The following is a 288,358-nucleotide window of genomic DNA, read 5'->3' on the forward strand; positions in this document are numbered from 1 at the left end:
TTAGAAGGCAGCCTGGACACTTCAGGCCCAGGACTCTCTTGGAAAAGGCTGTGGATCCTTTCTCTCCATGCAACCAGCAGTTAAGCTCATGGTCTTGCTGAATCCTCATAAAAGAAACGAAACTAAGAAATCAGCCAATCTCATTTTTAAATGAAAAGTGACTGGGAAGAAAAAATATGCAGGCTCTAAAGTGTCTGAAACCAGTCTCCTGATTTAAACCTAATTTGTTTGAAAAAAATTTTTTTTTTTTTTAGCTGAGAGAGTTTTTACAGCTGAGCTCTCCCAAACCCATAAAAAACAAGGTTTATATGGGAAATAGTGAAAGACTCTTAACTATAATACACAGCGTCTAATGTAAGCGGACATAGACACTATATAAAGCTCCTACAAATGTTATTAAAACAAACAGAAATACACATTTATCCCCAGAGAATGGACAACGGAAGGCATCGGACTTTCAAGGAGTTGAAGAAGTCTCATGTTCACTGCAGTGTTCGAAGCACCCCATAAACACTGGGGTTCAAAGATCCTTACGCACCATCCAAACATTACCCTCACTTTACAGAAGGGGAAACTGAGGCCCAAACGGGGGTGGACCTTGCCCAAGGTCAACCGGGGAGTTGTAGTTCTCTTTTCCCTTTGTTTAGTTAACACCTTTGACTTCCAGTGCAGGATAGAGGACAATACAGTGGCCGAGAGCCCCTGCGCAAGTGACAGCCTCAGTCTTCCCATCTACCAAATGGGAGCGATCCCCGCCTTGACCTCCTGGGGTTTGTGAGGCTTGAATGAGATAAGGTGTGCAAAGTACGCACAATAACCTTGTGAGGCATTAAGGATTTATTTCAGTTTTGTTTCTTTGCTTGTTTCAGAAAGGTAGGACATATTTCTGACAGGATAGAAGGTTGCGGTGACCTGCCCACGGGCACACAGCCAGTGAGTGGATTCCTGGTTCAAGGCCCCTGCATTCCAAATCATTAAGGTAAACTGAGGGGCGGGCAGGCAGTAGCAGTTCAATTTCTGAAACCATATAAGGCAGCACTATACAGTAGAAATACAGTATGAGCCACAAACACGAGCTATGTATGTAATTACAATTTTTTTAGTAGCCACATTAAAAAGGTAAAGAGAAACAGATGAAATTAAATTTAACAATATGTTTTATGATATATATATTTATTTTACTTAATATGTCTAAAATATAATTTCAACATGCAGTCAATATAAAATTATTAATGAGATATTTTACTTCTTTTTTCATATGAAGCCTTCAAAATTGGGAGTGTGTTTCATGCTTAAAGCATATCTCAGTGTGGACCACACTGCAAGTGTTCAATAGCCACATGTGGCTAATGGCTGCCATACTGAACGAGGCAGGTTTTCAGGCTCATGTAGCGGGAATATTAAACACATAGCTTTAGTTAATCATATCAATAAATAGCCAACATTTACTAACCACTTACAGTGTACCAGGCAGCAGTGCTCAACATATATGGGCTCACTGACCCCTCCTAACAACCATAGAGGGCAATTTATTCACGAAAACATAACTATTAAGTGGCAGGGCTGGCATGTAGACCCACCCAGACCCATCCATCTCCCAAACCTGCTATTTCAGCTGCTGAGTGCACTGACTTCCAGAGACGACTGGGGACTGTAGTTGGGCAGTGAGATGTGGAGGGTCCTTTGGAGGCTCCACCCAGTGGGTGGAGCCCTGGATTCCAGATCCCCGTCTAGCTTGAATAAGGGGGCCTCGAGCCAATCACCCTCTCGAGGCCCCAGTTTTCTAATCTCTAAGATAGACTAACAGTACCTTTCCTCAACCCACAGAACTCTTGTCAGGCTAAAATGGGAAAGTTTTGGAAAGTGTTTTGAGACATAGAGAATATAGTACAAGAGACGGGGCTAAAGTCAACAGGGAGGTTTAGACTGGCAGCTGGATAAGCTCATCTGATGAGCTGTGTGGCACTGGGCAGGATCATTAGCCTCTCTGAGCCCCAGAACCCTCTTCTGTAAAAGGGGAAGCAGAATAGCTCAGAGATGTGAAGCTCCAACAGCTCTTGGCCTGGCCCAGAGTAGACAATGCTAAACAGGAACTATTGATATTATTACTGCCGTTGTTGTGGTTGGGGCTGGACCGCAGAGCCTGATTTGGAAGCAACAGGGAATGACCGGTAAGGGGAAGGGAACCCGGCCTTCCCCAGGCCCCTGAGACCCGGTATTCTGTCAGTCTCCTGGCGCAGTGTGGGAGGTGTTTGTGGGAGTGTGAGGCCAGTTAGTGTGGTGGAAAAAGCATTGCACCCAGAGGCCAAGATAAGGGGGTTCAGCCTGCTGTGTTCCCTTGGGCATTGCCTTGCCCCCACTGGACCTTGGTATTATCTGGAAAATGAGATGTTGCCAGACACCTAAGTCCCTTTCTGCTTTTACTGTCTAGATTTTTATACCAGCATGAATCAATGCATTCATCAAACCCTGCATCTGTGCCGGGGACAGAGAGAGCCCCAGAGCCTTTGTCCAGGTCGCCTGGGGCTACCACTAAGGGGAGGGTGCCACCTGGTGGCCACACTCCCTCCTCTGTGTTCTGTGAAGAGAAACCAGGGAGGGTTCCAGACTCCTGGTGATGCAGTGACTCTGGGGGCCCAGGGTGCACTTTTTCTAACTTCGCCTGGCATTTCAGAGAAACGGAGAGGGGACCCAGGAAGTTCACGGAGCCAGGAGTCCTAACTGGGCAGGAGGCTAACTCCTGAGAGACGCTGGGGGTGTACAACCCAAGCTCTCTGAGGCTTCCTCCCTGAAGGCACAGCGGGCCAGGGGTCTGTGTCCCCCTATTTCGCAAAGTCTAAAATGCATCACACCTTTGCTTCCGTTTCTTTGGATGGGAGCCTCGGAACACAACATAATCTCCTGGTAACTCAAAATCCTTCTGCCACTGTTACCCTGGGCAAAGGGCATGCAGAGGGCTGCGCCCCGACACTGAACGCTTCAGACCGGCGGCATGCAGCGTTCCAGCCGCATTTATTGATGCTACCCTGCCATCCCGCCAGACTCTCATTATTCTGCCTCTCTCCGTGGCAGAGGTTGCATGGTACATGGAGGAGGCAGACTGGCACGGGTTCACATCCTGGCTCTCCCAAGGCCCTGAGTAAGCCATCTAACGTCTCTGGGCCTCATTTCCTCCACCTGAAAATCAGGGATAATTGCTTCTTTGCAGGCTTGTGTGAGGATGATGGCCAGAAACAGTAATAGAACAGAGTAGAAAAAATATTCTGAGCACAGTGTCAAGCACCCAGTTGGTTTAGAACAAATAATAGCTATTATTTCTGCAGGTATATCATCCTGACCCCTTTTTTTCCACATTCAGCTTTGAAAAGATTCCTAGAGGGAAGCATGAATAGAATGCATTTAAAAATGGTATTAGAAACCAGAAATAAATCACCCTTACCGTAGGAGATGATGGAGCCTCCGTGGAACTTCTAAAATTGGCTCAGCCAAGTTCAACCTCGACTAGTTGAGAGAAGCCCTATTGGTAGGCTGGGGTCTTGTCAGTAACTGCTTCCTTCAGTCCTCCTCTGGGACTCGCAAAGCTTTCTCAGATACATTTCCACCTTCAGGCTGTTGCTTGTTGGCATGGCTGGGTCTGACCCCTGCCCCGCTGACTGCCCTGCTCCCCCTGAAGCCTGGGACATCTCCTCAGGGTCGGGTGAGCACAGGTGTCCTCCCACGGCTCCCTTCGCAGAGTCCAATCTTGCTGGTGGCCAGCAGCCTCAGGAAGTCTCCTTAGCCTCCCTAGCTTAATGAGGCTCATTACATTTGCTAAGCATCGTGGGCTTCTCTAAGACTGCAAGAGCCCATTACGCACGCATGCACGCACGCACGCACGCACGCACGGCTCCTCTTCGCGCTGGGCTCCGAGAGAGACTTCCTCGGGCGTGTAGCGTTCTCAGCCGTGGGAGGGCTGGTTTCCCGCACTGCCTGGGAATTAATGAACCCTTCTGGAGTTCCGGGCTCCTGGAGGACAGAATCCATTTCCGGAGCCTCGCAGGCAGACGGCACACAGCAGACACGCATTTTCTTGACCATGTTTTGTTATTTGGTTCGGTTTTTAATAATAGCAAGTTTGGGGACTCCGAAGTGCAAGCTCCTCACTCTGGCATCTGTGGCTTCCTGCTCCGGACTGGGCATCGGGGCGCCCTCGGCCTCCTGCTGAACCTTCCATTTTCTTAAAGGGCCTGCTTAGAAGCCTCTGCTTCCAGGAAGCTCCCTTGATTTTCAGGAAGCCTTTTTCCTCCTATTTTACTCTTACTCTGAATCCTACAGATACAGATATAGCATGGCTATACAGGGAGCTGGTAAATAGATGCTTTGATATGCCTACAGATATGGCCATCGTCACAAATACAGGTGTGTATATATATACATACACGTATATAACATATACACATGCAGTATGCATATATGATATATAACTATGCACATCCCCATTGTATATATTTACTCATATAATTTGTATATAGTATATATCTAGTATTTCTAAACTGAAACAAATGTCATTAGATATTATTTTATAATTTTGACATGCCTGTTATATATTAATAATATATAATTATTATTATATAAGTATGTAATATAAAAGTATGATCTTTTAAAAAGCCAGTCCCCTCTTATTTGACATATAGATTGTCTCCAGTTCTCCCCTGTCCTAAACAATACTCCCCTGAGATATGAGCTTATGCCATCAGTAGGCAGCAGCAGGGCACAGTGGGCTCTGGGGTCAGATAGACTGGTGTTTGACTCTCATTCCTACCACTTTCTGGTGACCTTGGACCAGTCCTATCACCTCCTGAACTTCTGTTTCTTTGTCTCTCAGGTAGAGAGAATAATTGTATTCATAAGGTCCTAAGGCAGGTGAGGTGCTCGACAAGGGGCCTATCACACAGGAAGTGCTCAGTGAAGAAACCGCCGCCCCGGAGGCAGAATCGCTCTTTCCTAGGGTGGGACAACCCCCATGGAGCGATAGCCTTTTGCAACACTTTAGCGCTGCTTGAATTTAAGATTGTATTGTTGTTGTTTTTTACTTCCTTACTGGTTTTTACAGGTTTCAGGAATATGTAACTTAAACGATGCAAGGGAGGAGTACATCTTTTGAGGGCACTCAAAAAAAATGGCTTCGCTATTTTATAGATTTGGTGAAAATGGTTCAGGCCCATTATAAACGATTTAGACAATGCTAAAAAAGAACAGAGGAGAAAGTAAAACTCCAGATCCCACCAGCCAGGGCTAACCACCGTTGGCACACTGACTGTGGCCTTCTCTTATTTGCCACCTTTGTGTGCCCAGGGCAGGGCAGAGCAGGCTTCAGCTGTTCGCTGACCTCGGCCAGATTGACTCGTTAGGAGCGGCATGCTCCAGCTCGGTCCCTTTCAGCCAGCTTCTGACAGTTTCATTAACCCCATTAAATCACGCAGGTGCCTTTACACCTCCTGGGCTTGTTAATCTCTGTTCAGCTCTGGTAAGTTAAAACCTGGCTGGGAAGTTGGATGTACCTTGTTAACCTCCATTAAACCCTATTAAATTTCTTAACTATAGTCTTAGTGACTTTTAGGAATCCCTCATTAAAGTTTAGTAAATCCAGTTGATGGCGACAAGGGCAAATGTTGTGGCTGCACTGCTTCAAAGCGTGACATTCCTGCATTCTTTGGTGGTGGGGTTGACAAGTGTCCTTCGGACCAGATGAACTGGGGTAAATTCCTCAGCCTCTCTGCATTTACACCTCTGTGAACTGGAGTTAATAATAGCTCCTACTTTATATGATTGCAGTGAGATTGAATGACTCAGTGCAATCTGGAAAACTAGTAACATGCCTGGCACGCATACTACACTTATAGCTATTATTATTTCTGGATATGGAAGATACTTACAAACTAAAAAACTGTTCAATTCAGACATTAAATGTGTCCTCCTACATGCCAGGCACTGTGCTAGCAATTGTGGATTATTTTCACTCTGGTTTTACGCAGACTGACGATCACCCATTTGAATGATCCCTCTTACTAGTGTCTTTGTGGCTGTGCATGTCACTGTTTGCTCAGGCTCTGACACTTCTCAGCTGTTTGAAGTTGAACATAGCTCCTTTCTCTCCTGGGGTCATAGGAGGTTGGCCTCAGTGCTTTCTAAACCTGGATGCTCAAATTCCCCAGATTTTGTAAAAATAATTCCTGGGGCCCCGCTTGAAGAGATTCTCATTTAGTAGTTCTCATGGGAACTTTGTTGACTAGATTCCAGATGAGGTTGGAGCTGCTGGATTGGGAAGTCTCGGGGCCCAATTAGTGCTTCTGAACTTTTTGGGCCCAAGTCTTACCTGGGGGAATCGCGTTTGTATTCCTGCAGTTCAGCCTCTGAGGTTCCCATTCTGAGAGTCTGGGATGGGGGCCCCTTTGGGGTTCTGTGCGTGATGGGTTAGAGGACGGGGGCAGCCCTGGGCAGTTAGACATGAAAGAACGGAAGGGCAGCAGACAGAGGAGTGGAGGGAATGACTTATACCTCATATGAAGAGGCCACGTGCTCTGAATATTGGAACTTCCTTTGCTTTCTAAAGGAAATCAACTCAGGGACCTTCTAAGACTAAGTGATGGCAGCCTTCTGCAACAAGCCATCATTAATCCCAGTGAGCGCCAAGACTCCCCGACCTCCCTGCCCCCCATGGCCTCCTGAAAAGTCACCCTCTGCACCACTGAGAAGGGAGTAGAATGGGAGCTGATGGAGGGGGGAGAGGAGGGACACGATAAATTTTGGTGCCACTTACAGTTTTAGAGCTCGCATCTCTTACTTCTAGTTAATAAGACAAAAACATTTATTGCATTTCTTTCCTTTCATTCTGATGAGGACAGAGACGTGCTAAAGTGGCACTAGTGACAGAGCTGACATGAAAGACCTGAGTCCGAGGCTTGGCTGCGCAAGGGGCTTCATCTCCCGGGGCTGCAGGGACCTCCACCAATAAAGCTCAGTCCGGTAACCCCATCATGCCTGGGGACTCAGTTAAAAGGCAGAATCTGATTTAGCAGATGGCTTGGTAGGTGAGTAGGGAGCAGAGACTTCTAACAAGCACTCAGATGAGGTGCCAACTGTTACATAATTTTCTGAGACACTTAAACATTGGGATATTTACATAAAGGTCTGTATTTCCAGCTCATCTCGTCAAACTGTAGAGCTGGCCACACATGGCATTCCCACAGGGCAACAGGCTGGAGCTGGGTAGTGCCCGCCCTCAGGAGGGACCTGAGTTTTCCAGTTTGAGGCACATCCCCTGCCTAATTCCAATTTGCAATTCTTCCTCTGGTTTACTTAGGACTCTCATTCTCCAGATGGTAGCTGAAGACCCAGAGAGTGCAGCTATTTGCCCAGGGTGCCTGGAATGCTGTGCAGCCTTCAGGCTTCAGACTCAGGCCGTTGGACCATGGTCCCTTTCTGTGCACGTGCGCACGAGAGCAAGTCCAAAGCCAGGGCCCGCATGTCTGTGACTGAAACTTACTCAGTGTGCGCTGGGACTGAAAGGGGGATCGGAGGGGCCAGGAGGAAAGACCACTGTCATCAATCACTGTACTAGGCAGCCAGGGGCCAGATGAGAAAGCGAAAGCACCAAATTCCACGTGGACATTCAAAGAGAACAGAGTGTGTCTCTTGTTACTCATTCAGATCGTTTATTAAGAGCGAAAGTCGGGCCGTCCCATCTGTGTGGTATTGCAACATGAAAAGTCACATACATTACTAAGGAGACCCCACAGAATTGAGAGCCTTTCAACAGTACAGAGCCATAGATTACAAAATTAAAATACAAATGATCCCCCAAGTTTGGCAGGAGACGTACAATATGAGGAGGCCTGGAATGGAAGGGCACTTGCTTTTCAATAAGGCAGTTACAAAATGGAAAGAAAACCCACACCCCCCACACACTCTGATGGGCATAATGTAAAACAGGGATCCTGTACAACCCTGTCGTTGGCAAGGATGTGTCCTTTATGTGAAAGCAACCGAAGGGTTTGTGTTTTAAAATGCAAGCTAGATGAAATAACTGATTGTAGACACTTCTACCTTAAGAAAAGGTCCCACCTCGCCCTAGTCTGTATTCTACCTGAAAACATCAGATCACCTTTTACTGTTCCTAACCATAAACTTGGAAACAGCCGGTAATAAAATGAAAGGAATAAAGAGGCACCCCTAAAGCACCGTGCTTCCCAGGGTCTGATCTTGAGCTCACCTGTCCCGTTCACCTGCCTAGCTCAGTAACAGGCTGGAAGGCTGCGAATCACAAGGCCACAGAGCTGTGTCTGTCCCGTCAGGGCCAACGGAGTCACACACGCTCCAAGGACTACGTGAAAGAAAGGAGTCTGACCAACAGATCTCACAGAGCAAGCCCATTTCATGAGAGTTTAGATTCTAGGACAACACTAAATATCCTGCCGGCACTTTTGAATGCTGGTCTTAAATTATAAGCAAGTTCTGTTTGCTCTTCTCATTCATTTTGCAAAACTCAGCTGACGGCTTTCTTAATCACTCACTCAGCTCTGAGTTCTGCAGGCTGGTCTTGGAAACCTCTGCTCAGTTCCTAGTTCTCAAGAAACTGCGGCAGGTCACTTTAGACTGAATGAGCCACGCTGCAGGTGGGAAGGGAAGGCGGCCTGGAGGGGGAGAGGTTAGTCCAGGTAACGCCTTGTGACTCAAGCAGGTTGTTGTTGTTTTTTTGTTGTTTTTGTTTTTGTTTTTAGTTTCCCCATCTCTAAAAATGAACTGGACACTAGCAACCTTATAGGACTTTCTAGCTTGAAAATATGGCACTTCTCTGACATTGAAGCATGTGGTTCCCCAACTCCCCCAAGTTCCAAAGCTCCGTTTTCTTGGTAAAAATAGTATGTGAAGTACTTTCAGGAATGTTAAGGTGCAAGCCTTCAACAGCCATGGAAACTTTAAACTCCACACAGAGCAACACTTTAACATTTTCTAGCTAAAGTTCCTCCTAAGTGATGCGAGCATCGGTTCTTGTGGGACACACACAGCGCAGGCCTCCTCTGTGCTGGATTTTCCCTGTCAGGCCAGTAGCGGCCCTGCCTCCACTGACGTCCTCCGTCAGCTTCAGCAGGCACAGGCGAGAGCAGCCAGGCTGAGGGCGTTTCCTTGGCATTCTCCACACGGAACTGAGTGCACAGTACTTAGAGGGGTGGACAGTCAGGACGCCAGTGTGTCTATCTGCTAGCTGCTCCCTTTCAAAAGTCAATTGTTATGCCCTGGGACAGTGTCAGCAAGCAATTAGATCCGTGGCCAAGATGAGCAACTTGTTCCATGTGGCCCTCATTGGGCAGAGACTCAGATGGAAGTCACAGAGAACATAGAAAAGCCAGAGGTTTACAAAGATAGAACCAGACCCCCCTGGGAGGTAGTGAGTTCTCTGACCTCAGAGGTGTTTAAGCCCAGACTGCTCTAACCCTTGGTGGGATGGTTGTGGGAAGAATGTCAGCACCTATGGGGAGACTGGACTGGGTGATTTAAAGCCCCTTTCCTAACTTTTAGATCTTGTCTGTACCAACTGAGGGCCTCCGGATGCTTTCCGTGAAGCCATCACTCTGGCTTGGGCCAGCCTATTGCCATAGTCAAGTCCCCTGGAGTAAGCTCCTTTTCCTACCTTCTCCCTTCCACCAGGCAGTTGTCCTGTAGGATGTCAACACAGAAGCTCCCAGAAAATAAACAGCTGAAATGCCAAGGTGAGATGCAACATTCTGACTGCAAACAATTATTAATATCTGTTCTCTGGAAGGCTAGCAGTGACTATTTAGCCATGACAGGAACATCTAGCAACTTGGCGGCTGTAACACATAAGTGAAATTCCTCTTCATTTTACACCACCAGTCTTGAATCTGTAGTTTGAATCTTTTATGAGATTCAGTTATGATCATTTTCAGGTGCTGTTGGCAACATAAGAGTTTGTTCACTGAAATAAGAAGTTTGTCCATTTGCTTTTTAAAAATATTAAAACGAAGCAACATGAGTAGCAGGATATTGGCATTTCCATGTGACAGTCTTCAGAGCATATGAAAAACCATACCAGGCCAGAACTGAGGCAGGAACCATACTCTCTAAGAAGACAACACCAGTTCTATTTCAAATTCCAGTTTTGCCCAGGAGCACCAAGAGAAAAGGCAATGTTGCAATGGTACAGGTGGAGAGAAGCACAAGAGTCCTTGACAGGTGGCATAAAAATGCAGGCAGCCAAGATGAACACTGCTTTCCCAAAGCCCCACTGCTCCCTGAAGCCTGACCCAGTTGCTTTGGAGGGCCCAGCCATTTCCAACAGGCAGGAGTCTCCTGCCCACAGATCAAGCCATGGGAAACTGCAGAAGAGACTAAGGCAAGTGGTTTAGTGGTTTGATGGAAGAACAGACTTCTGCACACAGACAAAAGTAAGTTCAGATAGCTTTGTCTTTTCTCTCACCTGATGTGTTTTCAAAGGTGAAAAAGCTACCCACAATCTCCACTTTCCAAAAGCAGCTCTCTTTAGAGGAAAGACGGCATGCGACTCAAGTGCACACAGCATCTGGCTGAAGGCGGAAAGGTTCCCCAGGCTTCACTTGGGAACAAAAGCTTTCTTACCGACACACTTGAACAGGTGGATTCTAACACCATATTCTTTTACAGACATGTACTGCTGTCTCTCTCAACTGGGAAAACAGATTTACTGTTAGAAAAACAGTGACATGACCTCCACATTCATCATTTTGGTTTAAACATCAGAAAGATACCCCCTCTTTCTCAATAAGATAGGGATATTTCCAGAGAGCAGGTTTCCAATGTCTTAACCTATAGACCCAGCTGCCCCAAACTCCAGTCTGATGAGAAAAAAACGCCCCCTGACAAAGGGGACTTGGTGTGCAACACCATCAACTTTTCTAATTTGGCCTCTCAGAAATAAAACCTAGATAAGCCACACACATTTGAGCCTTCTTGATGCCTACACATCAACATCCTTCAGCTATAAGTAGTGAGACAATCTCTAAATACATACTGGATCTGAATGACTAAAACACTCAGAGAGTACCCTGACGTGCCATCTGCAGCCAGGTTTATTAAAATAAGACCCTCTCATAGTCTAGAGTATGTTCTATGTACATTCATTTATACATATTTAAAAAATGCAATCTGCTAGACATGCATTTTGAACACAGGTGAAAGCTTTGCTGCAATGGAACACGCTGCATTTTAGGGAGAGTGGCGGCCCTGTCCCCAGTCCACAGGACGTGTGGCACTCTGCTCCAAGGAACCTAATCCACCACCCTGCTTGGTGGGGATTTTCATTCTGGCTTCTCTGTGTTGACACGCAGATCAAGCCATCTGTGAGGCATCGCAACTCTGCCAGGCCAGGCTGTCCACTGCTCCTTTTAGTTATTTAAGGCTTAAGAAAGAACTCAGATGTAAAACCGAGTGAAAAAATATTTTGACCACAGTGTATGTCAAGATGGTCAGAAATTAGCATCCACATCCTTCTCTTTTTCTCCCATTCCCTGTCCACATCCTATGCCCCCAACACACTGATTAGAAAATTTTGGAAAAGCAGACTTTTGGATATAAAGCTTTGTTTTCAAAGGATACTTTGGCTATGGTATAATTAGATAGAGGAAGCTGAGTGTCTGAACATAAAAAAAAAAAATCGGGTAATTAATACTTAAAAAAAATCATTTTAGCAATCTTTCTCCCTAAAAGGGAGGCAAATTGCTCATAAAAAATGAGCATCAGATGGCACTGATCTTTGTTGCTCAGACCCATGATTTGCTGCTGACCCTGAGCCGAGGGCGTCAAAGTGAGTCAGACTTCTTTCCCGAGCTGGACTTCTGAGCAGGGATCACATGGTCCTTGGCAGCTTTCGTGGTTGTGAGCTACGGATTAGTACTTCTGAAAACGTGGGCCCCAAACCTCTGAGTATCTCCATTTGCCAAAGCATTTATGGCCCAGGAGAATGGATGACATCATAATACACAACTTCACCCCAAAAAATGAAGCACAGAAGGGTGTGCAAAGGGCCGCGTCTCCTGTGAGGTCTCTGCACCTGTGCTTCTGGAACCTCCACCAATACAGCTTGGCACATGTGACTGTCCTGAAGTGCTCATTTGATGTGAAACCTCTTGTTGGTCCATCAGGATTTCCTCCACACTCTAGAAGTTAAGTGGTAAACCACAGAAATTGCAGCGGTGTGAAGCAGGTGTTACAAGGCTGGCACTGTCAGTGACAGCTCAATGAGCCAACAAATGCTGACTGAGTGCCTACTGCGTGTAAGGCACAGGCCAGAGAGCGGGACCAGGGTCAAACAGATTTGCTGATAAACAACAAAGCCTGCGACAAGGCGGGGCATCCATGGGCCCAGCACACTTGGGTCTGCTCATGCACCTCCACCATCACCTGCTCCCTGCTGCTATTACAGGGCTACATCTCACACACGGCAGCATGGGATTACAAGGTGACTACCAAAATATTTGTTATTCCTCATTTCCAGTAGCACTGACATAATGCTTTTTTGAATGCTGCAATACATACTTGTTCTTTCATTCTTTCTATGATCTTGTTTTTTTCAGCCCAGTAGTTGCCTTAAAAGAAAGTCTTTGTATACACATGCTGAACCAGGAGAATATAATCCTCCTGACCAAAAAGATTTACAGTATTTATCATTCAAACTTTTTTATTTATAATAAAACTTAAAAGTCTTTATGGGCTTAAATGTAGCAGATATCACCTGTGCATTAAGCATTATACTTCATTCCTGGAAGATGTGCTTCATCCTCACTCCAGCTGTTTGCTGCCCTCTGATTTCTGGTCCAGTCTACTCTTGTTACTCTTCACCATGTAGATGAAGTAGGCAAGGGTCTCTTTTTCATTCACAGGTATGTTCCTGAAGTGTCGACTGACAGTCTACATGGAGGTAAAAAAAAAACAACACACACACAGAAAACATGCATAAATCAGGGCCACAGATTCTAAATTGTGCAAAAAAGGAAAGAGGAAGTTGCTGCTAGAGCTACGGAGGGGGTTATGATCACTATAAAACTCCCTGCAGACCTGCAGGACTCAAACTGTTTTTTTTTCCCTGGGGTTTAGGTGACTGGGTTTCCAGGCTTCCAAAAGCAGGACTTTAACCCTCAACACTCCCAAGGTGCAGTTCTACAATAGCGGCAGCCAGCTGCCCACGATGGCATGATCTCGAGGTCATCCCCATGGACGAAGAGACCGGGAATGTTCTGGTTGGCCAGCGGCTACCATAACCTCTCAGGCTCTGGAACTTGAGAGCAAAGTGTCTTTTAAAATTACATCAAATGAGCCCTGACTGGTGTGGCTCAGTTGTTTGGGCATCGTTCCACAAAGTGAAAGGTTGCCAGTTCAATTCCCAGTCAGGGGACATGACTGGGTTACAGGTTCGATCCCTGGTTGGGGCGCGTGTGCAACCAATCCATATTTCTCTTCTCTCTTTCTCCCCCCTTTCCCATGTCTCTAAATAAGTAAGTAAGTAAGTAAATAAATAAATAAATAAAATCTTTAAAAGAATATGTTAAGTGAACAGATGTGTGTTCCCTAAGAGTTTTTGAAAGATACACAAGATTTGAAGAAAAATACATTTACTTTCTATTTCTGAAACTTTGTTTTATTTTACAAGTCTTAAGAATACATGTCTCCTCTTGCCCCACCTCATCCTATTACCTCTTTCACTAGGGGTGAACACTGGCAAATGGGTAATGAAATCTCAAAGTAGGAAAGGCTTGTGTGTTTCTGTGTTTTATTTGGATGGTGGTGAAGGAGAGGTTTAAGAAAAAATGATGGATCAGCAATATACCACCAAAGGAAAGACCAAAAATCAGTGGGGCTGTGAGCCTTTAAAGGAATCTCTGGCCCTGCCTGGTGTGGCTCAGTGGATTGAGTGCCAGCCTGCGAACCAAACAAAGGGTTGCTGGTTTGATTCCCAGTCAGGGCATATACCTGGGTTGTGGGCCAGGTCCCCAGTAGGGGGCGCATGAGAGGCAACCACACACTGATGTTTCTCTCTGTCCCTCTCTCTCTAAAAATAAATAAAAATCTTTCTTTAAAAAAATAAAAGAGACTAAACTCATTTAAAAAACAAACAAACAAACAAAAAGAAATCTCTGAATGAACTGAGGGGCTAGGACAGAAAAAAGACAGTCAGAGAAAGAGCTACAAAGGGGTTATCTCTGGACAGTAGGATTATATTTTTCTTTTCTCCATTTTCTAAATTTTCTACATTACTCAGAAAAGAGGGATGAGAGGGTACCCACACAAGTGCCAGCAGGACAGAAGCGTCAAGCCACACTGTCAGTATATTACGGTAATGGCCACCGGAGCCTTTCTCGCCCTCCACGCTATGCTCAGAACACAGGCAGGGCAGGAGAAGACTTTCTTGCGCTCCATGCATTGAAATAAGTATTTCCATTACCAACATCAGAGTAGAATAAACCAAGAGGAAAAAAAGAAAAAAAGCTCCTACAGAACATACGGGAAGGTTTTGGATGATTCGTCTGACAAACCTGATATGCAGGAAGGAACATATCTATAAAGGATCTTGCAAAACAAGACACAAACAAACAAACAAACAAAAGAACACTCAGGACTTAGAATCGGGTGCCCTGAGGTTCCAGGCTCAACTCTGGAATCACACCAATTTGTTGTGTGATTTTAAGCAAGTCTGTTCCTCTCTCTATGCCATGGCTTCTTTTATGAACATCAGAGCCTTTCCAGGTCCAGAGCTGTGGGATTCTAAATTGTGCAAAAGAGGGAACAGAAAGTTGCTTGCAGAGCTATGGAGGGAATTATCATCAACAGGCACACAGAGCAGCAGAGAGGCTCAAGGTCACCATGAGAAGCACAATGCTGGCTCTCTTTTTAGAGCGCCAGTTTGTCTACCTACTTCTGCTAACTGGGCCTTATTGAAGCCTGGTCTGGTCTGCAATTTGTAGTGTCGTTTGTAACGTCGTAGAGTGTTCACCTGTAGCTGGAACAAATCAACCTGGAGAGAAGAGGAGAAACACGTTATCCGTCACCTGACCAGTCACCACTCACCAAGAGCCCGCTATGTGCCTAGCACTACACTAGGTCGGGGCAGGGCTGGGGAGGCTACAAAGAAGTCTTAGAAGTGGTCCACTGAGGACTAATAACTAGATGGGAGGACAAAAATACCAGTGGAGGAAGAGTTTTGGCTGGGGAGGGGTGGTCCCAGAAAGCTGGCAGAGGCGGCGAAGCTTAAGCTAAGGAGAGGCAGGATTAAGGAAGGCAGTGGGGCACAGAGCAAGAGTAGGGAATGAGGGAGAGGATCATGAGCACAGAAAGCCAGGAGAGGAACAGGTGGGCGGGGGGGGTCACAGGTAATCCTGATGGGTTAAACTGTGAGACCGGATGGTAGCGTGTCAGGCGATGTTCCAGGAAGATGGGTCTAGCAGGGGTTTGATGGGTGAGGGACAGGCAGAGGGAGATACTGTAGCAACGGTCCAGAGTGAGATGATGAAGTGAAGCTTTGGCGGGGGCGGTGGACATGGTAGAGGGGTACACCAGGCACGGAGGGCAAGGGTAAAACCAGACAGACATCCTGGAGGAAGACAGGCCCAAGCTTGGCGGCAGACTGGATAGAGGGGCATGAAGAACAGTGGGAAGTGCTGTTATTCTCAGATAGTTCTTTCCTAGGCTCAGCCTCTGGGTATTAGAATCCTTAATGACCCTCCATAGAAAGCTCAAAAGCTACTGTGGCGAGTGGACAAATCAGTAGGTTAGGGTCAGGGTCTCTGCAGGTGGCTGGATGATGGAGGGGAAAGGACGCCCCCCCTTATCTTCTAACACAGGAAGAGAGGAAAGCTGCACAGTCATGAAACATTGAAGGCCCAGAAAGTTGGGCTGCCTTTACCTGCCTCTAAAAGAGATGTTCTTGCTTCAGGCAGGTGGAGAGCACTTAAAAACAAAATGAATGATCAATATGAGGGACCAAAGTCCTTCATTCTTTTCAAAACATTCCTCAAACCTTATTTTTTTGGAAAAGCATTTAGAAACTTAATAATCCATTTCTTTATAAAATATAATAATGCTAAAGGCAATCGAAAGATACATCAAACCAATGCTTAAAAAGGGGACACGGAGGGCAGAGGGAAAGGGCAGTATTTTCAAAGGTTTCCTCTTCTGCAGACAAAGGCCCGCCTACTCTTTCTCTTCCTACAGTTATTTTCACTGAGTGCTAACAGGCAGTTGCCTTATGAAATATTCATGCGTCAAATATTCAATGTACACTATAAACGGTTCTTCTTTGCTGAGTCTTAAGTGAAAACAATTTAAATAGAAAAAAGAAAAATCCAATAATCCTTCCTGTAGCCTTGCTTAATAGACACAGGCCCCGTGAAAGAAAGGCGACCTTCTGGTTTGAGAAGCCTCAGTCTCATGGTCTAGTGCAGTGGTTCTCAGCCTGGGGCGACTGTGCCCCCCCCTGCCCCTCTGGACATTCAGTGATGTCCAGGGACACTTTCTGAAGACGATGACTCAGGGAGCGGTGTGACTGGCACCCAGTGGACAGAATACAAGGATGCTGCTGAGCATCCTACAATTCACAGGACAGCCCTCCCCCCGCAAAAATATTCTCTGGCTGCAAATGTCACTAGTGCCAGGGTTGAGAACCCCTGGGGTCCAGTATAACTGATTTGGGAGCAAGCCTGGAACAGGAATCAGAGAGAGAGAGGAAATTGGAGCTGGTGTGAATGGACAACTTACACCTTCATTTTGCAGGCGAAAAAACAGAGGGGAAGTGACTCCCCCGAAACCATACAAACGCAGTCTCCAACTTTAAAAACAAAAACAAAGTTTTAACACACTTGACACCGTGGTTGTATTCCACCATTTGGCAGGGTTTTCTTGGAGAAAAGGCAGCATGGCCTGCTGAAAACGGCCCTAGACTGGAGCCCCGAACTGTGTGTGTGCCCTGAGGTCCCTGTGCCCATCTGTAAAATGATGGGTCAGTCAGACCAGTCGATTTCTAAGCTTTTAGCTCTCAGATTCAGTATTACTTTGATTCTATGATTCACTTTTCAAATAAACCACACAAAACAAAGGGACTAAAATTACTTGTTGGCATGAAAAGCAGACCAGGCCAGAGGTAAGGATCAGGTTAGAACCCCTTCGTCCAGCTTTCTCAAGTGGATTTTTGTGACTGTTACCTCAGGAATGTCGGTGTCGTGTTCAGGAGAATCTCCACCATCGTCACTTGTCTTCCTCTTCCTTTTATTTCGTACACTTTGGATGAAATTTTTGTGGAAGTCGCAGATATACAGGTGCCTTACCTGAAGGGAAGGAAGTGAATTAAAGTCAGAGTTGCCCATTCCATCGAAACACACCTGTCAAATTAACGGGCTTCTCTCCTCTTCAAGACATTGGAGAGGGAGAAGGAAGAGCAAGGTGCAGGCCGTAGTTTCTAGAAGTTTACTACTGGTTTTCAGAACAAGAAACCCACAAAGAGAACACTAACATCACACTGGGAGTGTATGATAAACCAAGTCCTCGTTGAGACACAATGGTCCAGATTCAGCACGGAGAGAGCCCCACAGCAGAGGCGGTCGGCGTGGATGCCCCCTACTAGAAGCGAGGGTTTATAGGTAGGCAGGAAGCGTTCCAGGTGGAAAGAAGATGAAGGTGACAGAAGGCATGAGAGAGGGACCCCCAGCGTAGACAGCATTCGTTGGAGGTGACTACCCACGTGAGAGCATAGGGCGGAATTCGGGGCGTGGGGCGCACATCAGAACAGCTTTGACTTTCCTTCAGACAAGACAGTCCCCGGAGGTCTTTGAGGCTGGGAGTGACATGCCATTTTGAGACCTGTAGGAGTCATGAACTTAGAAAAGCAGGAAAGGGACTGTGGTCATGATGTGCGGGACACGCTATTTTTACATTGATAACAGGCACTGTAGTAGCGTGACTCTTCTCTGAAAGGCTATTTCTGAGCATCAATTTCTAATTATTGCATTACCGCACATCTGATCCGTAAAGAGAAGTGGAGAGAGAAGCAGAAATTCTCACAAGTGGGACCACAGAGAAGAAGCTGCATACTACTGCTGATTTTCTAATACAGGTTGGAGACAGAATAGCACGTGAAGGCTGCAACAGCAGCTGAGACGTGAATAGGTTTTTGTTTAAGAATGTTGGTACCGGGTTGACTAGAGGAACCACTCAAAAACCTAACAGAAACCGAATGCCTATGTAAATGACTTGGGGCTGTTGACACTGAAACAGATGTTGCACAAATGTTGTTGAGAGGCTTCTGAATTTGAGTTTCTGCCTTAAATTCTTAAAGAAAAAAGTAAGCTGATAGGAAACCAGCATCCATTAATTCAGGCCTTTTCATGGAGAAAATAACAAAAACTGCTTTTTATTCAGATGAACTGTCACTTTCATGTGGTTCGATGAGTGAGTTGTGAGTAATTTTTATACTATGATAGTGTCTTGCAGACAGTAGGTGCTCAATAAACGCTGTGGCATCAATATAAGTATCCCATGCATCTAATAGCAGTTTAGGCCAGTAAAGTCACCATTTACATATGGTTACAAAATGGGACAGCTTTGCCAGACTCAACTCTGTTAAAGGACTCCTGGACACAGCATGTGTCACTGTCCCAGAGAATCCCGCCTAGTTGACATGTATACCACTGGACGTGTTTTTATCAGGGAAGAGAGCACACTCACAGCACATTCCACTTCCCTGCTAGGACGCTGGCCCTCACGTCAGCCAGTTCCGCTTGTAAACCCTGAGAGGTTAAACCGCTCCTCAGGTTCACAGTGATGAACTTGGTAAGAGAGTGGGCTGAAGGGGGGGTTTCCTAAAGCTGCGGCTGGGAGATTTCAGGCCAAGGCTCTGGGACTGCGGAATGCTAGATGGAAGAAAACTTAGCGACCACCCATGCAACCTCATGGGCTCCAGTCTCGTGTTCCAGAGGGAGAAGCTAAAGTCACTAGGAGTAGGGAAATGACCTGGCCAAGGTCACTCAGGCCTTTTGAACCCCCGCACATGTCCTTCCCTATCCCAATATTTTCCTTATACTATTCTCAACTTCCACTTTTCCTGGGGTCGGGGGGGGAGCCAAAATATGTCAATTGGAGGACTGTTTGAAAGTATGCTATATCTTAATAAATCAAAGAACACTGCCAATGTCTACATGAAATAAGTTAAACTGCCCAAGCTGGATTTTTGGTGCTATTATTTAAAGAGACTCTCTGTTAGACCTTTTCTACAAGATAAATAGCCACTATTTTTACCTAACCATTTTCAAGTACACACTGGTTTTCAGAAATTTCAGGGCTCAGTGGCCTTGGGTAGGGGGCGGGGTGGAGGAAGGAGGGTGGTTGCAAGGGCTGTAGTGTTTATTTTTCCTGTTTCATTTTCAACAGCTAAAAATTCTTGTAACACAGCAGTTCCTTAGAATTGAATTCCTGCCCAAGCCTGTGAGGATGAAATAGAATCCCTTTCAGAAATAATGACTCCACAACACCGCCTTGAAACAAACTGCGAGCGGTTCCACCTCGAAAGCCCACTCCTTCAGAAGCATTGCCTTTCGGGAACTCCAGGGCCCATCTCAGGCTGCTCCTCTCTGGACAGTGCGTGTGTGAAACAATCCACGTGGCTCGACGCAGGTTTTCCAGTGGGGTCACTAGGTCAGTGGGACCCCCAACTGCAACAGCACAATCGCTCAGATGTGACAGCATCCGAGGGTTTAAAAGAATGGGATGTTTCTTTCTTTTATGTAAGTAATGGAAAATATTATTATTATAAGAAGGTAGGCTGAGTTCATTACTATCCTGGTATTCAGCATTTCACTTTAACATGTGTCCTAATCCAGACCACCTTAGTGTCTAGCCAGTTGTTTGTGCTCAGATGAATTACATTCATTCATTCATTCACAGAGGTTTGTAATAAGAAAGCCATTAATTTACCCCCAACCATTTTAAAATAGGGTTGTAAATGTAATATTATAATTAACTTAAAAAATTGGGGGTGGGCCCTGGCTGGTGGGTCTGCGAACCAAAGGGTCCTCAGTTGGAGTCCCAGCCATAGCACATGCCTGGGTTGCAGGCCAGGTCCCCAGTAGGGGGCGCTCGAGAGGCAACCACAGACATGTTTCTTTACCCTTCCCCGCTCTCTAAAAATAAATAAATAAAATCTTTAAAAAAATATTAAAAAATCTTATAAAAAATTGGGAGTGGGAGGGGAGAGCCTGGAAGAAAGGGAAGGGCCAATTTTTTTATTTATTAAAGACTTATGCATGGGGCTTGAAAGTAAATCAGATAATGGGTTTAAGCAATTAACCAGCCTGTTAGGTGCTGTGTGTCTTTGGCACTGTCGCTGCCTGTCTCTGGGCCTCAAGTTTCAACAGTAAAATCAGAAGTGAAAAAGAGGGAGCCCTTCCAGTTTAACAAGCAATCTTCGACTTCCACCAACAGTGGAGAAATTTTAGTCCTAAAAGAGAATGAATGTTAGCTAGTCTACCTGAATATTAAACACCCCCATAACTCATTTCTGATTCCTAATCAAGATGTTGCAGCAACAGATGTCAAACTAAGAAGTTCCTAGTTGGTAGACAATAGGCACACCTTTAGAATTGTTAACTAGAAGAGGTGAAATCACACAGGAAAACTTTTCCTATAGTTAGCCACAAAACACAGGGCAATTCTACTCAAACGTAAACCCCCTCCTACTGGGCCTTTCTAAAGAAGTTATCCCTAAGAAAATTGACTTCTTCGGTCCAGTCACTTGGACAGCAAGAGCCACTTCCTAGTACCTGGTCTTGGCCTTATTTCTGCCACATGCTGCAAACCCCATTTCTCTACAGCTGCCTGCGAAGCAGTGAGCTCGGTGACCCTTTGCAGCATCTGAGGCCGCGCAGAAAAGGAAGTAACTGCCACCTTTCCTTTTCCGAAGGAATAACAGGGCTCCGAGAAGTTGGAGAAGAGCCGGGTCCCTTTCTCACCACCTCCCCAATACTTGCTCCTTCGTGGGTAAACGCAATAAACCCTCCTCTCCCTGCTCCAAGATCTAAACCAATAAAATGCGCTAAAAACTTGTCAATCTTCCCAGGCAGGAAGGGTCCTCGGAACCACCCCCGCCCCCCGGCCCCAACTCTGGGATTTGGGCAGAATCCTAGTGAGAGCAGGTCCGCGCTGAAGCGGCCTTTGAAATCGCGAGTCCAACTACTCGGTTCTCAGATAAAGGGCAGCGAGGCCCAGGGCGGGGAGGGCCCCGGAGTACAGCCCGTAGTACAGCCCGTAGTTCGGGCGGCAGCGGCCGGGAGCGGCCGACGCGGGGGCCCAGCCGGGGGAGGGGGGACTCACGCTCTTGTCGATGTCCAGTTTGAGTTTCTTCTGCGAGATGCTCTTCTGGACCCTCTTGCTGAAGGAGGCGTTGCCCGCCGGCCGGACGCAGCGCTCGCCGTCCTCGATGAGGCAGCAGCTCTGGCCGTAGCCCGGGGCGGCGGCGGGGGCGGAGGGGGGCCCTTCGCGGCTGTCCTCCTCGGTGCTAAAGCCGTTCATCTCCCTGTCCCGGGCCGGCCTCTCGGGGGTAGGCTCCCCTATAGGCCACTCCGCGGCCGCGCTCCCCGCGGGGCAGTCGCTGAGGCCCCCGCACCCGATGGTCCCAGAGTCTGTCTCCAGAGCACGCGCTGCCCTGCCCCGTGCCCGGGAGGCCCGGCTCCGCTTCGCCGCGCTACGGCTCCTGGGACCCCGGCCCCGCGCCTCCGGAAAGCCCCTTCCTCCCCGGCTCCAGGCCCCGAGGTTGGCTCCCGCGGCTCGCAGGGCCCCGCCGGGGGTCACCTGAAGGCTCCTTTTGCCGGGGACCCAGAACCGTTACCCTTCGGCGGGGACGTCCGGGAGGGCGTCCCAGTAAGCGGCAGCTCCCCGGGGACTCTGGGCCTGGGTTGCCAGAGGGTTTCGAGGGCCCCCGCCGGCTCCCGCCTTCTTTCGGCTGCTGGGCAAACTCACCGCCGGGCAGCTCCCCCGGGGTGGCGCGGCCTCCCAACGCGGGGCCCGGCCTCGAACCTGCGGCGCCCGGGCCCCGCAGGGCGTCGGGTCCGCCCCACCCCTGCAGCCGCTCGGCTGCGCCCCGAGTCCAGCGGCAGCCCCTGGGCCACCCGGCTACCACCAGCCCAACGCTCCGCACCACAACAGTTCGCTACCCCCGCCCTCCCCTGTACAGCGGAAGTCCCGCCTCCACTCCACCATTGGCAGCATTTGCTCCCTGGGCGGGGCCCCCGCCGCCGCTGGCGCTTCTCGTTGGGTCCTATGGCCGCCAGTCCCCGGCGCCTGGCTACTTCCTGGACTCTGCTGGGATGGGTTCAAAGTAGAGAAAGTGGGAGAGGGAAGAGTTCCCAGGTTGAGGGACGGAAACGGGGCCGCAGACTGTCCTGGCCAGGGAGAGAGGGTGACCAGGAATCTGGCTGGACGGGAGGCCAGACTTCAGGAGCAGAGGATCACTTTCGGGGACGGACAGAAGTACAGAGGTGGGCGGGGGCGCAGAGGACTGACATGGGGAGGGGCCTATGAGGGGCTCCTAAAGGGGATAGCGGTATCATGAAGAGAGGGACTGATTGGGTGAAACGGAAGGACTAGGGCCAGAGGACTCGCAGACCGGTGGGGAGACAGGGTGGGTGAAACAGGACCGAAAGCCAGTCGTGGTGAGAAAGAGGACAAACTCGTAGAGATACAGGGAAAGACGTGTAGAGGAGACGATAGGTGTCTGATGGAGGGTCTTGCAAGGTAGTAGGATGCTTGAGGGTGGCGGAGACCCCAGTCTGTGGCGACTGGGACTGGCTTGGTCCGCGCGGAAAGAGAAGGTTGGGGGGGGAGGTAGGCGACCCCCAGGGGCTTGGGTGATCCCTTTACTGAGAAGAATCGGAAGTCGGGATAAGATCTGGAGGTTGCACTAAGCTTCACTAAGCGGGCCACAGTGAAGAGAAGGAACTGCGGAGCAGATGGAGAGAAGGTTGGGGGTGGAGGACCAAGGGCCAATCTCGGCGTGGGTGAGAGCTTGCCAGTGTCTTGGGACCTCCCTGGAGCTCTGTAAGCTGCAGCTTCTATTGCTTTAAGCCTCCCGGTCTACCTGCGAGGTGACCGTGCCCTGCCAGGCCCCCGATCTTGGAGTTAAGTGCCTAGGGTGTCACACATACCTAGAAAGGCCAATAGGGAAATTCTCCATTGGGAAGCTTGGGGACAAGTGAGGGCCAAAAGCCCAAAGGGACTGGCCAGGGTCATGCAGTCATGCAATCATTTAGGGCTGGGCAGCATTTTCTTAGGGGGAGGGACTTGGAGGGGTCAAAGAGTGCTAGGTGAGCACATGCACCTATTTTGGTAGAACTAGTTGGCATTGAAGAAGCTTCTGGTTCTGTCGCGTTGAAAAAGGGAAAGCTGCTAGTTTCTGTGTTTCGAAGCAGATGCCCTGAGACCTTAACTTTTCCTCAGTGGCCTTAAATGTATTTGTACCATCGACGAGTACCTTCACATGCGGGACAGCCATTTCAGGAAATTGGCCTACCAGAGAAAATTTTAAACGCAAAAGGGATTATTTATAAAAGGAAAAATAACCTAAAACTTACACAAGAGAATTGGTTAACTATCTAACATCTTCTGAATGAGATATTTTGCAGTTATTTATAATGTTTTCAACATTTAAGCTAGTTTCAACATCAATGTAAACATTTTCTATATATAATAATTCAGGAATGACTCTTCAACAAAGAGCTTATGAGTTGGAGAAATGTTTTATGTTGTTAAAAATGTAGAATATAAAATTGTTTATAAGATGTGATGTATGTACATGTATGTTTTAAAAAATAAGAAAAAAGAGAAACTATTTGTACGTAGGAAATATATCAAAGCACTAATAGAAATTATTTCTGGGTAGTAGAAATAGGTTTGACATTTTTTCTCCTTTTGTTCTATGTTTGTATTTTCCCCAATAAATATTTATTGCTTTTACAGTAGGAAAACTAGAATAAAAATTAATGGAAAAAAGGCACAGTATTAAACTATTAAGTTTAATACTAAATATTTAATAAACTATTAAGCATTCCTCCCTCAGAGTTCATGTATTCAAAAGCAAGTTATTGCCCATATTGTGCACGCTCATTTCAGGGTTGGCCACAGGAGGAAGATGAAACAACCCTTGTCCTTGAAGAGGATATTTTCCAGCAGGGAAGCTGGAAATATACACAGAAAACAGCAGGTAGCTGTACAAGTCAGTGTGTGATGTTGGTTCCAAAGTTGATTGGTATGGCTAAGAGCTCTACATTTTCCACATTAATTTAGCACTTAGATATTTTTTCAAACAGCACTTGTATCCAGCACCAGACTATTGTACTACCTGCCACTTCTTCAGCACCAGCTTCCCCTGGCAACTTTCCTGGGGCAGGTGGCGGGGGGCAGTGCGGGGGCTTTCCTCAGCAGCTCTATCTCAGCCTTGAGGATACTGGCTTCTCCTTATATCTGGTGTGCCAGTATTCTTTAGAGTTCTCTTTACTTCTTACTATAGTCCCCTGTTGTAGTTAGTAACATCTTTATATTAATAATCTTTCCCTGTCCAAATTATTGCGTGGCTTCTCCTAACTGAACTCAGACCAGTAGCCCCAGCTTCTATATTTTTGGGGGTAGGGGAACAGGGACACATGCTTTTTTACTATCCTTACCTGCAATTTTTGTAGTCTTCAAGGACTGTTTTATCCTAAGCTCTCCTCAGGTTATTATGTAGATTGGTTCCAAAGAGTAGTATTTGGGGGGGGTGGGACCTGATCCCTTTGCTGGTAGTGTAAATCTGTAACTCCAGAAAGAAAATAGAAATACTCAGATAAAGGAGAAATGAATACAAGGGAGAAGCTTCTGCAACCCTTGTTCTGCTTTGTGTTGGATTTAAGATTCTTGAAATGGCCAAGAGAATATGATCTGTTACATTTATAAGTCTAGGTAATTAATTTACAGTAGTTGCTTAAGTGCTTAGAAAGATGTTGCTTTTTAGATTTGTAAGTCTGCCCTATCAGGAAGTGTTTGAGAAAATCTGGTTCATTAATTTTGTAACTGTAGTCTCAAATGTCTTAGGAAATTTGGTTAATTAAGGCTGTAAGTCTGAAATGTTTGAACACTGAATCTACTAAACTTAAGAATTAATTCAGCAGTGATCAAAGAACAAGGGATTGTATTTATTTTTATATGAAAAATTACTAGATTTATGGAATAATACAGCTTATAAGTTGAATTTAAAACCTTTAAAAAAAGTTAGGTTGTAAAATGGGCTCTTGGGTCAGTAACAGTAACACTCTTTTCCATAGCCAAACCTACCCCCAGATACTTAAAGCTGCAGGTCGACACCTCCTAACTTTACAGCTGCAGCTGCCACCTCTCTGTTCCCCAGAGAGCAGCATTCAGCTCCCTCCTTGGCGTGCGCTGGAGGCGTCGCTGACCACGAGGAGCAAGTGAAAACCTCCTCTGACAACCGAATCCATAAACTGCAACCTGCAGCACCTTGATTCTCCCTTCCTCTCACCCCACTCCAAGTAGGACCCATGGCTGAAGCACTTTCTTTACTTCCAACAGGTGTTTAGAAGCTGTTCTCTTTGCTTCTTTGCCTGCGCTCGGCAGCCCTGGCCAGACCACATTCTTTTGCGTGAAGTGCTTCACTGGCCTCTGAGTCAGGCCTTGGAGCACTCGTGGGAGGGAGCACCAGCACAAGCCAGAGCAGCCCACCGCTGTCATGCCACCCCCCTCCCCGCCCCCGCCCCAGCTTCCCGGCCCCCCAGCACGTTCAGACAGTGCCTTCTCTTTGCCTGTCATCCTTCCTGGGGTCCCTCCAGTGAGCCAAGTTCCTTTCTGCCTTGAGGTCTTTGCATTTGCACTTCCTTCTACCTAAAATGCTGTTCCACCTGCTCCTCCTCTGGCCGGGCTCCACCCTTTAAGTCCTAATTGAAATGTCACCTCCTCAGGGACTCTCTCCCACCCCCACCTGTCACTATCTCTATTAAGTGTCTTTTTAAAATCGGCGTTCATCACAATATGCAGTTGTTCTATTTTATTGTTGTTGTCGTGTGACTGTCTCTCCTACCACAATGTGAGGTGCACGAAGCCGGCGCCACATCTGTCTGGTTCGGGGCAGCAGCGCCAGCGCATGCACAACACAGGTGGTTCTCCGAGTAGGGACTCAGTAACCCTTTCTTTTTCTAATAACTTAAATACACCCAATTATTCCAGGCTATTTATTAAGTAAAAAAAACGAAGATACAAAGAAGTTTGTGGAGCGTAATTTTTTTCATATTTCCTAAACATTTTATACACACATAGTAGGGATGCATGAGAAATTAGTAATTGTGGCTGCTTCCACAGAGGGGACTGCAGGTCAAGGGAGGAACGGTGGGGAGAACTTGAATTTTAGAACCCTTTTCCCTGTTTGGATATTTTACTATATGCTTACACTTCCTCTGTAATAATAAGGAAGATGCCATCTTGGCATTTTTGGTGCTGTTAAGTAGGAAACAAGGAATGCCAAAACAGTAGGAAGAATCTCAGAACAAAAGAAAGTCATTTAAATGGAATGAATGTAGTTTTCTGAAAAGGCCACATTGTCCTTATTTTTCCCATTTTGCTGAGGAGCTGTGAGAGCTTCCTCTGGCCCTGGCCCTGTCCTGCAGCCTGGCACCTGGCAGGTGTAGTTATTGGCACTGCGGATAAGAGCAAGGCTCTAGACTCAGGAGCACTTGGTTTGAATCCCCGCTCTGCCTCTCTACTAGCTGTGGGACCATTGACAACATTCTTAACTATACGAGCCTCAGTTTTCTCCATCTGCAAAATGGGATGATACTAGTACTTATATGGCTATTGTAAGGACCAAATATGATCACGTAAAGCACTCAGCACAGTGCCTTGCACATAGTAAATGTTCAATAAATAGTAGTTGTTTCATCCATTACATGCATATACAATATGCCATTGTACCCAAGTTTGGATTTCTGCACATTAGGGCAGAAGACATCATATTGCAAGATGGGAGGGTAGTGCTGTTTTTTCTACGAATGTTCCATTTCCACACAGGCAGTCCCTATATCTGTCTGCACAGCAAAGATTGGGAAGGTAATTGATTATTTTATTGCATCCTAACCTTATAAAGTTGTGTGAATGAAGAAAATGAAAGTACCAATAGCAGGGATAAGAAGCATGTGTATATCAGGAGAGTAAAACTGCAGAATGGGAGAAAATGTTCACAAATCATATCTGATAAGGGACTTGTATTCAGAATATATAATGAACTCTTATGCTTTGATAATAAAAAGATAAGCCAATGAAAAAATGGGCAAAGGGTTTCATGGACATTTCTCCAAAGAAGATACACAAATGGCCAATAGGCACATAAAAAGATGCTCAACATCCCTAGCCTTGCAAATCAAAACCACAATAAGATATTACTTCATACCTACTAGGATGGCTGTAGTCAATAAGATAGAGAATAGCAAGAATTGGTGAGGATGTGTAGGAAAAATGAAACCCGCATAATGCTGGTAGGAAAGCAGAAATGGTGTAGCCACCTTGGAAAACAGTTTAGCAGTTTCTCAAAATGTGAAACATGGAGTTGCCATATGTCCCAGCATTTCCACTTTTAGGTATCTACCCAAGAGAAATGAAAACATGTCCAACAAAAACCTGTACATGAATGCTCATAGAAGCAGCAGTATTTCTAGTAGCCAAAAGGCGGAAGTAACCCAAATGTCTATCAACTGATGAGTGGATAACCAGAATGTGGTACATTTAGACAGTGGAATAGCATTCTGCAATGGAAAGGGACGAGGTACTGACACGTGTGACTATGGATGGATCTTCAAAATATTATGCTAAGTGAAAGCCAGACACAAAGACCACATATTGTGATTCCATTTATGTGAACTGTCCAGAAAGGGCAAATCCATAGAGAACAGATTAGCAGTGACCGGCAGCTGAGGGACTGCGGGCACGGGGTGGGTGGGGAGTGATTTTAATAGGTACAGGGTTTCTTTCTGGGGCAATAAAAATGTCCCGGAATTAGGAAGTGATGATGGTTGTACAACCTTGTGACTATGCTAAGAACACTATATATTTTAAATGGGTGAATTATATCTCAGTAAAGGAAGTATGTGTATCATTAACTTTTTATAATTGATGTAAAGAGAAATCACTAGATTTGATGAAAGGGAAGAATCTTTAGCCTCCACTTGATGTTCTGAAGCCTGTTTTTTGATGGGTGAAGGGAAATAATCACATAGAAGATGTAGTAGGAAAGGCAGAAAATACATCATCAAAGATTGTGCCAAAAAATGCACTTGTAATTGTAAATGTTATACCATTTTTTATTCCCTAGGAACAGATGAGCCCTGTTGACAGAATAAAATTTGTTTGACTTTTGTACTTTTGATGTTAGTCTCATTTTCAGAAACCAATTATGTGTGGAAGTAGGGGCGCGTGTAAACTCTGTCACAGGAAGGCAAAAAATCCCTGTGCCCTCTCTGCTTCTCCTCCCTTTAATGCTAGATCACCAAGCAAACTTCTAAGTTATAATTCAACGGATACTAGGAGACGGCACATAATTATTTGGGTCACTGGAAAACTCTAATGTCCATGAAAAAAATAGAACAACGTTTGCTTCCTAGATCAATCTTTTGTGGATTAGGTTAGGAAAAGCCCGCCCTGGAAAGATGTTTTATTTTGGCCTTAACTAAATACGTAGCTAATGGTAGCATAAATAACGATCATTAATAAATTTTGCAAAACTAAAATTCCAGAATCAGGTGGTGGTTCATCAAAAGTTCCATGATTTCTGAGGTCCAAGCCAGCTCTGCTGTGAGCTGGGGACACGATCGGGGACAGCACAGAAGCCTCACCCTGCAGACGTTAAGTGGAAGAGAAAGACATTCAGTAAAAGAATGAATAAAATTACAAAGAGTCTCATTATTCACTGATTTTTGTATTTGTGACTGTGCTTACTCACTAAAGTGTATCTGTAACCTCAAAACTAATTCTGGTGGCACCTGCCGCATCACCTGCTGACACGTGTGCGTGCAGTGCATGCAGAGTGACACAATGTTAAAGTCACCTAAGATGCGGTGTTCCCAGCTGAGGCCCATTCAGCTCTCATGCTATAAACACGTGTCCTTTTTGTGGTCTTTTTAGTGCCATATTTTTCATATTTTTGTACTGTCTGTTGGTGATTTTGGTTTAAAATACCCCTCAAGCACAATGCCGAGGTGCTGTCTAGTGTTCGTAAGTACTAACATGTGCCTTAAGGAGAAAATACACGTGTTGGGCAAGTTTCATTGCATCATTAGTTATGGTGCTGTTGGCCCAGAGTTCAATGTTAATGAATTAATGATCTATATTAAGTATAGAGTGATGGTGGGGGAGCTTAGCTCTCAGCTCCAGCAAAGACTGTCCCCCCATCCCCTGCTCCCCATCCCCAGGCAGGAGCTGGCAGGAGATCAGACACTACAATTCAAAGTAGCTCTTGAACAAAAGCTGTAAAGTTGCTAAGAAACCGGCTTTTTCTAAGGGTTCCCGGAGTGGTCTTTCATTTCTCTGGCATTGTGTGTGTTAGTGTGTGAGTGCACCAAAGGCCATCACCCCACCAGCCCCGAAAGCAGGCCAGACTTGAGCATAAGAGCTGCAGGCTGCCTTACGGCACCGTCTAGGAGCCCAGGTATTGCTAAGCAAGGCAGCCCAGGCCCTGGCGGTGAACAACCAGGAAGCAGCTGCCTGAGGTCAGAAGTTGGCAGAGCTATGAGCAGGAAGGATGCTTTGGATACTGAATCCTGAACCTACTTCAGCAAAAGGCCAGAAGGTCCCACTCCCATCTCCTGACTGAGCCTGGAAAATAAATCCTTACCAAGATCAGGGCCATTGCAAGAGAGATGCAAGATTTGTAGAACTGTGAATCCAGGCTGACCATGGTCTAATTTGCTTCCCTTGTCCCATTGTCACACAGAGAATCTGAGGCCTAGGGACAGGAAGGGACTTCCTCAAGAGCACATAGCCTAGAACAAATGTGGGAGCACTCTCCATCAGGAGAGAGTCTGGGGGCTGTGGGTGGAGGGAGAAAAGGCCTAACGCGTAATCTGAGATGGTATTATTCAATCAGTATCTGTTCATTCATCAAATACTTACTGGGCTCTTACTAGGAGCCTCAAAGCCCTCATCTCAGCTAAGAGCAGAAAGAAGGAGATTGCAAAACTTTGAGCAAGTTGCCAACTTCTCTAAGTCTGTTTCTGAATAAGTCATCCAGAGCTCCCACTCTGTGTGCAGCCAAGCACTGTTGATGCCTGGCTTCTACTCTCACTTGTAGCCTTTGGAGGATGAGAAGTGGAATCTCTCCCTGTCCTCTCACCTGCTCCCGGGAAGACCGACCTTCCCAGCACTCAGTGACTGAGGCGGCACCACGGGCCAGCTGCCTTGGATTTGTTTCTCACCGTGTAGGCTCTGGGTCAGCCAAGGGCACATGCTCTCACTCTGCCCAGTTTAAAACTCTGTAATGGCCCTGCCTGGTGTAGCTCAGTTGCTTGGGTATCATCCCGCAAGGCAAAGGGTCATCAGTTTGATTCCTGGTCAGGGCACACGCCTGGGTTGTGGGCTCAGTCTCTGGTCGGGGCCTGCGCGAGAGGCAACTGATTGATGTTTCTCACATTGCTCTCTCTCTCTCTCTCTCTCTCTCTCTCTCTCTAAGACACACACACACACACACACACACATACACACACACACACACACATTTTTTTAAAAAAACCCTTTAATGGTTCCTACTGATTTTAAAACAAAGATCAGAGACTCCTTAAATGGCCTAACAGGGTCCGGTCGCTGCCCACCTCCTGCTTCCTGTCTCTTTCCTGTTCTGCTCCAGCCTCACTGGCCTTCCTGTCTGGGGTCTCCCTACACAGCGTCTTTGCACCTGCTGCCCCCAGCACCTGGAATGTTCTTTTTTTTTCCTAGTTAGAGTTTAAGCTTTTAAAAGAAATCATTACAATTTTTAGAAGAAAATTATCTTGTTCATGGGTGGTTCACGATTTTTCAAAAAACAATGGAAGCTGCAAAAGGAAATAGAGACCCTCTCAGGGCTCAAGCCACAGTGGCCCGCGAACACTTCCCCCTTCTGCGCATCGGCCTTCTCCAGGCTGTGGTCCGCAGCGCCCTCTGGTGGGCCCTGAGTGACAGCACAGCAGGCAGCTTCTGCTCACGGTCACCGACAGCCCCATGCCGAGACTCAACCGCAGGAACAGAGGTGGAGCTGGAAGCATCATCCAAAAACTTCCGTTACTGAGGAAAACTGAGGCCACAAACGGGGCAGGGTTTGCACAAGATCTCACCGAGTCTGTTGCAGAGCCGGCCGGCCAGGGCTCCTTCCACCACGTGGTATTACACAAATCTAATACCCAAAAGCATCAACATGTTTTGGTAAATAGGGACTTGGAGCTGTGAACATCAGAAACGAGCTAAGCTTGTTTCGTATTGTCCCCTAGAAGCCCTCCACCCGTGCGCGTACTCTGTCAGGCCGCGCCTAACCCCGCGGGCCCACCTGTGCCTCCCTCCTAGGAAGACCTGACGCCTCAGGGACAATTAGCTGTTCTCTTTGCCTAGAACTCCCCCGACCCCAGCCTCTGCCTCTTAGGCTCTCCGCCCTTGTATTTTTCAGCTCTTGCAGAAAGGCATTCCCTGACCATCCTACCTGACATTGAGCAAATCGCCAAGTTCTCTAAATCTGTTTCTGAATATGCCACTCCAGTCTCTCAAATATCTTGCTTCATATCCTTTATAGCACTACCCGCATCTAAAAATCACCTTGATTTGTTGTTTTAGGTCCGCCTTCCCCTCTAGAAGGACGGCTGTTGAGAATTTGTTCAGTACCCAGCAGAGGGCCTGGGTGCTGAGCAGGTGTTCAGTGAATACGTGGGGGAACGGCGGAATGGAGAATGGTGCGTGACCCGGAATAAACGAGAGACCACGTTAGAGAAAGTCTGGAGGTTTACTCAACAACAATCACAGTTGTACACGTAAGTCAGTTCTTCACAAGGCTCACTTTTCCAGGCAGGAGAAGAGAGGCTGGCAGTCTTGAGCTTTCTCTATGGAGTCCCAGTCTGACTTCTCAAATACTCCCTGCCTGTAATTCCCTAGGACCCTGGTCTTTGAGCCCAAACAGAACGGGAGCCCCCACCCCCACCCAATGTCTGGCATGCGGGTGGGGGTGGGGGGAATCAAAGCCATTTTGGGAGCAGATGTTAACAGGACCTTGTCAATTGGAATGTAGGCCCAATACCCACCCCAAAGGAGGCAGTGGGCCTTGGCTCAAGATCAAATGTGAACTAAAATATTACGACTTGGATTTCCAGAGAACGTCAGTTGAAAGCAGAAAGGAGTTCAAGAATAGAACTGCACTCCTTGCCCCTCTCCCACACTTGGAAATCTTTAGAAAACACTCCAAATGCATCATCTCCTAGGAATTATAAAAGATGACCCAATCTGTACATACCAGGGGTCGTAAAAGCAAGGACTCCAGGTTTCCCAGTTACACCTGCAAAGTGCTTTGCCACTCGTGAGACTCCAGAGACTAGAGCAATGGAGATGCACAGAAAGAAACATGGAACCATTTTCAAGCATGTCACTGACTTCTTAGGGAGAAGAAATTCAACAGGTAGGAGGTGTGAGAAGTGAATATAATGCGGACGTGGGGAATCCATGTACTCCAACAACTCCTTTCTCCCCTGAACCTCATGTCAGATCTCTTTACATAAGTACCCCCTCTGCCTCTGAGCTATTGCTTCCTGACGGGGAGAATCGACAGTTTCTGGACTGCATTCAAAGTTGTAATCAGCTCCAGTTGGAGGCATAAAGTGCCATGGCTTTCCACGCCTGTGCCTGCACATTTGGCCACGTCCAAAGGCCTTGTACTTTGAGCAAAGATGCTCTTTGTATTTCAAAATGTTGCTGGAGTCCCCTTTGGAAAGGCTGCTGGTGGGCCACATGCTAGCCACTCATTTGTTTTGTGACCTCATGCTCAGAATAAGGGTTTTAGAGGAAAAGGGGCCCCTATTCTCACTCCTTACCTGGCACATAGCCTCTCCATGGCCTCCTGGCTGTTCTGTTTGGGCATCAGCTGGGCATGTGAGCAAATCTAAATCTTAAGGGCGGCTAAAAACAAAAACAACAAACAAAACCCAAGGCCAAAACAATGAGTGGTCAGTATCTGCCATCAGCCAGTTGGTCAGCCAGGCAACGAACTTGTCTCCTGCCATCCCTATCACACACTTTGTCAACGGGGGCATCTACGTATGTGGGCTCAGCAATGACAAATGCCAGGGTGCTCAGGGGACCTGCTCATCCCTTGTTGAGGGGGCAGAACCAGGCTCAAAAGAAGACCCAGGGGTTGGGAGGAAGGCTGAGGACTGCTTGGGGCTGCTCCTGCTTCCCACACGAGTCCTGGTCGCGGAGAACACTGTCATCCACGTGCTGTGGGACCATCTGGAAATGCAGCCAGTGCTCTGCGCTCTGCCTGGGGCTGAGATGGGGGACTGCCGGCAGGGCCTCCAAACAGGGCTCTCTCCCAGGGGCTCCTGAGGCCCTTCTAGGCCACAGGCCACAGGAGCTGTCCTGCTGCCCTTTCAACCTGGAGTGTTACACTAGCTGCCCTTGGGGGCATCTCCATCTCAGACCCTGCTCTAGGCCCAACGTCTCCTGCTTGAAATTAGACATTAAGAAACACACACTCATCCAATAGGAACTACACACACCACCAAAAACATCCTCCCCCCTCCCCGACCCCTGCCTCTTTATGTTTGTCTAGCAAGGCACTAGGAAATGGTTCAAGTTTAGGGATTTGCTGTACATTTGCATTTTTTTCTTTTTAAAAAGGCACAGTTTTTATTTTAATGATGCTGCATTGCTCTCTGATGATGCATCCTAAGTCAACTGTCCAAACTGCAACACTCTGGTTACCTTAGATTCTGGAAGAGGCCTGATCTTTTGACTCCTTCCTGTTGAGGACCACTTCTATAGGTGTAATGCTCATTTGGAAGAGACACTAGGGCTCAACGAGCAGGCTTTGCGAGTACCGGGACAGCCTCTCCTGCGGAGAGGTGGCCAGAGCTGCACTTGTACGGGGTGGGGGAGAGGAAGTGGGGTGGGGAGAGAGGGGGAAGTGATGCTTTGCCAGCTGCACGCTTAATTGGGGTGGTCGTGACCAGGAATGTTTATGCCTCCCTCCCCAGGATCACTGATGGCCTTGAGATCAGCCAGCATCTCAAAGGCAGATTTGTGGCTCTGTTCCCAGATTTATGTCTCAGTTATTTAATTGGCAAATGATACAATCGAGAGGCCCAGCTCTAATTGGAATACTGATTTCAAGTATTTCCTGGGCTAGCTGACGGAAGCCATAGGTTGTAGAATGTGATTTCCATTTCTGAATCAGTGGGTGGCAGGCTGGTTACAGAAATGCTTCCTATTAGTTTGGGAGCCCTCTGGGAGTCTGACATGTAATTAACTAAGCAAAAGGTAAACAGGAAGGGCTGGCGTGGAGCTGGGCATGCATCTGTCCCTGGGACTCAGGTTCTTTTCTTCATTGCGGCTAGAATGGTGGGAGGCTGCAGGGCTTTGGATCTGCGCTGAGAACCCTGCTACAGCAAGGCGTCGGGGAGGAGCTGATGAACACAGCCCCCCCAATACCACCAACCTGGGATTTCACAGATTGTCTCTAGGCTGACGGCTGCCTGGGCGGTATCACACCAGGCTGGCTCCTTTAATCACAGTATTCTAGGAATCCGCGGGGCCCCAGAATGCCAGAATCCTGTGTAGCATTCTAGTTTGTGATCAAATTACAGACTTCTTTAAAAACTCTAGTTCGGTATCAGAACTAGAACCATGATGAGGTCAGAGACTAGGCGTCTTGGCCATGGACAACCCTGGCGGCCTCCAGACTTTGAGAGGTGAGCACTTCGTACCTCCGCTGCTCTAGGGAGGGAGGGGGAGGAGGAGGGATGGGTGGGGAGGGGAGGGGTGGGGGAGAGGAGGGGAGGGGAGAGGAGGGGAGGGGAGAGGAGACAGAAGCACTGACCAAGGAAATTCAGCCAGAATTCCTAGTTTGGAGATCATCTACTAGGCCTTTTCCAGGGCCCACGGCCATCTGAAACAGTCTGAAAAAGCTGGTGGCTGAGCTGTCCCTGTGCCCGGAGGGCACTAAAATGGGCATTTCAAGTACCCAGAGAGCAAGCGGTAACACCCTGTGTGTCCACAGCTGCAAAGGAACGCCTGAGGGTCCAGTCCCTGACCCCAGGCCTGGCGGCTGGCCGGCGTCCGATACCGAACACTCTGAGGGCCCCAGGTGGGGCCTTCGACTGCATTACCTGGGGCTGTGACAGGGCGCAGAAGCGTGCCAGGAACTGCATTTACCCCCGTGGTGGGCAGACGTGAAAAGGCTGAAACCAGCGTCCCCAAGAAACACTCCTTTCTTTTCCCCTGCAGATGGGTGACGATGAGCTAGCAAAGTTTGCTTCCCTTTCTAAAGGACTGTCATATACACGCCTCCTTTTTGGGTGGCCTAGGGCTGCCCTGGCATTTCTCCTGCTCAAGGGAACAAGGTGACAAAGCTGAGCAGGCCCGCCGGGTTTCCACGGTACTGTCAGGAGTTACAGCAGGGCCTGTGCCCTCGTGGGGCCTCTTGTGGGGTCTGCACCCCACACGGTCCCCGCAGCGCAGGCCCCACACCAGGCAGACGCCTGGCTCCCGCTTCAGGAGCCCGCTCCGCCCTGCGCCGGCTGGCCGGCACCTTCCGTCCCGGTGCCCACGGAAACCCTGCAGCGAGCGGCATGGGGACCCTGCCAGGCCTGCCGTGGGCGTGCAGGCTCAGTTGCTATTGAATTTCTCCAGGACTGTTGAGTTGGTATGTTCAAACAGCCACTGCTGGGTGGGAGAGGAGGGGTTGCAGGTGTTCATGAAGATCCTGTGGTCACTTTCGCTGCAATCCATGCAACTGCCACTGACGGGGTGGAACAGGGTCTTGTCCTGCAAAATACAAAGGTCATCAGCCAGGCAGCACTGGGGACCATGAGCAAACAGCAGTGGCGGGACCAGCAACGAGGCAGTGAGGCAGGGACTGGCCAGTCCCCCACAGAACCGTGTGGCTTTCCTCCTGAGTGTGCGGCGAGACACTGCCCTCCTCCCTTGCAGTGGACATTGCCACGTGCCTGCGTCATCGCGTTCACTGGGATGTAGGCACAAGTTCAGCAGCACATCTGAGCCTGTGCCCTAGTCACTGCCTGCCTCCAGTCAAGTTCCATTGGTCTTCACCGTGTGTGTGTGTGTGTGTGTGTGTGTGTGTGTGTTTAATGGGCTCAGTTGCTAACATTTAAGATTCTAGAGATTTTACAAAAAATCTGGATTTCTGTCTTCTCTTGAACATCTAGAAAGTTGGGCATGGCAGGCTAGTGGAGCACGTGCAGGACTGAGCGGGCTCTGTTGGGAGGAGGTGGTGCTACTCCCCTCCCTCCCTCCCTCCCTCCCTCCCTCCCTCCTTCCTTCCTTCCTTCCTTCCTTCCTTCCTTCCTTCCTTCCTTCCTTCCTATCAGGCAGGCGCCCCATGCCCCCACTTGTCCCGTCTTACTTTTCGGTATTTCCACAGCTGGTTGCCCTTCATGCTGTGGCAGTCGTACAGGGTCACAGGGCTGGTGTGGGAGATGGCGTCGAAGCAGAACTTCTTGGTGTGCTGGGGGTCCCCAGGCCGGATGTCCTCTCTCCAGGTGAAGGTGAACACCTGCACACACAGGGACATGGGAGAGGGATGGCAACGCGAACGGACTTGCTTTTTTTTTTTTGTAATTGCAGAAAAACTTAAATACAGAGGCCCAGAAAAAGGGTATATCGACCACGTCTGTCCCCATCACCCAGCTTCAACAATCACCAACTTGTGGCGAATCTTGCTCTGACCTTACCGCCACTCCCACCTTATTTGGAAGCCAATCCGCCATATCGTGGCCTTGGGCAGGTCAGAAGTATTCGCCAGGGAGAACTGCCACCACTGACAGCAGCCATCCAGAAAGGACGAGGGGGACTGCAAGCCCTTCAGAGGCGCTCTTGCGAGTGTGCTGTGCCTTCCGACCTCTGTTTTTGCCCAGGACCCGCCCTACAGTCTTATCTCAGCCTAACTTCCAAAAATGCCAGCAAATCTACAGTAAGGGGGCTGTAAAAAATGCTTCCTGGAGCCAAGATTCAGAGGACGCCGTGTGATTTAGCGTCGGGGTTAACTGCTTGGAGGACAGAATCACCGGAGCTGAATTCCCCAGAGTGGTGGCTTTTCCGGCAGCGTGGGCTGGCACTCCCCGTTCTTCTGAGAACATCTCCTGGGGGGCCAGCCCGGCCTCTCCCCCGCTTCTCCTTCAGGAGAGGCTCACCTTGCCCCAGCCTGCAGGGCGAGCATGTGACTTTGGTCCGATCAATATGAGGACCGCATCACATCCCCACTGCAACTGGCGCAGGAAAGCCAACATGTGTGGGCTTCTCCACAGCTCTGGGAAGGGGCAGGCGTTCCCACTGGGGGCTCTGGCGTCTCCCCTGCCACCACATGGGAAGAGGCAGGCTGCCAATGAAGCCGACAGAGAGGGAAGCAGGGCTGAGATCTTGGACAGATCCTGACGACATCATCATCTAGGTTTCAGTGACAGAGCCAGCCACTCCTCTTTTTGTTGAAGGCCGTTTGCACTGTGTTGCCAGCATCTGCGACCAACAGTTCGCGGTGGTGGTTTAGCTGCAGTAGGAAGGATTCCTCTGCCAAAGTGCTCAGCAAGCTTTTGTAACTCGTGCCCTGGGGTGACTTCTGTCACTCGGCATTGACTGCGGCCTCTCCCTGCCTGTCCCTCCCACGGAGCCCAGAGAGCCTGGCTGCCAGCCCCCGGGAGTGGCCCTTACCTGCATGTTGTTCCAGGCGGCCTCCCCGCGGCCCCGGACGCAGCCCTCCAGCCTCAGCGGGGAGCCCAGGGCCCCATGCTTCGTGTCCGCACACAGCCCCGTGCCCACGTTGCGGATCTGGACCGGAAAGAGGGAAAGGGTGGACCGGTGAGGCACCTCAAGATTCCCTCTGGGTGGGGGTGGAGGAGGGAGCCAAAGCAGAGACATCAGACGGGCTGAGCTCTGACCCGTCCTAACCGAGCCAGGCCTGGAGGGTGGGGGTGGGGTGGGGGCAGTGCCTGGGGCCCTCACAGAGGAGTTCTCAGCCCACAGGGAGGAGCTCCCCATCACCCCGCCTGTCCTCTGACGGTCCCCTGTCATAAGTAGGGCAGGCAGCTGGGGCAGGGTGGGACGGGGCCAGGAGGTGAGCCGGTGTTAAATCCTCCACCCCTCTCTCAGAGAATTCGATCCCTCTCCCCATTACATCCATGTACACGTGAGTGGGTGCCCTGAGCCTAGCGCCCCAGGAGCTAGGAGCCGGTGACCGAGCGCTTCTCTTAGGGAAGACTGTCTGCTTCCTCCAGCAGGGCTGGCTTCGTGGGCGTGGGCCCTGAGCAGTCACCCAGGGTCCCTCGCTCAGAAGGGCCTGTGCTGGATTAAAGCTCGCTCTCTCTGTCTTAAAATCTTTCACAGTTTATCTTTGAACTTGTAGGTGAAATCTGAGGGGACATGGGAGCAGGCCTGTGAGCAGAGGTGACACAGGCTATGCGAGCATCCACCTCCCTTTCTGCTGCATTTGCCTACAATGTCTGAGGCGCCCAGAATTCCGGGGCCCATACCGGGGAGAGCTCAGCAAGGCTCAGAGCGGGTGTGTGCGCTCGGACTGTGAGTGAGTGGGGGCTGGAAAGGAGGCCGCGCTTTTCTTTCCGCCTGGAAGGTGCTTTGGCTGAAGGGCCTTCTAAGACACAGGATGGACCCAGGAGCTCTATCCTTTCTTACCTGCGTTACTTCCCTGGATTAGCCAATCACTTAAGCAGCAGATTACCCAGAAGGCAAGTACAGGGTCACCCATAGATTTTTTCCCTTCAGTTCTACCTCCCTCATCAGGAAGCCCAAGGCAGAGAGTGAAATAAGACCAGCTTAGTTCATTTTGTGCAGTGTTTTTCCCCTGTTCTGGTAAGAAATACACATATGTTTGAAATACAAATGGTAAAATTTCACCGATTCTGCACATGCGTTAAATGCCCCTCTGTGCACTTAAAGTTGGCAGTGCAGAACGTAAAGGCAAATGGCAAAATTCATGCTGATCATTTAAAGGTTTATTTTTTCTCTACTTGGGTCATTTAACAGCAAAAACAAAAACAAACAAAAAAACCCCACCCCAAATCAACAAAAAACACAAGGCTAGAAAGCTAGACCAGGAAAGACAAGAACAGGTTTTATATTTTATACCTTTATCAGCACTTTTCCTTGTTTTGCCTTGTGAACAGGGGTCCGCCTGTGCATTTGGCACTACACCCCAATACTGCAGCCGGCCCTGTCCTCCATACTTACCTCCCCCCAAGCAGCGGCCGGGGGCTCCACGGGCGGGTAGAATTTGGGCAGGTCCCAGGCGATCTTGGTCATGAACCACTTGAAACTCTTGCAGTTAAGGGAGCTGCGCAGTTTCTTCTGGGCGGCCACGTCCCCAGCGGAGAGGTGGCGGTACTCAGGCCGGCGCTGGTAGATGTGCTCGGCGTACTCGTCCATCCACACTTCCGCCACTCGTTTCAGGTTCTGGAGGAGCGACAGGCAGGTACAAGGGTCAGGCGCTTTGAGGGGCCCAGGCCTGGGTGTGGGGTGCAAAGGGTTCTGGAGACCGAGGCCAATCTTTCTTTACACTGTTGCGTCAATCGCCCTAGCCCCACTGCGGGTTTAAGCCTTCTCTACATGTAACACTTACGCGTGTTTTAAGGGATTTACAACTACAGTTGAGTAACAGGCTGCTGCTGCTCTGCGGGCCCATTTCTCGTTTCCTTTTTTTAGCGATAGGCGCCCACTGGGCTTCCTTTGGGGACCCACCTCTGCCTCACTGTTCCGTGGCAAGGGGCTCAGCCTGGCTACGGGGAATAGGCAGACCTGGGCAGTCACTGGGATTGGTCAGTGACCACGTGACCTAAGCCAAACCAATCAGAACCAACAGGCAGTTATTAGCCCTGGCATTTCTGCGGGAACCGCGGGGAAGAACTGCTGCGTTTCTGCCCGGACTGCAGGGTGCGCTGCGACGGGTAGGATGCCAGCCAGAGCAGCTGGGGCTACACGGGAAGCCTGTCCAGGGCGGAGGCCGACCCAGAAATAGGCCGCAGGGAGGAATGCCTTCCTCCTTTTGGATCCGGCCTGTCCGACGCCCACGCCCCCTCAGGACTTTGTGCCTGCAGGCGGCAGTGAAGCCCCTTTCTGCTTGAGCCACTTAGAGCTGGGTTTCTGTCATTTTCAACCGGGAGTGCTGACCAAGTTGCACGGTAAAAACAAATTATACTTAACCACCAAAAGAATTCCATCATCAGCTGGAATTTGAAATAATGTTTTGAGGTGGGACAGCTGCTATTTTTATTATGAAGCGCAAAGATAATCAGTAATAAAAAGAAATGACAGCCACATTATTGGCAAATAGAGGCACCGACGGGGAAACATCCTCTTTGTGAGCAGACCTGAAGGTAGAGGAAAAGTCCATTCTGCTTAACTGGGATGAACGTTCCTCCTTCCATCTGCCTTGTAGACACCACCTGCTGAGAGCCTCTGAGGCTGGCTCTGGAAGAACACAACTCCAGGGTTCAGGGGAAGTTCCTGCTTCCAAACACCTCCCACTAACCCTGGCCGTTGCCAGAAATCGCCCCCCCCCCCCCCCCCCCCTGCAAAACACACATTGAAGTCTCCAGGCTTTCTCTCTATCATAAATTTTTTTCCCCTTACTGTAATCCAAATGTTCTTCTGAAGGGTAAAAGGGAGTCAGCACTTAGACTGTTATCAGTCATTCACACCTCAGTGTAAATGACTGCTCTAAGGCAGGGCAGGGTTGGCAAATGCTTTCTGTAAAGGGCCAGATAGTAAATATTTTGGGCTTTGCAGACCATATGATCTCAACTCTGATGATGTAGCTATAAAGCAGCCCGAGACACTATGTAAATGAGTACGTGTGGCTGTGGTCCAATAAAAGTATATGGACATTGAAATCTGATTTTCATGCCCTGGCTGGCCAGCTCAGTTGGTTAGAACATTGTCCTGATACACCAGGGTTGTGGGTTTGATCCTCGGTCAGGGAACATACAAGAAGCAACCAATGAATGCATTAAGAAGTGGAACAACAAATTCCTCTCTCTCTCTCACTTTAAAAAATATTTAAAAAAATTTTTTATGTGTCACAAAATAATCATCTTAGCGCAATGGGCTACACAAAAACAGTTTGGTGACTCCTGAGTGAGGAGGTAAAAAGCCAACAGGAGGGCGGCCCTGGTACCAGTGACAAAATTCACCAACTTCTCAATCGTGTTGGCTCTTCCTTGAAAATAAGGGACCAGGAAAATAAGGGACCCTTACTACCACCTCCTTCCTCCTGGGAGCTGAAGAGGTCAAGAGTGGGCTAGAAAATAGCTCAAGGACGGTGTCATCCTCAGCAGGCCCAGGAGCCTGAGACCCCCTTCCTGGCTGCCCACCCAGGTTGTTTGGCTCACTGTTTCATTTGCTCAAGCCACAGGCAAGGGAGGCCAATCTGACCAGGGAAAGGTGCCGAAATTCACCACTCTTATTCGTAAAGGATCAAACCACATAATATTTTAATTTTAGTTGATATTTATATGACTGTTTTAATGAATCTTGCATTTTCCAGCTATGACTTAATATGCCATTCCTACCGGATCTTGAACTTTTGTACAGCCAGCTGTCTGGACCAGCGTCAAGGGCTTTGCATCTGTCTCTACTGCATCTCCCCTGGGGAGAGTCGTGAAAAGGGCCCTGGGGTTTCAGAGGGCTGTGCAGTCAATCCTCTCATCCCCCTAACACCTTCCTAGTTCTGGGTCCCAGACCTGCCCTTCTTGGGCTTGGAGTACAGAGGCTCGCCTGATTCTTGGAGTAAGTCTCCAGTTTTGCCAGGTTTGAGTGGGTGTATGCCACCGCCTTCCCTAAGATGCCTTTCCTGGGGGAGGGATAAGGATTTCAGCACAGTAAGTGAGCCGGTGAAGGCTGGCTGCTTGTCCTGGGGGCAGGCACGCGGGAGGGCGGGCAGCTGCTCCTGCCTGCATTGCTACGACGGAAGGAGGGTAGTTAGACATTAAGTTCAGCTCTTGGGGAGCGTCCATCAGGCAGCTCCGGGGCCCTGCAACCTTGCGTGGGGCGCCACTCGGATTGGCAGTTCAAAGGCACAGGAGACTGAGCCAATGTAGACAAAAGAAGTGAACGTGTATAAACACAGAATTCAGGTGAGACGTTGAAATAAACTTCCCAGTCTTGCTAATGCTGATGCCTATACAGACATTGGTACTAAGATTAGCAATCATTATTTCAGGGGCAAAAGCTCTGTCCCAGGCACCAGTCCCGACCTCAGGGGGTTTTGAATTCTGACTCTGTACTTAATGTCTCTATGTTTCACTTTCCTCATCTCAAAAATGGGGATTAAAAACAGGTGAGAATTAAGTGAAATAAGCATGTAAGACGCTTTGCGAGATGCCTAGCTCATAGAAGTTTTTATGTGTTACTACAGTTAGCCGTTGCCCACTGAATCTATCTGCGGTTCCATGAGCAGGAAGAGGCGCCTCTTCACCAGGCGGCTCTAGAAATGACAGCTCTGGGTAGGGAAAGGATGCTTTGGGAATGGTTCTCTTCAGGCATCAGAGGCACCCCCGAGACCCCACCGTCCCTCATAGCTGGAAGGGTCGGTCTTGGCTTACTGAGCCGCTTTGCCCCGCTTTCCTGCCTGACACCTCTGAAACTGCAAATTGTATTATTTCAGGTGAATCGCGATTCCTGCCTCTCCTGCTGAACCTAGAACTCGCCCCCAGGTCGGCTGGAGCTGTCCAAAGCGCAGCTGGCTGGTGCGGGTGGCTGTTGTTGCAACCTTACACCACGAGGGGGCACTGCCGGCTCTCTTTTCCTTCAGTCCCGCCTCGTGGCCCCTTGGCCCCCTAGCAAGCCGCCTCCGGAGATAGGTCCCCGTCCTCGGAAGGAGGCGGGGAGACCTGCCGCCTGTTGAGCGTCTCAGTCTTCTTGTAAATCGCAGGACAGGAATCTTCCGGGAGCCAGGGGCTATAATCCTGCGCGTCGTCCACTGTCAGGTGATGGGGGAGAGGGAGGCAGCGGCCTGGGCCGAGGAGGCTGACGCCGACAGGCTTACAAGGGGCGCTCTGTTGGGCGGTGGAGGCTTGGGGTGGGGTGTCCCTGCGGGCAAAGCAGTGCGGGTGACCTTCCCAGCTTCCCCCAAACCTCCCTGCAACCCTCTTTACCCTCTGGAGACACTCCCTTCTCTTCCGTTTTCTTTTGTGGTCACCTTGATTTTATTTTTCTCAAGACACTTAATATTTTAAACATGATTATTAAAGTCTAGTGAAGTATCACTCAGGCAACCTCCCCCTTAAGAAACCCCCCAAAATAAACAAAAAACAAACCTCTGGCTAACAGATTTCCATTTATAGCCAGCAGCCAATTTAATTCAAGCGATGATGAATACAAGCCATTTGAAGGCATGAAATAGTTTGACACAGAATTTTTGGCAATAAAAGTGGGGACAGGTGGGGAGAACAGAAAGACGTTGACGTTTATTAACTGTCCCTGTGCCAGGAACTTTTAAGTACCTTGTCTCAGGCTTTCCCAAACACACCACTCAACCTGCATTAATATTTATGTAAAATGTTCCTTTAAATCACCCTGGTACAACTCTGTACCTGCTTTAGTTTTATCCTATTTAATGATGTCCATGAAATCACAAGTTCGCTACACGAATACACGTTAACTTCTAATCCACATAATTTAAACACATGTAAATAGAAACGTTCTTATGTCTACCGCCTCAAATCACCCTGTCCGTCACACCTGGGAAAACGGCGCCATCTCCTTAGTCCTGGCAACACTGAGCTGGAAACAATTTAGACAGAGGCCAAAACACAGGCTCAGAGGAGTGAAGCAACCTCCCAAGGTTGCACAGGTAGCAAGTAGGTAAACAGAGCTTTACGTTCTTTCACACTGGATTTCACCGGGCCAGCGGTAGGGTGGCATACCTACGGGTCATTTGGTACCTGGGGTTCCGGGTGCCAATCCCCCCACCCCAAAGGAAAGCCGGCAGCTTACCCGGGCCAGGCTGACGCCAGCAGGGACTTTGTAGGGTACGTACTTCCTGTAGATATGGCCCACCCTGGAGCAGGGGATATCCTCCATGCGGCCCCCACACATCCACACCTGCAGGGTGAGAAGGGAGAGAGAAGGTGACATTTCTGCGTCCAACTCATTGTCCCCTCCTTGGTGCATTCATCCAAAGCATCAGCTTGGGTTGTCTACTAAAAACCCATTCGCAGAACGAGGTATGGAGGAAAACACAGTGATAACAACAGTATCAACAGCTGACAGCACCGACTGCTTACTCAGGGCCAGACGCCATGCTATGAGCTCCTCATGCACAACTGCAGCTAAGCCCCGTCAGCACCTACAGAGGCGGCGGTGCAGAGCTCCGTTTCATAGATGAAGAAACGGAGACTCAGAGCAGCTCAGGAGCTTGTCTGAGGCCACAGGGTTAGTAAGTGGTGGAGCCAGGATTCACACCCGACTTCAGCTGACTCTGGAGCCTGAGCTCTAGACTCCTGCGGATGCCTGTGACGTCTACTGACTGTGGCATTGGATTCTGGAGGCTCCTCTGGATCTGTATGCCTCTTGCTGGGTCATCCTGAGCAGTGACTTCTCTGCACTCTGCTCGGTAAGCCTTGCGGCTGGGGGCGGCTGCGGGTTTGGGGCGGGGACCTGATGCTTCTCCCTCCATCCTTGGCATTATGAAGAGCTCCTGCGTTTGGCTGCATGATAGTCTGACAGCACATGGAGAATTCTTAGTAAGTTGCACAATCAACGCTGACTCACACCCACAGAGGGGCCCAGCCTAAACAGACCCTCCTTGTCAGTCCTGGGTTCAAATCCTGCCTCAGCCACTCCTCAGCTTTGTGACTTGGATCAAGGTACTAACTCCTCCAAGGCTCAAGTTTCCTCACCCGTAAAGGGTTCATGGAGGTGGGCCTGGCGGATGAGATTCTGCATGGGGAATGTGCTTAGCAAAGACGTGGCACACAGACACCGCAGCGTTACATGCTGCAGCGAGCCCCTTGTCCATCTAACTGCCATCTATGGAGTATCTGCTGTGCGCAAACACTGGCTGAGCACGCAGGGCGGCGAAGAAGTCAGCCAGGGTCTCCCGCTCTCACAGAGCGGGTGTGGCACAGCCTCCAAGATGGCCTCCCAGGGATCCTCGCCTCCTGGTATTTGCACCCCCGGTAGTTCCTTCCCAAGTGGGTCACCTGAGGACTGACCTGGTAACCAACAAGATACTGTAGAAACGACAGGGCTCCCAGCTTATTCCCTGGGCTCACTGCTTTGGGGCACTCAGGCAGCCCTGTGGAGAGGTCCAGGTGGGGGAGCTAAGGCGTCCTGCTCACAGCGCTAACTTGCCAGCCACGGGAATGAGCCACCTCAGAAGCTGAGGCCCCAGCCCCAGAAAAGCTGCCGGGTGACTGCAGCCCTGGCTGCCACGCGGCCTAAACTTCCAGCCAGACCCAGGCAGAGCCATCCTGCTAAGCCACTCCCAAATCCTTGACCCACACAAAACTTCTGGATAACAACTGTTTATTAGTGCTTTAAAACGCTGTGCTTTGGGGGGCACTTTCAGAAGGTGGTATGTGTTATAAGGAAGCCACAGAGAGGTCCTTGGATAGACTCACTGTACAGCTGTGTGGGCTGCCGTCGCCCACGCCTGTCAGGGACGGCCTCGTCCAGCGGGGGGAGTTGAGGCAAGTCTTAGATGATGAGAAGGTAAAAGTGACATAAAGATCTGATGGGCGAGAGAGCAGGTGGCGAGACGAGCAAGTGCAAAGGCCCTGAGGTAGGGCCTTGGCATCATCACTTGGAACAAAGCCAGCCAGAGGCCTGGCGCAGAGGGCGAAGCGATGGGTGGCGAGGCCAGAGAGGTGAGTGGGGACAATCATAAGGGTCTCAAAGGGCAGAATAAGGAGTCTTCGCTGAACGTCCTCAGTGAGGGAGACGATGTCATCCAGTTTCTGTTTCACAAAGGGGGCTGGCTGCCTGTGCCGTGGACGGCCAGCAGGGCACAGGCCCGGGGGAGGGGCGGGCCGGGAGGCTCCTGCAGGTGCGAGGCCGTCCCTGCTGTGGTGATGGTGGGACACAGCTGGATTCGCGACATGATCCTCCTTCCGGTTACGGTATGTGTCCTCATCTGTGGAATGAGGAGGAGGAGTGGGGATGCCTACAACGCCAATTCTGTGCAAGAGTCTTTCTCAGCTTGAACTGCTCAATGGGAAACGGGATTTGGTTAACGTCTTGATTATGTCAGGGGCTCGAGAAGGGCCACTATTCTTTCTGCTTCATGCACCTGGGGGTTCTCAGACCTCCATGACCCCCCCGCCCCAGCAGCTCTCTCCATCCCTCCCTAGATGTCCTCTGTCTCGGGCTTTCCGCAGGGGGATCTGTATGTACGGGCCGCAATTAGTGAAAGTGCTGCCTGGAGAAATGCAATTATATTCTGATCTTGGGGGAGAAAAAAAGACCGAGTAAGTCAATAGAACAGAACATTGGTCTTGAGATAATGGGCTCCTGATGGTAGATTAATGTCAAGGCCAAGCCAAGAAGTTTATTTTCAAAGCAGGAGATATTGATCAGGCGCCAGGATCCCATAACAATAACTCTTCTTTTATACATAGTGATTGATGTGGAAGTGATGCTTTCGTCTGGCGGGCATTGCCCAGGACGCTGCTGGGCTGCCCCTGTCTTTCAGGAGGTGGAGTGTGCTGTGCGCAGGTGGGGGACACCTTACCCTGCGTTTTTGAACGTCTCCCAGGCGGTTGGCTAGGCAGGCGGCCCACTCTCCCAGCTCCATATTAAACTCGCATTAGCTAACGAGGCTGCATCTCCAGCTCTGCCTGGCAAGGAACCTTCCGTAATGCAGATGGATGATCAATTTCCAAATCCTTTTCTCTGCTGTGACCTCGGGTTTCTTTGGCGCTGACCATGCTGCCATCAGCCTGAAGGTTCCCGAGGGACTAGGGTGACCTTCATCTGCTGGGAGGGATGTCTGGGGCTTGAGGAGTCCTGGCTGCCCTGCCCTGGCCTGGACAGGATGCACTGACAGCTGACTCAGAATGGGAGCTGCCTTGAGAGGGACAGACACACCGGTTCAGGCAAAGCTGTTGCCAACTCCCGCGTCCTTTGGGAGCACCCGCGCAGCCTGGCAAGAGCCCAGTGCGAGGCACACCCAGCCCTTCAGAGCTCCCTCCACCACCCGGAAGGCATCTTACACAGCAGCCAATGCCCCCAGGGTGTTCACTGGTTACATGGCAGGACCCCAAGTCTGGAGGGGGCTCTCCTTCCAAGGACATGGTAAGAACTGGAGGCAAAGAACAGTGTCCTGATTCACCCTGGGCTGGGGAGCTGGTCAGAGCTGGTCCTGGGTCCCAGTCGCGTGGCTCTGCGCATCGCCCAGGTCCCCTACCTATGTACCTTCAGGGCCCTCCCCCACTTCCTTCACAGCTGAGGCAGCAGCCACTCAAGACCCACAAACACCATGGCCTGGGAGCGATGAGCACACACCATTCTCTGGTCCCAGTGCCACCTCGGGCAGCTGTGGGTCCTCGCGTGAGGCATCCACCTGGGGAGCTGCCCTCTCCTCCTCTGCTGCCTGCCCTTTGACCCAGCACCATCATGTTTTTTTGTCCTATTGCCCAATTTCCCAGATGGAGAAACAGAGGCTCAGAGAGAGAAAGTAGCCTTTTTAACTGAGTTGGTGGCAGAACCTGCAACTGAGCAGAAGAATGACAGTGTCAGGTGGGGGGTGGGCAGTCACGGGGCACCACTGGGGGCCAGGCGCCCCAGGGTGTTCTCCTCTGCCCAGGTGACACGCTGGCACAAGGGTCCAGCTGGTTGGTGGGAGGGAGGAGGAGTCGCAGTGCTGGCTGCAGCCAGAATCACGTTTGGTTGGGAGCCCGTCATATTTGGGTGGAGACAAATACAGGCCACTGAGATGACGCTTTTGCAGCCCCTCTGCTGTCAGCGTTCTGCCCCATCCCAGCACGCCCCCCACCCCCGGCTCTGGCAGCCTCGCTGTGTCACCCTGAGGAGCTTTCCACCCAGCCTGGCAGCTCGGTGCTTGGTGCCCCCCACCCCCCGCCCCCTGGAACAGCCTTCTCCCTGGAAGCACCATGCCACTAGACAAGTACAAATCTAATTGTAAAAGCTTGCTCCCTATTCATTTTCATTGCTGCTTTGATTTATTTTATTAGCAAACTTCTTTTGTGTGATGACAGGCTTCATTACAGTGTCTATAAAAGACAATTACTTGCTCTTATCTCCTAAACTGAGGAGGGAAGAGACGAGTGGTGATGTGCATCAGGAAGACACAATGGGACCTGGGGGGAGAGGGCGCAGTGGAGAGAGGGCCGAGGGGGGGCAGCAGGAGCCTGAGCGGCAGGGGCGGGGGAGGAGCGTCTCTCGGTCAAGGAAATGGCTGCCTGGAAACCAGCCAGGAATGGGACGGCCATCCCGCTGGGGAGGGGACGGCAGCCAGCCCCGCCTCCTTCTGTTGGCGCTGGGGCTGAGGACCCCTGTGGAGTTCAAGCCCTATTCAGTTGCACTTTGGGGGAGTAATATGATAACAATCACCATTGATTAGTCTGCGTGATCTGTGTGCCTAGGAGGAACATACGGCGGCTGCCGGGAGAGTGGTCCGGAGTTAGACGAACTGAGGTCTAAGCCAGCTCCTAGGCAATTTTCGTGAGCCCGAAAGCCTCAGTTTCCTCATCTGCAAAACAGGATGGATTGTTGTGTCCACCTCGTAGGGTTGTGATGAGGCTGAAGGGAGGTGATCTGGAGCACAGAGAACGCGGAGCCAGCTGCCTGGCGTTCCCGGCAGCTGTCGCTACTGGTGGGGGCACTGCGCGCACGCCACGCCAGTCCCCTCGGGAAAGGAGGAATGGCATTAGACCCAGAGGCCCAGCGAGGGCAAATGCCGTCCCCCCGGTCCCTGAGCTCACAGACGGCAGAGCCCAGGGTGGAATCGGGTTGGGTCCTCAGACCTGGGTGGATCGGAGGTCGCTAAGGAGATCGCACCTTCCCGGGTTAATCTTCCCAAAGCCTGGCCCTGACCCTATCATGCTCTTCCACAAGGACCCCTGTCAGCACTTGCACTGCCTGCAGAGCAAAGGGGTCACCCGTGGCTCGCAATCACGGCCCTCGGCCACCTGTTCCGGTCGCCACCAGCCCTCTCCACATGCCCGCACTCCATGTGTGGCTGCTGCTGCAAACCAGCTACGGGCATCCACTCTTCTGCTCTGCTGGGCACAGGTGCTTGTCTTTGCATGAACAATGCAGTCCACCCATCCATCCATTCACTCACTCACTCACTCACCCACATGTGGCCCAGTCATCGGTCAGCCTTGCTCTAAGACCCTGATGGAAGAAGTGGAATAAAAACAGGCGGCCAAGTGTGGACCCGATGACCCCACAATACAGTCTTGAAAGCTGGGCGAGGGTGTTGGGACCTGTTGGCCAACCTCCCATTTTCGCTGCCCTTGAATGCCCAAGCCTGAGCACCCTGTCTGTGCAGGATCCCGCCTATTCATTGCAGTCACGATTTTCAACCTTGGGTGGGCATCAGACTCTCTGGAGAGCTTGTTAAAAGTAGACCACTGGGCCCCACCCCTCGTGCCTGACTCAGCGGGTCTGCGGTGGGCCCTGACGACACACGTTTCCAACAGGTTCCCAGGTGCTGCTGATATGGCTGCTTGGGGGCCACGCTTTGACACCCAGTGCATGCTCCTCCAACGCGATGGTGCCTGCCAGTCACACGGTGTCTCCCGACACCCCTGAGAGTTTGGGGTTATTAGTGCCCTTGTAGGTGAGGAGAGGAAAGGTCAGCAGAAAGAGCAGGTGAGCAGTCCGAGGTCTCACCGAGTTTGCTCCAGAGCCGGGCCCGGTGCCAAGGCCTCTGGCCTCTGTCTGGCCAGCCTCAAAGCCCCTTCCACGCCTGCCTCCTGCAAACCGCAGCCCGACCACACCAGCCGCACCACCAACACGCACAGCTCCCACTCAGTGGCTGTTTACTATGGGCCAGGCCCTTAGCTAAGGCTTTGACACAGTTTGACTAATGCGCTCACGCCCACCCACGCTGTGAACTAAGGGATGTTCCATTCGCACTTCACAGGTGAGGAGTTTAAGTCCGGAGAGTCAGGCCACTCTCCCAAGGTCACACAGCGACTAGCTGACGAAACCTTCACCGAGACCCAGGGGCTTGGTTATGACGCCCATGCACGCCATCCTGTGCTGTCTTATCTAACAGGGGGGCTCTGATCAGGGCAGCTACCACTGACTAAGCGCCTCCTCTTTGCCTGGCTCCAGGCCAAATGTTTTATCCTGTTTAGTTCTCAGAACAAACCCCTGAAGAAGTTGTTACTGTCATTTTTAGCGATGAAAGACAGAGGCATACGCTAGCTGGGGAGTGCTGTGGCGCGGGTGGCCTCAGGCCGCGGCGCCGCCAGCCCGGAGGAAGGGTGGCCGAGGCAGGCTCCCACGGAGATGCCCGTGGAATTTCAAATGGCTCGCTGAGAGTCACGAGCAGAATGCCTCCCCTGTTCCCGGCAGATGGCTCTCGGAAAGTCTGGGCACATGTGGCAGAGGGGAAAACGCTGCCTGCAGCAGCGATGTTCCCAGCATCCTCCGACAATCCCGCGAAGGAGGAGCGCAGGTTCCCGGCAGCCACGCTGCAGCTGGCCCGAGTCCCAGGGGTGGGGAGAAGCGGGAAAAGGGGAGGGGAAGGCCTGGCCGTGCAGGTGCTTGGAAGGTGGCCCTGGTGTGCCTTCTGTCCCTTGAGCTGGCCTTTGGAAATCACTTCTCCCCCGTGTGTGGCCACGTGGCCCCCTCGGTGTTGGTCCTGACTCCTGGGCCTTCCTTACAACAGCGGCCTCTCTCTAGGCTGGGCGTCTTTTCTCCAGCCCCCCAACAGGTGAGCACGGGGTGCAGAGTCAGGACATCCGGGATTTAGCTCTGGCTCTGCCCGCTTCCAGCTACGGGACCCTGGCCCAGCCGTCTGACCACGCAGGGCATCAGGTCTGTGTCACCGTTGACCAGGTTCTGGGGTGCATCCTACCTTCTCTCACACACCTGATTTTCACTTCATCCTCCTGAGGATGCGGTGAGTTTTATGAAGAAAAAAATCAAGAGTTCCTGTTTTTTAAATCTGCCTGGGCAGTCTGGGACTTGTTTGGTTTTCGGTAAGGATATCTGTGTCAAACAATTCAAACCCCACTCCCCTGAGTCCTCTAAATCTACTCAGATGTGATGGGTTTCCCTCTCGGATAGAACATGGCTCTCCCGCACCCCCTCATGTGGCTTCCCATCAATACCTAGCTCTCACGAGCCCGTCCCACTGGACCCTCAGACCATCCCATCTCCCCAGGGGCTGGCCCACACCTCTGCCTCCCAGAGCCCACCGTGCAGAGGGGCCCCCATGGGGCTCAGTCTCTCCCTGGGCTCCCTTCTCCGTAGGCCTGCCCTGTGGGGAGCCTTAGCCTTGAACTTGCAAATGGGCCCAAGTGTTGGGATAGATGTACATGGAGAGGGGATAGGTCCAGAGTGGTGAAAAAGCTGCCTTTTTTTATCCTTCTTAGTTAAAAAAAAATCTTAACTTTTTTTTATTATAGAAGTGATAAAAACCTACGATGAATGCATTACAGAAACTGATATGCCACATATCATAGCTCAGCCTGGCCTACCATAAACACGCTCAGAACACTGACATTAGCCTGTAGTTGGGCAAAATCACCTAACACAGTGAGCACACTGCAGGGTATCGGCTGTTTACCCTTGTGATCATGTGCACGGCTAACAGGGAGCTGTGGCTGCCGCTGCCCAGTGTCACAGGGAAGTACTGTACAGCTTGTCACCAGCCCGAGAAAAGATCCAATTGCAAAAATCTGAAGTACGGTTTCACCTGACTGCTTATTGCTCTGGCACTACCTTAAAGTGAAAGTGGAGCCATCCTAAGTCCCTGTCTGTACACCATGTCATTGTTGGGATGTGCTCCACCTTATGTATTCCCCAAGGATGTACACTGAGGTCATTTGCAGTCTTCCCCTGTTATAAATAATGCTTCAATAAATAGCTCCTATCTACATCTTTGCTCACCTATGCACTGTCTCTTAGATAAACTCCTGGGCATGGACTTTTGGGTCAAAGCATGTGCTTGCTGTGAAATGTAACAGATTTTGCCCAACTGCTATTAACAAAAGAGATACCCACTTATATCACCCCAAAGCCCACATCTTTCTTATGCCAGTTCAGCTACGCTGTCCTGGGACACTTCCTCTCTTCTGGGTCTCGGAGTTGAGGATGTCCTAACCTGGCCCCCTGGAGGCGCTGTGCAAAACCTTCTGCTCCCTGCTGCTGCCACCTCTCATCCAAATTACCCTCACCCCTGTGTAAGATGAAAATCTCTCCCCATCACCTCTTATTTAATCCTGCCTCATGGGGCAGGAAGGAAAAATATATCAGCACCATCTGGGATGTGAGGGCCTGTGAGGTCAAGCAATTGGCCCAGGGTCCCCAGATGGATGGAAAGCGGATATGAGAAGCCAGTGTCCTGCCTTCTCATTGAGCACCTTTCCTGACACGACCCAAGACGGTGATGTAAGTCTGAGAAGAGCAGGGGAAAGGAAGTTCTATCAGATAGGAATTAATTCCACTAACAGTTATTTAAAACACCTGTTATAGGCGAGACACTGGGGTATAAAGATGTGACAAGATCCGCTCCCTGCCGCTAAGGAGCTCCGGGTCCCATGGGGAAGAAGGCCAACCCTTGGGTCACGTCAGGACGAGGTATCTGAAGCCACGCTGGGAGTGACGCTGGGCCGGCCTCAATCAGCACGGGTAGGGCTGAGCAGAGGCCCGCGACAGGAGCTGAGCCCAGGAGGATGAGGGCTGGCTGGCTAGACTGAGGAAAGGCGTTTCAGGAAGAGTGACAGCGTGTACCTCTGGAGGCGGGCCTGTGGCCTGTGAGCAGTCCTGTTTGGATGGGGGAGGTGGGCATCTATGGTTTGCTTTGCTCCACATTTATTCCCCCTTCTGCATACAGCGACGAGACTTTCCTTTGTGAAGCCAGCCCATGCCCATCTTCCTGGTTCCAGGACGGACATGTGACTGCAGCTGACCAATGAGAACACTGCTCGGGGATAGGCAAGGGACAAGCAGGCCAATGAGACACAACTTGGGGACTTGCATAGGAACAACGGGTGAGAAAAACTCTCCAATGGGCTGCTGAGTATTTCCACAGAGGGAAAGCCTGCCTAAGCAGGAAGCCAACCCACATGAAAGCAGAGCCAAGGGACTGAGAGGGACAGAGACTGAATGAGACGAGTTAGTCCCCGGATCCAGTGAGGCCTGGAGGGTCTATCTTGGAATTTCAGTTGTGTGGGCCAATCGGTTCCAATTTTTTGCTTAAAACATGTTGACTAGGATTTTGGCCACCTGTAACTAAGAGTCCAGAAGAACACAAGGGGCAAGAGGACAAGGGGGAGGGTGGAGAGATGAGCAGGGCCAGCTCACAGACTTAGGTGTCAGCCAGGCTGTGGAGTTAAACATTGTTCAGCCACCATAACCGGGAAGATCCTAACCGCTAAGCAGAACGTTGATAGTGCCTTTTGGGACAAAAATTTCTGCTGGCTAAGAGAGAAAGAATGAGAAAGAGGGGGCGGGGGGAAAGTGTCAATGACTCTTCTAGAAATTTCAGAGCCTTTAGGACATCTTTTCTGGGGTTTTCCCATCCGGATAGATGGCCTAGTCTGAAATTGGAGCCTCATTATTAATCCATTGGTGCTGATGGCATGTATCAATTTATCTTAATTTCTGAAAATACACTCAGCTTTTCAGACCAGTCTCTTTCCTCTGTTACTGAGAAGAAAAATCAGAGGGAATTTGGCCCTCCGTAAATGCCCCACTCTGGCTGAACTAGAACACCTGGCATTTCAGAGAGGCGTTGCCAGCAGATGAGTGAGCTGTCCTGTCCCCTCAGCGCTGTGACAGGCTGTCCACAGGGGCCTCGGAGACAATGTGGTAGCAGATGGGCTGTTACGGGCTCTGGGAACGCACGTTCTCAAAGCCAGGAGAGAGGGGGCTGAGCGAGACAAGTCTGCCTTTCAGGCCGGGAGCCTCCTCATTGTATGCTCTTCTTTCCCCTCGAGAGTGAAGGGCATAATTGGATCAAATGGAAGCAAGAACCAGCCTCATTACCCCTCCCAGATGAGAGGCTTCCAAAATGGCTTCATTACTAAGTTTTTTGTAAATAAACTGTGGAGGAAAGGCCATTTGTAGTGCTGTGACTGCCTGATGAGCATCATTAGATGGGTCTTTAAAAAATACACAGAATGAAATCACTTTGGGTTTAGGAACTGCATTGTGCAAATCTTTCTCCATTCACTGTTCTCCATGTAGTGTGAGTTTCTGAAGGGGCGCTTCTTGAGCAGGGAGGCTGGTTCTGGCCGGCGACACCCTTGCTCTGACTATTAAACCAACAAATATTTATTAAGTTTCTTCTCTGTGTCAGACAGCCCTTCTGGTACTTGGGATACAGCAATAAGTGAAATACACAAAGATCCCTACCCTAATGAAGTTTACATTCTGGTGAGAACTCAGAACACAGATGTGCCCGTTTCTGGAAACAAACTTGGCAGCAAACTGCATGCATCAATTTGTTTAGTTGATGACTGAGGAACCGTGAAGTTAGAACTCTTCTGATTCCTTGTGTGTGATTTCACTGTACCCATAAGGATGTGCCATTTGGAAAACTAGATTGCATGGGCAAGGGTCACTAAGTAAATGACGCACGGCACATATACCACCACTCACTAAACCTGCACCCGTGGCAGACATCGCTCATCAGTCACCGCTCTTGTTCTGATTAGCAGAGCCGCGGCCTCGGAATACATATCAACACATAGCTGGAGCAGCCCTTACCGACGGACCAGCGTTATCTGGGCAAGGAAACCTAGGTGCTGTTTCTGACTTAGGCTGCTATTAATTCAGTTCACTGAGAGGCTGCAGAATATTCCAGTAAATTAAGAATAATACCAGGAGGAGGCAAATACTGAGAAGAAAAGGTGAGAGATTGCAGTCCATTTCTCAGGCTGGGTTTTCCCAAGTGCTCTTCTCGGATGCCCCTGCCGAGGCCCCGCAGAATACGGCAGGTCAGGGCACGGGCCCTGCAGCCGGCAGACCCGGGTCCAGGGCCTGGTTCCGTGGCTTCCAACTGCGGGGCCCTCGGCTGGCGCCCCACATGCCCCCCTGGGCGATGGGTATAATACTGATAACGCCCCACTAGGGCGGGGGCGAGGATTGCATATGCCGACACGTGTGCAGGGCGTGGCCCAGGCCCTGTGGGCAACCCAGGTGTGGCGCACCAGGGCGGTCGCACGGCTGTTTACAGCTGGCACCTGCGCCCACTGCTGGTGCTCGTGTCCTCAGAGCTGTTAAATATTTTCAGTGTCACCCCTGGGTACTAACATCAGTTTTATTTAGGGGGCTGGTCCCCTTTCGGGAGATGATTTCAGAACTCCGGAGGTGGAACGGACACATTACCATCGCTGCTCATGTTCCCCAGTTCTGAGCTGCTCCACCAGCGATGACAGGGGCGGTGAGGGTAATGGAAATAACTTTTTATGTTCTCTATTGAGAAGCATCTAACAAGCACGGTCCCATTTAATCCTCTCAACATCCCTGCGAGGATTAAAGTGCCACTAAACCCATTCTATGGAAGCAGAAAGTGAAGCTCAGCGGGGCGAGCATTCCTTGCCCAGGATCACACAGCTGGTAGGAAGTGGCAGAGCTAGGACCTGACTTAGGCAATCTGACCCCGGCACTGACTGTCAGCTGCTGTGTGTGACAACGGTCCTTTGCGTTAAAAAAATGATGTCTGATTCAGCTGTGTGTTCACAGGGCTTGGCCCAGTAACAGCCGCAGGTCAGCCCTCGTGAGCTGGGGATGTGAGAACCAATCCTCTGCTGACTGCGGGGGCACAGGACAGGCCAACCTTCCCCTCGGAGGGGCCTGTTCTTCACCTGAGATACACACAGGGTCCTGCAAATGAAGGGAGAATGTGACTTCTTCACCTTAGGAGCCCCGAGGCCTCCAGCCTTTCCAGGCTCAGAAAGGCACCAGCGGGCAGCCGGCTGGGACAGGGGCCGAGGAGGCTTCCGGAGAGCGGCTCACCTTGAATGAGATTTCATACTGCTCGCCTCCCCAGATCTCCAGGCCTGGGTCGTACCCGCCCAGCTCCCAGAACCACTTCCGATCCACGGCGAAGAGTCCACCGGCCATCACGGGAGACCTGGCAGGGAAGGAGAGCGTGCTGTGAAGACGGGGACCCGATGGCCAGTGCTCCGAGGGCACTCTGCTCCCGCTGCTCCCCTGGGGTGGTGCCCTCTGCTGCTCCAGGAACGCAGCCCCCGGGTCTCGCAGGGAATCCAAGGCCCTTCTGAGAGAGGGCCCCGGCTTTTTCCTTCCTTACCTGCACTTCCCTTCATAAAGGCTACATCTTAACCAAGTGGGCCCAAAAGTCCTTATGTGGTTACCACTAAAGATTGTTGTGAAACGAAATCACAGTACTTTCGCCCATGGGCCTTGCAGCTGCATCACGTGTCTCTCTCCAGTCCTCCCGCTATATGGATGGTCTGGACCAGGCCTTCCCAGGCCTGACTGGGCTGCAGAATGTCTTAGAGGTGAGAAACTGACAGCTCCCTGGACCCTTCCCCAGCCCCACAAAACAGCACCTGGGGGCGGACGTCTAGGAACCTGCGCTTTCGCACATGCTGCCCTGAGGATTCTGTCAGTGCGGCTCAGGCGGTTGTTCCGCTGAGAGCTGATAGGAGCCACAATCTGATCTTTCAGTTAAACGGGGCTAAGGTGAGCGCCACTCCTTCGTTCTCTCGGTTTACTCACTGAGTGCCAGCTGGGAAGCAGACACAGGAGGGAGAGAGAGGGAAATCAGAGCTGGGCTGGGGCTTCGGGGGGTGCCGGGGTGCCAGGGTGGCTTCCTCAGGATGGAGGGATCCAGAGACGACAGGTGGGGTGCAATAAGGGCCTCCCGGGGGTGCAGACAGCACTACAGGAGCGGGAAAGGAGGGACTACCTGCCTCGGGGTCTTGGGGGTGAGGAGGAGGCTGAGGGCAGACCAAGGAAGGATGCTCAGAGGGCATGGCATCTGCGGTGGGTTTGGATACGTGGGGACTTGGGGGAGGGGAAGGCACTCAGGAGAAAATGTTAGGAGGAAAGGTACAGAGATGATAAATTTTGGGGTGCCATGGGGAGGGAGCAGGGGATCAGCACGGCATCGTGCCAGGCCCGTGGGGACACCTGCTGTGACCTGCTCCAGTCTCCGATGGCGCCTCACTCAGGGCCAGCATCTGGGAGGGCCAACAGTGTGTGCTGTGTGCAAACCTCTCAGAGTGGCCGTGTCCCTGTCTGGCTCCACAGGCAAACCCCAACCTTCAAACCAAAAAAGCATTGCAGCAGTGCCCTCCACGTCCCCTCTGGGCCCCGGGAACTGCAAGCTGACAGCGAGTGGACTGAACGAAAAATCATGCACGCATCCCAAGCTTCCCGTGCCCCAACAGAGCCGGAGGGGACTCCTTTCAAAGGGGATCCCGCGGGCTATTCGCTGAAAGCTTAGATATCCCAGGGGCATACCGAACTAATTTATTAATGAAACAACCTCATTCCTCGCATTGACCTCACAAGGTACACCCCATCATTACCATCCAATTTAACGCATGTAGAAACCAGGGAACAGACAGGTACCTCGCTCAAGGCCTCACAGCTACTGGGCAGGATTGAAACCTCTAACCCATGCTGCGGCCCGCACCCGTCACGGTCACGGCACACTGCCTCCTGCCGGGAAGGAACGCTCAAGGAGCCGGTGACGAGTGAAAGGACAGGGGATCAGAAATGGGGGGACCCTCACCGCGGCCTCAGCTCCCCTTAACCTGCGGTGTGACCTGCGATGAAGGGTTTAACCACTGAGCCCCCTGCTGCCCGCGACAGCGGCCACTGGCCACGGGTGGCTGCCGAGCCCTGGGAGCGGGGCTGGCGGGTCCGAGGAGCGCCGGAGCGTAAGGCGCACGGCGGGCTTCTGCGACTGAGGGTGGAGACAGGCGCAAAAGAGACCTCGTGAGTAATTTCAAAGGTTGGTTACTTGCTGAAATGAGAGCATTTTAGATACTCTGGGTTAGATGAAGTATATTACCAAAATAAATTCCACCTGCTTCTCTTCAGCTTTTTAAAAAGCATTTTGTCATTTATTTATTTATTATTTTTTACTGTATTTTTTCCCATTACCGTTTAACGCTCCTCCCCCGCCCCACCATCATCACACTGTTGTCCACGTTCACGAGTTCTTTTTCCTTTTTGCTCGAGTCCTCCACCTCCTAACCTCCCCCCAGCCCGCCCCGCTCCACCGCAATAGCTGTCATCCTCCTCTCCATCTATGAGTCTGTCTCTATTTTGCTTCTCTTCAGCTTTTTTAAATGGGTACTTAGAACTTTAAAAGTACATAGGACTTGCATTATATTTCTGCTGGACGGTGCTAAGTTAACCTCTTTGAGCCTGCACTGAGCTCTACACAGTGGGCCTATAGTGACACTTGCTAGCTCATCTTGCTAGGATATTTCTGAAAGTATCCAGGACTATGAGAAAATAAGGAGTCAACGGTATCAGCTCTCCTTTGTCTTCTGAAGGTTGTGGGGTTTGGGTTTTCTGGCTGGAGCCTTAAATACGTTGCTTGGAGGGGCACAGCGATCTGACTCTGCGCTTCATGAGAAAGCAAACCCAAGACTCTGTACACAAAAATCAGCCTGGGCGGACGCCAGGGGCAGGGGCTGAGGAGCTGCCTTCTTGGGAGCTGCCTCACACAGGTAGGCTGCTGGCCTTAAGGTGTTTTGGATGCCCGAGGCTTTGACTCCAGAGGGAGGCCTCTCCTCCAGCCTGGTCTATTTCCTGCGTTTCAGCAGTAACACCAACAATTCTGAGTTCTAGTGTGTGCCACTCACTTCACTGACATTATCTTCAACTCTCACAATGCCCTATTACTAGTCCTCTTTTCAGATGGAGGAATTTGAAATTCAGAAATGCTACATACTCTGCTCAAGGGCACGCAGTTAGTAAGCGGATGAGCTGCGATTCAAACCAGGCCGGCCGCCACAGCCCAAGTTTCTCAACTGTCTTCACACCGCACTGTGCCTACTGATCACCCTGTGCTGGCTCTGTGGGGGGCGTGGGAAATAGCAGGATTTCTCAGGTGGCCCCTCCCCTTGGTTTTGTCCAGGTGCAATACAGAAGAGAGACTTCTGGAAGGAATGGGAGGATACAAAGGAGGGAGAGACCCTCACAAAGCATCTAGGCCAGTGGCTCTCAACCTTGGCCACACACCAGTATCAGCTGGGAGCTTCAAAAAATAATGATGTCCAGATCTCACCCCCAGACTCCGGCATCATTGGTCTAGGGGGTGCCCTGGGGTGGGCTTTTTGGTTTGTTTTTTGATAAACTCCGCATGTGAGGTCAATCGGGACCCAGGGTGGAGTGTGGCTGCCCCAGGGGCGGGCCGCCCCTGCACCACGCAAACGAGGAGGCAGAGGCCCTGGAGGAAACCAGCTGGGCCTCTGCTACTACCCAGCTGGGCCACCTGAGAGTGCCCTTCCCTCATCCTGCAGGGAGGACGATGCGGGCCCAGATGTACCTTACGTTCCTTTCAAATCTTAGGGCCTGTGAATCAGCTCAAGGCAACGGGTTAAACCCTCCAGGGGGTTCTGGTTCCTTTGAAAACCCCAATTTTCTGGGGCAGCCCATTCTGGCCTCAACCTCTACTATGTGTCCTCTTGGGCAAGTGCCGTTCCCTCTCAGCACTGGCTAGGAAGGGCTCTCCCAGTGTGTTGGACCACGTGGAGGATACAGGAGCTCAAGAGGAGAACACACATCTGACCTACCAGGGGCACGGAAGCTCCACTCATGCTCCCCACTCTCAGCTCACGCTACTCCATCGCCCCAGCCACCTTCCATTCCCTCAGGGAAGCCCCCCTGAGCCTGTGCTGGGGCCCACCGCGCTGGGGGCCCCTTTAAGAACCCTGGGTGTGCACTGCGCCCGTGAAGATGGCTCAGCTGCCAACAAGCCCCTTTCTCAGGTGGGGAGGGTGGGGGGCACACAGAAGCTGGGGTTCACTGGGAGGTTTGGTAGACAGAGTAATGCTCCCCCCAAAAAGTCAATGTCCTAATTCCTGGAACCGGTGAATGTGTTACCTAACACAGCAAAGGGACTTTCCAAATGGGATTAAGGTCCTCGAGATGGGGAGAGTACCTGGTAGGCCCAATGCAATCACCAGGGGCCTTATAAGTGAAAGCAGGAGGCAGAGTCAGAGAAGTGGGTGTGATGATGGAATGATGGAAGCAGGGGGCGGGGGGATGGGGGAGGGATGGGGAAGGGGGCAGAGAGAGAGACAGAGACAGAGAGAGGGAGGGAATGGGAAGGAGAGATATGGGAGGATGGGGAAAGACTGGGAGGTTTGAAGCTGCCATGCTCCTTGCTGGCTCTGAAGATGAAGGAAGGGGCTGCGAGTCCAAGAATGCGAGCAGCCTCCCGAAGCTGGAAAAAGCGTGGAAATGGACTCTCGTCTGGAGCATCCAGAGGGAGTTAGCCCTGCTGACACTGTGATTTTAGGCCAGTAAGAATCATTTCAGACGTCTGACCTCCAGGATCTTAAAAGAATAAATTTGTGGCTTTTTTTGGAAGCCAGTAAGTTTGTGGTAATTTATTGCTGCAGCAATTAGGAAACTAATCCAGCAGGAGAGCCTTGTACCCAAAGATCTCCTCCACGCCTCCAGCAGGAGAGCCATTATGGCTCATGTGGCAGCTGCAGGATAGGGGGACCACAGTGCAAGGAAAGACTCTTCCGTATCTTCAAGTACCGGGGGACGGGGGGAGACTGAGCTCTGTTTCTCCTCAGCCACTCGCTCACTGTGCACTGTGGTGGGGGTGGGGGAGCTCAGACTCCCCCTCTGTAAGAGGTTGGAGTCCAGGGCCTGTAGGTTCCTTCTAGCTTCCACATTCGAGATGCTATGAGTCCGGCCCACATCCCTCAAACTTCCGCCTGAGGAAGTTCGGCAGGGATGAGCTGTTGTTTCCCTACCATTTCCACTAAGGTGTAATAGAATGATGGGAAACTTGGCTCCCGGGGCAAACAGACCTGCACGTGTATCCAGCCTTCGCCACCTCAACACTGTGTGACCTAGGCAAGTTGCCAGACCTCTTGAACCTTAGTGTCCATGTTGGAAAATATGCATAATAATTTAAATAACAACTGAGAGGATTAAAAACAATCAGGTTGTAATGTGCTCAGCACACGGCACCTGGCACTTAGAAAGTGTTCAGTAAGTGGTGGTGGTGGGGATGATGATGATGATGATGATGATGGTGATGATGGTGATTACAACTGGGTGCCAGGCTTGAGGTGGGCAAGGAAGAAGTGACCAGCTTGGCGGTCCATGAGCTGAGGCTCTGTGACAAGCTAGGATGGGCTGTGCTTGTGGTTGGGGACGTCTGCCCTGGCCCCTCTGCACTTGCCTTTTGGGGGAGGCGGTGATCCTGAGCTGTGTGTGTTGGGGGTGGGGGTCACTGCGTCAGCCGCTGGAACCAGCCTGGGTCGCTTGTACTTACTCAAATGGGTCGCTGGGGTCGGCCTTCTGCAGTTCTGGAGGGATGGGGATCCGCTTATAGTACATCTCCCAGTCAAAGGCGCCCCGCATGGCATCCCCTGCCTGCGTCTCATACCGGAAGTCATCGTGGTCAATCACATCAATCATCGGGCACACGATGGTCTTGCGGTTCCGAGCGATGCGGTCTGAAGAAGCCAAGAGAAGCCCATTAGGGAGACAGGGTGGGGGCGCAGCTAAGCGCACAACCTGTTCTGCAGCTTATTTGCATTTTTAACATGGTCCCTGGGTGACTTCTCTGAACACTTGAGCTTGAGTATCCTGGAGAGGAAGGGAGGGCGCAGGCTTGAAGCCAGATGGACCAGGGCTCCTATCCCAGTCCTGATGCCTAAGACAAGGACACTGGGTCAGCTACATAGCTAATATCTCCAAGCCCCTGCATTCTCCTCTGGGGTTGTCAGTGAGCTGTTACCGCGGATGATGTGCCATGAGGAGCAGGTGGGCTGAGCCGGGGGCCTAGCAGCTTCGGGCCAGGAGTCAAGTCCAAGACTTGGAATGAGGAGCCTGGGAGGGTCAGAGTCAGTTGGCTGCCGCCACTGTTTACCAACCCCCCCACGCCAGCCCCCACCCCAGACCCAATGAATCAGAGTCTCTGGGGTGGAGATAGAGCAGCCTTGTGACAGGCTCTGTGGGGGCTGAAAAAGCTTCTCCAGGGAAAGAGCTAGAGAAGGGCCTCCCTTCCTAATTATTCATGCCCCCATTCAGGGGATTTCACTTCCAGGGAGGGTGTGGGTGAGGACAGAGCGCTCTATGGGGTGTGGCCAACGGTGAGAGCTATGACGTCAAGGCTGCGTCAGAGGGGCTGCGTTCGGTGCTGTGCTCACCTGCGGACAGGGCAGAACGTCCAGGTTCGAATCCTGGTTTTATCACCTACAAGCAGCAGAACCCTGGAAAAGGTTACCTGATGCCTCTGAGTCTCGGTTTCCTGGCTGACCAAATGGAGGAAGGCAGCTCCTATCTCATGGGGTCTCTGAAGGCTGAGTGGGACCATGAGGCCAAGAGGCTTAGCATGTGATCAGCACCCCCAACATCCTCCGTGACCAGGACTGCTGGAAGCAGCTCAGAAGCAGGCACTGGAAAGCTGGGCATCTCCCTCATTCTCTTTGCTGCTCAGTTTTCTCATTTGCTCAATGTAGATAATAATGCCTGGCCTGCCTGTTCTACCACATCACCATCCAATTTGAATGGGGATGTGGCCTAAAAAGCTAGGAGACTAGCAGAGTTATGATGATGATGATGATGATGACGACGACGACAATGACGACGATGATGATGGAGGAAATGATAATCAGTAGTGGTTCTCCTTTGGTGGGGCTGAATCCTGCTCACTCAGAAATGTTGCTCTCCGAAGAAGGCAGAAGGAGCAGTGTACAGAGATGTGAATGGTTTCAGAGACAAATGCCATAATGGGCTCTGTCTGCTGATCATGTCAGCAAGGCAGACTTTTAAATCTGCACCACCGGTTCACATTTCTATTGCAAAAAGGAGAAAAAGAGGGGAATGCTTCTTCCAAGTATGCCTGTGGATTATGAAAATTACCCTCATATATTTCCATAGAAATAGCTAAGGGCTCTTTAGACGACCAGCGCAGCTCCCTGCCCCACCGCTCCATTCTCTTTATGAGTCACGGAATGACCCAGCAAATGAGTTGCTCCTTCAGGACTATAAATTAGCCTATTTATGGTGAGTCTTTTTTCTTTTTTGTTCTTTTTCAGTAATGAGAGGCAGAAACAGACCTCAGACCTCTTGGCTTCATTAAATAAACAGTTTACCAGAACACTGGGGTTATAGCCTTTTCCTAACCCAGTAGGATCCTGGACCACTGGGGTCAGAAGCACATAATCTAACACTGAAGTCCCATGCTGATCTGTGTTGGGGCACACCTTGCTGGGTTATCTCACTTACCTGTGTGGAGTTTGCTTTCTGCCCTCACCTCTGAATGGTGGCCTAACCTGTGCTCCTCAAAGTGTGACCTGGGACCAGCAGCACTGGTATTGCCTGGGTGCTGGTTTGAAATGCAGTTTTGCGGGCCCCAGCCTGGACCTCTAGACTCAGGAACTTGGGGGCGGGGCCTGGCACTCCATGTTTTACCAAGTCTTTCAGGTGGTTCTTGTGCTTGCTCAAGGTCACCCTAAACCTCAGTCCTCTTTGGTCCCTCAGAATTCTGTTATAGAGAGCACACCCATCCGCCTCTGAGGAGTCCCCCTGTCTCTCTTAATTAATAACTCTTCCCCAATCTGCCTCTATTGCCGGACTCCCAGTCTCAGTGGGACACTTCCTCTTCAATGCCCAACTCTGCACCAATTCACTGCCTTTATCAAAGCTGAATTCTTCAGGGTTCAGGCCTGGCTCTCCAACCAGCTACAAAGCACCAGCATCCAGTCCTCATGCCTCCCTTCTGTCCTTGGGGCTAAGGTGGACGACTCCTGGATCGTGCTGCCCTCGTCTACAGCCCTGCCCTGACAGCTGTCAGAAACTCTCCAGAGAGGAAATGAGTTTAGGGGGGCAATGTGGAATCACAGACTTTGGAGTGAGACAGATGGTAACTATGACAGCTATGGCCTAGGGGAATAAGTGAGTCACTCAATACCTCTGACCTCCAGTTTCTTCTACTACCTTGGGTCCAAGAGGCTTACTGCGTGATCTATGCATGATGCAGATAGGTTTGACCGGCATAGTTTTGTAAGAATTAGCAATAGCGCTTGCAACCTTCCTAGCTCACAGTAGCAGCGCAGTGAGCAGTAACTGTTCTAAGTTGATATGATCATGTTCCCCCGGAGTTTGGCTCTTAATGGTACACAGGCTTAACTTTCTCGGGGACATATCATGTCACTAGAAACTAATGTGCTTTATGACTTTGGGCAAGTCCCTTGCCCTGTCTCTGAGTCTCAGCACTCTTCTCTGTAAAATGAAGAGCCAGGACGGAACGGGTTTCTAAGGTCTCTTTGAGCACTCTGAACTTCTGCACCGCCTGTGGCACCTGGCACTGTGCTGGCTGTATCTCGAGTGGGTAAGGGAACCCTTGTGGGTGACTTCCTGCAGAAGGCTGGGGCCACTGGAGGCTGGCTCATTCCAGGCTACGTACTTTGTCTTGAGAGGCTCTCTTACCGAGCAAGGGAGGGAGCCAATTGACATTGGCTTCACAGTGTGAGTCCAGGAAGGTGATGACATCCCCAATTGCTGCCGAGGCCCCTAGCATCCGGGTCCTTATCAGACCTTCCCGTTTCTTGGTTCGGAGAATCCTCACACTGGGGAAATGGGCCATGTAGTCTTCAAGTGGCTTCTTCAGGTGTTCTGGGAGGGAGAAAGAAGAAGACAGGTGGACGACGGATAAGAAGAGCTGCTTAGTAATCATTCTTGTGGCCTCCTCTCCCTTACATGTGCACTGCACTTCAGAGTTCAGACACAGCTTCCCGATACGTGGCCCCCCTGCACCTTTCAGATAGGGCCAGGAAGGGCAGGGACCACCACCTGTGTCCTGCAAAAGGGGAAACTGAAACTCACAGGGGTCCAGGGACAGCGCCAGACCTGGAACGCAGAGATCTTCTGTGAGCAGCTGTGGTTTTTGCCTGGCTGGGGACCCACTCCCACATTTTCTGGTAACAATACTCCAGTTTTTCTGTGGGGAACTGTTCCTCTCATTCTCAGCCCATCAGACTTGGGTGGGGCTGGCCCCATCCGCTGGTTCCGAGGAGAAGGAGCATGTAGCTTGGGCCTGACCAGTCAGGGCCTTCCCGCCCCTTGGCCTCAGTGATTGGTCCAGCAGATGGCCAAGTGACCTGATTTGCCCAAATAATAAATCCTGGGAGTTTTTTCAGAACTACTGAAAAAAAACAAGGCCCTTTCTTTTCGCTATAGTTAGTTATTGCTGGCCATAAGTCTGGCGCTGCTGGTGACATCCTTGGCAAAATGAGGTGATGAGCAGGAGGGTCTGCTGAGACTGAAGCCCAGGTGTAAAGAGAGAGTCAAGAGATGAAGAGAGACATTATCCTGATGACATTCTGGTTTCTCCGATCCCCCCCGTGCACGACGCAGATAGGTTTCTAGGTGCTCTTCTTACGCCTAACACCAAATTCCTCTTTTTACTTATTCTAATGTCAGCTGCATTTCTGCCCCATGTGTAAAAAACTTATTTAGAGTAAATCTGAAAAACAGTCTATTTCTACTAAATGCTGGTGTCTTTTACCTCCAGAGTTTGCATCCTTTATGAAAACTCTAGTATGAATACAAAAAACTATACATAATATTTAAGATGTATGCTTTCTCATCATTTCTAGTGTAAGAGAATTCCTAGCTAGAACAATTGGTAAGATAAATAAATAAAATGCTTAAAAATTAGAAAGAAAGAGATAGTAATGTCTTTAATTGTAAATGACATGATTGTTTACATAGAAAATCCTCAGAAATCTACAAAAACTAAACCTAATAGGTAAACTTAACATGGCTTCAGGATATAGGTCAACGTTTTCAAATCAATTATATTCCTATTTACCAGCAAATAAGAAGAACCATTGGAAAATGCAATTAAAAATGGTAAAAATATCTTTTACAATTTAATGAAAGAAGTACAAGTTGTATACTTAGAAAACTACAAAACATTGTTGAAAGGAATTAAAGACCAAAATAAATGGACAGAGAGTTCAAATTCTTGGACTGGATGACTTAATATTGTTAAAATGGTAATAATACCTCCCATATGGACCTATAGATTCATGTTTAAAATCACAACTGATATCTTTGCAGAAATTGACAATTGGCAGCTGATCCTAAGAATTATGAACATGCAAGGGATAAAGGGATCCAGAATAGCTAAAAGAATCTTTTGATTATTTGTACATGAATGTTTATAGCAACACTATTCACAAAAGCCAGATGTTGAAAATAACCCAAGTTCCTAATGCTTCATGAATGTATAAACAAATACAGAACATATCCATACAATGGACTATTACTCAGCTATAAAAAGGAATAAAGAACTAATACATGCTACATCACGGATAAATCTCAAAAACATACTAAGTAAAAGAAGCCAGACACATTGTATGATTCCATTTGTATGCAATTACAGAATCGGTAATCCGCAAGGACAGAAAGCAGATGAGTGATTAGCAGGGGCTGGGGTCAGGAGAATGGGGAGTGACTACTTAATGGACATAGGATTTCCTTTTGGGATGATAAAAATATTTTGAAACTAGATAGAAGTGATGGTTGCACAACACTGTGAACGTTCTAAATGCCAATTAATTGTATACTTGAACATGGTTAATGTTATGTGAATTTTTCCTCAATTAAAAAAATGGATAAAGGATATAAACGGCCAATAAGCAAGTGAAAAAATGCTTATCATCATTACTCACCAGGGAAATGCAAATCAAAATCACAATGGGGTACCGTACTACTTTACATCCACAAGGATTGGTATAATCCGAAAGCCAGATGATACGTGTTGACAGGGATGTGGGGAAATAAGAATCTTCGTATGTTGTTGGTGGGAATGTAAAATGGTGCAGCCAACCTTAGACAACAGTCTGGCAACTTTCTAAACAGTACAATACATTTATAACCCAGCAATTCCACTCCTAGGTATATATCTAAAAGAAATGAAAACGTATTTCCACACAAAAACTTACACACTCATGTTCACAGCAGCAATATGCATAATAGCAAAAAATTGAAAATCATCCAAATGTCCATCAAATGATGAATGGATAAACAAAATGTACAATAGTATGGCCATACAAAATAGGATGCTATTTTGCAACAAAATAGGAACAAGCTATTACAATAATATGGACGAGCCTTAAAAATATTATGTTAGGCTAAGTAAGTCAGGCACATAAGACTAGATAGTATATGATTCTATTTATGTGAGATTTCTAGAAAGGTAAAACTATAGAGAGAGAGAGGAAATCGGTGGTTTCCTGAAGCTGGGTTGGGCTGATTTCAAACAGGCACAGGGAAACTTTCTGGAGTGATGGACATATTCTCAAACTGGATTATGGTGATAGTTTCGTAACTGTATAAATTCACTTAAAAACACATTGAACTACAGACTTAAAGTGGGTGATTTTTATAGTATGTAAATTATATCGCTATGAGGCTGTTACATCCTAAAGAAAAAAAAAATCAATTGCATTTGTGTGTACTGGCAAAACACAATTGGAAAGTACAACAAAAATAGCATTTATAATAGTCTCATATATAAGAACCCAAATAAATGAAGAAATAAATAACATTTATAGATTATAAGACTCCATATGAGAGCCAGTTTTCAGCCCAGAAATAAACACACAACTTTATGATCAATTAATATTTGACAAAGGAGGCAAAAACATACAAGGGAGTAAAGATAGTCTATTCAATAAATGGTGCTGGGAAAATTGGACAGATACCTGCAAAAAAATGAAACTAGATCATCTTCCTACTCCATATACAAGAATAAACTCAAAACAGATAAAAGACTTAAATGTTAGATTGAAACCATAAAAATCCTAGGAAAAAACACAGGCAGTAAAATCGCAAACATTTCTCATAGCAATATTTTTTTCTGATATATCACCTTGGGCAAGGGAAGCAAAATATAAACAGGACTATATCAAACTAAAGGTTTTTGCACAGCAAAGGAAATCATCAACAAAATGAAAAGGCAACACACCAAATGGGAGAGCATATTTGCTAATGATACATCTGAAAAGGGGTTATTAATACCCAAAATTTACAAAGAACTCATTCAACTCAACATCAAAAAACAAACAACCCAATTAAAAAATGGGCAAAGGACCTGAATAGACACTTCTCCGAAGAGGACATACAGAGTCCAGACACATGAAAAGATGCTCAACGGCACCAATTATTAGAGAAATGCAAATTAAAACCACAATGACATATCACTTCACACTGTCAGAATGGCTCTCATCAATAAATCAACAAACAACAAGTGCTGACGAGGATGTGGAGAAAAGGGAACCCTTGTGCACTGCTGGTGGGAACGCAGGCTGGTGCAGCCACTGTGAAGGCAGTATGGAGTTGTCTCAAAGAATTACAAATGGAATTGTCTTATGATTCAGCGATCCCCCTTCTGGGAATATATCCAAAGAAACCCAAAACATTACTTTGAAAGAATATATGCATTCTTATGTTCACTGCCGCCTATTTACAAGAGCCAAAATTTGGAAGCAGCCCCAGGGTCCCTCAGTAGATGAGTGGATAGCAAAGCTGTGGTACGTTTACCCAATGGAATACTACCAGACATAAAAAAGAAGAAATCTTACCTATTGCAGCAGTGCGAATGGACCTGGAAAGTATGAAGCTAAGTGAAGTAAGCCAGCCAGAGAAAAACAAGTACTGTGTGACTGCTCCTATATGTGGAATCTAATGAACAACAACAAAAAAACTAACGAACAGAATAGAAACAGACTCATAGATACAAAAAAGAGACTGACAGTTGCCAGAGAGGAGGGGTGTTGGGGGGCTGGGTTAAAAAAGGTGAAGGGATTAAGCAAAGAAAAACAAATTTAGACAACAGATTACCAGAGGGGAAGGCGGTGGGGGGAGGTAAAAGAGTATAAAGGGGGGATAAATAGTGATGGAAGGAGACTTGGGATGGTGAACACACAATACAGTGTACAGATGATGTATTACGGAACTGTACACTTGAAACCTATATAACTTTATCAACCAATGTCACTAATAAATTCAATAAAAATAATAAAAGAGCCAGACCTCAAACTGATCTATAAATTCAACGCAACCCCAATAAAATCACAGCAGACTTTAAAAAAAAATTGACACCTTGGTTCTAAGATTTCCATGGAAATGCAAAGAACCTAGAGTTGTCTAAACAATCTTGAAAAAGAAAAATAAAGTTCAAGGACTGACACTGATTTCAGAAACTTATTATTGTAAGGCCCAAACAACCAAACTAGTGTGGTACCGGCAAAGAATAAACAAAGGAAAGGAGTCAAAAGAACACAATGGAGGGACCAGCAGTAGACCCACATATACATGTTGTTGAGTGATTTTTGACAAAGGCACGAAGACAATTCAATGAGGAATTAAAAGAAATTTCAACAACTTCTGCTAGAGCACCTGGGTACAAGTATGAAAAAAGGTAAACCTCAACCGCCTACCTCATACCATATACAAAAAATAATTATAGATGGATCATAGACTTAAACATAAAGGCTAAAGCTATAAATCTTCCTGAAGAAAATACAGATTATCATTGTGAACTTGGGGTAGGAAAGAATTTCTTAGGACATAAAAGCACTAATTTATAAAAAAATGATAGTCCTGCCTGGTGTGGCTCAGTGGATTGAGTGCTGGCTTGAGAACCAAAGGGTCGTCGGTTTGATTCTCAGTCAGGGCACGTACTTGGGCTGTGGGCCAGGTCCCCGATGGGGGGTGCACAAGAGAGGCAACCACACAATGATGTTTCCCTCCTTTTCTCCCTCCTTTCCTCTCTCTGTAAAAATAAATAAATAAAATCTTTAAAATAATGATAAATTGGACTTGATTAATACTAAGAACTTCCTCTTCAAAGCTTACTCATCAAAAGATGCCAATTAGAAAATGACAACGTAGGCAACAGTCCAGAATATATAAAGAATTACTACAAGGTCAATAACATGAATATAACCAATTAAAAAATGGGCAAAAACTTGCAAAGGCATTTCACAAAAGAACTGATATACAAATGGCCAATATGCATGTGAAAAGGCTCAACACCATTTCTTATCACAGAAACAGAAACTCAAAGCCTGAGATACCATTACTACACATTCCTCAGAACAGCCAAATTAAAAGCAGGAACAGTATCAGGTATGGGGAGGAGGGGAGCGATTGGGACACTTACTCACTCACTGCTGGTCCAGCCACTTTGGGAAGCTGTGTGACTGCTTCTTATAAAGCAGAATGACACTATCCTATGCCCAGCAATTTCGCCCCTAGGGATTTCACTCAAGAGAAATGAAAACACACAGGCACAGAGAATGAGAATGTTACATAATTTTATTCATAATAACCCCGAAATAGAAACAATTTAAATGTCTATCAACAGGTGAATGGATAAACTACCAAACCATGGTAGAGTCATGCAAGAGATTCCTACGAAGCAATGAAAGGAAAAAATTTATGGTACATCTAACCACATGGATGAATTTCAAATTTATTATACTGAATCAAAGAAGCTAGATACAAACAGAACCTAGGGCATGATTCATTGGAAGTTCATCGACAGCCCAAATGATCTACGAAGACTGAAGTAAGAACAGTGTTTGCCCTTGGGCTACGGGGATTGACTAGAAGAGACCTTGAGGGACCTTTCTGGGGTGAGGCAACTTCTATATCTTGATAGGGGTGCTGGTTTCCCAGCTGTATACATTTGGTAAACCTCATGGAATTGTATACTTAAGATATCTGTACATTTTCTTCACTGTTCGTAACTTTTAGCTCTATTTAAAAAATATTGATCAAAACACACATTCTCCTAACGGGGAAGTTGGAGTGACGTGAAGAGTCGCTGACTGGGGACCAGGGGGATTGGGCCGTGCTCCCCTATCTGGCCAAGTGAGCCCAACACTTATTTCCTCTGGGTCTCGGCACCATCTCTGAAATCGTCCCTGGGCCCAGGCCTCGCAGAAGCCCAGGTGGCTCATGGCTGGGGCTGGTGGGCTTTCTGCCCTTGCCAGCCTGCGGGGTGATCACCTTCCCTAACAAAAGCCCAGATCGTGCTCTGAATTCACTCCGTCGGGGGTCAGCCAGGAAAGGCCCTCCTAAATCGGGGTGTGTCCAAATCATCTGGTGAGCTGGCCGTAAATAAAGCTGGGGCTGGGGGGCATCACCCCAGGTGACGGTGATTTCGTAGACAGAGGGTAGCACCCAGAAGTTTTAGTTTTAAGTGACCACGCTCAGGGGGCTGTGATGCACAGCCAGGCCTGGAACTCAGTGGGGTGGCTCAGTCTCTTCACTTTATATACAAAAGCTGAGGTGCAAAGAAGGGAAGGGCCCACCCCGGGCACAGTCAAAAGCAAAGCTGTGCTTCACGCCAGGATTCCCTGGCTGCTTGGTCCAGGAACCTACTGAACCTTTTATTTTTCTAAGCTTGTAAAGAAATGAATCACTTTCACTGGTAAGGCAGGTTACAACTGGCAAAGATACTTTATCTCCCTTGGTTCATGAAATCATACTCTGCATTTGACAGATGAGAAAACTGATGATCATCAGCCGTTAAAAGGAAGGAAACCTTACCGTGTGCGACAGCACGGATGGAACGGGAGAGCATTATGCTAAGTGAGATAAGTCAGTCAGAGAAGGACAAATGCCATAGATTTCACTCGCAGGTGCAATCTACTGAACAAAATAAACTAACAAACAAAATACAAATAGACTCATAGATAAGAGAACAGACTACCAGCTGTCAGAGGGGAGGGGGCTGGGGAGACGGATGAAAAAGGTAAAAGGATTAAGCAGGAAAAAAACCTTCACAGACACAGACAAGGGTATATTGATTATCAGGGGGGAGAAGGATGGGGGGAGATAGAAGAGGGTAAAGTGGGGATAAATGGGGATGGAAGGAGACTTGCCTTGGGGTGGTGAACACACAGTATAATATACAGATGAGATATTATAGTGATAGAATTGTACACATGAAATTTATATTATTTTATTAACAATGTTGTCCCAATAAGTTCAATTTTAAAAATAATACTTTTTACGAACAAGGAGAGTTTTATCTCTGCGTTCTGCAACAAACTAACTCACCATGGGCATTAGGTAAATTCTAAATAACAATTAATTGTTAATACATCTTCGACAATTATTTTTTATGTTTATGAAGGAATGTTTCTATTGTTAAAAACCTGGAAAACAAGTAAATCGTAGAGCATGAAAAGAACCCATAATCACAAACCACCGCCCCCCCAAAGAAAAGAAAGAAAGAAAAGAAAAATATGGATGCTCAGAGAAGCTAAGAAACTTGCCCCAGGCCACGGGCTCCCTGCGTGCGGGAATGGGAGGCTTTCCCCTTCTAGCCATGTTTCCCCAACTCTGACAATCATGTACTACTGCATGATTTTTGCATCTTCTACTGACCCTGCTACAATTTACTTAGATTGAAAAAAATCAACTCACTTTTTAAAATTAAAATTTTGTATTTAATTAAATTTATTTCAAAAGGAAATGTTAAAACACCATAAATGAAAGACCAATACCAGTTGTGATAAAGCGCTAATAAGAAAATCCAAACACAGGTCCGGAGCTTACGGTCTGCTCTCTCTTTGTCAAGGAGGGAGACATGGGCAACCAGATGCGACTCTGCACCTGAGGAAATCAGGAGAAACCAAAGAGAATGGAAAAGAGAAAGCGTTCTCTCCACATGAGTCCATGTTACTTAATGCAGAGTCTCTGTGCCACTGAGATCATCTGAGGTGCCACGTCCACTCCCTTTCGTATGGGCACACTGAGGGAAACACTGCCCCAGTCACTTGAATGGAGTCTCCAGAAACTTCTGCGAGGTGCAGTGTGTTCCACGTGGTGTTGCCTAGCATCTCGCAGGGAGAGCAATTAAAAGATAAACAGAGGAAAGACGATCTGCACACACACAACCGGAGGCTGGGGAGTCGAAAAACACCCCAGGTCGCCTCCTGGCTTGCTCGCAAAGATTGATACGGCTTCTCCCGCCCTTTCCCATTTATCCTTGAAACAGTGATTCTGTAGAAAACAGGAATCAATTTTCCCTAATTGAGGGACTAAATCTTTCCAAAAGAGACTTTCTTGGGCATCGAGACAAGAGAGCAAGAGGCATGATCACACTCCAGATAGGCTGTTGTTTGAGCAGGAACACTATCTTAAAAAAAAAAAAAATCCATAGTCATTGTGACCAGCGCTTCTTCTTAGCTGGGTTCAACTGATAGGTCATTAACTTGAGGATGAGATAATCTCCTATACTACACACCACTACTCCCATCTGAATTAGAAATATCACCCGGTCCAGCTCTAATCATTGAGGGCCCCGCTCGGGCAGAGCCCTACCGCTAAATCACCCCGAACACAGATGGCTGCATCATTACCGATCAAGCAATTAAGGCCCTTTGACAGCTTGCGGTAAAGTCGGAGCCATTATTTAGGGACAATTATGCCCCTCCTGTCCTTATTAGAAAGCGCATTTACACAAAATCAGGATTTTTGCCTTATTTTGTCACTTGCATAGGGACACTCCATAGTCATAGAATTTTAGAGCTGAAAGGGACTTTAGATGAAGGTGATGATGTTTTGGTAATGACAATTATGTTTGCACACAGAGTTCCGGCTTCCTATATTGATGCACAGTCTCTGACACCTACCAATGGGGTATTACGGTCCCATTTTAGAGGACTTGCCACAAGGCTCAGGGCGGGTGATGCAACACGCCTAAGGAACACAGTTTATAAGTGATCACACTTATAAACCAGGGACCACAGGAAGCTGAGGTCCCCGACCGCAGACCAGCAGACTCTTCCTAACGGACCAAACCCCATCCCTGCCCCACTTCAGTCAGTCTTTTCATTCTGCCAGAGGGGCTAGGAGGGCCCGAGAAGTTCCGTGTCTTGCCCAGAATCACACAGCGAGTCTGTGACATTGCGTTGTCTACCCCCATCCTCATAAACACCAGGGCAGGGATACAACAGCCTTCATCAAAATGCCTGTGCTCACGGGTTTATAGCCATTATAAAGCCGTGTCAAGAAAGATTCTGGGGCTAAGTCCTGGCTCAGCATCAAGGCACCAGTGCCGAGAACGCACGTCCGCCCTGAATCTGCCCTAGTGTCAAACGCGCACCATCCCTATCCTGATGGCCGCTCTGCTCGACTCGCATTGTGAAAGCAATGCAGAGTTGCTTTTGCCCTTACCACCCCTCTAATTTAATGATGAGCCAGAGCCATCCAACAAAAGGAGGCTGATTCTGAAGGTGCGCCCCCATCACTCTCAGACTTTAAGTAGATGTTACAGGAGCACTTATCAGAGAGCTCACGGGTGGGTGTCCCCACAGTCCTCCTCAACACTCGCTCTCTGCCTGCCTGATGCCCTCCGCCAGCACCTGCCTCTGACTGGCACTCTGTGTCCATGTGGTGGACCTCGACCAAGCACTGTGGCGCTGCTGGATAATCACCCCAGGGCCCTTGGCCCTCTAGGGGGCGAACCCAGCATGTGCGTGGGGCTGGCCGCCGGTGGGATCATGCGGAGTTGCTGCTGTGGGGCCTGTCTGTTGCAGGCACCCTTGCCGGCTGCCTCTCCTTCCTGTTCTCACTTCCACGCTCTCTTGCTGGTGTTTCCCCAAATCTCCTCCCAAAATAACTACTTGCACTCAAACCCTGTCTCAGGATGCGCTTTAGGAAACCCAAACTAAGACAAGTTCCAGGTGGCAGGTATGACCTAGAGGATCTGCAAGACTGACTCGGTGATTTCATGACTTCAGCTCAGCAACACATTGCTCTTTGGTGCCCAGTTTCTGTGAATAATGGTTACAGCGTGTTTAGGACACACACATACCAGGCACAAACCCAAGGGCTTCACAAGCGTCTACTCATCTAATCCTCACCGACACTTTGTGAGGCAAGTCGTGATTCGTGCCCCAGTTTTACTGAGGAGGGAACAGGGGCACAGAGGGTTCAGTAACTTTCCCCGAGTCCACAGTTAGTAAGTGGCAGGTCTTGGATTTATTTAAGCCTAGTCAATCTGGCTCCAGAGTCTGTAGTCTTCTTTGCTTAATGTTTTAAAAAATTAAGAATCATTTCAAACATACTTTAAAAAGAAGGATAGAATAACGAACCCCTCCATGGACCCATCACTGAGTTTTAGAAACTGTCATCTCCTGGGCACCGTTGTTTCATCCCCGCCCCTGCCCCCTTATGGACTGGGTGCTCATGCCCACGATGCTGTTAGACGAGAAAGGCGGGGGTGAGTGTGGAAGGACATTCAGTCCCACTGGACGTGCCCCTCCCTCCAGAACACTCCAAGTGAGTTATGTCCATGCCGGGCACAGTGTCTCAGGAAATACTCACTGATTATCTCAGTGGGCTCCCTGCAAGTCACTATAAGGGGGGGTGGGGCAAGTATCATCAATTCTGGTGTTACAAGAGAGGAAACTGAGGCCCAAAGAAGGCCTCGCCCCATATCTCTCAGCTGGTGAGGTCTGAGGGAGGACAAGAACTTGGACTCCATGCTTCCCCAGTCCTCCTGGTATATCTCATCTGGACACACACACACTCATGCACACATGCACGCACACACCGAGGCTTCCCTGGAGCCTGTACTGAAATGCAGCCTGTCCCTCCTGTCTACTCTGGGGGCACTTAGGACTCCGAGGATGGCTCTACCTTGCAGGTTGCAGCACAGGTTGTTGCATTCTAAGGAGCTGTGAGTTGAACTGTGTCCTCCAAAAATGTATGTGGAAGTCCTAACCCCTAGGACCTGTGAATGTGACCTTAATTGGAAACAGCGTCTATGCAGAGGTAGTCAAGACGAGGTCATGCTGGCTTAGGGCGGGCCCTCATCCAATGACTGGTATCCTTGAAAGAAGAGGGAAATTGGGACACACAAGGAGAATGCCATGTGATGACGAAGGCAGAGACTGAGTGATATGTTTACAAGACAGGAAATGCCAAGGATTGTCAGTAACACCAAAATCTTGGAAGAGGAGAGGAAGGCTCCTCCTCTATCGCGTTCAGAGAGAGCATGGCCCAGCCAAAACCACGACTGCTGACTTCTAGCCTCCAGAACTGTGAATCACCTTTTGCTGTTTTAAGCCACCCAGTTTGCAGTGCCCCCGATGGCAGCCCTAGGGCACTAAGATAGAAGGGTGGGAGTCCTCACACACTGGCACTGTAACAGCGGCTCAGCAAGAACATGGCCCTGGTTCAGGCCCCCACGGTCCCTGTCTGGACCATTGTAGTCTATGGCCAACTGCAGCAGCTATGACTGCTGTCCCTGCTTCCACTCTGTCTCTCTCCGGCCTAGTTGGCACATAGCAGTTCGGGTGGTCTCTTAAAAGAGCAGTAAAGTTCATCTTGTCACCTTTCCACTCTCTTGCTTAAAATCTTCCCATGGCTTCCTATGGCTCTTGGAAGAAGGTCCAAAATTCTTACCAGGAATAAGGCTGTGGATGGTTGGTCCCACCCTGTCTCCAGCCTCATCTTGCCCCTCCCTTCCTGATTACCACCCTCTTACTTCCCCTGCCATCTTCTTTTAGGCGCCCAAAGGCCCATGATGTATCCTTCTGTCACTGCTGGCCTTTCTGCCTGGATCTCCCAGATTCCAAGCCCCTCCATACGTTCCCTCTAGTGAACTACTGCTCATCCCTCAGATCTCGACTCAAACTTCAACTCATCACTAAAGCCTTTCCTGACCTCCCAGGCCATAGCAGGTCATCACAGAGCCCTGGAACTTGTCCTTTATGTCACTCAGCTCAGGTCATCCTTCTGTATCCGTAGCATTACTTATTCTGCCTCCCCCATCTCTAAGCTCCAGGATACACTCTGTGCACCAGTGTATCCCTTGTGCCTTGCGCAGGGCCAGAGGCGCCTACAGGAACCTGCTAAATCCACGCGCCTTCTTCCTCCGTCGTTTCATTTGATTTGACTTCCCTGTGAGGGAAGCAGGTCACGGCTCACCATCCTCATTTCAAGATGCGGGACGTCAAGTTCAGAAGACGTTGTTCTGGTCCAAGGCTACACGGCTGGTAAGTTAAGTGGGGAAGACAGGACTCAAATTCAGTTTGTTTTGCTCAGAAATCTCTGCTCTACTGCTGTGTGTAATCACATCCATTCCCAAGCAGAGCTCCAGAGTTTCAACCTCTGCTGCCATCAAGCCTGGCAGCAACACCTGCTGAGGAGCTCCAGAAATAAAGGAGCCCTGTGTGTCCCAAGCTCTAGCAGGATCCTGAGCGTGTGGGAGAGGGCCCCATGGACAGGCCAGCGAGGGAGGAGGAGGAAGTCACAAACCAGACCAATCAGCATTGTTCCAGTGTCACTGCTGGTTCAACGGTCTCCAGGGTGTCGTTATTCATGCAGAGGCTGAGGTGGGAGAGGTTGCCTTCTGCGCATGCGGGCCGGCCTCTGGGAGCTATAGATGTTCTGGGTCTTGTTATGTCTCAGCTTGGCTGGGCTTCTGGCTATTAGAGTGTCATAGCTCATCTGTTTCCAGACTGATTTATTTACTTGCAAGTCTTGGTGCATTCCAAAGCACTGCCAATCCATTTGCAAGAGAGAGGGCACGCAGCAGTCAAAAGTGTCACCCTGTGTCCTGCTTTGTTACTCAGGTGTTTCTAACCAAAAGAAAACTGTTAAGATGAGCTGGACCCTCACCTTCCTTATCAGTATCATTGTCAGGATTTCTGCTGAGTGTTTACTGTGCGTTAAAAGCTGTTACTTATCTACGTTGTCTAATTTCATCACCATAATAACTCTATTAGGGGAAACTGAGGCTTAGAAAAGTTCTACGCTAACCTGTGTTCAGATAGCTAGTGGGTGAAAGCCAGTAGTCACAGCAGGTGTTTTTGAGCTCAAAACTGGCATTATTAACTATGAAACTATATCATCCCTCCAAGGCCTGGCTCTCCATTCTGCCAGAGGGTACTGACCTTCAGCCCCACAATCTCAACCTTATCCCCCACCCCTGGGATGTCCAAGGCTTTCACTTTCTTGAAAAACTCAAAGATAAGTCAATGTAAATAGAAACATTATGACTGCACCAGGACAGGCTTTGGCAGGTGAAATGCACAGGCATTTAAGTACCATTTACTGTTTGGAAAAGGAAAACAGACCAGCCCTTCATGAAAGACACACTTTTTCTGGTTCTGAGTCCCAGGAAGGAACTTCACAGAGTGGCAGAGCTGAAAGGGGCCTCATAGTTCAGCTTGAAGACCTTCCTCATTCCCCGTTGACATGGGTTCTCTATAAGACAATCTAGGGCTTAACAGACACTTTTGATGCATGGTTTTGAAAAACCGGCCATTTTTCCCCCTTCCCATTCCCCTTCTTCCTCCCCACCCTTCTCTTCTTCTTGATAAAATCTTTATTGAGATATAATTCACATACCATGCAATCCACCTCTTTAAAACATACAATTCAATGTCAACCAGCCACTTCTCGCACTGCTAAAAGAAGCAAACCCACTGTACCTTAGCGAAAGCATTTCTGCGGGGGAGCCTTCAGCCCACTTTAACCGAGAACTCATTTGCCGCCCTCCTGCTGTGTGTCAGGGACTGTGCGGGGCACAGTCCTTCCTGCTGCTCTGACACCGTGGTTTTCAAAGTGGGGTCCCCAGACTAGAGCCACCAGCATCATCCAGGACCTTGTCAGAAATGCCGATTCTTAGGCCTCACCCCACACCTACAGAATCAGATGGGCGTGGCCTGTTGACCTGGATTTTATCAAGCCCTCCAACTGATTCTGATATGTGCTGACATTTGAGAAACACTGATCTGACTTCATGCAGAAGGTGAGCTCAGAGAAATAAACCGAGCCATTGTGACCATATTAGACACTCTCAATGATTAGAAATAAAACGCCACATTTCCTGATAGGATGAAGAAGAAAACACTGAAGTTCTTCAAGGGTTCCGAGCCCATTTGCTGGCCCCCAGCCAACCTGGGAAGGGGACGGGTGCTGGCTCCGGTGCCCTCCCATCCTCCCCCTCAGATTCACAGTGCGCCCCAGCCGGCCTGGCCTTCCCCTCTCCTGCCTCCCGGATGCCTCTCTCACCCTCAAGCACAAAAAGATCTGGCAGACTAGTGCCTCTCCTGATAGGCTCGCAGAAAGAACTCTCAAACCTTAGCCCTAAAAATCCTCCGGGGAACAGCTTTTCACACACACCTGGGAAGTCTCAGAGTCTGAATTCTATACACTGGGGAACAGTGGTTTTCAAATCTTTTGACTACAACACATAAAAGGAAATATATTTTACACCATGACCTGGCATACACATACACCTGAAATGTAAGGGGTGATGTACTCAGATGGTTTTTTTCTATTCTATCCTCTTGTATTTCGTTTTTGTTAAAAAACCCGTCATACCCCAGGTTCCATACTGATTCCATAACCCTCTAGTGGGCCTCCCACACTCAGAAAAACCATGGTCCAGGGCAAAGTCCGGAACCTACAGTGTTAAAAAACGCCCCACCTGACCTGGAGCTCCTCCTCCCAGGGCCCTGCCCTGCGGGCATCCCTCCTGCCGTGATACCCACTGTGGGGACTGCCACTATTGTCGGGCTTCTGAGAACGCAAAGGAATCGATGGGCGGTTCTACGAACAGGACTGCGGCTGCGCTGCTCACCTCAGCAACCACAACCAGAGTTCCTGCGTGTTGATTTCAGATTCCTGAAATACTGTGTGGGTGGAGAAAGCCATTACTCCCAAAGGTCAATCTCCTCCTGCCGAAGACTCCAGGGAGCACGTTTTAGGTGTCTCTCCTTCCCCAAAGGGCTGCCAGGACTGGGGCTTTTGTGCCTATGGGCCTGTTGTCCCAGCAGCTGGAAAACACCAAGGTCACAGCAGATCAGAGGGAGCTGAGCCTGAGTTCAGGGCCAATGTAGCTCCAACAGCTGGCTCCCCTGATTCCGGGGTTTTAAGCCTATCCTACTCAATGTCCCTTCACGTAACAGTTATTTTGTACGGTCCCCCTTTAATGTTCTAACATAAAATCTGTAAACAAAAAACCTGCTTAACACCCAATTTGAAAAAAATTCTGTATAACGCCCAACCATGACATAAAGGAGGAATGACAGAATAACATGTTTCAATATGTAAATGCTTGGGATGACTCCATGAAGACGGAGAAGTAGTCAAACGCTTGTACCTCCACACGTCATGTACTGGAATACGTAATAGTTCACCTTGCAGACTGGTACAGGTACGTGGGTTGGCAACTCAGGTACCATGAGCAGCATTGCTGTTGATGTAATTTCCTAACACAGTGCACTCTGGGCATCCCAAGCCCAACAAGTACCATCTCGCCTTGCTACACAAGCACTCCTGGGAAAGGCAGCACAGCGGCTCACCGGGGGAGGAGGGAGAATCCACCGTGGGGAGGTGCCGTCCGTGTCTGTAAGCTGTTGAGTGGCCGCTGGCAATGGGGGAGGTCAGAAAGGAGGAGGCTGGTAGAAATGCTCACGGGCATGTTCCAGTAAAAAACTACTTTTCTGGAGGGAACCTTAGCGGGGAGGAGAGGGGAACCAGGAGGGCTGGGCATTGTGTGTGGCCCGCGGCTGGGAAGAAGCAGGAATGTCTAGGGAGAGCTGTCAGTGGGTTGCTATGGAGTATGCGATGTAAAACCCCTCCTCAGCCTCTTCCATCCATCACGCGTCCAGTGGACTGTGTCCCTGACACTTTCACACACGTGGATTCTTGCAGGGGGCTCTCCATCCAGGGTGGACACAGGGCGAGAGACACCCTGGAGCAGAAGCCAGAAGCCAGGGAGGCCGCTGACTCCGTGTTACACCCACTGGGCGCCAGGCACTGTCCTAGGCACTTGGCTGACTCCGCGCCATGCACAACCTTGGCTGCTCCCCTACGGGGGGTTAACCCTACTTCACAGAGGCAGAAACTGAGACTCAGCAGGGTCCATCACTGCCCCCGGTCACACAGCTAGTGGTGGTTTCTTCAGAACTCCAGCCCGAGTCTGTCTCTTTTCATCATCCCTTACAATCAGAGGCCTCAGATTAACATGTTACGTTTATTTCTCTGGCACTCTTCTGAGAACAAATGGGAATTTGACCTTCAATCTAAAGACAAATGGTACACCTTCCCCAAACATTTACTTTGAAACCACAAGCCCCTCTGCTCTTTGGCATCACATTACAAATTACCCCTCTCCTCGGAGCGCAGGTATTTGGCCTGCACAAGCCTCTGGTGGTTTTAAGAATGAGTTACGCTCCTTCCTCAGGCAATCACATCCCCCAGCCAGCTCCCAGAAATAGAAAGCACTTCATCACACAAATGAACTCCTCTCCCTTATTTCGCAGAAGATGAGTAATCTATTAAAAAATATGCTACTATCTAAACAGGCAGTCTTATCTGCACTTTTAATTTCAACTAAATGCCTTGGTCCCTTTTCAGCGGGTGGGCAGGGCCATAAATCTGTTTAATAATCAGACGACAAATAAAAACACTCCAGAAACCAGCACTATCAAGTTAATTACAGTGGTCCCTGTTTTCTGAAAGCGACCCCCCCACCCCCGAATCAGCTACAAATGGGAAGGGAAGCCCTGGTCACTTGGACTTGGTCCACTCCATTTTTTCACCCAGTTGGAGCCCATCCAGGGGAGCAGATTCATGGGCAATTCCAGTTGGGGGCTCCTGGTAGCTGCTCTTAAATTATGTCAGGCTGTCAGGTGTTGGAGAGCAACATGTGTTTCATTTAGGAGGCTGGCTTCCATGAAGGTGGTGTTAAAAAAGGAAAAAGTCTTCCACTGGCAACGGGGTCAACCTGTCAGTTTCCTATTTGTTAAAGGGCAAAGGTATTCTCCTGGGGGATTTTCCTGCGGGGTGCACGGGAACAGAGAGCTGAACCTACATCAGAGCTTTCCTACTGCCACCCCGAACCCAACCCAGCCTTGGCTATCCCCAAGCCTCTGCTTTGTGGGGTCCTGCAGACTTCTCCTCTGGGCCTCTTCCCTCGCTGCTTCCCCACTGGCTAGTGCCAGAGCAGGAACTGTGGGACCATCAGCTATTTACGGAAACTCGCACATCAGGAATTGACCTGGGTGCACAGGTCTCTGGCCTCTAATCCCTCACCTCTCGCCCTGTCCACACTGTTGCCACAGCACATGATGATGTCTGCTGATGTCATCTGTGACATTTCAGGCCTCTCAGCAATGTCCAGAGCCCAACTTTCCAGACCTTCATCTCAACCCTTCACCAGATCCCCTCTCTGCAACCTTGGAGAGATGTGACTGACCCAATCTCCGCAGATGCTAACTAACTGCTTTCCTTGCCTTTGCTCTTCCCTTGCAAATCCCTCAGCTCAGAGCATCCTTCTCTGCTTCTCTGGCCCAGAGAACCTCATTTTTCCATCCAGGCTCAGCTCACAGTGCCCTCGAGTCGCCCTGCGCGTGAACGACGCTCTCCTCTGATGCCACTAAGTGTAGCACAGGCTCCGGGCACAGCTCTTATTGATTCCCTGCTCATTCTGGTTTGGGACTGTGTCCAGAGGCCGGGAGCACACTCCTTGAGGACAGGACTGAGGGTGATTCATTTTCCCGCCTCTCACAGCATCTGGTACGTGGCAGATGCTCCCAGATGTCTGGCAAATGATCCTGACTTGATAAATTTTGCCTGTCATTTGCTTTTATTTTTTAAAGTCTATACCCACAATGTTCTTCCAGAGGACTCAGCATGTCACTCCAGGGAAGATGTCAAGCATGGGGGGATCCCTGTCATCCAGGTATTCACTTGGGAGTCTCTAAACATAAGAGGCAGCATTGAGAAGCAAAAGTCACCTTCCTGGCAGGATATTTATCAATGAAGTGGCCACTCATGAACTTCCCACTCAGATATCACTCCCCCCTTAACTGAAGGTGTATCTCTGCCTGTCACATCACGTTTGTTTGTGAGGCGGCTGTGCTTTGGATGTGAATATCCAGCAATGTAACACAGACTTGAGTACATGTTGCTCCAGAGGGAAGAGCAAGTGCAAAGGCCCTGAGGCAGATGGGGCAGGACCTAATGTAGGCACTATTTTTTTGGTTCGATGTTTAAGGCCATTTTTTGTAGGTGGATACTTGCATGAAATCCTATTGGGACATGTTTCAAAGGTCCAGAGAGCTTGCAGAGAAAGAAACCACAGCTGAGACCAGCGGACTCCGTTTTCAGATATAAAGTGTTCCAGATAGTTCATCTTTTTTCTTTCTAAAATGAAAAAGTCTTTTCTATTTTTAATGATTCTCAATGTGATGCATTTGTTGTAAAAAAAAAATTTTTTTTTAACCATGATGGAAGCATCTGAGTGATAAAAGCTATCTAGTCTCATCTACCAGGGATGGCTAATGTTAGTAGTTTGGTGTATTTCTTGCCCGATTTTCCAACATTTCTGCGCTTATTTACTTCTGAAATCTGCTTTTCCCCATTGAACAATATGTCTTGGCCATCCTTTTGTATCAGTACATGTAGAGCTAGCATGTCCTTTTTCCCTCTGTCTCAGTCGATCCTCCAATTACCCCAATTGAGGGAAGTAGCCCCATTTCGCCTGACTCAGGGCTGAGAGTGGGAAAGGTGAAATGCTTTGCCCAAAGTCAGGACTGGCAGATCAGAAGACCGGTCTCTCCAATCGACAGCTCATGCTCTGTCTCTGACACCATGCTGTCTGCCGTCAGAAGACCGAAGTCGAACCAGAAGCCAAAATTTGCAGGACATTATAGTCCAGCTCAACATAAGGAAAGGACTTTCTAATAATAAAAGGTGCCCAGCAAAGACATGGGAATGTCTCATAAGAGTGAGTTTTAGTCACTGGAAGAACTTGAGAAGAGGCCAAGCTTAAGCAAAGCAAAGAAAGACTCCAATGTTGGGGAAATTGTTAGACCACGCGGCCTTGAAGGCACCCCTCCGGCCCTAGGACTGTGAGATTCTGTGGTTCTGGGATGCCAGGCCTGCGTGTGCAACCGGCTGGAAGAAGTGAAAATGCGGCTCCAAGGACCTAATTCTTCAGTCCGACAGCACCCTCTGAGATGCTTTAAAGCAATCAGCACACAGAGAATGTGGTTTCCTTTTCATAAGCTCTAGGTTATTTTACCTACCCCTGTGACTTTCTCCCAGCCCCGGCTGTGAGCATCTTTTACTTTTCAGTTTGTATTTGTTTTGTCAAGGGCCAGGAAACACAGGAAATGCTGCTTGCAAGGGGACTCCACACCATGGGTATGTGCTGTGCGAGGCCACGTGGTCTGGGAGTCTGGCATTAAACCCAGAGCAGTGCTGAGCAGACTTTTCCAATCCTCTGCTTGTACATGGATCACTTGATGCCCATGTGTCCAGATCTGTTAACTGGTACACACACACACACACACACACACACACATCCCCACCCCCCTTGCCTGGACACCCTGTGAGGACAGAAGGAGCTGCTCATAGCTGGGGCTATCAGAAGCTTAGAACCAAACAAAAGCACCTGCTCGGGCCTGCTGAGGGGAGGGGCTCTCAGCCCTAGAGAGGCATCCTTTTCCCACGCAGGAACCTGGGGCCTGTCAGCGTTGTGGAGCCACAGACTGCGGGCATCACCCAGGACTCGGGAGGTGGTCTGGGGCGTGCCAGCCATGCCCCCAGCTCCTCAGCATCTTTTCTATTCGGACCTGTCACGGTACTTGCCTTTCCCCCGTTGGTGACCTGATCCCTGTGGGTTACCACTGCCTCCTCTTTGGGGAGGGCATTTGGAAAATTACACAAGTAATAATACACGCTTATTTTGGAAATTCTTGAAAATCAGATATGCAAAAGTGAAACATGACCAATTAACCCACTGTATGGTCTGCTGGGGCTATCAGGTTCTTTGGTAGAAAACTACCGCAGTCCAGAAGGTCATCCTTCCACGTTCCTTAATGCACAGTTCAGTGCAAAATAATATTTAAGTGCGGCTAGGGGTGGTGTGAGCTGACCAGAAACCAAGATGATCAAGCTCAGGCTCCAGGTCTATTGAGGAAGATATTTCTGCTACAAGAATAACACGAACAGCTGACACACAGCACGTGATTCTGTACAAGACATTGTGCGAAGTAGCCTCCAAGTATTACCTGACTAATGTCCATAACGATCCTACAAGGTGCGACTACTGTCTCTGTTTTAGAGATGAGAAAACTGAGGCTTGGAGAGTTGGAGGGTCTTATGTATTGCTAGTAAGCAGCAGGGCAGGGATTTGAGTCCAGGTCGCTTTGTGCTCCTAACCGCTATGCTGTCGTCTAACAGTGGAAGCACACGCAACAGTTGGCAGCAGTACTCAAGGAACGCATTACCTTTGGTGGCGGCAGGCCAAGGAGAGTTTCAATGGCAGCATCAGGGCGGTCAGGTAGGGACAGACCTTCTGGGCAGAAAGAACAACCCACAGAAAGGAAACAGGAGCCTTAAAACAGCAGGGTATCCAGGGAACTTGACAGAGGCCAATGTCTTCTCACCAACGATAAATCTTGTTAAACAGTAAAGAAGTAATTCATCATTTCTTCCTATTGAAAGGGGCATTTCTTAAGTCCATACAACTATCAAATAAAGGCTTTGCTAAGAAACAGAAATTTAGCCTATAAAAGATTAAGAAACAAATGTCCTCGCAAAAGAAACATGAAAAATCTCTAAAACCTTGCAGGAAAATAAATTATTGGGCGAACCATCTTCACGACTTTAAGACAGCATTCTTTTTTAATTCAAGGAGAAATAATACATATCCTTCTTGTAAAAACAGAAACAAAAAATCAAAACTACAAATATAAGGGTAAAATTTCTTTCCTTGTAATCCTTAATCCTATTTCACTCTCCTGTCTGATAGGTAATCACTGTTTGTGGTCTGGAGTATATCCTTCCATGCCTTTTTGGATATGTTTACATGTACATATGTGTACACGTGAAAACATAAAGTATTGCTTTTGTTTGTGCGTGCATTTACACAAATGGTTCTGCAGTTTGCTTTTTTACACTTTATCATATATCTTATAGAGTTCAGTTTTTGTTGTTTAGGGCCAGCGCCTTGTTTCTGACAGCTGCCCTGTATTCTGGCTTGGGCCCCTCCCTCACCGATGGGCGTGGCTTGTTTCTGAGCTGCTGCCCTTAGGGCACTGCTGTGAGCATCCTCACTTGTGCCTCGTGCAATACCTGGTAAGGGACTCTCTGGAAGAGACACTGAAAAACGGAGCTCCTGGGTCACAGGATACGCACATTACGACCTTTCAGAGACTGCCAAAATGTCTTCCAAAGTGGAATTCCCAATTTTTAGTCTCCCCAGCAGTTTTTATTTAGAATAGTGAGAATCTGGAAGGAAGGGGAAGGGGGTAAAGTGCAGAGAGAAGATAGACTTTAAGTGGTATATTTGATATAATAAAATATTTTAAAAAGCAGCCACTGTTTTCACAATACAAACTAGATAAAGTAGAGTTGGACAAAGTCTTGGCTTGGGGCGATGCACAAAGATGGGCCAGGCCCTGTCCCTCCAAGAATCGCTGGTGCCGGGCAGCGAAAGAACAGAACTTGCACCTTTTTAAAAGAGGAGTAAATGCTCAAAAAAGGAAAAGGGAAAAACAGCCCCGTTAGGATTTGGGTGAGGGTCACTGAGTAGGGGCGGGGTAGGAAGACCACGCTCTTTTTCCCGCAGGCTGCCCCTGGCCTCGGGGCCCACCTATATTTTAGGAGGCAAATCTGGTCACCATCAAAACCCCAGCACTGGACATGAACTTCCTGGGGCCAGTGGCAGGGCTGCTCCACTGACCTCATAAATCTCTCCTGGGGCCAAACACCGCCACCCTGCTGCTCTCAGTACAGAGGCTTATCTAACGTGGATGGCCCAGAAATGCCGGGGCAAGACGCCTCTGCGGACAGCGGTGCTCACCGTGGCTTTTAATGCATCAGTGGCATACGGAGGAGACAACCCTTCAGAACGCAGCCCCGCTCTGCTCCAAAGTGTGCACCAATTAAGATGATTACTGGTTTCCTTACAACACAAATACTAATGGCCTGTCACACTCTGGCATATTTTTCTTGGTAACCTTCAACTCCAAATGATTAATAAGGCTCTTGTGGCAAGGCTCATACACGCACAGGCGGAAAGTGGGGGAAAAACCAGCGCTGACAACTGCGCACCTAATGAGGCAGGAGTTGGTGAAAACAAGTTCTGAAGGACCACGACTGGGCCGGCAGGGCGTCGGGTCGCGGGGAGGGGAGGATGTCCTGAAAAGGCTCTGAGGACTTAAGATGGGATTGCGATGTGACCCCACCCAAGTCATGTTCTTTCTCTGGGTCTGTGTTTCTTTCCTTCTTGTTAAATGGGGATGGTAATCCTCCTGCGTGTCGGAAAGCCTGTTGGCACAGGAGGGTGCTTAAAGTTGCAGAGAATGGGGACATCATTATCATCATCGTCACACAGACAGGAGTCAGAGTGCAGCAGAGCGGTGAAGCGCAAGGCTCCGAGATCAGGCAGACCGAGGTCGAATGTCTCACTTCCTCCAGACCGGCTCTGGCACGTGACCTAAATCTCTCTCCACTTCCGTTTCCTCACCTGAAAAATGGGGATAACACAGAACCCCCTTTCTTAGCTGCTGGGATGCACAGAGACGACGCGTGCAGAGTGCTCAGCAGGCCCAGTGCCTGAGGCAGACTGAACATTACTCCCGTTAGCTGTGGTTGCTACTGTCACCGTCGCTACACCACGTCAGGAAAAATCACATCCATCTTGGGGCCCCCAAGAAAACCCCACCTTCCCAATTCACATTTTCTAAAGACCCCCTCTCCCCATACAGAACACTTGAAGTTCCATTCCTTCTGTCAATCAAGGCTGGGGAGGGCCCCCGACTGTCCTAAACAGAACTCCTTCCCAGTGCTCGTGAGTGTCTAGGGAGGAAAGTGGTAAAGGCAGTCTCCCTTCTGGCCTACTTAGAAACACGCACTGCTCCAGAGAGGTACCAACACTTCACTGATGCTAGTTTTGGACCAGTATTCAGTTACTAATGAGGATGTAGTCAGAGGAGGCTCCCTCAAACCCTCTGCTTCATTTTTCTCCCATTTATCTTATGAAAAGAGCTGTGCAAAAGGGTCTGAAGCTTTCTCCCCAACCTAGCTGTTATGCTTAAGCCCTAAATTTGGGAGCACCTCAGGCCTCATGTACGTCTCCGCCTCGGCTCACAGGAGGAGCAGGCCCTAAGGGATGCTGAAAGGGCCCCAGGATGGGAGCAAGGGGGCGGGGGGCCCATGCGCTCCCGGGACCAGGCAGCGGCGGGCTGTGTGAAATGGGCCAGAGAGCAACTCGCAAACCCAGCTGGGGTCACATGGGAACGTGGGCCCAGAGATGGTATCAGGAGAACAAGAGCACCAGATTTTTATGGGAAGTCTCTCAACTTCAAACATTGGCAATTCAATCACATTTTAAAAATCAGTTTGAAGGCCAAATAAGCAGGTCTAGGGGCTGTATCTAGCACTTCGGAACACAAACTCTTCAAAGCCAGAAGTTTATGACCTAGAGCAAAGGGGAGTAATTTACCAAATGGAGTTCTCTAAGACCAAAGGAGTTTAATGGATCAGAAAAAAGATGGCAATAAAAACCATGTGTAATTCCACCACCCCACTATTAACATTTTGCTCTATACGCTTCCAAGCATTTAAAAAAGTATGTATGTGGTTGCAGATGTTTTGCTTGGTTTTCATATTTAGTAGGATGGAGCCCAGATGTGCATACCAAGCTGCAGCCTTTGTTTCCCCGGCACGTACCCTACGCCGTCATCGTCTTTAAGTGCTGTCCATCTCGGTGGCTCTCTTAATCCCAAACCCTCTCCTCTGTCAAAATGTGCTCATTTGGCAGTTTTTCTGGGATGGACTGAGCCAATGTTTTCCAAATTTAAGTAGTGAACAGTCAGTCCCCCTTAAGAGAAAAATACTGCTGTGGCCTCTTCCATACACACATCTATGGACTTATCTCAGAAACACTAACCAAGGAAACCAACATTTCTGACTTCCGAGTGTGAATTTTCAAGGAAAAGAAAAGTCTTTAGGTTGGTAAATAGTTTTTTTTTTTTTTTTTTTTTTAAGATTAAAAATCAAAACCAAGAGGTAAGTTAAAAAAGTCCTGGCTAACTGTTGGATCTACTGAGCCCCGATTTGACAAACACTGGTCTAAGGTACAATAACACGTCCCTGGAAACCCAAGGTGCTCCTTAGCTCAGCCTCTGAAGTTCCTTTCTACCTGGGGCCACCCTGTGGCCTTTCCCTCCCCCAGGCTTAGGGCTCAGGAACCACAGGGGACACTGGGTTCCACCTGCGCGCCCGGAGCTGTGGCGCTGAACCCTGCCTCTCCTCCCATCTTCAGGGCGAGAAGCACTCTTTATTTCCTACATCAGCCCCTGGGGTACGGTTTCTTTTGACCAAAGTTTTCACTATTGACAGAAGAGAAAAGGTTGGAAAAATCACACATCAGCATTTTCCTCATTTTACAGGTGGTAAAAGTATGGTCAGAGAGGACCTGGGGTTCCCAGGGGGCTGCGCCTCCCTCCCTCAGACCCACACCTCATATTCCCCTCCCTTCCTTCCTTCTCATTTGAGTCCATGGGGCCTGGGTGGGGGTGCTGGGTGCAGAGTCAGGTCATGAATGGCTGATGTCAGAAATTCGGGTATCAGGAGAACAGATACACAGGAAGTGTTTTATAAATGTTCCCCCAATGAGCTTCGGAATCCTAAAACTGCCTGGGTATCCCGGTGCCTGGCACTCAGCCTCTCAGAGTCTCATTTTCATCTCCAAAAAGGTGGTACTATCTTCCTTTCGGGGTTGTTATGAAGCTGGCACAGTCCTGTAAGCAAACCATCTAGCATAACATGAGTGCTCAGTAAACGGTACCTTCTGGCTTATGCTGTGAATTAGGAGAGGGAGCCAGAATGTAAACGGGTCATGACCAAAGGGAAAACCATTCTATTTAGGTGTGTGTAACCTCAGACAAATCATTTTACCTGATTAAGCCTCAGTTGTCTCATCTCTAAAACGGAGCAGCCCGATGACCTAGCCCGCAGGGCTGCTGTGAGGGCCGGGCAGGTCACCCAGAGTGAGGACTCGGAGGCAAGCGATAAACAAATGCTGGTGGCTGAGCAGAGCCCATCTGGACTGCGGGTGACAGAAGTGTGGAAGCCCCTCACCCAAAGGTTCCCAAGGGCAAGGTGTGCATTGTAACCAAGAATACAATGGCCTTTCTCATTTCTGTTCACTACGTTGTTAGTTTTTTCTGATTATAACAACACTGCACTGTAGAGAGCTTGGAAGACACGTAACAGCACACAGGAAAACACAGAAATCTCCCATGACCCCATCATCTAGAAATAACCACGGGCACTGGGGCGGGTTCAGAGTTGTGCCGTCACAGGCCACAGGCGAGGCGCAGGTGGGCGTAGGAGAGGCGGTGGGCGGCCCGGGAGAGGCGGCTTGGCGGCGTGGGAGCGGGGGCAGGCGGGTGCGGGAGAGGCGGCAGGCGGGAGTAGTGCAAGTCATGCCTCCTGTCCCACCTCCCACCAGATGTGCGGCCCCAGGGACCGCACCTCAGTTTTCTTAGTTCCCTTGTACAAAAAATGGGGACAATATTAATGTTACTTTCTTCATGGAATAGTTGTGGGGATGAAATAAGATAATGCTTGTTAAATGCACAGCGCAGTGTCGATCACATTATAAGGACTCAATAGATGCAGCTGCTGTTACAACATCTACAACTCATAACATTTTTATTGACAAAAACGGACCTTTTTGGCAACAACTATGTCAGCAAACTTTCTTCTACAACAGCAGTACTCCAAGTACGGACTCAGGGCAAGCAGGACCAGTCAGTCTTCCTTGGTAAATTGCTAGTAATACAACTTCTCAGACTTTGACCTAGTGGATCGGAAACTCTAAGTGTGGCGCCCAAGCCTTCCAGGTGCTTCTCGCGCACACTCCCATCTGAGAACCGTAGGTTTCAGTGGCTTCACAGCGCCTTCTACCATCCTTCATTTCATGTCTCCTCCTTTCAGACAGGCTACTTGCTATTGGTATGCTGGGCGGCTTGGCCAGGCTCAGGAGAGGCAACTGCAAGCATCTCTTCCCCACTCTGTTACATTGGTAGCTTCAAATCAGCCACAGAGGGAGTTTTGACAGGCCAGGAATCCACGAGCGCTACAAATCAGGGCTCCCCACCTTCACCCCAGTTTGTTATTAACTTTTACAGCATGCTACTGGCTATTTCCTTGGTTTTTGCTGTTATAAACAACACTACAGTAAACATCCATGTGCGTACATCTGTTTGTTCATCTTTGATTGTTTCCTTAGAAATATTTCTAGAGACGGAATGGCTCGATTGAAGGATATTTTAAAGGCGTTTTGATAATACTGTCAACAGACACTCCTACCAGCAGAGTAGGAATACGTTTATTTCCCCACACGGGTTACAATGGACTTTTGAGCTATGGACTGCAGGCCCAGGACCTGCACCAGGGCCCAGCCGAGCTGAAGAACAGGGCAAATGCTGACGTTTCATACCAAGAGTCCCCCAAGTCTCTCCTCACCGGCCTAAGCTCTGTGGGGACTGAATGTTAGCTGCTGCTTCGCGGGTTTCACACTTGGCTCTCTAGAGTCACCCTGGCCCACAGAACTTTCGGTGTTGTCCTGAGCGGCAGCCCCTAGTCACATCAGGCTATCAAAAACACGAAATGTATCTTAGGTCCCTGAGAAACTGAATTTTTAATTGTATTGGATATCAATTAAGTTTAGAGAGCCACACGTGGCCAGTGGCTACTATATTAGACAGCTCTAGGGACTCAGGAGGGGCTGTGGTTTACGGTGCTTCGTAATTCATAATCACGGTGGTCAGAGGTCCTGCACTTTCTGCACCCGCTTGCCTTTCAAATATTCTGTTCCCACTGACCCATACACATTGACTTAAAAGTTGGGAAATTCTGACACTGCAGAATTTAAACTATATTCTCCCAGACTGCATTTCCTACCTAGAACCCCTTGTCGGATTATGTCCCCGTAAGGACTGGGAGACACTGCGCTCCCAGCTCAGTAGAGAAGCACAGAGGTCAGTCACCCGAGGGGTACGGGCTCCCCCAAATCACTACTATCAATCTATCTCTGATAAACCACTGCCTCAATGCTTTTGCCCATGCTGCTCCCTTAGCCCAGGGAACATCCTTCATTCCTAGGTAATAACACCTCCTCTAGAAAGCCCTCCTTGATTATTCATTTATCTAAAACTGATAACCCCAATTTTAGATAAAACAATCTATATTTGAAGAACTTTAATACTGGATTTCTTATCCCAAAGCTGATTTGAAGTAGCAAATTAGAAGGGGAAAAATGATCCTAGGGACAGACACAGTGGAGGTGGCAAAAAATAAACAAACATCTAAGGGTAATGCAATAAAGAAGATTGAGGGGAAAAAAGTATAAATACCAAACCTAAAAACAGAGCCGTTAGGTCATTTTATGCAAGGGTGATACTTTTCCAGACCTCAGTAGTTCTTGAGAGCAACTGATATTCATGAAAACAATTATTATGCACCATAGTCTAACCTGACACTCTGCGGAAGAGATGAGAAAAGCCCTCCTCAAGTTTGAGGACGCAAAGGTTGATGGGATTTCCAAAGCCACCCATACTTTACAGGTGCAGATACCGAAGCCCTGGAGATGGTGCACTTTGCTCAAGGTCACGAACCGAATACCTGGCAGAGCTGAAACCCAAGCTGGCCTACTTGTTCTCATACCAATACCTGGAAAAAGTTACTTGATAAACTCTCTACTCCACAGTGCCGGTGAACTAATGAGACATTGATGGAGGAAAAGGTAATGGATCTTCCCTGTTCCCCTTCAAGTAGATATTTTCTCTTGTCACTGAAGATAAACCCTGGGAAAGGATCCCTCTCCATATCGAGACAGGTGTCAAAGGAAGAAGAAAACAGGAGTTGGCATTTATATCTTCATGACAAACATGGTGTGAATAGCACGATGTGGGGGTGAGATAATATTTGAAAGGGCATTCTTTAATTGGAGTGATTAATATCCAAGTTGGTACTTCACACAGACAATGGGATCAAAGACTGTGATGGAAATGATATCCCCCAAACACATGGCTGTCCATCATGATGCAAATGACAAGAGAAATAAATGACTGAAGATACACAAATGATTTCAATGCTCTCCACATCACAGACACTTATTTTGGGGCCTGGGCCATGGAGGAAGAATAATAGGATTGATCTAAGGCAGTTATAAACCACCACTGATAGATAAATATACATCTTACTCGATGCAGAAGCAGGTATTCAGAACAAGGTGGTTCACACAGACAGAAAGCTCTTTAAATGACACCTTGCAATTACATTACAGCCTTCCAGCAGATAATAAACCTTCAATGTCTTGAATAATTTAAAATTTTTCAGCAGCATGAAGGGTGAAGGCAAAGAAAATCACACTCTGCTTTAGAGGGAGAAAAAATCCTCAGCAAATCAACTGTAGGAATTCTGGCAGAAAAATCCCCAGTTTTTTATTCGTTGTCCTGATAAGTGGATATTTCGTTCCAGTTCAGCCTAGCCCCTGATTTTCAAAGCCGAAGAGCCAGCAGTGAATGGATCTGTGAGAAATACTGAGGAAAATAAGAGGCATTAAAAAAATCCTTACACATTATTCCTACCATCACAGAGGAGGTAATACATAATAATATTGGGTTGGCCAAAAAGTCCATTTAGTTTTTTCCGTAAAATAAAACACATTTTTTCATTATCACAAAGAACTTTATATTGATTTGGTTATGTTGAGTCTGTCGGCTCTCTCCCACTATTGCCTTCTAGTGAGTAGAGGCCACGGGTGCTGCTGAACATCTTCCAGTGCACAAGGCAGCCCCACAGCAAACCAAGAAACTGCAAACCACTGTTGGCACGTCCAATCAGTCACAGCAGCTACTCCACAAACTGCACACATCTTTTTTTTTTTTTACCTTTTTTGAAATAATAAAACATAATACACTGAAAATGTTGCCCATTTTCTTCCATCTTCAATGTTAAAATGGCTGCACACAAATTCACCAATTCTGATTAAGTCTTTTTAAATGCACACTGATGTGACAGCTGTCACAATGCAATCTAACAGAATTGTTTTGAATGCGGTTAAAAACAAGTAAGCACTACTAGAGCCATCATATGGAAAAAAACTAAAAGAACTTTTTGGCCAACCCAATATATTACTCTGGAGCCAAATAAACTTGAGTTTTGATCTTGCCTGCCACTTGCTTGCTGTGTGAACTGGATCTTTCGAATTCGGTTTCATCATCTGTAGTATCAGAACGTAACGCCAATCTCATGGGATCCAGTGAGATATATGAATAGTTCCTAGCACACAGTAAGTGTTAATAAATGGTGGCATTTATCATTATTTTCATACATTATTAATAATGATAGTTTACATTTTGGGGACTTTAAGGTATAGCTACAAAGGGAATTGAAGGGGGGGAGGAAAAGGGGACAGAGGAACACGGAGAGTTTCGCACCAAGGAATGTTACGGAATCTAAGTTAATGCTTACGGTATGGCTGAGCTGTGGTTACTCAGAGCCACCCGCTGTTCTAAGCCCTCTTCAAACAACTTCTCGATTAATCTGCACAATCCTTTAAGGAAGTAGCCTGAATTTACTGAGGCACAGAGAGGTTATGTACTAGTTCAATGTCTGTCACTCTACTGCCTGATGCTAAAGCTAGGGCTCTTAGAAGCCAAGGAGTCAAAGCCCAGACAACTTACGGTTTAAATTTTGCATTTAGGTTTAAAAAAATAATTTGCACATGCATAATTTTATGCTGTTATAAAAACAGTAGGATCTATAGAAAAATTGGTGGTCTTAAAATTTGGTTCCTGGTACTGCCACGGTGGGCTTTTGCAATTAAGCTGGCTATAGGCACTAGTGAACATCCAGAGAAACTGTCAAGAGAAAATGCCCTCTGTTAGATGACTAAAAATGTTGTTTGGTCCTGCTGAGTGTGTTGTATACGCTATGTCTGTGATTAGCTACAATGTTAGCTTGGGGAAGATACTGGACTGTATTAGTTGGGGGGTAAATTCAAGGGTGAGCTTTGGCCCATATATTAAGTCAGCCAAGATTAAAAAAAAAAAAAAAGGCCTTCCTTGGGTGTCTCCACCTGCTGCTGCAGCCTTGCCCTTTTACACAACGAATGGTCCTGCGAGCAGCAGTATATGCACTTGGGGACAGCCTGGACCGGCAGGTGTGACTGTGTGCCTGCTGGGTACCTGCCTGCTGGAGGGGCCTGAGAGCTCGTAGGGGCTGGGCCTGGCGAGCAGCAGGTGCTCCCTGAATGGGGACAGGACTCTGTCATCAACCAGCCATACAACCGAAGTGCCTGAAGGGTCTCTCCATTTCTCACCTCTAAAATGCACAGGCCATGTCCAGGTTCCTGAAAACAATGCAGAAATCCCCTGAACTCTGGGCTTGCGATGCCTGGGAAGACAAGGCTTCCTGCCATCAGTGGAAAGCCTTGATTTCTTCCAGATTTAAAACAGGCTTTGCGTGTGGGAACCTTGCGAATGCTTGAACCTGAGCTTTTGCACGTGGAGAGCTTGCTGAGAGACAGGGTCCACGGGAGTCTGGAGGAAATATTTAAAAATGAAGGTTGCAACGTGAACAGAACCCACTGTTCTTGAACTTACTCTACCACACTTTTTTGATTTATTTTGCAGTGGAAGGAAGTTGGGGGTGGGGATACGGACAGGGTCTCCCGAAACCTGGAGGGAGTCATGGGGGGATAAGGAAAGAAAGAGACTCCACTGATGGATGTGACGAAGAGGACGATTTTAATTCTGTCTCAGGAAACGCTCTCCTGAGAGCCGTCTGGTGAATCATGACGCAGCAGGAGATACGTGGCGCAGGCACAGAGAGGTGGCCGTCGTTATTGCTGGTCTACCTCAGCGGAAACTTGGCAGCAAACGTAAGCAGGTGAGTGCCCTGAGCTGGAAGGACCAAAACCCAGGGCGCCTTGATTTGAGCTTTTCTATTTCTATAGCCATGAAAGTGGTTTGAAGTGGGCTCATATGGAGGAAGTATTTTGCGGGCAAAAATGTTCACAGGGGAGTTTTAATGCCCCCCGAAAGGCCAGAAACCTGTGTGCTGAAGAGCAGGGCTTTTAGATCAGGTACGCCCAGGCTGGAGGAGATGCTGGTCTACCCCAGAATAAATGGGACCAGCCAGAGAAGAGGCGAGGCGTGGAGCTCCTGACTGAGGACCAGGCAGAGACCCAAGCACATTTTCACATCAAAAAAAATTTTTATTGGACATTTCAGGAGGAATTTATTCCATGCCTGGTGAATTTAGAGTTATGGGCTTGGTTGGGGCCTCAAACAGGTGATTATGGTAATTTAGAGAGAAAGTACCAGGCCATTTCTGTCACAAGGACGTTCCGGCTTGAAAATAATAGTGCCTCCTTGTATTTATAGTGCTGAATACTTTCCAAAGTGCTCTCTCATCTATTATCTCATTTGATCCCTATAACGGGGCAGAGATGTAGGCTGCAGCTTGGCTGCAGGGCTCTGATGGAGAGCTTTCCCCTCCCTGGGCTTCAGCTTCCCTCTGGGGCTCCCAGAACCACCTGCGCCAAAATCCCCAGAGAGCTGTTCATCACACGGGTTCCTGCGCTCCCCTCTGACTGAGAACCTGGACTGTTGCTGGCGTAGGGCCTGGGAACTTGCATGTTAAATGCCCTTTCCTGGTGCTTCCTAGGCACACCACAATCTGAGAACCCTTGTTCTAGTAGTCCATAACTCTTCAGCTCTGTGATCTTGTCGTACGAAACACGCACACTCAGCAGCTAAAACAATTCCTGAAAAAGGATAAAATTCTGATGAGTGGGGAGAAAACAGGCTGGTGGCGGCTCAGTGTATGTGATCATCCAGATAATAACAGCCTCTCGAGGATGTAATTAGTGCCCTCAAAATTGGAATATGACTGTTTAATAATTTAAGTGAGATCATCAGGATTAATGAATAGCAGTTGAAATTAAATGTGGGACCATAAATCCACACAGGCCTGTTACAGTGAGACAAGTATTTATGACAAGGCATCCTGGAAAACAGGGGTCTGGCTGAGGCTAAAGGCACCTTAGCTTATCTGGTCCCGCAAAGGCCGTGTGACATATGGCCTGCTGTTCCTATAATCCAGCGTTTGCCAAGTCTGCGCCTCATTTCGACACTATCAAAAGAACCTGAGATTCCTGTCAAGAATGCAGGTTGCTGGGGTCCATCCCAGAACCACTGAATCCGACTGTTGGTGGGTGAGTCCTGGAACTTGCATTTTAACAAGCTCCTCGGTTGATGTTAATACGGGTAAGAGCTCAGAGCCACTGCAGGAACCCAGCTGGAACTGGAGACTGTGGGGGACACACGCCAGGTACGGGCTGTCTGCCTTTGAAGTCTCTCTCCTTGGCCGCCAGACGAGAGGGTTCTCTCCCCAGGGTTTGTTCCTTCCATGGAAATCAGCCCCCTCTTACAGCTGACAGCGCCCTGTTGCACTTTTCAGCTCATTAGGCTCTTTCACATTTCTAATTTCATCTAATCCCTATAACAAGACTTTGACGTAGATGGGGCAGCTCGGTGCTCATCATCCTGTGTTTCTGTTAATAGTAATAACAGCCACCATCACAGGATCATTAACTACGACCATTTACGGAACTCCGACCATGTGCCGGAGTGATGAAAACTAACGCCATCTAGTTTACCCCAGCAGGGGAGACCTCGGTTTATGGGACGGGTAAAGGTCAGGGGTGGAGCTGGCCTGAAGAACGTCTGGACTTAGGGTGGGCTCGGCTGGCACCAGAGGTCAGCCCCCTGGATGAATCACCATGGCCACGAGGATGGAATAGCATGGGCCAGACGGCTGGAGCCTCCCGCATGGCTGGGTGGTATTACTGATGGGCTGTTCCCCCAGGGATCATAGGGAACGGGTGGGAGGTGAGGAACCGTTCACTGAACTGCCTACGTCCCCCATTCTCCCTCAGCCAAAAAGGGAAGGAGACAGTCTGCATCTACTGGAGACTATTTAGAGTAACTTCTGCTCAGGAAGAGGGTCTATTTATAAGTCATTTTCATCCACTCACGAATGAGTGCCACTTCTTCTGTCATATGGCAGCAGGGACATGTTTCCTGAGAAAGGTCGGAGATGGTCTTTCCTCCGCTTGGTTAAAACAATTCTGCTGGCTGTTGCGGAGGTTCTGGGAAGGTAATTGTTAGTTTGAGTTTTCCATTAACAGGGGCTGGAGTGCAGTTATTATTTAGAATATTCTAGACCATATATTTTGACAGCATACAGAAAAACAAACAAACCAACCAACCTAGCAGGTTCTGAGAACTCTGGGCAGAAAACATAGCCTTATAATTCCACCTGTTTTCACCCTCACTGCAGATGATTAGCGATGCCCAATAAACCCCATTCATTACCACGCACAGGAGCGGAGGACAAACAGTAGATGGTGGGAGGCATTGGTTATCTGAGGCTCCTGTTCACTCATAAATAATGTGGGCATCTCTGAAGACATCTGCATTTATGAAGCACACAAAATTAACTTTTTTAAAAAATTATTCTGGGAGGAATGAGTATTTTGGTCTTTCAGGAGAAGGAACTGAGCATGCACAAGGACCCCAAAGGAGGCAAAAGGCAGTGCACATCTGTTAACACTCGACAGGAGCCAACGTCCCTACCTCACACAGGAGGAAAGGATGTTATATGGTCTTCACGTGTGTTTGCTTCTTTACTCTATAGAACGATGCAAAGATTACATGAGATTTTTCTATGTGTGATAGTAAAGCAAGAGAATAGAAAGAGAAAAGAGAAATTAACTTTTCAATACCCATGAACCTGTATTGCTTGACTGCTATGGTTTCCTCCTTTTGATTTTTAGAATAAATAAGTGATGTAGAAATGTGTGGATTTGACCTTTTTGATCTTCAGAATTGTTGAGCATTTCCTGTTTTTGGCTATGAAAACTGGTAACATTTTAAGCCTCCGGTGTTTGTACTGAGACATCTGAAGGTATCTCTGGATTCAAATCAAATCGAAATTGGCTCTGGACTTTGGTTGCCTCTTAAAGACATGACTGAGCCTTTCTGGGGCTGGGAGTTCGGTAAGAAGGCTGAGAGAGTGTCAGTGCAATGGGGCCGTTGGCAGCTGCCCAGGGGTTGGTGCTGGGCTGGTCAGAGGTCATGCCCACTTCTGGGCAAATGCGCTTCATTACCCTTCTAGAACCAATGGCATTTAGGGGTTTGGGCTAATATTTATAGTGAATGAAAGCAGCAGAACACACCTGTTAGAGATATGAACGTGCATCAAATGGTCACGGCTGAGCATTTCACATCTTTACCTAAAAGTTTTGTTGTTTTTACCTCAAAGTTGTTTTATTTAGGCAGTGGGGAGTAGAGAGGAGGTGAATGTCTTGTACTTTGGCTTGGTGTAAACTTTCTACTAAATGGGAATTTTTCCTTTAGGTGAATGTTGGCTACAAGAGGCTTCCCATAAAATTAGATATATGTTTAAGTTGCTTACACCGGTGTCTGGCACTTAGTAAGTGCTGCGTTAGGTGGCATTATTGTTATTGCTGCTTTTTCTACTCCCCTCTGTGATGCAGAGAAAATCAGCCATTCAGCTCCCCATTTATGGAGTGAAACGTGAACGACAGGAATGGGTCTCGGCCGGTTTGTACTAGACCTTACTTTTACTTCAGTCTCAAATCTCACCTCCCTCTAGACCCTGAGTAAATAACAGTTCACATCAGACCGACGCCAGGAGAAAGGCCCAGGAGCTTCTGACGATGATCGGAGGGGGCAGCTCTGTGACTCTTTCCCTGGGGACCTTATTCCAAGGGCCTCCAATAACCTGCTCCACTGGGTTTCTGCTTCCTCCCACCATGTTTTTAAGGAAACAACACAAAAGAAAAGGTGAGGTTTTAATTCTCACAAGAAAACCAGGAGAATATCAGCAATTTAGCACAGTTTTGCTGTGCCAAGTTTTTAAAATGTAGAAGGCTCACCTGCCTGAATAGAAATGTCACCTTTCTGAAAATATAACACAGCTATTTTCCACTACAGAAACCATTCTTTCCCAAATATCAGAGCTTTTGATGCGTCAGATGCAATCCGAGTGATTTGTTTGATTTTTTTTTGCTACCCCAGTAAATCATTTAAACAGTGCTTGATTCACAAAATCCTCAGTTTTTATAAGATGCACAAAATATCCTATAAACATATCAACTCCTGCATCCTGTGTGCCTGCCAGATATCTACCAAAAGGCTTGTAGATTTCCTTCATTATAAGCTAATTGATATTCAGTAACAGCTTAAATCTTCTTAGCAGTTCTCTCCTTCGGAGCCTGAGAGGGAAGCCTGAGAATGTCAAAGATATTAAAGGAGAAGAGATGCAAGAAGCCGACGGACTTTCTTAGTGGGAAGACACCCTGCAGACTGATCCTGAACATGTGGGATTCTAATAACTGATGGAACCCATCGTGGGTTCCCTCCCGTCAGATGGGATGGCAAACGAGGAGGAGGCGAATGGCAGGCGGGCAGTTTAGGTCACCTTCCACCAACCTCTCTGAGGTCTGTGAGATGGACCTGCTTCCCTCTCCTCAGATTTCACGTCTGGGGAACAGCATTTCACATCTGGGGTAGCCGGGGAGGGGATGCCGGGCTGGCGAAGTATGAACTGTCATGCTACCTGCGCGACCTGCCTTACCCTTTCTTCCCTGTGATGTGCTCCTTGGTGCAGGCCCTGCCCCGCCGGGCGGGCGGCGGGGTGCAGGTCCTCAGCTGCGAGCCTCTCCCTGGGCCAGCTAGTTCAGGAGGGAGGCGGTAGGAACAGATCCATGTCGTGTTCTCTAGGTCAGCCTAACAACACCGCTAACATTCTGGGTCATCTGACTTCTTTTTCTATTTCACAACGGACTCAGGAAGGAAGATGTGACCGCCACTTTATAATGATAAGGGAAAATGACTGTTGAAAGTTAAATGAAAGAAACCAGGGTATAGTTACATATGATCGGATGTCTACTACACAAAGTGCAATGTAAAGGGACTAAATGTAGATTCACATTATGGAATATTATCTATTAAAAAACAGATGAGTTAGCTCTCTATGACCCGAGAGATATCGGTTACACATTAGCAGGAAAAAAAGGAAGAGTAATGTGTACAGTATGATCCCATTAAAAGGGGAAAATGCCATGTAAAGATGAGGGGTTAAAGTTCTAGGATCAGACTGCATGGTTTTAAACCAGAACTCTGCCTCTTTGAGCTAAGTACACAGTGGCCACTTAGCCTGTCTGTATCTCAGTTTTGTCATCTGTAAATGGGGATAAAGATATTACACCTTTTTTTTAAGTAGAAAAAAGAAGTGTGAGATCGAGTCCCGTGGTTGTCGTACTGCGAAGGATAGAACTAACGAGCATGCTGTGGCAATGGATACGTGAATGTATTTAGCACAGAGGAAACGCTCGGTAAGTACTAGCTGCTGCTGTATGCTATCACATGTCAGCACTGTCATGCAGACGGTCTGATCCACACCAGGCTGTTAATGTAAGCCACCTCATTTGGGGTGAAACCAGAGGGGGACTGGGAGAGTATGAAAAAGAAAGTGGAAATAAAAAGACGCTGGCAACCAAAGAAGATACACAAATGGCAGACACACATATGAAAAAATGTCCAAGAGCAAATGTCATTAGGGAATTGTAAATTAAGACAATGATAAAATATCACTAAGCACCTGTTAGAATGGCAAAAGTCCAAAATACTGACAACACCAAATGCTGGCTAGGATGCAGAGCAACAAGTACTCTTGTTCATTGCTGATGGGAATGCAAAATGGCACAGTCATTTTGGAAGACAGTTTGACAGTTTTATATATCTAAACATAATCTTGTTCAGCAACTGTGCTCTTTGGTATTTATCTAAGTGACCTGAAAACTTATGTCCACACAAAAACATGTACGCAGATATTTATAGCAGCTTCAGTCATAGCTGCCAAAACTTGGAAGCAACCAAGATGTCCTTCAGCAGAAGAGCAGACAGGTAAACTGTGGTACATCTAGACAATGAAATATTATTGAGTGCTAAAAAGAAATGGGCTGCAAGCCATAAAAATACATGAGGGAACCTTAAATGCACATTCCTAGGTGAAAGAGCCCATCTGAACAGGCTACTCACTGTGTGATTCTAATTATATTAGGCATTTTGGAAAAGACCAAACTATGGAGAGAGCAAAAAGGAGAATAGTTGACAAGGGTTATGGGGGAGGGTGAATAGGCAGAGAGCACAGAGGATTTTTGGGGCAGTGAAACTATTTTGTATGATACTATAGGTGGCTATATGTCATTATACATTTGTCCAAACCCACAGACTGTAGAATACCAAGAAAAAAACTTAATATAAACTATGAATTTTGGGTGATTATGACGTGTCATCATAGGTCATCGGTTGTAACAAAAGTACCAGCCAGTCTAGTGCAGGCATAGGACATTGAGGGGGGAGGGGAGCAGTGTGGGAGAGGCTATATGTGAATAGAGCGTGGAGGGTTAAAACTGCTCTAAATAATAAAGTCTAGAAAACAAACAAACAAACGGGGGGGGGGCACTAAATGTTAACAGTAATTGCTCAGGTGAAGAGATTACAGACAGTTCTTTCTGCATTTTCCATGTTTTATCCTCAGTTCCTAGCCTGTGCTCCTGCCATTCCTCTGCCTGGAATATTATTCCCCTGCCCTACCCCAAGGAGTAGTATCTGCTTACCCCTCAGGGTCGAGTTGACTAGAATTTTCTCTGGGAAGCCTTCCCTGATCTTCTCTGGGCTCCGCAGCACCAGGACCTCCACCAAGTGCCTCGCGTGCCACAGCCTGACGACTGCCCCTCACCACGTGTCTGCCCTGCTGGGAGTGAGCCTTCGAAGGGGAGTCTCCTTTACTCCTGTTGTGTCCCCAGCACCTAGTATGGCGTCATTTCATGAATTGTGTTGAATACATGGATATGAATTAAATCAGGACAAATGTAGAGAAAAACAAGCAACGTTGAGAGAACCCAAGCAATACAATGAACGTGAGGAATGGCCACCCCAAGTTACGATAATGAAAATAAACTAATGCTGTGAGAGAGCTAACAAGAACGGAGGAATGGATGCCTGGGGGCAGTGTCAAGGGTAAGCTGAAATGTGAATCAGGCCAGGACAAACAGATTTCCCTGACGTGTCCCATGGCTGGCGCGGTGTGAGAATGCCGGTTGGAGTTACTAAGCCCATGGGAAGAAGACTGCGGACCCTGGCTCACTGGTGGGGGTCTCTACCACGTGAACCAATGGACTCTGCAAGAACCACTCACTGCCAGCAATCTACCAAGAGCTCTGCAATACTTGCTTATTAGCAGGTTCCTTTTAGGGAATCCATCCCTGTGTACATGGAAAAAAATTTTTGCTTTAATCCTCACCTGAGGATGTGCTTATTGATTTTTAGAGAGGGGAAATGAGAGAAAGAAAAGGAGAGAAACTTTGATGAGACAGAGAAACATCAATAGGCTGCCTCTTGTATGCACCCCGACCACGGACCAAACCCACAACCCAGGCATGTGCCCTGACTGGGAATCAAACCCATGATCTTTCACTCTGCAGGACAATGCTCCAACCAACTGAGCCACACCAGCTAGGGCCCTGTGTACATTTTTGTTTGTTTGTTGATAGAAAGTTGAGCTGGAGAAAATGCTATCAGTGAGCGTAGAGCACAGCCTTTCCTTTCTGTACCTCATCATTACAGGCAGCCTATAGTTCATCTGAAGAAGATGATAATCCTTCGCATGACTATGTATCCAATTTTTCTAGAAAGCCAACCCTGTTAAAAAGTGGGAAGGGGAGAGAAGAGTAATAGACAGAAACTGATGAACAAAGGGCTATCTGTGTTTCCTAATACAAATCTCCTATCCAGACGGTGCAATGTGAAGGCAGGTCTGCCACCCGACATCCTAATCTCTCTCTCCCAAATGCAGAAACGCCCTCCTGTCCTCCTAATCCTCAAGCAGAGCTCACACATTTGAAGAGCATCTGGAAATCCTGCATCTGCAGGGGCCTGTTTGCAAGCACTCCCGGATTCTTCCAGCGTCAGCGTCCACCTCCACTCCAGTCCCTAGTGCTGCCTGCACAGAGCTCTGGATCTTACTGCAAGAATTTGTCTGCTCCAATTTTGTCTCCTATCGAAGGTCTCGACCCTTAGCTGAATTTCAATTAGTTGCTCTGAGGATCCTGGAGGAGACTCATTTCAGAGGAAAATGCCTTCAGCTAGGCAGCGCGGATCCAGCCTGTAGTTAGCGTCTATGGATTTCAACTCTGAGAATTGCCACTCACATGTGGCCCAGAGAAATGCCTTTTGCGAAGTCCCACATTTGCTGTACTTGAGACAGGCCTCTCCATAATGCTGAAATTGTTTCTCCCGAATCTCATTTTTAAAACAATCACTGCTGAGGAAGTTTTCTTCCAAAGCTGCCTTGAGAATTGTTCCTTGAAACAAGAATAATGATTGTTTTTCTGAAAAATGCCAGTTGCAAATTCTAACGGCTGATGTGCAGGACGGAGGGCAGCGAGGTAAGAGTTCTCTCCTCTGGGTTCTACGTGTGGTTCATTGAGAGAATGGGGCAACAATCAGGGACATTGGTCTTCATTGTCACCTGTGAAATGGGACAGTAGTTGGTCTCCTCTCTATCTTATTGGGGTGTGGCGATGACACCACACTGTATTAATACTGTTGCTCTCTGGAGAAATAGATGCACTTGGAGAATGTCATTCTTACAAAATTGACCTTTTCTTTCTCAAGATTGTTACTTCTTTTTTTTTAATGAGGGCGAGTGGGGGCGGAGGGGGTCATGTTATTTTTATCCCTGAGTATAACTTGAAGGAAATTGGGATATTAGAGATGCAAACCATTAGGGTCCAGGACTGGCCGTGCTAGATAATGAGCTCTTTTTAGCAGGAAGTTTGCTCTCCAATACAATGGAAAAGTAATTTACTGAGAAGTGTCCTTGGGGCCAGAAAGGAGTAACGCACTTCTGCAGATGTTCCGTGCGGCCAGCTGTACGAGGAGGGACAAGGCTGTTTCCAGAGCCTGGAGATGGGACTCCTGTCTCCTCTGCTGGCAGCTGGCTGTACATACTGAGTGCAGCCTGCCCTCCGCTCCAGGCCTTGGGCTCCCCACTTGTAAAGTGAGCAGGCTGAGAAACAGCTGTGGTTTCCACACATTTTAAAACAGTGGAACAATTTTTCAGAAACCAAATACAGACCATGCCAGGAGAGACACCTGAACCCCACCTGCACCTGTGAGGTTCTTCATGTTCCTCACAGTGCTCCCCACAGGGTATGGCGAACTTGGGTGTTTGCCCCAAGGAGCAGAGGGTGTTTCTGCTGCAGCGCAGTACACGGAAATCCAGTGTCACGTGAGCAATGCGCTCCTTTATGTGCCTTTTCCCTGTCCGGCTGCCGGCCGGTGGCTTGTGTGTGGTGGACCCAAACTGGGAGAAGGCTGAGGTGGGGAGAGGAGGCTGGTCAAGGGAGACAGGAGAGGGAGAAAACCACAGCGGAGACCATCAAGCCCTCGTCTCCCCAGTTACTATGTACAGAAGCAAAAATTAACCGTGAAGAAGGCAGACAGGAAAAAAATGACTTCATTTGGAATATGATGTTAGAGGAGAGCTTTACGAATACCCTGGACCGCCAGAAAGATGAACAAGTGGGTCCCAGAGCAAATTAAGCCTGAAATAATCACTGGAGGCAAAAAACTGACAAAGCTGAAGCTGTCCTACTTTGGGTACATTATGAAAAGGCGGGGTTCTTTGGAAAAGACAATAGTGCTGGGAAAATAGAAGGCGGCAGGCAAAGAGGAAGGCCAAATACGGGCCAGACGGACTCCATCAAAGAGCCAGAGGCATGAGTCTACAGGAGTAGGGCTCCTGAGGACAGGCCAGGGTGGACAACACTCATTATAGGGTGACCCAGAGTCAGGGCCAACTTAACGGCATGTGATAACACACAGGGTAAGGGTCTTGGGCTTTGAGTTCCCAGGCCTGGGTGTCCTATTCACTGACTGTGTGACTCTGGGCAAGTCACTTAACCCCAACTCCCCATCAGAGACCCAAGGATACAACGCGTCCCTGACTTTGTTGTCAAGAATAAATGGGACAACATGTGGACCTGGTGCATTAAAATGACCCCCTAAATAGGGAAGGGGTAGGAGACAATTTGGGTGGGAGGTGAGACAACAGGACATTTGTTTAGTGTTTGACAATTCACAGAGCCCTTTCACCCACAGAAATGAGAGCACTGTACCTGCCCTCCCTGTCGGTATGTTTATCCCTGACCCCCCTCCTACAACTAGTCATAAATAATATCAATAATAATAATAATATTGATAATACCAAGACTCAATGTTTATTTCTAACATTCACTATATGCCAGGCGTTGTCCTAAGCCCTTTACATAAAACTCATTTAACAGTCACAGCCGCCTCAGAGGGAAGCACTGCTGGGGCCCCATTTTACAGAGGAGGGCACTGGAGCGCGGAGGGCGGGTGCCTGGGTCTGGTAAGTGGCAGGGCCCGGATCAAAGATATAACTGCTGCCGGACTCTCTGCTGAAGAACAGGGCTCTGGAGGCAAGGAGACACACCCCGGGCTTCAGTGGGCCCACAGACCTCGCCTCAGGGACACAAATAAATCTCATATAAGGTGCTAGATGCTCCTGTAACCATGGTGCCCAAGTATTAAGGGAACAGAGGGAATGTACTTTGATCATTCATTCATCAAACATGTATGTTTGATGAGAGAACAAGACCAATGACATAGTCCTGCTCTCAGAAGGTACTATCTAGCAGGGGAGACATGCAGCCACTCAATATTAACACAAATAATGTTTACACATTACACTTACTTGTATTTTAATTCTGCCTGTGATAAGCACTCAAAAGGAAAACTAAAGGGCTCCATGACAATGAGTTTAGGTCAAGAGTCAGGGAAGGATTTTAGAGGTGGCAGGAACTGAAGTTGTGTGTGTGTGTGTGCGCGCGCGCGTGCGTGTATGTGTACAGACACACACCACTGAGGCCTCTTACTAACGGCATGTAATTAAGAGTGTGGTATTAAAAATGGGTCAATAGGGAGGTCAGCTTTGATTACTCTGGAGTGCACTTAGACTCCCTCTCTTCACTCTTGATTAGTGCCTCTAAAGAATGTGAGCAGTGGAGAGGATTTTTCTTGATTTTTCTGCAACTGGTAAAATCTTTGATGCAAAGAATAAAGTTGGGCTACTGGTTGCAAGGCAGTGTGGTACAGTGGCTAAGATCACATGCTTGGGGCCAGACAGATGTGGTTTGATCACCACATCATCACGTAGGAGCTGTGTAACCAAGGCTAAGCCACTTAACCTCTGAGCCTCAGTTTTCTCATCTGTTGAACGGCAAGGAAGATACTGTAGGTGGGCTTGTTTAACACTTTTCTTAATCCACCTTCCTACCTCTACTAAATAAGGCCAAAATCAAAACACTCCCATGGCCCAGCCACTCTTGCAGATATGGATGTCCAGATGTCAGAGTTGTGGCCAAAAGTGTTTCCTAAATAACTTTCCTAAATAAGAAGGCATAGTCTTGAAAAGAAGGGGCTTAGTTCTCTTTGCCCTTCCTCCTTCTTCCTGAGCCGCAGCAGCCATTCTATGACCATGAGGATGAGGAAGCAGAATAAAAGAAGCAGCCTTACTGGTTCTTTGATGATAGCCTTGAGCAGCTGTACCAATCCTGAATCTTCTTATAAAATGAAAGACTGAATAAATAAAGAAATCTCTTACTTGTCTGAGCTACTGTTTATCAAGTTTTCTGTTATCTGCAGTTTAATGCAATTCTGTAGTGATAAAAATGAGATATATACTAAAAAAACCCTACTTCATGGGTTGCCGTGAGGACTAAACAAGATAATGTGTGTACAGTGTCAGGTTCATGGCCGGGCCCGGAGCAAGCGTCAGTAAATGGTGGCCCATATGTTGATGCTGCTGAAGAAGGGAAACCCTGCCACTCTGTGTCCAGGAAGTCCCTGGCTGGAGCATGGAGGGCAGGAACTGGGTGGAACAGGCCCTACCTCGATCACTGAAGTCATCGACCAGCACAATCTCGGCGATCAGCTCTGGGGGCGAGCGGTTCAGCACGCTGTGGACGGTGCGGAGGAGGGAGGACCAACCCTCATTGTGGAAGGGGATGATGATGCTGGTGTTGGGGAGCGTCTCCAGGTAGCGTTTGCTGTTGCAGCTAGAAGGAGACACAGGAGACAGGGAGAGAACAGGTTCAGCTCTCATCTTGCCAAGAGAACTCAGGCACGTGTTTCGGCTAACTGCAAATCCCACTTCCTCTCCAGCCTTTAGGGAACAAGTAAAAGCTGGAGACACCTCTGTCACTCCAGAACCTTCTTCGACCTGGCATCCTGAAGGCCGGCCTCCAATCCCTGTACACACAGTATACCAGGATAAATATACAAGACCCAAAACAACAGCAGCCAGTGCTGATGGAGCAGCACAGGGGTTCAGTGCTTCACATGCACTGACTTGTTTAAGCCTCAATCGTGATGGGAACATGGCTGCCCATCCTCACGATCCCATGTGGAGGACAGCCCTTCAGCAATTCGGGCCTCCCTCCCTACCCCTGCACATTCCTCTCCAATGGAGGAGAAACCACTTGTCCATGCGTTTGGAAGCACAAACTGGGCTTCACTGGCTCAGCCCCGCCCCCTTTCCCTCCCTGGGCTCTGCCAGCAAAGGGCACATTTTCTTCTCCACTCTCCACTGTGGTAGGCCGCAGGGTGGGAGGCCCTGCCCCCGCGGGCCTTTAATATCATTATAACACTGCAAAGAATTACCACAGTTTCTTATTATCATCTAATATCTAGTTGGTGGTCAAATTTCCTGGATTTTCTTGTGTCTTTTTATAGTTGGTCTGTATAAATTAGGATCAAGGCAAGGCTCATATACTGCCTTTAGCTGATGTGTCTCCTAAGTCTCTTTTTTTCCTTACAATTTATTTGTTGAAGAAACAGGGTTATTTGTCCTATTGGATTTCCCACAGTCTGCATTTTGTTGCTTGCCTCGCTGTGGTTCTCCAAACATGTTTCTCTGTTCACCCTCCAGTCCCTGGATCCTGTAAACTGGTAGTTAGATCTAGAGGCTTGACCTAACTGGATGAGATATTCTAGAAATGTCTTCACAGGTGTGAGTATCCCATGGGAAATACACAATGTCCAGTTGTCTTTCCTTGTGCGATGTTGCTGGCCACTGATGAATCTTTTGTTTCATCAGGGGTTTGCAAAAATGATGATATTCTAATTCTATCATTCTTCATTGACTAGCAGGAATACTTCTATCAAGAAAAACAATCACATCAACTATTTGTTAACCCCAAAGTACAGGAAAGACAGGGTAAGTTCTTGATTCTTTGTTTATCAGTTTTCAGAATGACTTGGTTCCCCTGCATCCCCCAAAGATGGCAATTAGTGGTTTTCATTATGAATTCATCATTTTTAACATAATTACTATGTTTCATTTCAGTGCAAGTATTATTCTTAATGGTTCCCAAATAAGTCCATCTTAGCCCAAGGGAATCTTTTCAACTTGGCTCCTGGTCCTTTGAACATGACCACAAAGCACCGATAGCTTCCCTGCTTTCTGATAAAAGATACCAGAAGATTCTCCAGGCTTAACGTGTTCATTTCCTTCCCTAACCAGGAACTGGCCATTCTGCCGCGGAGCCCTGACTCTCTAATATCATCAGTATCACCATCCAGACACTGGGCACTAAGGGCACTCATTAGTACTGGCTTGGTTATGGTTTCTATGCCTTTACAGTGGCCAGAGCTAGTAATACACTTTAACAGATACATCATGAGTTTATGCTGAAATTCTATATTTAATATATAGGATCACAGAGTTTTACTAAACTTTAATTTTATATTGCATATTCTTTTATTGAGACATGATTCACATACCACAAAGTTCGACATAAAACACCCTGTAAGGTATACAATTTAGTAGTTTTTAATATATTCACAAAGTCGTAACTATCACCACTATCTAACTCTAGGACATTTTCATTACCACTAAAAGAAACTCCATCTACATTGGCAGTCACTACCCATTATTCCCTTTCTCCAGGCCTTGGAAACCAATAATTTGCTTTCTATTTTCATATATTTTCCTAACCTGGACATTTTATACAAATGTAATCATTTAATATTTGGTATTTGTGTTTGGTTTCTTTTACTTTATTCTTTTTCATGGTATAATACTATTCCACTGTATGGCTATACCACATTCATTAACTGATAGACATTTGGATTGTTTCTCCTTTTGGCCATTATAAATAATGCTGCTATGAATATCCATGTACAAGTTTTTGTGTAGACATGTTTTCAATTCTCTTGGGTAGATACCAAGGAGTAGAATTGTTAGATCATAAAGTAACCCCATGATTACTCCTAAGGGAACTATTAAATTGCCTTCTATAGTGGACACATCATTTTACATTCCTGCCAGCCATTATGAGGTTCCCACTGTCTCCACATATGCTCACTAACTCTTGTTATTGTCCATCCTTATGATTACAGACATCCTAGTGGGTATGAAGTGGTATCTCATTATTGCATTTTTCTAATTGTATATCTTTGGAGAAATGTTTAGTAAATATGCATTTCATTTTTAAATTATTCCTTGCTAGTGTATAGAAATACAATTGATTTTTGTATTTTGAGCTTGTATCTTACAATCGTGCAATCTTGCCGAACTCATTTATTAATTCTAATTTTTTGTATGTGTGGAATCCTTAGGATTTTCCATATACACAAGAATGTCATCTGCAAAGAGAGAGTTTTACTTCTTTCCAAGTGAGATGCCCTTTTTTCTTGTCTAAGTGCTGTGGCTGGAAACTCCAGTACAATGTTGAACAGACGTGGCAAGAGCAGACATCCTTATTTTGTTGCTAATCTTAGGAGGAAAAGCTTTTAGTCTTTCACCATTAAATATTAACGTTAGTATGGATGTTTCATAGATGCTCTTCACTGGGTTGAGGAAGTTCCCTTTTATTCCTAGTTCGTTGAATGTTTTTATCATGAAAAACGTTGGGTTTTGCCCAATACATTTTGTGTCCATTGAGATGATCATAATAGGTTTTGTTCTTCATTTTATTAACTTAGTATTGGGTATATTACATTCATTGGTTTTTATATGTTAAACCAACTTGTATTCCTAAGATAAATTCTATTTGGTCATGGTGTATAATCTTTCATATCTGTTGCTGAGTTTTGTTTGCTAATATTTTGTTGAAGATTTTTGCATCTATATTCATTAGGGATATTGGTGTATGTGTATAGTTTTCTTGTAATGTCAGTCTGGTTTTATATATCTTATCTCTTTTGCTAAAAATCTAGGTTTTTAACATTAACATAGTTACTTACTTTTTTCTACACTACATAACAGTTTCAGAAAAATAATACCAATGTTTTGCTAACAATGATTATAGAAAATATGATTTTTTTTTGTCCTTCATTTCTCTCTATCTGTGGAATCTATTTCATTAGGGATATTAGGAGGTTTTCCAAGGGCCCAGAAAAGGTGACTTGAGGACCAGGCCGAATCAAAGGGAATAAAAAGGCTGTCGATCTTGTATCCACAAGTCATTTGAGGTAGGCAGAGTAGCAACCCCTCGATATGTCTAAGCCTTAATCCCCAGAAGCTGGGAACATGTTCCCTTACATGGCAAAAGGGACTTTGCAGATGTGATTAAGGTTAAGAACCTTGAGATGAGTTTGAGAAACCTGAACTATCTAGGTGGGCCCAATGTAAACTCAGGTGTCCTTCAGAGCAGAGAACGTTTCTGGATTGGTTAGAGCGATGAGAAAGAAGAGATAAAGATTGTAAGTGTGAGAGGGACTCAACCCACCCCTGCTGGCTTTGAAGATGGAAGAAGGTGTCATGAGCCAAGGAAGGCAGGTGGCCTTTAGAAGCTGGAAATGGCCCCCAGCTGATAGCTGGCAAAGAAGTGGGAGTCTCCCTCCTCATAACTACATTCTGCTAACAATGCAGATAAGCTCGTTTTCCCTAGAGCCCCCAGAAAGGAAAGTCCAGCCAATCCCTTGATGTTAGCCCAATGAGACCCGAGTTGGACTTCTGACTTACAGGGCTGTAAGAATAAATTTGTATTGATTAAGCAGCTAAGTTTATGGTAATTTGTTATAGCAATTGGAAAACACACACAAGGAGTCATCCTGGATACCCTTTGACCAGTATGTAAACATCATTTGCAAACATTTAATAAAAGGTGAAAGATTTGACATAGAAGCCCTCATAAGCCTCACACGACAGCAATGGGCTGGGCAGTGGATGCCTCTCTATGGGACAGGTGCTCTCGCGCCCTCAGCTCTCCCTACTCCCTACAGTTGTATGTATACCAGGGCTACTTCACACGACCCCCCACCCCATGTTACTTCCAGGTGCCTGGATACATCTGAAATTGAGAGCCTAGATCTAAAAGGCATCTTGGGAGAAAACTCCACAGGACTGGTAAGAAGTTTTGGGGGGAGCTTTGTGACATCTGGGGCAATGCACAAAACAGAATCTCTCCTCCTGTATGGTGCTGCAATCCACTGTTTAACTGTCAGAACGTGCCCAGGTCTCTTGGCAACCTACTTTGAAAGGTGTCAACAAATAAAATGGATTGATGGAAGGAGAGAGGGATGGATAGACGTTATCAAGTCAGTAGAGGAATGTTAACGGCAGAATCTAAATGGTGGGAACATGAGCTTTCGGTGTACAACTTCAACTTTTCTGTATGTTTGATGATTCTCAGAAAGAAATATTGGGGGGAAATTGGGTCAGGGTTTACAGTCTCCTGAGTTTCAAATTCTCTCTGCTAGCAGCACCAACGGAAGCTGGGGCAGAGGGCTGAACTCTGGGATCCTGGCGGTGAGCTCAGTTCCAGCTGTGTCAGCCGCACCCCTCTCATGCTGGCAGTCCAGTTCTGACGGACAACTCAGTCTCCCTCTTTCCCCTCGGGACCCCTGGAATCCCTGCATGTCCTCTCTTGCTCGTCCATCTGGCTGGATTGTTTTTATCCAGCCCTTCACACAGCCCTTCTCCGCCCCTTTCCTCACTTCTCACATCCCTTTGATCATTTCAGCCAGCCTTCTCCAACTTCATTACATTGGTCCTCACGAGTAAATGAAAGCACTTCTTCTTAAAAATCCCTTTCCCTTAACTCAGCTGAGTCCTCTGTGGTCAAGGAAAACAGGCAACATCTAGCTTTCTACAAAAGGTCCTGCCTTCCATCCAATTTCACAGGCTTGCGTGACTGAAGCGGCAATGGGGAGGGGGAGGTGCGGTTAGCTGTAATAAATTGCCTGGAGTCCAAGGGGTGAAATACAATAGGGCTATTACCCAGCAGGGAGTCCTGGCTCTCTGAAACCTCAGAGCTGGGCCCCAGAGCCTGCCAGTAGAAAACATTCCAACACTGTCATATAGTAGGGGAATTAGACAATGCCACAGTAGACTAAATAGATTACATTTGCTTCTAATTGAATCCAATCACAGAATTAGAGATTATTCAGAAGTCAAATAAAAGGTTCAGCTTGAATCATAACCCTAAACGTGTGCCTTTTTCTTCTTTTGGTCTCCTTTCTTTTTCTCCCTTTTATTCATCTATCCACTTATTTACTAAATAAGCACAAAATAGCATTTTGACTTTTGCCATGAGCACCAGTCAGTAGTTTGATCCCAGCTTCATAGAGGCTCCTTAAATTTAAAAAAATAAAATAAAATAAAATTGTGTCATGCTAAAATGAATCCCTCCAGTATCCAGCAGGACACTGGGTTCCGCGGACCTGCCCGCAGGCCACCCTCCTGCTGGGAGCGTGTGCAAAAGGCCCCGTTTCTCCTCCTCTAATTAGGCCTCACATCCCAGTAGGCAGAGGAGGCCCGGGGACGGGGGATACAAGGCCTCCACCCACCACAGCGACCTGCCCATCTGAGCAGCCCCCTTTAAGACCTATCCGCAGGTTGTGTCTTGAGATGTCAACACTGGATGGCGGCATATGTCCAGTTCCTCTGTGTACAGTAAACACAAAGCGTCCCCTTGCCAATGCCTCCAGAGGAGCCACAGAGAATGTGGTCTCCAGGAAGGGGAATCTAGGGCACTGCTCCCAGTGAAAGGGGCTGGGCTCGGCGATGGCCAGACAGGAATAGCCTCCGCCTCCCCGTTGTGCCTGATGGTGCACAAAGTACTCTTCCTTCTCCCTCCTCTAATCTGGGAGGGAGATGAACCAGGGGGTGCTCGCCCCGTTTTCCACATAAGAAAAACAGAGCCCAGAAAGGTTAAGTGGCTTGGATCCAGGACTCAAATCTAGAGAGTATCTACTTAAAATAACAGTTGTGTGTGTGTATGTGTGTGTGTGTGTGTGTTTCCTGATGACAGAAGTGGTAGCCGCTCGGTGTAAAAGTCTGGAAAACACGGAAAGGACAACTGACGACGGCAGCACCCTGCCCAAAGCCGGCAGCGGGGCTGAGCCCTGTTAAAGAGTGCTGGTCCCGCACTCTTCCCTGAACATCTGCCTGTTTCTGCCTCACGGCATCCAGGTCCTCGCGGGCTCCCAGGTGCAGCAGGGCTTCCTGAGACACCTGGACGAGCCCCACTGTGGGCAGGATCAGACAGAACGATGCCCTCCCAGAGGTCAGAGCAGGGGCACGGCGGAGCTTCCGGCAGGCAGCCATCTCGAGGACCCCTTGGCTCACTGCCTCTGGCCCCAGATGGCAGTGTAGAAGTACCTGTGGCGTTTCGAACCTTACAACCAAGACCTGTGAGAGAAACATCCTTCCGTCTGCACAAGCGCTCCCAGGTCCTCGGCCTGATAAGGCCGTTCCCTGACAGGGCAAAGGTGAATCAGAGGTGCACAGGAAAGGGACAAACAGGCACAGGGGGGCATTCTTTGACATGTCTTGAAACAGTGAAAGTACAAACGAAGTGAATGTTAATAGGGAAAGCTTAAATAAATGTGAAAAATTCAAACTACAGAATACTGATAAGCAGTTAAAAAATAAAGTGGAATATGACAATGATGATAACAGAAAACATCTGTTAAGGATTTCCATTATACCAGGGAGTGTTCTAAGCACTTTAGATGCATTAAGTCACTTAATTGTCCCATTGCTCTTAGGAGGCAGGGACTATCATTGCCTCCATTACAAAGAGGAAGCAAGGCAGAGAGAAGTTAAGTATGCCGTTATGGTCAAATAGCTGGTAAGAGCTGGGGCCTAAATTTAAACTCATCCGCCCTTTATACATATTATATTTTTATAGGGATAATGTATCCATGCTATTAATTATATAAGCAAAAAGAAGAACAAGTAGATCAAAAACAAAAACTGAGGGAACTAAGTAGGAGTCTGAAGTCCTGGCTTCTAGCTCCTGCTCTGCCTTGAACAAAGCAAATCCCTTCTCGCTGCATCTTATGTCAATAAGGGGGCTGGACTGACGCCAGGAGCAAGTCTTGTGTGCGGGCTGTGTATTCCTTCTCCTGCTCCTGTATTCCTATTCTTTTGGTAACAGCATCCTGATTTTCCTTGGGGAGTCTCCCACCCTTCGCTGTGATAAGGTTTGGAAGAGGTCCTTGGCTTTTCTTGAGGGTGGGCAAGAAAGCCTGGCTCAGCCAGTCAGATCAGATCATTGCATGTCCCTAGCCACAGTGATGGGTTCAGGGACGTGCACCTGAAAATCAGAGTAAATCTTTGCTGAGACAACTGGGAAAGAGGTAGGCTCTTTTCCGCTGAAACTGGACATGGGAGGATGCAAGTCTGGTCTGCCTGGGGCCCCCAGGAAGACTCTTCCCTGTCGTAAAATGGTTAACAGAATAGGAAACAGAGCCAGGAGTCGGAGAGAAAGGTTCCGGCTGGCCTCACTGAGGGACCTGAATCCAGCTATGGCTGAAGCCAAGGTCTACTCCTGGCCTTTTCAGTGTCATGAACCAATACATTTTCTTTCTTTTTTTTTTTTTTAGGTCCACTTGAGTTAGGTTTCTATCATTTGTGACTAATAAAATCCCTGCTGCTATAACCGGAGGATCTTCAGTCCCTTTCAGTCGAATGAATCTGTTTTGGATCTAATCATGGCTCCTGAAGGATAAAGGTGGAAACTACCGTTACCCAGGAGTTATCTCTGAGCTGAAGGGTGCGGCCTCTCTTTCCTGCCGCAGGAAGAAAGCCTTTCTCCGTTCACTGACTGGGAGAATGTGGCCTGGGCTCAGGGCCAGGGGACGGGAGGTAGCGGGAGGGCTAGGAGATAACTGAGCTCATTTGTGACTGAGCAGCTCATTCCTTGTTTAATATTCCCGAAAGGATTCTGAGCTCTTGGGACACAAAGAGAATCTCATATGCTGGCCCTTAAGATGTGCCCTCAGGGCTTACTGACAGAGCACTAGAATATACCAGAAAAGAAGTCAAAATCAAAGGGAAGCATTGCAAAACTCTTCTCTCGGAGTCAACTTTGAAAGAGAACAATCCAACCATTTTGAAGGGAACTACAGATTCTCTAGGATGGGACACCATCCACAGGCCAGAGTGAAATGCAAGTCAACTGAGTGAACATGCCTGACACTGTATGTGCTTAAGAGTGCTCTGACCTGGGTTCAAATCCTGACTGCCACTCTGTAGCTACAAAACCGGGACAGGGTGCTATCCCTCGATGAGCCTCGGTTTCCTTATTTGCATGAGGGGGTTGGAAACACCGTAAGACTGTCAGGAGAACTAGGTGAGACTACATTTAAACAGCCCTGTGGAGGGAGAAGTGGCTGGCTTTGTCCTCGGAGATGGGTCCAGGTGGAGAACTCACAGCACAGCACGCTTCTGACTTCAGTTCTCTGGGAGCCGGGATGGCCATCCCAGGAAAGGGCACGTGGCTTCAGTAAGGCCTAAGTAAGCGTTCTGCTCTTGTGGACACGTATCCCACTTTCGGTACCCCAGACTTCAGCCAGCTCCTGGCTCAAAACATTCTCATTTGCTTACTCCAGCAATCATAGGTGTATTCAGGACATGTTTAATGAGCATCTACTATGTGACACACACTATACTATGCCCTCGGATTATAATGGCAAGGAACAAGTCATTGTCCCTGTGCCACGGGATATAGAGTCGAACGGAGGAACAGACAAATAATATAAGCAGTAATATATTATGATAACTTTTCCTCCTTGCATATGCGTATGAGGTGGAAATAGAATGAAAACAGCCTGGAAAGGCATAGTGAAGGCATTGTGAGTGGCGCATCCACGCACCCAGCTCTGTGCCTTGTAGACGCCAGCAGACAATGAATGGTTGCTGGGTTGAATTGGAAATCGAAGGGCCTAGTCCAAATAAGGCTTTTCGACTTCCAAAAAAAGTCAAAAAGGCTTTTGTTTTCCAAATAAGAGGGTGAGGCTTAGAGAGGGTATGAGTCCGGCACTGGCTTTCTCTTTCCCACGGGCTGGCTGGAATCAGAGGAGCTAGATGAAGAGTGTGACAACATTATCACAGGCTGACATCTTTATCAAGGTCCTTTTCCTTGCAGGGGAGGTTTTGCTGAGATCCAGCTACACTCACCTGCTCTTCCCTCTTCTCAACGGACAGGTAAGACAATAACAGAAGTTTATTAATATTAATTAGGCACCCCTGAACCGTCAGTTCATCAGTTTCTGCCCCCCGAAGCTGCACCAGGGACTTCAGATCAGGCAGTTTTTAAAGGATTTTCGTTGTGCTGTCTTTTCTTCCCCTTTGAACTCACATTTTGGAAAGCCCTTTGTTCAGGTCATATCTAGTTTTAAGACAGTTGTAAAAACAACAACAAAAAATTTTTAAAAACCCCATAGCAAAATTGGTTTCTTCATCCAGCTGTCCCACATGATAAAACTGGTCTTCCAATGGATACAACAGGCAATGTATTCCACATGCTCAAACTTGAAACACAGGCTGAAGGCAGGAAGGAAGGACTTCGGTAATCAATGTGGTCTGCAAGGTCAAGGTGCCCGGATGAAATGATAATCACAAGGACCGCGCCTCAGGTCTCTGTTAGCTGTCAGCTGCCCAGTGAGGGAATGCGCTTTAATATCAAGTTTCTTAATGATTCACGAAAAAGGAGAAAAGCAGCAGCAAAAATGTAAGGCTGTGTGTTTCAGGATGTTTTTGCCACTGTTTCCAGAAGCAAAGACCTGGAAACAATCTGCCTGTAGTTCCTGTCTGCCTGTCAACAGAAGAATGGTTGAGTAGATTGTGCTCCTGTGGAATATTATACAGCTACTCAAATGCCTTAGAAATGTGAACAGAATATTAAACAAAGCTCCTTACCGAATAAAAAAACTATATATAGAATAAAAGGCCACATTTTTGTATGGCAAACAAAAACCCCAAACCTCTTCACATGTCTATTTATGTTGCATAAACAAAGAAAAAAACTACAGAAAGCGAAACCGTTACCATTCACTACCTGGGTAGGTTTAGGAACAGAGAAGGGTGTGTATATGGTGGGGGGACTACTGATTCCTCCCCTCAAAAAAGTGTGGAGAAGAAGGCTTACAATTAGGAGGGAATCATGTCCTTTCTCCGTCAGACTGTCCCTGCGCTGAGCTGCTCTGAGCTTGTCTTGTCATGCCACCCTTGATACCATCTTAATGGAGACAGAGAATTGATAATTGCCTTTATCTTCCAGTCATTACTCTCTTTTTACTTAAACACTTTCAAGGCCAATACCACTTAGCAATCAAACTCATCTCTGCAGCCCATTTTACTGAGTGCTATTTATCTGCTCCTGGACAAGCATACATTACCTTCAGCATGGTAAAGGAAACGCAACATGCGTAGTCTGCTGCTGGTGTCCATTTCTCCAGCCGCTCCTGCTCACAGGAACTTTCATGCACAAAAGATGAGAATTTACAAACACCCCTCCCTTGAAACTGGGGGACATTTGTAACAGTGTCAACAATAAATTTTTTTAAAAAAGAAATATATCAACTACAAAACAAAACGAAAAACAGAAAGCCATCTCCCTCCTTCCTGTGAAGGACAGGTCTCAAGTCTGTGCATGATACAGCAGGAAGGGCTCATGCTTGGATCAAGGATGGAGTCGTCTTTGCCTGCTACTGCTGTGTGAACTGGAGCAAAAAGCTGAACTTTTCCCAGGCTCAGTTTGTGCACCTGGAAAATGGAGCTAGTGAACCCCAGTAGGCACAATTTCAGAGAGGCTGGAATCCCAAAGAAGTTGCGATAATGTTCTTGCAAACAAGGAGATAATGCTGAAACACAGAGGATGAAGGGATCATCATCACACAAAACCTCGAAGTGGGAACAAGTAGGCCCAGGCTGGCAGAGCACGCAGCATGATGCCTGGTACATAAACACTCGACAAATGGGAAACGCTCTTATTAATGGCGAGCACGGCAGCCATTTCTATTAGACTAAGAAAATGCATCTATTCGCAGAAATGATAAAAACCTCCAGCCACGTGCCAGCTTCCGTGGGTGTCGGGTGGCTTCCACCCAGCATAAATCGTAGGGACATGTGCCCATCTGATTCTTAGTTGACAGGCAGCCATTTTTGCTTGTAAGCCAATTTCAACCCAAAGGCTGAATGCACTGAAACCCATTTTTTAAATTATAGGAAAGAACTCAATTTGAGAAATTTTATTGGCTGTCATTTTATTTTAAGGCTTATGAGTACCTTTAAATCCCAACATTAAGTCCGAAGGATCAATAACTGTTGTCTTGAAAGAAAGACCGTTGTTCAGAAAGGAGTCATTTCATTTCAGAGAACCAATTTAAGTCTCCTGAAAAATCAGGGACACTACAAAGAAACCTGGACTTTGTTTTTTCCTTTCACAGCTTGAAAATCGTTCAGGCTCCAGCCCCTCGTTCTGTCCTCTCCCCCTCCCCATACAACTGCCTGGCTCACAACCTGCCAAACTAGGGAGTCTGCATCGACCACACCCTGGGCACCCCTGGGCGCTAATCTTATACTAAAGTACTCCATTTTAGAAGTGTCCAGCAAGCTTACTCCACCACGCGACTTATGATTAAAAGGGTGAAAAACTGCTAATATGTACAAAATATGTCTTCTGAGCCTATTATTGTTCCATGGAGGGTCTGACAAGCCTCTGGGCGCTGTGGGTGTGCAGTAGGGGAAGGGCGGGCCCGAGGCTCCAGACATTCATTCCCACTGCAGAAGGTGAGCACCGCCTTCACCGTGACTTGAACATGGCACACAAATGCCACTGACCACGCCACAGGCCACAGCTGATCTTGGGACATGCTCAGATTTACATCCCTTATGCCTCAGGCATTTCTTGCTATTTGAGGAAAGTGAGTTAATTAAAACCACAATAAAAACTCAGCAACTCAGCAAAGGATCCTGTCACCATTTCCATTTTTCACAAATGGCACCATTCATTCAACTGCCTACTTGACATAGTCATTTGGATGTTTAATGATGTCTTAAACTTGACTGAAAGCAAAATCTTGATTTCCTCAAACCCAGCCTTCCCAAAGAGTTCTCTCCTGTAAATGGCAACTCTGTCTCCCACTTGTTCTGGCAAAAACCTTGCTGTTATCCTTGACTCTTCTCTTTTTTCTCATATCTATACTGTCTGTAAGTCAACCTTGTGTGCATCTTCAGCGAGCATCCAGACTGCAGCCCCTGCCACTCTGCAGCTGCCACTGTGGTCTGAGTCACTGCCACTTCCCTGCCTGCTGTATATACTCCCTACTCCTCCTCTGCCTCTATCCCAGCTGCCTACAGCCTATGCTTAACGTAGCAGCCAAAATTCTTTGAAAATGAAAGTCAGATCATGTTGCTCTCTGCTCAAAGCCCTTCAGGGCTTACCATCTCATTCACTTTGGTAAAGACAAAGCCCACCATGGTCCTGACCAGCCCTGCCTCTCATCATTCCCCTCCTGGCTTACTGGGCTCTGTGAGGTAGGTCAAGCATGATGACCACAGGGCCTTTGCACTGGTTTCCTCTGCCTAGAGGGCTCTTCCCCCAGTGAACTGCCCTGCTAAGTCCCTCATTTCTTCACATCTCTGTTCATGTGTCCCCTTATCAGAGAGGCATTCCCTGACCTCTGGGTAGGAGGGCAACGCATCTCATTCCCACCATTTTCTCTACCCCTTATCTCTGCGTCTTTTTTTCCTACTTACTTATTGTCATCTGAAAAATTAATATATGTAATTGTTTGTTTATGACCCCCCCAGTGGAATATAAGCTCAAAGGGGGGAGGATGTTTTGCCTGTTTTGTTGATTGCCATTTCCCCAGGGACTAGTCCACCCCATAGGCACCCATGGTGGGCACACGATAAACATTTGCTGAATAAGTGACTTGCAGAGACAGTTACAAATAACCGATAGGTTTGAGAGTTTGAGATCTCTTCAAGGCAGGGACTGGCACCACATCATTTTAGTATAAATGAGTAGCAGACGGCTGTGTTTTAGGTAGGCTACAGTTTGGGGAAAGAGTGGGAAAGGACACACTAACACAGTGGCCTTAGATTAAGTTCTCGATTAATTAGCTCTAGACATGGCCACACAGGGCAGGAGCCCAAGGAAACAGGCAGCAGCTCTGCCAACAGCTTCCTTTGGTCCCCAGCGTCCCCAACACGGATGCACAGCTGGCGATGCCTTCGGGTCAGGAAAGCTCAATTCCTGTTACATCCTCGGCCTTTCTTGCTCAGGCTTACATCACCGCTCTTGAAGGTTTCCTTATGCTTCTGGGATATTTTTAAAACATCAGGCTTTCCTAGTTTTCAAGCCCTCAGCATCACTAAGGCCACATTAGCATGGGGGTAGGTGGCGGTCCCTGACCTCGGCCACCAGCTCTCCTGGGCTCAGAGACATTGTCTCTGAGGGCTCTCGCTCCCCTGAATCCTTGCCCTTTTATCTGGGTGTTTTGGATTCTGTGGCGGTTGCCAAACAATTATAACAAATCCATTTCCCACTGAGCTCTAGGTGCAACTCTGCTGAAGGTGTACCTGTGTGACTTTGGCCACAGGTTACTCGTCAAACACCCCACCCCCTTGGTTCTATATGCTGACCTGAAAAAAGTGAATAATGATGATAAGAATAGCACCTGACCAATCTTTTTATGATACTGGTCTGTGACATTCTTTTCTTGTACTACTTGTTGCAGTTTGTCTGGTTTTGCTGTCAGGATAATGCTAACTTCACAATGAGTTGGAAAATACTCGATCCTCTTCCATTTTTGGGAAGAGTGTATAGAATTTGTATTGTTTTCTTAAATTTTTGGTACAATTCACCCATGAACCCATCTGGGCCAGGGTGGTTCTTAACTAGAATATCAATTTCTTTACTAGACATAGGGCTATTCAAATTAATCATTTCTTCTGGAGTGAGCTTTGGTAGTTTGCATCGTTCAAGGAATTTGTCATTTCACTTATGTTGTTGAATTTATAAGCATAAAGTTGTTAAGAATACTCCTTTATTATTCTCTTAATAGTTACAGAATCTATTCTGTAACATCACCCCTCTCATTCTTAACGTTGGTAATGTGCTCCTTCTCTCTTTTTCTCCTTATTAGTTTGGTTGGAAGTTAATCAATTTAATTGACCACCTCAAAGAACCAGCTTTTGGGTTCATTGATTTTTCTCCATTGGCTTTCTATTCTCTATTTCATTGATCTCTGTTTTGATCTTTTTTATTTCCTGTCTTCTATTTATTTTGGATTAATTTACTCTTCTTTTTCTAGTTTCTTAAAGTAGAAGCTGGTATCACCCATTTGGGGCCACTCTTTTCTAATATAGCCTTTCGTGCTACAAATTCCCCCATGGGTACTGCTTTGGTGACATCCTACCAGTTCTGATATTATTCTCTTTTCATTATCATCTAGTGCAAAATACTTTTAAATTTTTCTTTTGATTTCTTCTCTCACCCATCTGTTATTCATAAGTGAGTTATAGTTTCCAAACATTTAGAAATTTTAAGAGACTGTTACTGGTTTCTAAATTTTATTCCGCTGTGGTCAGAGAACATCTTTGGTATCATATGAAACCTTTTAAATTTATGGAGACTTGTTTTCTGCTCTAGAATACAGCCTATCTTGGTAAACGTCCCTTGTGCACTTGAAAAGACTGTATATTCTGTTGTCAATGGGTGGAGTGGATGGAGTGTTCTGTCTGTCAGTGACGACTGGGCCACAGTGGTTGATGGTGCTGTTCAAGTCTACTACGTCCTTGCTGATTTTCTGTCTACTTGTTCTATGTATTATTGAGAGAGAAGTGTTGAAATTTCATAATTGTGGCTATGCCTATAACTCCTTGCAGTTCTATGAGTTTTGCTTCATGTATTTTGAAGCTCTATTATTAGGTGCATAAAACTTAGGAATGCTACGTCCTCTTGATGAATGATCCCTTTACTATTATGAAATGACCTTCCTGATCCCTTGTAATATTCTTTGTTCTAAAATCTACTTTGATATTAATGCATAGCCACTCTAGCTTTCTTTTGACTAGTGTTAGCATGTTAGACCTTTTCTATCCTTTTACTTTTAATTTGCTTGTATATTTATATTTAAAGTGTGTTTGTTGCAGGCAGCATGTAGCTGGATCTTGCTTTCTTATCTAATATGACAATTTCTACCTCTTAACAGAAATGATTACAGCATTTACATTTACTGTGATTACTGATGTGGCTAGGTTAAATTCCATCATCTTGCTACTTGCTTTCAATTTCTCCTTTCTGATCTGTGTTCCCTTTTCCTTCTTTTTCTGCTTTCTTTTTGATTACCAAATATTTTTCATGATTCCATTTTATCTCCTTCATTGGCTTATCAGCTGTAGCTCTTTGTTTTGCTGTTTTAGTGCTTGTTTTTAGGGTTTATATCATACACTTTTACTTTATAAAGTCTACCGTCACCACTTCCCAACTGGTACAGGAACCTTACAATAGTCTATTATTATTTCTCCCTTCCAATCTTTATGTTAGGATACATTTTATTTTTACCTATGTTTTAAACCCAGCAATATGCTATTATTATTTGTTACATAGTCAGATCTCTCTTTAAAAGATTTAAACAGGAAGAAAAAATGGTATATATTTACCTACATAATTCCCATTTCCAGTGATCACCATTCTTTGTTAATAAATACCCTATTTCCATCTGGTATCTTTTTTTCCCCCTTGAAAGGACTTCCTTTAACATTTCTTATATTACATGACAACTCTAATGAATTCTTTCAGCTTTCTTTTTTTGGTGTCTGAAAAGTTATTTATTTTGCTTTTATTCTGAAGATATTTTAAAGATATTTTCATAGGGCACAGAATTGTAGGTTGGCAGAGTTTTTACTTACAGTAGTTAAAAGATGTTGCTACATTGTGTTCTTACTTGCACTGCTTCCAGTGAAAATTCTGTCATCCTTATCTTTGGACCTCTATCAATAATGTGTTTTTATTTCTCTGTCTGCTTTAAAATCTTTTCTCTTCATCACTGGTTTTCGGTAATTTGATTATGGTGTGCCTTGGTGTTGTTTTATTCATGTCTCTTGAGATCAGGTTTCACTCTGCTTCTTGGATCTGTGGTTTATAGTTGTCACTCCTCTTCAAAACTGTTTGGCTGTTATTTCCCTCATCTCCTTATGGACTCCAATTACGTGAATATTCCACTACTTAAATAGTTTGTCAATACTCCTCATTTTTTAAAATTATTTTTTCTTCCTGTGTTTCAAGTAGTTTCTTTTTTCCTAACTTCAGTTTCACTCACCTTTTTTTCTTTCTGCAATATCTATTCTACCAGCAATCCCATTTACTATACTTTTCAACTTAGACATTGTTGGTTTCCTTTCCTAGAAGTTCAATTTGGGTCTTTTTCTATCTTCCATGCCTCTAGCTTTTTTAAGCACATGGAACACAGTTATAATATCTGTTTTAGTGTCCTCTACTAATTCTGACATCTGTGTCAACTCTGGGTTGTTTTTTTTATTATTTTCCTCATTATTAGTCACGTTTCTCTATTTTTTTGCATGCCTGATCATCTTTGGTTGGATCTATGTTGGTTAGTGCTGAATATTTTTGTTTTGTGTAAGTATTTTGGAGGTTTATCCTGGGATGCAGTTAAGTTACTTAGAAACAGTTTGATTCTTCTAGATTATTATAATTTATGCTTTTTTAGTCTGGTTCAGAGAACTGTCCAGTCTAGGGCTAATTAATCCCCACTGAGGTAAAACTCTTCTAAGTACTCAACCCGGTTCTCCATGCGTTACAAACGACAGGCTTCCCAGTACATATTCTTGGCCCTGCGTGAGAGCTGGGCACTGTTCCCTTTAATCCCAGTGGGTGATTCCTCTCCCAGCCTCTGGTGGCTTCCCTGTGGGAAGGAGCTCATCAGGAATCTGCCGAGTACTCAGGGACCTTTCTGTACATCTCTGTGGCTCAACCTCCAAGCTGCTCTCTCTTCCTCAGTACACTGTCCTGTGAACGTTTTGCCTCTTTGGTCTCTCTGGACTCCCAGCTCCATCAACTCAACTCAGAAAGTCCTTGGGGCTCTACCTGGGTTACCCTTCCTTGCCTCATGGCTGGAAAACTCTCTCAAGGCAATAAGCTCAGACAATTTATTGTTCTCCTCATTTGCTTCCCATCTCTTTAGGATTACTGTTCTTCACATTCTGGTGCCCAGTATCCTTTAATTTTTTTCAGTTGTATCAGGCAGGAGAGTAAATCTGGCCCCTATTACTCCATCATGGACTCCAAATAGCATTTTTAATGTCTGTGTGTACATTCATATTGGGACGCAGATATTATTATTACTACGACAAGTGTGGTAGTCTTTAACTTCCTGCGCTTTCAAATTATCCTTTTTTCCCCCCAGAGTATCTATTTTTTGACATACATATTTGTCAAACCTTAATAGGCTATAACTTCCTCCATTGTTGCTTTTGTAAACTGTTGATGGTGTAAAGGTGTTCCAATAGAATATTATAGTAATATGTGCTTAAAAGTTCTTTTCCAGAAATTCAGCATGTACCATAAATTAACAATGTTAATTTAGCAAAAAGGAAAAAGCAAAAAGGAGCATAGTCCCAGCAATCTGATAGACATGGGCCTTTTTTTGCAACAAAGATTCCATTCAGGTTCATTCATTTCTGGATGCTAACCCCAAAGACTGGACAAAGCAGTCAGGGTTCTAGACTGTTTTCAGTCCCCCTACGGACAATCTCTACCTGGGAGAAACTGAAATCCCAACAGAGGGCTTTGCACAGGGACCTGCAGACCCGGGTCACTTCGGCAGCTGGGGCTCCACTGCCATCAGCTCTGTGCCCCAGAGGGGCCTCCATGGGCGGCTGGTTGTCAAGCAGCCCACAGAGCCCGCCAGGGAGCAGGGAAAGCGGGCCAGCCCACCAGCCAGCCTCTGTTTTGCTCCCTTGGCAGGAGGCGCAGAGGGCAGACCTGCTCAGAGCCAGCTGGCCGCCTCCCACAGGCGAGCCCCGCAAGGCAGGCCACAGTTCCTCGTTCCCATTCTCTGTGGCTGCACGCTCCCCGGTGCAGCTTCTGGTGGAAGCAAACGCAGCTGGCACAAACAAACAGCCCCCTCGACCCTGTTCTTGACACGCTGCTGCCAAAATTCAGTTCGAGGGAATAAAAGGCAAACATAAACCTTGGCTCCTGCTGGGGGAAGTTGTTTAAGCTAAAAGAAACTGGAGGGAATGCGCAGCTCAACTGCTCTAATTTATTCACACATTTCTGCTGTCAAACTGCAGGAAAGTTCCCCCCTGGAAAATAGGAAAAGCTCTTCAAGACATCTGTCAACTCATTTCTGAAAAGTCTGCTTCTACCACTGGGGATTCTAAAAAAAGGGGGTGGGGTTGCCAGGAGCACTGGCTTGGCAACACCTTTTGCTGTAACTTGGATGCTGGCTGGGTGGGTGGGCTGGTAACAGAAGGGCCTGTGGTGTGCTTGGGCCCAATTCCCACCCACGTGGAGCAGGGGTTCCTTGCCTTATCGGGGTCCTGGACCCCTCTGCCAGGCTGGTAAAATATACAGATGCTTCTGAGAGCAATGCTTATAATTCATAAAATAAAATGGACAAGATTGTAAAAGGAAACCAATTAGACTGAAATATAGCTACTGAAATAATAAAAAATTTATAATACAGTAATAAATGTGCTTCTTCAGGAACATATTAAACCATAAGATCTAGTGGTCGTTCTAAAAACTACCTTCATTTCAAAGGAGTGATGGGTGTCCATGGCATTTCGAGATACCTGCAAAGTGATGAGAAAGTACATGATTTGTTTTGGTGACTACATCACAGGTGCTTTGTCACCTACTGTCATCACTGAGGGGAATGTCAAATGTCAGTTAAAGGTTAAAATAAAAAAGCAATGTTTTTCTCCTCCAAGTTTAGAGACCCCCCTGACTTTTCTCCGGGGACCACAGAACCCCTCGATTAGAGGACCTTTCCTTTTCTTGGCTACAAATCTAACAGAGGAGAGAGCGCTGCCCTGGGAGACAAAGGGGCCGGATCCCGCCCTGGCTCTGCTTCCAAGCAGCTGAAAGCCTCGTCCTGGTCATTGGAAAGCTGAAGAGTGTGTGCTCACTTGCCCGGAGGCCTTTTCCCAGGCAGTTCTCTACCCACAAAGGCTGGTGGGGGGTGTCCTGAGGTCCCAAACACCCCCTGCCTATCACTATCACTGGCCTTCTCAACTGTGGGGTACTGGCTTCCTTATGCTTCTGTCCCACCCGTTGCACGGAGCAGGAATAACGGCTCATTGAACACTGTGTCCTGGGTGTCAAGCACAGGGCTTGGCACATGGAGGACCGTTACTTATACACAGGGTGGGGCCAAAGTAGGTATAGAGTTGTGAGTACATGAGACACAGAATTTATTCTTGTATTATTATTTATTAATTATTGTATGATTTTCCACACGAATAACTGTAAGGCCACTTTTGCCCCACCTGGTATTTGCTGAATGAACGGACAAATGGATGGAGGAAAGCGCTGTGGCCCCACGCAGCTTCTCTCTCTCATTGTAAACATATTCGTATTCCATACCAGCAGTTCTCAACCCTAGTCACATGTGAGAATTGCTTTTAAAAATTTTAGAAAATACCAAGAGCAGGCTGCACCCCCAGAGATTGAGAGTCAGTGGCTTGGGGTGGTGTCCTGGCCTTTGTATGTTTCCAAAGGCACCCCGGGCACGGCCAAGCAGAGAGCCCGCAGTGCCACACATGGCTGAGCAGAGGGCGTGAAGGTCCCAGGTGGCCTCTCTCCCGGAGAGGTGATGTTAGTGCAGAATGCTGAACTCTGCAAGGGGCTAAACTCACAAATTGAGTTTCTGACCCTTGGAGTCAGGTCACAGTTCTGAATCCAGAAACATCCGTAATATCTGAACTACATTCTCAGACTTAGAGGAAAGAATTCTCAGGCCTGACTGTGAAACAAACTGCAAACGCCACAGGCAAACACACTGAAGTCCCCTTGTTCCCTCCTGTGCCCTCAAGAAATCCTTCCGGACAGGACCTGGTCCTGGGCAAGCAGTGCACCTTGTAGCTATGTGGTTTCCTCGCCTCCTGAGTGGAGACAGTAACAGTACTGCCAACTCAAAGCACTGTTGCAGGAACTGACGGATGTAATGAGGCTGAAAGCGTTTTGTGAACAGTCAAACACGCTCCTAAGATTAATTCTTGATTACTGCATTCTACCAATTGAGCTCTTATAGGTGGAGAGGCCTTATGGTTCAGTGATTATGAACACAGATTCTAGAGTCAGAACTTCTGCATACAAATTCTGGCGCCACCCCTTAGCAGCTGTCTCATTCTATGCAAATGATTTAACCTTCTTGTGCCTCAGTTCCCCGTCTGTAAAACAGTGATAATAAATGGTGATGGCCTCACTGAGTTTTTGGAAAGTTTGGCTGAGTTCATGCACTTAAAAGTTTCCAGAAGATAAAATTTAAGTGGGCATCAGAACCATCTGGAGGGCGGGCTTGTTAAAAAACAGAGCGGTGGGCCCGTCCCAGAGCTTCGGATTCGGCAGATCTGGACGGGGAGCTTTGGATCTGCAGGCTAACAAGCTCCTAGGTGATGCTGGTGTGCCTGGTGTGGGGGCCACACTTTGCGAACCACTGGCTCAGAACAATGCCTAGCATACAGTAAGCACCTAATAAATATTAGCTGTTATCTTCTCCTGGGCTCCACATTTTAGCCTCTTAACAGAACTTTATGTTCCAGTGCTACTCAGCACTGTCTTTGTGGAGAGCCATTCTGAAATCCCCTTGCAGTGGTTCCCAAAGTGTGAACCAAGACAAGCTGCACATGCAGCCCATGGGTGCTTATTTATAATGCCAGCTCTTCAGCCTCAACCCAGCTCCAACAGCTGGTGATGGCAGTGCACATCAGCTTAGAGAACAACAGCTCTTCCAGAAAACCACCATGACTGCCACAGCAACCTTCCTGAACGAGTCCAGGAGGCAGGGTGGCTTCAGGTCCAGGGTAAAGCTTTGGGCTGAACTGGAGTCTAATACCTGGCTCAGGTCTTTCTTCACCTTGTAGCCTTATGTGACTTATGACTTTAACCCTCAGTTTCCTCATCTGTAAAATGGGCATCATTTAGGACCCACCCACCTGAGATGATGCAAACAAAGTGCCCGCCACATGCTACTCATTCAAAGGATGTTAGCCATCACAGTTATCATTAATCATTACAATATGTCCTCTCTCAAATGATTTGAGATAGCTTATAACAGAGACATGAATACCCAGGAACGCAGGATAGCTAACAGAGAGATTAACAACAACAACAAAAAATGTCACACATAGAAAGTGGAGAGTGAGGGCTGAAATTGACACTGCAATCATCTTCTAAATTGAGGTGTGGGCTTCCCTGGGGGCCAGAGAGTTCCATGCCCCCACTGTCCAAACAGAGTAGGGTGACTGGCTCTTTAAGGCAAACATCATTCCATTGTCCCTTTGCCACACCAGCTTTACATTCTAGAAGCATCTGACCACACACACATTTGCACAAAGGCCCTGTGTAACAGGAGAGCCTCTCCTCCAGCAGCACTTCAGGTACCGGTTTCTTCAATTAATTCTCAACAAGAGCCAAGGACAAAATCCTCACATCCCAGAGGAAGAGCGATGTGACACTTACTTTGGGTGCCGAATATCAGGGAGAGAGCGGTTCAGGGAGATTTTATCACTGACGTAGATGTTAAATCCATTTTCTCGGTACGCCTGATCCACTCTCTCGGCATCGGTCATGGGGTAAGGTCTCCCTTGTTCTCCATTTCCTAGGGGCAAACAGCAAAGTCAATGGTGCTCACCAAACGGCATGGGGGAAGAAGGATGAAAAACATGATCAACCATAAAGATAAAACTTTGTGCTTGATACGGAGCGCATGTCTGGATTTTGCAGGGGGAAGAATTCAGGGGGGAGAGGGCTGAGTGTCCAGCCACAGCCGAGCCTTGCGCTTTATAAACCTCGTCCTCCTGTAATCGCCACAGCAAGTGTGCAGGGTGGACATGAGGGCCTTCAACCTGCAGAGGGATTAACGAGGACTAAGGAGGGTTACAAAACCTGGTCCGTGGGTGCCGAAGCCCATGACCCCTCCACTCTGCCAGGAGCCCTAAGCACTCCTGCCCAGGGAGACCAGGCCTACCACAAGCAAGCTGACCCGCCCTGGGCCAGTCACGCTGGCGGTCTGAATCACAGCTGGCTCCCTCTGGTGCCCAGAGAATGCTGGGAGAGTCAAATGAGAATGCTGGGTAGGTGAAGGTGTTCTGTAAACTATGAAACACTACATAAATGTGACGGAATATTATGATTATTAGGCAGAGTAAACTTTACACATAAATCAAAATGGCCACAAATGATAAAAGAAGCTTTGATTTTTTTTTTTTTTTTTAAAGCCAGTAAACAAATTAAGATCTGCTTAGCCTCAGCCAGGACTGCCTGAAAAGTGTTGCTTTGCGTCACAGATTTGATGGGATAAAGGACTATTCTTTCTTTCCTCTGCATAATCCAGCTGGGGAAAGAGTTCCTGGTGTGCCAGGAAATTACTCCCTGGGTTCCCCAGGTGCAGGTGGTGACTGGGAATGTCCACACCAAGCCCTGCAGTAACAGCCCAGGAATCTGCCACTGGCAAGGGACCCGAAAAAGGGGCAACAGAATCATTGGTCAGAAATGACCTCATCTTCTGGAGCCTGTGGTCTGAGCATCGGCCACCCTATTCAGCTTGTCAAGTAAATTTGGACAACACCAGCTTGATGGGAAGGTGCAAGCTGGGAGGCCGAGCCTGAGAACAGGACAGGTTCCACAAGAGACACCAATGCCGCAGAAGTGTCTCCTTTGGTGGCGGCAGGAGGCTGGGGCGGGGGGAGCCTCAGGAAGGCAGGACAGGGCAGCAGCGGATTCAGGCCCGGGAGCAGGGCAGAGTGGGACTCGCAGTCCGGCCCCGCCACCCCCCAGCTCAGTCGTCCTGGGCGTGCCTCTGGCCTGCCTGTGTCTTGGTTTTTGCTTTTGTATTAATTGGGATAAGAAGATTCAGTGTGATGATTAAGGAGGTTATGCAGGGCAAGGTGCCTGGTACACAGTCAGCACTGATCATTATGCGGAATGATTTCTCCTCTGCTTACTCTTTTCTTGCTAGTTAGGCCAGTGTTCTAATAATCCTGGCATAATTGTCTGGCAAATCAGCTCTTTTCAAATGTTTCCTTTTTTAATTTAAGCACCCCCCACCCTTCATTTTAAATTACTGGCATATGGAAAAAATGCATGTCATGTCTCCAGATTTCCCTGAACCTCAGTTAAGTTATCATTTCGGCTCAATTCAAAGACTTGTTGTAATCTCATTTTGTCATAATGTAATTTAAAAAAATCAATAGTGGGTGCCTTTACTGAGATAAAAATGAATAAAATACTAATCCCTTATATCTGCAGTGCTTTCCAGTGTAAAGCTACTTCATACCTGCAGCCTGAGGCTGTCAAAGCAGGAAGCATGAGTCCCACTGACAGAAAGGGAAACTGAGGCTCGAGGATTATGGGATTTCTGCGATGGTCACAGAGCGGATGAGAAGTGTCAGGGCTGCTCTCCTGCCTCCTAGCCGGGGCTCTCTGCAAGTGACTCCCCACACAATTTCCCTTTCCAACTCCCCAGTGTAACAGAAGCTGCTCCACAGACTAATTAGCCAGAGAAAACGTTAGCTGGAGCCCGCAGAGTTCACTCGACCTCACGACTGTAATGCTGGGTAGGGATCCACTCTGCCCACCAGACCTCGGTTCAAATTCCAAGCCTTTCTCTTTCTCATCATGTGACTGTGGGCCGATTACCCTACGCCTCTCAATTACAGGGCCCTTCTCATCAAATGGGCCATAAAGATTGATTCGGGGGTTCGCCGAGAAAATATGCACTGTGCAGCGTGACCCTTGTTCACGGTAGGTATTCATAAACGTGGGCTCTTATTATTACTGCTGCTCATTTTAGAAGTAAAATATCTCCCAAGAGGGAGACATTTGCTATTGTCCATTAAAGGGGGCAGAGCAAATTCCTGAACACAGCGGCGATGTGAGTGCAGAAAGGGTCGGCTCACAGGTGACAGCGCGGTGCCCCGGCATCAGAAGGCACGGTGGCAGGTGGAGAGGAGTCAACAGGAAGGAGGTCCAGATGCGCCATTAAACGCACACGTGCACACACACGTGCGAGTCCTCCCCACAGGACCTGCCCATGGACGTACCTACACGCTGAGCATCCCTTCTGATGGCTTCTTTGTCATGCCAGTCCTTCAGCTTCTGCCCATCGCCCAAGAAAAATATCCTCTTTTGTTGATTGTGTGATCCCTTTAAAAAAAAAAGAAAGACAAAAACTGTAAAAAAGAAAAGGGAAAATAAGTTTAATAACAGAGACGCAGAAGTTACACTGCTTAGGGGAGCTTTTGGTATTGACCGAATGTCCGTCACATGTTCATTTATTCGTTCCCTCGACAGAACTCTGTTAGAGCCTGCCATATGCCACCCAGGTGTGCAAAGGTCAGGAAGATGACAGGCACACACTGTCCACCCTCTTGGAACTCAAAGGGCAGCAGGAGGAAAAAAACAAAACAAATGGACATTCTTTTCACTCAAGAGGCAAAGCGGTTAGTGTGGCACTGTCCAACAGAAATACAACGAGGTGAGCCACAAACACAGCCCACATTCGTAACTTTAACTTTTCTAGTATTCACACTGGAAGAAAAGGAAACAGGTCAAGCTAGTTTTGCTATTAGCTTTTATTTAACCCAATACACTCTACGTAGAGTATCTCACCATGCGATATAAAACCTCACTGACACACTTCACTCTTTTTTTGTACTCAGCCTTCAAAATCCAGTGTGTATTTTACACTTGTGTTCACCTAGATTCATATCCCCTTCAGGTGCTCAAAAGCCAGAGCTGGCTGGTGGCTGTGTACCAGCGGGGCAGGTAAGTGACCCTCAGAAAGCGCTACAAGGGTTCTCTTCTACCGGGGAGAACTGGAGAAAGTTCCACGGGCTGGAAGGCATCCAGGCAGAGCTTCAGATGAGCAGAAATGAGAGGCAGGCAGGGCACATGGCCTGGGCACTGGCTTCCGGGTCGGATAAAGCGGCAGAACCAGGCGTGGTCGGGGTCGTGGTCATCTCTACAGTTCCCAAGAGGGCCAGTCTCAGCAAGTGTGAACACTTGGCAATTGTGTGTGAAATGTACGAACAAGCAATTGGATGGTTGAAACCAACCTCCCACCCTCAAAAAACAAACAAACAAACAAACCAGGACCATACAGCAGTCCCAAGAGAGCTGCCCGCAGGGGCCTGGCTCTGAAGGCGTTCCTTATGTGTCTGGGGAAGGGAGCCCATTCTGGTGGGCCCGTGAGGAATCAGTTTCTCTAGTTACATGAGGCTGCATTCCAGTGCCTGGGGTTGTCTGAAGGTGCCAGATGCTCTCCTGTGCCTACTGTCAATCTGAAGACCCAGCTAGAGCTTCCCAAGGTAATACTGTTTAGGGATTTTCTGTGTTCCTGTGGGTGAGAATGGCTTTCCACACCACCTTTCCCATTAAAGGTCCCCCGGACTTGTTCTTGATCCTGCGCCATGCAGAACCCAACAGCCCTACTTCCTATGTAATTGACTGCAAAGACCCTGGATGTGCTGGAACATGAGCTAGAGAAAGAAGCCCCTAGGATGAAACCATCCACATGTCTATTTATTAAGTCTCCGGCTGATTCTCAAGTTAGCTGATTTTCCACAACAGCGCAATATCCTTACAACAGCTCTAATGATAATAACAATTCTTTGTAGTTCCTCTCCTACAGACCTCTCTGAGTTGCAAGAAGAAAATTCTGAGAGCTGGTGTGCTGGATGTCTTGGTCAGAGAGGGAAAGAAAACTGTGACAACAAAGGCCACATGCCTACAGACAGTTCTCACTGTTCACAGAAATCAGAGGCTGAGCTGGAAGTGCCTTTTGTGGATTTCAACTGTGTTGAGCTACGTTTCTACAGGAGACTCCTCAGTGCTTCCTGGGGAAGGGGGAAGCTAAGGGTGGGAGCTTGGATCCCCCTTCCATCAGACCAGCAATGCATCTGTCTGTTTGCTGTACTGGGGTTCTAGGTGCGACTTCATTTTGAAAAGGTCCTCTGCTAAAAACAAAGTGACAATCAAATCTCTAAACAAGTGAAGAAATATGTGCAAACATACTTGGAAACTGAGCTAGATCCCCTTCTCTATTTCCCAAACAGGGAAACTGAGCCTTGGGATGGGTCAGGGACCTGCCCAAATAAATATATTCGTGTCAGGACTGACTGATCATGAGCTGTTTCGGCAATCTTTCCTCCAGCCCTCCCTCGCAAAGCCTCTTCCCTTTTCTGCTACCCGCAGATCGGGGGCTTCGGTTTCTTTAAGTCACTGGTGGAACCAAAGAGGCCCTGCAAACGGAGACGGCCTCAGCGGAAGGCGCCAATCTTAGCGGAAGTGGTTTGCAAAGCGTGGTCCCCAACAGAGCAGCACCTGTGCCACCTGGGGGTACCGGTGTGACAACACGGATCCTGTGTAGGTGCTAAGGGAGTTTATAGCCAGATCAGTTTCTCTCAAAGGGTGGCTCTGGGGAGACCTGGGCCCTCATTATAGATGTAAATTCCTGGGCCCCACAACTGAACCAATTAAGTCAGAGGGTCTGGAGACAGGAGGCCAGAATGATTTGTTTTAAAACCTATTCCCTATATGATTCTGATTCACAATAAAGGTGGAAAAACACTTGTCTAAATCCAGCTGCCGCATTTTACAGATATGAAATCTGAGACTAACAGAGTAGAACAGACTTGCCCTAAAATCCCATAGCTTGTCAGCCCACAAAACCAAACCAGATCTGGCTGTTCTCTCCCTGAGCTGTGAGCTTCTTGAAGGCAGGGGCATGTCTGCTTTGGTTCCTCGCTGAGCTCTCCTAGGCCGCTACCTGACTCACCTTAGGCTCCCAATACACATCAGTGGAACAAGGGAATGAATGAATGAATGCTCATCCATGTGACAGGTGGTCTAATTTAATGACTCAGGACATTCTGCTTCCAGGGTTGGAGAAACCTAGGTTTCACTTCCTGGGCAGGTGGACCTGTTTCCTTAATGGATAAACAGGGGAAACTGACAGAATAACCTGTTACTCTGTCGCTGGGAGGATGAACTGAGCTAACCTACACAAACCATCCAGCTTAGTGTCTGGCACAAAGTTGGGCCTTCTCAGTAAAGGAGTGCTACTATTAATAAATTATTTTTAGAGAAAGCTTACTGTATGATGTTTGCAACGGCCATGTGAGGGGCAATAGGAAATGGATGGGAATCTAATAATAAAACTGTGAAACCTGCAGAGGCAACCTAGGTAACACCTGAGCCAATTCAACCAGCTACTGCTGAACACAGAATTTAGAGAGTTTCCTCATTAACAGGAGATCATATGCCCATGTGAAATCCAGTGTTCTTCAGGGGGGAAAAATGTCTTAATTAATAGTGGCATTCTACAATAGAAACAAATGCCACAAGACCTTTCACAACAAGAAGGGCTCAGACAATGCTTCTCAAAAGACAGCAACTCTTATGCAATAGCAATCATTTAATATGCAAAAATGCACATCCGGAATTTTAGCCCAGAGGTAATTTTAAGTTTCTTTAATTTCACAGACTCAAAGATTTGTCTGTAAAAGTGCCGCTTATTTTCCTCCAGCAACCATCTTTTGCTACTTCTCTTGCCCTTGGTTTGCAGTATCCTTTTGCTCCAGGAGGCACTGGGGCTGGGAAGGAGCAAGGCACGAGAGGTGACAGAGTGGGTGGAGGAGGCGGGCAGAATGAATGTGGAAATCACAGTAAATAATACATTGGAAATGGATTTTGACTGGCTCCTCTGAATAACGGCTCCTGGGATCTGCGTGCTTTTACTTAATGTTCCCCTGGAAGAATTGATTAGTGTTCAAACAGCCAAAACTCACACACACAAATGGAATTTTAATCTTTTGTATAATCACTATTTAGCACCCTTTGGAAGGAGGGAAGGAAGGTGGCAAAGCAAGTCAGCTGTATTCCGCCCAAGAAGAAAGACCTGTTAAAGTGCACGCTCGGAGGACACTTGTGGCCCTGGCCAAGCTCACTAGTGTCTCCATAATAATGGGAAAAGAGCTGTGCACCCCCAAATGGCAATGCTGAGAGGGAAACTGAGGAGGTCATCGGTTTTACTCAGGGTCTGAGGGCATCACATAGGCCAGATTCTGCGGCCAATCTCAGGATGGCTTCACCTGGGCCCTCCTCTCAGCTAGCTCTACAAAGGCGTTGGCATCACTTTGTTTTGAGATTTAAACGACCCTATATAATTCCAAAAGTTTGCTTATCTGTTAAGCAGATATTCTAATAACCTTGCTATATACGCACACACACATGTGCATGCTCACAACAAAGCATTCTTTTTAAGGTTGCCTTCAACGTTATACTTCAGAGAGGGCCAGCTAGGACTTAGCTAGCCAACGTGAAAGTTACTTTAAGCATAGAAGTTTGGGCAGTTGGATAAATGTACTTTCTTCATGAATTCGGAGGACATAAGCTTGACTGTTTTGATTTATTTATTCATTCATTCCACAAGTCAGGATAACATCATTGATGAACTGAGGACCTACTATGTCCAAAGAATTGTGGGGAGACAAAGATAAATAAGATAGCCCCTGGCCTCAACAAAGATCATGGACAGGATACAAGTATTAATATGGGAAAAGGGAAAAACACACAACACTGTAAAATAAGTGCCTTGAAAGTTGTACAGATAAATTCTACAGGTATCTACAAGAGTCAAAGATTAGGTTCTACCTGAAATGGTCAGGGAAGAATTCTTGTAGAAGCAGAGTCCTTCTGAGTTGCATGAAAGGATGGGTAGGATTTTGACTGTTAGCAACAGAAGGGTGGAACCCAGCGGCAGGGTAAGCGTGGGCAAAGAAATGAGGGTTAGAAAGTAAGGGGCGTGTTTACTGGACGTCAAGGAGCCCGACCTTGCTGGAGTGGGTGGGGCACAACGATTCCTAAGCACGGAGGGCAGGAAGTCTGGACCAGAATCCAAGGGCCTTACATGTGAGCTGTTTGGCAGGAGGTGGGAGCCACAGAAGGTGTTTGTGCAAAGAGCAGGCCGGAGTAGAATTCCAAAAATAAAATGTTACTACCTATCCATTTGCAATTAATCCCTTCTTCTTGGGAGAGATGCAGGGGGAAAGGAGATTTGGTTTCCATTCAGAAGAAACGTTCCTTCTTTGCAGGCGGAGGACCACTCACGTTTCCACAAGTCAGATTCAAAAACGCGTTGACCTAACCCCAGCCCCTATCAGGCAGGCTGCTATTCTGAGAAAACCTATCTTTCACTACAGCCGGACCACGCTGTAGGAAAAAACCATCAGACCTAAAGGGTCCCGCTTCTGAGTGAACACACATACACGCTGCCACTCAGTAACCACGAGACTGCCTCTGTCTGCGGGCCCGTGCTCCGCGGGCCTTCCGTTCCACCTGGCAGTCGGCCTGTTAGTATCCCCCGCGCCAGTGACTCTGTCTTCTCAACACCAAGGCGGTGGAATCGGAAATCTGCACGGGGCCTCATTCCCTAAGAGGGCAAGGGCTTTCACAGAAAGGAACTGCTGTTTAAAAAGGCTGGTTCTATAGAGTAAGTCCTCGCTTAACGTCCTCGACAGGTTCCTAAAAACTGGGACTTCAAGTGAAAAGGTGTATAATGGAACCGATGTTACCACAGGCTAATTGGCATAAATAAGAGTTAAGGTCCTACAGCCTATTTTTAGTCACAGAAAACATCACCAAACTTCGAAAGACCCAAAACACTTCTAATATTAAGCACTGGAATAAATGTGAGCTATATCTACATTTAAGAAAGATTAATAATAAAAACAAGTTTAGATCACTATTTCCCAACCTGCTTATTCCAGTTCAGAGTCGTGGGTGGCGGGAGCGAACCCCAGTGGCTCAGGGCACGAGGCAGAAGCCAGCCCTAGAGAGGACGGCCACTAACACACCCTCACTCACTCAGACTGGACAACGTGGACTCGCCATTTTGCCCAACAGGCACATGGTTGGGATGGGGGAGGAAACCGGAGGAACTGGACCAAACCCACGCACATGTGAGGAGAACGTGCAAATGCTACAGAGTCTATTTTTTTCCTCATCAACATTATAACGAAACAATGTAGAACTAAACAACATTATCTGAGGACCTGCTGTACTTCCAAGGGTAGAACCATACCACCCATCCAATTCACCGCCGCTTTTGTACAAATGGTTCTAGAAAAGGTCATTAGCATGTTACTTAAGGTGTGAATATTCATTAAAATATTTTTTTTAAACAGCAGTGGGGGGAAAAAAGCCAAGACATTTTTAAATGTCTGTTATCTAAAGGGCAAATGAAACGTATAATAACTTTTCCATTTTAAAATGACAATTGCAACTTGAACCATTTTCTTGAGGAAGTTCCCCAACGTTTTATCCCTGGGGGAAAAACAACAATACTTTGATCATTTGATCATGTTCATCTGAGTCTCTCCACCCACCCGCCCATCTGCCCACTTCAATGCATAACGCGCACAAGCACATGCCAGGCTCTGTGCAGTGTCCAGGACACACTGGCGAGCGAGGCAGACAAGGGCCGTGCTCTCACAGACCTTACATTACTGTGCGTGGCATGGGAATGTAGACTTTAATCCAGAGCCACAAATAAAACGGTTACAGTGGCATGTGCATAAAAGAAAAGTAAATGGTGCAAAAAAGGCCCTTTCTTTCAGATCTGATCAGGGGGATTTGGTCTGTGCAGGGAGGTGAGTAAAGGCTTCCCTGAGGAAATGGATACAGGATGATTAGGAGTTAACTCTGCAGAGAGAGAACAGAGCATTCCAGTCAGAAGGAAAAGTGTGGCCGTGCAAAGGCCCTATGGCTGGGCAAACAGGATACACAGGCGGCACTGAAACAAGAGCGGAGTGTGTGGCGCACAGAGGAGCTGGGGAAGCCTGGTGCGGATGAGAGGTGGGCAGCGCTGCAGATTTTTTCTCTCCCCATGAAGCACCTGGAAATCCACGTATTTTATAATAAGGAGGTGGCAAGAACAGGTTGCATTTGGAGAGCTCTCTGGTAGCCAGGCAGGGAAGAGATTATGAGGCCAAGAGGGAGGTAAACCCGGGGAGGAGGCTAGCGCAGTGGCAGAGGCAGAGATGGCACCAACTTGGGCTAGGAAGGCGGAAGTGGGGATGGACGTACACCAATTTTTTTCTTTTTTAAAAATAGAGTCGCGGGGGTATGTAGGTCTGCAGTAAAAAAAATACAGCCTGAGAACTTGAACACATGGGTAATGACTTCATCTTTAAGGTCCACAAGTTCAAGGTCCCATGGACGCAGGTTCAGCTGACCTGTGGACGGAGCCCAGATCTCCTCTCACCCGGCCTGGAGTAACATCTCATGTTACTTTCAAGTTTTAATCCTGTTCACAGAGGGCAAGTCAGACCTAACAGAATTGGATCAGACATATATTTAACCTTCAGGAATTAAATGACACGTGGACAAAAAGAAAGAGAAAGCAGTCAGAAAGGGCAGGGGGTCTGGTGATCTTCCTGTCCCCACGCTCGGTGGGCCCGTGCCCTGGGTGTGTCCCTGGAGGCCTAGTTCTCTCTGGCCCCTGGAAATGTGGGCATTTGGGTGCGGAGTGAGCCTATTCTTGGAAGGTAAGGATTTTATTACCTCAGAAGGCACTGTGATGACTCCAACCAAAGAGAGTCATCAGCTTTCATGGCAGAGGAAAAACTGCCTCCACCATTAAACTGGACTTTGAAGAGGTGGTTTGTCTTTATATTCCATGGATGACTGTCAAGGCCAGTTCTGATTTTGTGTTATTTCCCCGTAAAGGGGTGTGTTTATTATAACCCAATCTTTCCATAAGGCAAAACTTGACTATACTATTGTCATTCTCTCCAATGTGTAGCCAGGCAAACTGAGGCGTGGGGAGAAAACTGATATGAAAAGTGTTTTGCAAGCTGCTGACCCCGAGTGACCCGCAGAGCTAACGGTTCCTACCTCACACATCCGCCCATGCCTTCCCTCATCTCGGTGTCTAGAAAGACGCTCGGCACGCAGTCTGTTCCAGGAAAGGAAAATCTGCTGAAATGAATCATTCCTCCGCACCTTGTCCACAAGGGGTCTTGAAAGTCTCCGTGGATCAGATGTATGATCAACCACAGGAAACCCTCTCACAAATGTTCTTTCCAGAGGCTTGGCAAATTGACCATAACAGAGGGTCATTACGGGTAAAGACAGACGCAGGCGAAATTGGCAAGCTGAGGAGAAGGCAAGTTCCAAGCCTTTCAAGGACTGAAAAATGACTGTAGACACATCCAATTAGTCTTCCAGTTGGGGGATTAGGACTGAGCCCCCAAGTAATAGAGTAGTTGTTCTCTTAGTAGTAATATCGCAAACATCGCCCCCTGCATTCTGAAGGTGGCAAAAAACGTGTATAAGAGCACTTGTTTTGGAGTCTGAAAGACCCACCTCTTGCCACAATTCAGTATCTGGCACAAAGGTTATTGTGAGGATTAAATGAGATACAGCAAGTAAAAGTTCTTAGCAGCATTAGGATTTAGGAAGGAGTAAAAATCAGAGCTACCATTATTAGCTATTATTTGAATAGTACTTTGCAATTTACAAGGCATTTTGACCTATATCATCCCCGCTCTTCACCGCAGTCACACTAGGATGAAGGCAGGCATCGCCGACCTAGCATAATATTCTTCCTTGCAGGTCCCAGACTCTGAGAATTCTTCTCGACCCTGTGCTCCCAGTGGCCCTTGCCACTTAGCCAGCATTGGCCAGATGACAAGCCCCATCTGCCACTCCTGCCTGGGCTGGAAGAGTGAACTCCCAGGTACACCTGGCAGGCTGTGATCCATTGGTTGATTTCTACAACCCCAGATCTTCAAGCTGGCAGGCTGTTCGCTGCTTACAAAGGTCCCACAAGGTGCGGGGAGGTGAGGAGGGGAAGCAGAAGGAGACTGATGGCTTTCCCGCCTGGCGCCGCCTCCTGCCCCCTGCCACACAAACCTTAGTTAGCCTCACTCTGGCTTTCTTGTTCTTGCACAATGATCTCTTAGACATACGGTGCTCCAGGCAGGACAGATGAGGTGTAAACCGCCCCAGCACACAGCATGGTCTTCTCCAACACACCACTCCGCTGTGAAATTAGGCACTCCTTCAGGGACGTCTCCGAACTCCCAGGCAAGCTTTCCCTGACCTCCCTGACTAGATAATGTCCCTGAGTGTGCCCTTATAGCATCCTTACCGCTCCTCTGTGATTTCACATTCATTTGAGTGATTATTTCATTATTGTCTGTCTCTCTCCAAATTGTGAGCTCCATAAGGGTAGGAGAGAGCAATTTTTGTTGAATGAATGAATGAGCAGAGACATCTTTTGTTTTATCTTTTCTAGATGAAAGAAAGTCATCCATGATTAGACATGTCTAATACGGTCACAAGGATTTAATACCATAAAGGGGTTCTGAGGATTAACTTCATCCTCTGACTAAATGGCCTCAGGTCAACTTAATGAGCTGCAAAACTCTAGAGAGAGCTGGTTCACTTGATCCCAAAATGATTTCTAAAAGATGCAACAGACTTTGAACTCTTCCACCTTCCTCCTCCTCCTCTCATTTTCAGGCTGTTTCCTTACTGTATTCCTAACCTTAAGGTTCGTGCAGAAATTGCTGGTGTCCCCCAGGAGTTGTTCTCTTTTTCTTCCACAGTAATAGAAATTTTAGCTGGGAATAGGGCCGCTCAGAATAAAGGCGCCATTTCCCAGATAGTTCTGCAGTTGCATGTGGTCAGACTAGGTTCTGTCCCATGAGTTGTGAGTGCAGGTGTTGAGGAAGTCCATGGGACTCCCTGAAAAAAAATCATAGGTGTATGCACCTTTGCCCCTCTTCTTCATTCCGTCTATCTCAATGCCCAGAATGCAGATGGCACCATGTTGGAATATGAGGCGGAGGCCCGCGCTCTTGGGGTGGGGAAGCTACTAGGGGGAAGGGGCCTATGTCCCCAAGGACTTCATGGAGTCCAACTTTTATATCAGCTCTGGACTGCAAACTCCGGACTTTTATGTGAGTGAAAAATGAATTTCTATTGTGTTTAAGCCATTCAAATCTAATCCTAACTGATACAACCTTCTCCTGAAGCCTGAAAGCCTGAGAAACAACTTGGTGTGGTAGAGAGGATCCTGAAGGAGGATCCAGAAGAACCAGGTTTCAGACTCCTGACTCTGCACTTACAAAGAGCACGACAGGAGGCAGGTCCTTGTCTCTTGCTTTTGGACTGTACAATGCAGGCCAAAATAGTATCTGTCTATGACATAATTATCTATTAAAAAAAAAAAAAGCTAAGTCCCTAGCTGGTGTGGCTCAGAGGATTGAGCGCTGGCCTGTGAACCAAAGGGTCGCAGGCTTGATTCCCAGTGTAGGACACATGCCTGGGTTGCAGGCCAGGTCCCCAGTAGGTGGCGCGCCAAATGCAACCACAGATTGATGTTTCTCTCCCTCTCTTCCCCTCTCTAAAAATAAAAAAAATCTAAAAAAAAATATATAGCTAAGAACTCTACAAAAAAGCTAGTATAATTAGCGAGGTTAGAAATGGCACAGAACACAAGGTTGACATATGAAAATCAACTGTATTTTTAATGAAACTTGACAATTGAAATAAAACATACCATTTGCAATGGCATAAAAAATGTTAAATATTTGATGGATAAATATAACAAAAATGTGCAGAACACTTCTGAGAGAAATCAAACATTTAAATAAATAGATACATCATGTTTATGGATCAGGAGATTTGAGATTGTTAAGATGTCCCTCACTCACCAGAGAGCTAATCCTTCCAATTTTCAACCCTTACATATTCTCATGCCCTCTTGGAGATTCACAAAGTATATTAACATATTTATAGTCTGTGAAGTCACACAGAAAAGAAAGCTGCTTAACTTTGTTTAATCCAGCATTTCACACATTTATTTGAGAAGCTCCCCCACCCTCTAGAGAATGATTAACATCCTAGGGAACTCACAGACCTCAGTTTGAAATGTGTGCTAATAATGACAAGGTTTAAGAGGGAGAACACAACATGGTTCCTCCCCTCTGCTATGTGCAGCAGCTTTTTTTGTTTGTTTGTTTTCTTTAAAGCACATAGACGTGGAATAATTACACAAAGATTTCAAGCAGACATACTAATAATGTGAAAGGAGAGAAATAAATTTTGTGTTAATATAAGATTTTTCTAAAGGATGGCATTGGTCAATTGATAACGCATACCTTATCTATCTGTCTGCTCACCCATCCATTCATCTATCTATTCATTCACCTAATAAATGTTTATTTACTGTGCAACTATTAGTTAGCCTTGGTTTAGGTGCCTTAGAGAATATCAAAACAGACACTGCTTCTATGTTACAGACTAGATTTGAGATAATTTCATTCTAAAAATTGCTATTGGGATCTGGGAGAAGAACCATGAATTATTCTCCTCGAATAATTGTTCTGGGAACAATTCAGCGGAGGGTTTTGGTGCTGGGCCCTGATGGATGGGTATAACGTGGGCTGGTAAAGGTACCACATGAGCAAAGGTGATGAGGTTGCCTGGGAATATTCCTCTTTTGTCTCCTACTCACGCAGAAGGCTACAGACTGTCTTATAGGCCTTGCTTGCTGTTAACGATCACTTTACATTTTTTGAATGGTTTCCCATATGTAAATTTCTCCCCAAAACCCTTGCTTAGCTTGAGAAACAATGCATTCAAAAATGGGGAGGGAGGCTCTTTTTTTTTATTCTAGAGAGTTTAGGAAGATTTCTCAGGATGGCAGTGGTAGGTTGACTGAAAGTGGCTCCAGCCCTCCAGCCCTCCCTGGACCTGTGTGCTTTGCTATGGAGTCACGCGCTCCTCCCATTAAGAGTTGGGGTCTATTTCCCATCTTCTGAATCTGGGTAGGCTTTGTGACTTGCTTTGGCAAAAGAATGAGAAACTTGGACTGTTGCACTTTTTTTTTTTTTGTTCTTCTGCCTCCTCTAAGAGAATAAGTCTAGGGTGCTTTGCAAGAAAGATGTGAAGGGCAAGTGGAAGATAAGATGTGTGGAGAACCAAGGTCATCCTAGACCAGATGACAGATATGAGAGACACCAGCCAAGGCCAGCAGAACCCCCTGGCCCACCATGGCTGACCAGAGATGCAGCAGAAAACCTAGTTGGACCACAGGAACCACCCAAATGATCTGTGGATCCATCAACAGTAATATATGATTGTTGTTTGACATCATTGAGCGTTGGGGCGGTTTGTTATGCAGCACTGTTTGAGGTAATAGAAGTGACAAAATGACCTTAGAAAGGAGTTAGAGAATTCAGTTCAGTTCTGTGTTTGCAAGCAAAGGCGCCAACACAGAACTATAACTTGGAATCCTGTTCTCTTGCTTCACTTTTTAAATATCCAACTCACACCCATCTTGCAATGCTAAGTTAAAATACTTTAGCCTCAAGAAACCCTAATTCTACTCTCCTCCACTTAAATATAATATTTCCTCCCATTGACCACTCACTGCACTTTCTCTCCTCTGCTCTTTCTGGAAGTCAGCACTTAATGTCTCAAATTATAGTCATTTGTATCCATGCCATTCTTTTCTACTGGATTCTAAACCAATGCTTTCAAACTCTCTGTGAGGAAGGACTACTTTGCTTTAATTTCCCATTCATGGTGAACCAAACCATCTGCCGTAGGCAGAATTCTAAGAATGACTCTCAGCGACCCTCATCCTCTTACACTGCCTGCCTCTTCGAGTGCGGGTGGGACTTGTGAAAACGATGACCATCTCACAGCACTGCCCTGTCCCTTCAGCATCCTGCCTAGCAACGCCCCAGGTTCAATTTTACCTGAAGTGGCTGCAAAATCCACCTTTAAACATTTCCTTGTCACTTCAACCCAGGAAAAGCAACCCAAGGGTGACCCAGAGTCTGAGTGCCCCTCGGCCTGTGCACGGCTGCTCCACAGAAGGGCAGGACGCATCTGCAGCTACAGCAGTGAAAGCAGCCGCCTGCACACAGGCCTGGGCCGGCCCAGCCTCCAAATGAGAAGGGGAGCAGAGGACTGGGGAGGTGAGAGTGGCCTGAGAGAAAACATTTAATTCTGTTATTTTCAAACTGTATTCAATGGATCCCTTCCAGGTGGGGCAACTGGGGATTGGGGGCAGGGGAGTCCTGGCCGAAGGGGCTCCAATTTCTTCACTGTCATACATTCATTAGGCTTTCAAGTAAGATTATATGACAAGAGTTCCAATGCTTAAAAAAAAAAACCCCAAAAACCACACAAATCAAGTTTGAAAACCAATGATTTGAGCCAATCCCTTCCTTGCACTTTATAAAGACAAACCTATAATTTGATTTGTAATTTCAAAAATAATAAAGGCACATGGTGAAAGATTCAAAAACTCAAAAAAGCATACAATGGAAAATAAATCTTTCCCCAGTCCCAACGCTTAGTCACACTCCCTGGAGACAACCACTTTTAACAGTTTCTTTAGTGCTCTTTCCAGAATTTTTAATAAGGAAACTGAGCCCCTGAGGTTGGCTCGTCTGAGATTATTAGCCAGGGCTGTTTACTGGATGCTACGCACCAGACAGTTCTCTCTTCCTTTATAACGTGCAAGTCTTAGATGTTTCCACAGATTGCAAACTCTCTCCCCAATCCATCTGCAGCTTTGGAAACCACACATTATGCATCTTCTGGCCTTACTCCCTGAACAGGAAAATCTCAGGCCTTTTTCGTGTGACTGTATTTCCCCACAGCCTCTGCATCATATGGTGGAGAAACAACTGGGATCACGTTCTCAGCTGGGCAGTGTTCAAGCCCCGAGCAGCAGCTGGAACAGTGCGTGCTCAGCAGTGGCCTGAGCCAGGCTGGCACCAAAGTCCTGGAAGGGGCAACACCTCTGTATCCCTGACCTCAAGAGACCCTCCAGCAGCTTCGGTTCCTCTCTGGGTGCCCTGTGCACCTCTCCCTGGCCCATGGCCCTCAGGCTGCTGTCCCCCCATTCCCGACCTTCCCACCTACTCGCTGTTCCCGCCGTCTCCCTAGCATCTCCTACGTGCAGCCCCCTTTCCCGCCTGCCTCCCATTCTGTGCCCGTCTCCAGGCGGAGCCCATTTACTGCCTAGGAGCCAAGAGGACAGGGCAGCAGAGCCTCTTCCTCTCCTTGAGAAATCCCAACGAGCCACCATTTATTGGGCTTCCTACATGCCAGCCTTATCCTCACAACAAGAAAACGGATGGGAACTTGGAGCAGGCGACCCCAAGACTCAGGAGGGAATTCTTCAAGTTATTGCAGCTGAGGACTTGTTCTTGACCCTGAGGCCTCTAACGTCACGTCCGCCCATTGCACTGCCCACATCACGTTCCTAAAGGGGACGAAACACCTCCAGTGACCCTGGCAGACTATTACCAATTCTCCTCCCTCTCAAGGCTCTTGAAGTAGGCTCTGAGCATGAGAGAAGGCCCTAGATCTGTGAAGAAATTAATCCCACATTACTTGTCAGCAGAAGTGCAGACTCCCTGCCGTTGCCTAGGTTACCTGCCTGGAGCGTAAGCCACTGCCGTTCACTCCCCTATTTACCTTAATTAATCAGATTGGCCTGGCTCCCTCTGGAGAGGTGCACAGCCCTCTCCGTTCTCCTAGGATAAGCAAGGGAGTTGGGGAGCCCCTTCCTGGTGAAGTGACCGAAGTACTTACTGCAGGCAGGCTGCCCTGGAGGCCAGTGTGGCCAGGGAGATAACCACAGAGGGGTCACCTGGAACCCAGGTATGAAAAAAGAGGCTCCCTGTCAATGGCATTCACTTGCCAAGAAATTTAAACTATGGGCCCTGGCTGGATGGCTCAGTTGGTAAGAGTACTGTCCTATAACTCCAAGGTTATGGGTTTGATCCCCAGTCAGGGCACATAAAAGAATCAACCAATGAATCCATAAATAAGTGGAACAACAAGTCAATGTCTGTCTGTCTGTCTCTCTCTCTCTAAAAAGAAAAAAATAATCTAATAAAAATTAAAAAAAAAAGAAATTTCAACTATCACTCAGAAGGCAAAAATACGCTCCCAGGCAGGGAATAATTACACGTTGCATTATATGGACTATTCATAAAGAAGGTGTGAGACCTGAGAAAACAGCTGTTTCATATGTGAATGGCCCCATTTCATATTTCATGTTTTAAATATTACACAAGGAGGCAGAGTAGGGTGGGAGCTTCTGTCTTCACACTGCAGAGGGCTTAATTTCTAGGTAACACGCTCTGTCAGCTGACGTGAGTCTGCACGTGGACTCTACATGCATTTCTGGCTTTCAATCCCTTCCTCTCTTGGAGTGCGTTTTAGTTTCCTAAAGGAGTGCGTTTTAGTTTCCTAAAGATGACCAGACACGTGGCACTTACTGGGTCATTGTCTGAAATGTCAGGGCTCAAAGAACACAAAATTTATAGACAGATTAACTTCCGCTTTTCACCAGATAGAAATGGACACATAAGACAGGCAGACACACCCACAGACACACACCCTTGGCCTTGGAAGGCTTAAAGGTAGCAAAACCCTCTAAGGAAGCCTGTGACTCTATTGTTAAACCTCACACTAAGCACACTAAGCACTATTTTCTCTACAAAAAGCCCCACCTTCATTTATAGGAATTAAATATTTGTCCAGGCTCTACTGTTCTGTTTCTTCAATCACATCACTAGTTCATGTTTGTTCTCCTCCCCACCCCCGCATTCAAGGCATGGAGTGAGAAACACAAGGTGTTCCCAGCAGGTTAATCCCCATTGACCCCACCACCTGATGTCCCCAGAAGCTGTGATTTCACATGTGACCCTGGGCTTGACACTTTAACGGCCAGGCCTCAGTTCCTTCATCAGAAGAGGCGGGGAGACAACTGCTCCCCAGGCTACTTCATCAGCTGTACAGAGGCTCAGAAAAGACCACGAACATGAAAGCATCTTGTGACGATGAAGGGTCAGACATGTGGAAGCGGTCATCATCATCTTCCGAGCTGGGTCACCCATGAAACCGGCAGTCTCACGTTGTTCAGCTGTGGATGTGAAATCACTTTGCCCATCTTGTCTGTAAAAAGCCTGTTGAGTTTGTGGATCCAACTCATCTCCAGCCTGGCCTGACCCTTGTTCTTAGGCAAAATGATGCTAAGTCCAATTAAGTCTATAACTGGTTATCCAGTCACACATGGGACTGGAGCTGGACAGAAGTCTGTAGTTCCGTGGGCTGTAATGCCAAGAAACGGCGCTGCTCCCCACATCTGAAATGACCTCATGAGTGAAATCCTTGGGGCGGGGAGGAACCCATGCCCTCACAAGGTGTGTGGCTAACTCAGCTTTGGTGACGGACAGTCTGTTTATTGCACTGTTGCATATGCCAGCTGACCTTGCTAATATCTGCTCAAGCTGCAAACTTCCTACTGAAGTCCCCATGTTATGAGCAATTATTTGGCTCTGTGCAAAAATGTTAATTTCATGCTTGGTAAACACATCTCTTGTAAAAGACCAACCTCCCTATAAAAATTGCTTTTGACATCCCAAAGATAATCTTCAGGGGAAAGAAAAAGAAAAAGAGGGAAAGAGAGCGGGGTATCCGCTTAATCATTTTTACAACCTTCTTTCTCTTGAGCCTTTTTTTTTTTTTAAATGATAAAAGAGAGGTGTTGACAGGAAGGTTCACCAAGGAGACAGAGAAATACCCAAATCAACGAAGACTAACTTCTAAGGATGCTTAGATCCTTCCTTGCAAGTTCCTTGTGCACTTCCAATTAGGTATGAGGAGTTCGGGATGCCTGCAAATGTCACATGCTTCAGGCTGACTGACCTTCAGCATCTTGGTGTTAGAGAGCCTTGAGCGATGATGACCTTGGTCTGAACAGCTCCCGGGGCTGGCGAGGAAAAAAGGCACGGAGACGAGATATCCTGCCAAGTTCCCACAGAGGTCAGCGTGGGGCTCAAGATTCGGGCCTAGGGACCCTGACTCCGTGGCAGTGTGTGTTCAGGCAGCATGTGGCCCCAGAGCAGAGAGAAAATCTACATAGTTTTTTTAAAAGTTAAGGAGAACGACTCCAGTCATTCTCTTCCCCAGTGATTCCCTACAGCGCTGTGTGTTCCCTGACACCCACCCCCTGGAACAAGAAGCCAGCTGAAGAAGCAGATGGCATAACTCCATTCGAGGAGCATTTCTTCGACATCTACTAGCAGCGCTTCTCAAACAGCACTTTGCTTAATCTTAAATATTCAGCCCATGTCTACAACCTTACTTTCTATTCTATTATATGGATGTCTTACTTTAACTTTATTGTAATATAAAAATGTTTCTTCCCTGTTGTCTCTAAAGAGTTTGAGTAAATCCATTGTTTCTGGAAGTCATGTCTTATTTCTTCAACATAAAGTCACTGTATGGGAAGCCCGTACAAAGGGAAAGATCCAATTAGCTACAGTATTAGCAGGTGCTAAGCTCTAAACAGTGGACCAAAAGGCCCAGCAAGAGGGGTACAAGGAAAGGGGACATCTTGGAGCAAGGTTCTCCAGAAAAATGGGTAAGGCTTGTTTTGGTTTTTGTTTTTTTTATATGACAGCCCTTATCCTTATTTTCCCTGGCTACAGATGTTGGAAAAGAGAAAAACACAGAAAAGAAAATTTAACCCCCGCCCCCCGCACCACAGGAAACTGGGTAAAGGGTACACATGATCTTTTCGTAATATTTTTACAACTGCATGTGAAATCTGCAATCATCTTAAAATAAATTTTTAAAAAATCCTTCATAATCCCACCAACCCAATAATAACCTTTGTTAATAATTATGTGGTGACCCTTTTTAACTGGTTTCAATGTATATGCCTGAAATCTGAAGACCTAATTGGAGGTCTGGAACTGGCTTTCTTCGCCCATCATTGTGTCAAGAGAAATTTCCGGTTATTAAATGTTCTTTGAAAGTATTATCAAAGAGTGTATATATTCTAATACATGGATGAATCATATCCCCTCCTGATGGACACTTAATTGCTTCCAATTTTCCACTATTAAATTTTTTTCACATTACACATATTTTAATAAAATAGGAATTTTTTTAAGTTTCAATAAACATCCCATACATCTCACATTTCTGATTCCCTCCTTAGGCTGGACTCTTGGAAAGAAAAGCCCTGGATTATTTCTTCTTTGAGGCTCTCATTGCACCTTAACAAAATTCTTTCCTGATGCGAAATCAAGGTGGGCAACATTTTTTTGTTGTTGTTAAATGAGGTTGAAAAATGTCTCAAAAGCAGAACTCCAGGAGACTGCAAAGTGCCTAATTGGTAATTTTCAAATGCAGGACCATCTGGGAGCCAGGCAAGAGGGTCCAGGAAACCCAGAAACCCACCTGCCTGCAAACTGGGGTGGGTGCCTCATCCAGCTGTCACGCTCTCCTCACATCTCAATGCAAAATGATCTCTGAAAAGAGACGCACTAAACCAGGACATATGGGACTGTCTTTTGTAAAAGGAGGTTGTTCACTCTTCTCCTAGGAGGGTAATAACTTGGGAAATATGCATAAACCATTGCTGCTAGGATATAAACAGCATGAAATTATCCAAACTTGGAGCCATTAAAGATGCACATTGTGAATTTAGAATCAAAACACTCTATAAATTCATAGCAAATCTGCACATTGAAAAATCAGCCTGCAGACTGTAAAAGCAGTTGGTTTAAATGCTTTTGCCAATGCTCCTGACTCTGTTTCCGGGGGGGGGGAGGTGGGAGGGGGCACGAGGTGTGAGAGCAGTGGGCTTCTTGCTGGACTTCTCATCCACATCAGGAAAACGGGGCAGCTCTGACGAGCCTTCTAGGTTGGACATTCCTCATGGCTGGCTTTACCGTTTGTTCTGGGAGGGATGTGGCTCAGTCCTTCTTCATGTCTCAAGACTGCGTGACACCTTGCTGATTTTTCCGTATTTGGGGGAGTAGGCCAAGAAACAAGGAACTTGGCAAGTCACCACAAGGCTCTGTACATCCCCACCCCTAGTATCAATACTGCTGATGGGGGAAGAGCATGGAAGGTTTAGAAAATTAACTGAAAACTCTTTCTCCTCAGAAATTATGTTTGCTGGCTATATTGTAGGGTTCCCTTGCAGAAGAGAGAAAAAAACATCCCCCCCCCGCCGCCTCCTCCCCACTCTGGGAATGAGGTCAGGAAGGAGCTGTAACTGGTGGCTCGCCTGGTGTCACTTCAGCTCACTGGAGGTCACAACAAACCCTCCTCTTTGACAGCGGACACATGGGCCCACATGTTTGGTTGGGGTTTCAAGTACTCCCTAAGAACAGGTGAGTGGGCCCTGTGCGGCCCAGAATGGAATTGATTCCCCCTAAGGAACGCTGAAATGAGAGCTGGTTTAGTCTCATCCTGGACTGAGACCAAAGGGTCAAGGTGGAGAGTTAGAAAGCCTTTTGACCTGTCTTTGTCCCTTGGTATTCTAACATTTCCACCTGTGAAATATATAAGAAGAGAGAAAGAGAGAGAGAGAGAGAGAGAGAGAGAGAGAGATCAAAAGACCAGAATAGATGTCTTAGGTGGATCTGGTCTTCAGCCACACAGTTCGTGGCTCACAGCTCCCAAACCCCTGGGAATTTCTTAAGCAAAATGGTGTCTCTTGTTATGTTAATGATTGACTTTAGGATCCCACCCACAGAAGGGGGCTGGTTGATGGCAGCGGAGCCTACCAAGTGGTTATAGAGGATTAGACCTTTCCAGTCCCACCCCTGATTTCTGGGGAAGGGAGATGGGGCTTGATGTTGAATCAATGTCCAATGGCCAATGACTTAGTCAATCATGGCTACTTAGTAAAGCCTCCATAAAAGCCCAGGGACAGCTCAGCCCTTTTTACAGAGTTTTTGCTGGGGAATCAGAATGCTTACTCAGGCCATTGCTTACACACACACACACACACACACACACACACACACACACACACTGGAACTGGGTCCAGGAACCCCATTCACCATCTCATTGTCTTTCAAAAATATTATTTACCAAAACAGTCAGATAGTTTGAAATATTATAATAAAAATCTTATTTATCAACAATTTTATTGATCAAAAATATTATTTTGAACAATTTCAATAGAAGTGTTGCAAGAAGAGTAAAAACTAGAAAACTTGTCACGAAAGTTTACCACTTAATCTTATTTTACATTGATTCACTAACCTGTCGTAACATTTTTTTTACTGAATCACGTGAAAGTAAATTGCAGGTGTCATGATGCTTCACTGCAAAGCACGCACCTCCCAAATGAAAGAGCATCCTCCTAAATCACCACAATTCCATGATCACATTAGTGTAAACTATTATCTAATATATACTCCATATTCAAATTTCCCTCTGGTCCCCCAAATTACTTTTTATTTAATTTTAAAATTAACATGATTCATATAACATAAAATTCACCCTTCTGACGTGTACAGTTCAGTGGTTTTTAGTATTCTCAGAAAGTTGTGCGATCCTCGCCACTGACTTTAAATCACTGTCACTGCTGCAAAAAGAACCCCTGTACCAGGATCTGTCACTCCCCGTTTCTCCCCCCTGTCGCCACCGAAAACCACTCATCTATGTTCTATCTCTGTGGGTTTACCTATTCTGGACATTTCATACAAATGGAATAATGTAATATGTGGCTTTTTGTATCTAGCTTCTTTTGGGTAGCATAATGTTTCAAGGTTTATCCACACAATAGCATGAATCAGCAGTTCATTCCTTTTTATTGGTGAATATTATTCCATGATGTGGTCATACCACATTTTGTGTGTTCATTCATAATTTTATAAACATTTGGGTTGTTTCTACCTCTTGTCTGCTATGAATAATGCTGCTACTATGAACATTCATGTATAAGTTTTTGCATGGATGTATGTTTTTAAAAAAGATTTTATTTATTTTTACAGAGAGGGGAAAGGAGGGAGATGGTGAGGGAGAGAAACATCGATTGGTTGCCTCTCACATACCCTCGACCAGGGCCCTGCACACTACCCAGGAATGTGCCCTGGCCGGAATCAAATTGGCAGCCTTTAGGTTTGTGGGACAACGCCCAACCCACTGAGCCACACCAGTCAGGACATGGGATGTATGTTTTCATTTCTCTCGGGTGTATACCTAGGAGAGGAATGGCTGGGTCGTATGGTAATGTATGTTTTACCTTTAGAGGAACTGCAGGCTGCTTTTCAAAGCGTCTGTACTAGTTCACAGGCTCATCAGCAACGCATCTGAATTCTGACTTCTCATCCTCCCCAACACTTGTTATTGTCTGTCTCCTCATTGTTTTTTACAGCTGTTTTTCTCCTCAAACCAGAATCCAGTCAGGGATTCTGTACAATATTTACTTGCCACGTCGCTTTCATTTTCTTTAATCTGGACCAGTTCCCCAACCTCCTTTTGCCTTTTCTGATATTAACATGAAAATAACAAAAAGAACCTGGGCCAGAGAAGGAGTTCATCCCTGACTCTGGTGGATCCTCTCCACTGCACTGGCCCCCTGGGAGCACCGAGGGGTACCCTCCAGGGACGGGACAGCCTAGCTTTGTAAGCGCTCTGGCCGGAGCCCAGCTTAGTGACAAGCAAAATGATGTCACACCTTTTAACTGAGAAATGTTTCCCAGCAATGGCACCCAAAGGGAGCTCAGGGGAAGGACAGCAGGTGAGGCTCAGGTGGAGGAGAGCATGTCTGAGGGGCACTGGGGAATCCGGGTTCCAGCCTCACAGTGGCCCTTGGTGACACCTGCCCAGCTAGGCTGTCTTGAGTGTTGGAGTTAATTGGGGTCACTGAACTACAAGGGATGGCACTGGAGAACAAAGCCCACCGGCCCCACCACAGTAATGAGCTCTGACAGGTATCACCTCTCAGACTGCGGCTAATTAAATCCTCCACAGCTGCTCTCACAGGAATGAAGATAAAGCACTGAGCTGGGGGGGACAGAGTTGGGGAACCTGGGACCTGGTCCTGGCTTAGCCACGGGTTCCCCGCAGGACCCCAGGCAGGCAAATCAGTGCCTCCAGGCTCCTCCCTAACCTATAACGTGGGGGTAGAGGAACATGTGAGGTTTTGGTGAACATCAAGGAGTCTCTCATTCTAGACAGGATACTGTCAGTTCTGTTACTGAACAACTCGGCTGCATTCTCATCAAAGGGAAATCATAGGAAGAAAAGCTAAATGCAATATAGCTAATCCCTCTGGGTCACCGTACTACTAGCGACTCACACAAACTATCTCTTCACATTCATGAACACCTCATGGCTCTTCTGCGTATGTCATCTTACTTGGCCCCACATGGGGCAGAAAGGGTCAAGTTATCATTCTCATTTTTTGCAGATGAAGGGTCACAGACCTGAGGTTAGTTCATTCATTCTTTTAAGACTTTTTTTTAAAAAAATGTATTGATTTGAGAGAGAGGGAGGGAGAAAGATTGATTTGTTGTTCCACCCATCCATGCATTCACTGGTTGCCTCCTGCATGTGCCCTGACCAGAGATCAAACCTGCAACCTTGACACATCGGAATGATGCTCCAACCGAGTTCCCCAGCCAGGGCATCTCCTTCATTCTTGAACAAGAATCAGGAAGCATCCACCATGTGCCAGGGGCTGGGCTAGGCCCTGGCGGGTACTACATGGAGCTAGATAGGTAGGAATTTTCCCTCCTGAGCTTTCGGTTGGGCAGGAAAGACAAATCAGCAACAACACAGTGCACGTGGTGCTAAGCCGGGGGGAACTGCAGGGAGTCCACGCAGGGCCCCTAACCCGGGCTAGGGTTTCGCCTCTGCTGTCATTCACTGAGGGCATGACTCCCAGTCCAGGGCTCTTCCTGGTCTACTGGGGTTGTGGGCGATATATGCCGCAGGCAGTAAGACTCAGACTCTTTCCTGGGGCCTGCCAGGCTGGCGGAGAAGAGCCATGGAACATTGTTTTTCCTTGGTGCTAAGTCAGAGCTACAGGATAAATGAGCTCTAGTGCCTGAGGGCCTCGGCTCCTAAAGAGGCAAGAAGTTAAGGAGAGACTATGTGAGGGTCTTTGGCTTTGAGTAAACTCCCAGGAGTAGGCTTCAACAGCAGCATGTGGTGCTGCTTGGCAGAGCCAAGAGCTATGTCCCTCTCTTTTGGGCCTCAGTGTCCTGGTCTCCCTCCCTCCCGTAAGCTGCAGAGGTTGAACTAATGCTTGCTCTTTAGCTCAAATCTATGTAGGAACTTTCAAAACGTTATCTCTTTGTCCATCAAAAGCCAAAGCCAAACCATGAGTTGATGCCTTTCAATGGTGTCTCATAAAGTGAAATTCACAGTGTCAGGAAGCTTTACGGAACTCTGAAGACAAGTTCTTCGAGGCCGATTGGCTGGACACAGACATTGAATAATGTCCCCCCTACCCCACCTCGCACTCCTTTGCAGTTATAGGGCCATCCCATAACTCACCCCTGAGAGAGAAAGGAGAGGGAGCGGCCGGTGTCTATACTTTCTGCAAAGGCTGGTTCATAAAGCAATATTTATACATTCCCTTTAACCTGACATTGCATAAGATCTATTACCAGTTAATTAAATTGTAACCGTTTTATACATTGACTTCTGGTTGTGATCAGCATCTAAATTTACAGATCCACAAGGCTGCATTGACTTGAGTGAAGAAGCTAAATAATATTCACTTAAAAGAGCATTAAATTGTGCAGAACCATCATGAGCAGTCAATAAAGGCTTCATGTTAAAAAGAATTTAAAGAGATGGTATTTGCTACTTTACTCCCCTGAGAAACATAGGCCTTGAAAAGTTATTTCTACTCCTGAATTCCCTGTGACTGCAGTGGTTTTGACAATTTTCTGATTTGTTTAAAATGAACGATTAAAAAACTTCGTTAGATGTATTTGCATTCATCTAAATGGGGGGTGAGGGATGCATCCTGGATCCTGCCACGGTCCTGAAGGGAAAAGAGACAGGAGACTAATTAAGTAACAAAGGCTCAGCCAGAAAATTCCGTTCCAGAGCATAATCTCCTTTGCCAGGAGCAGGCAGATGACTGGCTGAGCGAGCTCCAGCCTGCTCGGCCTATCCTCCCTCTTCGGCGAGAAGCGTGCAGGCAGCGAGTGTCTGGAATAATAATGTAATTGTGGACAGCTCAAACACCTCATCCATGAAGGACGGGAATTTGGAGTCTTTCAACCTTGGGAAGGAGAATCAAAGGCACCAGAGGGTGGCTCTTTCTTCGGGCAGGGGTAGTTACAATGTCTCTCTGCCTCTGTTTTTTCCTCTAAAGTACCCACGCTTCTCAGAGGAAAAGGAACCGCTGTGGACCAACCCATGATGGCTAGTGAGGTTAAAGTGGCTGCTGCCCTCACTCAAAACACAAACCAAATACCCTCAAGCGTCCTGCCCCCCGCAAAAGTCAATTTTGGGGGGGTTTGTTAATGTTTCTTCCGTGGGTCTAGGTTATAAAGTCCTCTTTGTTCCGAAAGAAAAGAGGCGAGGTTAATGGGGGATTGTGTTTTATGAATTTTAAAATCCCTAGTTTTAGCACGGTGACTGGTACACACAGGGGCTAAATAATGTTTGCTGACTCTCATCAGTTATACTTGGTGCTGTTGTGAAGTTAAATTTAACTTTGCTAATTTCAATTTGGAAGAAGAGCCTCTTGCAGAATATTTTGAGTGCAGCGACTCATAGCACATGTAAGTATCATAAAAACCAAAAGTCAAAATCCACAGTCCAGAGCCATGATTTTCCCAGAGCATTCCACAGAGGCAGAGGTCAACAGACACAACCCACAGCTCAGGCTGTGTTAGGGAGGGCGGGTAAGAGGCTGCGCCTATCTCATGTCCATTTCAATAGAAACAATGTACTTCCACCTGTTTTTTATGTTAGAGTATTACATAAAACATCCTTTGAAGAAAAATGTCCTACAACTGCACAGTCACATAATTTCAAAGTATCTCCCTACAAGATACTTATTAATTGAAAGGTGAAAAATGGTAATTTTACACTGGAGAAACCTGGCACGTATCACCTTAATATCGCCACTAATAAGATATCATGTACCTCTGATATGATGCACTGAGAAGGGTACAGGTCACTTCTGTGGTATTCTTGCCCAAATGTGTCAAACTAATCATGAGTAAACATCAGGCAAATGGAAACGGGGCACATTCTAGAAAATAACTGGCTACTCTTTCCAAAAGTGTCAAGGTCATGAAAAACAAAGAAAAAACTCAGGAAACGTCATAGGTTGGAGGAGACTAAAGATATATGACAACTAAATGTAATGTGGGATCCTGGAACGGAAAAAGGAACATTAATGGAAAATTTTGGCAAGGTTCATATAGATTGGCTAATAATATTGTTTCATAGTCTAGGTAATTGTAATATGATTGTGTAAGATGTTAACATTATTAAGAGAAGCTGGATGAAGGGTACATAGGATTATTTTTCGCAACTTTTTTTGGGTTAATCTAGAATGATGTCAAAATAAGAAGTAAAAAAAAAAATCCAAACTAAATAAAGTTTAAAAATATCACCATCCAAGAGAAATACCATTGGACTTTTGGCTTGATCTTCACGGGGGGCAGAGGCAAGCCTCGCTGGTGGCTAACAACAATTAAACCTCATGATCAAAGCTATGAGTTTTGAATGGTCCTGAATAACCAGGTCATAATGTTCTGCAACTGCCCGACAGAAAAAGTTCCAAAGAACAGGAAATAAGCATCGTTCACAGAGATGAGCAGGCTGACCATTCTGCATATGTGCCAAAAAAGCATAGAAAACCCCCATCCTAAGTGACAGGATCCTAGCTGGAATCAGTGAGCAGGACAGTAAATGTCCCACTTATCTGGTGGTCAGTCCCAAAGACTTCATCGCTCCCTTCCCAGGGTGAGTCCACACTGGACAAGTCCCATAGCCTTTGGATTTATTTACAGAAAAATAACAGAATCCCTGTCCTGCCTCAACTACTAACTTCAGGTATACATGTGAATTTTAATGCAATTCACTTAAAAAAACTTGACTATTTGGTTTCTCCTGGCAAGGCTCAATCATTCCCTACAATAAAGTAAAGACCAAGTAGTGATGGAGAACAGTTCAAGACAATATACACTAAAGAAGAAAAAAGCACCGCAGCTGATAGAGACACTGGAAGAGGCAAAGGACCGAAGGAGCTTCTGAATGAGTAAGACCTAAAGGCACGTGAACCTGGGAAATAAGGGATGGAAGAGGAGGGAAAGATGGAATCCACTTAGAAATGAAATTGACTCAGGTTTCTTCTGAAAAATTCCTAAGAATGGTCACCTGCCCCCCACCCACCCACAAGTCATGTCCAGAAAAGAAGGGTCACGTTTATTCTGTGGATTCTCAACGGCGGACACGTATCTTAACTCCCAGAAGCATGGAGCAAAATGGTTTTAAAAATGTTCATTTAGGTTCATAATATCAGTGTATTCTGTTAGTACCAACATGAGTTTTAAGAAAGATTTTTTTTATATATATTTAAATCTTAAAAACACAAACATATCTGCAAAATCCACTCATCTGGGAAACCTAACTCCCTAATGATGTCAGATAAATGAGGCACTGCTCTGGTAGGAAGCTGGGTTAAGACCCTAGGAAATTCATATTGTACATATATTAGTTATGCATGAGAAAAGAAAGCTTGCCCTTTCTTTTTCTATTATGAAAAGTGTGGGTTTGGCAAATGTCCCAATAGTCCTTTTTTTTTTTTTTAAAGAGAGTATCTCAACTGCTGATAAGAGATTGAAGCGGTATTAAAATTCTGCATTTGGTCCCTTTTTCTTGGAAAGCCGGGATCCTGATTAACCAGGTGTATTAGGTCCTGGAGACCCTTAATGAACATTACGATATCTGTTGTTTTACTATAAAGCAGGCAATCGCCTGTTCCGCCTTCATCTCTTTGTCTTTCCTGAACCCTGACCCTGACCTTGGGGAACGAGACTTCTCCCACTGTCAGTACTGACATTTCGGGGGCTGGCCTCTCCCTCCGTTGCATAAATGGAAATCTGACCCAGGGAGCGCAGCACTCTTCTCACCGCAGCGAAAGGGTTAGAGACAAGTATTTGGCTCAAAGCAGACCCGGAGGACCGGCCCAGTGACTCTGCCTGCAGGACCAGGAGAGAAGCTTTCTCTTTCGGCAGGAGCTGGATGGCAGCAGGGAGGCTGCCTGGGGGAGGCCCTGGGGGCCTGAGGGGCCGGCTGCTCTGAGCAGAGGCACCCAGCACTCAGCGGATCCCCGAGGACATCTAAGCCAGGGTCCGGCCAGGCCTGAAGGCAGCGCATTCAGTCTTTGCAGTTACAGAATCCAATAAATTCCCTTTTCTGCTTAAGCCAGTTTGAGAAGTTTGTCACTTGTAATGGAAAGCGTCCTAAGACAAACGGCTTTTAGAAAAAAAAGAAAGAAAATACTAGGAAGCAGAGATAAAGTGGGGTTTTCTAACCTCTAAAATTCAACTTTAAGATCCAGGATACTGGCAATTCCACTCAGGTAAAATACAGTCATAAGGGCAAGAAAGCACAAAAAGCCCTGACCGGTGTGCCGGTGTGGCTCAGCTGGGAATCAGCTGCTCACGAACGGTCGCTCGTTCAATTCCTGGTCAGGGCATGTGCCTGGGTTGCAGGTTCAGTCCCCAGTCGGGCCATGTAGGAGAGGCAACTGATCAACATTCCTCTCTCACAACGATGTTTCTCTCTTTCCCTCCTTACCCCCCTCTCTAAAAAATAAATAAAATCTTGAAGGAAAAATAAAAGCACAAACAAGTCAATAGAACATTGGTTTTGAAGTCAGCAAATGGGACTCAAAATTGACTCTGCAACTGGCCAGAAAAGGAGCCTTAGGCAATTGCTGAACTTCTCTGAGCCTCAATTTCTACATTTCTAAAATGGGAGTGGTAATGTCACATGCTTCATATGGAAGCAAAAGAGATAAGGAATGGAACAGTGAAGCACTGGCCAGCCAAGCGGGGCCATCACTTTCCTTTGCTAGGTACCAGGTAAGACGAGAGGAGGTGACGTGAGCAGCTGGGTTCGGGGGAGCAGCGGTTGGGGCCCATGTGAAACAAGCCACCTCAGCCCAGTGGTGCACTGATCGGGGGGCACCTATGTGAACCAGGTATCTGATTATTCACCTCATCACAAACCCGCTCTTTTTCATGGAACTGTTTATTCCTAACATTGAAGAACACAGTCACATTCAACTAATGGAACTTCTGGGGGCTTATCTGCTACTAGGTTTTTAAAAGCTGCTCCTGCAACACACTCGGAAAACCTCACTCACTTGCTGATGTGAAAGAATAAATGAAAGATATGAATGAAGATAGATACAATCAAACGAGGTAAGTCAAATCAATACAAAGAGGTCTCAAACTGGAGGGCTGACATCACCTCCAATCTCCAAGGGAGCACACACACAGAGCGTTGTAAAAATGAAACAAAACAAATATTGCTAACTACTAACAATCCAGAAAGTTCTCTTAAAGAGCCAAGTGTCCAGCCTCTCTTGAGTGACCAGAAGACCTGGCGACCTGGCCCTGTGTTCCTGCATGGCAGCAGCTGGCAGCAACTAGCTTGCCTGTAGATGACCTCCTGGAGGCGAGGCGTATTCTCCAAGTTGCCTCCCAAATTCACCCCATTCTCTAACACAGGCAGGCATCACTCATGCCGATGGCCACCTGGGCCCCTTAGGAATCTGCATGTGTTACCCGTGAGTAGGGAGTAGATCTGGGACCTCAGGAAGCTGTCAGCAGGCTCTTCTGTCAACCTCCTCATTCCAGTTTGGCTACCCAATGGCTCCACCCAGAGATTAGTGGGAGATAAAACTATGAAATGTAAGTTCAGGGCATGCTGTGGAAATCTCATGATGCCTGGACAAGATGTTTGTACTTAATGTCTTAGGTAGAAAAGGGTAAATGTTTTTTAACAAGAACTGACACCTGGATCCAACCACCTGGTGGTCATTTCTCACTGTAACCCCCTCCTCCTTAACAGAGCTCTGATTTTGCTCAGTTATCCATCCTACAGGTTTACGTGTCTCCCTGTAATGTCTGGATCTATGGCAACCGTCTTGTGACAATGAGGAACTTTGACTTGGGGAGAACAAGCTGAGTGTGGCAGCACGATGACAGACAGATGGCAGAAATACGAATCTCAGGTGATGTTGCTGAGCCACTGCATGAATTAATCCCACAACTGCCCTTCTGCTAATGTTCTTGTTATATGAGGTACTAAATCTCCATACCATTTAAATGATCTGGGTCTTTTATTACTTGCAGCTTAAAGCAGCCAAAATTATAAGTGGGTTTTTAGGGAAAATAATTTAAAGACCCACCTAACCAATGAACAGGTAAAACACCAAGAAATGCCCCATGCCCTCAGTAGTCCAGAGGACTCATGACCCATTGGTTGCCCTGAACAATTTCCCAGTTCTGGAGAAACACCCAGAAGGTTCCAGCAGTCAGCTTAAGTTTACTACTTAATCAGACAAGTCTAGCTGGTGTCAAGCGCCTAAAGGAGTAGATTCCAGGGAACAGGGAGAAAAATGAAAAGGAAATAAAATTGAACAGTTGCCTGCAGAGAATGCCAGTTGTGTGTGATTGATTTCTCTGTAATCTCCATTTGTCCCCCTAGAATTCCTTCACCAGGTCTCTGGCACAGGGTCCAGAGAGGCATGATGCTGCTCATGCCTGGAGTGGGGTCAGGCAAACACGGTCCTTTACGTGCCCCTAAAGGCCAAGAGGGCCAAGCCATGCGGCCTAGGGGAGAGCGACCACAGACACGCTTTTCCTCTCCTCGCCCTGTGGCCACACTCAGGCCATGGCTGCTGCAACCAAGGTGGGAAGTGAGCCTATTGGCTACTCTATTGGAAATTTCATCTTTCAAGCTGGTGGGTTCCCGAGCTCTCGGGATTTTGTGCCTATCTGGGGTCTCTGCGATCCATCAGCTGCTCAGGGCAAGAGCCTCGGTCCTGCCAGTAGCTGGTATGTAAGTCAAGCTGGTATGTAGGGTTCCCCCACTGACCCACCCACTCCGAACACCAACCAGACAGGGAAACAAGTTATTTGGGGGAAGGGTCTTCCCTCCCACTTGCCCCCTGGACTTGAGGTCACTGGTGGTGGGGAAAGGATAAAAAAGGGTAGAAGAGGATGGAAGGGCAGGGTGACTGTACCCTTTCATGTGTTGAGAGCTCTCTGTCTTGGGCTGAATGTCCTCTGGCATTGATACTGGACCGCACATTCGCCTAGGGTGTCCCCAGCCACAGGCATGGAGCCCGAAACGCAAAGAGAACAGAGAGCACCCAGGGCAGTGGTGCTGGAAGTGCAGTCCCAGTCCGGCAGCATCAGCGTTTCCCAGAAACTGGTAAGAAATGCAAATTCTTAGTTCCCATCCCAGGCCAACTGAAGCACAACTCCAGGGTCCCGGGAATCTGTGTTTTAAAAAGCCCTCCTGTTGATTTTCCTGCCCAGGAAGACTAGGCATCGACCTCACTGTGGAGGAGAAAGGGGCAGCCCGGGGACTTGAAGTGACGTACTCAGGGTCCTGTGGCTGGAAAGCAGCAGAGGCTAAATTAGAATCTGGGTCTGACTCCCAATCTAGTACCTTTCCCATTGCATTAGAGAAGGGCGCAAACCTATTGTGAACTATTTCAAAACCATTCATAACCATTTCAAACAGTATTTCTAGATGCCTCCCAGCAACGAATCTGGAGCCCTGAACCCAAATACCTGAATTCCTAATATGAGACCATGAGACTGGTACATCCTCCCCTTCTGACTCCACTGTATGGCGGGCATTAGAGGACAGCGCCCACCTTCCCCCAGTGACTGAAGACAGAAACCCCGGCAACTGTGGGCACGGCAGTCCAAAACCGCAGGAGCTCAACGAGCAGACCGCATCAGGTCGGCCCCAGCTACCACCTTGCTCTTGTGTCGCTGTGGACAAGTTGTCACCTTTCTAAGCCAGTTTCCTCGGCTGTAACTTGAAGACGGCAAGTTTACAGAGATAGCGCCTGTTGTGAAAATGAAATGAGATGACCAACGTCAGTGCTCTGTGCCTGGCACAGAGCTGCATATTCACTGCATGTCAATTGTCATTGCTCTCCTCAACATTACCTCGTCCCTCTCCTCCCCAGGTCTGAGTGGTGACCCAGTCGTGTTGCCTGCACCTCTTTGTTCCCACAGTGCTGGCCCTGATCTACTGTCTTCGCAGGTTCATCCCCACTATGACTGCGCAGTTCTGGGCCTCCTCTCTTCCCCCGGCACCACCTCACAAGCCTTCAAACCAGGCTCACAGCCCAGTGGCCTTTCTTACGTGCACAACTGAGCTGCTCATTCTGCTGCAGGAGCTTCCTGAATGGCAGCAGTAGCTCCCCACGGTCTTCAGGGTCAAGCGCCAGCTCCTGGGCAGAACCCACCACGACCGTGGTGGTCAGCACCCATCTAGAACCTTACTTGGTATCTGGATGCCCCGCCCCTCCCCCCGACCCCATGCTCCACACCGAAGAACTTTTGAAACTACCAACACTCTGGCCTTTTCCCTCTGCCAGGAATGCCCGACCCCCATCTACCTGGCAAATCCACATTCACTTTCCAGACACAGCCCAGAGCTGGCGCTTCCTTGAAGCCCTGTTCTCAGGTGGAAGCGACAGCCTCTCTTGGGTTGCTGCGCCCGCTTCTTGCAGGACCTGTTCCACTTTACTGGGCTTCTATGTGCTCGTATCTGCCTGGCCCTTGCTGTCTGTGGGATCATTACCCTCCCTGGCACAGAGGACACATTCTGAACGTCTTTGTTAAGTGAATAAACACTGAACTCTCCCCAAATCACTGGTCCCAGTGCTGCCCTCTGGGCTCACAGAACAGACCTGCTCTGGGGCTCTCTGGAAAAGTCTTTTGAGGTTGGAATCTCATCTCCTTTTGAAGCAGGTTGGAATGATTCTCATACAAATGTGGCTGTGATTATTGATCAGGCAGTTGGGAGAGAAGGCCATATGATTGCTATCTACCTATGTAACCCATCCATCAGCACGTGGCCATTCAGTTCCCAGTCTGGGCAAAGCCCCCAGTTTAGGGAAAATGAGCCTTCTCATCTCCAACTGGTGTGACACATGGCAATGGAGACTAAGCGCTCGCTGCCATGGTCTGGGTCCTGGGCTGCAGGCGGCTTCTAGTTCCTGGTGATGCTGCTCACTCTACGGGTGCCTGGGCAAGCCCCTTCCTGCTTAGGTCTCTGATCCTCATCTGCAAAACGAGGGCCATGGCCTAGAAGCTCTCTAGGTGCCCTTTAGAGCTCAGAGCTCAAGCATTTCAGAAATTTATCCACATTAAGGAACAGGAAGACAGTAAATTGGACATAAGCTGACTATTTAAAAAAAACAACAATGAATAAAAGTAGTGAAAAAATAATAGAGAAAATCAGTGAAATTAGAAAGTTAGTTCTTTGAAAAGTTCTGTAAAATTGATAAAACTTTAGGTAGACAGACTAAGAAAAAAGAGACCCAAATTAGCTGCATTGGGGGAAAAAAATTTCAGAAATATAAATGCCACTTATAAACAGAGAAAAGGGATGATTCTTCTGCTTTTACCCCCACGCCCTGCTGAGCATTGTGCCATACACACAGGAGACAGGTGAGAAATACAGTACTTTTTTAACAAATGACAGGACTGTTCTTTTCATCCAGGTACTCTAACCTGGGGCTGTTTGCCAGGAGGACCTGGAGTCTTCAGCGCCCTACCCCGTAAACAACTCTCCCTCTCTTGAGATGTAAACAAAGGAGGCAATACTGCCCAGTGGTTAATAATGCACGTTTCAGTCCTGGCTAGAGTGGCTCAGCAAGCTGGGGCGTCGTCCTGCAAACGGAAAGGTCACCAGTATGGTACACGGTCAGGGCACATGCCTGGGTTGCAGTCCAGGTCCCTAGTCAATATTTTGGTCTCACATCAATGTTTCTCTCTCTCTTTCTTCCTCTCTTCCCTCTCTCTAAAAGTAAGTAAAATCTTTAAAAAAAAATTAATGCACGGTTCAGAATCAGACTACTCGGGCTCGACTACTGGTTCTTTCATTTAGAAGCTGTAGCTGTGTGACCTTGAGGAAATTGTTTAACCACTCTGTGTCTGTTTTCTCATCTGTACAATAGAAGCAATAATAGTTATACCTTTTGGGGTCATCGTGAGGATTAAAATAGTCAATACACTTAATTCCTTAAATACTGACTGCCACAGAGTAAGCACTCAACAAAAATTATTACATTACCGTGTTTTCAGGACATGATTACTGCTGTCTAAAGGCATTTCTAGAAGGGCATGAACCCATTCAAGAAGGTTCAAACCTCATGACCTAATTATCTCCCAAAGACCCCACTTCCAAATACCATGACATTGGCTCTCCTCCTCTGTGAGACTATGACAAGTCTGCAAAGTGGAAGAGGGACCTCGCCAGAACCCGACCCTGCAGACGCCTGATCACGGGCTTCCAGCTTCCAAAGTTGAGAGAGATAAACACCTGTCGTTTGTAAGCCACCCAAACTGTGGTGCTGCTTCACAGCAGCCCGACCTGTGTGCACAACAGCAAAACAATGTGAATGGACAGATAGGAAACGTCACTGTGGTGAGCTCCAGACAGTCACAATCACTGAGGATTATCTTTTTGTGTCCATGCTTAACTGTATTTTGTCCACCTTCCGCAGCAGTGTCTTCGCCTCGCCCCGGATGTCCCCCTCTGCATCCCGGGGACGGACTTGGGGCTGGCCGCCCCCACGGCTCTGCTCCACAGCCGGGCCCAGCACTCTTGAGGAGTCGCCAAACTCCAGACTCAAGCCCCTCAGGAATGGACTGAGGCGAGGCCTCTCCAGAGGCACCTCATTAGCTGGCAAGAACACATTCTTTCCATGGGTGTTTACAGGAAGAATCTCAGGGGAAGCGAGAATGACAGGGGTCTGAAATGCGACACCCAGCAGGCAGAACTCTGCGGCTCTGGATACCGTGCAGCACAGAGCCCCTCGGAGCAACGCCTCTGTCATTTGCTGAGCGGCGCAGCTCGGCTTTGCACTGGAGAGCTGTGCTGAGTGCGTTCTGAGCATTATTTCATTTGATCCCCCAAGCCTTGCAAGGCAGGTGCTCTTCTCCCAAATTAAGGATGGGGGCACTCGAGGCTCTGCCGTATGGTGCCCTGCTCGCTCAGCTAGGAAGCACCGAGAAGGACTCCGTCCCAAGTCTAACCCTCTGCGCACCACAGTGAAACAGCACCTTCCCGGTGGTTTTGTAGACCTCGGTGTGCCCGGCCTTGAATTTCCCTTTCCTCATCCAAGGGGCTGGACTCTTGTCAACACCTGAGATTCCTAAATGAGGTACCTGCAGCTAGCGACCCCTGTGCGACTTTTCCCAACTTTTCAGGCTCCATTCCCTAGCCACAGAATAGAACTGTTGTTTCAATCAATGAGCATTTATTAGGTGCTGAGTTTTCACCTTCTGCATGCTAGGGAGGCTCACACTCTAGCCAGGATATATACACACAAAAACAATCTGTCAGGAACGGTCGATGTCCTTAAGCATCTAACACCTCATTGCAAAAAATAAAACCAACAGACTGAGAGTCCCCAAAACTGTGTCAAGATGAGCCTTACTGAGTACTCTGACCCGTGACCGGGGTCTCACTAACACTTCTGCGCCAAGTGCTGCCACTGATTGGACCCATCATACACCAAGTGTTCTATGTGCTTTCTCTCTTCTAATCCTTACAGTAATGCTGCAAGATATTGCTCACCTTTTTAAAAATTTTTTGTAAAAATTTTATTTATTGATTTGAGAAACAGAAAGAAGAGAGGGAGAGAGAAACAGATATGTTGGTGTTGTTCCACTTATTGATGCATTCATTGGTTGATTCTTATATATGCCCTGACGGGGGACTGACCCTGAACCTTGGCGTATCAAGACAATTCTCTAACCAACTGAGCTACCTGCCAAGGCCTCCTCACTGTTTAATAGGTGAGGAAACTGGGGCTGAGAGTAAGTTAGAAGACCTGCCCAAGGTCACCCAGAACCAGGAATTGCCCTGTAGCATCTAGCATACACAGTCATTATTTTAGGGCTATTTTGTGTTGCTCTGTCACCCCATTGGCCTTCAGGCCCATAAAGACAGGGATGGCACCCTGTTCAGAATTGTGTCTTTCACTGACCAAGCCCTGAGGCTGCTACACGGTGAGCGTAAGCTCGCATAAGCATGTGTACACACAAACACACGTAAACACACACACACATAGGCAATTCTGCGGGGGAAGCCTCTGCATGCAGACAGACCTGGGTTTGAATATCAGCTCTGCCTCTTCCTAAGTGTCTGTCTTTTAGGCAACTCAGTCTCCTCTGAGCTTCGGTTTCCTCACCTGTTATATAGAAATTCCAACAACCCCACCTCCCAGGGCAGGTCTGAGAAATGAGCAAGAGTCAGGGATATCAGTCCCCAAGCAGGAGGTCAGGCACATAGTAAGTAACATAAGACAGCTATTACTACAAGGCCAGAAACCAAAGGCCCCAGTTAACGGGATACCTAGAACTCAAGGTGTTCTCTTCTCCCAGGAGAATGTGAACTCTTGGGGGCAGGGCTGGAACGTTTACATCTGTGACCCCAGCACTAGACAAGAAACGGTGTTCAACAAGCGGCCGGTAATGACGGAGACCTTTCCTGCTTAGGACGGTGGCTCTGAGCTGTGCAGCAGAGGGCTCCTGAGCCTGCCTCACCTCTAAGACAGGGCTGAAGACAGCACCTACCCTGCAGAAATGAGGCAGAAATAATTAAGTACCCCTGGAGACTGCTGAGAAGAGGAGGGGAGATGTGATGATTGAAGGAAGAGTGATCGGCAAGGCTGGGAAGGCCCCGAATGATGGACCAAAGACGGGCATCAGGAGGGAGGGCTTTGGAGCCATACAGCCAAGGGTTCAAATCCCAGCTCTGACCTTTGCCAGCCTTGAGTTCATCTCACTCAGCCTCAGCTGCCTCATCCCTCACAAAGGCTGTTGTGAATCAAATATGAAGTTATGCTGAGCACCCAGGACATAGTAAGAGCTCAACAAGTGACAGTTATATTATGGAGGGCACACTTTTTTCTGAAGGTGGAAGCCAACCTCCTCAGACAATAGCAGAGCCAAAAAGGCATTCAGCTTTAGTGCAACTAAAATAAGAACAGGAGAGTCAAAGGCTGTTTCCTGAGGATGCCTATTTATGAGGCCAATTTCGGTTTCCAAGCGCTAATGAATCCCGCACGGCAGCCTCTGTGTAGCTCCGAGTCCACAGCGCAGGGACGCGGCCTCCCCTGAGTTCTTGGAAGCACCGCCGACACTTGTGGTGCTCAATCAGCGTTTAATAATCACGGCAATAATCCTAATAACGATCCGGGTAGAGCGCAGGGGAGAAAGAGAAGATGCAGGTGGGCAGGAATAACAGTGAAGCTATTTTGTTTCCTCAAGACCAACTTCTGCCTGAAATAGATTAATTCAATCTGCATATTAATGTGGATTACTAATGACTAAAAAAAAAGTTTACAACATGGAAAATGCTATGTAAGTATTTTAGAAAATAATAACATCCAGGAATCACAGGGTAAGGGTGGAAAGGAAATAAGCTAGCCTTTTTTTTTTTTTTTTAACATTTAAAAATTTATGGTTCAAAGAAATGAAGAGCATTTGGAAAATTCACTTAAAGCACAAAAGCCTGGTGTGAGGGGACCTCCTTTGGGCTCACTGCACTGTACCCCAGGGCCTGGTGACTGAACAGCTCCTTTCCTGTTCTGCCTTCCAGGCTCCCAATTCCCTGAGGGCGGAGGCTATGTCTTGCGAAGGTCCGCATCCCTGGACCCCAGCACTGCCAGGCATGTAGGGACTCGTCAATAAAGAGTAATAAAAAAAAAAAAAATAAGGACACAGTGACCTTCCTCCAGAGAGTACAGTGTGAAACGGGGGGAAAAGGAGTGACCTCACAGTTGAGCAATCTGGCAAACGCTACCTCAGCCAGGTGATCAAGGTCAACGTCAACGGTGGTAAGTCATGCTAACAGTGTGTACCCTTGCTATACAGCGATGAAAGTGGCTCTTTAAGTCTGCAGTCTTCTTCCCCAAAACCTATAATCCCCATCTAAACATCAGAAAAACATCAAGCATATCCCAAAAGATTCTACAAAATATCCAACCAGGACTCCTCAAAACTGTCAAGGTCATCAGAAACCAGCAACGTCTGAGGAACTGTTCCAGCCAACAGGAGCCTGAGGCGACAGGGCGACTTAATGTGAGCGGTACCCTGGAGGGGTTTACAGAGGGCGACACGGGTCCAGGAGGAGAGGAGACCTGCCCAAGCTTTCACCGAGTCTCCTGGTGGACAGACTCTCACCAGCAAGCTGATCTATAACAGAAGGATGGAGATGGTATTCCTTTTCATACATAGTACCTTGCAGCTTGGATACCATTTCCTCCCTCCTACGAAAACCCTCAACTTCTATTGACCGAAAACCTGTATAAATTGGTAGCTGAGTACCTCATAGAAATCAGGGGATTCACTGGGTGGGAAGAATGGTCCTCAGAGCTCACCAAGACCAAATCCTCCCACTGAGTGGAGGAAAAACTCAGGCCCCAAGCAGGAGACCTGTCGTGCCTAATGCCAGTGTAGGATGCTGGTGCCACACTTCATTCACACCTCATTTGCCGTTCCCAAAACTCTCCCGTTACCTGGGACACAAAGAGCCAGTTTAGGACCACAGAGGAATTCCGGCCAAATCCTAGCTCTGTCATTGCCAACCTGGTGGCTGTAAAAGGCACCCGTGTGGAAAATGGTTTGGTATTTAGCAACCTATCTTTGGCCGCAGCCATGGCCACTGCCAAGCAGAAAGTCCAGGCCTGGCAGGCTGAGGCCTGAGACACAAGGACAGCCACCAGCTGGGGTATATGGAAAGGGCACATCTCAGCGTGGACAGCAGGACACACTTTCCTGTGCGGCTCCATCCATCAGCCACCCTGGGGGATCTAATTTTCCAGCTCGGTGTAGGGTACATTTTCTAAATGTGACCCTGTTTCTGTTATGAGAATCAAAGTGCTCCAACCGCAAAATCATAAATACTCAAAAGTGACAGCTAATGGCAGTGGCAGTTTGCAAAATGCCAAATGGCAGCGCGAAGTGAATGCCATAAATTACAGTCCGACTCTTCCATCCTCGCCGAGGTGTTTTGTGGGTTTTTAGTGATGAGATCCGCTTTCAAGTGGATTTACAGGGGTTCCCTGTGAATTCCGGCAGAGCTTTGAAAAATACTTCTAAAAGATGCTAAAAAGGAAACCAGAAGAGCCTACAATTCCAAGCCTAAAACCAGTTCATTAAAAATGTATAATGGCCAAAACATGGAAAGGAGCCCATTTGAAGATGGACACATTTAGTGTGAAAGTGGTAACAATCGTAATAATGGCAGTGATACGGTGAAGCCGGGGGTCAGGAATTGGGCAGTGCATTGTACAGGGATCACCTCACTGAACTCGCCGACAGTCCCATGCAGCAGGTGCTGCGATTGTCCTTGTTTTACATGAGATAATTTGGGTTCTGAGGGGTCAGGTCATTTGTCCCCGGTCATGGAGCTGGGGAGTAACAGACCGTGGAGCTGCGAACAGGGCAGGTCTGGCTTCAAAGCTCAGGATCTAGATGTCCCTGTGGGTCTCCCAGTCAACGAAAATTGAAGATGGAGCACATCACAGGCTCCCCAAACCTCAGTAAAATGTCCGCGTGCACTCAGAGAGGTCTGGGAGCCACACAAATGTCAATCTGTGGGAATCTGTCATCAGCCCAAAGAACAAAAGGACAAACTTAGAAAATACAAAGGATCCCTACTAATATGAAATCCTGTACTGTTAGGCCTGACCTTTTTACCCTGTTTCTTTGTCAATGAAATGAGGGCGATACCACCTTCTGGATGTTACGACAATTTACTGAGATCACACATGTGAAAAGCTCCTCGCAAACCTCAAGACAATGTTCAATTGTGTTAGTAATGCAAATACCTAGATAGAATGTATGAAATTGAGTGCTAACATGCATTCCCTCATCGGGGTCACAAAACTGAGAGTCAATGCCACAACAGAGGAGGTGAAGAGGCATTGGTTCCTCCTGTCCTGTAGTCTACACTCACCCCCAACACACACACACACACCCTAGCCCACCCTGGGGCTCCACATAACACAGTATTAGAACTCCTGGGAAATCATCCAAGGTCCCTTCCTGGTGCTGGAGCTCAGCTCAGTGTTAAGTCTCCAGGTGGCAGGGAGAGACTGGGGAGGGCATGGCTTCGGGGCCAGTAAAGCCCCCCGGGGACTGTCTCAGTTTCAGAGACAGTCTGGTCTGTGTTGCCCTCGGCAGGGTGTTCACAGCAGCTGCCGTGACCAGTGACCTGGGGTGGAAACTGCAGGCTCGCTAAGGTCAAGAGGCCCCTGTTTAAGGCTCACCTGATGTAGCTGCAGCTGGTCAGAAACATTTTTGATGAGAGTGGAGGGAGACGCAGCCTTGAGCTGGGCTGTGAAGGGACCACAGCCCAGTGCCACTGACATCTGACTAAAGAACAGTCTCCAGGTTCTGTGTCCTTCCACGGATTTCTTTCCTTTGGGAACTGTCCCAGTTTTTCACAAAATTTGATGCACTGGACTATTTCCCTCCATCCCTGCTTCTTCTGTTTTCTGACTTTTGTAAAGCTGGTGAAGGGCAAGTTACAGGATCATAGAATCTCAGCACTCAGAGCATGCGAGATGCTAAAAGTTGTCTACTCCTACCTCCCACCCCTCCCCACTTCCTCCCATCTGGCACTTAGGTCCCCTCTAAAGTACTCTTGCCAAAGGGATCATCCAGACTCTGCTTGAACACCTCCGAAGATGGGGAACTCACTATTGCCTGAAGCAGCTAGTTCCCTATTTTGCTTATTGTCAGAATAATGTAGTGAGGCGTTGGGAGCACAGGACCCTGGCCAGGACTGATGACACACCTTGTGGGACGCAGTACAAAATGGAAATGCAGGTCCCTGACTGCTGGGGCTCAGCATGTTGGGCATCATCCCACAAACTGAAAGGCCGCTGGTTCGATTCCTGGTCAGGGCACATGCCTGGGTTGTGGGCTGGGTCCCCTGGTTGGGGGTGTGTGGGAAGCAACTGATCGGTGTTTCTCTGGTCCATCGATGTTTCTGTCTCCCCTACTCTCTTTCCCCTCTCTTTAAAAATAAATAAATATAATCTTTAAAAAAATGAAAACATAGGGACACTTGTTCAAGAATTATTAAGAATTTCAAGATGGCAACACGAGAGCAAGCGCAGGGCCCTTCTGAGCACAAGACTCCACGCAGCTTCCCTGGTCACGGCCCGTGGGGCCTGACTCTGACGACAGACTCCAGGGGCTTGGATCCCACCCACGTACCAGCACCAGCCTCATGTGTAGAACAGAGGTAACACTGTCTATTTCACAAACTTGCTTCTGAGAATTATGTGAGCCGCCATGTTCGGTGCTTAGGAGAATGTCTGGCACAGAGTAAACACTACCACGTGTGTGCCCATGCCGCACACTATCGACAGAAAAGAAGCGCATGCAGCGATCTCCACGCGAGCCCTTTGGACACCAGCAGACGGCTCTCATAGCCTCGTACGCCTTCTCTTCACCTGGAGCAAAGCTGCTGGCTCCACCCACCACTGCTGGCCACTAAGGCCATAGGTAGGAAAAGTCAGAGCCGCCATTCCATCAGGGCAGATCCAGTCTTGTGGGACCTGAAGCTTACGTATTGGGGCGCGAAGGGTACAGGTGGGGGCGAGGAGAGGCTCTCTGAGAAAAAGAATATGCAGTCGGGCATGCACACAAAGTATTTTTGATATGCTGCTCGATGTAGTCCTGACTCGACTTTCCCACCGCGGGACCCGAAACATGCCTTTGGCCATCCGAACACCACTCGGCTAACGGGGAAGTCAGAGGTGAGGGAGACAGCAGTGTTACCTGGGAGTAAGTACCCCACCTCGCTCTTGCAAATTTTAAGAGAACATATGACCGTGGAACATACTGTGAGGGCCCGCAAGGCCCTTAGGAGGGAGGGGCTTGGGGGCTTTGTGGTAAATCTGACACTGGCCAGCACTATGGCGCGTCAGGCCTGATGACTGGAGAAAATATTAAGCAGGAATTAAAACTGCCCAAGGAGGAAGTCACAGTTGCAAGTCCTGTTGAAGCTAATCCTTGGATGTCACTTGAATGTGTCTACTTCTCTCCATGGTCCTCTGCTTGGGCCTCACTGCCTCGCAGACGGCTGCCCCACTCGCACCCCGTCCCCTCCCAGCCGGTCTCTGCAGAGCAGCTGCGGTGACCCTTGCGGAATGCAAAGCTGACCACGTGAACCCTTCCCACTGCCACTGGGATAAAATCTCAACTCCTTACCAGGGAGCACATCCTCCTTCCGGGACTGCCTACACTATCCTGTCCCAATCGCGCCTGTCAGACGAGCCGCACCCCTGCAAGATGCCCCGCCTGGAACCTTCCGGTCACCCCATACCCCGGCTGGCTCATTCTGCCCTTGGATGGTTGCGTAAACAGCACTTCTCCCAAGAAGCTTTCCCTGGGTCCCCTAAATGAAAACAAATGTTTGTTTTCTGCCATGTGCTCCCCCACACCCCCTACTCGCTTCAAGGAAGTGCTTCCAGTACTTTCCGTCATCGTCGTGACATCGCAAACTTCAGTCAGCCTCCCAGCCAGGCCATAAGCACCGCAAGAGCGGCCCTGTCCACCCAGCACCCCAGGGCGAGCACAGGACCAGGAGCAGCACCCTCTGTTGTTGAATGACTAAGTGTTTCAGGATGTGAAGGCCACGAGCTAGGGTACAACAAGCACCGGGGGGGGAGGCGGGGGGGCCCTTTGAAGAGCCACACTCATCGCAGCACCGCCACTGACCCACGGGCCATCCAGGACAACGCCTTACCCCTGGGACCCACACAGTTTTCAGAGACCAGAGCCTCTGCTGGGCTGGGGCCGTGACAGAGGGTCTGCCTCCCTTGGCAGATGGCCCATGAGGCCACCTCCTTTCTGCTGAGTTTCCTCAGCACAGAAATCCTGCAGCAACAGCCTGACTTCAGAGGCTTTCATTTATTATTCATTTATTTCCTTGTAATACCACTGCTGCAGCACGTGAAGGACGTGGCCCTGGAACAGGCTTCCCAGCTGCAAGCGAACGCTGGCTGAACCCACCCGGCAATGCTTGTCTGACAGAATCCAGTTCCTGACAGCCAGACAAGCCCAGGATGCAAGGAGCCAATGGAGTCAAGACATCCTCTTTCCCCTTCATAACGCTCTTTACCTCTTTAGTATCAAAGCATTATCACATTTATCACTTTCTTTGGAGAAGAAAAAATCCTCATTTTCATAACAATCCAATGAGGGACAGAATGCAGCATTTATAATCTTGGTTTTACATATGAGGAAACTAAGGCTCAAAAAGGCTGAGTAATTTGTCCAAGGTTGAAGAGCTCCTTAGTGGCAGAGCTGATGAGACAGGGAGGGACAGACAGACAGGCATGCAGACAGACAGACACACACACACACACACACACACACACACACACACACGCAAGCACACACACAATGGACTGACTCCTAGGCTCACATTCTATCTACTATATAGTATTCTCCCTTCTACATTCTGAGGTTATTTTTAAGAGTGATTTTAATATCCAGAACATATCTGTAAATTAATTTTTGTTCCCCAAGATAAATGAGCTTGAAAAGTAGGAAGAAAAACAATGAAAAGAAGTTGAAGCTGCTTGACACCTTCTGAAATTAACCACCTGTTTGTTATAAGCCACAGCCCTCCAGCCACTCTACACTCATTTCTAGTCTTCAAACGAGCCAACTCTCTGTGGCTCCAGGGTCTCTGCACTTGCTGTTCCTTCTGCCTGGACACTCTTCTCCTGGCTTCTTCCCAACCTTCAGATCACAGCTTGATCATCGATTCTTCATGGAGACTTTCTCTAAGTCCCTCTCTTACACCTGCCTGTTTATTGCATTACAGCACCATCATCACTGTCTTATTAACGTGTTTGCTTCTTTCTTTTCTTCTTTTTTTTTTAAGATTTTATTTATTTTTAGAGAGAGGGGAAGGAGTGAGAAAGAGGAGGAGAGAAACATCAATATGTGATGCCTCTCACGTACCCCCATCTGGAAACATGGCCAGCAACCCAGGCATGTGCCCTGACGGGGAATCAAACCATTGACCTTTTGGTTGGTGGGATGATGTTCAGTCCACTGAGCCACACCAGTCAGGGCTTGCTCGTCTGTTTCTTCCACTACAATGTAAGTTTCCTGAAGGCAGAGTCTGGTTTTCAGACCAAGGTACCTCTATTCCATAGAATTATGCCTTGCACATAGTGGGCACTTAGTTAATAAGTGCATTGAATAAAAAAAAAATCTTATTTGCATTTGCCATTGTCAAAGCCCACAGTATTCATTTATAATAACCAAATTACATACAATAGCCAAATAACCTTACAATAATCAAATAAAGGTAGAGGGACAGATAATAGTCGTCTATTTTTATTAAGGATGAAATTAATAAAGAGAAATTAAGCAGCTTGCCTGAAGACCCATGGCAATAAGAATGGGGCTGGGTCCTGAACCCACCCGTGACTTGGCTTTCTAATGCTGTCAAATTTTATAAAAATCTGCTTAAAATAGTTTCCCTTCAGTTTCTTCCCACTGCCTTCGAGGTTCCCACAGGTCACTGTGTTGCTTGCAGAGCCCTCTGGCTCTCCCTCGCAGCCGCCCATGCCTGCAGCAGGTCTTTGAGCTGACACACTGCAAAGGAATACGAATTAGCAGGCTCTCTGGGGTGAAGCTAATCCACACCCGATGTACCCAGAATCCTTCTTACATACACGTTTTTTTGTGCAGAAAAGCTGATAGGCACAAAAACCTGGGTTCTAGGATTCAGCAAAGGCAAGCCTGCAAGTGTCAAAGGGCTTATCCGTATCCCACAAAGGGAAAAGGCGTAGGCAGAGATATGCCAGCAGTGAGGCTCCTACCAAACACAGGACCTGGAAACATGTGCACGACCTTGAGAAGACGGCCCATGATGCTGCCCCACAATGGTCTTGTTCCTGCCAAGGATCAGGCTTCCTTCTCATTGGGATATGCCCAATAAAGCCCAAAAGTCAAATGAATCAAAACCCCAACTTTACAGCTGGTAAGAAGCAAGGGAACGTCATCTCTCCCTCTCCCCATAATCCACACATTGGAAAAACTGAGGTTATTCGATTTCAGTCTAACTTGGAAATTCCCTGACTTCTGAATTCAAGGAACTTAAAATTGGATGGGGACCCAACTTCAAAAAGAAAAAAAAGGTCGGGAAGAGATACAGTGTTGTCAGCTTTGTGTTCCGTTCAGTAAGTACACTCAAACCAATCAAGAAGACAAACGACCCACCGTCTGCTATCACTTCATAAAATAAAAAACATATAAGAACATATTGCATAAAATAAAGGATGTATTATGCAAAGCTGGAAAGACACCCACTCGAGATCAGTAACTCACTGAGCTCTTTAACAAACTCGCTGCTCTCTCTTCATTTTCTCTTTCACTTTACCTTGGACTGCTGACAATTTTAACAGCTGGACCGAGTCTGTGGGCCAGTGACCGGGAATCACGGATCCGGCCCACCCCTCTTATGTTCAAATAATGAAAAGACAGCCCCAAGGTCCAAAGCTGGTGAGTGGCCCTCTGGAACCACAAGGCCTGCCTTGCCTGGTATGGGCCTGGAAGACAGGTGCATCAAGGCTATGTCAAGTGGCCTTTACTTTCCTTTACTTACCAAATGTTGCATCTTGTCTTCCTGGGCTAAGCCAGGCCCCCAGGGCTGGACTGGGTTCCAGAAAGAGTGAGAATTGTAACTTGGATTAAGTGCACAGTCCCTTAACTTTGGTTTACCCCAGAAGCTGCTAGAAAGCAGTGCAGAGGCGCACGGGAGGGAGGATGCAGTGGTCACACACAGCTGTCCACTACCCTGTTTTGTCTCAGAGGCACATCTAGGGCCCAGGGATCTAGGTGGCCTCACGGAAGAGAAAACTATGGGTCCATAGGTCTGAGAAACAGAGAACTTGTTACCTAGCTTCTCAAAGCCTAGAAAACAACCTCTAAGACCAGGTGCCTGCCCCTCAGCAAGCCAGACACAGAGGCCTAAGGTGCAGATTCGGGGCCTTGAAAGTCTTTGCTGGGTACCAAGGGCAGGGTCCCCTTACTTGCGTCCTATGCTGAGGGGCCTAGGAATTTTCTACTTATGTCCATGTAGGACTTCCATGAGCAGGTCCAGAAGTTGCTGCCCCTGATCTCTACCCTCCCAAACTAATAAACTCCTTTAGGACAAGAATCAATGTATTATTTTAAACTTATAATTCCCTAAATTATTTGGTACAGTCTTGGGCACAGAGAAGCACTCAATAATTAACTGAACTAAGAGGGCTGGGACAGATGTTTGGCCATCTCAGCACAAGGTGTCCCTCTTGGGCTGTTTTGGGGATGCAAAGCTGCATGCACACAGGAAGACAGTATTTAAACCCTGGTTGCTAATCAGTAGCGAGGTGACAGCCCAACATGGTCTACTCACAAGATGAAGAATTTATCATTTGAATGTAGAAATTCCAATAACGGAAGCGCTGCCTTTTCTCCATGGGACTGTGGGTTCCTGGAGGGTGAGACGGGTTTTGCTCATCTCTGCATCCTCCAAAGGTGCCTGGCGTGGGGCATGACACAGTTAGGGGCTCCAGAGACGGCTGTGGAACTAACCTGGGTTACTGCAAACTTCTGCTTCCTCGATGTAGTCTGACCAAACTTGTCATTCCCTCATTCACTTTATCAAATGCTCTTTTGTGCCAGGCATTGTGCTAGAAAACAGTGATGCTATGGGACGGATGTCAGACTGTCCTGGTCCCTGATCTCATGGAACTTATGTTCTTAGCAGAGGAGACAGCTTTTATATCCAACAGTCATACAAAGAACCATCTCGCGTTCCCTGTAATAAACAGTCTAAAGGAGCGGTAGGGAAGAGCATGAGAGTGTATAATGAGGGACGGACCCTAGACGTGGCAGAGTGCAGGGCACTGTAATCACCCTGAAACAAAACCTCAACTGTGCTGGCAGAGACGAGCTGTAAAAGGGGGGGATGGAGAGCCCAGGGATCCGTCAGGTGGCATAATACCACAGTGAAGACATCACCGATATAGGAAGAATAGCTTCCTTCCTCCCCTGGTTTCCTAGAGCCTACCAAAGGAAATGGAAACAAAAACCTGACATCACTGCAATTAACTCCACCAAAGAAACCAGTTTCAACAACCACACCATGAAGTCTGAGGCTCAACTTCTGTTTCCAACAGTGTGGCAGACTGGATACCTTGACTAAACCAGTAGCTGAAAACAGCTAAAAAGGCAAAATAATAAGCAACAACAGAAAAAAAAAGATCAGGCATTTTTAATGCATCAACATGCTTTCAAGAAAGTAAAAAATAATCAGAGACCAAAAACCAAAGGAAAATAGGCACCCAGAGAAATGAAACAGGCTTTGACTGAGGCATTTACTTAACCAGGTTAACACAAGAGTAGATCTACTCAGCCTCTCAGAACACCTGAGGGAGGACAGAGCCAGAGGGCACAGCAGGTGGGGCGCTGGATAGGAATTCACACCACCGTTCACAAGACCCGGAACTCTCTACAGCCTCAGTGCAAGGATGCACTAGAAGTAAACCTATCTCACCAGAGCCATGTCTCAAAATCTGACAATGAGTAAGTGAGGTGGGAGGGAACCTCTCTTGAGAAGTTGTTACTACAAGCCAGCTCTCAGTATTGGTTTGTAGTCCATAATCCAAGTAGCTGGGAGATCTGAAAAACTTCAAGCTGAGAATTTAGTGAAAAGTGATCCCACTAAGAATGTGGCAGAACAAATACTTCAATGAAACAGAACAGGGCACAAATATAGATCCACACATACATGGGCAACTGCTTTCTGACAAATGGGTAAAGGCATGTAAGTAAAGAAATGGCAACCTACTAATCTAATGATATTAGAACAACTGGACATGAATATGCAAAACAGAACTTTGAGCCATTCTTTATACTACATGTAAAAAATAAATCAAAATGGATCATAGATCTAAACTTAAAACCTAAGAAAATAAAACTTCTAAAAGGAAACATAAGAAAAAAAATTTTGTGACTTTGGATTAGGCAAAGATTTCTTAGCTATGAAACCAAAAGCATAATCCGAAAAATAACTGATAAATCAACAGCCCCAAAATTTAAAATGACTGCTTTTCAAAAGACACCATTAAGAGAATAAAAAGACAAGCCACATACTGGGGGTAAATACTGCAAAGCATATATCCATTAAAGGACTTGTATCCAGAATATGAAAAACTCTCAAAATTCAATAATGAGAAAACAAACAACCAAATTTTTAAAGTATGGGCAAAAGATGTGAACAGACACATCACAAACAAGATATACAGAGGACAGAAGAGCGTATGAAAAGATGCTCAACATCACTAAACATCAGAAAAACATAAATTAGAACGGCTAAAATGAAAAATATTGATCATACTAAGTGCTGATGAGGCTACAGAGAAGCTGCAACTCTCACACACCGCTGCTGGTAACAGAAAAGGACACTACCAAGGTTTAATAAAGAGTTAAATATGCACCGAACATATCTAGCCATTCCACCCCTTGGTATTATTTACCCAAGAGAAATGAAAACGGATGTCCAAACAAAGACCTATACATGACTGTTCACAAAATCTTTTTACTAGCCCCCAAACTGGAGATAACCCAAATATACATCAATAAGTAAACGTAATCCATCAAAGGAATACTATTGGCCAATAAAAGAGGAATAAAGTATTCATATATGCTACAACAAGGCTCATGCTCAAAATAATCATGGTCAGTAAAAGAAAACAGATTTTTAATAGAGCACATATTGTATGATTCCATTTGTATAAAATTCTAAAAAATACAAAGTAATCTATAGTGATAGAAAGCAGATCGGGGGTTGCCTGAGAAAAGGAGGAGAGAAGAGGGACAAGAGGGAGGGGTCACAAATACAAAGGGACACAAGAAAATCTGGGGGGGATGATGGATATGTTCATTATCTCATGGGGTGATGGTTTCACGGGTATATACACATCAGGACATACCAAACTGACGTACTTTAAACATGTGCAATTTACTGCATGCCAATTATACCTCAATAAAGCGGCTTTTATAAATCTACATCAAGTGAAACTGCAGAACATCAAAAACAGAGATAACAATCTTAAAAGTAGCCAGAGAAAAGACAGATTTAATTTAAAGAAATAATCATTATATGAGCCCTGACTTCTCAACAACAATAATAGAATCCAGAAGGCAGTAGAATAACTTATTGAATGTACTGAGGGTAAACAACTGTCAAACTAGAATTGTATGCCCAGCAAGAACAGGAGCAAAATAAAGATATTCTCAAGTAAAACCTGAGAGTTTGCTATCAAGAGACACTCAGTCAAAAGATTTTAAAATGATATGCTTTAGGCAGAAGGAAAGTGATTCCATTTGGAGGGCCTGCATAAAATAATAATAGTACAGTCTTATGGAATTAAAAAATAACTAAAAATACACAACAACAGCAATGCATGTAAGTCAGGCAAGGGGGGGGTAATCAAAGAGAAGGTCTTCACTAAGTTACCTGTAAAATACTATTAGACTCAAGAATGCATGTTAAAATTTCTTGGCTATCTCTTCAAAGTGTAGAAACAGAATACTGAACTTAGCAGAAGAAAGGGAAAAAGTAAAATGAGGGAAAAATCCAAAAGAAGGCAAAAAAAATAAGAGAAAGAAACATAAGGTAAGGCAAAAAGAAAACTCAGAAAAAGGCAGACACAATCCTTCGTGGAAACGTGAACTGCTTGTGGACAGAGGCTGTGTTACGTCCTTCACTGTACCTTCTGTGCTACTATAGTATCTGGCACAAAGTAGATACTTGACAAATATCAAATGACCGAGAGTTTGCTGAATGCATAAATGTTTGAATGAAAGGACAGTATAATAAGAAATATATTTAGTCTTTGTCCCAGGTTCCTGGCACAAAGTTCCTAAAACCCTTGGGAGATCCAGAGTGATAGAAGTGTCTTTTGTCACTCCCAAGGACAAATCATAAGGAGCCCCTTTAGAGCATACTTGAGTTTATGCTAATGAGGTGACTTAGGATAGGCCCCACCCCCCCATAACCTTAAGGATGGGACTGGTCACCTGAAACACCATCCACCAACGTCTGGGAAGTAGAGGGGAGGTACTCCAGATTAAAGTCTATAAAAACTCCTGAATTAGGAGATTTGATGAGCTCTGGGGTTGGTAAACATGAGGGCAATGTGATGCATCCCAGTTCCATGGAAACAGACACCCCTGTGCTAGGGACCCTTCTGGACCTCGCCCTGTGTACCTCCTCATCTGGCTTTTCATTTGTATCCTTTATAATATCCTTTATAATCAACTGGTAAACATAAGTAAATGTTCCTCGGAGTTCTGTGAGCCACTTTAGCAAATTAACTGAACCCGAAGAGGGCGTTGTGGGAACCCCTGACTAACAGCTGATCGTTCAGAAACGTAGGTGACAACCTGGACCTGTGACTGGCATTTGAAGTACAGACAGTTTAACAGGACTGGACCCTTAACCCGTGGGATCTGACACTAACCCCAGGTGCCAGAATGGAGCTCCCTCTGCCTGCTGAGAATTGGAGAGTTGGAGAATTGCTTGGTGGTGTTGGAAAAACATATCAGAATGGCAAATGAATGAACTCAGTTCATTGAATGAGTAAGTGAATGTATGAATAATATAAAGCTTTATTTTGGCCTAAAGTTTCAGCCTTCTCCAGGCACCACTTCATTTATCAGAATTAGCTAACACATTACAGGCTGGACAAACTGAGTTTTTCTCTTCTCCCCAGGCGCCGTCTGGAAGCAACGAAGTGTGCAAAATATGGACAATGAAGGAGGAGGCAGCAGGGACTGCGTCAAATTAGTCTCAGGTATGGAAAAGTTCACAGACTAAAAATCGTGTATGGGAGGTAGCTTCTACTTTTGATTGATGAATGAGTCCTTTCGCAGCCATTCTGGTGGCCAATGCCCTTCCTGGGGCCCTCAGTACTTGCAGCCAGAGCCACAAGACCCGTGACTGCTCCCTGTCCCTCCTCTACTTCCTTGTCCCTAGGGCCTCATCCCATCGCAACACACGCGACACACACTCATCGTATCATTAACCCCCTCCCTCCTGCTCAAATGCTCCAAGGGATCACAGCTGCCTTCTGGAATCAAATTTGATCTTCTTGGCCTGATTTTCAAGGTTCTTTGAGAGTTCATTTTAATCACCTTTTCTCGCCATTCCCCCTGAAGAACACTGGGCTTTAGGCAGTAGATGCTACGACTGCTCTCGCGCTTGCATCCTTGCTCACGCTGTTCCCTTCAGCTGTCATTCCCCTCTGCCTTCCTTGTTTCTGAGGTTGTATACAGCCTTCAGGGCCCCCTCAAATGGTAACTTCTTCAAGGTCCTTTCAGGCACAGAGACAAAAAAAAAAATTGTTTCACTTCTTTTTCCATAACACTGTTTCAAACTCCCTTCGGAGCCTTAACATCCTATCTTGTGATCTACTTGGGAGGCAATTTAACTTAAATGTTAAGTACATGGACTTTGGAGTCAGGCAGACAGGGGAGTGAATCTGGGCCTGCTGTGTCCTTCCTGTATGAACTGGGGAAGTTACCTAACTTCTCCAAGCCTCAGTTTCTTCATCTGTAAAATGGGGAAAATCGACATCAGAGAATTGTTCTGAAGATTAAATAAGATCATGCCAATAGCACGTACATCACATCCAATAATTATGATCAGAATGCACGCCTTTTGTCCCGTCTTCCCTAGATGTGAGCCCTCTGAGAACATGCTATTCATGTCTGATGATGTTTGTACCTTCGCTTCTGTCTTCTAGCATCTAATATGTTGCCGCACACAGTTTTTTTCCTCAAATTACACTATATAATTTCCAAATCAAGAGCTAATATGATATCAATATGCTCTCATTCATGTTGGTACCACATTCAGGATCTACAGAATTCTTTACATTTACTACATTTGTTAAATATTTGTCTTTCTTACCTCTAGAAACCCCAAATACTCCAGACTTAACTAGACCATACTGACACCTTATTAGGAAAACAAAAAGGCACAACCATGGACTAGAATATATTTGCAAAACATATATCAGATTAAAGACTTATTATTACAGAATACATTTTTTAAACTTTTAAAACTCAGTAATAATAAGATAAACAACCCAATTAAAAATTGCTAAAAGATTCTGACACTTCACAAAAGATACAAAATGGCCAATAAGCACTGAAAAATGCTTTGCATGAGCACATGTAAATTTCACATGAGAAAGGTACATTTCATTTCTTTAAATGCAGTAGCATAGCCAAAATTGAAGACTGATCATTGCAAGCACTGTCAACAATGTTGAGCAAGTGGAACTCTCACCACTTAGAAAAACAACTTGGCAGTTTCCTTAAAAAATTAAATATATACCTACCATACCACTCAGATACTCCATTGTGTTTATTGGTATTTACCCACCCAAGAGAAACAAAAACACGCATCCATACAAAGATTTGTATACAAATGTTCACAACAACTTTATTTGGAATAGCCAAAAGCTAGAAACAACTCAAATGACTATCAACAGATCAATGGATAAACAAATTGCAGTATAGCCATATAATAAAATATTACTCAGCGATAAAAAGGAACAAGATATTGATACACACAATAACACGGGATGAACCTCACAATCATCATGCTTAGTAAAAAAAGGCAGCCAAAAAGGAACACAAACTGCATGAATCCTTCTATGTACTTTCTAGACAATGAAAACTCATCTAGGGAGACAGAAGGCAGGTCAGTGGTTTCATAGAGACAGAGGGAGGAATGGGTTACAAAGAGGCACAAAGAACCTTTGAGGGATGATGGAAATGTTTATTATTTTGGTTCTGATGCTAGTTTCATAGGTTTATACATATGTGAAAACTGATCAAGCTACACACTTTTTTAATGTGCAGTTTATTATACTTCAAATACTTCTCAACAGAGTTGTATGAAAAAAGTACTAACACTTTTTTAAAAAACTTATTTTAAAACGAAATAAAACAAAGAGAGCAAGCCATTCACTGGCGAAGTAAGCAAAGCTTAAAGTTGGTCTGAAAGCGCAGTCTCAGCATAAAGAATGACAGGAAGGCCAAGAGGCAGGAAGCTAGGCAGACAGGCCTCAAATCATAGCAGGGAGAGCCAAAAATGTGGTTTGCATATGACTGGCTTTCTGAGGCTGGCCTCGGCAGAGCTAATTTATTCAGTGTCCATATCCCTGGCAGTCCAATGCTTGGAGCCTAAGACAGATGTCAGGTTGCATTCCTGTGGCCCTTTTTCTTTTCCTTGCGTGCATTTCAAAAGAGATTCCTGGGTGCCATGAAGCCTCCACCAAGAAGCAGAGTTATAATGGGTGATTTCAGGCCTACCTGGAGGTCTAAAGGCACGGCTCCTTGGGGAAAAGGAGGCAGGACTTTGGGATGGCTCCAGACATGAATGTGAAGGCTGAGCACAGAACAACCCCAGGGGGCGCCATTCAGTCACCCTGAAGCATGTGGTGCCCCTGGAGCAGTGCAGGGAAGGGAAAGGAGAGCCCTTCTCCTCCCACTGTGCCCGGGAGGCCAAATTCCCTGCTCCAGGAACTTCCCAGAGCTTCCTTCACTAAACCTTATTTTAAGAGAAAAGCTCAGAATTGATGTCAGTAGAACACGCTGGAAGGAGACAGCATTCTTCACCTTGCCTCCTGCTTCCCCTGATTCGGGCCCTCATCTGTGGCTTCCTTGCTCAGGTCCGTCTGGAATCCCGTTTCCCTCCAGGGGTGTGGCGTCCCTGTCTGTTGGGCAGGGAGGTAGTCCCTGTCCTGCCCACTTCACTCATTTCACCCCCCGCCTGGAGGACAAGCTCACACAGCCTGAGGATCCGGAACACAGGGCTTCAACTGCCAGGCCACGGCCAAGCCCGCGGGCACAGATGGCTTCACGGGGCTCCCACAATGTTTAAAACTCAGGAGAGACTATATTAAAAAATCCAGAAGTCTGTCTTTTTTCGAAAAACCCAAAGATCCGGCCTCACTGGACCCACACTTGTAAGCAATCAGCTGGGGCTCCCTCTCACTCACCCACAGCCCCCACCAGAGAGGCTTCGTTCACTCAGGTCACTGGCTGGAGCCTGGGGCGTTTGGGCCTGCTCCCAAGTCAGTGAGGAGGGTACTCGGACTTCATCCAGCCCCGACTTACCCTCGCCTCAGACATTTCGTGACAGGCCTGTAAGACTGCCCCAGCCTTGAACATTTCCCTTAATGTGGGGAATGTACTACCTTTGAGAACACATTGGGAGAATTCTTCCTTACATTCCAAGGTAAGTTCTTCACACCCTCAGATTCAGGTTCTACATTACTTGAAAGCACCTCTTTCCACTCCCCCAACCCCATTCCAGCATTCCAGGCATTTACAGCCACTGGCTGGTTCTCCTGTGAAAACCCACTCAGTTTCTTTTGCTCTTCCCTTTAGACACAATGTTTTCACCGCTGACTTTCCTCTAAACGGGCTCTACTTCATCTCCCTCGTGTGTGGAGCTGCTGGATTCTCCCTTCCCATTTTGGCCTAATAAGTGAAATTAATTACGAACGCACATTCCTACGTGGCTTCTCTCCTCGGACGGACGCACTTTAAAGAGAGGCATAGCCATCAAGTACTATAAACAGCAGTAAAATGTTCTGTTGGTTTTTGTCTCAACCATCCTCATATTGCTACAAATAGACCCCATGGCAACAGGCAGGATAATTCATACGCTCTGCAAATCATTTCTGAAACATCAGGGACTTCCTACATTTTAAAAAATTATGTAAGTCTTGTAGTGAAAAGTAACTGTTTCAAATTTTAAAAGTAAGTAGTACATATTTTGATGTTAAGTAGGGAAATAAACACTATTGCCAGATTTCCCAGTTCAGACTCAAGGTTAAAACAAGGACATTCTCTCACCTGTGTTTCCCATGGCTTTCTTGAAAATCAACATTTTGAGAGGGGAAAAGCATTGGGCCTTAATTTCATCTTATACGTGTGTGTGTGTGAGAGAGAGAGAGAGAGAGAGAGAGAAGGGTTGAGAGAGAGGTACTTTGCAGAAGTCACTCGCTGTCTTCTCTGGGTCTCACTTTCCTGTTTTATAAAGTGCAAGGTTTGGACCAGACCACTGAGAAGTGCACCTGGGTGTGCACACTGCTAAACACAGAGATATCCGGGGTCACCCACGGAAACTCTTCACCTGGAGAGCCATGGTGGGGCCAGGGACCCAGTGTCTGACTGGTGCCCAGGAGGATCTGACACCCCAGGCTCCTCATCTAGTGCTCACATTCTAAGTCCATTCCTCCATTCCACTCTGTGGCAGGACGTATGCTAGGGGTCTGGGGCTGTGCCAATCAGCAGGTCACACAGACACAGCTCTTGAGAGATTCACACATTGTACAGGAGGGCAGGTCGGCAAGAGGCAGCCAAGGCTATGGTCGGGACCATGACACCCAGAGGTGCCATGGGAACCCAGCCTAACTGAGAAAGCCGGGTAGTCCGGGAAGGTTGCTGGGGAAGGTGAGATCTCAGCACAGACCTGGAGCCTGCAGAGGGCCTGGCTAGGGGAAGCCCAAGCTGGAAGCATGTCCAAAGCCTGGGGACCCTGAGAACGTGTATCAGCGGAGTGGGTGGCTACAGCTGGAGCCATGGGACCTGGAGGGAAACCAGGAGCTGGTGACTGGAGAGGCTGGCAGGGGGCAGGTCATGCAGGGCCTGGGCAGCCACACCAAGAACTCTGGAATTTATCCTAAAGGCAAGGGCTATGAGCAGGGTGGGACATGACCAGACTTGTGTTTCAGAAAGATTACTCTGGCTGTTGCGTGCAGAATACGCCGCAGGGAAAAGAGGCTGCACTTGGCTGTAAAGGCTCAGTGCTGGGGTGCTCAGCACAGTCCACATCGGGATGACTGGGGGCCCAGCCTGCAGCCTCTTGTCCCAGGTCCCGCTAGAGAAGCTTGGGGCTGGGAGAGCAGTAACCTGTCCTCACCTGCACACCCACCTACTTAATCCTGGGCTGCTCGCTTCCTTCTGTTTGCTTCTCTCTGTCTTAACACAGGGGATGGAGCCTGCCAATTGGTCTTAAGGTATCAAAAAGAAAAAGCAAGAAGTTTCCAGAAGTGGCTCAGAAGAGAAACATCCTCATGCTGGCTTCCGGGAATATAAATGCATTCTTAATAGTAATTTACTTGTGGCCAGCACTCCATAGTTTACACCACTTTCGATCACCATGCCTTTTTGGAGGCTCCCAATGCTCCTGGGAAAGACACTCCCATTTTAGAGAGGAGGAAACTGAGGTCCAGAGGGCTTGAGCACCTGATGCAAAGTTACAGAGAGAGCTGGAAACAGTGGAGGCTTGGAATTCATTCCACAGCTCTTTACTGCTATTGATCCTTGAGCCCACGGGGACTGTAATTAATTAAAATGTCTTTCCTCAGCATTGGAGACAGTGTACTGGAGAATTCGATGAAAACGATCTGCCCAGTGTGGAAGTGTTTCATCTTGAAGCCCTGGGAGGGCTTCTGAAATGAGGGAGGGACCTACGAGGAAGGGAGGGAGAGGATGCCGCGGGCCTGCTAGGAAAGGCCACCCTGGCTGAGAAACGCCCACACCGAGGCGGCTGAGGCTGTGTGGCTGAGGCCCTCGCTGCTCTTGGGAAGTGGGACAGTCCTGCTTCCAACTGAACAGGGGGTCCAGGCGGGGGTGGGGAAGGTGCCGGCAGGAAAAGAGGGAACGGGTCACCTCGAATGCTTCCCTTTCTTCCACCTCCAAGCCCGACATTTTTATCCAGGGCAAATCAGGTGAGTTGAACTGTACAGTTCATTTGTAGAAAAGAAAACAGTCTCCAAACACCATTATCGCAAACAAAGAGCTATTTTTTGAGACCTTACAGAGTGCCAGGCACAAGCCCTCCCTATGAGGTCTCACAATGAATCTTTGGCTTAAGCCTATAAAGTGGGTACCTATAATCTCCAATTTACAGATGGGAGAACTAAGGCTCAGGAAGGTTAAGCATCTTCCTTCAGATTCAAACAGCTATGACAAGTGACAAAGTCAAAATTCAAACCCAGGCCTTTCAGACTGCTGGGCCTGAGTGAGGATGGGGCCGGGTGTGAGCGAGAGACCCCCTCACCAAGTTGGTTTAGATGCTGGGGGAAGAAGGGATGCTCTGACCGCATATGAGAGAACTTGCATTAATTTTACTTCATTTAGAAGGCAAGCTGGAACTCCCTCCATCTCCTCTCCTACCTGCTTTCTTGGGATGAGAAAGGAAGGGACAGGCACACCAGCAGACGACAACTTCCCAGGGAAAAGCCCCAGAATCTCCAGTCCTCAAAGCTCTCAAGTGCCGCGTGCCACCACCGCCTCCCTGCCCTCACGACACACCTTGTGAGCAGGGAGCGGGAGGTGATACCCTCACTTTCCGTGAGGGGCGCCTGACCTGCCAGAGGTCACAGAGCATGTTCATCCCGAGGCCCCATCAGCCACACTGGGATGGAGGCCAGGGCTTTAGGCTGACGCCATCATAGTTCACAGCGGTTGGGCAGCACAGGAGTCAAGTCTGTGAGGGCTGCCAGGCCAACTGAGAGGGTAAGAGAGAGACCCAGTGAGAGGAGGAGGGGGAGGAGGAGGAAGGAAAAGGAGGTATCTGGGCCTCAAGGGAGCCTGGGAGTGATCTATTAATTGTTGTAGGTGCTCCACAGCTGCTGGGACAACTTTTATGCACAGTTTTATGGGACAACTATGAACAGGCCTCTAAGCACATGCGACAGGAAGTGGACAGCAGGTAGAAGATTATGATCTTATAATTAAAGCATGATGACCTGCAGTTGGGCAGAGGGAAGAATTTTTCACTCATGACGATATGAGAAGGGCATTTCCCCGCCCCTCCATGGGGCAAACAAAAATCTAGGAGGAAAAATCTGCCAGGATCCACTCATAAATAAAAAGCAGTTCCTTGAACAAGAACATGAAAACATAAGTGTAGTTGCCAGTAGGTAAGCCTTCGAAAGCAAATACTGTACCATGTTGTTGTCTAATCTACCAAGAACACAGTTTAGTCAGTGAGCAATGGTGGGCTAGCAGAGGACCCCAAACCACTCTAAGAGATGCCACCTTTGATTTTTGAAAGGCTGGTGGGTAGGTTTTCAGTGAGTAAAGTCTAAATCCAGAACGTTGTATTTTATTATTATAAATTTAAAACTTTCAAATTAATAACATTCTTTACAGTAACTTAACCAACAAGAACAATGAGATTGTCTTGATCAACAATTTGACCTCAGGAATTAAAGACAATGGAGCTTGCAGCTTACATCTGCGTAAAAGTGCCATTTCTCTTTTTTGCTTTAGTTTCCCAATGTTGAGAACCTTTCTGATGTTTTGATGAACAAGTAGATGCATTTCTTTTTTAACATAGCCTGCCCTACAATCTCCAGATTCTCTTCAATTAAACAGACGCTGAGAGAATGAGCTGGTGACCATCAACCTGTGAAAATGTGATGCAGAGCGCTGGCCTGTAAACCGAAGGGTCACTGGTTTGACTCCCATTCAGGGACTTTCTCTCCCTCTCCTTCTCCCTCCCTTCTCCTCTCTCTCTAAAAATAAACAAAGAAAATCTTTTTTAAAATGTGACATATGATACATAGAAGTGTTTTTCTTTTTTAAAAATACTCTATCTTATTATTATAGCTTTAAGAAGAGTTAACAGCATTTGAAACGATGTTTACAGAATCCCTAAAGCCCCCACTTGGACCTCCACAGACAGCCTGTGGGGTGCAGGCTGGGATGGCCCGGAGGCCTCGCAGCGCCGCCCCGCCTCCTCAGCATCGCACCTTGGACAGAAAGACACGAAAACCCCGGTGGCAGACGCAGGCCTCCCTGCCTCCCCCATTTCAGAGAAGGGGAAGGAGAGAAGGTAATAATTACTGCCACAGACTGTACCTCCTCAGACAAATCCGTATGTACCTAGAGCTAGAAAAACCACCAGCTGAAGCAGAGAAAGGTATTTGGGTACTCAGAGCTAAGAGGGAGGGCCCTGCCGGGTCCTCCTCCGACCCCAGGGCTGCGGCCTTAGTCCTGCACCTCGGTAGTTCCTGGTGTGCAGAGGCACCAGATCCTCCTGAACGAGCAATTCTAATACTTGGGAGAGCAGCTAACACACCTCCAGCAGTAATGCGCAGACGACAGAGCAGCACAATGTATGCCACGGCACGCTCCTTCATTTTTAACCTCGGCATTATTCCTTCGCTGTCTGTCTTAGGGAAGAGAGAAATCACTGATCTATCCTCTATCGAGAAGAACTGAAGGGCTGGGAGGATCAGGAGAAAGGAGGGGGAGAGGTGGTGACCCCCTCGTCCCTGGAGCTATTCAAGGCGAGACTAGCCGACTACCTTTGAAGGCTGCTGCCGAGATGACGCCTCCCCGGGGCGAGACGGTGTGCTGAATGATTCCTACGCTTCCCTTCCAACGCAAACTCTGATTCTAAAAATAAAAGCAGCCCCTTAAAACTTATTTTTAAAAACCGCACAAGTTCTACATGTATGTGATCCTATCTCAGTACCAAGAGCAGTGTAATGGCATCTACGAAGCGTTTCCCCCACGTGTTGTCTCAGGTAGTCATCCCCGCAGCCCTGCGACACCGCTATTACTGTCATCATTCCCATTTTAGAGGTGGGACAGGGGCTCTGAGCTGAAGTGATTGCTCTGAGGTCAGACAGCTGGGAGCAGAATCACTGACAGCTCCAGGCTCCGCTCTGACATGCCTCCTCCTCTTCCTCCTCCTCCTCCTCCTCCTCTTCCTTCATCCTCTCCCCTTTCTTTCTGTCTTTCGGGGACTATGGTTTAACAATGGGAAGATGGAGGAAAGACACTGAGGAGGAGCCTCCTAGACAGGTAACCGACTGACCCCCTCCCACCACTCTGCACCACCAGGTGACTCAGGGAGGACTTACTCAGAGCCTCGGTGGGTAAGGAACATACTGGGATGTGCTGTCAGGTTTTGTAAAGATTGGCTCATGTATATCCGAATTTAAAAAAAAAAAATAGTCCCTTTTTTAGTTCAAAAAAGGAAGTGTTTTAATGTAAGAAAACGAAAGGAGGAAGATTTTATTTTTCCCTTTTTGCAAAGTCGGTTCTGCTGTTCTCATGAGGGGAGGCTGAGAGCACACAGCTTCTGAGATCGCAGTGAACGAAACATTCGGGTGAATTCCATAATGAACCGGCACAGGAGGCAAGCGCCAATTCATTAAAAAGGAAAAAAAAAGGGCTAATTCTAAAAGATGTGTCCTCCAAGTTGGTGTATCAGATTTGAATCTTCAAAAAGAGAACTACCTGGTTCTTGATTTTGTTTGGAGGTTGTTTTGATCCTCGAAATTCAGATCAAAACGGATTTTTCTCACAAACGTTCTAGCAAAGAGGGTGTAGGTGGCAACAGGGAGGGAGGAGTGACTCCCATCAGACAGCCTTTCTGTATTCGAATTGCTTGAGAAGCCACGTTCCTCAGCCAGAAGGGAATGAAGAGCCCCAAAGCTCTGCGCCAGGGTTTCACGGTTTTCAAAACACACTCTCTCCATCTTTCCCATGGAGAACCCTGGAGGGGAGGTGGTGCTGAGCCCCTTTTGTAAATGAGGTCCTTCGAGCCCAGAAAGGTCTAGTAAATGGCTCAAGGACACACAGCACAGCTTTGCATCCTGACTGATATTCAGTCCAGTGTTCTTGCTTCTCAAAAGGAAAAGCACTTCCAAAGGAAGTTGCCAACTCAAGTTCTGCTTCCTAAACCACGGCTTGGCCACCACCATCTGGGCTTCTCTCCTCTCAAACCTTTACAACAAACTAACACAAAGAACCCGAGGCCAGCATAGCTGTGTGTCTGACTGAGCTGATAGCAAGAGCAGTTGCAGTTAATGCTCACTACTGGCTGGCGCTGTGCTGAGCACGCTGAGTGGTTTTCCGTGCATTTTACAGATAAGGAAGCTGAGGCACAGAGAGGTTAAAATTACTTGCTCTAGGCTCTAAAGTGCTCAAGCAGAGAAGCTGGAACTTCAGCCTACAGGGGCCTATGGTTCTAACCCCTCTGCAACTAACTAGCTGTGTAATCCTGCGTAAGTCACTTAATGCCTCTAAACCTTACTTTTGTGATCGGTAAAATGGGATTAATAATAGCAACCCCAAAAGGCAGCTCAAAGCAATAAATGAGATAACGTAAGTGAAGCACCTGACATCAGGACTGCCCGCTGCACAATTCCAAGGGGCGTTATGCCAAATGGAGGTGGGCTGGAAGGCGGTCCTGCCTGGCACAGCGCCCATCACGGCGCACATGCTCAACTGCTGCAGCAGGATTCATGGCCATTGCCAGGACCGCGCCAATGATGAGGGTCAGCAGCCGCTCTGAAGAGGTCTCCTTTGTTGTCCATTATGACTTAGTTTTCTAAGGACTAGCTTGGTTCTTATGACCAGTATCAGAGCACGGCTTGCTTCCCCAAGCAGATATACACTTCTGAGGGGCAGACTGTGATCCATGGTTGGATTCCTTGGATTACCTGCAGTGCCGAGCACACAGCAGGGCCTCGGGAACGGTTGGGGTGGGGGGTGTTAAAAGTCCACAAGCTCTTCCAGACTCTTCCCTTCAAGAGGTGTCTATGATATTGTGCCGCTTCAAAGACTCGGGCAGATAAGGACTTGTGGCTTCTGGCGTGCTCTCCCTCAGACCACCTGCTCTGGGGATGCTACCTGCCATATGATGGGGAATGCACTGGCTTCCTAAGGAAAGGTCCAGGCATTGAGCACCTGAGGCCTCTTGCAAACAGCCATGCGAGTGAGCCATCTTAGAGGCAGCTCCCCAGCCCCAGTCAAGACTTCAGATGAGTACAGCCCCAGCCCACACCTTGACTGCAGTCCCATGAGAGGCCATGAGCCAGAACCACCCAGCTAAACCCGGATTCCTGACCCGCGGAAACTGAGATAATAAATGTGTGCTGGAATAAGCTTCTGAATGTTGAGACAATTGTTATATTGCAACATATAACCAAAGCAGAAACTGCATGGGATCTTCACAGCAAGCAGACAACAGGAAAGTCGTAGTTCTAGGGTAGAAGGAGCAATCCTCATACTGGGATGACAGGTGCCCTCTTATTAAACTAGAAGAGAAATCAGATGAAAGTCTAGAGATGGGCGAGCTTTGTGCCTTCAGGCTTCGGCTCAGGAATCACCATAGGGAAAAAGACAGGGGGGAGCAGAGATGAGGACACTCCAGCTAAGTGAGGCGGCCGGACGGCCCAGCACGCTGCCCCCTCGGACGAGGGGGCCCAGTGGGCCGCAGGAGGCCTCCGGCGCCACCGGCTCCCCCCCCAGCCCCAGGGCTGCTCCAGCCGCACTGCCCCCCTCAGAGCCCCCCGCAGGGACCAAGCCCCTCCCTGCCCTCCTGCCTCTGCACTTGGGGTGAGGGGCCATCCTCCTAGCGTCCCTTTCCCCTTTTGCTCATTTATTTCACTCAATTTTTTAATGACTTTTTATAGTGAAAAAATCCAAACTTGCAGGGAAGATGCAAGAATAGCACAGTGAACTCCTATGTATCTTTCCTCCATGTTCCCCGTTACCGTTTTCCACATTCGTTTTATCCTCGCTCCCGCTCCTCCAACTATCTATAGCTGTAATTTTTTTCCTGAAACATCCGAAAGTTGAAGACATGATAACCTTGTACTCCTAAGTCTTCCGTGTGAAGAGGACATCAAAATCAGGAAATTTAACACTGATATGATACTATTACATAATCTATAGTGCATATTCAAATTTTCCCAACTGTTCCTAAAATATCATTCATGGCTATTTTTTTTTTCTGATTCAGAATCTAATCCAAGGTTGTTCATTCATTGTTTTCATTGATCAAATATGTCATATGCCTGGCATTGTGTAACGCACTGGGGATGAAATAGTGAGTGGAAAAAACAGACAACCAAAGTCTGTTCATTTGAGCCAGACTGAAGACATATGCCAGGGCGCAAGATCTCAAATGCTCCTAGCATGGCCATTTCAAAGTAGAGGAAATGCGGAAACAAAGAGATTCAGGAACTTCCCCAACAGCTGGTAAAGGGCAGAGCCGGGTTCAAACTCAGGCAGACCTGTGGCCTTGCGAGCCTGGGGGTGAGAAGGGAGGGCATGAGGACGGAGGCGAGGAAGAGGGAGGCGAGGAGGAAGGCGGCAGCAGGGAGATCCGCCACACGGCCACTGTGCCCTCCCCCGCCACGCTCTCGGGGCCGGTGCCCACGCCACCAACCGCTCACAACCCACTGCTCTGGAACTATCTGCCTAGCGGTCCAGCTGGTCTTCAAGGGCAGAGACCATGTCCTTTCCTCCTGGAATGTCAAGTGCTTAGCAGAGAGCCAGCCCGGGCACATTCAGTATTCAGTCAAAATCTGCTGGCTAAAGGACATGTCGAATGAAGCAGAACTTCAGACACAAACGCCAGCTAAACAACAGGCTGAGCCTTCTAGTCTCAGCCCTGTGCCTGGAGTGCTCTGGCCTCCCTCGTCCGGTCCTGGGAGCTCCTCTGTCTCATATGCAGGCATCTGACAGTGGCTGACAAAATGACCTCCTGGGTCTCTTTCAACTCTTGAACTGCAGGACCCATCAGAAAGCAAATAAGGTCCCACGATCTCTCTGCCCAGCGTGTCTCTGCGCACTGCAGCGTTCCTGCCTCTCCCAGGCCCACTCCTGGCTTTACTTTGTAGGGGTCAGTGCCACCAAACTTGGGAGACCCTGCACACACCATGCCGTTTTCCCCACTCTGAGCTCGAGAGTGTGCTCCCCACCCTGCCCCCTGCCCTTACCCTGCCCTGCCGGGCAAAACCAGCCCACTCAGCTTCAAAGCCTTAGGTCAGGATTCCCTCCCTCTGAAAGCCTGGGCCGCTGCACCTGCCCTGCCCATCTGGTTCACTGACTCTCATACAGAGCCCTGCAGCTGCCTGAGAGAGATCCCACTGTATTCTGCCTGACCGTTTGGTGTGTGCAGCCAAGGTCAGGGGTAAAGGCTAAGAACTCTGCAGGGCAGCCACAGCTCCATCAGCAACCAGCTGTGTGACCTTGGGTGCAACATTTTCTCTCCCTGGTGCTTAGTTAGTGCCCTCGTGTATAAAATGGGGGTATTTATAGTCTGTAAGCTGTGAAGATTAAGAACAATGATGTATGTAAAGCACTTAACACTGTGACTGGCAAAAGCAGCCTGTAATAATAATTACTATTATGAGTGCCTGAAGCTCAGAGGCTGCAAATTATGTATCTGGGGGGCCTCCTTACCTCACGAGGTGTCTGAACCACAGCACGCACAGTGGATGAGTGAGTGGACTCATCCTCTCTCTCTACTCCCATGGACTCCACTGGAGGCCTCCTGCATTGCCACAGCCCCTGTTCTGAGGCACCCTCTGACCAGGCCCCTCTCGGCGCCCGAACTCTGGATGGCTTCCCCGTGTCCTGCAGTCCAGGCCCCTGCCTCCCCGCAGTTATTCCTTAAGAGACATCTGAAGGTCCAGTGACTCTGGGTCACTCCCTGCTCCTGGAACAGGTTCCCTCCTGTCTGCCACCTGAGAGGCCCCAATCCTAGTAGGTACACTTTTCTAAATCCCTAACCTTTCTCAGGGCCATCTTCGGGGTCACCACCTTTCACATGTCCATCCAGACCCCAGGCAGTGCACTCTGCACCCGCGCGACGGGGCTGACTCCTCCTGCAGTGCAAGGCGCTCTGCTTTGGGCGCTGCATCACCGTGAACTTGTCCACGTCCCCCACCACGCACAGGAGCACCCTCCTTGTACCTATCACATAGTAGCCCCTCAAGTCAACTGTGTTGGGACCCAGGCTAAAAATAAATTGTTGAAATAATTGCAGTTGGAACTCAGAAAAAGAAAGATACTGTATTTTGCCATATATAATGCACACCCGTGTATAATGTGCACTCACATTTTTGTGCACATTATACGTTTCTGTGCGCATTACACAAAGGATTATTATGCCCATTATTATACCCAGGGTAGGTAATCATTATATACCATGTACATACCGTGCCATTTTCCCCACTCTGGGCATCCTTATTTTTCCCTCAAAAAATTTGGCAAACAGTGTGCATTATACATGGCAAAATACAGTAATACACTCAAGTAAAAGGCAGTACACACTATGTGTTTACTCATTGGTACTCAAGGCTAATAGCTAAGTTTTTTTGAGGGTTTTTTTTTTTTAAAGAAAAGGATCTCTTAAGAAGTAGAGTACCTTTAGTTAAAGAATGCATATATGCAGGGTAATATGCTAATCCTCCATCAGAAGAGCGGATTTTTCCCATGAATTAAAAAGGAATCAAAATCCCTAGAAGAGATTAAGACAATTATCCTGCCTTTGCAAAGCATTTTATCCACTCCACCCAAATACAACACAAAAACACACGCATGTGCACACACACAAAATAACCTGATGGAAAATGGAAGGTGGTCCGTGCACTGGTTTCCTAGGGTTACCTAAAAAAGTACCACAAACTTGGGGGCTTAAAACAACATAAACTTCCAGTCTTACAGTTTTGGAAGCTGCAGATTGGAAATTAAGGGGTTGGCAGGGCCACTCTCCACCCGAAGCCTCTTCCAGCTACCCCAGGCATCCCTTGGCTTACGACAGCATGACCCTAATCTCTGCCTAAGTCTTCCCGTAGCCATCATCCCTCTCGTGTCTTTCCTCTTACAAGGACACCAGTCGGTCACACAGGATGAAGGGCCTATACTAGTCCAGCATGACCTCATCTTGACTAAATACATCTGCAATGACCTTATTACCTAAATCCAGCCTGTTGCCTGTTTTTGCAAATAAAGTGTTATTGGAACACAGCACGCTCATTCATTCCTGTACTGTCTCTGGTTGCTTTCACACTATAATGACAGAGCTGAGTAGTCACAGCGGAGCCCATGTGGTCCACAACACCTAAAATATTCCCTGGACTAAAGGAAGAGATAAAACACATTTGGAGATGGACCTTTTGGAAAATGGAGGAAGCCTAGGCCCACAGGGCAGTTCTCTGGGGTCCCTACTCTTCAGCTGGAACATTACCCAAGGCACTGTCCTGCTGAGAAGGCTCCTTCAACATTACCTCCCTCTGCCTAGAGAAATAGCAAAACACAGCACTGTAACATCCGTGTCACTAATGTACAGATTACATTCTACAAGCATTTCTAAGAGACGGAAATTGATTCTAACTGGAAAGACCAGAGAAGACTTTCTGGGAAAGAAAAGATTTGAGAAGAGACTAAAAGATGTGTCATGGGCACTCACCCCGAGCCAGAGCAGATTATCTAGGACTCTGCTGAACTAAGGGACTGAGTTCCCCATCACTGGAGGTGTTCAAGCAAAAGATGGCTGACCATTTGGGAGGGATGAGGCTGGGGAGACGGAACAAGATGAAAGACTGTCCCTTGGAATCGGGGATTCCACAGTGGTCATCTTGTGGCTTCTTCCATCTCATCCCTCATCGTACCTGCTAAGAGAGATGACACACAGCAGAGGCAGTGGGAGAGGCAGAGAGACATACGGAGAGAGGAAGAGGAAAGGGCTGAGACTAGGAGAGAAGTGAAAGAGACATACACCCAAAGTCAGAGAGCACCCACACAACCACAGGAGGAGGAAATCCACACCAGGCTTTCTTCTCTCTTAAACGCTACAGAGGCAAAGAGAACAAAGCCTGACTATTAGGGTTAAAACTAATCAAATGTCCCTTTAATTACCTCCCGCTTGGCACCTAGCAGCCTTCTTAATGTGCCCATTGTTCCCTGGCAGGGCCCCTTGGCTGCCTCACAGCAGACAGCGATAGCTGACAATGGCCCAAAGTGCCAGGGACAGGGAGAGTTATCTGCGCTCTGCTCATAGGCCAGGAAGGTACTATTCCCACTTTACAGCAGAGGAAATGGAGGCCAAGAAAGGTTAAATGACTCACCACAGGCATCAACAAAGCGTAGTGGTTAAGAACACAAATTTGAGAGTCAGAAATCTGAGTTTCAGTCCCACAGCTTACTTCCTCTGCATTCCTGGAAGGTACTGAAGCTTCCTGGGCCTCCCTTTTCCCACATGCAAACACAGGCACTTCACTCCCAGGGTTATAACCTGATGCAATGAGATGGGCACAGTGCAGGGCGTACAGTGCAGGGCGTGCACAGTGCAGGGCGTGCAGCGACAGCTCAGTACATTAATGGTCATCTCTGTTAATGCTGTGGAGCCAGAACTCAGAGAGAGCCTAGGCTGCAGCCCGGGACTGGCTGCCACACCGACTGTGCCCCACGCCAGGCCCCACTGTCACACCAGCAGCCAGCAGAACCTCAAGGGAAGGTTCCTGAAGTCAGGGTGTGGAGCTGCAGCCCCTCCTGTCCAGGCAAAGGGCCCTGGCCTCAGACACATGGTGGCTGTGTTCAGCTGCACCCCTCACCCGGTTAGCTCTGGCCCACACTGCTCTCACACAGGCTCCCACTTCTCCTGAGGTGCCCCCCCGACCCCGCCTCTCATGCCCCCTCGCCCAAAGGAATGCAGAGACTGCGCTGCTGCTGGCAAAACCATCTTTCCTCTCCTTTCACAGGCTCCTAACACCCTCCCCCGCCCCGTAACAGGAATGCACATTCTGGGGTTTCCTGACATGCCAGGAAGCACAGGCAGAAAACAAAGTGGACCCTGTGCTCACTCCACTTGTAACAAGCCTAGAGCAGCCCCAGGCACAGCTGGAACAAACTCTGTTAGACAGGGTGGACCTCCAACTCAGAATACCTGCAGACACAGGGAAGCAAGGCAGGTGCTTCTTGGGCCCAGGCAGAGCAGGAACACTGGATATAAACTTCAGAGTTTGTTCAAGAGCCCAAGGTTTATATACAGGGTCCGGCAGAAGTGACGCCTGCTTGAGTGTGGTTGGAGGGGTAGTACTAGGGTGTAATAACTTATAGTTTTACTTTGAACATTTCACCTAAAATGTCATATGGTGTGCTTGAGTGCAATAATGTTGTGTAACAGAATAACATGCTTATGATTTTGTAATAAGCAACGGGCATTATTTGTGCCAGACCCTGTATTTAGTTTTCCAAGGAATCATCAACCCCCTGCCCTGAAAACTACATTAGGCTGACAGAAGGACTGGCCTCAGCTTACTGGCTTTCACTAGTAGTCATACCACTTACGCTCTTTGAACCTTGTGTTTTCATCGCTACCGTGGGGGCCATCAGCCCCATCCTGCCCCTGCCATAAGAAGAGAACTAATTGAACAAAGGTCATAAGGCAGGGCTCCCAAACTCAAACATCTCCAGAGGCTGGGCCGGCTGGGTGGAGGGCGTGGAATCCGGGTTGGAGCCCACAAAGGACGTCGGGGCCGTGGCCACCCGGGGAGCTGCGCCTGCTGTGGGGGGTGCGGGGCAGCTGCTACCCAGCTCCCCGCGCTGTCTGTGATAACGGACCCTGGGTGCTGACGCCAGACTTTTCAGTTTTTCCCCAAAAGCCAGAAAGAAGAATTTTTTTTAATGTGAAATATTTTCCAATGATTAGGTACTGATAACTTACTAACCCTGAAAAATAAACACGCCCAGCCATCGATGGGCCTGCATTAGGTGAACCACACAAAACTTGTCTTTGGGTGACGCCTGGCCCACAGGCCACTAGCTTACAACCTCCATTTGTGCACATAGAAGGTTTCTAAAAAGTAATATAAAGGTCAGATAAAGTAATAAAAGAAGTTCTCTGAAGGAGACAGCCATTAAGGTTTATTATCAATAAAATAACCAGGAATCAAAACTACAGACCCTGGTGCCCCAACAACAGAATCACGAACTTTTCACTAAAGTTCAGTGCCAAATTTAGAAACTGGTTATTTCACAAATAGATGTGCACACACATACACATTTAACTGTCAGCAGCTGACTCTGATCAATACTCAGGAGGAAACTTGCAAAAATAACAGTTTTCAGTCGAGCACATACAATGTGCTCTAGCAGCAGGAAGTAATTTTCACACACTCTCCCCCGCCAGATGTTTCCAACCTGTTCCTTTAAGAAACCACCTTCCTCCAGCCCCCGCCAGCCCCCTCTGCTCAGCAGCCTGGCTCTCCAGGGAGGCTGAGGGTTGTAACCACAGGGGAGACCCGCACAAACACACACAAACGTGGGCTCTCGGGAGGCTGCCCGGGGAGGCTCCCAGGAGGCACGTGGGGCTGCTGTAATCTGCCCTGAACCGCCACCTGGGCATGCAGCAAAGGGAGGAGCCAAGGCTCACGGGGCCCTCAGCAATAATAACCTGCCACTATGGCCTCACGTCCAGGGGAAGATGGTGGACTCAACAAGGTCACAGGGCCAGTGGGTGGCAAGGCAGCGGAAGGGAGCCTTGGGCTGTGTGCTCCACGCCGCACAGGACACGGGGTTGGAATCCTGTTGCCATCGCTTTCTAGCTGTGGATATGCCACTGACCCTCACTGCACCTCAGCTTTCTCATCTTTAATGTAATTTAATCATCCCCACAACACTGTGAAGTAGCGGTCATTGTGCTCATTTTAGGAGGAGAAGGCTGCAGCTCCAGAGGGTGGACAAAGAGCTAGCAAGTGGCAGAGCTGGGCCTGGTTCCCAATCCTACACTCTCTCCAGCTCAAGGGAACTGTTCTCAGAGTCTCCATAAGGCCACCCCTTCCCAGGGAGGCCCCAAGTTCAGTACCCCTGCTCCCCACTCACCACCACGGAGCTCCCATCCTGGAAGGGCAACGCGGAACTCGGACTTCAGAGGAAAACGAAGCTTTGGGGCCCCCGAGAATCCTTGCAGCCCACTGCAGATGGATTCTGAAAGCGTCCTGCCCATCCCAGACCTAAGATCTCCGATCCTGACCCTGAGCCTCTTGCACCTGACGCAGTGCCGCTGCTTACAGGCTGCACAGGGCTCTCCTGGGAGTGCTGGCTGGCAACTCGAGCAATGGCAGATAAATCCACTCCCCAGGAATAGAAGTTCAAAGGCAGGTCCCTAAGCACTCCTGGGGAGAGGAGCGTGAGTCCCTGGGAAGGCGAGGTCTGCCTCTTGGGGGTGCTGGCAATTTGGGGATTTGGGCAGAGAAGAGAATTCCCCAATGCACTCTGAACAGCATTTGTTAAATACAGGGTTCCCTGGCCCACCCCTCAATGGCCCGATCATGCCCCTTGGGCATGGGCCCTGCCTTCTCCAAGTTCACAGGCTCCCCAGGGATCCTGAAGCACCACGCAGGCGGGGAAGAACCATCTCTGCACCAGGCCAGCAGTTGCTGGGTAACGACCGTATCATTCACAAGACAAATAAGAGTGGGTCACCGAGACAGAGGTTAGCTCCTGCCTTCAGGAGCAGCCAGTCCAGACAGATTAAAAACAATTACTACTACAAGAAAGAAAAGAAAGAAAGGAAGAAAAGGAAGGAAGGAAGGAAGGAAGGAAGGAAGGAAGGAAGGAAGGAAGGAAGGAAGGAAGGAAGGAAGGGAGGGAGGGAGGGAGGGAGGGAGGGAGGAAAGGAAGGAAGGAAGAAAGGAAGAAAGAAAGGAAGAAAGGAAGGAAGGCAGGAAGGAAGGCAGGAAGGCAGGAAGGAAGAAAGGAAGAAAGGAAGGAAGGAAGGAAGGAAGGAAGAAAGGAAGGAAGAAAGAAAGAAACAAAAAACCAATTATTGTACTGCAAGATTTATTTATAGGGGACAGTTCTGAGACCTCTGACTTGGCAGGGGTGAGCCAGGTCTAGGAGGGCGGTAGCAGGGAGGAGGGTGTCAGAGAGGCAAGGGAGCAATGTGTATGGAGTCCCAGAGGCCCGTGGGACACACTGGCAGGCACAGGAAGGGAGGAGCAGAAGTAAGGACCAGGCTGGGCCTCCCTGGAAGGCCTCTGATCTAAGGAGGCAGATGAGAAGATCAATGCTTGGGGCTCTCAGACCTGTGAGAAGGCCCTAAGGGCTGAAGCGACCAGTGAATACTTCCTGGAAGGAAGCTGAGGATGTGGGTTCTCTCCTAGAGTAGGAAGCAGCAAGGGCTCTCCCTGACAACTGCTTCAGACTTCAAAGAATCGGGGAGTGGGGCGCCAAGAGCAGCCTGTACACGGCCTCCTCCGCACACCTGATCTTAGTGGCCCTGCTGCACTCCTGAACCCAGCGCCGTTAGGCCGGCCACCACACTGGGTTGCTCACCTTCCAAACAAGAGCAGCATGCCTGTCCCCCGCTACCGTGGCGCAGACCCTACCAATTGCCCCACAGTGTCTCAGTCCGGGAGGATCGGCTCCCTCATCTGTTCCTACCGATGAGCTACTGTGACTACTTGACAAGATGTACAGGTAAAGGGCCTATGTCATCCACTGCCTAGCAGAGTGGGTGCTAAGTAAATGGTAGCTGCTGTTGTTATTAACTTTATCATGCTCCGCGTCATCGTTCTTCGTATCATTTTATGATGTGGCGTTTATCACCACCCTGAAGAAAATTCAGCATTTGAAAATCAGAATTCTCTCTAAACCAAAGGGAAGGAAACCAATGGGCCTGCTTTTTCGCCTTCCTTCTCCTGTCTGCACTCAGCAGAGGGCAGCAAACAGGAACCATCCAAAGATGAGAGAGAAGAGAGACACATGGAGAGAAAGCTACCCGCTCAGAAATACACACCCACCCACCACAGCGGAACTGTTTAGCTTCCTCTAGCTTCCAAAGTGTGAACACTCCGCCTCCTCCAGCTCAGAGGGCCAGGCAGGAAAAAAGTCAAAGCCAAAGAGACAGAAGTTCTTGTTCAGTTTGAGAGAAATGTTCAATGAATTGACTTAATGTGTCTGTGCCGGGGAAGGGCGGGGCAGCTCTGAGGACGTCTGTGAGTGAGAAGGAAGGCGGCAACAAAACTCGTGAGTACGATGAAATAAAGGCAGCTTTCAGCTGCTCCTCTGCTCAACCCTCGACTCCAGGATGGCAAGTGTCTACACCCAAGCGGTCCTCGGGAGGAAACTGAGGCCCGCAGAGTTGATCATCACAGCCAAGGGGAAGAGGGGCAGGCCTGAGACGAGAATCAGGCCTCCAGGCTGCAGGTTCGGTGAGCAAAACTGAGTCCAGCATGGCACAGGACCAAGTCTGATTCCTCAACAGTAACCGCCTGGGACACTGTGTCAGCAAGATTCCGAAGTGGACATTTGTTGGCTTCTTGCCCGGATTTCATCCTCCTTCCTCCCCACAAGAGCACCCAGATTTTTCTCTGGGGAATTGCTTAATATGACTTGGGTGGCCTGACCTGACCCCTAGCTTCAGGGTGAGGTAAATCTATCAGCATAAACTGTGACAGGTTCGGAGAGCACATTAAAACCAAACTGGGTCAATAATACCTAAGATCTTGGAAGGACTTAGAGGAAGTTTCCTCCCTCTTCTACAGAAGCTATCAGGGAAGAGAGACTCTTTCTTCTAGGATCTGGGTGTGGATATGAGATCAGAAAGAGATGCGACCATTTTTTGCTACCTTGGGGTCTCAGTCTAGGATAGGAACCTCTGGATCACACCGTACCTGAAGTCAATTGCAATAAAAGGAGCTAATAAATAAACTCCCTTACTTGTTTCAGCTCACGTGGCTTAATCCATTGTCTCCTGCAACCGACAGAGAATCTGAGGTGGCTTCTAAACTGAGATGAGCTCCGTCTGCCATGGGTGGCAGTGATGGTGCCATGTGTGATGCACTCTTTTAACTCCTCTAATTCCCCCACTGGATCCCTTTGCCACCTTAAAAGTCAATCCACTTTACTTGCTTTAAAACTATAAAATTTGGGGAAGAAAACTTAAAGGCCAGGTAAGTTCCAGCAGAGAGCTGGTCTCAGTTAAGTACTGGCCTCCACAACTGGGAGTAATAATCTTGGCTCATGAGGGAAATAATGGAGAGAAGGATCAAATATTAGTACATGGAGGGAAAAATATTCACGGTCCAACAGAGTGAGGAGAAGAACTGGGCTCTGCTCTGCATGCCTCCCTCTGTAAACTGCCTGCCCCCTCTCCTGGGCCTCAGTTCCTATACCAATAAAACAAGGGGGCTGGACTGGATGACTCCAGGAGTCCCTGTTCTACTGTGATACACATCGTCACTCAGCAAACATGTTCTGTCTCCCCAGTGCCAACCCTTACGCTACGTGCTAGAGGACATGGTTCCTACTTTAAGATATTTCCGGGAGGGAAGGCCACAATGTGCTCCTTGGCCCCAGGAACTCAGGCACATGTAGGCTGTCTCCCTGCTCCATCCCACTGGGCACGAGGGCAGTGGTTTTCAGAGAAGCAAGACTCTCGTTTCAGCCTTCCTGGGGCAGAGCCTTATCCAGTAGCTCTTCTTTTATTGGCTCTGACATGTCTATGGAATACAGAGGGTCAGATACATGCAAAATAAAAAACCTCTGCAAACAGCATCCAAGTTCGGCTGCCAAGTTTGCCTCCAGGAGTGTTTAAGTGATGAGATCCGGATGCCATCTCTGTGTAAGAGTTGACTGTGGACAAGGTACAATTAGCAAGCTAGATGGCTATCTTTTAAATGGGCCTTTGCTTTTTCATTCCTGATTCCATTATTTTTGTTATCGTGTTTCTGCAGCTAACAGATTAAAAGCTGAACGTCCTTAGACAACAGCCTGAGAGAAGGAATTAGGCTACGCACATCTCTAAGTAGTGGCCGCATCACAAGTTAGATATGGAAGCCTGTTTGAACACACTGCTACTATCCAGGCCTTTCTAATACATGCTTCCAAGCAAACTCAAAAGAACTCCAGGATGTGAGAGTTGTAAAAGTCCTGACAGTATCCATTCACTACATCACAAGTGAATTCCAATGTGCCATTAACACTCCCTGAGTAGCAGTGTTGAGAAAGAGTCTGAGGCCATGTCTGGACTTAATGGAAAAGAGACTGCTTAGCAATGTCTGCCCTGGCTGGGAGAGGGGAAGCATCATTGTAACACACAATTACCTTGCCCCTTCTGAGCCTAAGCCCTCACTTCACACATCAGGAATCCAAGGCCCAGAGAGGTTACACCACTTTCCTAAGGTCACACAGTAAGTTTAGGGAAGGGCAGAGAACTGGAACCCCGGCCTCTGTTTCCAAGCCTTCCTCAGCTGGGCTCCTTGGGGGCTGCAAGTGCAGGAAAAAAGAATGCAGGGAAGCCAGATTTGTGCAGGTAGATCAACAACCCTTCCCCTGTGGCATCAGGTTTCAGCTGAGCCTGCAGACAGGGAAGTGATTAGCCATCTACTGGATCCAGCCCCTCTGTGGAAAACGAAAGAAATCATTCTGAAGCTACATTTCCATGGCACTTAACTTTCTGACTGGTAAGGCCCTGCCACCAGGAAGACTGACAAAAGGGAAAAAGTATTGATTTCTGGATGGTCTAAGAATAAAGTTTACAATGAAAAATAAAGATACAATGAAAAAAACTCTTGATACTTGAAACTGAAGTCCCTGTTATTCCATTATCCCACCAATTTCTACCCCACAGTCGCTGTTATCCAATGAAGTCATTTCTCACAAAAGATTACGGCGCAGACACGGGGAGGGACTACATCGTGTTTCCTAGCGTGGGTTTTTAATGGCCAGTTCCCAAGTCTGGAATATGAAACAGACTGTAGAATCAAACCAAGATGTTCAGCAGATGGGGGCTAAGAATGAGAGGGAACCCCAAATTAAAGTGAAGGTGGCTTCAAAACTGGCTTTTCTTGCTTGGTTTTGCAGCCTTCAAAGCAGCCAGCTGAGCTGTCTCACTGGATGAATGCTGAAATCCCAACAGCATTATGCGTCTCTTATAAATCAGCTGCCCTACCCAGCTCCAGAGGTGCACCCAGAATGAGCCAAAGTGACAATTATGTAGACTTCAGATTGTAGCAGATGATAAATGCTCTTAATTTAAAACTCTGTATTCTTCAATCCAGTGGAGAAATCAAGGAGTTAAAGGACTGTTCAAACAGTGCATTTGTTACCCTCAAAGAAACTTCTCTCTAGCCCACAGGAATATATTTTTCACTGGGATAAAGTCCTGTCAGACTTCCCTCCAGAGCCTCTGCAGTTATTTCTATGAGAAAGATCAACGAGGTGCTCTGGGATAACTGTCAACAATTACAAGAGTGGCAGGCTGAGCTCAGAATTGGTCAGCCCTGTCGAAAGCAGTTCTGTGTACTCAAGATGCCAGATTCCCCAGACAGCAGCCTGGCGTGTTCCGTGCACATTCCAGCACACTGGGATGAGGGATGAAGCACTGTCGCTGTGAGAAGTCAGCTTCTCCCCTCAGGGCCAGCTGACATGCAAACACGGGACTGGGGGCCAAGCCCAGTGCTGTGCATCTGCAGGAGAGTGGAACAAACAGGGGACTGTGTGGAAATTTGGCACAGTGTTCCTGAAAGGCAGCAGATGAATGCAGAATCCTATAGCACCTAGAAGAGCTCATCATTGGGGAAACAGCTCCATTCTGCTGCTCCCAGGAAGCAAAGCGATTCTCTTTAGAGCAAGGATAATCACTTGGCAACCCCTACCACCACCACCGAACCCCATTCACCAATTCTTCCTCCTGGTCTTCATGAGAGTGCACAGCAAAAGAAATGAGCAAGAACTAGACCCTCCCAGATGTGCCTGTCTGTCCATTTCAGTTAAGGGCTCTGAGCAGCGCCCAGCTGTTGCTTCTCTCTCTATCTCTCTGCCCAAAAGCCTGCTTTCCTCCGTCAATTCCCTCTTGCACAAGTGAGTAATTTACTTTGAAAGCTCAGGCCAAACTAGCAGTTAACCTTGACCTTCTCTCTACACATCTGGGTCTATAGAAAATGAGAATCAGGACGTCTCTGGCATCCACAGCAAATGAAATATGAGGGTTTTCTCCAGGCAGAGGCAGAATGTTATGAGCTATTTTAGAAATGGCTTGGGCTATTACAGAGGGGAGTTTGCACCTGGGCAGGACAGTCTCCTCCTTGACCTGGGGCTGTATTCAGTATGGCACCCCCCTACAGCTAGACATGCTATAAGGGGCTCCTGCTCCAGGAGAAAAGTGGTCAGTATACTCCTCATTGGTTCACTGACTGTATCACAGAATGGTGGGGCTGGACCAACACCCACATTTTACGTAAGGAGAAAGGGAGGCTCAGAGAGGGACCTGGGAGGTGACCAAGGACATACACAACAAGTCAGTGGTAGGGCAGAGGATAGGACCCTGACCTCCTGACCTCCTGACCCCAATGCTGGCATAGGATGGGAACAGAAGAAAGATTTCATGAAGGAAAAGCCCACATGAAAACAGTATTTAAGAGAGCTGGGTCTGTGCTGGCGGTCGGGGTTTGAACCAGGGATTTATGAAAGAGCTGGGCGCCTCAGTGTCAAACAGCAAGCTCTACCAGGAAGATCATCCAGGCCCTCCAGGGTGGTCTGTAACAATTAGCAGAGTGACAGGCTACACTCAAAACTGGTCAGCCCCGTTGCAAAGAGCCCTCCCTCTGTACTCAAGATGCCACACCGCCCATACTGCAGCCTGATATTGGGAAGAGAAAGGAAAACCATCAGCTTAAAAGTCAGCCTCTTTGCTCATCCTGCGGACAACAATCAGTCAAATTTGACCCCGATGCACAAATTATCCACTTCCCATGGGAACAAGGAAATCCTGTAACAAATCTGAAATGTCCCACTGTATGAAATGGTTTGAGCATGCATAGGTTCACTGGCACCTACTGCGCCAGGGGCTGGAAGGGTAGCAGTGATCCGCCAGGGCTCTTGCTATCAGTGTATATGTATGGGTGACACCCAGTGCACGCAAACACACACACACATACATGGGTGAGTTTAGAGGAGGCAGAAACAATTAAGATCCTAGTATTTGCTACAAGAAAGACCACACCTAACTAGACTGGACAAGTTCAGAGGGGTCACGGGTACTCTGAGAAGGACAAGGAAGGCATATGATAGCCCATCTTCAGCGTGCTGGGCACAAATCGCCTCCGAAATTTGGGGAATCCCTCCACCAGAGCCCTCACTTCTGGACCTCCAGAAGGTCAAAGGCAGCAGGCCCCTCAAAGACCAGGAGCTCACCCCCTTCCCCACCTCTAGGGCCTGAAGCTCCAAGGGGAGCATGATCTTGCATCCTCCAAGGAACCCACAGGATATGGAAAAGAAATAAGGCTGGGAAGGAGGGAGGGTGAACAAACGGGGAGAGCAGGAAGGCCCAGGTGTCTCTTTGGGCAGATGGGCAAACAGGAAAGGGGCTGAACTGCGTACGGAACACCGGGATCAGCAGGTGGGGGAATAAGCAGAACAGACCTGGACACCAAACAGAAGCACCGGGATCTTCAGAAGAAGGAGTTATCCTGGGATATGGGCAGGCAGACAGGGTCCTCCAAAAAGAGAGATACTGGAAGTTGAGATACCCGGACATGGGCAGAAGGGAGGATGGTAACCTACGGCGAGAAACAGACCTCCAGACTGGGTACCAGGAGCCCAGGTTTCTGGTTCTGGCTCTGTTTCTGTCGGGTGTGGAACCCTGGACAAGTCCTTGTCCTTCTCCAAGCCTCAGTTTCCCATCCAAAAAATGGAAAGAACAGAAGGGTCTCTGGCGCTGACTCCGAGAAGGCAGGGGAAGGTAAAGAAAGGAACCGAAAGCTACAAGTAAATTTGGGGACAAACTGTTCCCAACCCCATGACAATTGGAGGACTCACCTGTCCGGCTGCCGGGGGCACCGCTGCCCCCGATTCCCCGGGGGTGCCGTCGGGCTGCCGCTCGCGGTACAGCGCCCAGAGTCCCACGTTGGGAAGGAGGACCAGGGCCGCCAGCACCAGCGCCACCGCCTGCAGAAGCCGCTTCTCCTTCCGCCTCATCGGGGCCGGTCAGCCCCGCGGCGTCCCGCCGGTCCCGCCGCGCGGCCCCCAGCTTCGGGCGTCCACTCGTCCGCCAGTCCGCCCAGAGGCGGCAGCAGCTCGGCGAGGAGAAGCGGCCGCGGCGCCGGCCCCGCTCCTACTCCGCGGCACTTCCGCCGCTCGCCAGCCGGGGAGCCGGGCTCGGCCACCGTGTCGCCGCCGCGGGGGGGTCGCCGCCGCCCCCGTCACTCTGATCCCAGGTAAGCGGCTCGCCCCTTGCCATCCTCTTGCGAATGGTCCTCCGAGAGCTTTGTGCCGCGGGCCCCTGCCTTCTCGAGGCTTTTTCTGGTCCTCCTGGGCGCGGCGGGGTCCGAGTGCTAACCGCTTCCCCCTCTCGGGCCCCGATGGTGCCGCCCGCTCCTCGGCGGCTCCCCCGCCCGCGGGAGCTTTGCGAAAGTCCGGGAGTTGGCGAGTTGGGCGCTCACCGGTGCGGGCTGGACACTAGTGTGTCTTCGCGCGCCGGGACGCGCGCGGGGATTCCAAAGCCCAGGCCGGCAACCTCTGCTCAGGATTCCGGTTGACGGTTTGTGAGCTCCCCGGCGATACGCACGTAGTGCTGCCGCCAGGCCGGACGCTCCGCGCCTGTAGCCTCCGGAACTGTGGCATCCCACCCACCTCGGCTCTGCTCCGAGAACCCGCGGACTTAATGTTACGCCGGGGACTCTGTATCCCTAGGCCACCCCTGTGAAATGGGGCCGCAGCCGGGCTCCACGCGCACTGTTCGGCCCGCGGTCCCTCGTTTTCCTCCTCTCCGAGTTCCTGGCGTTAGGTGCGAACGCCTTCTGCAAACTGTGTAGTGCTGTGTTCGCCTGCCGCCCGTCTGTTACCTCTTGAAAACGGCGGGGAGGTGGCCGAAGCCTCTCTGTAGGATCTTTTGTCGCGCAATTCCAACCTCCTTGCAGTTGGTATGCCCTTAAGTTCCACGTGTGCGTCTAGGCAATCAGCTCACGGAGCCCTTTCTGAAACCTCTTGACGGTCTCTGTCTCCAGTTAGCTCTTCAGCTATGCACTGGGATGAAATGAAAAGACTCGAGCCCTGGCGTCTGGGAGTAGAAACATTAAATTCATAATCGCGTTAGACGATGGTATGTGTCTGTAACCGCGGGGAGGACTCTGGAGAGCCGATGAGCTGGGCGGTGATGCCTGTGGCCCCTCATTGCGCTTCACGTTATTGATTCCTCCCTGATGCTCGGGGACCACGGGCCCTCTTGGTTGCCTTTCTCTTTTCCGCGCCACAGGCATCCTCTTGATTCTCTCCCTCTCCAGCCCTGCCGCTGCCTAGCGACCCCCAGCCTTGGACCTTAACACTTCTGCTTCCCAGTTCTTGCAGCTTCCAGGCTGAGCAATGGGGATTGCGTTTTCTGAGATTAAAACTCAGACCTTTTTCTTTTTCTGCTATCTTAAATTTTTTAAAATTCTTTTTTATTGAGTTTATTGGAGTGACTCTGGTTAACAAAATGTACAAGTTTCAGGTGCTCAATTCTACAGTGCATCACCTATCTACTATATTGTATATTCACCACCCCAAGTCAAGTCGCAGTCCGTCACCACTTACCTATCACCCCTATAACCCTCCTCTACCTCCCCACCCCAATCACCACACTGTTGTCCTGTCCATGAGTTTTGTCTCTTTTTTTTCTCCACTCCCCTTCACCCAAGAACCCACTCCCCCCACAGCTGTCAGCATGCTCCCTATGTATGTCTCTGTTTTGCTTGTTAGTTCATTTCGTTCATTAGATTCCACATACAAGTGAAGTCATACGGTATCTGACTTTCTCTGACTGGCTAATTTCACATAGCATAATGCTCTCCATGTCCATCCATGCTGTCACAAAGGGTAAGATTTCCTTTTTATGGCTGAGTAATATTCTATTGTGTAAATGTACCACAGCTTTTTTTTACCCACTTATCTGCTGATGGGCACTTGGGCTGCCTCCAAATCTTGGCTATTGTAAATAACATTGCACTGAACATAGCATACATATATTCTGTTGAACTAGTGTTTCAGATTTCTTCAGATAAACTCCCAGAAGTGAATCGCTGGGTCATAAAGCAGTTCTTTTTTTTTTTTTTTTTTTTGAGGAAACTCCATACTGCTCTCCATAGTGGCTGCACCAATCTGCACTCCCACCAGCAGTGCCTGAGGGCTCCTCTTGGTACACATCCTCTCCAGCACTTGTCGTTTATGGATTTATTGATGAGTGCCATTCTGACAGGTGCAAGGTGATACCTTGTTGTGGTTTTAATTTGCATTTCTCTGGTGATTAGTGATGAGCATCTTTTCATATGTCTATTAGTTCTATGTCTTCTCTTTGGAGAAGTGTCTATTGAGGTCATTTGCCCATGTTTTAACTGGATTGTTGGGTTTTTTTGTTATTTTGGTGTTGTTTTATGAGTTCTTTATAAATTTTGGATATTAATCCCTTATCAGCTGTATCATTGGCAAATATGTCTTCCCATTCAGTGTGTTGTCTTTTCATTTTGTTGATGGTTTCCTTTGCTGTAGTCCCATTTCTTTATTTTTTCTTTTGTTTCCCTTACCCGAGGAGGTATCCAGAAAAAATATTGCTAGGAGAAATGTCCGAGATTTTACTGCCTATGTTTACTTCCAGGGTTTTTATGGTAAAGCGCAGAGATCTTGACATACAAAACCTTCAATGCTCCAATCACCCAGGCTCTAGAGTCCATACTCCTCACTGTGACCTGCTGGCGTTGATCAAACATTCCCTCCTCCTCTGCCTTGACTAATTGCTGGCTGCTTTTCTTGACCACCTGGTTCTTTCCACCCAGAAAGCCCTCTCCTCCTTCCCGTCTTTGGTGGTGGAAATCTTGTACCTCTTCCCATGTTTGGCTGAACTGCCATCTCCTTCATGAAGTCCTCCAAAACGGCTCAGGAGGCTACTTTCTTTCTTTGGGTTTCTGTCACAGTAATGCCTACCTTTTATTGAATGCTATGTCAGGCACCATGTTAAACCCTTGACATGCATTACCTCTTTTCATGCTCACAGTTACTCTGTGAGAGAAATGCTTTTCTGATTTTCATCTTCAAATGAGACTCAAGAAAGCAGAAGCCAGAATGATCTTGTTTTAACAAAGGTCAGGGAACATCACCTGCTGTTCAAGTTACTCCGGTGGCTTCCTGCCTCCCACTGGATTTCTGTAGGGAACTACAGGATCCTGCAAGGCTGTGTAGGGATAGCCCTCACCCTTTCCTCTCTTCCTTACACCCCGCCCATGGGGCTTCTGGCTGTTCAGGAGAGAACAGCGGGCACACTCCCCCCTCCAGGCCTTTGCACTTGCTGTTATCTTGGCCTACACTGCCCAGTCTTCTGTCCCTAGATCCTTATCGTACGCCTTTTAAAAATATTTGTTTTATTGTGGTAAAATAAGCATAATATAAAATTTACCATGCTAACCACTCAGCGGCATTGAGTACTTTCACACGGGGGTGCAACCGTCCCCACCGTCCGTCTCCAGGACTTTTTCCTCTTCCGAAGCTGAAACTCTGCACCCATTAAACACCAGCTCCTCGGCACCCCTCCTCTCAAGCCCTGCTAACCGTCATTCTACTTTGTCTTTATGAATTGACCATTCTAGGTACTTCTTACAAATGCAGTCTTACAATATTTGGCCTTTTCTGTTTGGCTGATATCATTTAGCATAACGTTTTTAAAGCTCACCCATGTTGTGGCATGTATCAGAATTTCATCCTTTTTTAAGATAGAATAATATTGAATACTATTTCATTGTAAGTATATACCACCGTTTGTTAATCCATTTATCCATCCATGGACATTTGGATTATTTATACTTATTGGCTATTGTGAATAATGCTGCTATAAATAGTTTTTTTTGTTTTTTGTTTTGTTTTGTTTTTTAGTACTGCAGTTGATATACAGCATTTATATAGTTGAATTTCCATCCTGTCTCTTTGACATATGTGGAAGTTCCTAGAGGGGAAGATAATGTTGCAGAATTCTTTAATGTGCCCCCACATGATAGAAACAGAGTAGCTTGGATGACCCTTTTACAAACATGAGGCTCACTCTGCTCCTGGAGATTCACCTGTGACTTCCCATGATGTTACAATAATCTATGAGAATCCTTATCACAGCCCAGGGGACCCTAGGTGATCTGACCTGACTTCGAGATTTTGCTTTCTCTCTTTTGCTTCACTTACATTGGTCTTCTTGTTATAGTCCTGAGATGAACCAAGCTGAAGATGGCCTTAGGGCCTTTGTAGATTTGCTGTGCTGTTGTCTAGACATCTCTTCCTCTAAACCTTCGCTTGGTTCTCTCCCATCTTTTGGGAACCAGGTCAAATGTCCTGCCTCAGAGAGAGCTTCTCTGAACAACTGATCTAAAATATCAAAGAGCGCCCACATCACCACCAGTTGCTTGATTTTCCTTCAGAACAGTTACCTTTTTTTTTTTTTTTTTATTTCTTCCCCTAGATTATGAGCTCTTAGCAAAGGGGAACTTCATTTTTTGGTTTTTTTACATATACAGTATGTGCTGCCTCTGCTAGCACAGACTTACTTTTTTTTTCCTTCTTCAAATCAGAAAACCCACTCTCCTCCTGGGCAGAGGAAATTACAAAAAGGGTGACCCCTCTCCCCGGGCCAAAGCAGCAGGAGCTGTCAGGGCACATGGATTTTAGTTCCTGCTCCTGCTTAACTACAAGAAGCTAAGTTGTGGACCCTCCCAGGCCTGGAACACAATAGATGCTCAGGAATTAATGGTGGAGCGAAGTTTAGCAGCTGAGATCATGTACACAAAAATCTTTAGTGTCTCTCTCCTCTCTCTCTCCCTCTTCTGCCATCTCCCTAGAGGATTCTGTGCAAAATTGGATTTGAGGTTTCTCTTGTGTCTTACTGAGTGACTTGTTAATCAAAACTACACACCAGCCTGGTCAGCCCTCAATAGAAACTCTCACCCATTAACCCAGCTTTAATCCTGGACTCTTTGATCTCCGTCTGTGATGTGGGATGCCAGGTAGGGGACTCTCCTGGGGCTTTATCCCACTCACTGAGACAATACCATTGGAGACATGTAGGCAGCCCATTAGCTCTGGCTGTTTTTCTGGGAAAACTGATCAGGTCATCGACTGAATTAAACAAGAAATGTGATTTTCAGACCAAGCTGTCCTAGGCCTGTTGTGGGCATCAAATGAGATTATGTGCATAAAGGGCATACTGCAGACGCTGACCAAATCAAACTGGTAACTGTGGCTGAAATAGAAGTCAGACACCAAATGGGAATGCTGAGGAGGGATGAACAGAATTTCAGCTGCATGGCAAAAACCTTTGCTGCGGCCTGGGCCTCTCCAGCCTCACCTGTCACCCTCCTGACACTCACTCCAAACCAGCCACATGCACTCCCTGGGCACTGAGGGCACTATGTCCAGTCCAGCCCCGAGGCCTTTGAATTAGCCCTTGTCTCAGCCAGGAATGCTGTTTCTCCGGATCTCCCCCTACCGATGCTCCTTCTTACCCTTCAAATCTCAGCATAAACATCACGTCCTCACAGAGACCCGCCCTGATCTCCCACCTGAAGTGCTCTCTCAATCCTTTTTTTGTTCTTTCAATTGTATTATGCATGGGTGTCAGGTGTGCAGCTTAGTGGCTAAGACAATCATATACTTCCACAGTGTATATCAAGTGGGGTACTTGATATTTTCAGTACCCCAGCTGACACCGTATGAAGTTACCACAATAATATTGACTATATCCCCTATGCTTTACTTACATCCCCATGACTATTTTGTGACTAGCAATTTGTGCTTCTTAATCCCTTCACCTCCTTCACCCAGTCTCCCAACCCCCCGCCCCTCTGGCAACCACCAGTTTACACTCTTTGTGTTTATGAGTCTTTTTCAATTTTGTTTGTTTATTTTGTTCTTTAAATTCCACATATAAGTGAAATCATCTAGTATTTTCCATACTTTATATCTTGCTATATATTCTTCATAGCATCTATTTCTCTTGGCCAAAATCTTATTTACCTGCTTATCTACTTGTTTTTCTGGTACACATAACAGATTTAATATATACATTTGATGAATGATGAGTATCTTCCGTCTTTCCCCATCTTCCATGTCTTGTCTGTCTGTCTTTTTCTTTTCTTTCACTCTTTCTTTTTTGAGCTGTTTTTTCTTTCACTCTTCAGTTGTCCCTCTTGTCATCTTTGTCATCAGTGACAGGCATATCTTTCAATATCCTCTGAGACATACTTCAGCAAGAAGGGTCAGATAGAAGAGGGGCAACCAGTGACAAGTGCAGGCCATTGGCTTTCCTGATGAAGACATGAAAACCTTTCCTACTAGATGTCCTCACCTTGGCTTTCTTAGGGTCCTTTGTTGCCCACCGGTTTGTCAAGGACTATACCTCCAGGCTGGCCTGGCCTTGCCCAAAGCTGAGGGGGTGTAAGAGTAGAACAGGTCAGCAGGTCAGGAAGTGTTGGTCTGCCTGTCAGTCTACCTCTGAAACACTCTAACCTTGGCCAACTCCCTCAGCTGCTCTGAGTCTCAAATCTGTCATCTGTGAAACGGGGTAGTCATGACTCTGTAATGATATCATTTCCAAGGTGGTGAGAGAAAGGTATGCTTGACCCTAAGCAAAGCCTTAGAAGCTATTGGAGTTGGACTTCCTGTTTGCTGCAAGCCACCACGAAGTCCACACATTTTCAAAGAAGCCCCACTGATCTCCCCGAATGTACTAAGTTCCTCTAGTTATGGGGGACCTCTTATCAGTGCCTTTCCTTAGCAGTCACAGTATTAATGGTTACTAGATGGTAGTTGGATATCTGTTTGTTCCACTGGACTTTAACCCCCATGAGGACAGAGACCGTTCCCCCCACCCCACAGCATATCCTCAATGCCTACTACAGCATCTGGCCCAAAACAGGTTCTCAGCAAACATTTGAGAAATGGATAAATGAGTCAATCAATCAAGCACTCACCTCTTTAAAACCTGCACTCAGGAAACTCATTAATACTGGTGACAAAGACCTAAATTACTATCTCTACCAGGTTTGTCACTTCTAATATAGAGGAAGAGGAAATAAAAAAGTCCGAGCTGAAATTTCCCCACCTGGATCTGACCAGCCTTGATCAGTCCAGACTTTGCCCGTAACTTCCTCTGTGACTTCAGACAGGTTGCTCAGATGCTCTGGGCATCAGGTTTACCATGAGTTTATGTGGGAGCAGGAACTGGAGATGTCGAAATAAATATAGAATGCGGCTGCATTAAATAAAGCAGTTGAACCAGATGCTCTTTGTGGTCTTTTAATATCTAAAATTCCGTGACTCAATCTTGCAAGGGAGGATCGAAGAAGGGAGCCAGGCAGAATACCACTCAGGTGATTCAGCCCAATGTGCACATTTAGTGGCATTTCAGTTCCTAGTCTGAACAAGAAAGGGTTTGCAGGATGCCTATTTGAAATGACCTCTAGACAGAAAATTGCATGTCTCTCTCGGCATCTACTTTGTCATTTCCACAGTGAGATGCCAATTAAAACCAATCCTGCCAACTATAAGGCAATGCTATTGAATCAGGACAGTGGACGTGGAAGGTGCCTTGAGTAGGGTACACTTCGAAAGAGCAAACAGCGAAAGCCATAAATCTCAAAGAGTAAATATACTATGTCATTGGGTAGGTCCACCTCAAACAGGGTGTTAGTCAGAAGGGTCAGATGCAAATATCAGGTGTATAGGGGGCCGTCCTCCTCCGGGCACCGCCACTAAAATAAATATCAGCGCTTGGGGAATGCGAGTGCTTCCTGGTTAATTTTCATTTTTGCACCAAGGAAAAAAGAGTTGCACAAATGGAGAGGTAGTGGGGTGCAGGGGCAAGGGGGCTTCCAGGGAGCTTGAGACTCTTGGGGAAGTGCTCCCCATTTGTGAGTGCCTCTGTCTAAGTAAGGGCTGGGAACCCTATAACCTAGTGGTCTCAACCTTGACTGCTCACAGAATCACCTGGGGACCTTTTAAAACTCCGGATGCCCTCCCTGTACCCCAGACCAATTAAGTCAGAACCTGTGGGGGGGGGCCTTGGCATCCCCAGGTGGTCCCGATCTCCAGTCAGGTGAAAGAACCATTGCTCAAAGTTTTGGGGTGCAAACTCCTCATAATGGTTTTTGGGGGGGGGGTTTCCCTGTGTATCAAGTTATCTGATGTTCCACTAGGTGGCACCTTCCATCAAACTACAGTGGGTGCAGAGGAGTCTCACCCAGGGTCTAACTGCAAGGAATGGGTTCAAAAAGGAAGGCTTGGTGGTCTTTACTGGTGACGAGGGGCCCTCACTTTTGATGAGAAGGCTGAACTAGTTGGTTAACAACTTGCTGGTGAGCACTGAAGCTGCAGAATGTTAAGATTCATCCCTGCTAGGGGAGGGGACCACCCTATCCCTTGTGGCTGGGCTCACTCACCCACCAGCTGCACTCTGGTCTCTTTCCCCCAACCAATCCAGCAGGAACTACACACCCCCACCTAAAAGTCTTTGAAGAGTCTTGCATGGACGACTGTGGACATCTTTTCCTTTTATCTGCTCAGTTAACACCACCCTGATTTTCCTTGGGGATTTATCTGCTCCCATCTCAGCCGGGAGGTTGCATCAAAGCTGACTCCACCTGCAGCTTCTGGCTGAGCCAGTCAGAGCACGCTCTCCCTTTTTTGCTACAGTGACTCATCCAAGGATGGATAGCTGACCTACTCAAACAAATCAGAACAACTGTTTTTAGGTTGAGGCTATTAGGATGTAGCAGCCCCTCCCAGCTTGGATTGCTGAGAGGGCTTGCTATAGTCGCCACCATGAGGCACTACTGGACGTCTTACCTTTTCTCCTCCAGAGCTTCTCCTTCCTGCCCCAGGGGAGGCTGTGTGGAATCCATCAGTGGATTTCCGTGCTGTCTGTCTTCCTGCTGAAGTTAGTGCGTGGGGAGCCAGGCGGAGTGTTACTTTCTCAGCTTCCTATTACCACGAGCTGGCTGCATCAGTAGGCCTCCCTCTCCTGATCCTTGGCTGGCCCGGCACTGGACAGCACGCTGCTGTGTCTAGCCCTAAGGTACTGCACTATCCCTTGTGGTTATCCTATACCTTGTTCTGTTGTCCTCTGACTAAATGCTCCTCAAATTCCCCAGTGTGAGAGAGCCACCCATTTCCTGCCAAGACCCTGACTAAATTAAGTGGGGAAGCTTCCCGAGAACAGGAGAGCAGCACCAACACAGAAGAAAGTGGAGCTGGAGATCACCCGGTTACCCAGGCCAACCCCTGATGTCATCTCCACTCCAACTCACCTCCCACATCCAAACAATTACCTAATAATGCTGATTTTATTGCCTAATAAATTTAAATTTTACCGCTCCCCCTCGAGGCCTACTGTATGAGATGCATTTCAGGTACCTGCAGGGAGAGTCCTTTATCAGAACTCTGCTACCTCAAGCAGCCAAATTCTCTGCCTTGTGGACCGGCCCCCGCCCTCACCTATGCAGTGGCCCTTGACCTATGATTTGCCAGACCTGGGTCAAAAAAGCGAGCAGAGCAACTCAGATCCTGTCTTCAACTGGAACCAAGTTGCCCAGAGGAAAGAAGGCAGCTGGCAGTGGTCCCTAGAGATAGCATCAGGGGGGAGATTACTCTTGGGTCACCCACAAAGAGAAGTTGGGAGAAAGCAAAAACCATGAGTAACACTGGAAGTGCATCAGTCAACGGGAGACAATGGAGCAGAGATGCTGAGACAGAAAACTAGGAAAGATGCCGCCTTGGCTCCTTGTTTTCCAGTTCTAGTCCTGGCTCCTGGGATGCTTGCCTGTAACACTGCTCTGGGGTTTTCCGCTATATAGCCTTTTTCTGGAGTGATGAGTGAGTCTCTGCCCCTTACTATCAAAGAAGTCCTGTCCTTGATACCCTAATCTCAAAGGCCAAGTCAAAGCCCGATCATCTCTCACTCGAATTGTTGAAACAGTCTCCCAACTTCTCTGCCATTTCAGTCCTTCACCTCTTAAAATTCATCTTCCCCACTGTAGGGATCACTCAGGTATGCAAGCTTGCCATGTTTCTTTCTGCTGGTCATCTCCACATTGTCTTCACAATAAAGTTTAAGCTACTGGCCTTGTACTTTGTGCAAAACTGCTAGTAGGTCCCTACCTCAACCATGTTGTCTCTCACCCCAATCCTTTGCTTATACTCTTCACATCCCTCTGTGGGGATGAATTCTCACCCAGCTTAGATGTATCTCCTCCCTCACTTCCTCACTGACTCTTTCCTGCTCCCACCCAGTGGAGCTAAGTAAGAGCCACTTCCTCTTTTTCCCATATTATTTGTGTAATTTCTATCTCAGCATCTACATATTAACAAAGATGGTGGTGGTGATGTTAGCCTACATTTACGGAGCTCTTATTACACACAAAACTCTAAACTAGTATTTTAAACATCTTTTTTAGTCCTTGCCAAAACCCTATGAAGTATGTTCTATTGTTATTCCTATATTCCAGAAGAAAAAACAGAAGCAGAGAGGCGAAGTGACTTGCCCAAAGTCACACAAGTAGGATGGTTACAGGTCTATTCCCCTTCTCTTCCTCCTCCCCCTTCTTCTTCCTTTTCTTCTTCTCCTTACAATAGCAGCCTTACTGAGATATAATTTATGTGGCATACAATTCATTCACCCACTTCAAGTGTACAAGTCAATGGTTTTTAGTATATTCACATTGCTGTGTGCAACCGCCACACAATTTTAGGACATTTTCATCACCATTTTCATCGCTCATTTTTTCATGCTACTCCTGGTACGCTGCCCAGCGCCTGGAATCTGCTCAGCCAGCGTTTGCTGAAGAATGGACGGCTACCTGACAGAAGAGGGCAGCGGAAGGCACAAGACAGAGCCTCTTCATGCAGTGTTCTTCACATTTTAATGTAAATCAAGAGATTTGCCTGCTTCTTCTCTTTACTACTTTATACTAGTTCTCTAATAATAACTACCACCTATTGTCTCTTATATGCCGAAACATATGTTGAGCGATTTGCATATGTTATCTCATTAACGCTCACACCGCACTTGGAATTATTGCACCCATAATACAGATGAGGAAAACAAGGCTCAGGGGTTTCATTAGTTTGTCTGAAGTCATACAGCTTGTAATCACCATCACCGTAACACTAAGTAAACTGCTACTAGCTGTAATTGAACACTTAGCCATGCCTAGGCACTACTTTAAGTTCTTTCTATACATTGCCTACTTATTCATTTTAGTCATTCATTCAATAAATATTTATTAAGAACCTACCACACATGCCAGGCCCTATGGGAAGTGCTAGATTCAGTGGTGGGCAAACAGATCATTCAGTCTCACAGAATTTATGTTGTAGTGGTGGAAAAGCCATTAAAAATGAACACACAAATAACAACTGGACTAGGTGGGAGGCAGGAGGAAGGTCCTTGCGGCTGTTAGGGGCAGATCTGGTGTTGGAACCTAATACTGTTGCAACTGAAGTCCAATGCTGTTTCTGCTAAGTTACACTAGCGTGACTCACCTAGGCTGTTCTAGTGAGACACTGAGCTTGCCAATGGCCCTCTGGGCAATGCTTGTCCCTGTACGAGGTCTACAGTACACAAGTCCCTGCCACTTACTATAGGAGGCCTGAATACACTGGCAAAAACACACTCGCACACACGTGCGTGTGCGCACACACACACACACAGTAGGAGCTCTGTGGACCCTTCCCTCCAGTGAGACAGCCAATGCAGTGGGCTTTGCAAGTTCCCTCTGTCCTCAGCTGAGGGACTCGAGTTTGAAGAGCACTTTTCTATACACTGCGCAGCACTTTGCTTTGATCACATAAATGATCCTGGAGATCACTCCATAAAAATACAAAGAGAGTCCTCCATGGTGTGAATAAACCAACGTTTAAACAGTCCCCTGTGGGTGGACATTTGGAGTTGTTTTCAATTTGGGGCTATTAAAATCATGCTGTCCTGAATAACCTTATGTATATTTTGTTCAGTAATGATTTAGAGATGAATCTATGGGGGAAATTCCTAGAAGTTAGGATCGGCTGGGTTAAAGCATAACCACTCCTTTAGTTTTGGAAGATATTGCCTAATTTCCCCTCCTTTCAGGTCAAATCCTTTTGTACTCCTACCAGTGATGTATGAGAGCATTTGATTCTTCACAGCCTAGGCCCACACAATATTCTTTCAAAGCATGCATTTTATATAAAAATGAAACTCCCAGCTTCTCCGAAAAAGTGCAAGATCTGACCACACTGGGCCTGTTTTCCTGCATAACAAGCTAGGGTGACTGGTCACTGAGGCCTATTGTCACTATGGTCCTGGGGGTCTTAGAAGTTTCAACTCCTGGCTTGTCCAGCCCCTTCATTATGAAGATGAGAAGACTCCACAAGCTCACAGAGGAAACCGAGTGGGGACTAGAACCCAGGTTTCCTCCCTCCTAGCCCATTGCACCATGTGCGCTCCAGAGTAAGTACAAGAGGGATGAGTAGGGAGGCAGAGTAACTGTATAAAAGCATGACAACACCGCGTTAAAACTGGAATTGCTTTTTAGTATTTGCTTAGCTCAGAATGTACATCACCCACCCCATAGTTGTTTCAATGAATCCACATAGAGCAGAGTGACAAATTGGTTTCTGTTTCTTCTGAGCAACCAAAAAAGTGTCTCATGTCACAAAGGAGGATGCAGGTTATATATTCATTCATTCCCTTATTCATCGAACACAAACTGTATCAGCCCCTGGTCCAGGCATTAGTGGTTCAAAGATGAACAAGTATTTTATCCCAGGGATCTGAACAGATACAGTACGTACAGGCTGTCATGAGAACCCAGAGGAGGGAACTTCTAACTCTGCTAAGGGACACCTGGATGAGGCCACAGGGGAGGTGATGTTTGGGTGGATCCTGAAGGATATATAGGAGTTGGCTAAGACAAAGAAGGAACACAGCATTTCTTAAAAATAAACAATGTTCAAGGTTCTTTCAAGTTAAAAAAATACAGAGATTAGGGCAATAAACAAACAGAGGAGGAGAAAAAGAAGAAAAGAAATTGACTACCCTATTTAATTGAAAAGTCTAGGGTAGAGACTGAGGATGAAAATGGGGTAGGAAGGGGGAGGACTTTGAATGAGGCAGGAACGGAGATACTCAAGCCAGAAAAGTTCAGTCAACGTCCAGTTTTCTCTAGTAATCACCTGGTGGATAACTTTGGGACTTGAAATCATACTCACAACCCTCAAGTCCTTGTTCTAACTCTACAAACATTTATTGATTGGTTATGTGGAGTCCCCTACAGGTTGAGTGATGAAATGGTCATCCTGAATTTTCTTCTTATCCATCGCCACGCACCGTAGCACCCGCTCTGTGATGGGCACCCAGCCAGTGATGGGTAAATATCTGTGCAACGGAAAATATGCAGAGATAGATCAGCCCCAAAGGTAGGAGATGACCAGGGAATCTCAGCCCAGCCAAGGCCCGGTAATTGCAGCCTGCAATGTCAGCCTGACATCTTTGGAGACACAGCCTCCCGCTGAGGAGGGAACAAGCAGCTATAAAATGGAAATTGGAGGAGAATGGCTCCAGAGCAGCTGTCAGGAAGCACTTTCCCGCTGCTGCTGCTGCTGCTGCTGCTGCTGTGGAGACAGCAGGGTGACCTCGCAGCAAGGTTGTCTGGCTCACTCGCCTGGGCTTGTCCTGACAGCCTGTGGGAGGCCACCGCAGACCACTGCCACGCGGGCCTCAGGCCATCTCCCCCCGGTGGGAAGCTCGGGCTGTTCCGCTAGCACCAGTTCCAAAGTGGGCTTTCCAAGAAAGGGGTCCCAGGGGCTGCTACTCCAGGAGGCTTCTCCCACAGACTGGAGAATCTGGGCTCGTGTACCTGCAAAGGGCCTGCAGGTGAGGATAAATGCCACCTGCCTAGGGTCCCTGTGTGTGCTGTCCTTCTGTCTGTAGCGCCCTCCTCCCTTTCAGCCTAGCTAATTCTCACTCATCTTTGCACCTCTGGTCACATGGTACTGTCTTAGGGAAGACTTCCAGACCAGTCTGAGTCACATCCCTATTATATCAATATGTTTTCAAAGCATCTTCCCTTCATGGCACTTAGCACAATTATAGAGTTATTACTATGTATAAAGTTGGCCTCACCCACTATATTGGGAGCATCTCCAATTTTATTCAGCACTGTACCCCAGCACCTAGCACAGCACCTAGTTCATAGTAGGTGCTCACTAAACATTTCTTGAATGAACTTGAAGTGAAGGAGTGAGTCTTAATTCAATCCCTTTAATCAAATGGTTCATTTATGTGGTATTTATTCTCCTCAAAACCCAGCATGCCCTGACCAGTGTGGCTCAGCTGGTTGGAATATTGTCTCATGAACCAATAGGTAGCAGGTATGATTCCTGGTCAGGGCACATGCCTAGGCTGCAGGTTTGGTCTCTAAGGCCCCCAAGGGAGGAAACCAATTGATGTTTCTCTCACACTGATGCTTCTCTCTCTCTCTCTCTTTCCTCACCTCTTCCCCCTACCCCACTGCCGCCCCAACCCCACTTCTATCTCTCTCTGGAATTTAAAAAAAAAAACCCACCAAGAACAAAACAAAACAAAACAACAACAAAAAAAACCCAGCATCTCCTGTGCACCTAGAAAGAAGAGGATGAAGCTTTCAGATCCTGTCTACCCAGTCCAGTCTAGTGGTTTGCCTTCTGAAAACACAATGACTGGCCCCTCTGATGACCCACACTGACTCCTGGGGGACACTCCCCACTAGTACACACACACACGTCCCTTTCTCTCCATCGTTCCTGCCCTCCCCTGTCAATCTGTCACCAAGCACAGTCTCTTCACCTCCTACCTCAGTGGTTCTTAGCCTTGGCCACAACTGAATGACCATGGGGGCTTTTTAAACATACAGATGCCTAAGTTTCTGGTGCAGGGTTCAGATGGAGAGCTGGGCAAGCGTTATGCTTAAAAATTCTCTCAGGTGACTCTGATGTGCGGCCCCCTCTCTACATTGACCTCTAAGAGCTCTATTTACCTCCAACCACCTGCCCTACTCCAGCTCTGTCTACCATCATTTCTCTCATGGGCACAGCGATCTCCCCACTGGTCTCTTGGGGCTGTCCAATCCACTCACCGTGAGGCTGCCTGCCAGAGAGATCTTTCTAGAACACAAGCCTAATCATGACGCTCTTTTGCTTAAAACTTCCTCCTACTCCCCACTGCCTTCAGGACAAACCCCGACCCCCGAGAGAGCCTCACAAGCCCTGATGACTTGACCAGGTCCACCCCGTCGCTTGACCCTCACTCATACTTGGCTTTAACATGGAAGCCACACTAAGGGCCTGCACCAGACAGGGCATGTCCTTTCCTTCCTCTGGGCCCCTGTACAACTGCTCCCTTGTTCAGCGTTACACATTTATTCTGACACTTGTTAAATCAGTAAAGAAGACTTCATTCAGGACTATTGTAATAGGGTATTGCAATAGGGGAGAGAGATAGGGCTCAGCTCACAATACAACAAAGACAGCTGGGGATTTATAGCCAATGAGCAGGGTGAGGGGGTCAATGGTGGAAAGTTATTAAGAGGAGCTTTAAGCATACAGGATTCCTGCTAAACTGGCCTAATAGGGTTCTTGCTAAAGGCGTGACAAGGACTTAGATGCCATGGGTCAAGGATGAAGCATTTAATCAGATCTTAAGGGTGAGGGGATGACTCAGCAGGATTCTTTGCTAAGATTGGGCTGGGTGGACCACAGACGCGATGGGGGTCAAGGTCAAGGCCTAGTGGAGAAGAGGGCTCAGAGGAGCCTGTCTAAACTTTGATCAAGGACAGTCTCTGTCACCAGGAACACAATACTGTGCTCCACTCTGCCTCTGATAATGCCTGCTTCTCCACGAGGGTAGAGCTGCCTCTGGGAAGTCTTATCTGATACTCCTCCTCTACCACCAGCACCTTCCACCTGTCCTGTGTTAGCATTTGTCACATCCTAGTGATCTGTTTACTTGCCTGCTTCTGAGCTGACTGTAAGCAGTGAAAGGGCAGAGATTGCATTTTGAATTCCCAGCACCTAACAAAGTGTTTGGCCCTGAGTAAATGTTTTTTGAATGAATACATATCGACGTGCGCAGCTCTCATGGAATAGGTACTTTGCTCTGAAACAATCAATGACTCTGCATCGCCTGCATCAGTGGTTCTCGACTTCAGTGAGCGCCAGGATCATTAGGAGGGCTTGTTAAACATAGAGCGCTGGGACCCTGCCAGAATTTCTGATTCAGTAGGTCAGACTGGGGCCCGAGAACCTGAATGTCTAACAACAGGTGAAGCTGATGCAGTTGGTCCTGATAGCACTTTGATAATCACTGAACTTAGGAGTACAACTGATATCATCCCCAAGTGAGATGCATCGCAGTATGTTTAAACTCCAAAGACAGTAAGATTTAATAAGCAAATTTCAGGTGAGGTTTGAAGCAGATATGATCTCATGATCTAGGCGACCTCCGTCCCTCCCAATAGTAGAGATTCTCTCTCCCTCCTCTTTCTCTCTCTCATTTGCAGCCTGAAGCAATAGCTCTTTACTTCCTTGCCTGCTGCTTGATTTGCTGTGGGAGGGGCTGCTTTCCAGCCTCCTGGTGCCCGGCTGAGAGCAGGGACTGCAGGCCCCCAGGTGGCTGAGTGGCATACCAACATAGGTGGCCTAAGGAGCTGCCATGTCCTGAGCTCTCCTCTGTCCCAGCCCCCAGGATTGGCTGCTGCTGCGAGTGCATTCAGGGGGCAGAGAGGGCTGGACGGGGGTTATGACCGGAGCAGGCAGGGCAAGACAGAGCTCCCCAAAATGACTCTGCCCATCCCAAGGGGGACCACAGGGCAGCTGTTTCAGGGCATGTGGACAGCGCTGGGATGTGCAGGCTGTGGGCCACACATGTACGTGATGCCTTTGGGGTGAGGGGCCGAGCTGAGGGTGGAGAAAAAGGGGCCATGCCAGGGGCCAGGGCTGGGGGCCAGCTCTTCCACATTGCCATGCTATAAGGAGGAGCTCCTTCAATTTCTAAGTCTGAGCTTGGCCTTCCAGGGCACAACGAAAGAATATTTATCAGGATTATAAGAGAGAACATGTATTTTTTATAGTTTGTTACTTAATTTTTATAACTTCTATCCAGATATGTGATGTGTAGGCCTCAGATTTATACCCTTGCTCTGGCCTGCAAATGCCTGGCGTGGGCCTGACGCAGGAAGGTCTAGAGGAGGCGCGCGGGCTCGGGGGGCCAGGCTGCTCCCTGAGGGTCTGCGGGGCTTCCCTGGGCCAGAATCGCCCCCAAAGCCCCAAGTAGCCCCGCCTCCCTGGGGACGGGCCAGTACTCCTCAAAAGCACCTAGAGGGATCTCCTCCTAGGATTTAGGGTGAAAACTGGTTCCACAGTTAAATGGCAGCAACTTCGAGCCTGCTCAGTGAGATACAGGAAGAAGCCTGGACCTCAGGAGGTTTGGATCTGGGGCTCCCATCAAGCTGTCAGGTGGTAATCAGGATGTGGAGTCAGACACACCTCAGCACTGTCACTTTCCAGATGGATTTTCCTAGGCAATTCCTCTCTCTCAACCCCAGTGTCCTTGTTTGTTGACTGGAGATCATTGGAGTGCCTGCATTTAAAGGGGTTATACAGCCTTTAAGGGCCGGGCCTGCACAGTTGAGCGTTTTGTAAGCGTCAGCTCTTATTTGTGATTTCCTGGTTAGTTCACCCCTATCTGATGGGGCTTCCTCCGCAATCAGCCCCACCCTTGGCCCAGTTCTCCAACTTTGTCCTCCAGGTTCCTGGCTTTTCCTTTAGATATTCTTTGCTTGTGGGTAGCCTTCCAGTTCATTTCGGGGGCCCATACTCTTATATGGCAGACCAAGCATCCTTATCAGTGCAGACTCCTAGGCCCCTGCCTCCGACACTTGATTGACCAGGTTGGAGCTGGGCCCAGGATCCTTCTGCATTTTAAGGAGTTCCCCCAGATGATCTGCATGTAAGAGGCAACTCTTGGAGAAAGCCTGTGATTGGGAAAGTGGACTGACAGGCTGGACCAAGAGCAGCCGCTGGGAGGCAGATTCCTGTTCAATCTGAAGCACATTCCTAAGAGTCAAAGCTGCCCAAGAAATGCTCCGTCAGTCCTTCGTACTGTGTCACCATGCTCCCTTTCCCGGGGAGATCTTGGTTTGAGTCTCATGTCTGAGAAGCAAACAGATGCATTTGTATCCTAGGACAGGAAGCTTGTGATGAAGATGATCATCCCAGGCGGCCCCGTTCAATTGTGCCAGCAGAGGGAACCCCCATCTTCACCTCTGCGAAAGAGGAGCCTCTCCTCCTCCTCTATCTGCACACATAATTTATAAAAGGAGTTGGAAGCAAAAAAAAAAAGGCTGTAGAGTCCGTTTGAGACTGTGCTCCAGAGAGGACTTGGAGCTGCCGCGCCTTGCAGTAACTGTGCCTAACGCCGCGTGTAATCACCGCCATGTGTCTCTGTCAAGAACTCAAGTACGCTTCAGTGCAGTCCCTGGAAACTCCCCTGGCAGGACCCTCTGAGTGAAGACAAATAGACAAGTTGGGACAGTGATAAATCCTGCTGTCCTTCTGTTGTCAGATGGCCCCTGCAGCAAACCAGCTCAGCAGGGGACAAGCGGGGAGGGCATGCCTGGCAGCAAAGCCCTTGGGGACTGAGTTTGTAGTTTCTTCCCAAGTACATTCTCTCAAAGTGGGGCCTGGCCAATAATTTGTCTTGAGTGGATGGGCTGCCATGCCCATTGGTAAGGATGTGAGAATGGGGAGGCCAGTAGGTATTTTAACCTGCTTATCTTGCCCCCCATCCACAATGAGAGCCTCTCAATGCAGCCTTGTTTGGTGCTAGGGTGGCTCCCTGAGATGTTTGAACCTGGTTAGGTGTCCTCTCACCTGTGTTCTCAAAGACAGCAGGAAGCTCCCCTTTCCCTCCACCTCAGCCCCATAGATGTCCTTAAACTCCCGGTTCTTCTCAGCCAAAGGGGAGCATTTCCTCCTGGACAGGACCCCTCCTACATTCAATGGCACTAAATCTGTCTCTTCAGGTTTCTGCCATCCTTATACCTTAGATGATAGTTTTAGAAATAGTGGCCTAAGCACAGTACTAAGAGAGACTCATGCATAACCTCAAATGTTCATAAACATAAAATTATTAGCTCCATTTTGCAGATGACAGAAGTAAGGCACAGGCTAAGTGACTTGCCCAGATGTGACTTTAAAAATCCATAATCATTTGGGTTGGCAGGGAGAATAACAATGAATAAGCATGTGGACCCTAGATCAGATCCCCTGGGTATAAATTAAGGCTCTGGTTCTGGCTCTTATTAGTTATCAGAAGGGTTACTTGACCCTCTCTAAGCCTTAGTTTTTCTCTCTGTAAAGTGGGGATAACAATAATAATACCTTTTATTTTTAGTAAGCAGAATAATGGTCCCCCAAAGAGGTCTACATCCAAATCCTCAGAAACTGTGAATATGTTATTTTACATGACAAAAGAGATTTTGCAGATATGATTAAGTTAAGGATCTTGAATTATCTAGGCAAGTTTAATATAATCACAAGGGTTCTCATAGGAGAAAGGTGTGGGTGGGGTGGGGAGAGAGAGGGAGAGGAGGAGAGAGAGAGAGAGAGAGAGAGAGAAAAGAATTGAAGATGCTAAAAGGTTGACTTTGAGGATGGGGCAAAGGGCCACGAGCCAGGGCCTGCAGGCCATCTTCAGAAGCTGGAAGAGGCAAGTAAAGAGTCTCCCCTGGAGCCTCTGGAAGGACTATAGCCCTGCTGACACCCTGACTGTAGCCCAGGGAGACCCATGTCCACATTTCTGACACCCAGAACTGTAAGAAAAGAAAGTTGTGTGTTTTAAACCACTAAGTTTGTAGTAGTTTGTTACAGAGCAAAAATAAACTAATAAAGTATTATTGTGAGTTGTTGTGTTTGTTTTTTTTAAAATCAGTAAAATGCCAGGCACATTGGGTTGGTTACATAAAAGTTTACTACAAATGCTGCCTCCTGGTTTTACTGTGAGCTTAATGTCTTATACTTCTTTGTATTCCAAACAGTCTGTTACCACACTTGGCATATAGGAGGTACTTCCAGTATTGGGTGAATGAAGGACAATTTCATTCACTGAAAAACAGCAGTGGAGGGGCAGCCCCTGGAAATGATGGTAAAGACTGGAGTTATACATATGGAGTATAGGAGAAAACTGTGCCAGTGATTGCATGGTCCCCAGTTTCACTGTTGTAAAGGTAGCGATGGCTCTGGGTAAGACCCGAATGGTTCTCTGCAGAATGACACTTTAAATAGCAGTTTTTACTAGATTTTATTAGGCATTTCTTGATATACAGAGACGAGTGTAGGTCAAGACTTACCTTCTGTAGTGCATTGTGATAGGTATTTGTTGGAGCTCTTGGTTGCAGGTGGTTGGAATCTAAGTCAAATGTATCTGATAAATAAATTAATTAAATAAATGCAATAACCAAAAATTTAAAAGCCAAACACAGCCGTAATTTATTGGTCAGCACAACTGCGAACCTCTAGCTGTATGTCTATCTTCAGGCACCGTTGACCCAGGCATTGAAAAAGGTCATCAGGAGTTGTTCTCATCACCTCAGCTTTGCTTTTCTCTGTGTGGACTTCATGTTCAGGCAGGCTCTGCCCATGTGGTGAGCCCCAGGAAATCCAGGTTTGCATGTTACCAGCATTTCTTTTTCAACAGTTTTAGCAAAAGTTTTGGGAGGGATTCCGATTGGTCCAACTTGAATCAGATGCCCATTCCTGAAGCAATTACCATAGCTAGGGAGCAGCCCATGGTTAGAATTGGGTCTAGGGTCATGAGCTGACCATGGAGTTGAGACAGTCTCACTAGAGCCACATGGACTGAGAGTAGGGGCGGGGAGCCCAGAGGAAAATGAAGGAGCTGTTCCTGAGAATGGGATTTGATGTTAGTAGGCACACACTATTGAATTTACTTTCCCAGGGTCACTTGGGAAATAGGACTAGAAACCAGATTCTTGAATCCCAAAGAAATCCAGTTCTTTAGTCAACTAGGCTGGAGCGTGAATTGGCAGATAAAACTCTCAAGCCTCATGGGATTTCCCAGAAAAATAATGAGGAATATGGGGGTGGAGGGCTGGCAGAAAGAAAGACTCTCACATGAGAAACTTAGACTCTCAGCGTTGGAAGGCCACCCAATCTAACTTCCCCATTCCGTGTACAGCACCCTGGCTGGCCTCCACATGCGTGCTGCCAGGCACAGGGGACACTCCTTTTCTGAGGCAGTCATTTTTCAGTACCTCTGACCTTTAAAAGCAAATCACCCTATTTTGAACCAAAATCTATCTTCTCGCAGTTTCGACTTCCTTGTCCTGGAGGCAGAGAGAATAAGTCAAATTCCTTTGGAATGGCCCAAATTAAACAGACATAAAAGATTGAGAGTCAGAAGAACAAGGTTTTGATGCAGGGCCTCTACTAGGTGAGCAAAGAAAACGTGATCACATGCAAATATGAGTGTGAAAATGTTTACATGTCATAGATTATCATCATCATCATCATCATCATTGTCGTCTGTCAGGTGCTTATTATATGCCAGACACTATTCTCAAGGTGTTATCTAATTTTATTCATATAATAAGCATTTGAGATAAATACTATTAGTATTCCCATTACACAGATAGGAAAACATGCCACAGAGCTTAGGCCACATGTCCCAGGTCACACAGCTAATTTAAGTGTCAGAGTTGGGACTGGAACCCATTGGCGGGATTCCCATGTGTGTCCTTCTCCAACACGTCTCCTGTAAAGAAGATGTGACAGCAGGCATTGCCTTAATTGTTTCAGCCTAAAAGCTCTTGAGTTGGTGGCTACATTTGGTTCCTCACTCTTTTCTAAGGTTGCTGAGCAGTTCTTGGCTTCCCTGTCCTCTTCTTGGGGCAGAGAAAGCCATTGAATGTGCCAGAATCAGCAAAGAGTCAGCCCCCCAGCCAAAGGCCCCCTCAGAGCCAAGTTTCCTCTAAAGATGTTTTTCCAAACAAGCCCTTCCCTCTTCTCTGCTCCAGAGATTAAATAACCCTCAGGCAGCTGTCCAGACAGAAAAAAAAAGGAGAAAGCAGTGCATATTACAAGAACCTAAAAAGGACCAGGCTCTGTTTACTTAGATTTGAGAAACAGATTCCAAGAACAATGTGTCTGCTCCAGGTAATTATCCTGAAAGTGGTCGTCATTTTACTCAGCTCCCAAACTCATAGAGGCTTTAAAGAGACAGGGACTCTGGGGACTGTTTTAGCAAAAGAGATTTAAGAGGTAAGGTTTCTGAATCAAACTCAGCTCTTAATTGCATCAACAAAAATGGGAAAAATTTAAAAGGGAGTTTATGAAATAGAAGGAAAACATTTTGGATATGCAGATTGAAAAGAAAGGGTAAAAACTGACCCAGATACCTGGCAGGATATTTCTGCACTATTGGCTGGTGTTAGTGAGAATAGAAAGAAATGAAATTTTTGGAATCATACACCCTTAACTTGGAAGAAACATGGAGTTTCCATCTGTTCTGTAATTTTTCACTTAATTTACTTAGATTTAATTCAACTTATCCATGCATTCATTTTTCAGTAAATGATGATTAAGCACAAGACATTGTATTAAGTGCCGGAGATGAGACAGAGAACAAGGAGCTTACCATCTTCAAGTATGTCCCAGGAGAGGAGGCTCAACCCCCACAAGACCGTCTTAGCAGGAGGTATCTATTCCCCATCGTCTTCCCACCCCCATACTTCTCTTTATTTTTCCAGGAAATCCCATGGGTCTTAGTAGTTTTAGTAACAGAGTCAACTTTCACATTCCAGCCTGCTTTTTAGAAATGGATTAGTTTGGGATTCAAGAGGTTGCAGTCTAAGCCTGTTCCTGCCACCTATCCTCTGTGATCTTGGGGAAGAAAATTCTGTTCACACATGGAAGGAAACTGAACCTTGGGGAAGGCTTCCCTCCTCTCACTCCGCTAATCCCAGGGTGTGTTTAAATCTTGGCCACCACACTCAAAGCTGTGTGCCCATGAGCAAGTTTTTTAACCACTCTGTTCCTCTATTTCATCACATGGAAAAGAGAATTATGGAAGTTTTTGTTAATATAAATGTATGTGAACGGCTTACAATAGTGTCAGTTATATAAACTCTCAATAGACATGAACTATTACTAGAACACTGTGGACCATTTTTTCATAGAATTGATCATCATTTGTTATTATATGTTTGAATGGCTATTAGATTTACATCTGCCTCCCCCATTAGACTATAAACTCTGTAAGGGCTGTTTTACATAACACGATATTCCCAACATCCATCTCAGTGACTGGCACATAATAGAAGCTCAATAAATGTGTGTTTAGTGGGTTAACGAATGAATGAATTTCTTACCAAATCCATCTCAGATTGCCGAGAAAAGAAAAATCTAAAGGACTGCTGGAACATCTGCTCCCAGAGGCTTTCTCAAACAAGCTCCAACAGCTGTTTGTGCTAAAAGCCACCATAAATAGCATTCTTAAAAGTGAGAGGGCGAGAACAGCCGTAATGGAGAGATCTATGGCCCAGCTGGGATCCTGGATCTATGGCTGCAGCGAGGCTCATGGGAGGGGAGGGAGAAGGGTGGGAAGGCAGATGCCAGGGCTGAAGAAAGGAGGACAGAGGCATAGTTTTGAATCAGAGACAGAGCAAGATACTCAGAAAGACACTCAGTGAGACAGACAGTCATTGAGAATGGTGCTTTGTGGTTGACAGAGACAGAGAGGGAGTCGGGGAAGGAAAGGAGGAAAGACAAGTGTTTGAACTGGCAGCAAATTCCCCAAATCCTTGAGGGTTTTTGAGAGATAATGCAAGCTTCAGCCTTGGCTGGTTGATTTATGACCAGTGAGAGCTGGGCCACACTGGAGCTAAGCACATTAGGCAGCTGTGTGGCCCAGAGCTTCTCGGAGCCATGGCTGGATCCCCCCGGGAGAGCAGGATAGTGAGCAGGTCACAGAATGGAGGGAAGACTGCTTTAATGGGATATGAACAGTCCTCGGGGTCAGGGAAATCATGGTATGTTGGGCTTAGCAGGCCTTGGTAATTATCCTCGCTTTTAACTGGGAGCCACACAAAAAATTTTGACTCAGAAGACTTCCCTCCCTCCCACCCTCTTTCCCTCCCTCCCTCCCTCCCTCCCTCCGTTCTTTCCTCCCTGATTTATTGAGCATTTAGAATGTACAAGGCCACCAGGGATGCAGAGATTAAATAAGACATGATTTTTAACTTTTAAAGAGCTCTCAGTGGTATAGCTTAAAGAGGAGAAAAGCAGAGAGTAGAATAATACGTACAGCGTAATACCGTTTATATAAACTCAATTTTTAACTCTTATTTGTTCATGATACATGTATTTAACACGTACTTATAGATCTAAGTATAAAATGGATTAGGCAGAAATAACCTAACTTGATAACTGAGGTTTCTGGGGGATATGATATGAAGAAAATGAAATCTGGAATAGAGAACTAAGGTGGTTTCATCTTTAGATGAGTAATATGTTGCATATTTTATTTTTAAGAAATTTGACAAAAATTTTTGAATGGTCATTTTTAGATAGTGGATACCTGGTTACTTGGTATATGCTTGTTTTTGTTTTGTTTTGTTTTGTTTTGTTTTAATTTACCAGAATTTTTAAAAATCCTCAGGAAACTGAACAATTGATTGTAATTCAGGGAGACAAATCACTTTTATACTTTTCTTCTTCCACATTGATCCCAGAAGATGAAAGCAGCAGGGATGATCAGAGACAGAACTTAATCATTTTCTTTTTCACACTCCCAGCCCATCTATCCTCCAGCCCATATTTTCAGAAACAAATTCTCCAGGATTGAATCAAACAGGCTACTACATGCTAATATAATACTCAATACATTTTGTATATATATTGAGTTGGCCAAAAAGTTCATTTGGCTTTTTCATCAAGATGGCTCCATAGCACTTAATTGTCTTTAACTTCATTTAAAACAATTTTGTTAGATTGTACTGTGACAGCTGTCATATCACTGTGCACTTAAAAAAAGCTTATCAAAATTGGTGAATTTTTGTGTAGCCATTTTAATATTGAAGATGGAAGAAAACTTGCAACATTTTTGGCATAATTGTGCATTATTATTTCTAGAAAGATAAAAATGCAACTGAAATGCCAATAAAAAAATGATTTATGCCATGTATGGAGAAGATGCTGTGACTGATAGAATATGTCAAAAGTGGTTTGTGAAGTTTTGTGCTGGAGATTTTTGGCTGGATGATGCACCATGGTTGGGTAGACCAGTTGAAGTTGATAGTGATCAAATCGAGACATTAACTGAGAACAATCCATGTTATACCACACGGAAGATAGTTGACATACTCAAAATATCCAAATCAATAAAGTTATTGGTTAAAATGAAAAATGTGTCTTTTATTTTATGGAAAAACCTAAACGGATTTTTTGGCCAATCCAATATATTATATAACAGTCTTTCCATAAATATAATACTTTTTCCATAAAATACTTGCACTTTCCTGAGACCTCCAGGCATCAGGAGAGAAATTCTGGCAGGAAAAGTATGAGGGTTGAAGCCAAAGTGAGCAGAATCCTGAGAGCATCTATGGAAAGGGGCTACTAGCCACTCATCACCTACTTCTCCTAAAAAAACCCTCATCTGTACGCAGGTGAAAATGAAAACGGCATTTTTCTGGAGTCAGACAGGCCTGGAATAGGGGTCCCTTGGTAGCTGTGTGACCTTGGGCAAATTACTAAATCTCTGAGATTTGGCTTCTTCATCTGTGAAATGGGGACAGCATTTCCCAAGGTTGCTGTAAAGTTTAAATGACCTTGTACAGTTGTGGCCAGCAAGCTCAGCATGGTACCCAGCGAACAACAGATTCTTCGCACCCGTGAGTCTCTTCTTTCTGAGGGGTAGGATTCCTTCCATTTGGCATCTGAAATATGACTCCAAGAGCCAACTTTGTAAATGGCCACAGTTGCCAGCACTTCTTCTGTCTTAAAAATCTTCCTTCATGGAGGAAACAGCATTGCAAATGGCGAAGATGGTGCAGACACTAGGTGTCAACAACTTCTGGGCCCAGGAGGAGGCAGGAGGCCCAGGATCACAAAGCAGCAGAACTGGCAGGGACCTCACCCGCCTTAGGCGACTAGTTTCCAAACCTCACTTTGAATCACATGGGAAGGTTATAAATCATGCAGATTCTGGAGACTCAGATCAGAATGGCTGAGATTGGGACCTAGGAATTTCTTTTTCTGAGGAAGCTCCCACCAAAATGCAAATTAAAACAATGACATGCTGTTTTTAATCCATCAGATGGTTAAAAAAAAAAAGTTTGATAATAACAAATGTTGGTGAGGGTATGCGGACATGTGTGCTCTCAACCACTGCGGCTGGGTGCAGCCACTTTGGAGGCAACTGAAGTCACATGGGACAGTTGGATATGGCTGAAGCACAGAGCCAGGCTGACCTGAGTGCTGGCTCTGACTCTGTCACTTCCAACTCTGTGACCTTGAAGGTCTTCAACTTCTCTGAGGCTCAAGTCTCTTCCCTGTAACACGGGGCTACTACGATTGGCAAAGGGGCTATGAACGTGAAAGCTGAACTTGAAAGTGTTCTGCAGGCATGCGAGGGATGTATCTGAGATGTGTGTGAATGAACCTGCGTATGTTGTATCTGTGTTTCCCTGCGCATGTGTGTATAGATATAAATAATGTGTGTGTAAACAGTGGACATGTGGGTTTGTGTTTATACACATGATGTTATGTCTGATTGTTGGTAAGTTAATGTGTCAGAAGGAGGGAGGGAGGAAAAAAGGAAGAAGAAGGAAAGGCTGGAGGAAGGCAATTAGGAAGAAAAGAGGGAAGAGGGAAATGAGACAGCACAAGACCAGGTCTTTCTGTTCTTTCTGGAAGCCTCTGCCAGCCCCAAGAAAGCCGGCTGGAATTGCTTCAAAACCTCAGGGGCTCTCTCTGAAGTCAGTCCATCTGCTGGCCTCTCTGTCCCAGAATCACCTCTCAGCACTAAGAGACATTTTCCAGGGGGCTGGGACTGTAGAGGGGTGTGGTCAGAGTGGCACGGTGCATTTCCTCGGCCCTCCCATGGGTAAGGGGCCGCTCTGTCATTGTATGCTCTGCCTCGTCCGCACCTGAGTACTAACCAGGGCCGCCCCCAAAGCCAGGCCCGCCTCTGCTAGTTCCCTACCAGTTCCGCAGCAGCAGCCCCTTGCTGCCTCCCTTCCTCTTGTCCCTCCCATTCCTCCAGGCCTCCCTGAACACTGCCACCAGGCTTGCATTTATAAGGCGCAGGGTGCCCATCACCCTCTGTCTAAAGGTGGCCCTGGGGAACGGCATGCCCCTCTGTTTATCCAAGCTGGGCTCAACTAGCCCCTCCTTAGAGAGGTCTCCTCCAAATTTCCCATCTACAGCAACACTGTCCTCCTCCTCCAGCTATTCCATTAAAAATTTTTTACTTTACTTTAGTTGTGAAAAATAACACACACACACAGCAAAGTGCACAGAACATAGGTGTGCAGCATGGTGGATGATTCTAAATGAAACACCCACGTGACCACTGCCCCCATTAAGAAATAATATATTGCCTTCACGCTAGAAAGAAGCTCTCCTTCCTTCCTAAATGGTTCCTCCCAGGCACACCTTCTCCCTCCTTCCTTAAGGTAATCACTACCTTCACCTTTTGGTGATCATGTCTGTGCTGATTAATAAGCTACCGCATCCCTGCTTCAAGCCCACCATTCTAATCTCTGCTTTATGATGCTAAGGCCGGGGCCCTGCAAGCCCCCTTTCTCCTCTGCCAGCGAGCGTCCTCTTAGGTGCTGCCAATAGGGAGATGGCAAGCCTGGAGGGATAAGAAAGGACTTGTCTTTCCCTGTTTGCTTTCTGTACCTGTCAGCTTCAACACAGCGGGGCATTTTGCTTCAGTAGCAGGAGTCAATTCCAATCCGTAGTTTTTCCAGCACTCACAGAGACAATCCCATGGTGCCCCTTCGGAGACGTGAGCACCTGCCAGCTGGCCAGCACCTCCTCCTCACAGGTGCCAGTCCCAGCTCTGAGCTCCTAAGGTTTAATCATTCCAACCTCTCCCCTCTGTTCCCCTAGCTGGCTGCTTCCTGCAGTTACCACCTCTGTGAATTTCTTGGGCCTTTTAGGTTCTTGAGTGCCTGAATGGTGATTTTTAAACTTTCTCTGTTAAAAGGACTCGTGGAGTTTCTGTTCCATGAGTAGACCCTGACTGATATGATTTCTTTGATTCTTTATACTTTTACTACCTAAGGATTCATCCCTAAACACCATAAGGTGGTTTTGTCTAATAAACTTTAGCTAAACAGAATCATACAGTATGTACAGCTTCTTTATTCAACATGTTGCATGTATTGTGTTGTAGTTTACTTATTTCCATTGCTGTGTGATATTCTCTTCCATGAACATGTCACAATTTGTTTATCCAGTCTTCCTCTGAGACATTTAGATTGTTTACAGTTTCTAGCTATTATTAATAATAAATACAACCATAAACATTCTTATATGTATTTATTGGTACAACTTTGCACAAGTTTCTATTGGATATATATGTAGGAAAGGAATTCCTAGGTCATTGGGAATGTCAATAAAAGTTTTCCAAAGTGGCTGTACCAATTTATACTCTCATCAGCAGTGTGGGAGAGGTCTTATTACTCCACATTCTCGTTAACTCTTCTATTCTTTAGAAGTCTTCTAAAAAATATTGGTGGCTATACAGTGGTATCACATAGAATCTATTGTATTCTTGCATATATTATTGCATTATTGCTTTTAATTGCATTTTCTGGTGACTGATGAAGCTTTTCTTGTATTTCTGGATCACTCATATAACCTCTTTCGTGAGATTCCTGTGCAAGACCCTTGCTTGCTTTTCTACGGAGTTGACTTTTATTTCTTGATTTGTAACAACTCTTTATATATTCAGAATATGACTCCTTGGTCAGTTATAATTTTTGTAGATTGCTTCTCCTCTTTGCAGGGCTTGCCCTTTCACTTTCTTAATACCATAGGACAAACAGAGGTCATACGGTATTAAGGATACCTGAGGAGAGAGAGAGGGAGAGGTTTGTCATTTTGGTGTAGTCAAGTTTATACCTTTCCCCCCTTTAGTGTAGTGCTTTTTGTGTACTATTTTAAAATAATTTCTTTCTCAAAGGAAAATTTTTTTGTCATCTTTTTAAAGCTCTATTGTTTTGCCTTTCAGATTTATATCTGTAACCCAGCTGATACTGATTTTTCTATATTGGCGATTTATCAGTGAATTCTTATGAATTCTTTCAAAGGAAATGTGAATGATTTTTTATATACACACACACACATATTACATATACATATGAATACACACACACACACACACACACACACATTTTTGCTTTCTAGCCCTGTGCCTTTGACCTTTTCTTATCTTACCACTCTGGCCCACATTTCAGTAAAATGTGGGATAGAAGTGGGGAGAGCAGGCATTCTTGTCACAGGCCACATCGCAAAGGCAATTGCTCAGCATTTCATCATAAAGCAGAACGTTTCCACAAGATGTTTTTTTAATCTAGATATCTTTGATTAAATAAATTCCCTTTTATCGCTGGCTTTCTAAAAGTTTTAGATCATGACTAGATTATTAAATTTTATCATATGAATTTTTTATACCCAAATCAAATGAGATTATCATTTGATTCTTCTTCTTTATTCAGTTAACATAGTGAATAATATAGACTAACTTTTCAATGCTATACTGACCTTGCATCCAGGAATAAACCCAATTTAGTTAGCATGTGTATCTTAATTATATGTTGCTGGAATCACTTTCTTAATATTTTAATTTGGGTTTTTGTATTCATGTTCATAAGTGAGATTGGTCTGTAATTTTCCTTTCTTGTATTATCCTTGTCAGGGTTTGGAATCATAAAATGAGTTGAGAAGTATTTCCTCTTTTTCTATTCTCTGGGAGAGTTTGTATAATACATTTAATAGAATTGGCCTGTGCAGCCTAAGCCCAGAGTTTTCTTTGAGAGAGAGTTTTAATTATAAATTATGAATAGCCCTATTCAGATTTTCTATTTCTTTTTTGTGTCTGTTTGGCAATTTGTATTTTACTAGAAATGTGCTCATTTTATCTAATTTATTTCAAAGTTGTTGGTATATAAGTCAATACTATAATTTTTAATACTTTTAATTCTGTAGAATGTATAGTGATATCCTCTTCTTCATTGGCTATTTGTTCCTACTCTCTTTTTTCCTTTGATTGGTCTTTCCAGCTGTTGATCAGTGTTATCAGTTTTTTTGAAGTACCAGCTTCTGACTTTTTCCTGTGAAACAGGAATGAGCCATTTTTATTGACTGTCATGAGTATTAAGTGAAGTCAGGAGCCTAGCACATCGCACATGGAAAGTGGTCATAAAATAAGAACTCCTGTTATTGCTGCTGTTGTTGTGAGTCAGTCCTGTTCCCATTGGAGGACTCCTTAGGCCCAGTTGTTGGGAGGAAGGAGCAAGTCTCTTGGGCCACAGCCTTTGGGCAGTGAGCTTTGGGTGGTGGGAGCAATGGCCAGCCTGAGCCATAAGCAGAGGCAAATGAGGAAATTGAGAGTCAGGAGGAGGGAGGGGAAAGATAGAGAGGGAAACAAAGGAACAGAGTGGGGGGAGAAAAGAGGCCCAGACAGCTCTCTCTGCCCTGTCTCTGTCCACACATCGTCTTCCCAGCATCAGCCACAAATGCTAAGAAAGTCCCTCCACTTTTTCCCCAGGGATCTCCAATGTGCTTTCAGCAGGCTCCCTGGAGACCCTGGAGAACTTCAGCTAACTCTTGAGACTTAGTTATATTCAGTTTACATGAATCTTATCAGAGTGCCAGTCAGCGGTGTTCTTGATAAGCTGCCCTGAAATCAAGCAAAGGCCCCATTGAGGTCTTGCCTTGTGAGCCTGCTTCTCTATCTGTGATTCCCTAAGTGACCTTGGAAAGTCTGATAACCTCACAGATCTGCTCCCTAGCCTGCAGAGTCCTGTCAAAGCCCCATGGAGACTGTCCAGAGCAGCATGAGATTGGCAGTTGCTTAGTAGGCAAAGTGGGTGAGCTCCCTGCTTTCTTACTCTGGGAAGTTTCTGCAGCTGTTCAGACCACACAAATGCGTGAGCATGCACGCGCGCACGCGCGCACACACACACGCGCAGCAATAAATGCCCAGGCAGCACTGTGCCTTGTGGCAGTTTGCTTTGAGTGGCTAACCTGAGCAGGCCTAAAAGCCAGGACTGTGTGGGAGAATCCAGGTGTGGGCTGTCACTGAGGGCCAGTGCCATCCAAAGGCCAAGCCACAACGGTCACTGGCATCCTCTGTATCCTTGGAATGATAATGGATCGATAAAGCGATGACTGCTCCTGCCACCCGGGGCACTGAACTGCATTTCTCAGGTAAAGGAAATGGACCATCAATACCAATAACAATTTACACTTTGCAAACAGTTATTTAACCACACGTTGATTTCATTAAGGCTGGATCACAATTATCATCATAATAACAGTGTGTGCTTTCCACTTTCCCTCCTAAGAGGAAATGGTTTGAGAATACAGCCCTTGTTTAATGGGCATGCATTGAATTGTGAGCGATTAGCTTGTGGTTAGAAAAGAGAAAGAAAAAGGAGTCTGGCAAATGTTGGATTCAAAGGACTGAATGTCAATATTCTGATAATTAATTAAGTGACTTATTTGCCAAATATTTTTGAGTACCTACCATGCGCCATACACTAGATGCCAAGGATGTGGCAGGTGAATGAGATAGGCTCAGTGTATTCATTATCTATTGCCACATATTAGTATTACCACACACTTAGCAGTTTAAATAACACATATTTGTGATCTTAGAGTTTCTCTGGGTCGGGTGACCAGGCAGAGTCTAGCTGGGTGGCCCACAAGATGTCACTCAAGATATCAGCCAGGCCTGGGTTCTCACCTGAAGATCTGGCTGGAGAAGGATCCATTTCTAAGCCCATGTAGTAATTAGCAGGGCCCAGGGGCTTGCAGGCTAAGACTAAAGCCTAAGTTCCTAGCCAGTTATTGGCTGGAGGTCACCCTCAGTTTCTTGCCATGTGGCTCTTCCTGAAACAACTACTTGCTTTAGTAAGGACCAGCAAGAGAGGGAGGCATTATGATTTCATGTAACTTCATCATAGAATTGACATCCCACCACCTCTGCCATATTGCGTAGGTTAGAAGCAAGTCATAGATCCTACCCACACTCAAGGAGGCATGGGGTAGGAATTCGGTCAAGGTTACACAGCTACCAGTTGACAAAGCCAGGCTGATAAGTGGGAAGGGCACTGAGCTAGTGCTACTAATAGGTTCCTGTCCATTCCTCGCTCTAGGACTCAGTTTCCCCATTTGTAAAATGACATGGGCCAGCTGCGTTCAGGTTCTCTTCAAATGCTGATGATGCTCTGGTTCTATTTGGCTAAGTAGCAACTCCATATCAACAGTGATCTGGGACTGGCATACAGCTGCCTCCACTCTGGGCTCTGTCTTTGGAAAACTGGAGTCAGTGATGTCGGGGACCGTAGCCAAGCCCTCTCTCTGAGTGAGGCTGCCTGGTGGGCAGCATATTCCCAAATAAGACCTTTTAGTGGAGACAATTTTGTCTACTGAAGCATGCGAGTTCACCCAGCAGGAAGCTGCTCTGGCTGGGTTTAAGCTGTGGTGTGTTTATTAGGATTAGGGTTTTAATTAAAACTGACATTTCAAAGACTCTCTGTGAGGGAGCTCTGCTTTAAAGAAAAGCACATCCTGGTGGCATAGGTCACCCTTCCACATGACCTGGCAGGTGTCTGTGGAACTGAGCAGGAGCACCAGTTTTCTCCTCCTCTGGCTAAACCAGGTCTTGATCTGCTGGTGTCAGTGGACCACCCACATTCAGCTGTGAGTGATGGGGGCCCGCAGGGCACTGGTCTGACCCTCTGAGGACCAGGACTCCCCTCCAGCTTTGGATGGGTGTGCTTGTTAACCCTTTGGGGCTCAGTTTCCTCATATGTAAAATCGACTCTCTGATGATCCACTTTCCCAGAAAATACTTGCTGAGCACTTACTCTGGGCTGGAACTCCTGGTCTTTCTCCTCAAGGCATTCACAAGGGGAGGGAAGCAGAGGCAAGAAAACAATGTAGGATAGGGCCCTTAGCTCCATGCCTGGCACATAAGAAGCTCTTCTAATAATGTTTATGTCTGGTGCCATGGGAGCCCACAGGAGGGCTCTTGAAATCTCATCGGGGGAGAATAAGCCATGCTTCCAAGAAGTATGATCATTATTGACACTCTAAATATTTATTGAGCACTGACTACACGCCAGGCGCTGTCCTAAGTGATAGGTGAACAAAGCAGACACTGACCTTGTCTTCCTTACGTTTTCATGGACATAATAATAACAACAACATAACGATAACAGTAATGACTTCTGTTTAAAGAGTGTTTACCATGAGCTTAGTGTTTTATTTACCTGTCTCATTTCATGTAATCCTCGCTAACAACCTTGTCATGGAGGTGCTATTATTTTCCCCTTTTATGGTTGAGGAGCCTGAAGCTCTTAGAGGGTTGGGGAACTTGCCCAAGGTTGCCCAGCTAGGAAGCAGCAGAGCGGGAGTTCCTACCATGGGCGGTGTCACTTAGAACCTGAACACTTCGCCTCTATATATTTGGGTTTAGGGTTGAAATGGGGCACAGCTAGTGAAGAGACTAACCCATTGTAAGAATGAGTGTGTAAGTGTGTGTGTGAGAGAGCGGGGGCGGGGGAGGAGAGAGAGGGAGGGCGCTGTGTGGTAGGGTGGCTCCTGAGCACATGCTCCCCCGGGGCAGCCCCGGGAGAGGCCCTCGTCTGGTTGGCGACATGGAGGGAGCAGTCTCCTGAGACAACTGAAGGAAAGCCGTGGACTCTCTTAATTGAGGGACCACATAAGTTAATGATAGCTTATTAACGGGAAATCCAAAGACAGAGAGGGATGTAAGAAAATTCATTTCAAAGTCTTCTCTGTCAAAATATGTATCCCTCTGGGCCTGGTGGTCTCTGGCATGAGGAACATGTTGTTGGGCTAGGGCCACCGTCCCCACCCACACTTGATGAGGAAGTGGAAAGGCTCAGCCTCCAAAGGCTTCCTCCAGAGGCACCTTCTCAGTCCTGGGGGAGGAGACAGGGTTTCGTCATTAGACTGGACGGAAAAACCAGGCCCCAGGTCCCAAACTCTGAGTCAGGAGACTCTGCAGAGGTGGGATCAGAAGCTGGATAGCCCAAGGCAGGACTCATCAGGGAGCGTGAAGTGGGACCCAGTCTTCAGGAGGGAATCTGGTTATGCCAGCGCTGCTAACCAATACTCACTGCAGCCCTGGGAGTAAGTGCTATTGTCTACACAGTGCTGATGAGGAAACTGAAGGACAGAGATGTTAGGTCTCTAAGGTTATACTAGCTGTTACACCAGATAAATGAACTGAGGTCAGAGAGATTACACTTGTCCCAGGTCACACAGCTTGTGAGTGGTGGCATAGCTCCAGAGGCTATGCTCTTTATACGGTGCCTGGCCCATGGACAGGTCTGGAGGTTCTGTTGAATTGCTGATTGAGAAGGAAGGGAAAGGGAGTAGAGCTCATCAAGAAGCCCAGATAGCCTGGTGTCCTTCCCCAGCCTTCAGTGAACTTGCCTGAGCATGATGCAGAACTGAGTTGGAAACATGGCCTGAAGGAAGCCACAAGATCTGGACCAGAATGTGGGTGTTCCCATAATCACAATTCATGAGTGACACTCAGGACTGGAACAAACCCCCGCCCCCCACTCCAGATTCAGGGCTCTTTCCCATAGTCATAGGTTGCTGTGACCCTATAGGAAACAACCACTTATCAGAAATATTAGACATACCCAGTGAGACATGGGGGCTGGGCCAGATGATCATTGAATTTTTCCCCTAAAATTAATTAATCAATTAATGCACTAAACGTTTGTTATTCTTCAGACACCCTGCCAAGCGTTTCTTTCCCCCACAGACATTACTCATTCGGTCTACAAACATGTGCCAGAGGCTGATTATACAGCAGAAGACAAGACAGACAACGCCCTCACTGTGCAACCATCCCTACAGCTGGTTATGGTTTTCCCCATTTTTATACACGAGGAAACTGAGGCCCGGAGGGATTAGGGAATTCAACAGAGTCACTCAACTAGTAAGCGGTATAGCTGAGATTTGAACCCAAGTCTGTCTTTACTACTTCAGCATTTGGCCTCCTTGTGTAGCCTCTCAAATTTATTCAGAGAGAGGCTTGGTTTGGCTCTTTATTCCCAAAGCTAGACTCCCCCACAGTGTCTGCCCATGTTTCCATTACCAGCCAAATGTCACCTCCTTGCCATCGATTCTGTCTAAAGGCAAACTTCCAGATTCTGTTTTTCTCCTGCCAGAATGTCTCTGCATTTCACTCAGGATGCTGTGGAAACCATACCTCTTCACTATTTTCCTTAGCACCAGTTTCTTTGGCCAAAGTCCCCTTCCCTTCCCTTTTCCAACCTCAGAGTGTCTGGTCACCCATCAAGACCCAGGTCAACTGCCTCCTCCTCTGGGAAGCCTCCCCTGATTCTCTGAGGCAGAGACTGTCCTCTATACTCCCCAACCCCCACCGCTTCTGAGCATTTTTCATGGGCGTCTTGGTACGTTCACTCACATGTCTGTCCTTCCCACGTGCCAGTGAATTCTGTGGGGTCGGGACCACCCACATGGTTCTTATTCCTGTTGTATCCATAGTTTCTGGAACACACTCAGTGCTCAGTAAATGTCTGAAATAAACGCACGAGGACAGCGTGGCCTCTGTCTCCTGTGGTCTACATCCCAGCTACAGACTGCCATTCAGTCCAGCTCTGTCCTCACTCTTTATCCCAGCTGCTGACTCTGGGTTTAGCCCTTAGATGCTTCATTAACTAATAATAATGAGTCACTGTACTAGCCTCGGGAGCATTGTAAATGATACAGCGTCAGGAGAAGGCAGTGGGATGTGGAATTTCAATGAGGCTGCCATGGTCCTTGAAACAGAGAAAATGCCACGTGCAACCTTTTTCTCTGTTTCAGCTCATACGCCAGGCCTTACACACTAACTTAGAATTATGCCATTCCAGTTCTAATTCTAGCCTGATTGTAGGGACTGCAAATCCATATCGTAGGTCAGCTGTGGCAGGCTGAGCAATGGGCCCCCAAAAGACATCCATGTCTTGGTCCCCAGAGTCTGTGACTGCTCCTTCACATGGCAAAAGGGACCTTGCAGATGTGATTAAGCTAATGATCTTGAGATGGAGAGAGTATCCTGGATTATTTGGGTAGTGGGTTCTAAGTATAATTACAAGGGTGCTTATGAGAGGCAGAGGGAGGCCTGACTACAAAAGGGGAAAAGATGATGGGATGATGGAAGCAGAGATTGGCAGGATGTGCTCTGAAGATGAAGGAAGGGGCCACAAGCCAAGACATATAGATGGGCTACTACAAGCTGAAAAAGACAAGGAAAAGAGATTCTCTCCTAACGGCTTCCAGGAGGAACAGCCCTGCCAATGCTTTGACATTAGCCCAATGAAACTGACTTCACGCTTCTGAGCTCCACAACTGTAAGAGATTACATTCGTGTTGTTTTAGGCCAAAAGAAGTAATTTGTTACAGCATTAATAGGAAACTAATAGATGAGGCTACTCTGTCTTCTGGAGAACCTGATAAAATGCTGTACTCTTTTCTGGATGTAGCCTCAGAATCATCCTTAACACAATACATGAGGCCATCACTAACCACTGGTCAGAGCCGGAAAGGGAAGATGGAACCCATTTGTTATTTTGTACTTGAACTAGTCCAAATACCTCCCTCTTTCAACGGTTTGGGAAATGGAGGACCAGAGAGATGAAGTCTTTCCCAAAAACACGCAGCCCCTGGTGGCAGGACTGGCTTCTGCATGCCCAGTCTTTCCCCTCTGGCAGCCCCATAAAGGCCCAGGTTGCTGGCAAAAGAAGCAATGGTGATACAACATTCTGGCTGGGAGGGAGCGCTCCTGCAGGAGCCGTGATTTCTTTTTTGTGCTTTCAGGGCTGGGTAAAGAAATGGTCCTGCCGAGTCCTTTTTGGCTCCATTCGCTGTCCCCTTCTGGAAGGCCAAGTTCTGCAGCACAGGTTTTTGGCAAGGACTGGCCTGATCTCAGGGCAGATTTATTCATCAAAGCTCTCCGCTGAGATTCCAGCCACCCTGCTAATGACTTACCTGGGGAATCTTTCTGCTTTGCTCAAATCTCTCCCTCCGGAAACCGAGCTTGTGAAATGAGAGTCGTTAGGGGAGATAGCTGTTACCTGAGAGGGAGAGATACTGGGACATTAGCCTCTGCAGCAGGTGGGTAAAGTTACAGCCTCACATGAAATGATCTCCTCTCAGCCCGCTTTCTATTAGCCAAGTGTTCCCTCGGGGCGCAGCTGTGGCTGAGTAGGTCATCTCCTGCTCAAAGACCCTCAGAGGCTCCCCACTGCTTTCTAAACAAAGTTTCACTCACCGGGACATTCCCAGTTCTCCTTGATTGCGCTTCACCCTTTCTTTCCAGCCTTATTTGCCGCCATTCTTCCTCTAATGCTACAGGGGAACTCACTGTTCTCTAAGAGCAGTGGGGAAAATGGCTTACCCATTAGTGGCAGCGCTGAGGCCAGAGTGGGAACGCCCAAGTCCTATCATGCTTTTTATTCTGCCTTCTAACATGCGTACATTAATGACATACAAAAGCCTCAATTCAAGTTCTAGTCTTGATTTTTATGATTGTAAAATCCCATCTAAACAAGTCTCATTGTTTGGTTTTGTGTGTACTGTGGACTAAACATAGAGAAAGGATTTGCGCGTTGAGTTGGGAATCCTGGGTTTTGTTGCTGTCCCTGACGTAAACAGTGTGATCTTGGGCATGTCCCCTGCCGCCCACGCAGTCCACCTCAGCTCTTTATAATGAAAGGGCTGGACTACGTGATGTTTAAGCCCCTTCCAGAAAAACATTTCCATTTTTTCCCAACAGCCTGAAAAATCTTTCTAAACCATAAGGAAGAATTTGCCCAGGGTTGGTGGAAACTGGCCTGGCCTGGCCTAGCGAGGAAGGCCACACCCAGGAGTTTGGCTCAGCAGCAGGAAGGGGCTCCTCGCAGGGGTGCAGGATTACAGACTGGCCTGGAAAGAGAGAGCAGAACTGTGGGATCTGGCAGAGGGTAAAGTCAGCTCACAGAGCAGACCATCCCCTCCAAAGTGTCAGCGAGCCCCACTCTGTGCCCGACACTGAGCGAGGGGTGGGGATACAGTGGGAAGCAGGTAGAAAAGATTCTTGGTCTCAAATAGCAACTCAGACTCAATAACAGGGAGAAGGGGAAGACAGGCAGGTAAACAGGGAATAACAATAGAGTAATGGGGGTAGGGACGTACAGAGCCACAGGCACAGCAGGAGGGTCCATGTCATGGTCAGAGAAGGAGGGGTCAGAGAAGGATACCTGGAGGATGCCACCCTTACCCTGAGATATATAGTCATTTGCGAGGGAAGAAGACAGGATGTTCTAGACAAAGGTTCAGTACAGGCAGAAAATGCCCAAGTCTTGGAGGCCAGTGAATTGCTAGAGTAAGGGACAGAGGAGGAGACTGCGGAGTGAGGCAGCTGCTTTGTGGCCAGTGAGAGAGACGGTGCAGGGGAACGGACATCCATGTCTGGCCCTGTGAGGCTTCTTCGTTTGGAAGTAGGCAAGTGCCGGCTGTACCCCGCAGCCTGAGCAGAGGGCCCAAGGCCTGGGCCCTCAAGGGATGAGACTAAGGCTATAGTTGCTGAGGAGCTGAGGGATGAATGAAGCAAGCAAAGCTAGTAACAGGACAGAGAGAAGTGACAGTGTGTCGGGGGGGAGAAGGAAATAAACCGTTATTGAAAACTAGCTATGAAGTTTGGGGCTTAACCTCAGTTTTTTTCATCTGAAAAAATGATGTGGCTACATCCAGGACTATGATGAGGTTTAAATAAGATATCACACATTAAATGCTTAGCATGCAGCCCCAAGTCACAGTGAGTGATTAATAAATCATAGCTACCTTTATTACTATTACACATTCATTCATTCAACAATTATTTACTGGGTGCCTACTATGTGCCAGGCTGTCTTCTAGTGGCAGGGATACATCCGTAAACAAAACTGACCAAAATCAGTGTGCTTGTGGGGTGATGCTTTAGTGCTCTCCTCATATTCACAACTCTGAGAGGAAGGTCTCCTCATCCCTGTTTTATAGGTGAGGACTGGACACCGGGAGGCTAAGTGACTTATCCAAGCTCGAGAAGCTGGCAAGTGGCAGGGGACAGATTTGAACCCAGGTCTGTGTGATGTCCTACCCAAGGTTCCCTCCACTACCCACCCCCCACCTCTATATAAAAAACAACATGGAATTAACGATTGCTTGCATGGTATCAATTCTATTTCAACATGGATTTTCTGTGATGGTCTGGATTTTAAACTCTCTGTCTCATCCTTTCTGTAAATCATGGATACCCACCAGACCATGTTTGGGGTTAAGGTCCAGAAAATGTGATTGCTTTACTTGTTGAATCTACAAGAACTTCAGGGCAAGGAGAGGCCATTATAGCTGGAATAGTGGGGAAGGTTTCCTGGAAGAGGTTAGATCTGTAGACCGAGAAGGGAAAGGAGAAGTGAGGGAGTAGAAACAGTTTAAATAATAATCTAAAGGGAGAAATGCACAGCATATGTTTCTATGTGGGGGAATGATAAATGTTTGCACGTATTGATTGCTTCAACAAATACTTATTGAGCACCTACCATGTCAGGTATTGCTCTAGGCACTGGGAATCACAGCAAAGAAGATGTGCTAAGTTCCTGCTCTTGTGGAGCTTATAGCATGTGTATGTGTTGGGGAGGGTAAGGTGAAGGATGGGGATGGGAGACAGTGGGAGAAGGCACATGCAGATGAACATTCATCCCAACAGAGACTCCTTGCCCTGAATTTTTGCTCCCCTACCTTTGCTTCTTGATTTGTTCCCATAATCCACCCATACTTCTGTTGATCAGAGGAAAAGGCACAGACTCCTGGAAGCTGCCAATGGCCTCAAAAATCCCATATGCAGCAGAGGCTGCACTGAGAGTGAGGCACCTTGGCCCATCCTTGCAGGCTGATGTTCCTTTTTGGTGTGGATCTTTTATCTACTAGCTCAGTGCAAACAATCCATGCTAATTCAGTCTTATGGGACCGAATGAAACAGCAGGCATTTAAAGGGCTCAGGGCTCTCTTTTCTGATTACCAAATGACCTACATAATCACTCTTACCCCAGCCTGCCCGAGAGGCACTGCCGTTGACAAAGCCTGACCAGGCACTCTCTCTGCTGGGACCTGGCTAGGGTTTCTTCTGGGCTTGCCAAGTGGAGAGGAGACTGGGGGAGCAGGAGACTGGCCAGGGATCCCAGAGGCCCGGTTCTTGCCCTGACCTGCAAGGAACTCCCTATGTGACTCTGGGAATGTCTATTCCCACCACCACCATCCCCTGGGCCTCAGTCTCCCCATTTGTAACATGAACAGGTTAAGCTGTACCATCTCAGAGGCCCTTCCCCACTCCAAGATACTAGGTCATTCGTGATGCTAGATCATACTTACTACTCCAGCCTTAAACAGCCCCCAGGGACTTCTGTGGAATTCACATGACTCGTATGAAGTTTAGCACAATGATTAGTAGCATAGCGATTTGTGTGTATGTGTAGATATATAATGATTTAAGTATTTCCAAGACATATTAAGTGAAAAAATCAAGTTGCAGAATGGTTTCTATGGTGTGATACCACATGCACATATTATAGACATGCTTGTACAAGCCCACACATGCATGGAATATTTGAATATCTCTGGGAAGATCTGTAAAAGCCTTGTAACCTTAGAGAAAGGGAACTGAATGTTTAGGGAAAAGATTTATATTTCACTCTACTTTTTTATACTTGTAATTTTTTAAACTATGCTCATTGTGCCTTTGAAAATTAACAATTTCTGAAATAGAGTATGGACTTGGCCATCAATTCATTTATTCACTTAACAGATACTTATTAAGCATCGATTATGTTCCAGGTGCTGATACAGAAATGGTGCCTGAGTCAGCCCCTGCCCTCAGGAAGACCACGTTATAAACTGGTAACACCAAAATCAATACACATGTCCTATAATGCCAGGGAGGGATGAGGGGTATGAAATACACCAGACAGACATGAGTGTGAAGTCTGGCTTTCTTTCCACTTACAAATCGTTTGACCCTGAGTAGGTTGTTTCACGTCATCCATCCTCAGCTTCCTTATCTGTAAAGTGGTAGTAATAATAAGATCTGCTTTATGAAGTTTTTGTGAGAATTAAATGAAATTAATAATAGCGCCTAGGATACAATAGATGCTTGATAAGTAGGTTATCGTTATGGTTAATATTGCCAAGACCGGGGTTTGGAGGGGAGTCAATAGGCCCAGAGTAGTGTAAGGACTGGGGAAGGTGGGGCGAGCAGACACTGCAGACAGAGAAGGTGGGGCAGCTAGGAAGAGGAGAAAAACTGGGCTGTTTAGGGGTGGGATGATATGGAAGAAGAGGGGAGTGAGGGACCCAGCCCAGAAGACAGAAGTGGATTTGGAGCCTTAACCAGCAGGGAGCCCTGAGTAGCTCCTCCTAAATGCTGGGTCAGCCAGGAAATGGGGGTCAGGTTGGAGAGGTGGGAAGCCCATGCATGCCATCCTCAGGGCCCAGGAACATAGCCCTCTAGGTGCCTGGGCAGGCCTGGGTCTCTTACTGAGCGGCTGATATCTCCATGTTATGCTTGTGGGCTGCTGGGGGAGGTCCATTCAAGGCGTCCGTCCTATTCCCTATGATGGTGCCAGACTTCTTACTATTGCATGATAGTATCTGGGTGACATTGTGTCTGAAGGTTTTGCGAAGAATCTAAATGCAACCTAGGCACAGAGAGCAAGGGTTTTCTCCCGGTTTCCCAAGCCAGCTGGTCTTCAGGCACTCTGGAGATTCCCAGACAGACCCCTAATCCTTGGGTACTGGCTCAGGGACACAGGGAAGGGTCTCAGAAATGTCTCTTTGGAGACCATGCTGCCATGCCCAAACCAATGACAGGCACTTCTCAGGCAAGTAGGGCTAGGAGCTGTCCTTTGCATCCCAGCCAGACTTTACAATGGGCCAGAGTCACACTCTGAGATCCATCTGTGATAAAAGAAACACAGTCCCTTATTCATTGCCTTAAAGCTTGTTGGTGAGTATGCATGTGCGTTTATGTGTGTGCATACATGTATATGTGTATGCATGTGCATGTATGTGTAACTGTGTCTCTCTGTGTGTGATATACTGGAATAAGGGAAAGGAAGGGAGTGCAGGTCTAATGGAGGGAGAAAGCCAAAGAAGTGAAGTGTTTGCTTCTCAGAGAGAAAATGAAATTCAAAGACAAAATCATTGCCCTGGGGGACTCTGTGAATCTCACCTGCATTCAGTGAATCTCATTCAGTGAAGCTTTTTATTCAAATCCACGCAAACAAATTCTGGGCCCTGATGGGAGTCTTGGGAGGGCCAGCTCCATTTCAGAAGCCATGGGGGGAGGTGATCTAGCCGACGGCCCCTCCTGAAAGCTGAAGGTAAGAGGATGGCCATGGCCCACAGGACTCATTTGGCAGTTTCTAGTGATAGCTTCTTAGCCACACACAAATATATATAGATATGGCTTTTTGACACAAACTCAAATATCATGTTTTTTCCAATTATTTTCAAGTAGCAAAATCCCTTTTTACCCAAAGGAGGTTTTAAAAGGAACACTGACATAGAAAAGAGAAAAGGGGAAGCAGCTCTGGCCCCAGCACGAAAATGGGGATGGGGGCTCAGGACCCCACCCTCTCAGGTTATACCCACCCCTTCGTCAGGCCTCTCCTCAGGCAGCAGTGGTTTCGGTGCAGATTGCAAGCCCTTACACTCCCTCACCTTCTCTACTTCACAGGCAGAGAAGCCTCCCAGGCCCCTGCTGCTGTGTCTACATCCCTTTGTACCCAACAGGGGCCCGCTAGCCACCACCTGGCGCTCAGTGCTGTCCTAGGCTGGAGGACCAGTTCATTCTGGAAAAAGAAATCTTAAATAGGCCATGGTGAGCAGTTTGGGAGATGACTCACTGGTTCCTGGTTCTATGGTCATAGGTTCTGAGGTCAGAGGTTCAAGTCCTGACTCTACCACTGAAGGCTGTGTGATCTTGGGTAAGTCACCTAATCTCTCGGAGCCTTTATTTTCTATTGCATAGTTTCTGCATCATTGCTGTGTGCAAGATAAAGTTGCTATTATCTGCCAGGGGTAGCAAAGGCATATGACCTCATGGTCTGAGGAAGTAACAGAGATGAGTGACCATTGCAAGGTGGCTCGCAGGAGAGCACAGCCCTAAAAGGGGGAGCTGCCATTCCGCTCCACTCGATTGTTCCCCTGTGGGAAGGCAGGCCTGGGGAATGGCATTTCACCAGTTTTCTAACAAAAAACAGAAATTCAGATCTTTATGTAAAAACTCCCAATTTTTTAGACCTTAGCAACTAATTCAGCTTTTAAACTCCGTGGATCAAACAAAACACATCTGGAGGGCCAGGAGCTTATAACCATAGATGCCAAATAACAATAACTGGTACCCAGGAGTCACTCACTAAGCTCCGCGAGGAGCATGCCTCCTCTGCCTTCTCCCCCTTTCCTTCTGCCCTGATCCACCCCATTGCCCCAGTTCTTCTGAGAAGATCAAGAGATCTTCGCAGACCCCCCCGCGCTGAGCCTTGGCCTAGAGGCTGCAGGTGTCCTGCCCTCCCCATACTCTGGCTTGTTCCTGCTTGGACACTTCCCTGCTATCCATGGATGCCTTAGCAACTCTTTACAGGCGGTTCAAGGCAGCGTGGCAGCTTCAGAGTGTGTGTGTATGGGGGAGGGGGCCTTCGAAGGCGCCATCTCTGCCTCCTGCCTCTGAAATTCAAAGCTGGCCTCTCAAGGAGTGAAGGACCTGCGGGGGCCTGAGCCACGGTGCAGCAGCACTGATCGTCCTCCACTGATTGTCCTCTCCGAGGGGACTCTCCAGGGCTCTGGGGACGTCCTTGGCAGATACACACCGGGAGCTGATCCAGCCGCCATTCGCATCCCCAGGCTGGGGGACGTGTGTGGGTGTGTGGCAGGATTAGGGGCACACAGGGGCTGGTCTTTAAATTTATTCCTCCTCCCCTTCCTCCCTCCTTCCCTCCCTTCCCCCTTCCCTCATTCCTTTACTTCCTTCATCTCCTTTTTTTTTTTTTTTTACAAAATTACTAGACTGTCATATAAATAATACATACTCACTGAAAAAAATTTAACTCAGAAAACTTAAACAAAAACCTTGTTTCTCAGGAAAGTCACTGATAATATCCCTATTGAGTATCTTTCCAGATGTCTCTTTCTATGTAGGTAAACTGATACAGAATTGAGTATTTAATTTTACATGGTTGAGCTCATAAAATATCTGTAGGGTTGTCTTTCAAACAGCATGTCCAGGGATGTCTTTCCTTGGCAATGTATTCAGATCTGCATCATAACTGTGGATGCACAATGTTTTGTGGATGTACCATAAATTATTTATCAGGTCTCCTGATGAGGAGTTATCCAAACTCCCCCTGACCGGTCCCCAGAGCTTCTCTGGACCCAGAACACACATACCATCCCATGCCTGGACACTGGGACGGTCCTAACTGGTGGCCCTTCTGCTTCTAGGCCTACCCATGACAATTTGTACCCACGCAGCAGCTGGAGCTGGCTTGTAACCATGGCTAATAGTTCTTGTCCCTCCTCTTCTTAGAATGCTCATATCTCTTCTCATTACTCTTCGAAGAAATTCCAAATCATTTACTACAGCCTGACAAAGCTAATGTTTTCATAACCTGGCCCTTTCCACCTGGCTTTCTCTGGCCTTCTTTCTTGCCGGTCCAAGATCATTCATCCTTTTCTCTCACAGTTCCCTCTGCCAACAACCCTGCCCTCTGATCTTTGCTAACCAGCTTTTCCACCAGTCAGGCCTCAGCTCCGCGGGCTCCTTTCTAATTTACTTGCCGACCCCCATAACCCAATCAGTACAGATCCCCTTGTCCCTGCCGGCCATGATCCCATTACTCTGCTTTTTCTTTTCTTTTCAACACGTTATCACTATGTGAAATTATCTTATTGATCTGTTTCCATGTGTATCATGTGCCCACAAGGGCAGGGACCTTGTTCTTAGCACCTAGACCACTGTCAGGTACCCAGTGGTACCTAGTAATCCTTCGCTGAATAAAGAAACCAACCACCCTGCCTCCATAAAACCCAACACTCTTGAAGTCTCTATTCTCTCTCTTCCATGGAGTTTCCTGTGTTTCTCCCTTAAAATAACTCTGTTTTTCAAAGTGAGCTCGAGTGTCTCTCTGCTTGCATCCAAAAGAGCCCAACCCAGAAGCCAGCTCCAGCCTCCTCTCAGCTTCACCTCCTGCACATCCCACCAAGGACCCTTCACTGGACTCTTCAGTCAAACAGGGTCCTTGACCTTGTCCATACACACCTCCCTCTGCCAGGAAGCCTCTTCTAGCTCCTACTCTCTCTTGCTCTTGTCATCTGACTTTACCCATCCTCACTCCTGCCAAAATGTCACCACCCCAGAGGCTGTCCTGTGTCTGGTTGCAAGAATGATCTTTTCTTTCTGCAGTACTCACTTGACACTTTATCTTCTCCACCACTGCAAGTGGAGCATTTTACTCCATCCAATATTGCCATTTGTATCCCTAGCTTAATCTTGCCCACCAGATTCTGAGTTCCTTGCAAGCAGAGACCAAGGCTTGTTTATCTTTTTATAACAGAACACATGGAGAAAGTATCTTGCATACGTCATTAGCTCTTTTAATCCTCACCAGGAGACTCGGAGTTGGAAACTGTAAGTAGCCTTATTTTATAGATGAAGAGGCTTTGAGAGTTTAAGAAACTTGCCAAAGGTAATGCAGCTAAGAAGTGGTGAAGCTAAGATTTGAATCCACAGCCTGAAGCCTCGACCAGGAAGCCAAAGCAATTCCTCTTAGTGCCTGTGGCAAACCCCTTCCTTCCAGCTGTTTTTCTTCTCTCTGTGCAGTAGCTGCAGGCCCTTGGCTCCCAAACCCTCAGGCCTCTGAAGTGAAGGACCTGCAGGGATACAGTTAGTGTTAACAAAACAAATCAAAGGGCTGCGCTCTCAAATCCAGATCTGAGTGTCTGCCTGCGGGGCTCTGCATCGTTACTCACTGATGATTCAAGAGTCAGGCTTGGGGAGCCGGGCAGGAATGGGGTGATTTCTGTCACATTGTTGCACTCAATCAAGTGTTTCTCTAAATTATGCCCATGCTTTCATCGCTCCCTCCTTATCCAGCTGGGAATACACTTGGCAGCTTCTCTGCTGCTGTGACCCCCCCCACCCCTGCTCTCCTTGCTGTTTCTTTTCTCTTCATCAGCCCTCTCCTCTTTCCTGAAGTTTACTGCTCAGGGATCTCTCAATAAAACCCGTTCCTGATAAAATGTGTGACCTGGCGCAAGTCTTTATGCAGGACTTCTCAGTAGCCATTTCTGTCTCTTCAGTAACTGAGGATGTCGGACCACCGATGAGGAAGTGGTGGCCCAAAGAGGGGATGGGATCTGCCCAAGGCCACATGACAAGTGAACCTACACAAAAGTACGGAGACTATCACTGAACCTTCATGCACCTACCACCCGACCTCAACATTTAGCAACTCGTGGCCAGCCTCGTTTCATTACTCTCACCCACTTGCTCCTCCCAGATGACTTCGAAGGAATGGTTCCCTCTGGTGCCCTTGCTTGGGCTGGGCTCTTGAACAGAAAGATGAAAGTCGTCTCAGTGGTGAAGGGGGCCTTTCCCCTTGCTGCGCCTCCCTCTCGCCTACCTAAATCCCACGGCGCCTTGGTCCTCTGCTTGCGGTTGCCCTTCTCCTGCTCCCCTGGTCTCCTGCAGAGTCCCTGTCAAGGGCCTAGGAGTTCAAGGTGCTCTCCCACCTCACTGAACTGTGGAAGTCTCCAGAAAAGCAAGCCCTAGAGGAAGGTCAAGCCTCTTGGGAAGAGTTTTCAGACCTAGGTTATGATGAGGGAGGAACATCTGTGCTTTTTTCCTGGGGTCACAAAATCCAGGGAATATTTCATCTTTCATACAGAAAATTTCAAACCCATACAAAAGTATAATGAGTCTTCATGGATTGTCATGTACGTACTACCTGGCCTGAACAATGAGCAACTCCTGGCCAGTGTCGTTGCATCACTCACTCCTCGCCTCCAAGATTACTTTGGGAACTCTCAGAAATCATACGTCGATATGCATTGCTATGAATGAGCCAAAGGTAGCCTCTGTGTATTGGCCCCGAGATTGTTTCTTTCTTTATTGCCGACTAACCTCATTAGTTTAAAAGCCCACAGAAGCCAAACTCAAATTTTTACATATTGATTTGTTTTAAAAAACATCCCAAATAAGCAGATTTTGAGCTACTTAGAGCCTGTCTTCTTTGCATTCCCTGGAAACCTCAGCCAGCATCTGCTGACCATTGATGAGATGGAGCCTGGCGGTTAGGAGGCCCCAGGCTGCCCTTTTGAGTCTCTCTGACCCAGCGACTTTCTACCACATTGATGACTGACGGACATCAGCTAGACACCTAAGCTCCCTCTCGGATCCCCCGCCCCCTGGGTGTTCCCTGGCCCCCTTCCTGCCCTAAGCTCTGAACCGTCTGACACTGTGATGGGTTTCCCCTGTCACGCAACTAAGTGTTGCATGGTACAGCTTACTACACGCTAATGCTTCTTATGGCCATGTGTCTTTCCTTGATGAGTCCCCAAATCCCTCAAACTCCTATGTTATCTCATCTACAAAAATTTCAGTATGTGTTTCTAAAAAAAGGACTCTTTTTAAAACTACAATACATTGCCACATCTAAAAACATTTCCTTATTATTAAATTTTGAGTCAGTGTTCATATTTCCAATTCTCTCATAAAGCCTTTTATTTTCTCTGTTTATTTGGATTGCAATCCAAATAAGGTCCACATATTTGGTTTGGTTGATATGGCACTTAAGTCTCTTTAATCTATAAGATGCCTCTCTTTCTCTCTGTCTCTCTCTCTTCCTCCCTGCATTTTGTTTGTTGAAGAAACCAAGCTGTGCTGTAGAGTATCCCATAGATAAATAAAGCTTACATGACTGCAACCTCAGGGGTTGTCTAACATTTTCCTCTGTCCTCCATAAGTAGATGTGAGGCTTCCTCAGATTCAATTTCACTTTTTTCCAGCAAGACTGTTTCACAGGTGGTGCTGTGTTCTCCCACTAGAAGGCCCATCGAGTCTGGCTGACTTGTTTGTGTCATCACATCTTCTCTTCCCCTGACCCTCCTGCCTTCCTTTCATCAGGACCCTTCTTATTACAGTGGGTATATCCAGATAATCCAGGATAATCTCCCCATCTCAAGATCCTTTACTTAATCGCATCTGCAAAGTCCTTTTTGCCACGTGAAGTACATATTCAAAAGCTCTGGCGATTAGGATGGGGACATATTTGCGGGTTAGGGCATTATTCTGACTGTCACAATGGACTCTGTACTGTGTAAGGAATCTCGATGTAATGAAAAGAGCCCTGGGGTGGGAATCAGGATCCCAGATTTTAGTCTGGACCCTGTGTCTCTCATTGTGGGGCTGTGGGCCAACGCTTTGCCTTTCTGGACTCTGAGTAGATATAAAACAAAGGACTAGGCTGGATGGTCTCTCTCGCAGGCACCTTCCAGCCTCCACTTCTTTTGCGTCTACATACAAGCTTCAGGCATGAGTTCTATCCAGCTTCTCTTTATCTGCATGTGTCCATTTCTTCCCGCTCCTGGGGTAAAGGGAACATGTCTTCTGAGAAGACCTGGGGGCCTGCAACAGATCCCCACTGTCCTCTCCCTTTCTCTTCCTTTATGTCATTTGGTCTTTGAGTCTTTCATCCAGAATGACTTTGAAACTCTGCTATTGATTTTCCTGTCACTTCAGATTATACACTCCTTCTCTCCATCTTCCTTTAAGTTGAAGTTTGAAAACACAATTTGGGGAAAAAACCATAGACTGCCCACATGACTTTAGGGGCTGTACTCATAGAGCAGTCCTTCCAAGAAGCTGAGTGTGAAGTGCTTGGGAGGAAGGAAGTCATAGGATGTCCTTAAATACTCATTTCTGACATGAGCGAACCTGTTCTTTCATTTGCAGCTGATGGCTGTTCCACCCAATGTTTCCTAGCAGTTACCAAAAAGAGAAAGTGGAAAACCAAATCATTTTCTGTTTTTGCCAAACGGGAAGCCCACTTTGTTAAAAGTGGCCCAGCAGCCTGTTGGACCTCCACATTTTCTATTAGCCAAGCAGTTGGCCTTTCCTCGCTGGTATCCTGTGGCTGTTCACCTCCTCTGTCTATTCTCTCATTGATACAATCATTCATGACACCTGCTTTTTCTACTTCACATGGTAGTTAGTGCATGGGCTTTCAAGTCCCATGTTCATTCATTCAGTAAATGTTTATTGGGTGCCTACTTTATGTTGGGTGCTTAGCCAGGCCCTGGGGACAAAATGACAAGCAAAACAAAGGGCCTGTCCTCAAGGACAGGCTCTCTGTCCATTGGGAAGTCTGCTCTGCTCCATTGAAAGAATCTTGTTAGCAGTGACTGGGGTGTGTACCATTGGCAAATCGGTTCTGGAAATGAGTCTCCCACTTGGGCAGGAGATGGAGCAGGGACTATCCCGCTGGGGAACAGGTCGTGGCTTATCAGCCTGAGTCCCAACTCTGTTCTTTACTGGAGTTTTCATCATTTCTTTTCCCTCAGTTGCTCCCTCTCAATGGTATTTGCATTTAAACAAGAGTTTGCTCCCCCGCTGATTATTTCCCCCGCTTTGATTCCATTGCAAGGCAGCCAGAGGGGCTGGCCTGCTGGTGTCTGGATGGGCTCCATGGCAACAGCCAGGAGTTGAATGGTATGAACTTTACCTCTTTCCTTTTGCAGATACTGTTCACAGAGTAGACACATTTAGGAGAAAATTCGAGGAAGTGAAAATGGAACTATTTGTTACCTCTGAGTCTCCTGAGCCTGTTTCGAAAACCTGTGGCTAGATTGCAATGAATAAAATTTCTCAGAGAGAAGAAACTCCCCTGGGTGATGTTTTAAAGGCAAGAGCACACAGTTCTGTTGGGGAGAACGGTGCAAGGAGCAGGAAGAACAAGGTTTCGGGGTCTCCCCTGAAGCTGACCAGTAGTACAACCTTGAGCAGACAGGTGATCTCTAGTTAACTTAGGTATTTTGCATACTGCTGGGTGGGAGAGGAGCTTCTGAGGCTGAACTCTAGGACCACCTTCCTGTGGGGCGAAGCTCACCTTGCACTCAAGCAGAGGAGTGCAGCATATTAAACATACAAGTTTTGGTGTCAGACAAAGCTGGGTCCAAAATCCAGCTACATTCCAGACAAGGCGTGTGAGTTTAGACACATAGCTTAACTGTTTGAAGGGTCGGCTTTCCCATAGGGTAAAATGAGGTTTTAGTAGATGGAACTGTTCTCAGTTCTTTCCACCCTCTCTCTTCCATGTGACCCTGCAGTGCACATACACGCACAGAAGTGTATTCTCTCAATCTATGGATGCTGAACTAGGCCATGTGACTTGCTTGAGCCAATGGAATGTTAAAGACTTGGTGTGAGCAGATACCATACATATGCTTCCAAGATTCGGTTTGGTTCTTGCATCTATGATCTCCATGGGAAAAATATGAACTTTATAGTGCCTGGTCTAAGGAGAATGAAGACAGATGTGGAAAAGACCAGAGATAGTCCTCATCCTAGAGACAACCTATGGCTTGAAGCTGAGTCCCTCTCAAACTGGCCTGTATACCCATGAACTAGAAAATAAAATACTTTTTATTATAAGCCACTGAGTTCTGGAGGGTAGTTTGTTATGCAGCATTATTTTGCCCACAGCTGACTAATACAGAGAAGCTACAACAGTGAGAATTAAGTGAAAATATGCATATGTTAGTTGGATGTGGTGTCTCCATGTATCACTGCCTTTTTTAGCCTGTACCAGCCCCAAGGAAGGACTCTGACTTTATCAACTTTTACTGCCCTCGCCTCCCACCCTCACCCAAACCCAGCCCATGACCTTGAGAAGCAACATACATTTTACTAACATCTTGTCGTCACTCCCTATCTGCCTCCAAACCCATGCTCCCTCTGAGACCCTCCTCCTCATTCCTTTCATTCTCAGAGGCAGTTAGCTTTGGCCTGCCCCTCTAGTCTTATAACCTATGCCCATCTCATAATGCTATTTTCAGGACCACCCAAGACCAGCAGTTGCCAAGATCCATCCCCTTAGACAGTGTGGCAGACACTATCATTGCTCTGTCTATAGCCCCTTGGCACTCACTGTTCCCAAACTGACACTTCTTCTGATTCTTCATGAATACACCTGTGATTTTTTTGTCTAAAGACCTTGCTCAGCCTATATGTGGGCAGGAGAGAAATGCCAGGGAGTCAACGTTGTTGGGTGATGGACAAAAGCGAGTGGACAAATTCCTCAGCTTCTTCACCCCACAGAATGGGCAGCTCTGAGGCATGTTCTATGCTGTCCTATTGAGGACCCCAGCCAATTTGTCCACATTTTGAGCCCCCATTGTCCACAGCAGTCATTCTCTCTGAACTACACTGGTATTGACTTCTTTCCCTATCTGTCTTTCTTAATTCACTCAATTATCATCACTTGCTGGGATCACCTCTCAAGTAAGCTATGTGCATCCTGATTTTTGTTTCTCTCAGGATCTGTTTCTGGAGGAACTCAACTTAAAACACATGTGTAAGTGTGTACTAATGTATAGACAATATGAAGAGCAAGTAAATGTTTTTCTTGTTATAAGTAATTGTTTTTCCCTTTCTTAATGCAGTGCCAAGCAGACAATTAGCACTCAATAAATGGTAACCATAATAATAATGATGATGATAAGTCTGATGAGGGCAATTTCTGTGTACCTTAGCTGGGTTGCAGTTGGCATTGTCCCCAGGAATCTTCTTGGTAGATTTCCCTTACTTGTTCCTTGAACACCTGGACTCATGGACACCTGTCTTCCTTGCAACCCGTGGTTTGGCCTTAATAGTAATAATAATGCATACTATCTAAGGAGTATTTTAAGACTTCATAAAATGAGTTAATATTCATTCAATCACCATACATTTATTGCACTGTTATTTTTCAAATGCCTATTATAGGCCAGGCATTGCCCAAGGTGCTGGGAAAATAACCGGGGGGGCCAGGACTGGCAAAGCCTGTGCCTTCATGGGACTTATGTTCTACAGGGGCAGAGGCACACAGCTTAACATGGAATCAATTTAATTAATTTTCTAAATAAAAATTTAAAAATACATATTTTGCAAAAAATAATTAAATAAGAACTTAGACTGTGGTAAGCACTACATGGAAAATAGAATACGACTCTTCTATTCTATTGTGTGATAGGGAGAGATGGTTAATCAGGGCCTATGACTACAAGGAGAATAGGAAACCAGAGGTTTGGGTGTTTAGCTAGAGTATGGAGATGATATATTTCATCTTGGCATCTTGCCAGGTACCTAATCTTTATCCACTCACCTCCCCAACTCCACCTTTTTTTTTTTTTTTTCCCAATGAGGAAACCATGGCTCAGAGAATCAAAACTTGCCCCATGTCACAGAGAAACTGGAACTTGAAGCCAGTATTCAGAGGTTACCCACGTGGCACTGAGCAGCCAAAGCTCTTGGATGAGGGTGTCGGGAATCCAGATGACTGCACCACTCACCACAATCCCTAACTCCTGGGTTGGGATATGTTCAGCTTTAGCCTAGTGATACCGATGACTCCCCCACACCCCTGCTCAGTGTGACCAGCCAACACACCCAGCAGGAGGAAAGCAATCCTCACCAGTCCTTCCGCAACGGAGCCAGCTGGGTGCCTCGAGCGACACATGGTGCCTGGTCTGCCATGGCAGCCAAAGATGCCAGCTGTCACCTGGCAGCCTTTGGCTAATGCAGCAATGCAGGGAAGTGCCATTACTAACTCCATCAAACCCCTGGCTGCATACAGCAGCCAGAGAACCACAGCATGAAAGCTGAGGGTGGGCTCTCCCTTCTATGCGCAGTGCCAGTGGTGGGCAGGGGGCTGGGCAGGCTGGCTTTCGCATGCACGCCTTCCCAATCTCCAGGTCCTGAGTTCAGGGTTCCACAGATACAACTGTTCTGAGTTTACCACCAGTTGAAACTAACCAGTGGTGTTCACTGTCTAAAATTTTCCTCTATGGGGAAATAGAAGCACAGACCAGGTAATGACTACCGTATAGTCATTGCAATCATGAGCTCAAGCTAGAACGTAGGTATGTAAGTCTTGGTCTTTAGCCACACGTTGAGTTTATCTGCTACATGCAAGGCACTTCACTAGACACTGATGAGCTCACTTCTACTGAGGAAGAGAGAAGCAGGAACAATTATGAGCATTACAATAGAAGTGATGTGATAGGAGTAGGTGTGGGTCACCTCCAGGGAGACCCCAAAGCAGGGAGTCAACACTTCTTCAATGATGAAGAGGGCAGGCAGGGCATATGGTTTAATGTAAAGGTAATGCTTGAACTTTCTTCTGCTCTTCCCAATGAAATTTATCAGTTCTCCATTTACTTAAAAATCACTTTATTAAAGGTAAAAAATTCACTTATTTATTTTTAATTTCAGTTTTGTTTTAGTTTGAGCATTTAATCATGGAGGAGGCATTATCATCAAGCTGTGAGAGCTTTAGCAGATCCCTAAACCCCTTTGTATCTCAGTTTTTTCAAAGGGTGCTTGGAAAGATGGGACAAGTTAAAATGTATGAAGTGCTTAGAACAGGGCCCTGTACTACGCTATGATTCTTGCCTTCTGTCTCAGAGGATGCCATTATGTGGAAATTGGGTATGAATGAGCGACTGCAGCAATCCAGGCACCTGCAATTTCCAAACCTCGCTCCTGGGAGCAGCAGGAGCCAGGCCCATCCTCAGTGAGCCGGGGCCTGTGCGGGAAGCCCCAGTCAACCTGCAGTGTTGCTGCGAGGTCGCTGCAGGACAGCCTCTTGGCACATGAATGTGATGCTTGTTGTTTCTCAAAAGAGAACCAAGTGGACTGTGGGTTTGTTTTTTGTTTGCCGCAGGTCAGCTTTTGTCACATCGCTAAAACACATATAAATAAACAAGCAAACAAAAAGTCCACACTGCAAAGAATTTCTATTGCAAGGTAAGACACATATTTTGGCAAATCAGAGGACAGTAACGCTCCATCATAGCCATTTTCAAAGCCTGCTGAGCTTGTGACGGGCTTGGAGAGGTTCTGCACAGAAATGATATTCCTCAGTGGGTCTCAGGTTTTTGCTATTTGCTGGTGTCATATGGGAGGAGCTGGCAAAGACCAGGACAGGTCAGCTGTGAGCAGAATTGGATTTCAGAACAGAGCAGTAGGTGGGAATTTAGGGTTGAAATCTTACTCCCCAAGAGCTTAGTGCCTTAAACACCCACCAAGAAATATCTCGGGCTGGTAGGACCGATATCCAGCTGGTCCCAGGTATGTGGGCAGGGGCTGGTTGTCACATACAAGCTGATGAGGAAAACAAGCAGCATTTGTTTGGCGCTCAGGAAACGGAACATCTCCAAGTTCTCACAGCCTCGGGGAGACAGGAAGAAGCTCAGTATCTGGGACAAGCCAGGAGAGAAAATGAGTTCAAAACTCAGTTTTGGTGCACAGTGGAGCACAGTAGACTCTGCAGCTGCTCTGTCTCTGAGCCTTCAAGGATGTCATTGTCCCTTCCCCTTCCCTGGGATTCTGTATTCCAGAGGAAGAGACCTGCCTGTAACTACCCTTCAAAACCCTGCTTGGAACATGCTAATTGGATCGTGTCCCTGCTCAAAAACCTTCAACAGCTCCCCAATGTAGACAGAAGCCCAAATCCTAGGCTCAGCACCAACAGCCCTATCTAATATGGCCCTTCAATTGCACCTCTTCCTCTTCTCCATGTTTTAACCACAGATCACATAGTTACCACAAATAAACCTGTGTTTACTCTCTGGGCCTTTGTCAATACTGTCTCTTCCATATGAAGGGCTCCCTAGCTCTTCCTTCTCCTAAACTTGTCATTAACTTGACAAGATTTTATTTGACAGGTTTTGAAATGGCTGTGGGACACATTGCAAGAAAGGCCACAAATTCGTCCCTTGCTTGAATCCATGCTCCTTTCACTTGTAACTCTGAGCGTCCTCCCATTCTGGTGCTTGGTTAAGTCATGTGACTTATTCTGGCCAATGGGATGTTAGCAAGTGTGATGCAAGTAGGAGCCTAAAAAATGCTCCAGCTCTTTCTCTTTCTCTTGGAAACCTGCCACCATGGGAACGCACCTGGGCCAGCCTACTAGAGACACAGAACCTTCATGAAACACGAGTCATTCCGGCCAAGGGCCCTAGACCTGTCAGCCTGCAGTGGACCCAGCATCAGTGTGCAGAGACATGAGTGGGCCCAAATTGTGAATCACAGAATTCTGTGCTAAATAGTAGTTGTTTTAAGTTATCCTTTTTGGGTGGTTTCTTAAGCACAGTAGACACCAAATGCAGCCATTAGCTGTTCTTGTCAGTCTAGTACCTCTTATCCCTTCTGTTGGTAATAGCAACCTGATTTTATATTGATTAACACCCCCCATTCTCAGTCTATGCACATGATCCTGTTGAGGCTAATTCAACCTGCTCCTCTGACCCTAAGGAGAGTCAGTGAGTGTATCACTGGCCATCAGGATAGGCACCTAACTCAAATAGTCAAGTAAGTCTCAGATCTGGGACTTTTATTGAATTTCTTAGAAAAATGATGCCTTTTTTTCCCAGCAAGGTGCCTATACTAGGAGAACATCAGCCTTAAGCAGCCTGAGAATGGTTCTCACTAAGAAGAGAAAAGAATTGAGAGATAGAGAATGAGTCCTGCAGACAATACATGTGCCCTGGATCAGCAAACTTCAGAATCCGGGTTTTTCAATTGCAAAGACAAAAATGTCCTATATTTCTGTTTAACCCAGTATGCATGTGCTCTCTGTCATTTATTAGCAAACATTTCTGATATACTGCTCAAATGCTTCCTCTTGTAAGAAATGTTATCTCAACTCCCAGGGAGAATGGAGGTGCCTACAGATTTCTGCATATGGTTAAGACTCCTAATTTCAAGTCAGAGAGACTTGTTCTCAGATCTTGGACTTGTTGTTTGCTAGCTGCCGGTACCTGGCAAGACACTTAATATCTCTAAGTGTGGATCAAATAGCTTCCAGTCAAATTTTCTTAAGAAATTACTCCTGCTCTGCCTCTCTGTCTGTGTGATTATTGAGGGGTGGGTTTTCCTCCAACTCCAGCTTTGAACCCTCAAATCAGGCTTGACCAACTAGGGGGCTCCATTATGCTAAACACAGAGCTTGCTTTGGAGATGGGCACATGACCCATGTCAGGCCAATGGGTGTTGGTTCTGAAACTTTTGCTGGAACTATTAAGGAAAAGAAGGCCTCTCTCTCTCCTGCTGTCTCTGTCTCGGGGTTGCTAGGCTTGAAGGTGATTCCAGAAGTTTGCGGTGTCCACCTTACAACCGAGAGGAAAAGCCTGTCCAGGGTGATGGCAATTCAGAAGAAAGTCAAGGCAAGAGATGTATAGTCAGGACATCTCTGAGTCCTTCTAGTCAGCTGATATCTTGAAGACCAATGTATCCCTAGACATTTTAGTTACTTGAGCCAATATTTTCCCTTTTTTACTTAAGACAGTCAGAATTGGGTTTCTGTCACTGAAAAAGTCCAAAATAACCTCTCTCAACCTCAAGTTTGTTTGCTGCTAAATGGGGTTTAGTAATACCTCTTCCATGCACATCTAGCAGAGCACTGGCTCATAGTGGGAGCTTCACACCAGACAACAGTTCTTCCTCTGAGCTCCGGGAGTGATGGTGGCCATCTTCCTCTTTTCCAGGCTGCAACTACTCTGTTGGTCAGCCGATTAGAAATTTTGCAGAAGGCTGAGAGGCTAGCAGCCTTGATGTAAATAGCATCATTTTATCCAGGCTGATGGAGGAGCTCAGTGTAATGTATATCTGCCCCTGAGCTTTTTGATTGCCACCCAGCATATGCCCAGCAAGCAGCCTGCTGTGTGGTTTTATGCACCACAGGCAGATGGCAATCCTTTGATTTTTGCTCCTCTCTGCTTCTTGGGAATAATGGGTCCATAATGAATTACATTCCCAAGAATAGCTGTAATTGTAACAATGTTGCAGAAAGGAAGCTTGCAAATCAGCCAGCCCTGTGAAATGTCCCTGCTTTGTTCCAGTCATGAATGTGTACAAACTTTGTTTTGTTTTGTTTTGTTTTCTATCTCAAACTTTTAATAAGTGGCAGGCTTTTTGCGGGGAGTGGAGAATGAAAGCCATACATCTGGAAGGTTTTGTTCTTGGTTTGCATGCTTTATTCCCCTGCCTGTACAATTTCCATTGGAATTTGTCCCAGGGAAAGAATACTGGTGTACCCCTTCTTCCCAAATATCATCGATGCCACACATCTGTCATTATCAGAGAATTGACATCTCCTGGACGTCTGGAATCGTTTGTGCGCTGTCCATGGTGCTGAGAAGTGGTATTCTTACGGAAATCTCAGAGGAGAGGTCTCGGCCAGCTCAAAGACTGCATTGTCTAATCAGGGAGATGGGTAGTTGGTGGTCGAGGAAGGAGTTAAAAAGGGTGGCAGAGAGGGGATGTCCCCAGCCACACGGAGTCCTTTCCTGTCAGCATGTCTTTTTGGAAGTCCATAGCAACTTGCCTCTCTCTCTGAGATCCTGGGATCCACACAGAAGCAAATAACGAGCAGTCGAGTCAGGATGGTAAATATGATTCTCCAATGTTCAACTGGGCTTGTAGGTAAACATTGAAAGAATCAGTATTAATTATATTTAGTAGCTAAAATATTGTATATTGCTTTATGCCAGGCACAGTGCCAAGTATTAGGTATCCATTTTGTCAGTTAATCTTTACAGTAACTCAGTAAATTAGGTACTATTATTGTCCCTATTTTTTCTTAGCCAAGAAAACTTAGAAAAATGACTTGACCCAACACAAGGGCTGGGTTTTGACCCAAGAACCACTCTTTTAAACACCATGTTATACCTAGTGAATGTGCTTAAGACTTGGGGTCTAGAAGACGCAGGAAGGTTAGCCTCCAGCTTAATATGTTACTTAGAGCGATCCACTTCTCTCACCTGGGCCTGAAATTCCCCAGCCAAATTAGTGGGTACACCCTAAGGCTTCCAACTCACCAGGTAGTCTTGGTTTAGTGGTAAGCTCCCTGTGATTGGAAGTAAGCTTAAGTCATAGCTAGGGAAGCACATGACAACAAAGTCACAGAAGGGATTCCATCATGGGATGGTGAGATGGGTCCACATGATCTTTACAGTTCTTTCTCTTATGAGAGTCTGTGGCTGACGTTTTCTCGCCTGTTTGCAAATCAAGAAGGCCAACATTTTTGCTCACTAGGGCTTGGCCCTGCTGACTGCAAGGCGGCTCTGTTTGCCTCCTTCAATTCACTACGGTGACTCAGCAGGAGGTGGGGAGGAGGTACCCATTTGCTCAGCCTTCCTCCAGAAGACCTTGCTTGGCTGAGCACAGGGACAGCGGGTGGGAGGCCCGCAAGATAATTGCTCAAAATGTATTTGTTGCTGATGCTCCCTTTGTCTTCTGTAGGCACCAGATTCCCCCACCCCTAACAGGGTTCTCATTTCATTGAACGATGAATGCCCATTAGGAAAGCTTATCGCTTTCTTATTTGGTGGCAAGTGCCTGACACAAAAGGGCAGGTACCACTTAAAATGTCAAGGCGGCAGTGCAGCTGGCAGGTAAATTTCTGTGTAAAAATCCACTTTCTGTTTAGGAGCAGGGAAATGATATAAGAGTCTCTGGTGGCAGTTGAACATAAGGAATGCCTTCAGCGAGAAGGGGCAAAAAATTTCAGTAATCCAGCCAGTTCTTTGACCAGCTTAATATTCCAGTAATGGCTCCCTCCACCCTCACATTCCTAGTTTTCATACAAGGCACCCATTCCCCTCCCAAGGCCCCTCTCCACATCCCCCACTGATCAACACCTCCTTTATCATTACCTCTCCTACATCTCTACTCCCATGTCTTCTTGAAATAAGGTCCTAACTTATCTTTCTGCCTCTAACTTTGTGTGACAATCCACTCTGCAGGTTGTTGCCATTTGAAGACTATGGAAGGGTAATTCTGAGCAGCAGCTGCCCAGCATGCAAAATTTCAATGGCTTTTTCAGTGTTTACAGAAAACAATTAAACAACACCCTTGACTCCCAACCCCAAGCCTAATGCTTATTGAGTGCTTGCTACATTACACCAGGAACATACTAGGCACATCGTGCATTAACTTACTTTTCACAACAGTCCTATGAGGTGGGTATTAAAAGCCTCATATTACAGCAGAGAGAGATTAAGTAACCCCTAAGCTCTCCCAATTTTTAAGTACCTGATCCAGATTTAAAACAAAATTTAAATTGGTTTAGAAATTAAAATAAAACTACATTCTCTCTCTTTTATTATTACTATTAATAGGCTTTATTTTTTTAGAAGTAGTTTTAGGTTTATAGGAAAACTGAGTGAAAAGTAGGGTGAGTTCCCATATAATGCCTTATCTCCACCCCCTACTCCAACAGTTTACATTAGGATCCACTTTTGGTGGTGTACATTCTACAGGTTTTAACAAACATATGATGACGTGTGCCCACCACTACAGTATCAAACAGGACAGTTCCACTACCCTAAAGATCCCCCTGCCCCAGCCACTCATCCCCGCCCCCAGCTCTCGGCAGCCACTCATCTTCCCACCATCTCCAAGTCCAGGCCCAGCTGCCTGGAGGCCCTCAGTGGTTTCTGGCTTCTACTCCCTGGAAAAATGACGCAGGGCAGGATTCAGCAAGGCCAGGTCTCCCCACGGTCACCATTGGTGGGAAGGGACTTCTTCCACTGACTAGGCCTGGTTCCCATTGGGCTTACGGGTGCTTAAAAATTCATCATCTGTTTGCCTGACTACACAAACTTGGCAGGTGGCTGTGGGTGGAGAGGTGGGACTAAGAACCTCATCAGCAGAGTCACAGAATCCAACAGAGGAAGGAGGTGATGGAGTGCGGCAGCAGAGCTGTTGCATCAGGGGCTCACTTGGGCTGTAATGGGGTACCTAATGCTGACTGCACCTGCCTGTGGCAAACATGCCTGTAACATCTCCTTCAGAAGAACACCCCTCCACCAACCATATATGTAGTGCAGCATTTTCGAGACTTTAATATGCATATGGATTTCTCGGGCATCTCATTAAAATGAAGATTCTAATTCAGTAATCTGGGGCAAGGCCTGATATTCTGCATTTCTAACAAGCTCCCAGGTAGTACTGAGAAGCAAGGATGTAGAAAATAAGAAATGAACGTATCTTAGGTGCACTGCCTGTTTCATCATTGGGCTTGCTGCCTAATCTCTTTATAAGCTCTGGTTGTTTCTTATGCTTCAGAGAAATACTTGTATCTGGCTGAGTTAGATTATAAGTTCCACCACTAAGCAGGGACATTTTCAACCTGCAAGGTGCTTAGATGAAGGCACCTGGGATGGAAAATGAGGTCAATTATTCAATAACCAATGTAGTCTTTCAATAAATATCTGCCAACCTTCTACAACATATACTCTCCTTTTGGGACTTCCAGTCTAGCAGTCAAGGGGCACAAACTAAGCAAGCAATCAAAGTAATTTCAGGTTGTGATAAGTCCATGGAAGAATACTAACAAAAGACTAAGTTGGAGACTAGTGAGGGGAGAGGGAGTATTTTAGAATAGTGGTTGCATTAATTTCCAACTGTTGCTATAACAAATCAACACAGACTTAGTGGCTGAAAACAACACAAACGTATTCTCTTACAGTTATGGAGGTCAGGAGTTCAAAATCAGTGTCACTGAGCTCAGGTCAAGGTGTCTCGGGGCTGCTTTCCTTCTAGAGGTTCTAAAGAAGAACCAGTTTCCTGGCCTTTACCATCTTGTAGAGGACGCTCCTATTCCTTGGCTCATGACCCCTTCCTCGAATCATGCCAACTTCTATCTGTTGTCACATTTCCTCCCTGACTCTGGACCTCCCGCCTCTGTCTTGTAAGGACCCCTGTGATTAAACCAGAGCCACCAGGGTAATCGCTCCAATTCAAGATCCTTAATCACACCTGCAAAGTTCCTTTTTCCAGGTAAAGTAACACTCACAGGTTCCAGAGATTAGGATGTGAACATCTTGGTGGAGGGGGCGGGCAAAAGCATTATGTTTCCTACTACAGAGGCCCCAGGGGTCAAGAAGACTACTTTGAGGAAGTAATATTTAAACTAGAGACTCAGCACAAGTTAGATATGAGAAGAGAAGAAACAGCTTTCTCCAAGGATGAAACAGCAAGGGTAAAAACCCGGAGGAGAGAGCTCTTTCAGCCCATGTGCTGGAGGGAATCCCAGTGCGGCGGAGCCCAGGGGTAAGGAACAGACTAGATGAGGGTGAAGCAGCCGGCAGGCGCCGGGCCTGCTGCGGGATGTGGTGAGGGCTTTAGACTTTACTCCAAATGTGATTAGGAGCCATTGGAAAGCTGAAGCAGTCACCGACACGATCTGATTTGTTTCCAAAGGGTGACTGCCACTCAGCTGCAGCCCATACTTGCCATGTAGAAATGTGCATATGGTCCAGTGTGACCAGCCAGGTTTTCTTACTCCTCAGGGAAAACTGGAAATCTGGCTATTTTAAATGTCAAACTCCCAGTTTTAAATTACTAACAATATATTGAAAAATTTAAAAGTACTCTCATGTAAGGTTTAGCCAAGAGCTGCCAGGCCACTGTGTACTCACTTCGTAACCTGAAGTGAATGGCAGAGACTTCTGGCCTCAGGCTCCTGGTCTGTACAGTGGAGAAAGTAACAGTGGCTACAGCAGAGGGTTTTTGTAAGGAATCAAAGTTTATTAATGAGAGAAATCCATATAAAATACTTAGCACCGCACCTGGAAGCATTCAGTATGCACATATCTATGTATATATGTTTTTTAATTTGAGGGGATTAGATGAAGGTTTGAAATAGATGACCTTTAAAATTGCTTCTGGCTCTGAGATTCTAAGGTGATAAAATATTCCTCATTAATCAGACCACATATTTAATAGCAGGAGACCTAAGTTGTCTTCCCTGGCCTGCATTTAGATTTAATTTTCTTACCCACTATGCATCTCACAGAAAGCGTGTTTGGTAAGATGGAAAAGGGTTTGAAGGCAACTGTGCTTGACAGCAAGGAACAAGGTCGCCAGTTGCTGATCGTGCACTACGTGAAGGAGGTACAGCCCCAGCAATCAAATGGTTAGAGACCCGGAATCTGCTTAACTTGCCCTTCCCCTCAAGAATTTTGGAACTGATATCTCCTGCGGTTTCTTCCTTCTTTCTACCCAGGGAAGTAAAATCTGGGGAGAAGATAGGCGTGGTGTACAGCTCGTGGCCTTCAGGCAGGTGAGCCTGAAGATTAAGGGCTTTGGTTGGAAGGCCCTCCTCCCAGGGCCACGCTAGGTATCTCCCCACTTCCAGGGCCCTATTCAGAAAAGCAGAGAGCATTCAGGGAAAGCCTGATCCCAGGTCGGGCTCCAGGAAAGAGTGGTTGCCACCATGCTCTGGAGGATGCAGCGGGCTTGAATTTTACCAATAAGAGCAATGTGTGCAAATGACACTGTCAAATAAATGTCATGGCTTCTTGGAACATCATCCAGGGACACTTTAGCATACCTACACACCCACAGTGCACACGGAACTTCAGTTTCTTTATCAAGCTCCAGAGGTAGCCTGGAGTTGCAAAGATAAAGACCCCCTCCTGATTGCCAACACATCTCTCTCTAATTGAACATCCCCAACAGGAGACCAAGGTCACAGTGATAGGCTGGGAGGTCCCCACTTCTCTGAATCTCAACTTTCAGTGTCTCCAGAGTGGGTAAAAGGCTCCAACTGTGCCACTTTAGGGAAAGGTGAGAAGGAACTGCCCAGCACCACACACACAGAAGGCATGGATTTTGATGTTTACTTGTGCCCATTGTTCTGCGTCAGCCTCAGGGCTATCTGTTAAGGTTCCTTGTATGCAAATTACCAGACTGACTCAGGCCCAAAGGAGCCCATGGGGCTGACAGAATCAAAAGAAAAGCTGAGGCCTTGGGCATGGCCCACAGAGGCAGCTCAAGGGTCCAGGGCAGAAGCAGACTCACTCCCTTGGGACTGTATCTGGTGAGCTGTCCTGTGGTTTTCTGTCTCTGTGTCATTCTGCTCAGGATTCAAATCCCTGAGAGTGGCTGATGGTGTAGATCTGCTCTCTCCTGGCACGTGTGTGGCCAGGCCTGACAGCCACAGCAGACAGCAGGCTATGAGGAAGCAGGTTTCCCCCAAGATGTACTGATACACAGTTTCCAGAAAAAAGGGAAGGCAGGAAGGCAGAAACGGCTGCTGTCTACCGTAAAGGCCCTGCGTGATGCGGTTCCAGCCACCCCCACTGGCCATTTCCCATGACTCCCAACATGCACTGTCCCCTCTCTTTCACTACATTACCCCATTTCTTCCCGTTTATGTCCTGCTCACTCTGGGATGCCCTTTCTGCCAATTTCTGCATGTCCCCGTGTCTATGTCATGTGGACCTCTTCCTGGTGTCTGCTCATCATGTGTCAGGGTGTGCATTGAATCATAAGAGTTAAGAAAAAGGTTTTGCTGGGAAAACTGAAGACTTACAAAGCTGATGCTTCCATACCCCATGGAGAGAAGCCAATCCTGGGCCAAGAGGGAGGGTCTGATTTCCAGCAGGGAGCCAATGGCTTCAAATCCCCAATGGCTCAAATGTGAGCCATCACTCACTGATTGCTCCACCCGCTGACCCGGTGAGAGGGAGAACCCGTTCCAGGGCTGGGTAGGGAGAGGTCTGGATTTCAAATCCCTGTTCCTCATACGTGTGAGTTCTGGCCTTGGAGAGGGATGGGGGAGGGAAGGCACTAGATTATTTTGAAAACCTTGGCTTAATCACAAGAAATAAACCTTAGACTGTAAAGCATAGAAACCTCATTCTTCAGATCTGAGCGAGGAGCCTTATTAGTGACTGCCCTACCTACTTCCCTGGTTCAGTTCCCCACTCACCTCCACCTCAGCCTCCCACTGGGGTTAAGGAGCCCCACAGGAGGGGAAGTTTTTTTCCCTGCTGGATCACTGACACACAGAGGGAAAAACGGAGGGTTAAACATATGTCAAAACAGCTGAGTTAGTTTAGGAATGTTGGATCCTGTTTGACAAATACATGTCTGAGTCATAGCTTTATGAATGAAGACCAGGAACTATAGTTGACTGAATGATTAGACTATTTAAAATCTTAGGCTTATCCCTCAGTCTAAGGCCCAGCATCTGCTCCTCTAGGATAGCTTTCTCGACCCACCCAGCCAGGACCTGGCACTTCCTGTATATACCCACTCCCTGTACACTTACTGAAGCAGCTGCAGTTGTTTGGAAGTGCTGTCTGCTGCTTGTTAGTCCATCTCCTTGAGAACAAAGAGACTGCCTTAGGCTTTTCTATATCCTTAGCACCTAGTACGTATTCAGTAAATGTCTCCTAAGTAAAGGAACACCCCATTGTTGCATGCATCCCGTATTATGGCAGTTATGACTGAAGAGATGGGAGAACTGGGGTGGGGTTTGGGAGTTCTGAAAGCCAGAAGGGAACAGGAAGATTTAAAAAAGGAGGGAAAAAAAGAGAGGACAAAAGAGAGGGTTAGAAGGTAATGCTCCACAAAGGAAATACAAACTTAACTAGGCAGGAGTCCAGTGGCTTTGAGTAGATTTCCAGGAAAACATTGATCAGACCCGCATAGTTCTCTAGGGGTTATTGCTGAGAGTGGATTCCTGTTATCACTTCTCTCTGATGTGCAAATGAGAAGATTAGCCACTGTTCAGAGCTCTTTAGCCACCCCTTATCTTCCCTAGCTCCACTCGGATGGGGACAACTTCTGGGAAACTAACTGTCTGTACTGTAGCCCCAAAGCTAGGATACTACAGAGACCTGGAAGAAACCAAGTTTGGCCCCTGAAGTCAGCTCACGGGGTCTTCTTTATCTCCCTGGTTGAGAAGCAGGGTTCCTCCATCTACTCTGATCGCCCATCGGACTGGATTTCATCACACCTACTCACCCACACCTGTCACAAAAAGGAAGGGATGCAGAAACGGAAGACAGGGGATGACAAAGGGGGTTCTGGGGCCCCATCTCCCGTTTATTAGACTTTTACTGTGTGCCAGGCAGCACCCTCAGCAAGTGACAAGCATCATCTCACTTAAGCATCACTTTTGAGGTAGGCATTTTTATTATCTCCATTTACAGATGATAATAAATAACTCGTCCAAGGTAAGATACCTGGTCCCCCATTAGAACTCCTATTCCCTTCACCATGACATGGCTGAATCACCACCCACCGGGAGGCACAAGATCACTGGCGGACATGGCATGCTGCTGCTGATGGAGATGATGATACATAGTAGCTAAATTATTATTATTATTATTCAGCACTAATTTGTGTCCAACACTGTACTAAGTGATTCACATACATTGTCCTATTGAAACCTCCCAACAACCCAGTGAGGTGGGTTTTATGATTTATTTGTAGACAAGAAACTTGAGACCCAAAGAGACTGAGGGACTTCTGCAACGTTGCTCAGTGAGCTGTGCAATGGCCGAGCTCAGAATTAAAGTATCTCTGGCTGGGATGCTGCTGCTAAGGCTGGGAAGGGTTAAACCAGAGGATTACTGCACTGACTGGAGTTCCCTGTGCTTCACAGGACCTTCCTGGGAGAAGGGATCTCCAAGGATCTTTTGATGCACCCCTCTGCCCTTGGGTAGTTAAGCCATAAGTATTTGCTTTTGATCATTGCAAAGGAGTCAGGAATTTTTTAAGGGGCTCATTCAAGGTCACACAGCTTGGATATTCAGAAATGTGTCTGACATCAGCTTAAGTCCCCCTAAGATTGCTGGGTGAGTACGAGTTGTGTGAGCCACCTTCCTGGGCTCTCTTGGCCTTCTCCATTGCCCTCTGCCACCTGGTGTTCAGTGTCCACTGGATGGTCTTGGGACACGGGGCCCCTTGTTATTCCTGTCTCTGCTGCCTGTTTTGAATTCCTTTCTTGTACTAGAATTTTTCTCTGTCTCCCTCCTGATCCTGTTAGGTGGCTGAAGTCAATTTGATCAAGCTCATTTGCACTAAAGCATTAATGGCTTATTTATTACAGCAATCCTGGGGAAGTGCTTCATTTTCAAATACCCCATCTCAAACCTGGACCAACGCTGTCCACTGTAGCACAGTGGCAGGCAGCCTTTGGTGAGGTTTTCTTTCTGGTTAGGCAAATCACTTGACCTGCACATGAAGTCATCTCCTCAGCACTTACCAGTTCAGAGACATCTTTCCTGGCAGAGCTTCAGCTGCCTTAATCTGCAAAATGGGGATGGGATTTATTTACTTATTTTTGGCCTAGAAGGAGGGGGTTGGGTCTGCTGCTTTCTTGCAGCACTAAGATCAGTTTAATTCCAGAAATCTAATCTGGGGAGGCAGAGGCTGTCAGGCAGCCAGCAAAATTAATGAGAAAATGGGAGTAAACACAATGCGTGTCCTGTCTGCGCAGGTTGGGAGAAGGTGACTCGGTGCCAGTCTGCCAAATCGGGCTCTCTGGGGTGTGTGCACACGATCTGTGTGCCTCTTCAGAGGTGCTGTGCACGCGGTGCTAATGAATTCAAAGGCACGCATGAGGGCTTAGACCAGAATGCCTATACCTGGATGGCTTCTGGAGAACCTTTCATTTACTCGATTCACATCTTAGATCTGCCCTCTGTGATCAGATTAATGAGGAGTAGCACAGACACAAAGCCCCTCGGTGTGGGATAAAAAAGACATCATGCTCAATAGGAATGGCAAGAGGGAAAAAATCAATAAATGATTGAAGAGCTTCTGAGTCTTTGCCTGAGCATAAGCTTCACAAAGTGGGGTTTCTTTTTTTTCTCTGCACTGCGAGATGCGAACGTCAGGAATGAAAGTTGCCGTTTGATTGAGTCCCTTGTAATGGGGAGATTCTTTCGTCAAGGATGTACACGGGAGGAGCTGCCATTTCCTGAGAACCCGTTTGCTCTCATTGACCAAATATTTTTATTCCTGGCCCATCCCTTTGAGGGGAAGTGTGCTTAGCAGACAGCAAGTACCAGAGCGGTAACGGGGACCTAGTCCGTGGGTCTGTACTCAGAGAGGGGAGCCAAGAGGGAGGGGCAGGTGCAGTTCAGGGTAGGAGTGGCACAGATTGCCTTAATGACTCTCAGGTTTTGGGTGACCTGGAAGTTGAATGGAAAGGGCATGACTTACCCTTTTCTTCTTTATTGCAGTGGAACTATAGCATAGTGCAAGGTTGTAAATGCAATTCCCACAGAGGGAAAACAAGTAACACAGATAGGAAGCTTGGTCTGTGTGCAGAAAAGTTAATGTCCACAGGAGAATCCAAAGACAAACAGTGCTTACCCTCAGCGTCCGGGCTTACTGGTGAGTGGTGGGGACCGTGGTGAACGGCAAAGCTCCAGAGAATAGTTGAAAGCACAGTCTGCTGAGTCAGGAAACCTGGATTAGTTCTCCCTCTTATTGAGTTTGTTACCATGGGCAAGTTATTTATTCTCATAAAGTGAAAGTAAGAGGTTAAAATGCAGCATGAGAAAGAGGATCCCTATACTAGTCAGTTTTGGCTAAGATATGCTGTTGTAACAAACATCCACTATTAGGGGTGAATTCTGTTCTCTGAAAAGTTTTATGTTGACGTTCTAACTCCCAGTACATCAGAATGTAACTTTGTTTGGAAGTAGAGCCATTACATATATAACTAAATAAGATGAGGTCATTAGGGTGGGCCCTCATCAAATATGACTTGTGTCCTTATTAAAAGAGGGAGAATTTGGATGCCGACATGCACACCTAAGGATGCCAGGTGAAGATAAAGGCACAGATCAAGATGATGTTTGTCCAGGTCAAGGAATGCCAAAGATGAGATATGAACCACTAGAATTTATCAGAGAGGCATGGGACAGGTTCTTCCTCACAGTCTGCAGGAGGGGCCACGCCATGCTAACATCTTGATCTTAGACCTCTAACTTCCAGAACTGTGAGACGATAAATTTCTGTTGTTAAGCCACCCAGTTTGTGTACTTCATTACAGCAGCCCTAGCAAATACAAGATATCCACTGAATTCTAATGGCTTAAAACAACAGTTTATTTCTTGCACACGTTACAGGTCCTTTCTGGGCTGGCAGGGGGCTCCGCTGTCATAGTCTTTCAGGTACCCACGCTGAGGGAGTAGCCGCCATCTCCACTTGAAGCTTCAGGGCTCACCTCAGCAAGGGATGAAGGCAGGGAGAACAGCACAGCGGCTCTTAAATACACAGCTCTCATTTCATTGACCCAATCAAGTCACATGACCATGCCTAATATGGAAGGGGACAGGAAATATAATTGCTCCATTCCGTGGAAGGACAAGAAAACCAGGTGATGGGCACAACCAATGTCTATCACAATTATTTAAGAATATCAGTAAAGAAAAAAAAAAGATTGGAAAAAGTCTTTTGCATTTTTAAGTAAAATAAAGGTTAGTTCACTTATTGAAGGCTAGTACATAGATGGACCAGATGAAACTCAACTCTAAATTTCTCTCTATTAAAGGGATGGGATAAGGTCACCAGTATGTGCAGTGAAGCCGCTTATCTACAGTAGATGGACCTGTACGCTTGCACCACCAGGTCAAGTTTATTGTTGTCTAGAAACCTGCTGATAAAGGGGATAACTTTGTACAGTGACATTCCCATTTATCAGTTTATATCCATAAGACAACCTCCCATAAGGGAGACTGATTCAGGAGATGATGGGGAGGGGATGTTTACTCAAGGGAATATCGTTTGTGGAAATGGAGGCAAAGGAGGGAGATGATGGGTGAGAGACGGCATCGTAGGGCAGGTTCCCCAGAAGGGGCCTCTGAGATGATTCTGTGTTGGCACGTGACTTATTAAGGCAGCGCTCCAAAATGAAACTGATGCGGGAGTCAGGGCAGCAGAACATGTGGAGAAGAGGCCAAGCCAAGGTGTGATTTCAGACTTAATCCCAGGCTCAACCCAGGGGGAGCTCTGGAGCTTAAATGCAATTTCAGTGGCCTTGAAGCAACGAAGCTGGGTTTTTATACTCCTGGCCTGATGGGTCACTGGCTCCCAGGCACTTCCGGCTCTTTGAAAGGGAGGGCAGAGCAGACCTGGCAGCCCAAGGGCAGGCCTCTGAAGAAAGTCACAGGGGCGACCCATTAGAAGCAGGGCACGCAGAAGCTGTCCTTGATCACAGAAATGGAGAAGGGATCTGAGGGCTCTGGGTGCAGCCCCGATGGTTCCGCTGCAGACGGAGATGCCTTGGAGGCAGAGGCTTTGGCCCTTCAGGTAACTGTGTACAGAGCCTAAGTAAGAGCCTGTGGGAAAAAAATTTTAATCAAGACAGACAATATGGCTCTTAACCTGTTCCTTGCTGGCAGTGGTAGGAGGGACCATGGTGGCTTGTGGCCACAGATACCTCTATCAGCTGTCATTGGAGAGGATGACAGATGGTTTCAAATCTACATGGATGGCTGGGGGAAAAATGTGCATCATATTGACCACATAGGAATTTTTGACACACAGTGAGGAATGAAAAATGACAATGCTGTTGAGTGGGGTCGGTGCCCTTATGAAGATATGACAAGAGGGAGAAATTCTCCTGGCCTCTCTCTCCATCTCCTCCTCCTCCTCCTCCCTCCCCATTTCTTCTGCTAAGTGCTAGAAGGCAAGAAGGAAAGGCAGTTTCCCCAAGGCCTGCATGAGAGGAAGCACACAAATAAGACTTAGAGTCAGACCTGGGTTCAAATCCTGACTCTCTGTTACTAGCTGAGTAAATTAAGTTCCTGAATCTCAAGTTCCTTACATATTAAATAGGGAATGATAATAGCTGCACCAATTAGGACTATATTGAAGTTAGAGGGAACTACAACCTTTCTGAGTTTTAATTTCTTTATCTGTACAATAAAATTGTAAAAAGGCAATGATGATGCTGAGAACCCTCTCAGAATTGATGTGGGGGTTTAGGAACTAAATCTGTCAGTGTGCTATAAATGGGTTACTGTGCCTGGCCCATCCTGACCACCTTCCACCCCCTGGGGTCTCCTTAAAGATAAGAAGAGGTCTTCCCACTCTTGCCACTACTGGTCAGGTTATTTTTCATATAGACTTGGAACCCCATTGAAGTGCTGCATCTTGTCTTTTCTAATAAGAATCCATCTCTTTTCTTTCCAGCCATCGTGAGCATATAACCACAGTTGTCTCTGGGTGAAGAGACACAGCCCTCCAGAGGGAGAGAAACCCCATCAGGCCAGGCCTGCGGGGACCAGATACAAAAACTATAAAAGAGGAAATGTCAAGGACCTTCTCTTTTTTCCTGGTAAATGCCTTGGACCAACCTGGACCTGTATAATTTCTGGACCAGAAGCACAAATCGAATCCTCTCCTACATGCACTTGTCCCCCTCCCTTTTCTGCAGTACTCTAGATGGGGATTAATGGACTCACTCTAAGACGGAAAGACACAGGGGTCCCGAGTCCTCCGTGTTTACAAGATTTGAAAGGATAGATCCCTAACAAGTCTAATTTAATCTTGGCTCAAGTTAAAGCATGGTGAACTCCAGCCCAAGAAGAATAAACGAGGATGCCATAGAATGTTAGAGATAATTTAATTCAACTCAACTCCTTCACTCAATAGAAAAGGAACCTGAGGCTCAGGAGATGCCTGGTGTGTCTACAGCCACGTGCCAAATTGAGATCAGGGCCAGGTCGTCTGTGTCACGGGCCAGTGCTCTGGGCTCTGTCAATCATTTCTGCACCATTGCCATGCTTTTTGTGATATCTATACACCATCTGCACCTTTATTAACATGGTTTCTTTAATACTTGAATTGACTCTGTTTTATTCCTAAATCAATTTGTTTTGAAAGGAAACTGCTATAAAAGGAAAGCAAGGATTGTCTGCCACAAACAGAAGGCAACTATACAAATAAATTTTATGAAACAAAGCAATGCAATTAAATTCTAGCAAGGTACTGAGGTATGTGAAGAGACCTCTCTCTTTCTCTCTCTCTCTCTCTCTGTTAAAAAGGAGATTCATAATGTTAAAGAGAACTTATAATGGAATAGCATTCTTATCCCAGGAGAGGATGTTTTTTAATGAATTTGTAAAGCAACTAAAATTGTCTTTCATACCATGAGTGGCTAAGTTGGTCAAGAAAGGAAAATGGATGTAAACTTTCTAAGGAAGTCTAATACTTAACACTATCTGAATTAAAATCCCAAATGTGCCACTTTCCAGCTACAAGACTTTGAGCAAGTGACTTAACCTCTTTCTGCCTCAGTTTCCTCCGTATAAAATGGGACTAAGTGTGTGTACCATGGAATTGTTGCAAGTATAGACCACATAAAGCCCTTAGGATAGTACTTTGCATGCAGCAAGTGTACAACAGCAACAGGTATTATTGTAATTTACCATTACTAAAACTTAAATGATCTTATACTCTACAGCAGGACTGCAAACCTTATTTGTAAAGGATCGGGTAGCACATATTTCAACCTTTGGGATTTATAACTCTGTTGTAACTATTCAACTCTGTCACAGTAGTGAGAAAGTGGCCACAAGCAGTACATAAACAAATAGGTATAAACAAAACCAGTTAAATCCTGTTTACAAAAAGAGGTGGCTGGATTTGACCTGCAAGCTGTAGTCAAGGCTTATAGGTATGAAAGACAAAACTTTTTATTTTGAATAAAACACATGCTCATGTGAGACAGCATATCTCCTACTTGAGCTCACACCTCAGACTTTTGAAGTCAGTTTCACACACCTGAAATGTTGATTCTAGCCTCATGATCTGCCATCATCTTAACTGTCCCCCAAATGGCCACAGGACTGAATAGGTTCTGAACTTGAGGTAGAATCAAGGTTAAAAGCCTGGGTTAGGGAGACAGAATGACTTCCATTTGCCACCCATCCAGCAAGGAGTATCATTTTCTTTTTACACAAGAGAAGATTCCAGCTCAGCAGCATGGAGTAATTGCCCAGTGTCACACAGCCAGCAAATTGACATCAATTCCACAAGCATGAAACTTGGTTCCAGTCCAGAAACCCCAGGGCCAGCTACATGTCATCAGGACGCTTCCTTTCCCCGTTTCTAATCTCTATGCTAAGGGCGGGGAGAGCTCGAGCGGGAACGATTTAGAGTCAGAGACGATTCTGATGGCTTAAGGCATAATCGTGACCCAAGGAGGAGGGAAGACGCAGCCAGTCCTCGAGAGCGAGCCCGTAAGACACAGTGGAAAGTGCCGGGGCGCAGGAGGGCAGGCCTGCTCTGTGTTTCACCGGTGACCCTGGCTGTGTATCTGGCTGGATCCTCTCACCTCCCTGCACCTCACTTTCCCCACGTGCACTGAGGGGACACAGTGTTTAGTGATTTTAGACAGAGGCTGCAGTGCTTCCCAGTAGCTTTGTCTCATTTTCTCCTCACAGAAAACCTGAAATTTTTATACCCATTGTGCAGATGAGCAAGGCAAGGCCCAGAAAGAGCACTTAAATCTGCCCAGGGTCATAGGGCTAGTAAGCTGTGAGTCTGGAATTTGAGTGATAGTCTGCCTGGTTACAAGTCCAGGTTTTTCTAGTGTGTAATATTCCTCAAAGGAGTCTATGTCCCCTCTGAGGTGAGGCCGCAAGTCAGGAGCACGTACATGGTCGTTCTGTATCCTGGAACCAGAGGTACCCCATCCTGCTCTCTTATCAGGGACTTGGCACTGTGAGAGGTGAGTTCTTCCAGACGACCCTGTCAGTGGGGGGCTAATGGTATCCTCTTTCTGCAGATTTGAAAGCTGAAGCTTATAGACCTTAAGTAACTTGTCCAAGGTTGCTCAGCTACCAAGTAGCAAGGCTGAGGTTTGAATCCAGGTCAAACTAACTCCAAAGCCCTTGCTTGTAGTGGGATGACTACAGGGTTTGCCTTCCAGCTCAGGACATGTGTGAGAGCGAAGGCATTATTAGTAATTATGCCAGGACAGCAGGCAAAAACAGGACCACTGGGCTCTCCCTTCCGGCAGGGCCACTGTGAATCACCAGGTGGAGAGGAAATCTACTGCAGCTGGCAGCACCACCAGTTTTATTGTAATTAACACATATTGACCTTAAGAAGCATTTTAGAAAAGAGGTAAAGTCCTGTGGAAATGAGGCCTTTGGGATTTGGTGCTTGAGATTTTCTGGAAGGGGTGAGTTTATTGCCTCTGGAGTTGCTAAAAGAAGTAGTCTAAAAGGAGGCGGCACTATCCCTTACCAGCTGCCCTACTCCACCCCTGCCAACTTTCTTTCACCCTCTGACTGCAGGCTCTGGCTGAAAAGGAGAGATGGAATAAAAGAACAATCCAAGGAAATGAAGATAAATTACTTTAGACTTGCTATGATAAGACCAAGAAATATCTTAGATCCAGAAAAGAGAGCCAGCCATTGTCGGGCTATTCTTGAAGCCACACGCATCTCTAACTCCAGGCTAGTGTCATCTGGGGCAGTGCTGGTGGCTGCTCCACTGGACATGTGGAGGCATGCTGGCCAGGATTTCCTGTGTCAGAATTCCCAGAATTCCACCATAAGTGCCTATCCCTTTGGGTAAAGGTCTCATTCCTCTAGCAACCGTTTTTAAGAATAAACAACCACAGAATCATTTCAGTCCATCATGAGTCATAAACATGTTGTAGCTTGTTACATCTCAGATTTCCTTTTGAATTTGGCAGTTGGGCGGGATGTAGGAAAGGTTAAGTTGCAATAGAGAAATGGGCAGAGGGAAAGCTGCGGAACATAGGTTTTTGCCCAAGGACATTACTTTAGTGTGGGGTTCTGGGCAGCCAGGTGGCTGTAATAAAAAAGCATTGAGGCCTAAGCGGTGCCTTAGTTGAGCAAGCAGCCTGCCACTGCAGCAGCCTGGACCCTGCCAAACTCCAGCGCAACGACCCTGCAGAGGCTGGTGAGGTCACAGGAGTCAACGAGGCCGGGATCCAGGACCCTGGGGTGCTGGGGCAAGTTGGCTAATGTGTGAGAGTAGGCAAGTTCATCACCTTGACTCCTCATCTACCGAGCAGGAAGCCTGGATGAAAATGAAGTAATATTTGAGGTCTTTTTCAGGTCTACAACCAGTGCGATTCTAGACTGGGTCACACTAAGGGAATCTTGCTGAGCCTGGGTGACTCACACCTGAGAAGCTCTTGACTTGGAGAGCAGGCAGACCCAAGCCACTGACCTCTCCCCTGCATATTACCCCTTCTCCTCTCCTTAATTCTTTTGATGACCAAGGAACTTTTAATTTCTCCTTGTCTCATTTCTTCTTTTTGATCTACAGAGAGGGGCAGGAAAGAAGGGCCAGCAAGAGGTCCTACTTTCCAGGGTCCCGCCTTGGGACAGGGGGATCAGGAATTGATTAAAAGAGACAGAAAAGTCAAGATAAAATCTTATCTGAAGATGGCCTGAGGACCTAGTACAAAGTCTAAAGGAACAGGCTGGGGACCAGCAGCTAAGACATTTAGTTTCTCAGTGCTTTGTTTTTTCATCTTTAATGAGAAGTCAGAGGTGGACTAATATCAATATTTAATGGACATCTACTTTGACAAGAACTGGTTGGGTGTTTTATGCTATCGCATTAAATCCTCACAACCCTTCTAGGAAAATACTACCTTCATTTTACAGAGAAAGAAACAACAGCTTCGAGAAGATAAATCAGTTACTCAAGTTTATGCAGCTCAGAAGTAGCAAAGCTGGGATGCCCATCGGCTCTGTCTGACCCTAAGGCCCCAGGCTGGCCCACCATGTCCTGCTACCAATTTATGAAGGAACCAGATTTCACTGTCCCTCTAGCTCATTTGACAGGCTCTGGTGCAGGAGGAGACTGCCTGGGACCAAATCTCATTTATTAGCTTGTCACTTGGGGCAAGTTGTTTAACCTCTCTGAGCCTTAATTTCCTTATCTATATAATGGAGGATTAGGAAAGCCCTTGTTCTATAGATTTTTTGTGAGGATTAAATGAAATTAAGTATGGAATGGTTTTATAGGCTCATAGCAAGGGCTTCATGGTCTTAGCCATTATTATAATTAATATTATTCTTAAATTGCATGCAAAGCATGGTGATTTTAACCGGTGGCTCCCCTGAATTCCGCAGCTGGGTGGGATCTTCTGATAAATCTCTACTGACTACAAGTGCCATTTGTGCACGCTGAGAAGTCGTTCCCACAGTCATCAGAAAAACCACCCTGACATTTGACTGGTTCACAGGAGCATTCACAAGATTTCACCTTTTTATCAGCACAACTAATCTGTGATGTAGGGAACACAGATGGGCTGACCATGTCCTTCAGGTAAGATGTCTCACAGCTGGAGGTAAAACAAAAGTCTTTTGCTTTTAGTTCCCAAGCCTGGAGCATTTACTACTGTGTCATAGAGAATGAAAATGGGCTCTCTTGGAGCCTAGGTGTGCGTATGCATGTATGTATATACAGGTGGATAGACAGATGGCCATATTAATGAGAAAAAAGAATGGGCCCTAGAAAAATCCCAGATTCAGGAAGGAAAGTATTCAAGCTCTGCCCCCTCACCTATCCCCTCTGGTAGTCTTGGCAATTTGGTTTCTGGACTTGAATTGAGAGTGACTGCCCCACTCAATCTAATTCCAGCTCTGGTCTGTGTCCACCTGGGCCGGGCCAACTCCTTCCCCTCAGCCTTTCCCCAGGAGTTGGTGTCCACTAAATCATGCTGGGGGCTTGCTGAAATGCTTTCACCCTGATGTGTTCTCTCCCAAAGCTCATTGGATATGGACTGCAGCTAACCTCCAGGAGCAGCTTGGCTTGGTGTTTGGCACAAGTCTTTAGGGGGTAATAATAATGTTTCCATGTCCCAGCTGGGCCTGTGTGGCCACCTGCCTGTTGATTCCCACCCAGGACTCTATAAAAAGGGTTTGCTGTGGGAGGAATTGCAGCTGAAGTCCTTCCTGTCCATTCTGTGGCACGACAGCGGCCTCTCGTGGCCATCGATAGAACTACAGGCGCTTTTGTCTGGTTTTCTTCATTTCTTTCCGTTTATATTTATTGAGACCTACTGTGTGCCGGCCATGATTCTAAACATTGTGAATATATCAGTAAACAAAACAAAATCCTTTCACTCATGAGTGTAAATACTTTAGTGTGTGTGTCGGGGACAGAAAATATATATACACATACGTGTCCATATATGTTGAAGCTCTAAAGAATTATGAAAAAAAATAAAGCAGGCATGAGAAGTAGGAATGGGGAGAAGGGTAACACTTTTCAGTAAGGTGGTCAGAGAAGCCTCACTGATAAGGTGACACCTAAGAGGGACTTGAGAAAAATGGGGAAGGATATGCAAGGTGGATGAAATAGCATGAGTTTAAGGCCTTGTGGCGGGAAGGCACTTGGCATGTTTCAGGGACTGCGAGGAGGCTGGTTTGGCAGGAAGAGACTGAGTCAGGGAAGAGCATCAGGAGATGCTGTCAGAGAGAGAGGCTGCGGGGCCAGGTCATGTAAGGCACGAGTCTTGGCAGACGTCTGTTCCCAGACTAGCAGCATCCAGCCACCTAGGAACTTGTTAGAAATACAAATTATTGGGCCCTGCTCCAGACCTACTGAGTCAGAGACGCTGAGAGTGGGTTCTGGCAGCCTGTGTTTTAACAAGCTGTCCAGGTGAGTTCCATGCCACTGAGGTCTCAAAGCCACTGAGGGGAGGCCTCAAAGGCCACTGTGGCGACTTTGACTTTCATTCTAAGATGAGAAGGCATTGTTAAGTTTGGGAGCAGAGGAGTGACAGTCTGACCACTCACACACACACACACACGCACGTGCCCTGGTCTTATCCCCGAGATTCTAATTTACTTAGTCTGCTATATGGCCAGGCACTGGAACTTCTAAAACTCTCCAGGAGCTCAGTTGGGAGGCTACTGCTGTAACCTGGGTGAGGAATGAAGGCAGCTTTTGGCCCAAGTGGCAGCAGCGGAGGTGGTGAGAAGTGGTCAGATTCTGGATAGGTTTTGAAGACAGAACTATGAAGATTTTCTGATGGATTTGATTCAGGGTGTAGGAGAAAGTGAAAAGTCAGAATGACTCTCAGGCTTTTACCCTGCGCAAGTGGAAGGCTGTGGTCTCCACCCACTGTCATGGGGAAAATGATGGGAGGAACAGAAGGGAGGGGAATCAGGAGCTCAGTTATGAACATGTTAAGTTTGAGATGTCCATTTGAGATCCAAATGGAGATGATGACTAGGCTTAGGGGAGATGTCTACGCTGGACATCTAAGTTTGTGAGCCATCAGTGATAGATGCTGTTTAAAGCCATAAATAAATGAAATCACTTAGAGAGGGAGTGTAGATAATAAAAGAGACATTGAAGGGAACCCAATATAGGAAGGAAGGGAGGAGAGAACCAAGAGCCAGCGATGTCCCAGGAACCCAAGTGAAAAAATATTTCAGGAAG

At 47.1% G+C, this 288,358-nt stretch overlaps 2 protein-coding genes and 1 long non-coding RNA gene across 3 annotated transcripts; 1 reads left to right on the plus strand and 2 right to left on the minus strand.

The window, feature by feature from the left end:
* Window positions 1-7,695: 7,695 nt before the first annotated feature.
* On the minus strand, window positions 7,696-22,083 carry SAP30L (SAP30 like). Its single transcript, XM_054568135.1, has 4 exons — window positions 21,385-22,083; window positions 17,226-17,348; window positions 14,945-15,043; window positions 7,696-12,942 (listed from the first exon to the last, which is right to left on the minus strand). The coding sequence occupies exons 1-4, from the start codon at window positions 21,580-21,582 to the stop codon at window positions 12,814-12,816; spliced, it is 549 nt and encodes a 182-aa protein (XP_054424110.1). The 5' UTR covers window positions 21,583-22,083; the 3' UTR covers window positions 7,696-12,813.
* A 558-nt stretch (window positions 22,084-22,641) lies between these two features.
* On the plus strand, window positions 22,642-25,717 carry LOC129066523 (uncharacterized). The gene is made up of 3 exons (XR_008528704.1): window positions 22,642-22,690; window positions 24,178-24,268; window positions 25,630-25,717. It is a non-coding gene; the product is annotated as an uncharacterized LOC129066523 (long non-coding RNA).
* Window positions 25,718-35,098: 9,381 nt separating this feature from the next.
* Window positions 35,099-210,550, minus strand: GALNT10 (polypeptide N-acetylgalactosaminyltransferase 10). Its single transcript, XM_054568136.1, has 12 exons — window positions 210,256-210,550; window positions 133,483-133,585; window positions 130,901-131,039; window positions 108,837-109,003; window positions 65,107-65,292; window positions 61,943-62,126; window positions 56,452-56,569; window positions 44,281-44,388; window positions 39,520-39,741; window positions 37,987-38,103; window positions 36,686-36,835; window positions 35,099-36,087 (listed from the first exon to the last, which is right to left on the minus strand). Exons 1-12 carry the CDS (start codon window positions 210,412-210,414, stop codon window positions 35,929-35,931), a joined length of 1,812 nt encoding a protein of 603 aa, XP_054424111.1. The 5' UTR covers window positions 210,415-210,550; the 3' UTR covers window positions 35,099-35,928.
* Between the last annotated feature and the right edge of the window lie 77,808 nt (window positions 210,551-288,358).

This window comes from Pteronotus mesoamericanus, unplaced genomic scaffold (assembly GCF_021234165.1).
Source record: "Pteronotus mesoamericanus isolate MK-2021 breed Mesoamerican mustached bat unplaced genomic scaffold, CSHL_Meso_final contig_2, whole genome shotgun sequence".
In the NCBI taxonomy this organism is placed as follows: Eukaryota; Metazoa; Chordata; class Mammalia; order Chiroptera; family Mormoopidae; genus Pteronotus; species Pteronotus mesoamericanus.

Bases quoted from the DNA above. Each gene is read 5' to 3' on its own strand.
- SAP30L (XM_054568135.1), bottom strand. From the start codon at position 21,582: ATGAACGGCTTTAGCACCGAGGAGGACAGCCGCGAAGGGCCCCCCTCC. The intron at 17,349-21,384 runs GTGAGTCCCCCC...CCTTCCCTTCAG, and splicing joins AACTGGACATCGACAAGAGC to GTAAGGCACCTGTATATCTG. The intron at 15,044-17,225 runs GTAACAGTCACA...TCTTCTCTCCAG, and splicing joins ACGACACCGACATTCCTGAG to GTTGATTTGTTCCAGCTACA.
- GALNT10 (XM_054568136.1), bottom strand. From the start codon at position 210,414: ATGAGGCGGAAGGAGAAGCGGCTTCTGCAGGCGGTGGCGCTGGTGCTG. The intron at 133,586-210,255 runs GTGAGTCCTCCA...TTTTTTTTAAAG, and splicing joins TGCCCCCGGCAGCCGGACAG to GGATCACACAATCAACAAAA. The intron at 39,742-44,280 runs GTAAGCTGCCGG...TCGCTCCTCCAG, and splicing joins CTGGCGTCAGCCTGGCCCGG to AACCTGAAACGAGTGGCGGA.